The sequence below is a fragment of the Cylas formicarius genome, unplaced genomic scaffold, assembly GCF_029955315.1.
Source record: "Cylas formicarius isolate icCylForm1 unplaced genomic scaffold, icCylForm1.1 PGA_scaffold_3__17_contigs__length_32017465, whole genome shotgun sequence".
NCBI classification, from domain to species: domain Eukaryota; kingdom Metazoa; phylum Arthropoda; class Insecta; order Coleoptera; family Brentidae; genus Cylas; species Cylas formicarius.
In genome coordinates this window covers 8,951,026-9,236,283 of record NW_026844326.1, presented here as the reverse complement: position 1 = coordinate 9,236,283, position 285,258 = coordinate 8,951,026, and the positions used below count along the sequence as shown (strand labels likewise).

Sequence of the window (285,258 nt, the reverse complement as noted above, 5' to 3'; positions counted from 1 at the left end):
AACATTATTATTTTTCAATGGACGTTGAAACCCTCGTACCACAGCGAATAAAGAGAGTGGATTGTGAATAAGGGAGTAAATGCGTTGAAATAAACGAATGTGTGAATCTGTTAACATGCTAGAAAACACTAGGGAGCCCCTTATTATTCCTCAGCTGACTATTCGGTACATAAAATTTATAAATGTAGTTGTATTGTAAATAGTATTTTTTTTAATTATAATATTTTTCACAATTCATCTATTTTTATGTTATTCTTACTTTGAACCTAAAATGCAAATTAAAGGTATCTAATTCTATCTTCATACCTATTTCTATTTTTTTACCAGCACAGTAAAAAGAAAGAATTTGGCAATAAAATCAATACCAAACAATAAAAGGTTACTCTGTAGTCACTTTGCATACTTAATGAGCTTTAATTACTCTACACCTTTCTGAAATACACTTTAATTTTTTATACCGCTGCGGATTGGACTTACCTCTGTCGATTTCTGAGTCAAACGTACAATTTGATTTGATTTGGTTAAACAAAAGCCTAGAAAATAAAAAAGAAGTTAACCCGATATTAACGGGAACGTTTTTGTAAGTTTTTGAAAATGGTTAATTTTATAAATACGTTTTTTACATTCGATACTGTTGCTTTCTTGAATATTTTTTATTATTATTAAGTACCACTACAGATTCTTATCTATCTTGCTTTCCACGCAATGTTAGAAAAATCGACAGTAGAAATATCGGGAGAATAAGGTGACAATAAAAATTACTACTTAAACAAAAAGTTTTTTGGTATTAAGTAAAAAGCAAGAAAATTTAAAATCGTGGAATCAATAGCAATAAACATACAGCTAGTTCAATATGGCAGATTATAAATAATTGTTTACTAGTTTTTCTACGAGTGTAAGAATCACTTTATACATGCATTTTAATAATAATAATAATGTCATAACATCGGGCAACAAAATGAAAAAGCCACCTAACACAATAATAATTATTATTATTATTTTATAGGTGCATTAAAGTTAATATCTGATAGAAGTTGAGTACAATCAACATGATTATTCACTAGTTTTTCTACGACTTTTGAAAGTTTGAATATTAAATACATCACTCAATTCATAAAAATCTTGTCTTGCAGAGAGCCATGTATTTAAGTCCATATTTATTTAAGTTAGTAATATAATGTTGTCTGTCACTAAGAAGTATTCAGCGGGTTCGGACGGCCGGCATTCCCTGCGCTGTGTTAGGGCATATGGTCGACACTATTGCAGAACCGATGACATATCTCATTAATTATTCCTTTTTGCATGGATCCTTTCCCAGCATTCTAAAAAATGCGGTAATCACACCACTCCATAAAAAAAACGGTGCAACAATTATTTCAGCATTCAGCAGCATCGTCTGAGCAACTTAGCATTGCAACCAACGCAACTGTTGAGCAAATGAAACATTATGCAGAAATTAACAAATTGATATTGAATGAAGGTAAAACTGAGATGATGGCCTTTTCAACACGGGACTTAAATAAGAGTTTATAAGTACACTTTAATGAAAGCACAATTCAACAGAAAAGTGTTGTAAAATTCATCGGAGTTTATGTAGACTCGAGACTCTCCTGGTTCGAACAGGTGGACCACATTCTCAAAAAACTTTCTGTTTACTGCTTTGTCATATGGAGGCTCCGCCATCAGGTTTCTTTCCCCTTGTTAAAAATGTACTATTTTTCGTATGTCTATTCCTGTCTCAACTATGCCTTGGTTTGTTGGGGAGGTTCCCCACGTGCGGATCAAATCTTTAGGATGCGGAAACGCATTTTACGGGCTATACTGTTTAAGCCCTGGAATTTCTCATATCGGGACCTGTTTCCACAACGCTCTTTATTGACACGTCCTAGAATGTACATACTAAATTGTGCCACGTATGTAAAAAGTCACTTAATCTTTATTTGCTCTCAAGAAACTCAGATATTCAGTACAGTTTAAGAGCGAATCTTAACATAAAAATACTTACACATCGACTGTCTCTTATAGCAAATAGTCCCTTTGTTTTGACTGTAATAATTTATAATAAATTGGCTATCGAACTAAAGGAGGTAACTAGTCCAACAAAATTCAAATGCTCTGACAATATCCAACACTTGTAAATATGAAATAAAGATATTTTTATCTTTATCTTTAATTCATTGTTGTTAATTTTCTCCATCTGAATGTGCATTTTGTAGGCTATGTGGCTTAAAAAACGTTTCTGCACTCTCCCTAATGAGACTATGTAGGGGAAAACCTGGTAAGATGACGAGGTTAAGGTTGTTGGTTATTTATTATACATTCTCACAAAACTTTCTCATAATAAAATCTTAGGAACCTTCTTATCAAAAATAAACAGTATCGTTACATCCAGAGTAGTTATTAAGTACAATATAGGCTTCCCCCACTCCTCTCCCTTTTTGTGGGGTGTCCTCCTTACCCACGACTCTCTAGCTCCTCCCCCTTTACCCATAATCCCTTGAAACTGGCTCCCATTGGATAAGCAAGCACCAATGGGGATTAATCAATCTCCCCACCTCTAGTTTGCGATGGCGGCGAAGCCAATCAGAGCCCAGATATTTTCCCACCCCAAAGAAAAGCAATGGCGGCAATGAGACTTGATCATATTGTTCGCGTGACCATCTGCACCCTCTAGCGGTTCGAAGATTTTCTTTAATAAGGTAACCCCACCTAGTGAATATTGACAAAAACAATTTATTTTAAAAACATATAGTTCTGCGAATGTGTACCCTCGCGGGTACAAACTGTACTTTTATTGTGCACAAAGGACAGGGGAAATAAAGACGAAAAGTGTTTGATTTCTTTTTTCGGAACTGGAAGCTGGCAGGCACCACCAATAATATCTGCAAAACAAAAACCTGGTTAAAATTTTCATTAATAAAGTAGGATATTAGAAACCATATACCTTTTTAATTTACTAAGCCATCTACCGGGCGTTAACTTCATACATATTTCCGCATGCTTCTGTTTTAAGGTATCGTGAAATATTTGACTATTTATCTGGGAAAAATTCATATGTCGAAAATATTATGTGTATGTGGCCGTGGTAGGCTTTCTTTGCTATTATAATTTTATTTTTATTATTTAATATTTACAAAATTAATTTATCTATCTTATTGATGATTTTGATTTTCTTTGCTATTTTATTATTTGTTTTTATTATTTAATATTTTCAAAATTAATTTATCTATCTTATTGATGATTTTAAGATATCGCAGTCAACTTTACTATTTCATCAATTTCTTTTATTTATTGCTGATCTTTGAGGATAGTGTACATACTTTTTTTCGTAACTTATCTGTATCTACCCTTTAATTTCCTATCAAGCCATAAAGCAAACTCGAAAGGCATCTTAACTAAAAATTCATATACTTATACATATAGCTGCTGCTACTACTACATAAAAGTGTGTTTCTATGCCAATCTCAACAACAATGAAATCTGGACGCTTATACTAATTACGGTAATACTCTTCTCTGCTAACGCTCTAGGAGACGCTATTTGAACCCTGTTCAAAGAAAAACTTCTACAGCCCAAATAACCTCTCTGAACCACACTTAAGCGCATCACTCTTTCACTGTCTTGCAGCCTTCAGATTAATATTCCGTACTAACTACGAATGCCATACACGAAACGTTCTCTTTTCTAATTTTTTTCTATGCACTACATTAACGAACAGGATCTAAACTTTTCTGTCTGTGTATTTTGTTAGCCACCTTAAAAAAAATTAAAAAAAGGTATGCGAACCTAGAGGATATTTTCCATATTTTTCACAAATGGTGACAACAATTAATGCAAGTATTATTTTTAATAATAATCCATCTTGCGCTATGACACGAAAACATCGATTTTTTAATTCTAACTTTTCTCATAGAGCTTCCCTTTAGTCTCTATCTGTTCTTTAACTAAATCCCCGCCTTTTTGAAAAACCAACCTCTAAAAATAGTTAATTTTCTCTAATATAAATTTGTACGTTTTCCGCAATATGTGTGAATATTTTTGCTAGAGCATTTAGTTACTTAGTACATGTCGTAATCAATATTTTAAAAATATAATTCTAATGATACGTGTTTACGATTTGAAGATAACGAAACATTCCCCAGTTTTATAAATGAGAGCTCACCGCCAAACTACCAAACATTACAGTACAAGCTACCGTACTACGCCCCCCTGGACAAAATCAGGTTAGTCAGCGTCATTAATTCTACCTGCGTTAACGAATAGCGTATTGTTAATTAAGGTTTAATACGCAGAAAATTTAAGTAACAAATAATTGCAATGAAACTCACTAACATCATAAATTATTAAAAAAAAATTAGAACAGCTGGAATTTACTGGAGTAACCAATTTGGCAATAAAAATGGAAATTTTCGATACTCTACTAGGTGCCTACAATAAATTTTACTATTATTTTTAATGCAGAGACACAACGATTTTCTAGTTCTGAATTTGATCAGGGGTATATGACCATAGTTTACGCCGACTCTAAAAGGCATGCAGTCTATTGTTTTTGAACGCCCCATTTTGCGCATTATGTTCAAAACAGAGACTCTCTGGGCTTACGACTACAGCTACCAGCTACTACTTTCAATAATATTAACACAAAAAAAGTAGGTGGCATTTCTATAATACGTGCAAAGTTTATGTGAAACTGACTGGAAGACAGAGTAATGCACCAATATGATACTAAACATATTTCCATAGAATTCCGTAAGAGCTTACCTCCAAGTTTTCTCATTTAGTCAGTCAAAGCATCAAATGGGAAATTCCAATCCAACATATGTAGTGGTGGAAATATATTAATCGCCTACGTTACCGATGGTACCCGACTGAAGCTTCTGCGTCTTCTTTACCCCACATGCCTACTTAAAAAGATACTGGTCTAAGTCTCAATATTTCTGTTAAAAAAAGAGAGGTTCTATATTGCCATAAATATGTGTTTTCAAAATTTTACCTGAATGGTTCGCGATTCCTTATATATACAGTGTCGGCAGCAATGTGGTGACGACTACGCTGAAACTTTCCATATCTCGTGTCCCCATGACTGGTCTGTTTCATATATCAAACCTCACCTCGCACGGGTTTGAACCTCCTTTAAAAAAAAAACAGGCAAGACTTATACTTATCATATCAAAGTAATATGAGGAACTTATATTTTATGCCAAAACTTATTTCATCACCTCCAAAGGGGAGTAGGGGTTTCTAAAGTATGGTAGGTACATCTCTTTCATTTTTTAATTAAAAAAGTGACACAATTACGCGACGTAACTCGATCCGGATCGTTAACGCGTCTCAAGATGGGGGGGTTTAGAGATGCTGAGGTCATTAAATTGATTCACTAATACCAGTACACACTGAAACCCCTTATTTCCAAAATAAAAAAATTGTTAACTGTTAACACAACAAAAAAACTATTTTCTCACCAATTATATTTCTGGGTCGTTTTCAGAATTTGTCCAACGTAGAATCCCAAGAGGATAGGGCCGCAATTTCGAAAAATGTTCATGTCTCCCCACTATGCATTTGTACACGAAGCAGGGCCGGATTAACAGCATTTACATTCTTGTCAGTCAACATACAGCCGCCGATTGAATTCTCGGATTCTGCTTTACTAGTTGCCATGGTCTGTCAAATATGTTACTTAAAAAATTGTATATTTTTTTACAAATAATATACCTTTCCTAAAATAATTCCGCCTTTGTCAAGTTGGACAAGGGCACGTCTGTCCGCTTTGAAAAGCGCGGCGTATGTATCTTCCAAAATGATCCAAGCAGGCTCGGATTGCCAGCAAATACACAACTCGCCGATTCAATTCTGAGATGTTGCTTCACGAGTTACCATGATCTGTCAAATATTTTAATTAAAAAAAAATCTATTATTTAGCAACAATATACCTTTTTTAAAAATAATTTCGTCTTTTTCAAGTTCAACAGGACACGTGTGTTCCTTTCAGTTGGACAAGGGCACGTCTGTCCGCTTTGAAAAGCGCGGCGTATGTATCTTCCAAAATGATCCAAATTGTTAACCTTTTTTTGATTCCTCGTTATGCAAATCTAAATGAAGCAGACTCGGATTGTCAGCAAATACACAACTCGCCGATTCAATTCTGAGATGTTGCTTCACGAGTTACCATGATCTGTCAAATATGTTAATTAAAAAAAAATCTATTATTTAGCAACAATATACCTTTTTAAAAATAATTTCGTCTTTTTCAAGTTCAACAGGATACGTGTGTTCAGATATTTTCAAAATTTGTCCAACGCAGCCTTCCGCGCACGCATGCAGTTTCGAAATCTTTCAGGTCTTCCCGCCATGCAATTGTACACGAAGCAGGGTCGGATTGTCAGCAAACAGCACCCCCGGTCACTTTTCTTCTCGGATTCTGCTTGATGAGTTACACCGATCTGTGGAATATTTAGCGTAAAAAAAAAATTATCTATTACTTTTACCAAAAATGAAGTACCTTTTTTCTTTAAAATAGTTCGTCCTTTTCGAGTTTGAAAGGTTTCGTAGCCTATAGCCCTGCCGAAAGGTCTTTGCATTTGTACACGAAGCAGGGTCGGATTGTCAGCAAACAGCACAAGCGCCACTTTTCTTCTCGGTTTCTGCTTGACAAATTACATCGATCGGTCAAATATTTAATATAAAAAATATCAATTTTACCAAAAATACGTACTCTTCTAAGATAAATTAGCTCTTTTCGAGTTTAAGAGGACACGTATCGTCAACTGTAGGATGTTTTATTATTATATTTTCGAATGTCTATAAATTAATAAACAACAGAAGCTTCCGAATACAAAAATTTCAACATGAGTTTTTTTTTCTTGAAACTTAAAAAGTTCTAACCCCTAAAGCCATATTTTTAATACGCTGGCGGACGTATGACAATCCCCAAAAATTACCATATTTAAATTGTTACTATTGATATATTTCTATTCCGAACTTAACTCAATACATGCAAAAAAACTAGCGAATGTTATTTATTATCTCCGATGGGGTGGATGATTGAGAAACGTTTAAATAAATCTACCTTTCTGTCTCTCTTTTTCTATATAGGTAACTCATTCTCTCTATCTGTTACTTTCCACAATCCGAATTTACACTTTGTCCCCAAAAATCTTGTAAAATTTTATCTGCTTAACTTCTTCGCGTTGTTCATAAGGCTGAATTTTTTTAGGAGATATATCGTGCGTTATTTCTATTAAAATTCTGTTTCCTTTTTACCTACTTCAAAAACGTAAGCGAGCATTTTTGGTTGTTTTATTAAACAAAAATGGATACTAAAAAAGATCCGTATCTCCGACCTCAGCCTCCTTTGATCACTCCCCAATTTTTTTTTAATTAAGTATAGAAACCTCGTCGAACATATACATAATACTAGGTCAAAATGTTACGCGTTTACTCATTAAAGTTGCAATTCCGAAAGCTTCTTACCTGTCTTTTTCCAGTCTTTTTTGTTTTATTTATCCGTATATGAAACACACAATGAACACAAAACTTAAACTCGTTGGCGATATTGCATTAAGCAACAAACGTGGATAACAGAAACGAACCCTTAACACAAACGCTTCTTTAAACTTCGACTGACACGTGAAACAACCCGCATTCCTACGAAAAGCAGGTAAACCAAGCAGGTCAAATTTTAAGCTACCCTCGTGTCGTCGTAGGTTGGGGCATAGTAAATAGCGAATACAACAAAGTGGTAATTTATAATAATTTAATTTGCATTTTTATTTAACTTAAGTTGTTATGTAGAAAATGAGACATTTCTACAATTAATCAATATACTACGAGTACTTTTCCGCTTAATTACTATTTTGAGAAACAAAAGGAAACGTTAGATTCCATTCAAACTTTTTCGGTTTTCATAATATCTCGCGTTTATTTAGAAGCTAATGGCCTGTGGCCTTAACCAGACGTTTCCAAAGGTGGGTTTGATATTATGTATATAAATCTTAACAAACACGAAAAATAGAGTTATATTGCCACCAAAAATCTGAATTTATGTTTAAAAATGTAACTTCCCGTATTTAAACTATTGCCTGCATTGGCGTCTATATTTTATAGTTTTTTTTTGTATCCTATTTTTTGTTTTGCTTGCAAATGTGTGTCCATTTTCGGGTACTGAATTTTTTTTTCTCAAATTATTACAAATTACTCAAAACGGAGTTAAAAAGAGACGAGGAGAAAAGGGAAGAACCCTTATTTCTCCGACACTGACCTCCGATTTTTATAAAAATTGACGCCTTGACACCCTGCCCGTGAATATTTTGCAAAGGATTTTTAAAATTTAACTTCCAAATAACGCATACTCTCGCCTAGTGTCACAGTTTTGGCCCCCATTTTGCTATGGTTAGACAAGTTTATTCTTGTACATTGTCGGGACAAAAGAAGCATCTCCTTCATCCAAATTTGACTTTTTCATACCTAATACAACAGCTCCCGGGCATCATCTCGCCTTAATTGTTTCTATTGAATTAATTTTAGTTACAAAAAAATTAGATGATCGTCAAAATTGGCATAAAAAGATAATCCAGATTTAATGAAACAAGAATATGCACAAAAAAAGAGATAAACTCCGACACGGGAAACAAGGAAATATCGCTGAAACGGCAACTGATCTAGCGCGCGCCTTTTTTTAAAAATAATAATAATTTTTCAAAAGAATTCTAGGCTAAGCTAAATACCTGGTGCAACAAAATATTGAAGGATCTTCATGATCCTACCTGTGAGCGAGTAGAAAATTATTTGCAAAGAGGATAAAGGTATATCTTAATATAAATAGTTTATAAATTATCTCACTGTTGATAATATGTCCCCTTTTAAAATGGCGCATTATTTGATACGTACTTTTTTCTTGTCAGAGCTTGTCTAAAAAAAAGCGGGATGGATGGATGTTCTCCGTCAGGTTTTTTCCTGTCGAAACAAGTATGTGAGGCGTTCGCTTTGGATCTGGGGAACGGGTGGGGGTTATACATATATAAGCTATAAGAAATTTTAATTTTTTATTCAGTTTCCACTCATACAATTTCGTGATAAGTGCAGAGTGAGAAAAATGTCCGAAGTCGAAAATTATCCAACGCAAGCATTGGATTCGTGGGGAAGATTTGTGGTCAATGCGGAAATAATCCGCGAACAAAAATACATTTACGAGGCAGCAATTACGCTGCCGGAATTCGGACTAGAAATTACCTCAGCCCAGCAAGAATCTTCGCTCCGGCAGTGAAAGTGAGCTTTCTCCCCTACGTTTTGTCGGAGAAAAGAAGCATTTCGTTCGACGAGATAGACTTCACAGAATTAATTCAACAGCTTCCACTGTTATTGTTAGCAGGTCCGACTGGTAAAGTTATGTATTTAACCTGCTTCAAACTCAGCTGTCTACAATGTGATGGTGAAGTCTTGGTCAAGATTGAAAATAACGAGGGTATACTCTATATTTCGAAAGACTGGGTACAGGAATTAATTACCATAAGCAAATTGGTATTTAAAAGAATACGAGTACTGTCTCGTTTGAACTTTTACGAGTACTACGATAGAATATTGTATTTGACTATACATGAAAATTTGCTGGAAGACGCCAAAATCTTTCCGCATATAGAATATTTATGTTCTACAGAAGAGAGTGAGCAGAGCTACTGCATGGAGAACTACATGCGTTTTGGAAAAATGCAGATAAAACAAGATATCAACAAAAGGATAGCATGGGACATACCTGTGTTTTAATAGAAATTTACCTGTAAACTAATAATAATAAATGTTTTTTTAAAATTCAGTGTGTGTGTATGTTTTATCCTTACCCCCCATAAAAAAAGTAAAAAAAAAAACAAGTAATTGCGTAAAATAACTTTATTAAGGAAAAAAAAAAAACAACAAAATATAATCAAACAAAACATAGTACCACCGGAATGAAACCATCAGAAATTACCCCAACAACGGAGATTCTCGCATATAATTTACCAAAAAAAAATTGCAGAGGAAAAGTCAAAGTTCAAAGCTGGCGATGCAGTGAGCATAAGTCGCACAAAATCGGTTTTTGACAAAAGCTATGAAATTAATTGGACACCCCGAAAATTTCAAGATTGTTAAAGTAAGTGGTTCCTTCCCTCTTACGTATATTTTGGAAGATATGGAGGGGCGTTAAATCAAAGCTTCGTTTTATTAAGTCGAATTACAAAAACCGTACTACCAAATAGTCGATCGACTAGAAATATAATTGGTGAGAAAATAGTTTTTTTGTTGTGTTAACAGTTAACAATTTTTTTATTTTGGAAATAAGGGGTTTCAGTGTGTACTGGTATTAGTGAATCAATTTAATGACCTCAGCATCTCTAAACCCCCCCATCTTGAGACGCGTTAACGATCCGGATCGAGTTACGTCGCGTAATTGTGACACTTTTTTAATTAAAAAATGAAAGAGATGTACCTACCATACTTTAGAAACCCCTACTCCCCTTTGGAGGTGATGAAATAAGTTTTGGCATAAAATATAAGTTCCTCATATTACTTTGATATGATAAGTATAAGTCTTGCCTGTTTTTTTTTTTAAAGGAGGTTCAAACCCGTGCGAGGTGAGGTTTGATATATGAAACAGACCAGTCATGGGGACACGAGATATGGAAAGTTTCAGCGTAGTCGTCGCCACATTGCTGCCGACACTGTATATATAAGGAATCGCGAACCATTCAGGTAAAATTTTGAAAACATATTTATGGCAATATAGAACCTCTCTTTTTTTAACAGAAATATTGAGACTTAGACCAGTATCTTTTTAAGTAGGCATGTGGGGTAAAGAAGACGCAGAAGCTTCAGTCGGGTACCATCGGTAACGTAGGCGATTGATATATTTCCACCACTACATATGTTGGATTGGAATTTCCCATTTGATGCTTTGACTGACTAAATGAGAAAACTTGGAGGTAAGCTCTTACGGAATTCTATGGAAATATGTTTAGTAACATATTGGTGCATTACTCTGTCTTCCAGTCAGTTTCACATAAACTTTGCACGTATTATAGAAATGCCACCTACTTTGTTTGTGTTAATATTATTGAAAGTAGTAGCTGGTAGCTGTAGTCGTAAGCCCAGAGAGTCTCTGTTTTGAACATAATGCGCAAAATGGGGCGTTCAAAAACAATAGACTGCATGCCTTTTAGAGTCGGCGTAAACTATGGTCATATACCCCTGATCAAATTCAGAACTAGAAAATCGTTGTGTCTCTGCATTAAAAATAATAGTAAAATTTATTGTAGGCACCAAGTAGAGTATCGAAAATTTCCATTTTTAGTGCCAAATTGGTTACTCCAGTAAATTCCAACTGTTCTAATTTTTTTAAAATAATTTATGATGTTAGTGAGTTTCATTGCAATTATTTGTTACTTAAACTTTCTGCGTATTAAACCTTAATTAACAATACGCTATTCGTTAACGCAGGTAGAATTAATGACGCTGACTAACCTGATTTTGTCCAGGGGGGCGTAGTACGGTAGCTTGTACTGTAATGTTTGGTAGTTTGGCGGTGAGCTCTCATTTATAAAACCGGGGAATGTTTCGTTATCTTCAAATCGTAAACACGTATCATTAGAATTATATTTTTAAAATATTGATTAGGACATGTACTAAGTAACTAAATGCTCTAGCAAAAATATTCACACATATTGCGGAAAACGTACAAATTTATATTAGAGAAAATTAACTATTTTTAGAGGTTGGTTTTTCAAAAAGGCGGGGATTTAGTTAAAGAACAGATAGAGACTAAAGGGAAGCTCTATGAGAAAAATTAGAATTAAAAAATCGATGTTTTCGTGTCATAGCGCAAGATGGATTATTATTAAAAATAATACTTGCATTAATTGTTGTCACCATTTGTGAAAAATATGGAAAATATCCTCTAGGTTCGCATACCTTTTTTTAATTTTTTTTAAGGTGGCTAACAAAATACACAGACAGAAAAGTTTAGATCCTGTTCGTTAATGTAGTGCATAGAAAAAAATTAGAAAAGAGAACGTTTCGTGTATGGCATTCGTAGTTAGTACGGAATATTAATCTGAAGGCTGCAAGACAGTGAAAGAGTGATGCGCTTAAGTGTGGTTCAGAGAGGTTATTTGGGCTGTAGAAGTTTTTCTTTGAACAGGGTTCAAATAGCGTCTCCTAGAGCGTTAGCAGAGAAGAGTATTACAGTAATTAGTATAAGCGTCCAGATTTCATTGTTGTTGAGATTGGCATAGAAACACACTTTTATGTAGTAGTAGCAGCAGCTTTAAAGTATATGACTTTTTAGTTAAGATGCCTTTCGAGTTTGCTTTATGGCTTGATAGGAAATTAAAGGGTAGATACAGATAAGTTACGAAAAAAAGTATGTACACTATCCTCAAAGATCAGCAATAAATAAAAGAAATTGATGAAATAGTAAAGTTGACTGCGATATCTTAAAATCATCAATAAGATAGATAAATTAATTTTGAAAATATTAAATAATAAAAACAAATAATAAAATAGCAAAGAAAATCAAAATCATCAATAAGATAGATAAATTAATTTTGTAAATATTAAATAATAAAAATAAAATTATAATAGCAAAGAAAGCCTACCACGGCCACATACACATAATATTTTCGACATATGAATTTTTCCCAGATAAATAGTCAAATATTTCACGATACCTTAAAACAGAAGCATGCGGAAATATGTATGAAGTTAACGCACGGTAGATGGCTTAGTAAATTAAAAAGGTGGTTTCTAGTATCCTACTTTATTAATGAAAATTTTAACCAGGTTTTTGTTTTGCAGATATTATTGGTGGTGCCTGCCAGCTTCCAGTTCCGAAAAAAGAAATCCAACACTTTTCGTCTTTATTTCCCCTGTCCTTTGTGCACAATAAAAGTACAGTTTGTACCCGCTAGGGTACACATTCGCAGAACTATATGTTTTTAAAATAAATTGTTTTTGTCAATATTCACTAGGTGGGGTTACCTTATTAAAGAAAATCTTCGAACCGCTAGAGGGTGCAGATGGTCACGCGAACAATATGATCAAGTCTCATTGCCGCCATTGCTTTTCTTAGGGGTGGGAAAATATCTGGGCTCTGATTGGCTTCGCCGCCATCGCAAACTAGAGGTGGGGAGATTGATTAAACCCCATTGGTGCTTGCTTATCCAATGGGAGCCAGTTTCAAGGGATTATGGGTAAAGGGGGAGGAGCTAGAGAGTCGTGGGTAAGGAGGACACCCCACAAAAAGGGAGAGGAGTGGGGGAAGCCTATATTGTACTTAATAACTACTATCCAGTAAGCTCAAAATATTTAAAATGTATAGTTTTAAAAAAATGCAAATTCGCCATCTTACCCAACATGTCGGATAAGTTGGCGAATGAATGAGGATAAGATGACGAATTAACGGAAGTCACAGACAAAGTAATTTATTCCATCAAAATTACTGCATGCCTCATGCCACCACAGCTGGCACTCCTCCTTTGGGAGATCTTGGTAGGTCTCTTCACATCCCGGACAAAATATAACTTCACAATCGCTCTTTCTTTCGTCATGTTTTTTCCGAGTTTTATTTTTCTGTTCGTTAAGTTTCCTTTGGTTTTTCAGCTCTCTATGTTTCTTTTTCTCATTTATTCTTTTTTCATTTTCAGTGGCAAGATTTTCTCTTTCTTGAACCTCTTTTTTACCGGTGTAGACGTTATAATTCTTGCTGTAATCTTTTTCTTTTTAGTAATGGTCTCGTTTCTAAAAACTCTTGGAAGTGGTTTCATGTCTTCCACTGAAACTCTCTTTTTTTTTTTTCGTTGCACTGATCACTTATTGTAGATTTTTGACGGTTAACATTTTCCACTTTTTCTTTCAACATTTCCTCGGACCGGGTTGGTCCATCAGATCCATTTCGTTGTGTGTCGAATTCCCATCATGAACAAATAAGTTTCTTTTTACTGCATCTGTTTTCGATCGGTTCATACAATTACCAAGATTCGGTGTTGAATTTTCATCCAGATTGTTTTGCTTTGATACAAACTTAATCAACGGTTGATTGTCGCCAGCCTCACTGTCAGTATCGTTTTAACATATTAACTTCTGGATATTCTATTTGTCTATTCTCACAGTTCAAGTTTGGCATTTCTCTATCTGTTGTTAAAGCTCGGGCAAAATATATTCCGATAAAATGGACAAATACCACTACGTCTGAATCCATTGATAGCATTACCAATAGTTGCAGCCTTTTCGTATGAGCGGCGAAATAAGTCAGCAATATCTTTGTCAGTAATTGTTTGCCCTGGATAGTTTATCATGAAACAGTCGCACTCCTGACTAAAATAGGTTTTTAAGGGAATAAAAAATGACACATCCATAGGTTGTAGTCGATGGGTTGTATGTGGGGGAAATCCGACCATTATAATGCCAGATTCGCATGCAAAATCGATGGATTGAAGAGTAACGTGGCTACGATGATTGTCCACAAAAAGCAAAATGGGTTCCTCCGGAGAGCATTTCGTGTGTTGCTTGAAGTGTTTCAGATATTTTAGAAATATCTCCGAATCCATCCATCCGTTTTTCTGCGCGCTTCCTGATTACCCTACAAGTTCGTTTTTCATGCGGACTCTGCAGAAAAAAAAAAAAAAAAAGGTGGAACATAATTACTAGCAGCATTGGCAGCGCAGACCACCGTTGTATTCTTGCCCCTTTCCGGTGAAACTACTTTTGCCACTCTTCTATTTCCACGTGGACTGAAGACTTTGGGAATTTTGGTGGGCACCGTAGAAACACCAATTTTATCTGCATTATAAATGCTCTCGTGCTTTTGTGGTATTTTGTATAAACTTCGCTAACGATATCGAAGAAGATGCCGACTGACGCTTTATTAAATCTCGTTAATCTTGCCAACGACGTAGATTCTGGTTTTCGCAACCTTAATTTCCATTTTTTGGCAAATCCAGCAGTCCAATCTTTTCCGGCCATCCCTTTTTCAGTCTTAAAACGATGGGGAATTTTGTTTCTTTCCGCATATTCATATGCTATTTCTCTCAGTTGAAGAAATGTAAGTCCAAAGGCAGGTTCATTTATAATTTTTATGTAATTATAAAGTTCTCTAGATTGTTCTTCCGAAAAGGTATCTCTGAATCTTCCACCATGAACAGGAAAACTTGTTCCTAGATGTCCGTATAAGTTTCGTGAAGAAATATTACATTTTAGAATTTATAACGAAAGTTAGTCATTTTAGTCACTTCGTCATCTTACCCGGTTTTCCCCTACTGCTGCGGATTGGACTTACCTCTGTCGATTTCTGAGAGTCAAACGTGCAATTTGATTTGACTTGGTTAAACAAAAGCTTAGAAAGTAAAAAGGAAGTTAACCCGATATTAACGGGCACGTTTTTGTAAGTTTTTGAAAACGGTTAATTTTATAAATACGTTTTTTAAATTCGATACTGTCGCTTTCATGAATATTTTTTATTATTATTAAGTACAACTACAGATTCTTATCTATCTTGCTTTCCACGCAATGTTAGAAAAATCGACAGTAGAAATATCGGGAGAATAAGGTAACAACAAAAATTACTATTTAAACAAAAAGTTTTTTGGTATTAAGCAAAAAGCAAATAATAATAATGTCATAACATCAGGCAACAACATGAGAAAGCCACCTAACACAACAATAATAATAATAATTATTATATAGGTGCATTAAAGTTAAAATGTCAGATAGAAGTTCAGGACAATAAACATGATTATTCACTAGTTTTTCCAGGACAATATTAAATAGGTCATTCAATTCATTGTTAATTTCTTCTGTACTCTCCCTAATGAGACTATGCATGTTCTGTAATAAGCATATTTGAGCACAAAAACTAATTATTAATTTCATAACCTTATGCTTAGTACGTACAATATCAACATGACAGCCGAATATTAGGTCACTACTAAATGTTACACCCAGATTTTTAACAGAATGAGCTCTTTCCAAGTAATCTTCAGACACTTATTATAGAACCGTATATTCGCTAACGTTAGGTCATTTAAATCACAACACAATGCGAAACTATCAAGATTACATTGTAGTTGTTCAAAATGACTTTTAGAATGAACTGGGCAACACATTTTTAAATTATCGGCATGCATTAATATCATGCAAATTGGTAGGTAATTAATGTAAGAATTTAATAAAAAAGGGAAGAGATCACCGTGCTGTGACACCTCCGACTTGAGTTTTACAGTTTGCAGTCGGTCGGTAAGAAAACTCCTCATACACTCCAGTATTGTTCCATGCAGTCCAAAGGCTCGCGAGTAAAATCCGTGTTAATTCAGTCACCTTTTTTTAAAATTTTAAAAATTTTACGAATTAAAAAAAAACAAAACTTAACCGAAGTCTCAACAAATTATTAGATTGTTTGGCTGCCTTGGACAGATATCCTTGAAAGCAATCAACTATGCGTTAAGTTAAAACAGAATCCACTTTGACACAAATTTGAATGTAACTTCGGACATTAATTTGCTACAAATTAGTAATTAGGAGTATAAACAGTGTAGATAATTGATTTTTATGATAATAGAATAATAATGATAACAATATTTATATTTCAACAAAATAATACAAAATGCATATGGTTGCAGAAAAATAGTTAAAAACAATTACCTAAAGTTCAAGTTCAACCCCTAAACACTGAAAGTAATATTCAAATATATACTTGCATATTATGTCCGATTCTTAACACAGCAATAAATTAAAAAGTTTTTTTCTATAGTTGCAAAAAAAAAAAAAATAAAAAACATATAAAAAAAGGAGACAAACATCAAATCCCGCTCTGCGTAGAGTCGTCTGCTACACACAATCGTTCTCGAGGGAGACGTTTAAATCAGTTTAAGCATTTTCTTAATTATTTCGGAACTCTATTGTCGTTATAAGAGAAAGATCTGTGAAAGAGGTTTAGTTGATGCTGTGGTAGGCAATATATAGCCACGAAATATCAAGTTCAGCGTATGAACGTCAGTACGAAAACTAATTTTATTATAAAGGTGATGAGGAAAAAATCCAATATTTTATTATGAAACAGAGGAACAGAATGTAATTTAATGATATATGATATTGGATCCCTGACACGTAAACCATAAATGAAACGCAAACAGCCCTTTTTGACCCACACAGCAATGAAAGTGACTTAAAACCACCGGATCAATCAATTTTGTTTTTAATGACTTTGACAACAAATTTCTACAAATGTTGGAGCATATTATTTCTTCACCTTGAATTTTTATGCGAAAAGTATCTTGAATGGTATCACACTGTTTATCAAATATCATTATTGAAGATTTTATTTGCAGTAATTTCTAAATTATGATCATTTGAAAACTGTATTAATCTTTGCAAATCTTCATTTGAAATGAAAAGTACAATTGTGTATTATCTGCGTAAAGGTGAACATTGCGTAGATAGTAAATAGAAGGAACCTTGTGGAACGCCACACCTAAATAGCTCCGCAGATGACCCAGAAAACTCCACACTGATAATTGCGTAGTAAACTTATAGCTCCTCCGGAAAACCAATAAAATTTAAAATTGCAATTATGCCTGGTTTAACCTCTATCTGCGACTCTAATTATCTCATCTGTGACATCTAGCCATGCGGTCGTACAACGAAACCCTTGTCTAAAACCCAACTAATTTAAAGGAGGTACATCATAATTTTTGCAGATGCTCTCTCATCTGATAATTCATTATTTTTCCAATGACATTTGATAATATTGGTAGTATGCAATTTAGGTCACTAAAATCTGAAAGTTCGAACTTTCTAGGGAGTGGAATTACTTTCGACATCTTCTACTTCTCCGGAAGTACTTTATCTAATAGACAGGAATTAACAATATTAGTCAGAAAGAGGGAAATTCTAGGACAGCTCAAAAGGAATATATTAATATTTAATTCATCTTCTCCCAATGCAAGAGTCTTTATTTTTAACAAAAACTGTGTAAAATTTAAATGACACTTTAAAATGTGTTTTACAATTGTTTATTTTATTGTTATACACATTAATAAACATTTTAGTTCTTTTTTTCCCCACAATCATAGAAAAAATAACGTAACTAACTGTGTGTAATGTTTTATATACCAAAAATATATTCCGAAAGTTATTTCAGGTTCAATACATTTTTTACTTAGAAAGCAGTAAAAAATAACAATTCCGCTTAATATGTTTGGAGACGTTTCAGGCCCATCCAGAAGCGTCCTTCGGCGAATAAATTGAAATTTTTTTTGCATAGTACCAGAGGAATCTGCGTTTTGGCCGTGGGAATAAATTCAAATTTTGATATCAATCTAAACAGGATGGCTTTAACTTCCAAAATGGCGAACCTAGACCCGATACAAGCTCGCGGTCCCACGCCAAACGGAAAGTAGGTGTACGGAACGATATTGTTTTTATTTTCGTCTGAAAATCTCTCCGGATCGAACTTTTCTGGGTCCGGGAAATATTTCGGGTCTCTTTGCACACTGTACGAGGCCGTCATGATTAAATCGCCCGGGTTAAGATGAACCGGTCGTTCTTCTGGACTGACTGGTTCTATGACGTACGGTTTGGTGCACACCCTGTCTGACAGTGGCGATACTGACCATTTTCTTAGGGTTTCTGGAAAGAAAATTTAAAAATGAATTTTATTGAATCGTTTGTTTCGCTTTTTAATATTTATTTTGCGGGTTAAATCAAAAAATAATTTTTAGTAAATAGTTCAAACTAATTTGACACTATACCGGGTATTCATTAATGGTATCTCAACTAATAATGTTTTTTTTATTTTGTCGTGTCTGCGGATAGGGTCCCAAGGGGAAAAAACCTGTATCACTCATTTTACGACTGAAAGTAATTCTTTATAAAAAGGTGTGTTTGTTGAGAAAATGGTGTTAAAAACTCAGAAAAATATGAAAATGCTTCAAGAGCAAGGTACCATTATTTATTACTTTAATTAATTTACTATTTATTTAAACTGCTGTGTTTAGTGTGAACGTCAGCAACGCAAAAGTTTTTTTGTGTCAAAAGTTATTCATAATTATTCATTCATTAAAAAAATTGTTTAAAAAAATATCTAGTAATAGATATGCTGTAAATATATTATCATTAAGCAAAATATTTTTTATTATTTTTTATTTGTATTTTTTATATTATTTTGTTATTGAAGTATTCATATAGATGTTTGTTTTATTTAAACAAGATTATATGAGTTATGGGAGCATAGCAAATAGAACATTTTTTTATTAGGTATCTCATCGGAAGCTTTGACACACTGACTAACGAAAAATAGGCCTCAAAATTGTCCATTATTATCTTAAACGTATAATTAATACTTTGGATAATATAAGTATATCCAAAGTAATAAAATTAATTCTGAAAGTTTCTAATTCATAATACATTTATTTAAGGTTTCGACCGGTGTATTCCATCTCAAAATTTAAAAATAAAATAAATACAAATAGAAAAAAACAAAAAGCAAAATAAGTTTACGGAAAAAGTAGAAAAAACTAAACGATTTCTTAAGAAGAATAAAAATATAAAAGTACTAATACCTAAAAAATCTAATGAAACGGTTTTAATGAACTCTAAAGATTACAATAAAAAGATGTGCGAACTGCTTGGAGACGAAAATACATACAAGAAAATAAAATCTAACCCAACACAAATTTTTCAAAAAAAGGCAAATGATATTATTTCAAATTCGGAAAAACGACTGTTTATTCCACAAAAAACAGCAAAACAACTAAAAATCAATAACGCATTACCACCAAGAATATACGGACTACAGAAATTGCACAAACCCAATATACCACTAAGGCGAATCGTGTTCTGTTTACAAACAACAATTACAAAGATATGTTAAAAAATGTAATAAACCAAAATAAATTCTATATAAAAGATTCCATGGATTTTAAAGAAAAAATTAAAAACAAAATAATACCGGACGATCACGTTTTAATATCCCTAGATGTAGTGTCGCTATATACAAATGTACCCTTTGAACTCGTCAAGGAGGTATTAACAAAAAAGTGGGACATTATAAGGTTACATACTGACATCCTTTTAGATGAATTTATAAACGCGGTGGACTTTACATTAAAATCAACTTTCTTTCAATATGAAGACACGTTTTATAAACAAATAGAAGGCTGCGCGATGGGAATGGCAATCTCAGGTGGAGTTGCCCAATTAGTTATCGAATTTTTAGAAGAAACTGTTATCAAAAATCTAAATTTTAATTTACCCTTTTATTTACGTTATGTCGATGACTGTATTACTGCGATCCCAAAAAACAAAATCAAATCATTACAAGACTCCTTCAATAAATTTAACCATAAATTACAATTTATAGTCGAAATAAAAGAACAAAACAAAATAAATTTCTTAGATTTGACCTCGCACCGCAGTAAAAATAGTATAAAAACGAGTTGGTATACTAAAGAAAGCAAATCTAGTAGTTACCTACATTTTGAATCGAACCACCCCTTCGCCCAAAAAAAATCTGTTGTAATAGGTCTGGCAGATAGGGCAATTATGCTGTCCGATTTTGAATTTAGAAGGGAAGCGTTAGAAAAAGACAGGCAGGCACTTAAACAAAACTGTTACCCGCAAAATCTAGTAGTAGTAGACAAAATAAAAAAAAAGAATTGATAAATTCTACAACGGTCTTCAATATAACCACAAATTTCAAAACAATAAAACAAAATATATACCGTTACCATACATTGCAGGCCTGTTCGAAAGCATCCAAGAAATATGACGTGAAAATAGGTCATAAGGATCACAATTTGCAAAGGCAATTTTTCTCTAAAATTAAAACAAAAATACCAGATGGAAAAAGAAGTAACATAGTATATGAAATTCCATGTTCGGTTTGCGATGGTGTGTACATTGGATAAACGAGTCAGTGTCTCAAAAATAGAATGAATGGGCACAAATTTGACAAAACCAACAAAACAGCTATTCATACACACTGTAGTGAAACTAAACATGCATTTGATTTTCAAAATGTAAAGATACTGAAAACAGAGCCTAATACTAAAAAAAGAGAACTCTACGAATCGATAGAAGTTCAAGAAACCCAAAAATCCATAAACTTTAAAACCGACACAAAAGGCCTTAGTAAAATTTACCACACAATTCTGATTTAAATATGAAATATAATCTAAAAACTAAATAAATAAGGGTAGCTGGTATAAAATTAAATCTAAAATAAATAACATCGCCCCCGAAAAAAACGTACTTTCGTAGTTCTGCTTCCTATGCCAATTGATATCTCAGTCCGCACGATAGATTCGCAGACACGCGCATGCCAATTTTTATTGTCAATATTTACACCGTTTATATTTCTGTTTTACAATTTTATATCTACAGTTTTATTTCTACAAGTTTAAATCGTGCCGTCGTGTGTTGTATCTAAATGTTTTTATTTCTACATCGATTTCAAAATTAGGGTAAGTTTTATTGTTCTCGCTCTCGATGACTTGTATAAAACACATTTCTCCGAATTTGGTTTGCATTTCATTACAAGTGATTAGTGATATACTCCTAAGCACGATAAAACGAGTTTTTCAACACACCCACTGATATATCAGTCGACAGGTGATCGACATCTACCTGGCCCGTCCTGACTTGTCCCTTACCTATGAATAAATTGCTGGTTCCTAGTCTTACCCGGTAACAATAGTTATGACGGTCGTAATAACTTTTTAGAGGGATGGCCCGTCAAAAGTCCAGACTACATACTTTGAGACATACCATACTATTATGTAAACAAGAAAAGCATAGCCCTCTAACCCTACACGCATTAAAAAGGGTTGAAAATTCACCTACCCGATACTACCATATCCAGATACTTCATTCCGACCAGGTTTTCGTACGTCACTTTCCCGTTGGTATGCTCCAAGACTTCCAAAATTTCTTTTCTCAGTTTGTCTTGAGCGTCGGGGTTGCAGGCCAACTCGTAAAACGCGAAACACATTGTGGTGGACAAAGGATCGAAACCGGCTAAGAAAAATATCATGGCCTGCGAAGTTATATCCTGATCGGTTAGTTCGACGATGCGTTTCGATTTTACTGCAAACAAAAATATAATAGATCGATCTCCATCTGCTCAATAGGTCTGCTCCAATAATTCCTCTCAAATGAAACGCAAAATCATAACAGGGCTAGGGTAAATTACAAAGGGCAATTTTTTAATTTATTTTGTCAATATGTATAATATGATATATACAGTATGTCCACGGAAAGAGTAGAAAAAATGACTAAAGAATGTAATATATTATATGTTCTTTGTTTACATTGTCTTCGAAGGTTTTCATTTTTTAAAGAAACTCCGACATATTGCCTAGTAAAACATGTAAAAACCCTTTCGTACTTAATTCCTTTCATTTCACTGAACAACTAAAAACCATTATGTTAGTTCCAAATGATATTCTGGTTAGTTTCGACGTGGAATCCCTATTCCTGAAACTCTCAATATTATTTCAGATATATTAAAATCAGAGAATCTGAGGCCAAACCTTCCCATCTTAATTAAAAATTGAACTTAGGTGGCTTTTACTTGATGAAAATCCATTTAACAAAATAAATAAGAACTGAAAGTTCAGATTTTCACGAAATTATCTTTATCAACTGTAGTATTTACAAACTACCTGCTACTATATATACCGAAAAATGATAATAAAACCATAATTAATGTTGTTGTGAGAATTTAAGTTCAATAAAGGAGAGGTATTTAAATCTAATTGATCGTTAAGAAATACATTTGAATATCTCTTTTTGTTAATCTCATGGCTTCCAATAAATTTAATTTTCTATTTTTTGTGTCTGTATGTAATATATCAAAATTGTCGTCAAAAATGTGTTTTTCTGTGTGTAGCATAATTAGAATATAGAATATTAGAATATAGTTTTCAAACGCTCTTTTATGTTCGTTAATGCGTTTCTTGAAGGATCCACCTGTTTGTCCAATAAAAATTTTAGGACAAGATCTCCATTTCAACCTGTAAACACCTGATTTTTGAGATTTTGGACATTTCGTTTTATTGTTAAAAACAAAATTCCTATTGTGTTGTTAGTTCTGAAAGCTATTTTTAAACCACATTTTGACAAATGTTTTGAAACTTTTTCACTGGGTTCCCCTATGTATGTAATTGTTTTAAATTGTTCGTGTTCTGTATATGGTTTCGGATAAATAGAGTTTATTGTTGTCTGGATTTGTTTTTCATTTATGATTTAATCTATAATGGACGGATTGTAGCCGCTGTTCAGTGCAATTTGTTTAATGATATTAAGTTCTTTGTTGTAATTTTCTGTTAAGAGTGGCGTATTAAGAAGTCTGTGTATAAAAGAGTGAAATGCAGCCATTTTGTGTGTATAAGGGTGATTTGAGCTGTTATTTATGACGGTGTTCGTGTGTGCCACTTTCAAGAACACACTGAAGAACAACAATCAGTTTCCGGATATATCAGCGACCTAGTTAGTTTATGTTTAAGTTCCTAACTAAGTGCATATATGACAGTATTCTATGACTTTATTAATTTATTAAGGGTGTAGCTTTTGAAACAAAAACATCATCTATTAGAAATGAAAAATAAATAAACAGGGGAACGTCTGAGCTTGTTTCCTTCAAGGAAGAAAATAATGCATCCCTGATGAAAGAGCCCTGAATCTAGAGCCTATGTTTCAGACAATTGAATACCCAAATAAGCAAGAAGAAGAAGAAGAGCAAGAAAGCCTTACTGTATACCGTTTCTGTAAAAGATTTAATTTGACTGGCCATATTTTTTTCAAAATTTTAGAGAACGATCGTAACATGCACAAGGGCCTTTAATCTGAGACAAAATCTGTATGGTTTACCTTTGGAGTAGGAACAACATAGATAATTTTCCAAATCACATGGAAATTTTCGGGATATTACCAGACGGGTTTGGGAGCAATCGGATGTTTTCGGAGATTTGACCGTACGGCTTGAATTTTGAAGTTTGTCAATTATGATGATCATGTCAGTGAATGTATTCGCTCCGCTAGTGCCAAATAAACTCATGACTCAACTGGCGTTTACCACAATTGTTGCATAATATACTATTACCATATTTCAAACACTATGGAATAACACCCACGACATTAGATTTTAAAGATTTTACTGCCTACAGTATATCCTCATCTGTAACCTCAGAAACTAAAATACTCATATAAATCTTTGTTTTTTGCTGAGGAATTGCCTGCTCTTAGAAAGAAATCATTAATTAGTTCTTGAATTGATTTAGTATTTGAAGAAACGACCCATTTCTGCGAAGTGTTTCCATAGTTTTGTCGGATAACCTTTGCTTATATCTAAAATATAAATGAGTTCTTACGTTTCTCTACTAATTCATCGCTATAATCGTCCATGTTCGTTGCATTTCGATTCATATACTTGTTACTTAGCCCTTTTCGAGCCTCTAGAAGTATGTTTATCATATCGGGACGTACAATATTTTGCTCCTCGCGTGCTTTGATAGTGTCGCCGACGATCGTGTTATAAAAATTGCGTATCTTCCTGTTGAAGAACGGTATTTTAAACGCCTGAAAAGGAAACACATTTTGTCCCGAAAACAGAACGGAAGTTGTTGGCTTCTCTTACTTCAAAGAACCACGGCACAAGCAAATAACCGAGGAATTTCAGATTGATGATGATTCCAGTTAAATCGGTGGCCTCTTTTCCGTGAAGATAAAATTCGTTTTGCGGATTGGTCAGGGAATCGACCTTAATTCCGAATGCTGTTGTTGCGATCACGTCATTGGCTAGTCTAAAAGAAAGGTCAACAGTATCATTAAACACCATTGTGTCAGTCTTGATATCTTTAAACGGATGATTACTGCCCTTTGATAAATAGTAGAAGGAAAAATTTAAGGACCCAAAAATAAAATAAAAATTTCAATATAAAAATATAGCATATTTTCGATTCAAAGTGCTAGACGAGATAACAAGCCAGAAGACGATGACGATGATCAAGGCACGAAAAAGGCTAACCCAGAATCTTTCGTGGGTTAGATAAAAACATTTTCCATTACTAGACCAAGCAATTTCTTAATAAATCATTTGCCAAATTTAAGGGAGACCTACTAAAGAGAAGTTCAATGATGGACCCCTGTCTAATGGGAGTCGAAAAAGATACTACATCCACACCACAGCGTCGCTACGTTATATACATGGTAACTCAGTACTGTAGGATTTTCTTATAATTCCGTAAGAGCTGACTCATGGAATCGAATCAGCTGCCTCTCAGTATCTATTTTTCACATTTTGAATGTTATTTCATTTTTAAATTTGACTCCTGGCAATCTTCTGTCTGCTAAACGGAAATGTATGCCTTTCCTATTTTCAATGGTGTTTTATAATTTCAAATTCGGACTAAAATCCCAAATGCCCCCAATCCCAAATATTTTGAAAAACTTTGACAATTTTCTGGATTTCATTTACGTCAAAGGTATTAAGGGACTCCGGAAATGACCAACCAGATCACCCAATTTCTGGCCTTGATTTTTTTAAATCACTTGCAGCATAAAAAACTAATGTAGGAGAGGGTGGGGCAAGCTTTTTATTATTTTTTGTGGCTTTTAACCATCGAGTCGATTTATTTTTGACTAACTTTAACTAAATTTACCCAAATTTTGACGAAGCTTCTGGTCGTTGTGCACCACTGTCCAATATTTAAAATGTTATATATAATAATCATAATTATTTATTAAAAAGTATTTAATAAGAAAAAAGTTACTGATTAGTAACTCTTTTTCTATCGATTAAAAAATTTGTTATTGATATTTACAAGATTTTCAAAAGTTCTGGCTTTAGGCTAAATCGATGGAATTATCCAAAAACACTTTCAAAAAATTAATTATGATTCGGTAATAATAATATGGAATAGCTTGTTTTAGAATTTTTAAGCTATCCATTTTACCCCTGGTATTACGCAAAAAGTTAAAAATGTACAAATAACCAGAACTTATAATTATTAGAAGAAAAAAATGAAAAAAAAAATTCTTGCCCCAGGGGGACCACTTTGCCCCACCCTCCCCTACTCTTTCTAGATCTGTACAAACTAGAGAGGAATTCGTTACGCGAAGAATACTAGTCTAGAATTGTAGAAATGTCCTAAAGAAGCAATTGTTTTCATGGTTTCGTTTACATTTCATTGAATATTACGCTCTAAAGTCAATTGTTCTGTTTCTGTTCGCCAAAATTCTGGACCAGGCTATTGTCGATTAACGCAGAACCATAAAATAACATATAGGGAGAAATATTTAAAAAAGCAAAATTCTTGAAAATAATAGTCATCCGAATTTGGACACCCTGTATGCAATGCAAATTAGTTTTCAAATTTTTAATTGCAGTTTTTAAAAGCCAGGCATTAAAATTACATCTTTCAAAATTTACGACTCCAAATCCTAGAGCGTCGTATCAGTTGATCTTGGTGGTCAGTTTTACAGTTCTTTAACTCCTTTGACGTAAATAAAATCAAAAACATGGCAAACTTTGTGAAAATCTAGATTACGTGGAAGGAACTTTGTGTTTTGATTGACTTTTGATAGAAAAATACGAAATAACTCAAAAATAGGGGGACATCATACAATAAAATACAGGAAACGAAATTATGAAATTTTGTAGTTTTAAACATGATGTAATTTATTGGATCTTTAAAAATGTTCAAGTCTGTCAATATACCTAAAGAAATACTGAAATTCGGCATAGCATAGAAACCTAAACCTCTCGGAAATCCAAAAACTGTTCCATTTAAAATAAAGAAGGTTGATTCTGTGGAAGAAGTGCAGGATGTTCTGTATAGTACAAACAACTTTTGATTATTATAATTTAACTCAAATAATCTCCTTATAGATATGAAAGAATCCCGCAGTAACAAAAGTGACGATAAAGTTCTATAAAGATAGAGAGAGTGGCAATCGAGTCTTATTTTCGCAGTGAGGTAAAGCGAAAATCTAACTCTACCAACTGTAATCTGTAACGCCTAATCACCATGTTATAGGCAAAAGGATAATCTGCCCTTTATTCTGATGATAAAATTTGACCAAAATTATACCTCGTGAACACATCCTTCATTTCCACTTCTATGAAGTCTTCGTTTTTCTCGACGAAATGATTAGTGAAATCATCGACTGCGTCTAACATCAAACTAAACATGTACTTCATTTTGCTGCTGGTGAACGACGCGGACAGGATATTCCTCATGTTTTTCCATTTTTGACCTCAAAAACGCCGAATTTTAATTCTGTGGCAAATTAATTAAGGTGAGCTATTTTCACCTCTCAAAGCAAATAGGTTTTTCGACCAGAGAGGATCTGATTGATCGGAAAACAAGGGCTGATGATCCATAAAGGAATCGAAATCCTTAACCATGATCTGCTTTAACAATTCCGGATCTCTAATGACCAGAGTGGGTTTATTAAATTGATAGCATCCGACGTACCTGAAACGAAGCTAGTGATTGACGGAATGGAGAAAATCAAAAAGTTGAATAGACTGGTAACTAGTAAAATCATAAAATTTGAGAGAATAATGCTACAAAAAACATAAAATTCCAAGTCGACAAATATTTTAGCTTTCTATTAGAATTCGATATTAAAATATGGTAAATGTTGATTTTGGATTGAAGAGCATATACGATAAATTTATACTGTAAACTACACATCGAATTTCTTTTTCAGTTGTAATTAGTCTGGTCAAAATAAATCTTCAAATTATAAAAATTTCGGCAGAGCTGGATTTTAGTGGAGATCTTGGCTACACCAATACGCAAAAATTCAAAATCATAGGACAAAATTTTCTGGTTTTCCGATTTTTCACGTGAACGAAAAAATGCTTTTTTTTGCAAACAAGATATTTCATTCATTTTTTCAAAGGTTTTCCCCGTTTTACTACTTAAATACTATAATAATTAATTAGTGGCCCAGTTAGTAATTATGAGTAGAAGAAAAAACCGAAAATTTGATTTCGAATAGTGGAGCACATAAGATTACTGAGCACTTTTGACAGTTTATTTTACTGGTGTACTCAAGATCTCCAACAAAATTCAGCTGTCGGTATGTTTATTATTAGATTACTAATTTTATATCAAATTTGGAAATGGAAAATTAATTTCGTACAAAAATAAATAAACAAATAATAATTATAGTGGCTAAGTAATAACTGTTTACATACTATTTACTATCACACACTATTAAGAATTTATACAATATTATTAATATTTCCGCGTTCCCGGTTTCCATTTTTGCCTGGCTCGTTCTAGGAGCCGTGTGGCACCTTTCGTGGTGGGTGTCAAATATTTCAATCGTCTTCCTTCTCTCTGCCCTATTTAATTATCCTCATTAACAAGTGTTTTTTAAGTTTTATGAATGGAATCTTAATTCTGAAGTTTATAAATCGTTTTCTGAAAAAAAATACGACGAATGCATAACCATCAGAATTGAAAAACGACGAACTGTTTTAAAGATAAATCGAGTAAAAATCAATATATACTATATAAATTACTTAATTAAGCACGAATCACTTTAAGACGTGCATTAGTCATGGGTTTGGAAGCAATCGGATATTTTCGTTAAATTTTTGCGATTGATGAGTGGTTTTATAAACATCTATAAAACAACTACTTTTTCTACCGAAACAAGATAAATATAATCACCAGCAGTTAGAAATTAGAAAATATGATAAATTGGATAGTGTCAATATCATTTTCATATTTTTCGGTTGTACGCACGTGCCTTTAAATATGATTGCAAAACTCGTATGATTAGGATGACAAGTTTGTAGATACTCTTCTATTGTAAATAATTACATATAAATTTTATAATGTTTAAATATGTGATGGTTGATGCATTTCCATCGAAGAGTGTTATTAATAAGATATTTCACAGCACTAGAAAAAAATAAAGCGTTTAATGAATCCATTTCTCCATTGCCAATTCTGTATCTCTGTATAAATAATTTTTTCTACTCCCTTCTGTAAAATACCTAGTTATACACCGATCTAGCGTGCGGAAAATGTCATTAGATGGTGTCAGTTTCGTGTCCCACGTATCCGAGTCACTTCGGTCATTTCCGGGATATTACCGCATTAGCAATAGGATGTTTTCGGAGATTTTACAGCACGGTTTAAATTTTGATTAAACACTCACTCCGCTCGTGCAAAATAAATTCGTCACTTAAATGCCGGTTACCGCATTTAATATACTATTAACCATTTCAATTCACCTGGCTATTAATATTTTGTGATTTAAAATATCTTGGGATTAAAAAAAAAACAAATTTATTATTGCCGCAACCTGATAGAGAATTAGACACTCATACGCGTTAGCACATTTAATTAAAAGAAATTCATTGACTTTACAACATTGAACTTTATCTCCGTTCAATACAAATGATACAAATGATACATCACGTCAAGAAGGTGGGGAATAGTATATTCTGCAACAACTGCGCTGCACGGCATTTGAGTCACGAATTTATGTGGCACGAGCGGAGCGAGTGCTTAATAAACGAGTGCGATAAAGAGTTTTTCTACTCCCGTCTGTAAAATACCTAATTACCCACCTGATGTAGCGTGCGGGAAGCGTCACTTTACCACGTCAGTTTCGTTTCCCATAGATCCGAGCCACTTCGGACATTTCCAGGATTTTAGAGCACGGATTTACGAGCAAGATATTTACTATGCTTTGAATTTTGACGTTTGTCAATTCTGACGGTCACCTCAGTGAATGTATTCGTTCGGTAATAGTATATTATGCAACAAGTGCGGTAAACGGCATTTGACTCAGGAGTTTATTTGACACGAGCGGAGCGAGTGTTTAATAAACGAGTGAGTTAAAAAGTTTACCGAACGTGTTGCACACTATACTTTTTCAACGACCGTTAGTTTTTGGGTACATTTTCGTAAAACGACACGAATACATTCACTGACATGACCGTCACAATTGACAAACGTCAAAATTCAATGCGTGGGAAATATATCCGAAAACATTCGATTGCTCCCAAATCCGTGCGGTAAAATCCCGAAAATGTCCGAAGTGGCTCGGATTCGTGGAAAAGGAAACTGACGAGGTAAAGTGACGCTTCCCTCACGCTAGATCGGTGGGGAATTAGGTGTTTTACAGAGGGGAGTAGAAAAACTTTTTAACTCACTCGTTTTAAAAACTCGTGAGTCAAATGCCGTTTACCGCACTTGTTGCATAATATACTAGTACCGAACGTGTTGCATACTATACTTTTTCTACGACCGTCACGAAAAATTATAATTTAACAAATTAAAAATAATAACAGATTATGGAATTACTAAATTTCGAATCATTCAAAAAACATAATTCAGTTCTGCTATTGTTGTCTCTTGTTAACTGTGTACGTTAGGCAGAGAGAGATGTATTATTGGATATATCATATAGACAACGGAATAATCACTATTTTAAAACTTTATTTTGTTTATTTAATTTTCTCAATTGATCATTGAGTAGCTTATTTAAAGAAAAAAACTGTAATTGGAAGAAAAATCCATCGTCCAAGGAGAGAGCTTTTAAGAGGATTAAATTTTTAAGATCGCATAAGCATGAAAAAGCAGGTCCTAACCTTAAATTTTGTTTAGTTTTTTATGCAACGTGAACTATAAATGTCACTTTACTTACCGACTAGTCCACTAGATTTTAGTTGTAGTTTATAGCACGTAGTACTATTTAAATTGTCTGATATATTGCATAACATTTTTCTGTGTATTAGTTTTTGGTTGGTTAGTTTTGGTTAGTTTCACTGGCATGACCGTCAGAATTGACAAACGTCAAAATTCTAACCGTGCTGTAAAATCTCCTTTTTCTACTCCCGTCTCTAAAATACCTAATTACTCACCGTTTTAGCGAGCGGGAAGAGTCACTTTACCACGTCAGTTTCGTTTCTCACGATTCCGAGCCACTTCGGACATTTCCGGGATTTTACCGCACGGGTTTGGGAGCAATCGGATGTTTTCGGAGAAAATACCCACGCTTTGAATTTTAACATTTGTCAATTGTGACTGTCATGTCAGTGAATGTATTCGTGTTGTTTTGCGAAAATGTACCCAAAAACTAAAGGTCGTAGAAAAAATAGTTTCTGAATAAACAGTGAGAATCTACGAAAAACGAAAAAGTCAGAATTCGAGATTCCTAACATAAGTCCCTCGTAAGGGATAATGCGAATCAAAGCATTAGATATTTATAAAGAAAAGCCCATCTCAAGATTGGAGTTGACACAAAAATATAAAATTAATTAAGTCAAAAATCGGCAGAGTTAGACGGCTTAAACTAGAGTCAAATAAAAATGAAAAATTTAAGATTTTTATTTATCTAAATCATACTGCGAAACTAGCGCCCTATAGTAACAATCTCCAACTCCAATTTTTTAAAAATTATAACATAAAAACTTTAATTAATGAAAACATTCAGAATATAATTTAAACTTTGTACGCCTTCTATTTCCTAAAACAGTGGCGTTTGTATGAGGCATGTTGAGCTCATTTTTAATTTAACTCAGAATTTCTGACTGATTTTCTAAAAATTCTAACTTATTTTTTAGAAATTCTGTTATATAAAAAGAAACAGAATCTGACGTGGGAATTTTCCCTGCAAAGTTATATCCAAATTCAATATCAGGTGCCTAAAACGGCAAACCCAGTTGTTCCTTAATACATATTCGAACACAGAAACATTATCTTGATCTTATCTTGTAATTTAGTTGGAGGTATTGGAACAAATCACACGTCAGTAAGATCCAACTTCAATATTAGGTGCCTGATATTGTGCCTAAAACAGCAAAACCAGTTGTTTCTTTTTATTATATTTAAACAGAGAAAATTTATCTTAACCACAATAATTTAATAGTTGGAATTGAAATACATTACGCGTCAATACCGTCTTAGAACGGAACGTCGAGAAATGGAAATTATAAAACAAAAAGTTTTAGTGGCAAGACGTACCTGGCATCCGGATACATTTTGTAGACATAATCTCCCCATTCGGCAAAGGATATTGTCCTGAAAGATGTGCTAACCAAATCACCGAAAAATATCCAGGGATTGGTTTGTTTTACGCCCCTGTCCGACCAATATTTCAAAGGTTTAACATAAAATTGCCAAACTGCAACCACAGCAGTTAGGACGACGAGGAGTATCCAAATCATTTTTTATCTGACAAAAATAAACAATAAAATATAAGAATATTTATAACATAATATAATTCGGTGGTTAATTATATCAAAATTTAGCTAATAACTATGTTTTAGTTAACTCTTATTTTGGCGTAAGATATTTTCGAGGTTGTCATAATTCCTTAGCAATTATGGTTGTAAAGTAGCGTTGTAGATTTGCTAAATAGAAAACAGCTTGCTAAATTGCACTTAATTGCCAAAGTAATTACCTGCGTACTGGGTTCACTTCTGAAATTGTTTAAATCGTTTTCAACTTTTAGAGCTTAGCAAATTTAGACGTAGTGTTGCATTTAATGATGGATAAGTTATAAATTGTCCAATTTATCAATAAAAGACACAAACAACATGCAATACAGGGACGGAGTAGTTAAAATACAATGCACGTAATGCATCTTAGTCTTGAAGGTCAACTTATTTTAAATGTTGATGAAGACCTACGCAAAATATTTTAACAATTTATTATGTCTGCGATATGTAAACAAAAAATAAGTTAAATAAGTATCGCCGACAGACAATTCCTGCGTACTGTGAAGTATATATTATGATTTTATTGTAAATAGTGATAAAAATGATAACATTTATTTTTTTGCTGCCGTCAAACATGACTCATGGTTCAATATGGCATTGGTTAAGCTAGATTAGTTTATCATGTTTTTGATCGGATAACAAATCATGAGACCAGACTGGAATTTTCGGAAAACCTGCATTATATGCGTTTTGGGGAACTTGAATATCCATAGATAAGAAAATATGAAATTATTGAGGCATGTGGAATAAGATACTCATACATTTTTAACGTTTACTTTTAAAGTTTAAATAGTATCTAAAATGTGCCACATTTTAACAATTCATAGACTTTTGGCCAGGTATCAATTTATTTCTGAAATTATCGTCAAAAACCTTTATTTTCAAGGCTGTTTTATTTTTTTTAATTTTACTACATACGGAATAGCTTAAAAATAATCTAATTATTACAGTAATACGCTAAGAATTAATTAAATAAGTTTTTCTTATCTTGTGACAATGCCCTCACAGCAAATTAAAATTTTAATGTAAAAATGTCGTATCCACACTTAATGACGATTTGTCAGCGGCTATATTGGTTGTAGAATGCCGCAAGGTTATTGGTTAAGAACGAGATTTTAAAGTTCGTATATTATCAGCATAGGTAGGGTCTCTATATCTCGAGTAACTATATGAGGCAAACAGTTCAGGCTACTTTAGATTACCATCAACTTTATCACAAGTGGGAGAAGCCGAAAATAATCTAAATGGGATTTTTCAGGTGACAGGGCTTTTAACACTAAAGAATAATAAATTATTTGTTAGAAAAATGAACATGTCAAAGAGTCAAAAGTCATTGTAAAGAGTGAAACACACAAACTTTCTAAAAACATTAATCTATTTAGAAATCAAACTGAAACAATTCATGTAATGTCAGAATGAAGCAAAAATCAGCAGTCGATTCTTATTTTTTTGTCCGATATCTAATAAAATTAATTGATAATAGAACACGAGGGTGGGGTGAAAAGTTTCCATCTTGACCAGGAAAAACTATGTTTTTAATTTTTTTTCTTTTTGCGTTATTTTTCAACATAATCTCCATTAACATTGATAGATTTGTCATAACGGTGATATTGTTTTACTGTTGGGATAACTTCTTCGTTGCTTTTAAATCTTTTACCGTCAAGCTATTGTTTGAGGTTAGGAAACAGGTAAAGCCTGGAGATTAGGTAGGTTGCAAATTCTCACTACTCTACAGGGACAGTTTTGTCTTGAAACCGACATTTGACAAAATGGGGGCATTGTATCCGCCATCCTTGTTCTACTACGAGTAATATTAAAGTGTTCAGAACTATAATGATAACTCGAGATTAGGAAATATTTATTAAATGATAAATTTTAGTAGTTTATTTTGAACCCTTTTCAAACGATCTCTCTCTCTCTCTCTCTCTCTCTGTACTCCGAACCACAGTACCAAATAGTAGCCTTAATATTAATACAGTGTTCGAAGAGTTTTCGGAGCGCGGGCATTGAAGATGTCAAGTGAGATCTTGGCGAAACGTCTGCAGGATTCTAGTCGTTAGTACAAAAAACTAACTGCATCTGAGCAAACAATTAATATGCATGTTAAGTATTAGTTTGGACTAAATAATAATTCTTATTTGCCTAATATGATCTACTTTTGGTTAGTTTATTATAATAATTAATATTACTATTATTCTTTTTATCAAAAAAATACTACTGAATTATATCTTGTGGAGGAAATAGTTTGGCATTTATTTTATTATTATTGTTATTATTGATTGTTCTTATGAACATTGATTCTGATTATTATGGTTAAAAAAGGTCTTCAACATTTAAAACCAATCATTTCTGATATGGTTTTAGTTTGTAATGGATTCGTTTGAATTACCTCTATAAAGCTCCAAATTGTCGGTAGAAATGTTTTTTCGAATCAGTTTTTGGTTGATCGTTCGCAAACGCGATACCCATCTTGCACACAGCTTTTCCATGCTCAAATGGTTGTGCAAAATATTTCGCACACATTCAGCTGACATCCTAGGTCTTAGCTATCCCATGCACTTTCAACCTTCTAACACTATGCGATGGATTTTCTCAATCATCAAGTTGTCACCTCAACGGACCGTATTGAGCGAGGCTCGTCAGAAGTACTCACGCGACCCATTTTAACTTCAGAAACCCATTGCTTAATAGTTGAATATGATGGGGAGGAGTCTCAGAGTGTTGAATCTATCTCTTCTTTAATTTGTTTTGGTGTAAAATCTTTCAAATAGAAGTATTTGATGGCAGTACGTTTTTAAAATTTTTCCGTTTTGACGAAAATAACGGAAGCGGCTCGAACGCAAAATAACGTAGCGATTAGGCTGAAACTGTACATACAAGTTTGGTAGGAATGGTACTCTAGGACGCCGGTCCAACAGTAGAGCTAGTGGCTCCGCCTCTTGGCCAGGTCAAAAACTTTTCATCCCACCCTCGTATTATGCAACATGTGTGGTAAACGGTATTTGAGTTACGAGCTTATTTGGCACGAGCGGAGCGAGTGTTAATAAACTGGTGACTTAAAAAGTTTACCAAACGTGTTGCATCCTATACTTTTTCTATGACCGTTAGTTTTTGGTTACATTTTTGCAAAACAATACCATTACATTCCCTGACATGACTTTTAGAATTGACAAACGTGAAAATTCAAGCGTGTGGTAAAATCTCCGAAAACATCCGACTGCTCCCACACCCGTGCGGTAATATCTCGGAAATATTCGAAGTGGCTTGGATCCATAGGACAACAAATTCACATAGTAAAGTGACCCTTCCGCACGCTAGATCGGTGTATAATTACGTATTTTACAGAAGGAAGTAGAAAAATGAATTTTATTGTTGATTCTATTGTTTTCTGTTTCAGAAAGTTATAAATAACAATTATATGTTTTATGAATGGAGAATATCAAGCTCTCAAATCATTTTTGAGACCTCGGAATCGGAGTGTAATTGAATCTTTATGTCAAATGCTGAACAGTATTTCTTATCCGGGATATGTGCTTAATTATTATTAAGCTATCGATCTAAAATTTTTAAGTTTTTACTTTTTTTGCGTTGCTGCCGAAATCTATCAACGTGTTGCATATTATACTTTTTCTGCGACCGAATTGGTTACATTTTTTCAAAACAATATTTACTTCATCGTCAGAACTGACGTTATATTGATGTTAAAATACCATCAGAGGGAGTAGGGACTGTCGCAAAGGCAATACGATATACTTTGAGATACACTATATCTGAGGTTCTTAACCAAAGGAGCCAATGGCTGCTGTTTGTTTGAACAATACATCTTTAAATAGACTAGATTGTTGTTCGCCAAAGCACGGTCTACTTAATTGAGATATCCTCGTTTGTATTTTATTGCACCAACTACCATTAGAAACCCCGTTTGAAATACAGCAAACTATTCACGCCAACTTTTATGAAGTTGGTATAATTTTAAGAGTTGTCACTTCGGAGCCTTTTTAAGCGTTTTGAAAAGTTCACAATTATTTCAATATTAGGCTAAATCGCGTTTTATTGAAGACAATACATTCAGTTAAATGCCTTATGATTTTAGTTCTAGATCCGGACGATCTTCAGAGCTAAAACCAAGAACACATTAATAAATACCTTTACCTGTTATTGTTAAAATACAATAAACATTTTGATTGACGCAGTGTTTTTTTTTATTGTTTATTTGGTGAACAACTGGGATACTACTGCAGGATTCCAGTCAGAGTTCAACGAACTAACTGCATCTGAGCAAACTATCAATATACATGCCAAGTATTGGTTTGGAATAAATAATAATTCCCTGATGGGATTGATTAGTTTGTTATAATAATTAATATTATCATTAATCTTGTAATCAAAAAATTCTATTTATGTCTTGTAGAGGAAATAGTTTGGCATTTGGAATATGTAGAAGAGAACCTATTATGAAAATTGATTCCGATTATGCTTCAACATTTAAAACCAATCATTTCTGATATGGTTTTAGTTTGTAATTGCCCCTAGGTATATTTTTTCCTAGTTTTTGGTAATTATTGTTATTGCATAAATTTGTTTGATTTGATATATATTTTTTAACTTCTGGAACTGTTTAATTGTTTTATTGTAAATTAAACTCGTAAGATAGCTGAAGAAGTTACCGCCGAAACTGAATATGCTTGTATAAAAAAGCCTTAACTTTTCATTATTTAAGACGAAGTATTGCAACTAATATCCTTTATGCCAAAAAACATGAAACTATTCAGCTCAGTACGATACATTAAGAATTACTCTTATATTGTAACACTGCAGTTGTTTGCTGGGTAAGAAATCTCTTATCTCTTCAATTATAGTGTGATTTTCTGATGGTCTTTCAATTGTTTGCTGCTGTTATATTCTGGTGCCAACCGAAGGGCATCCAGTTTTCGAACCAATTTGCAGAAGACAAGTTTGGGAGGTTAAATAGGCTCTTAATACAAACCTGTCGACGTGTTCACAGATTTTGGACGTTTATCTGATGTGTAATTCTACTTTGTGTTGTTTATATATCCGAGGAGACTCGCTTATTTGTAAATGCGTGCAGTGCGCAGTTATTAACGGATGTACTTTTCATCAAGGTTACCGATATAATGATATGAAATTTGTACATTATTAGTCCGTGGTTTGATATAAAAAAATTGTGTGTACGTAGAGTGCGTGTAAGTACCATATAGTATTTTTCTTACAGTTTATTTAAATGTTTAAATATAATATTAAACATTTAATTATGTTTGTATGTATGGCCTGCGGAACAAAATTTATTACCAAAGAGGTCACAAAATAAATATTTTACTCAATCTGCTAAAATGAATTGGCGGGAGAGTGTTTTATGTACACGTTAGATTTTATAAAAAATAATAATATTCATGTGACACTAAACGCTAGGCGGTTGTTTCACAACCTAAAAAAGAGGAATAAAATCTTTACAAGTCGGTGAAAACCGCGTCTTATTCAATTCTCCTTTTTCAAACCAAAGATATTTGCAAAAAGAATAATAGGTATGAATATTTGAGGGCAATACACACTCCTTATCGTTCATCACCATAGAATAGAAAACTAAAATGGGAAAAATCAAATAGGAGTGTTGCTATTCAATTTCTATTCCTACTTACTTATTAAGTATGACTGAACTCATGTTCATCATCTGAGAAGCTTTCGTATCCTATACTTTTTATGGATTCTTTGCAATTGAATGTTATTCTGTTGAAAACCAATCGAATTTAATTCGCTGAAATAATATTGGAGAACGGAAGCAGTGGATTGACCTTTTATTTACTGCTTATTTTAGAATGGATGATTATAATTTATTATCATTGACTAAAGTAATCTGAAAGAGAAGAACAAATGGCAGGGAAATTTCCGCATTTATTGAGATATTTTAGTTTAGACTGAGACCTGCAATATATTTTGCCAACCTGAGTTACGGTTTGATTATTTTACGATAGCAACACATTTAAGCACACTACCCACTTATTTACTTAATAAAAAAAAACAGAATTTAGACAAAATTTCTGGTTTACTTATTGGCCAAGAATATTTGTTTTGTGTCCAGGAATTCGATTGTCGGTTAAACAGAACGCGAATTAGAAAGAGCAGAAAGTGCGTTCTGGAGTGATTATATTTTATCGGGGTCAAGGATAATGATGGGCCGGCTACGACAGTATAATATTTGGCAAGCGTTTAGTCCTGCGTCCTGCAAAAGCAATTGCAAGAGTTACTGCATTGCCTAGCTGCATTCCAATTTTATCGAAATGATACTTGCAACTGACAAACGCTATTAAGACAATAAACATTTTCATCGCTTTGACTTTTAAAGGATTGAGTACTTTAAAAATCACTTCATTTCCACTCATCTCAATTATTCTTTAATAAACGATATGGCATTGTGATATTCTGTTATTATTGTCAATATCAAAGTAAATGAATTGCTTCTCTCTCATATTTTCCTAGAATGGTTATAATCAAGAGCTGTTTTAAGTCATTAATATTTTTGCAAAAGTCTTTCGTTTGAAAATAGATATCATCTTAAGCTTTTATTCCTTAATATTAAGTAAATTTCCATGTAAATTTTTTGAAAAAATGTTTGTTAAGCTGTAAAACTTTAGTTCTCATTTGCATATTATTATGATTCCTATAACCCAATCCGGAATTTCCCATTTTTAAATATATTTCTAGTTTTACTTATCTAGTAAGCTAAATTAAATTTAAAAATGATGTTTATCATATGTTAGGTTAGATGTCACGGTCTTTTTTCTATATCTCCCTTTTTGGGAGATCGTTTTCACATATATATACGCGATATATAACAGTGTTCGTAACAATGGCAAATCTAGAAATGTAATTTCATTTAAATGAAATTATAAACGACAAATTATGCTGAAGATTAATGGTGTTATTGCATATCAGATAACATATTGTGTCTTTTGCTAAGTGAGCAACATTTAGGATTAAATTGATTGCAATCACTTGGCATCTACGGTGGGAAATACCTCTTCTTCAGGCAAAAATTTGCTTATTTGCAACAGAAGCTGCGCCGTCTAGCGGTCGTTTTAGGAATTCAGAGCAATTTCTCATGGTTTATTTGGTCACTTTTTTCCGCACGCCGTACTTCTTGAGGTACTGCCGTGAGGTAACGGGACACCCGGTATATATGTTATTTTTTTAGGTTCGCGTTTTCCCATCATGATAACCATAATATTAACTGGCGTTGCGCTCAGCTTTCTCTTCTGGTATTTTTTGGTTAAACCATTACATTATTGGAGAGATCTGGGCGTAAAACAAAGCAAACCGTGGGTGCTTTTTGGTGACAATTGGGTCACCGTCTTTAGACTAAAAAGTTTCGATGAAATGCTAGTGTGGCTTTATAACATGTATCCTAACGAACGGTATGCTTCCCGTAAATTTATTTTTTGTTTTAATTTATTCTGAACTTAAAAATTCGCTGGCAATTATTGCAAATTTAAGTGTTACTTTCTATTGGAAATTGAATTGGCTCAATTAAACATCACTAAAGCTTAATCATTCAATAGGTAATAATAAAAGTTGTACACATATTTAGTAACTAACAATTTAGTAACATCTTTTATCAATACTGTAGAACATTTCGAGCGTTGTGGTTTACATATTTCATTAATATCAAAAATATGTCCGTTATTTTTGTAAGAGTTCTGACATTTCCAGATATTTTGGTATATACCAGTTTTATCTGCCAGCGTTACTCATTAGAGACCCAGAGCTTATCAAACAATTGACTGTCAAAGATTTCGATCATTTTACCGATCACAGAGGTTTTATTGATCCCGAATCCGATCCGTTATGGGGCAAAAACCTTGTAGCTTTGAAAGGTGTGTGTTTGACTCTTATTCTTGCGATGAAAGGGTGAAATTTAAATTGAGAAATTTCAGGACAAAAATGGAAAGATATGAGAGCCACTCTGTCCGCCTCTTTTACGAGCAGCAAGATGAAATTCATGTTTCATTTGATAGACGAAACGTGTGAAAATTTTGTCCACTTTTTTGACACAAAAAAAGAAGACCTTATCGAACTTGATGTAAAGGAAACTTTCACCAGGTACCTACATAAATAATAAATTGGAGAAATTTACAATGCATCTCAAGTTTAATAAATATGATTAAATAACTAAATTGAAAATGTTGTGTTGCGACAATTTACTTCTTATTATTTGATAATTATTTTGGAGATTCGATTAGGTTTATTTCATTCATATGTCGATATTTATCAGCGTTTTTGAGGATTTTTATGTAATTTGTTTTTTATTGCATGTGCATTCCAATAAAAAAGAGAATGGTTTAAAAATTTTTCTACATAATTTTTAGTACATTATCTTTATAAAATGCACAAAATTCGACGACACTAGAATTTTCGCCCAGTGTGATGTTTTATCATTTTTTTATTATTCATCCGATTTTTTTTGTTCAGTTTGTAGATCCATTTATTGTGGTTTTCTTTAATTATTTTAAAAAGTACTGTTGTTTTTGTTATAACCTTAAAAAAGGAGTACGAAAATTGAGGTGAATAATTATATTTACATATTGGTTTTTGTAATCATTCGTTCCATTATCTCATTTGATTTTAATAAAAATATTTTTTAATGTCATGTTCAACTTTCAATAGATGTCTCTAATTTATTTAAATTAATGGGAATAATTACATAAAAAATATTTCTATTTTATATACGTAACGTACGTGACATTTCCCACGCGAAACAAAATTTATATTAATAATTAATATAATGTCCTCAATGTGAAATATTAACTTTTTTAAAACTTATTATGAGAAACTAACCACAATTGACCAAAACTAGCTCTTTATACATTGCAATAAAAGGAAATGATGAATTCGGCATGTGCTTGAATTGACTTGTTCCGAATTCGGGAGGCATTTTTAAAAGCAAGTATTAACACAGGAAGCGAAATAAATTTTTATTTGGAATAGGAGATACAGAGGATGGAATAATACAACTAAGAGCGCTTTTACAATAAACAGTCGAATATATCGTCGGTATAGAAGAGAAAAGTGACCAAGTCCAATATTAACAGTTTTAAGCTATTAATATTTGAAGATTTATGAACAATTATAAAATTCAATTATTTCTTGTAAGTTTATTTTATTGGAAATACATATTGAATAGGTTTTGGTTAATCTACTGCAATAATCAAAAGTAACTTAAGTATCGTTTTATTACAGTCATATACCTGGTATTATTTTTCTATTCGAAGGAAAGGACTTGGTCACATGAATATAAAAATCAATTATGTCTTGTAAGTTTATTTTATGGAAATACATATTGAAAGTAGGTTTTTGTTAATCTACTACCATAATCAAAAAATTGTATTGTTTTATTAGCCATAATATGACTACCTATTATTTTCCTATTTGAAGGAAATTAAGGTCAATTTCTTCACCTAACATTTATTAACTATAACAAATAATTAAACAATAATAATTACTAATAAGAAAAATCCAGTAGCATTAAAATAATCCTAACGTTATACTTGATCATCACTGCTTTCATCTTGTGCAGGTTCGGTTCATTTGTCTTTTGTTTAATTATTGCTTGGTAAGTTCATGTACCAGCCATGATATTTATTGGGAATAAATCCAGTTTGGCAATGCTCAACTAAGTCATCCTTTTTGTTTTTGGATATTGGCAATGGATCTGAGTAGCACTTTTTAAAATCTGATTGTTTCGGCGTACTACTGGGTCTACCCTTTACTTTTCCTCTCACATTTAGAACTTTGTATTTGAGAATTTGGACTGGGCCACTTTCTTTTGTATACCGACTGTGTAAGGCCTTTAACGTGAAGTCAGGGAAGTTTTATCTTCGCTTAACTTTTCTGCTGTTCTTGGTATGTAATTATCGCTAAACTAATGGTTTTTCCTTATAACGTTTTCAGATAATTGTCTCACATAATAGGACGCCAATTTTTAGATTTACCAACGATGTTATCGCAAGCGCAGCGTTCGGAATTAAAGTTGACTCACTGGCGCAACCCAAAAATGAATTTTACTCTATGGGAAGAAAATTAACCAATCCTTCCGGTTTTAAAACGATCGTGAAATTTATAGGGCATCTGATTGTGCCTAAATTATTCCGCGTAAGTTTGACATGCCGTTCGTCAATTGAGGTACCAATTTAAGTTATATCCAATGCAGATTCTTGGAATAACTATTATCGACAGCAAGCTGTCAAAATTTTTCACCCAAATCATCACCGAAACGATTAAAGCTAGAGAGGAAGGGGGAATCGTCCGTCCGGATATGATTAACCTTCTGCTGCAGGCCAGGAAAGGGGTGAAACACGATGCCGGTACAAATATAGATACTGGATTTGCCACCGTGCAAGAATTCGACTTGGGTAAGTTTCGATACAGTATTAAAGGAAGGCGTTGGCTTTTATCGATGCATATTCTTCGATATATAACTCATTTTTATCATTCGATGTTTGTATTTTTGGGAGTAACATTTCAAAATCCTTGTAACGGTCGCGTGGCTCATTTCTCAAGTAGATGTATAGTGCCGATATAAGCAACAGAAACCGTACATAACCTCAATTTCCTAACCCCCCCGCAGCGGGGGCCCCCCGCGCGTGGCGTCCTAGTGTCCCCCCTGTCTACCAGAGTGCGCTCCGCCCCCCACCCAGCTTGTGTAGCGTCCTGTTTTGCCCCGGTTCCGCCCGTCGCTGCTAGATGTCGCGCGCTTGTGTAGCGTCCTGTTTTGCCCCGGTTCCGCCCGTCGCTGCTAGATGTCGCGCGCTCCGACCGTCGTAGGCCCCCCCGGTAGAGGGCGGTGACGGTGCGGCACGGAGACGGTGTGGCGCGGTGACGCGGGTGATCGGGTCGTCGGTAAACAAGTCGAGTGACTTATACAGAGTGTCTCAATAATCACGGTTTAATAAAAGAAAAACTATAGATACAATAGTAAATATTTATTAGCTCATATGTAGACAACGTAATGCTTCGTACAAGCGGTGTTTCTGGTCCATGAGATTTTCTACTTCATCGCGGTCGAGGATAATTTCGTCGCCATGATCCCGTTTCAGTATCAACTCACAGCTCTCTTCTTCGTTCGAATAGGTCACCTCGATACTGCTCCCGATGTAGACTGTTATGTCGTTCCAGAACATGATTTCTCCCACCTCGTCCTCCAGAAAGAACAAAAAATCCCAAAAATCCTGGACTTGAAAATCTATGTGCTTGTTCTTGAAGATGAAACGGACACCTGAATTCTTTATTTCGAAAATCGTGTTTTCATCGATAGTGACCACTTTGTTACACATTGTGACAAACAGACTGACTTCGGTATCAAATTCAAATGTACTTATATATCAACAACCCCCCACTATCGGTGTAATTAAGAGAGATATTTACATTTAGTCAATTTGAATAAGCATTTTGCCAAAAGAAGCAAACAAGCGCACGTAGTTACATATAGCGGGATTAAAATAGTTTTTCGATCTGCCGAGATGTTGTATTCGTTACCGCAATTGTCGTTAACGCCGCCGCTGGTGTTATTGGAATTCTTGATAGCGATCGTTTGCCATTCGCCGTGGTCTTCGTAGCTCCGGTTCGCAAAAACGAAACGTACCTTGTAATTTAAATACGGCTTATCTGCGGTAGTGTTATTCGACAATGTCACGCTAAAAGTTTGTAGCTTGTCGATTCCGTTGACCTGAGCGAGTTGCATACGCGTCCACGTATCGGGCCAAATGCACCGATTATTATGATTTTTGAAACAAACGAACGCTTCAATCACATCCTTAGGTTTATGTATATAGAAAACGTTTTGTACCACAGCCGACAACAAAACAAAGTGAGCACTTAACAAAACCATGTTTCTAGCCCGAATGAATCTATCCTAGATCTCGGTAACTGCTTTTATAACACTCAAACAATAATGACATTTATTCTGGGGAGGTGCCGGGCCGTCGATATGCATTTTGCTGTCCGGTCTGTTATAGTGAACAAAGCAGGGCAAATGAGTTTGCAATTCAAAATTGTTGCGATGTCGTACTGGTAACTTATGCCACATATTTAACAAATCGTGCGGTCTCACATGCTCCAAGAAATGTTGCACAGGAATCAATTCAAGTTGATCGGTATCCAAGCTTCTAAAATCGTCGAAGAAAACTAACTTCTTATTCATTGTTGTGAAAGATCGATAACTTTCTTAACAAATCCCTAATTTGTTTAAAGACACTCTCTGTGGGACAATTAATTGCGACAAGACTCAAGTCTATTTCACCGACTCTCGTTAATTTATTCAAAAATTCGTTGTATTCGTAATACGTTTTCTCTTTGAAAAAATACAAATGTCCGTTGGTGTATCGAAACGCGCCCGACAAATCGTCGGGCAGACCCGGAAACAGTTCCGTAGTAAAACCGTGTTCACTCGCACTCAAAGAACACTCGTCTATTTCTGCATAGTAGCGTTTACCGTAAAATATATACGTTCGACCGCCATACGTATTAAAAATAGCGTTCACTGTTTTACCCGCAGGCACACCCAGTCGCTGGACGCTTTGTCGGTCGCCCACTACCGTGAAACTCGGGAAGTGAAGTAAATAAAACGAATCACCGGTGACTACCAAAAGTTGTCCGTTGGGTCTCTGGTAGATATGCGAAATAGGAGCGTAAATAGGGACATAATCTGATATCATTTTAGGTTCCATGTAGACTTTATCACCTAATCTTATTATCCAAACCCATTTGTCGTAAAATAGATACATATGATGGTTAGACGTAACCAAAAATATGGATGGATTTACGTGACACAAATCTGGTACTTTTGTTTCGTTTTTCCCTATCGGAGGTTTCGTAGTTGTGGTAGTAGTGGTAGTTGATGTTGTTGTGGTCGGAGTTGTTACGCGGGCGGTGGTTGTGGTTTTTTTACCATATAAACGTTGAAGACCTGCAACATCGTCGTATGACAATGTCTTAGAATTTAAGCTATACCAAGGGTACATAATGGCATTGCGATCGTTACTGTGCGCCAAACCCAACGTATGTCCAATTTCGTGGAACAACACAGTAAACAAGCTCGTTTTTCCTCCGGGCGCAGGCACTTCTAAACCGTAGTACCAATCTTCGGATTTATCCAAATGAACTTCCACGCACTCTTGTTGTTGATTTGGAAAAAATGCATGTCCTAATATGTTACCCCTTCCGTCAAAAGCAAAAGGACAGGATTCGTTCCCTTTACATCTTATGCTTTGTCTGTGGGTAGTATATTTGTCAGACATCAAAATCATTATATCCGGCTCTGAGTAATTTAAGAAAAAATTTAAATTTGATTCATCACTCCATATTTTAAAAACCTCGGTTGCCAGCACTTTTAACTCTTGATAGTGACTGGGCGGTACTTGAATATACCAATTTAAATCCGTTTTCTGCCATCGCGAAACAGTCGTGAAGGCATTTTCTATTACACCACATCGGGGTTTATTTATTAGTTCGACGGTTTCGTTATTAAGAGTACCATCCACCGGTAAATTATAGAAATCCTGAAAATCCATTAGGGCACGTTGCAAACTCGACGCATTGATCTGCGTTAAAGATTCGTTGTCGTTAGGTGAAAGGAATCCGAATTTTTGTAAATATTCAATCACACCTTCCTCGGGCAGCGCGGCGACTATCGTCGACACGTCCGAACAGGTAGTAAAGACAGCGTAGCATAGCAACAAGACTCTCATCTCGTTCAAGGTCAGTAAAATACTAAAATGTATTCGGTTCCTAGCTAATCTTTTATAGGTAAAATAACAAAGAGAAGTGATGAACCAAACGCTTTTAGTCGCTATTTTGCGTGAGATGACGCAGAATATTACTCGAGAAATGGAACGAAAAAAGAATTATACTTCAATAGATTACAGTTTCGCAGTTTGTATTCATATCATAGCATTAGCGTGCTTTATTTTTACGTGTAAATGTATTATTAATTTTTTTGGATTGAAATAAAAAGTCTTATTTAAATAAAGAAAGTTTTATTTCATACAGGGATCCTTGAATACAACCAATTATATAAAAGGGCAGAATTTCTCAACGCGCACATGCGCAGTCTTCCTCCGGAGTGAAACATGCAATGGGCGTGATCCGGTTGAAATTTCGGCGGATTCAACCAATTATCATCATCGAATTTCTCCACGTTAATGACTCTGCATGCGACATCCTCCTGATCCATTTTCGACATTAAAAATTCCATTTTTGATCTTCCTCTCACGTATATCAAGTCAGCATTTTCTATCAGTAGTCCGATCAACGTATCAATGTCGGAATATTGAACAAAACCAGAACTGTATTTGAGACCGTGATGATATTGTTCGAGCCAGCGTACCGTTCTTTTTTCTGCACCGGTCAACGTGCAATATTCACGCGGCGGTTTCAAAACGTAATGACTAATTTGACATCCATTGTAGACAGCCATTTCTTTAACGACAAATCCATCTTCTAACTGGAAGCCTTGAATATCTACCGCAACGATGCGCATTTTTAATATGACTGGTTAAGATTAGGTTCCTCCGGCGGTATTTATGTTAGATTTCGAACAATCTCGCTGAGCGGTAGTTGTTCCACGATACAATCGTGAATGATGATGCAATAGGCACGTGTATTCGCGGGAAATCCCTTTTTTGCTTCGATGTCTAACTTTACGTCGACAGTGTTGGATTTTACACTGTCGTTTCTTCGAGAACAGTCAATGACGAAAATCGCGCAGTTTTTGAAAGCCATATAGTCAAGCAACGCAGTTTTTTCCTCACATCCCTTATAACTGGGGTAGAAATCCGTGTAATTGTGATGCGCTTCCACGAAGTCATTCTTTTCAAAATCTAATCGTAAACGTTCGTGAGGGTAATATTCTCCGTTTAGTGTTAATCTTATATCCGTTACGTCGACGTGATCGAAAAGCGTCGCATTTTTCGCTTCGTTGTCTTTGCGATTTGTTTGAAAAGCGACTATTACGTATCGGGGGCTTTCGATAGCCGCGCACGTCTTGACAGACCAAATTTCTTTGGTAGAGCCCGCGGTTAGGGCAGGATATTCATGAAGTTCCCATCGTCTATAGGGTATCAATATGGGTTGATCTAATCTAATCGATTTCAGCAGAGCCAATTTGATTTCGTCGTTTGGAAATATGTGCTTGACCCTAAGATCGACACTATCAATTTTTAATTCCGCCGTTGTTTTAATTGCACTGGCCGCAACACCGCCCATTGGTTTAATTATCATACAATTTTTGTCATGTCTGGCTCTTACCAATCTTATGGTTTGTTTTCCACAAGTTATCATATTATAATCATTAAATATGTTTAAAAAGTGTCGTAACGGGATTCGCATGCTAAAATGTCCATTTTCTGTATCGTGAATCGCATTTTCAGGGAAATTCCAGCCGGAAATATCTAGATGCGATGAGTCATCTTTCGAGTAACATAGATAACCTCTAATCGTACTAACTATACCCGGATCACGCACGCTATCCACTTCTTTCCCATTCAGCTCGTACGATATAGTTTCAAAAAAAAATGCTCCTGCATTGTTTACAAATTGCACTTGGTCGGTTCCCGTGAGACGTTTCAGCGATCCCTTAATGCAAATAGCAGCGTCGTACATAAGCAGCCAGGCATCTCCTTGATTGATCGTGATCTCAATGGTGTCGTTGTTCAAAAAAGATTTCACAAAGGGATGATAGGTGCGGGTCTCCACGCGCTGGATAGATTCATCAAATTTTGGCTTTCTGTGTATGTCGAATATTTGATTCGATAACATCGTAGCCCAGTGATCGGAGAAATTGTTTGTTGCTCAATGTAAGACGACCTTTACGGATACGCCTCGGTTTTGTTACTAACCCTACCGTTTGGATGTTCGCTTTTTTATATTCACCAGCGTCTCCGATTGAGTTGAAAATCAACATTACGTTAATTTTTTAAGTTCCAATCTAATGATGATTTCTTCACCTCGGAAATTAACCAACTCAAAGTTTTGATCCAGAACCTGTAGGGTAATGTTGTAGATTTGTCGTTTGTTTACTGGCAAGTACGTTAGATATTTAGGAGTTTCGTCGATGGCGTACCCCGGATCGACGGACAAGGCAAACTCGTAAATTGTGTGCGAAGGTCTGTCGTTGTAGAACGCTCCAGACGTTATGTTACTATCTACATGTATCGTTCGCACTTTTATTATATCCACGGGTAAATCTGAGGAATGCATAATATTGGGCTCCAAAATTTTCTGTGAAAACCCCAATAATTTTCCGATACTGTCCGAGTGTTGTTTAAAGTTTACCCCGTATACGGGGCTGTAGATTTCACACTTTATCGTATTATTGTTGGGTTTGATTGATATCTCCTCTATTAACTTTGGGATCGTATTCTTCTCTTCCTTATTTTTTGGCAGATGTTCGTTAATGTAGGTTTCAATGTCGCTAATTTCATAGGACCCGGTCGGAATTTCAATTACGTTTTCTTTATTGTTACCATCGAAGTAGTAAAATTTATTCGAACCCTTATCTATGTTGGGAATGTTGTTGTAAGAGTGGAATCCAATCAGCGCTAAACCGTACTCTACATCTTCATCCAACTGCAGCGGATTGACAAAGTCGATGGATAATGTCGACGTGTTCCCTTTTAACGTAAATATGATCGACATGTTGACTGCTTATAGGTCCGCGATTTCAGTCCTTTTTATAGAGAAATTGCAAACACAAATGACCGCAATTGTATTGCGTAAACTTTTGATATCTATCGTGATTATAGTAGATATTGGCGCTGTTGCCGAAATATTTAACAAGTTCTGCGGGTGGTTTAAGGTTACCGAAACTGTCAAAATACTCAACATCGTTTCCCTTCCTCTTTTTGTATGCTACCCAGTGGGTTCCTCTATTTCGACGAACATCCAAATTTACGATTCCGCATTCTTGCGATCTGATTCGACGGGGTAAACTATCTCGCATAAAAACACCCCTGAAGTGAGGAATTTTTAATTTGCGCGCCAGAGATATTAAATCGACGTCGTATAGAGCCCTTCTGGGTAGCTTTATTGGGAGTTTTTTTGTTTCTTCAGATAAAGACCGAATCCGCCGCGCGGACTCTTTTTCAAGAATAGACCCGATCCCTTTTTTCCAATCTCTTCCATAGCTCGGTTATGGCGGTTGTCCTCTTCGAGTTTCTTTCGTGCGTTTTTCGCATCGATGACAGTTTTAGCGATAGCAGCGGCTCCGCCCGAGAGCGAACCTAAAGCCCCTAGCGCTCCTAATAACGGTAAAAGTGGTAAAATACCGCCCGATTTTGATTCGAACGGTATAATTCTAGGTACCCTAATTTTTTTACGTCCTCCCGCTTTTCTTACAGCGGCTCTGCCAGCTCGAAGCGCTTCCAGTGCCGATCTTCTAAGCATTTTAGGGTTATCGATATGAAACAATTGTTTCTTCTTTAATGCATTGCGAACCTTTTTCACGACACCCTGTCGAAACGAAACAGAGGGACGCCGTTGTTGACCCATACCGAGCTTACGTTTAGTTTTCATAGTCGCGGTGACAAAGAATGCGGCAGCTTTTTCACCAAACTTTGCGTCTTTAGATTTTACTCGCTGCCACGCACGCGTTTCCAATTCTTTATCCGCTTTATGACGTTCGTCTAACGATTTGTTTTGCGAATAGGCAATGTCGTGTACCTTACACGCAGCGTCCAAAGGATTCACCCCGCTATCGCCTCGGTTCAAGCGTTTTTCCAATTTTGTACCGGGACCGCAAAACTGGTAACCCGGAATGTGTACTTCAAAAGGTAACTTGTTAATAAGCGTGTTAACGAGACCACTTCCGGACGCGAAGCATAACATACTAATTAAAGGAAATTGCTTGTGTCGTATATATATACGAGGTGTCTCGAATAAACATTGTAGTCATGCGGGTGGTGCAGCAGAAACTCAAGCTCCCCATCGATAATTTAGATTTGGTTTGCGGAGATGGTTTCTTTAACAAAAGCAAACACGGTCAACTGCTACCCAATTCATTTAGGGCGGTGTTTTGCGGACCTAGCGGTTGCGGCAAAACCAACACCATGTTAGCGCTACTCTTTAACCCCAACGGGGCAAGTTTCGAAAATGTTTACGTCTACTCAAAGTCGTTGTATCAACCAAAATATCAACTGTTATCTCGCGTATTGAGCAATGTCAAAGGAGTTGGATATTATCCCTACAGTGAAAGAGACTCGATAATCGACCCCAGCGACGCGAAAGAGAATTCTCTGTTTATTTTCGACGACGTGGCGTGCGACAAGCAAGATAAAATTCGCGAGTATTTTTCGATGTGCCGACACAAGGCCATCGACGCTATTTATCTCTGTCAGACATACTCCAAGGTACCCAAGCAATTGATACGTGACAATTGCAATATTGTCGCGTTGTTTAAACAGGATGACATGAATTTACGTCACGTTTATGATGAACATGTCTCACCCGACGTTTCATACGACACGTTTAAACAAATTTGTTCCGAGTGCTGGAAAGAAAAGTACGGCTGTTTGATAATTGTCAAAGATTTCGACGTAAAAAACGGACGCTACCGCAAGGGTTTCGACAAATATATAAAAGTCGATATTTAATTGTCGATAGAAACAGTCATGAAGGCGACGTCCGCCGACATCGCCGACGCGGCGCTAAAAAAAAAAGTAAACGAGTTGTCTAGATCTATTCGAAAGAAGTATTTAAGATTAAAATTGGGTAAGAGCGAAGAGGATGCGTCAATTCGGAAGCTTTTCAAACCCGTCAGCGAGCCGCTAGAACGTATAGCAAAAATAAAGCTATCACCGTCACCGGCAGAAATAAAAACTGAACGTCGAGGTGTCAAGCGGGAACACAAAAAGGAACCGAACGAAGAAACAAAAAATAAGGTTAACGTATCATTTTTGCCTATGGAAGAAATTCAGGAAACGCCGGATCCCAATAAGAGCGTTGAGATGCAAAATATCGATGAGGAGGAAGATGATGTGTTTGACACATCGAGCGTGGCCAACGCATCCCTTCAATCATACCTGGAACAATATCCAGAAATTTCCCATTCATATATTCAAAATTTATGGGTAAAATCGCCCGACACCGATATTGTTTACGGACCCGTTTACGACAAAATATCATCCAAATGGTTTCTCGGCAATAAATCGCTGGATTTTCATCAAGGATCTGGCGATATTATTGTAGACGGCGAGAGATATTCCGGTACCCGCGGCTTGTATAATTTGGTGTTTTTAAAAGATCCCATAGCATACACAAAAGACGATTTGGCACAATATAAAAAAATAATGGAGGCTACCCAGGTGCACAGGGACGCGATCGGACGTCTGAAAGGCGCATCGACTGTACCAAAATATACCAAGGTCATCCGACCCTTAATAAAATCTCAGTCGCGTTCGTACTCGTACAGCGGTCAAGGTTATAATATGCGTTATAATGACGCTCCTACTGAATATGTATACTGGGACGACGTCAATGAACTCGTAGAGCGTCTGAAATTACTAATCGCGTCGAAACACGCAGGCAACACGTCTCATGATAACGAAATAGTTTCAATCGTTGAAGAGCTAAAAGAATCAGGTTTTATACGTTAGTTTAACGATGAGTCTGGACAAGTTTGGACGTTCTAGCGCGCTGCGCTCTAAACGACCCTTCACTAATACTGTGATTAGAAGCGCCCTCGACTATATGCCAGACGGAAACGTCAATATGAACAATTTAAAAATTTGCAATGTCCAAACGCCTAGCGATGACGGTGACGTGGCTAACAAAAAATATGTGGATGAGACAAGTAATTTATTAAAAATTGCATTGAGAAAGATTATTGGACAGAAACTCGAAGCGTACACGAAAAGATTACAAATTGAAGACAAAACTAAATTCTCGCGTCTTGAAGAACAACTGAAAATGAGTAGCACTACACTCGAAAATGAAATTATGCAGTTTCGCGAAGTTTTCCACCAAAAGCTAAGCGAAATGAGCGCAAAGAAAGATTTGGAAAAGCACATGACAAAAGTCGCCGTTTTGTCACAGCAATTTCATGATATTGTAACCAAAATGGAGCGACTTACGAACGAAAATGAGAATATAATGAAGGTATTGAAACAAAGGGTTTTAAATCCTCCATCGCAACCGAACACACATTATGAATAAAGAGAAGGTACAACTGGTTCGAGAACTGCACAAGCCGGCACGCAGAAATTATGCTCGCCGCCGGACTATAATACGAGGGATGGATGACCTGTGGCAAGCGGATCTGGCCCAATTAGATCGCTACAGCAAACAAAACAGAAATTTTAAATTCGTGCTGGTTGTGATAGACTGTTTCTCAAAATATGTATGGTGTCGCCCGTTTTGTGAATCTAAGCATGCAATCCCATGTATACCCGGGCATACTGAAATACCACGCCGGATCCAAAACGTGTGTTGCCATACAAGTTTTTCGAAAATTTTCGAATATATCTGCCAGAAGAATAACGTCGGTTTTTAAATACAAATCTGAATACTCGCCTAAATTTTTTATTTCAAACGACTGCCAAACACTTTGTGCGTGGGAATATTTTTCTTCACTAATATTGCTTTCACTTAATTTATTATAGAATTCTTCAATCGGGGGTAAAGTTGTTTCATTTAATTTGTCTATATGGTCGATGTAATCGTAACAAAAAATACCTTTTTGCGACAGTAAATTTAATTTTGATTCGTCGAGATCGGAAAATTCTTTTCTTAAAATATATAGTTCATTTTTATCCATACTGGAAACTAAATTATCCAGAGATGCTCCCAAAAATCTAAACGAATCTATAAATCTAAATTTTATGTTATAATCAGGTTCGAAATATGTAAAAGAGATGTATTTTTCCTTATTAACCGGAACTATGGATACATAGCTTTTTTTTGCTAAAACCGGAAGCAGGAAGTGGCTATCGTATCCAGAAAGGTTCTGGAATACTACGGGCACTACAAATATTTTTTTAAAATTTAAATTACAAGCCTGATGGGCAAAACCTCTAAATTTACCAGTAAAATGATCATGGTCACGAACAATAACATCTTCTTTTAAAAAAGGTTTTTCACAAATATGACAATGACTCGACCTTTGATCTAGACTAATTTCACTATCCATTGGTATAATATCCTTAAATTTTGAACGAACAAATTTTGATAAATTAGATATTTCCTCCACGAACCAATCAATACAATCTAGACCACGATAACTTTTGAAAAATGATATTGAATCATCATAAGAACATTTAAAGTAATATGCAGCACTGTAAGCTTCGTGCTTTTGGTATTTCGAGGTTTTATCTGAAATTTTCAAATTTACTTTTCTCAATTGACTCTCAAAATCGGCGTAAATTACAAACGGAGTCCTTTGTTTATATATATGGTTTCGAAATTCAACGTAATCATATTTGGGAAAAGACACTTTATACTCATTGAAACTGGAACATATTGTTTCATGGTCATGTAGACGAGTTTCGTTATTGAAATAATTCAAACACCTATCGCAAATGTATTTCTTGTGATTATATTTACTGAGCTGTGAGGAAACTAATCGAGACAAATTTTTAATGTAACAATAGTGATATTTTATTTCTTCATAATCATTATCTTGCGGATCAGGATCAAAATCATTAACTTTTGGATAATATTTATTTTGTATTAACAACAAATTTGAATGTTTTTCGCGTTTTTCTTTTGTTAATCGTGCAGGTAACACGGAATAAAAACTAGTTTTTTCATTTTTATTAAGCTCTAAGATATAAACATTGATGGAAATATCATTGTCTTTTTCAAATTTGCTTATTTTATTCATTTCCATAGGTGTTTGTAAATTTTCAGTTTTCAAAACACTTTTGTAGTATGGATATGAAGAGGGTAAATACTGACGAAAACGTGCTGGAAAGAGTCCGCATACAACTGACCAATAAAAACACGCTTGATCGTCATTTCTAATGTTAATACAAGCCCTTTTATTCGCAATTTCTTTAGGCAACTCAACGAAGGATGACCCGTTACCCATTTCAAATTTATTAATGTTAATCTCTAAATAAATAATATTATTTAAAGCCCACCCGGAATCACGTTCCTGAAACTCTGACATTTGATTTAAAATTTTATCTTGCACATTTTCAACAAACCAATCATTCAATTCTGTTCCTAAATCAACTACAGCATTTCCGGTACTCAGATATTTAACATCAACTTCGCCTTGGACATCATTTTTTGCCTTAATAAATTCACCGCAAAATGTGGTATTTACTTTCAGCAATAAAAATTTCTTTAAAATTTGACTAATTTTTTGTTGAAATATTGGACGAGAATCGTTTAAAAATTGAATTAAATCTTTATGAAGTAAATTAATTATGACACCAGTCTGAACTCTTCCCTGGAAACACGACGCTACCGATTCCCATACAACCATTTCATTTGTGTTTGTCTCGCGGCTACTACTTTGTAATCCCAATCCAAAATGCTTATGTTGATAATTAAGAATAATTTTTCTAATAGCTTTCAGATGTTGAATTGTAGTTTGTAATTTTCTTTTTAACCCAATAGATAAATCCTTTTCGTTAGAAACGATTTGGTTGCAAGATTCAATATTTTTATTTAGTCTCCTAAGCCACACATCACTATCTCTAAGAGTGAACTTGTCGGAAATATGCTTTTTTAATTTTTGTAAGGTTAAAATTAAGATTTGCGCTCTATGAATGATCTGCTTTACGCGCATCGTGGTTTATTAAATATATAACAGTAAATAAGACTTACCCTGTATAATATGTTGATTAATTTTGAATTATTTTGAATTTCTTTAAAGAGTTGGGCTTTCCAATATCTTTGGATCCCTCGTAGACCAGTTTGTACTGCCCCGACGCAAAGTGTTCTAGTCTCGGACGGAAAGCTTCTGTCACGCGAGTAGGAAGAAATACTACGGAATTTTCTAATTGCAGCAACACGGAATTGCCAAATTTTGTATTAACAATTTTGGCTCTAGTAATTTTAAACGGAACGCCTATCGGCAATTCATGCAGTTTGACAATCGGCTGCTCAAAATCACCTTCTGCAAGACAGGTTTGATTCAGTTGACTTAAGTCCATCTATAAATTATTATTAATTATTTTATCTCAAAATTAAAAAAATAAAAAAAAACTTACGCTTAAGATTGCTGCTATTCTATTTGCGGTTACGGGTTGAGAGTACTAAGATGATCTTTAGGACCTTTATAAAATAATAACAAATGTTAAAGAATTAAAATAAGACAATAAAAAAGGTACTTACTGATTTTTTGTACGAACACCAAACCACTAAGTTAGCTTCCACGTTGCACGAATAATACCAAAAACAACTACTGACAAAACAGAGAAAAATGAGATGTATTTATACGGTGCGAGAATACTTTCTAAAAGTTAACAAACGAAGACACCTCCACATGCGTTGCAACAAATTTTTCCCATTACGTTAATCCCACGGAGCAAATATAAAGGGGGCAATTAATTATTATTCTCAACAAGCAAAACAACTTGACATTTAGACTCGGCGCGTTTTGAAATTCCACATCCCATACGGAGATTGTAAAAAATGAAAGCAAGTTGGCCTTGATCTTTTGCGGCAACATACGTTCGTCCAACGTCCGAAACGGTTGCGTTCCCGTGTGAAAGCGTGTTGACCCTGAGACTCCTACCTGCACGGTTGTCTGGCGACAACATCGCGTCTATTCAAATCGGCGTTGGTGCTTGTGGGTAGAAGACCTTTCGACTTTTAATTCAACCATGGAAGGGAGTGCATGTGTATAAATACGTTGCATGTGTATTATAGACTATATTCAGTGCAATGAATAGAGAAGTGCGATGTCCATTTCCCTACGACCCTACAACTGGTAAGTTTTATATTTTAATTACCTTTATACAGTGCGCGTCTTTTCTTGTGGGTTTCAGTTTGGGTTATCACTTTTTTGGTTAGTTTCTACCTGTTTTAAAATATGATACTCATCTTTTTTACGTTGCATAATAACCGATTTAAATTGAGTGTTTTTAATAGCTTTTAAATGACAGTGAATGGAAAAGGGAATTTTGGCTTTTAAAAAATAAACAATTTTTAAATTTGTTTCAAAAATGTTTTATTTTTTGTACTAAAAAATTGCAGTTTGCCTTTTTGACAATAATAATCGAATTAAATTGAGCGTTTTTAATATCTTTTAAATGACAGTGAATAGGGAATTTTGGCTTTTAAAAAATAAACAATTTTTAAAATTACTGAAAGTTTTGTTTCAAAAATGTGCGTTTTATGGGGAAAACGCGAAATATATACATATTTTTGTTTATTTTTTGTACTAAAAAATTGCAGTTTGCCCTTTTGACAATAATACACTTACATTTAAATGACAGTGAATTGAAACGTGAATTTTGGTATGCGCGTATAACTTAAAAAACAATTTTTAAAATTATTTGATAACCCCCCTTTTTGGAAGTTTTGTTTAAAAAAAAAATGTGTGTTTTATAGGAAACGCTACATATCATACTTTGTTTTGTTCTAGAAAAAATCGCGGTTTGTCCGTATAACAAGTCGCATATTATGTTGGCGCATCGCTTAGGGCGTCACATATTCAAATCACACAAAGAGTACCGGGGGTTAGAATTCCCGGTACGACATGAAACGACAAGGGAACATCACCAGCAGCAGGAGCAACCCGGTGGATCAAAAGAAACAAAGGAGCAGCAGGAGTACCCGGGTGGGTGGTCGACGGAGTGGGACGGCGAGGAGTGCACTTCGTATTTAGATTTCCTCCGGGAACGGGAAGAAGAACAACGCAAGGAACAGGAACAATGGGATGGTCGACTGAATCGACATAAAAAGAAGAAGAAACTCCTCGCCAGACCAATTTTATAAATAAAATAAAATAAAATGTATTAAAATTCAAGTTTATTTAATTATCCTCCCGATCCACCGCGTCACCGCGCCGCACCGTCACCGCCCTCTACCGGGGGGGCCTACGACGGTCGGAGCGCGCGACATCTAGCAGCGACGGGCGGAACCGGGGCAAAACAGGACGCTACACAAGCGCGCGACATCTAGCAGCGACGGGCGGAACCGGGGCAAAACAGGACGCTACACAAGCTGGGTGGGGGGCGGAGCGCACTCTGGGAGACAGGGGGGACACTAGGACGCCACGCGCGGGGGGCCCCCGCTGCGGGGGGGTTAGGAAATTGAGGTTATGTACGGTTTCTGTTGCTTATATCGGCACTATACATCTACTTTCTCAGATATTTTTATTCGACGGATGAAAGAAATTGAAACTAACCAGAACTGTTTTTTCCGCTATTCATTACTTTTTCGATTTTAAAAAGCGATGATAAAGATAATTAAATGAAAATTAATACATTTACTCTGTCAATTGGGTGGAAGTTTATACCATGGATCGGTAATATTTATTAAGGTTTATTATGGCCCTTAATTTACAAAAACTTATCTTAACTAGAGTCAATTCTGTGTTTCTATAGTAAATGAAGTTTTTTGCGGCAGTTATCGAAATAAACTGTTGATTGCAATAACACGCATGCATTGATTGCATTAGGGACGGATTTCAAGGTGATTTAAAAATATGAAGATTGGTTAATTAATTACTTGGTAATTGTGATATTTCTCCCATTTTGATTTGGATTAGAAAATGCAATGGACTCTATTTTTTTACGACCTGAATAGATGTATACTTGCAGTTTGATATATTATATGATATATTGAATTTCCTCGGAATGTAGGGCAATTGATAAGGACTTTCCAGTAAAGCAAAGTTGAATATGCTTTTTACAAAATTTCTGGAATCCTCCTGCGTTGGTTTTTGCTTAGTCGAAATTTCTGACGTTTCGCCAATCATCCTGTTGGCTTCTACAGAGCTGGACTGAAAACTGGTTCTCTGAAGAAGCCAACAGGATGATTGGCGAAACGTCAGCAATTTCGACTAAGCAAAAACCGACGCAGGAGGAATCCAGAAGTTTTGTAAAAAGCATTACAGTAGCATATGGGAGTTTCTTTGAAATATTAACGAAGTTGAATATATTTGCGGAGATGGTATTATACATGACAGATTATTATTACAGATGAGCCATTCCTAGTTCTATCTAATCTATCTATAGCTTCGCCTTAGGAAATCTATCTCAGTATCTACAGTTTGTACTATTAATACCCACTTACGTGATTACAGCCTCGTTTCCATGGTAATGTTCTTATCTCAAAGTATTTTGCTTAGAGAAGGTCATTCTTGTTGTTTTGCCTTACTTATCTTTTGTTTTATTTCATCTTGGCTGTTTGCTTGTTTGTTGAATAAAACTGCCAAATGCTTACAAGTTCTTACTGCTTTTTTATGTTATTTTTATTTTGTGTCCTGAAATGCTGATGTGAAATGTTTCTGTTTCCTATTCTGATTGCTTTGGTAAGAGTTTTGTTAATTCAGAGTTCTTTTAAAGTATTGCACAACTGCGATATCAGAACGCTGTCGTAAGCCTTCTACAAATGGATGAAAGTAATATATAAGAATGTATTGTATGAAAATATGTTACATTTTGCTCCATATCGAGTTTGTTCTTCTGATTATATATGTCATATGTCATCCATTTTCCATGTGATTAAATAAATAAATAACTACATAGAAGAACAATTTTCAGAAACATCTGCGAAGCCACGCCTAGATCTTACAGACCAAGACATTACGTCGCAAGCGGTCATATTCTTCCTTGCCGGTTTCGAAACCGTTGCCACAGCTATGTGTTTCGCACTACATGAACTGGCATGCAATCAAGATATCCAGCAAAAACTTCGCGAAGAAATTACAAAGACTACAAGCGAATATCCAAAAATTACTTACGACGGGCTGCTTAAAATGAAATATCTGGATATGGTGGTGTCTGGTAAGCACCAAACAGATGCGCGAGATTCACGTTATGCACTTTTTGTGTTTTGTGATAACAGAAGTATTAAGAAAGTGGCCACCTGCAATCGCAACGGACAGAGTCTGCACTAAGCCCTACACGATACAGCCTGTTAATGAGGAGGAGAGAGCTATACATTTGCCGAAAGGCGCGGCGCTTTTTCTTCCAACGTTCGCCATACATAGAGATCCGGAATATTACCCAAATCCGGAGAAATTTGATCCCGAAAGGTTTTCAGACGCAAATAAAGACAACATCAAGCCCTACACTTACACGCCATTCGGATCGGGACCTAGAAATTGCATCGGATCGAGATTCGCCCTTCTGGAAGTGAAGGTGATGTTGTATCATCTCCTGTTGAAATTCCAAGTGGTTCCGACTGCGAAAACCCAAATCCCGTTGAAAATGAGTAAATCTTTCAATTTTACCGCTGAAAAGGGGTTTTCGTGCGGCATCAAACGCATAGGGAATAGACTTTAAGATAAATAAAACAATATTTAAAAACAAATTACGCGTATTTTTCTAACCTTATTTTTTCATCTACAAGATATTCTAAATTTGATTAAATTCCAGAGGCAGTTTAAAATAAGCTATGAGCGATTACTTAGTTTTAAATGGTAGCTTTAACTTTCACTAGGTTAGTTCAGCTCTGGGTAATAGTATTTGAGCAAGTGATGAGTTTTCCTCTTACTAACTAGCGAAAGCAGGAAGACCTCGCAAATTATCTGTAACATTCCAAAAAATTTGTTGGCAAAAGAAAATGTCATTTAAATGTTATGCAGAACATCAGCTCCTTTGATCACTGACGAAATTTTGGTAGTGTTCAAACGCACCGGTTGCAAAACAGGCAATCGGCGTGTTAGTTTTTATGCTATTTTTTGAGGTCTGGTGGGGTATCTATACGGTTTTAACAGTTCTATATCACCGGCCAAGAAAAGTTCTTAGCTGTGTAGATTTATTGTCCATAGAGTTTTCCATCAGAAATTTAATCCAAATATCCGTCTTTTGAACCATTTTTGGTAAAACGTTAGATAGAGTTATACATATTGATGTTCTATGAGCTCCTTCTCCTTTTTCAATCACTATTTGAAATCCAGGATCACTTAAAATTCGTTGGTTCTTTTGGACTCTAGTCTCTTTTTTCTTCGCTAAATATATTCCTTTCTTTTGTTTTCTTTCGGGATAAAATTTCAAAGATCTTATATTCATAAATTGTAATTTTTTCTTCATATAATTACGAATAGCTGAAAACTGTAACTTTTACTGATTACATTTTTACTATATGCTAATAATGATTTTTATAGGCTTCAAAATAAGTATTTGCTTAGGACATTTGAGATAAAACTTTTAGTATGTTTTTGTTCGCTCGGTAGAGTTTAGAAATAATTTTGCGTTTGCTTCTAGCTAGGTATATAATAGGTATATTAATACTAATACTAAAAATGAAAGATCGATTGCAAATTAAATGTTTTGGAGGAAGCGTGTTACATTTCGAACTCATTCGGAAAGTATTCAAGAGATTCTGGAGTCGGTTCAGGAATTTTTAAAAATTTATTGGTTATTATTATAATTTATTAAGGTGCAAGATTGCTTATATTTTAAGTTGCAAAGCGCTTCATGCAATTTATATGTTTAATGCTCTTGTAATTGGAACATGCATAAGGTGTAATTGTGCAATTGTGTCAATAAACGACAGAACCGCGAAAACAACACAAGGTCGTTTTTAAATGTTGATTTAGGCCTGCGAAAAATAATTGCAACAATTCATAATGTTACAGTGCGTTATCAAATGTATATTTTGAGTTTATACTTGTTGTATAGAACAATAACAAGATAATATTTATTTTTAAACACTTTCATCTAAGCGTCTAAGAAACTTATAATTAATACAGATTGGTCTGTCGTGTTTTTAATCGGTCGGATAACAAATGGCAAAATAAAATAATAGTTAAATTTGTGATAAGGACTTTAGACAAATAAAAGTAATCAGTTGAGTTTTCAAATTTAGAAAATATTTATATACTTTCCTTTATATATAGAAGCTAGTAGATGTTCACTTATTATCCCGATAGATCTATTTCAGGGATTTGCTCCTTCCTACGTGGGCTTCGGTATATCTGTCAATACCACACTGGCTATTTATTGTCCCACCCAAATTCTAACCTCTTCACGAATACCTATTCCTTCAATATCCAGAACTTTCTAGAAAACCATGGCAAATGCCGAGCTGAGAAATACATAGTGCTGGACACCTACAGAGGTTAACGGAAATCACTGAGACAAACTTTAAATACCGTGTATAATTTTGCATTATTATATTTTACATTTGTAAAAACAGTAGCAAGTTTTTTTTTTAAATGAAACACCCATTATATTTTCTGTTATGACGAAAAATCTTTTTCTCCTGATTTCAACAATATTCTTGAATTATTTAACTGATTAACTAAACAGATGTTGACGATGAAATAAAAACATTCATGTAGGAAAATGGGTTACTCAATCAGATTAATCCTGGGCGACGGGTATCGTCAGCAGACACAATCAAACGCATTATGCTGCAATTTAATGAAACCAAAAAAGAGATAAAAGAGAACTGTTGTTAGCAATGAAGATGACGACATGAATATTTTGCTAAGATTAATTTGATACACCTTTTCAGAGAATCCCGAAAGTTTGTTGAAATATTTGCCGCACAATTAGCAATGTCATACTACAAGATTCAGTCCACTTTAAAATATTATAAATATCACTTATACAGATTTATTCCAGGAAATGTTGAGGCATATAACAGAAAAATCAGTGATCCAGTTACCAAATAATAAAATGATAGATATGGCCGTTGGATAGGCAGATATGGCACTATTCAGTGGCTGGCTAATAGCCCGGACCTAAACCCTCTTGATATTTTCCTATAGGGATCTTTACAATTACAGATCTTAAAATATACCGTGTTGCGCCAAAGAATTGAACAAGAAATATTCAATAGAAATCATTCAGACTTTATTTTGAATGTGATTCATCATAAAATGAGAGGTAATAATAGAAAGTGTTCGGAAAATCATGGTGGATATATAGAAAATACATAACCCTTTACTTACGTTATTATAGGTTTTCTTATCGTTCGTCGTTAAGAAACAAAAACTACTAGAAGCTTTTCTTACTCTGAGTAATCCATTTTTGTAACTGAATGATATGAACAATTTGCCAATTTGCCAACTTCATTAACATCTGTTTAGTTAATCGAAAATTTAAACTTAAATAATCTATATATTTTTTAAATCAGGAGAAAAAGATCTTTCGTCATAACAGAAAATATATAGGATGTACCATTGAAAAAAAAAACTTGCTACTGTTTCTCAAGTTTGCGATAGATAATACTGCAAAAACTATATAACTTTTGTATCAAAAGTTTTTCTAGGTGACATCCGGTAATCCCTGTAGGTGGGTACTCAAATTTAAAAAATAACCCTGTACAACAAAATAATTTGCAGAACTTCAAAAAGAACTAAAAACTGCAAAATGGGATATTCTTGGGTTAAGCTAAACCAGACAGAAGGGGGAAAGGAAGACCGTTGAAATCATTATACCAAAATAATTCTGAGACTAATTGTGGTGTAGGCGGAGTCGCATTTTTGATAACCAAGAAAATAGAATATCTAATAACCAAATACCAAGAATATCTATCTGAAAGACTTGCCTTGTCTCTTATTCCATTACACCAACGTAATTGGAGATTTTAATGCTAAAATCGGAAGGAAACATCAACACGAGTCGAAATACATAAGGCACTTCAGAGATTACATTGTCTAAATACGTTTTGTAAAAAACAATCCCAGTGAAAATGTCCTTGGTGGTCTTCAACACGCACATTAATCGCGACGCGATATCAATAGCAACAAGAACTTAAAAATAAATCAAATCTTCACGAAAATGGAACAAATAACTAAAATAACTAAAGAAAATAACTAAATACAAATAGCAACTAGAAAAGTAGGTGCAAACGTAAAGCCACAGAAACAAAAGTTAATCAAGATATTATGCGACTGAAAGACAAATTTTAAATAAGGCAAGCCAGAATACATAACAAAATAGGCTCAAGTCACAAAGAAATATGGAAAGATTTAAGAAAACAAAAATTAAGCGACAATCAAGCCATATCAAAGGAAATCGCAAAGTTCTGTAGGCAAATCCCTTAAGCCAGTCTAACAAATGAGTAAGACATGCTTTGTATCAGATGAAAAATCTGAAGTCTCCTGAAGAAGATCAAATAACTTCAGGACTATTTAAACTAGGTGGAGACAACCTCATAAAAGCATTTGAAATCTTATTGAATAAACGTATTACAAAAGAAGCGAAACCGGAGAAATGGACTAATGCAGCAAGCAATGCCTCATAAAAAATAAATGAGAACTTGAAAACTAAACAGATCCCTATACGAACAGGTGCGACACTATATTGAAAATGGTATTTTAGTTAGGCATTAGAAAATGTGTTCAAGCATCTGAACTTAGCAGAAGATGTTATATGAACTTAAATAAAACAAAAATCCTAAGTCACAATAAAAACAATATCCAAATAAATAATACCACCATACAGATCGTAGTAGATGTCTAGAACATACTTAAAAGAGGTAATTTTTAAATTACCCATTTTACCCAGTAGTGGATGTCAGACGATTGAAGAAGAGAAGATATATAATTATCGCATTCAGCATATATAGAACCATTGTGTCCGGCTAATTGGTGGGTCAAAAAAGTAGGAACGTGACTCGCAAAAGAAAAGAAATAGGGTGGTCTAATACTAAATATTAAATAAATCAAACACCTACACTCTGTTTGCCAAAAAGGAAAATTCAGGAAAGATCTAAACTGCGCAAAGCGGCAAGAAATGAAAGATTTCTAGTTATGAGGTCTACAACTGTTACAACAAATGGCCCAAAAAGTCTCAGTAGATTAAAATTCATTTAGATAAGCTCTTCTGATCGCTTTTGGAGAGTAGCTTTTCTCTATTTACCATTTACCACAGGCTCAGGTAAATTTAGATTAAGATAAAATATGTTCTGAGCAACTTCTGTTCACACTTCCATAATTGTAATAGCTAAAGCGATTACGTATATACAGGTTCCCGAGAACGGGTTCCATATTAAAGATTCCCTTTTAGATTTTGAATTCAATTTAACCATTGATGTATATGAAATAAAAACTAATGAAAAATATTATTTACAATCTCCTTGAAGATTCATATTTAATTTCTTGCTATCGAAACACGTGAATCGGTCAAATTTCAAAAATTTTCTTTTCTTTAAATAGGGACGGGGGCTGCCCTATAAGAATGAGAATTCCCATAAAGTAGAAAATATTCCTTTAACGAGCAGGTTCAAAACAGACACTGGAACAGGAGCTGCTATATATGGCAGCTATCCTAAAGCACAGATCTATGTAGTTCTGAGGGTGTGCCCCCGCTGGTGTGCTGACGAGAAACTCGATAGAGGATATTTGGACAAGCACATCTATCCAGGCTCTTAAGGGTGTGCTCCGTATTGCTACTTGACTGCTGAGAAACATTCACAATACTGGCGGAATGTAAAGCTCATCTAAAAAGCCAACTTCATATTATGGGGGTGGCTGACGCCGATTCTTGGAGACGTGTTAGAGAAGGAGGAATTTTTCTCTCAACCAGATGCGCACTACCAGAGAGCAGCCGATTAAAAGTACCAAAAGCTTCCTCGAGAATAAAGGGCTGTTTTAGAGAAGAGAGCCAAGATAGGCGGGCATAATAGGTAAGAAAATCTTAATGCAGGGCCCCAGCCATTAGGGCAGGAGCAGTACCGCCAATATGTATAGAGAATGTCTTCGACGACGAGGCTATAGTTGTTTACTGTGTAGGAATTCCGTTTTTAAATTTATTAAGTAGGTTATTAATTGATGTTTATGAGGTGCATTTTTAAATTTCGACCACGCGCACTCAATACAAACCTGTCGGCGTGTTCATAGAATTTCGCGTTTATCTAATGTCTAATTCTACATTAAATTTTGTTTATGTATCAGAGGAGATTCTCGCTTATTTGCCAATTGACTGTGCAGTGCGCAGTTGAAAGTAATTATTGTGAATTTTGTCAAGGTTACCGATATTGTTTTTGAAATTAATAAACATTTCTATCAGTTCGTTGTCTGATATACCTAGAAAGACAAAGTACACGTAAGTAGTCACGGAAATTTGATACATTTTTCAAGTAGATTAATCGGAATTGTTACAGATAATAAAATAATACAAGTAAAAATTTTTTTTTGCTCATAAACATATTATAAATAAACACTTAATTTTTCAATCAAATTTAAGTCAGGCTGTAAAAATTGCAGAACAAAAAATTAGCTGATAAATTTTTGGTCAGCGGACTAGCAAGCTGCAAGTTTTTATATTATTTAAATTATTTTTTTTTTAAATGTCTTAGAAAACGGGGTGCCACAGTGCGTAATTTTAATTAAGATTTAATCCGTTTTTAACAAATATACCGGGCGTTTAGATCTGGCAGCTCAGTTTCGGAGACTCATTTCAAGAGATGTTTTGAAATAAGTTACTACAGCAAATTTTGGTCCCCACGTTGTTAGTTTTTTTTTCTATATATCATATTGGTTTTGGTTAGTGCATGGAGTATCATCTTGTTTTCATAAAATTCTAATTATTCATTACCTAATCAACATTATTGGAAATTAAAATTAAAAAGCGAGAAAATCCCCATAGCCACTTTCTATTTTTGTTTAGTTCTTTATTAGGATATTTAAATTCACTGTTGTCTGCCAGATTATGAGGATGATTAATTAAAATTTTGTTCTTTATAATTTGTTAGTCGAAAGTTAACTTTAATCCCGGTTTTCATTAAATTTTAATTAATCACCCTTTTAATATTGCCCTGGAGCGCGAAAGTTGCAGATAACAGTGAATTTATAGAATCCTACCAAAGAAAAAAGGTTAGTTTTGGTTGTTTATATACCGGGTGGCAACGAAACGACTGTCGACGGCAGCATTACAAAATACCTTGAGATACAAATTTGCAATTTGAAATGCTGATAGAGTTGAATATTGTGAACATTTGAACATTTAGTTGAAGCTTATAAATAAATGTAAAAATAAAACAAAAAGTTTTGTGTTCATCAAGTAGGCTTTCAAATGACGAGATTTTTGCTTTATTTTATTGTTCATAAATATTCGTATACCGAAACTTCTACCAACTAACAAAAACATGAGTTTGGTTAAAACAAAAAGTCTATAGGTTTTGTTTAATGTAGATAAAATTTTTTAGTTGCCGTGACTAAAAATTTGCTAATGCGTGTTATCCAGTGGCTAGCGTGCAGAATTTTTGTAATTTTTAAAAAATATAAAACACTAAAAATATAAAACAAACAATTTAATGCTGACAAACGGACAAAATGCTGTGTGGTGAACAGCATTTGAGTCAAGAGTTAATAATAATACTAATAATAATAATTATTATTATAACAGGTTTTTATTTATATATATGTAAACAATAGGAACTAAAACAGTATAAGATAGGAGGGTGGCAAGATTTAGTAAAGCTACTCACCTAACCACCCTAACTCATTTCATTTCATGAATTAATTATAAAACATTAACTTGATTGTACCACTGTGAAGGAGAGGTTATAAAAATAGATTTATACACATTTTTATAAAAAATAAAAAAATTCAAATACGTTTTTATAGTTATTCACTTCAATGGAGCGGCGGTGCTACAAAGAACTATAGAGATAAGGACAGTAAAATAGGAAAAAATAGTATTAATAGTTTTAATTGGACAGTGGATTAGTTTTAAGACGCTTTCTAAGGTCGGAAGAGGTCGAGCAACACTTGATACCATCCGGAATGGAGTTGAAACACTTAGTGACGTTATAGCTAAAAAGCAAATACTTTAGCTGTTCGGACTGCGCATGTGCATAAGTGGAGAAAGAAACTTTAGTCTTATTTAAGCCATCCAGATTCGCCATAATAATGTGATCAATTTTCTGGAGATTATTACAAAGCCTTAGACAACTATTTTGCAGTCTCTGTAGTCCAGTATACTACATTACAGTAAAATAAGTGGGAAAGAATAAGAGAGTCGCATAACCTTAGTTTGATGTCTGTATTTAAAAGATCTTTGAATATATAGAGAGTTCTTAGTTTCTTCTCAAATAAGACAAGTGCGATTCGAAACGAAGATTGCTATTGAAAAACATATCCAAATTCTTGCCATAATCGGCAATAATAACGATCTCATTATTTACGACGACCATAAAACCAATATCCTTAAACGAGCTAGCGTTTTTTCCAAAAAATGATATCTTAGTTTTCGTTTCGTTTATCAGAAGAGCATGGGACACAAGAAATTTTTGAAACTTATTGGAAGTTATAGAGCTATTGATCAAAAAAGTTATACGCCGTAGCGTTTAATAAACGAATGATTTAAAAGGTTTACCAAACATGTCCAACTTTTCCTACGGGCATATTTTTGCAAAATAACAGGAATACATTCATTGACATAACCGTCGAATTAACAAACGTCAAAATTCAAGCCGTGCTGTAAAATCTGTGCGGTAATATCTGTGGCTCGGATCCGCCGGAAACAAAACTGACCTGGTAAAGTGACGTTAGATCGGTTAGATAGGCATTTTAATGCAAGAGGCTAGAGGAGTTGCAATTTATAAAGTCATCTATTTTATAAAAAGAATTCTATACTATTTGCTACCTTAGCAACAAAGCTATAAAGTTTCTAATCAATTAACTGTTCATTTGTATCCCCCGAATCCTTCATTCGTCCTAACATCAACTCTTTATATCATATTTAACTTGTCACTTTTCCTTTCTAATAGGTTGGAGATATATTTCAAAACTTTTCTAGGATTACTTATTATTTACTTGTTTCTTTAAAATGATTTAGTTAAACATTTTCCTAACCTTAATACATTTATTTTAAACAAGTCCCGTTCTGATTCACCTGTGTCATCGTTATTAAGATTGCTACAGAATTCTAATTCTATCAATTGTGGTGTAGTTTGAAGTGTAGAAATAATGACTGTTTCTTCTCTACGAATAATAAACGTCAAGCTATTTGGTAAATCCATCCAGATATCACGAGGAGCGCTGCAACTTAAATAAGATTATTTTTTCTGTTTACAAATCTCCTGCATTCCTCCTACTTCGCTTGCTGATCGAACTTACTGATCTTAATGATCGACTAACTAATTAGTAAGGATGTTGCAAACTTAATTTTAGTATGAATAGCTTGATTAATTCAGCCAAAGCTATACAGGGTAATGTGAAACTTTAGTTGTTGCTTCATTAATTTTCAACGTTCATATAATGTTACATTACAACCTATAATCCTGCAACTAAAAATAAAATTTCATACCTTTAAAAGTTATTTTTTAGGTTGAGGTTTTCCCACCATGCTAACCATAATATTAGCTGGCATTGTGCTCAGTATTCTCTTCTGGTACTTTTTGGTTAAACCATTGCATTACTGGAGAGATCTCGGGGTAAAACAAACCAACCCGTGGCTGTTTTTCGGCGATAATTGGGTGACCATCTTCAGACGGAAAAGTTTCGATGAAATGTTAATATGGCTTTACAACATGTTTCCCAACGAACGGTAAGTTATGTTTTGTAAAATTATAGTCTTATTTTTTTAAATTATTCAAAATCAGTATCGAGTCAAAAGTTCTCCGCTTAGGTTAATTTATAATAGAATTATGTCGTGGGAATATTCTGGCACTTCTGCAGTTAATTTTAATCAATTTTTAGGGAAGCGGTTTGTGACACTTAAAACTCGAAAAACCATTCATGTTCTGTTTAATATTACATCTATGAGTAGATAACTGAAAAAATAATATTTCTAGGTATTCTGGTATGTACCAAGTTTACGTACCAACGTTACTCATTAGAGATCCAGAGCTTATTAAACAATTGACCGTCAAAGATTTCGATCATTTTACCGATCACAGACCTTTCATTGATCCCGAATCTGATCCACTATGGGGCAAAAACCTTTTCGCTTTAAGAGGTAGTATGAATATTTCCCTTACGTTAAAACCTAAATTTATAATTCGAGACATTTTAGGACAAACTTGGAAAGATATGAGAGCTACTTTGTCCGCCTCTTTTACCAGTAGCAAGATGAAATTTATGTTCCATTTGATAGGCGATACTTGTGAAAGCTTTGTTAAATATTTCGACACGAAAAAAGAAGATCTTATCGAGCTGGAAGTTAAAGAAACTTTCACCAGGTATGTGTATATTTATTAAATATTATGTTTGAAATAATCACATATAGTAATTCTGAAAACATTTTATTGGAAATTTAAATGTTTAAATATGTTTGTAAAAATTAGAAACAAAAATGCAAATCGATGTATGTGGAGATCATTTATTTGATTTTTTTTAAATTGCATTAGGCTCTTATACTATTATTTTGGCAATTACTTGTCCGGTTTATTTAAATAGCAGTTTAATTATTTATTTTGATTTATACTAATATTTATTATGATTATTTTATTTTATAATAAAAATATATTTGGCGAATTTTAAATGTTTTCCATGCAGTTCTGCTTCGGTTGTACGACTTCAGTTTTTAGGTTCACGAACGATGTTATCGCTAGTGCTGCATTTGGAATTAAAGTTGATTCGCTGGCAGAGCCAAACAATGAATTTTATTACATGGGAAAGACACTAACCAATCTTTCTGGTATCAAAATGATGTTGAAATTTACGGGATATTTTGTTGCGCCTAAATTATTTCGCGTAAGTTGTTCAAATTTCATTTTGAGTCATTTATAATTCCCGTAATATCCATTGCAGATGTTAGGAATAACGTTGTTTGACGCCAAGGTGTCAAAATATTTCACTCAGATCATTTCCGAAACTATAAAAGCCAGAGAGGAAAGAGGTATCGTTCGGCCGGATATGATTAACCTTCTTCTGGAGGCCAGGAAAGGTGTAAAACACGATGTCAGCGCTAATGTAGATACCGGATTTGCCACAGTGCAGGAATTCGACCTGGGTAAGTTTCAGCCATATTGTTACAGGAAGGTTTTGGGTTTTCTGGTAGCAAATCTTAACTCAGTGTGTTAAAGTTCTAATATGGCGATATGGCTTCTGAATTACGTAACGGTTTTTTGAACTTTACATGCGAAAACTTCAAAAAGAGATTTAAAGATTGTTTAATAGATAAGATCTGAGTTTTGGGCATTCTTGATAATTGGTTGGTTAATTATATTTATTATATTGCACACTTTTAGCAGAGATGCTATCAGTGTTGTCATTTTGGATTATGTAATTGGAGGTTTTTGATTGTAAGCTAAATATTGTTATTATTAACTCATTTAATTTATATTTTTCAAGTTTTGTTTTGTTACCTATGGATGCTTGGTTAAGCAAGCAGCAATGCTGCCCTTCGGCATCACCAGAAACGAAATTGATAAAAAATCCTTTTCTCCATTACTAAATTTCTATTTGTCTTTGGATTACATGAAGATTAATAGAAATCTACTTGCCATTTTAAATATCTAGAAATCGGGTGATTTTACGAAAAAAAGATATTATTTTTTTAAGCCCCACCACATGGTATACCTAAATTTTACCTGTGTGTGTTTCATTTTTTTAAAACGCAGACCTGCATGTTTTTCAGTTTTTGTTTTTTCTAGCTCTTGTGCATTTTTTTAAAATGAATTTAAAGAATCTGCTCTTCTAAGACGAAAAATATTCTGGATATGCTAAGTATAATAAATATTTTGAATTTTAGTATTTAGGAAAAAAAATTAAAATCCATTTATTGGAATTACAAAACCGACTCAGTAGGAATCCAGAAGTTTTGTAAAAAGTATAACAGTAGCCGGTGGAAGTCTCTTTGAAAAATTAAAAATCTCTGTCCTAAATAAACTTGTATTTTACCAATAATGAATTTTAAGAATCTTATTACTATTACAGCTTGTTGTCTCATTATTATTGTAATATTCGGTTAATGTTGAGTAGCTTAGATCAAGATCTTAAGCTAGACTTCGCAGTTTGAGATATTAGTTTGCATTAAATAATTTTTGTCTAACTCTTGCGCAATAATTTAAAATATCTCATTAAAGACTATTATTATAATTATTATTTAAAAAAAATAAGTTGATGGCAGTAACAAATAACCTGCATTTTAAGGGGCGTTTAATTGCTTTTTATTAGAGTTTTCGGCATCATGTCCGATTTTTCCACAGTATATATAATGCCTCTAACAAAAGCTTCATAGCCCGATCTGGATTTTGCTATAAAGGATCACTAACCAAAACACGTACATGAAAAAAAAAAGGAAAATTTTTGCAATAAAATCAAATTCCTCAGAAGGGTCAGTTTCTATTATAGTTTTTATTATAGTCACTTAAAAACACATAAATGGGAAAAAAGTAAATATTTTCACAATAAAATCATATCAAAACAAATAAACCCGCATAAATTGTAATATGTGATATTAGAATTGCAAATACACTTTCAAGTCTATCGATTGGATGGATCGCAACACTATTGATAATTATATAGAAGAATCCTTTTCAGGAACAACGGCCAAACCACGCCTAGACCTCACAGACCAAGATATAACGTCACAGGCCGTCATATTTTTCTTTGCTGGCTTCGATACGGTATCCACAGCTATGTGCTTCGCCCTGCATGAGTTGGCGTGCAATCAAGATATCCAGCAAAAGCTTCGCGAAGAAATTAGAAAGACTGCAAGCGAATATCCTAAAATTACCTACGACGGGCTGCTCAAAATGAAATATCTGGATATGGTGGTGACGGGTGAGCATCTGACAGCTATATCTGGTATCAATGACCAAAGAAGGTCAAATTAAATCTAAAGAAACGATAAAAACATTTAAAATTTTAGGCACTAGGCGCTTTTGGTAGTAGAAACGTTTTTCAAATGTAAAGCTTTCGAGTTTATGCAGGAAGAAAAGAGCGTCGAATATATATCAAAATGCACCCAATGTTCTCATAACCTCAAATGTGGTTCAAACTGTAACTAAACCACTGAATATTGATTTTTGTAAATGTGAATGTAATTTTGTTAATGACTGCGGAGCCATTAGGTGTTTTTGGAGTTTCGTTTCTATGCTAAATTCTTGCTTTATTCTTTTGTTTACAGAAATATTGAGGAAGTGGCCACCTGCAGTTGCAATAGACAGAGTTTGTACTAAGCCCTACACGATAGAGCCTGTCAATCCTGGCGAGAAAGCGCTACATTTGCCCGTAGGGACGACGCTATTTTTACCAATGTTCGCCATACACAGAGACCCCGCATATTACCCAAACCCGGAGAAATTTGATCCGGAAAGGTTTTCGGATGAAAACAAGGACAACATTAGGCCTTACACATTCATACCGTTCGGGTCCGGACCTAGAAATTGCATCGGATCCAGATTGGCTCTCCTTGAAGTGAAAGCTATGTTGTATCACCTCCTATTGAAATACGAAGTGGTGCCGACGGCAAAAACCCAAATACCGTTGAAGATCAGCAAAAAATCTCTGAATTTTACTGCCGAAAACGGTTTTTGGTATGGCATCAAACGAATACACAATAATTCAGGAGAGCAATTAAGATAAATTATAATGTGATCTTAGATTTTAAGAAAATAAAAATAATTGACAATAACAATTTAGTTTTTTCTCTGAAGAAAGGAGCAAATGATGATGTTATTCAATTGTGTTTATGGAAAATCTCATTCATCTTAAATAACATTTACACATTCTTGTTGTTTATTGTTGCCTATTGTTTAAAAACTCACTGAACAACGATTATTCATCGCACTATAAAGTCGAAGTACTTCTTGACTAGCACAATTTCCCAAAACAATTTAATTACAAAATTCTCAAATATTTTGGCATTTAATCGAACTATTGTCAAATGTTGGGACAGTTAGTATGCACATATTTGTCACACTGGGTGCTTTAAAAATGTATATCAAATATGTACCTACATATTTGAGAGATTATAAAAAAACATTCTTGAAAACATATTTAAACATTCACGCCTGGTTTGACAAATATAACAAAATAGCAATAAAATTAATTGGTCGCACGAAAAAATACAATATATAAAAATGGAATCAACTATAATATTGTTACGTTTTAAAACCGACAAAAGTTGTTCTGGTTTGTCGAAATTAAACAAGTCACTCCGCGTAAAACATAACGAAACTTAACATTCACATTGCTATTCGCTAAACACCAATATAGCGTCCCGATTTGCGTGTTTCGGTCCTTCTTTTTAACTAACTAACTAACGATAGCAGCACCTGCTCGCGATAGTGCTGGAACATTATTGAAAAGTGACGATGTTTTTGGAAAGCAGACGGAGCCGGACCAGGCCCGGGCTCAGCTCATTCGGCTCGCTCGACACAATATTATCAAAATATGTCGATTTACAACTTCTTTACTTACAGGTCGGTAGGTAAAGCTATTATTTTTACTTCTAACTCTCAAACTAAAAACAATGAACTAGTTAAAAAAAGAAAACTAAAGAACTGGAATTGTCTGGCAAGTGCAGCCAGTACATAAGGGATTGTTTATAATATTTCTCTTTTTTTTTGCTAGTTTTAGTTTTTGAAAATGTCATTTGCAAACATTTACGTAACGTAATCAAAAATGGTCCGTATATCTTGGTACCATTTCTAGATGAATCCCGATTTTAATGAAATCGTTAGTTTAAGTGATTTCCTTTAATGTTTATTAAAGGATAAAAATTTATACGTTTCATTTTTTATGAATTGGATAAAATAAACGTTTTTATAATAATAATAATTATAATCATAATCATTATTATTATTACTATTATTTTTATTAATCCTAAAGACTAAATTAAAATTTTGTAAAGGTTTTTGCAACGCGGACGTTATCGCGTTATATTCATAAAAAATGCCATGTATTTAAGTACATTTTATTACTGTGTTATAATCAGATTATGGCGTATTAATGCGAACGGACAAAATAAAACGATTTAAACCTATGGGGGAAAATAAATATGAATTAGGTAGGTTCATTTTTGAAAATCTCCCAATGCTTCAACAACGAAAACAACCCTAACCCATAACGCAAACAGCAAAGAAGAACATCAGATATTCCGAGCTTCATAGAACCTATTTTGCCATTATAATTCCGTTTATAATCTCACCCAACCATGGCATTGTATTAAATTAGCAATTGGCAAACTTGCTAACTTAAAAGATTATATTTTGAGCCAATTTTATATTAAAGAAATATAATACCGGTGCTGTTTTTCTGGCTAGTGTTGTTTCACTAAAATATTTTTGCAGTCACTCGATGAGAGACTTGATATTGACTGAATAAGTCCATAGTGATACGATGCATTGTCAATTATTGTTAATGAATGTTCACTACAACACCAATAGCAACACCTGTTGACTGAACCACATTTTAAAGTAAATAAGAGTTAGTTGCTTCCCAAAGCATATTAGTATTGAGGAAATGGCAGTTAATGAATATGTATATGTTACCGAGTCTAATATGGTAACGGTTAATAGGGGAGTTCCCCAAGGATCCATCCTCGGTCCCCTCCTGTTTCTAATTTATATTAATGATCTGGTAAAGGCCGTCGATACGGCGAATTGCATTCTATTTGCCGATGATTCGACCTTGATCTCTTCGGACAAGGATATTGCGACTTTGAAGGTGATGGCTGACGCTGATCTTCAGGCGGTCGACCAATAGTTCGCCGCCAATAAACTTAAGCTTAACACATCGAAGACGAAAAAAATGCTAATAACATCCAACAAAAGAGCTGTAAAGCCACAGCCTGCTAAGCTTCTAGGTATCTTTCTCGATATATCCCTAACCTGGTCGGCTCATATCGAGTATCTATGTTCCAAACTCTCGTCTCAAATCTTTGCATTAAGGCAATTAAAAGACTGCATTTCGCAGAAGACCTTAAAGACTATCTACTTTGCACTCTTTCACAGTCATCTGACCTATGGCGTGCTTCTTTGGGGTAACTCTTCAGATGCTGATCGGGTTTTTCGGCTTCAGAAGGCAGCAGTTCGCATTCTCCAAGGGGCTCCTCCTGGAGCACATTGTCGAGAGCTTTTTATTAAATTTAAGATTCTAACTCTGCCTTCCCTATTCATATACTACAACCTTCTGAAGGTCCATGCTGGTTTGCAGAGGTATCCTACTCATGGTGACTACCACTGCTACGACACACGCGGATCTAGCAATATTGTTCTACTTAAGTCTAGATTAGCCACTACTCAGAAAAATAAACTAAATTTGAACATATATAACATATTTGTGAACAACTATAACCGCTTGTATAAAGCTAACGCTAAGCAATTTACGATAAGAAAATTTAAGTTATCGGTTAGAAGCTATCTTTCCAGTTATGGTTTTTACTCAGTTGAGGAATTTCTATCGCATTTCCCAAGAATATAGTGTATACTGTTAACTCAAGCAAATATTTTTATTTATAATTTTTTTTTCTATAAACATATGTTTATATACATATTATTTTTTCTATTTCTTGTTAAATTTATCAAATTCTTGTTGTATTTATATTTTCTTCTTTTTGTTATTGGTGCTGTTATTTCTATTTTGTTATATTACTGAGTTTCGAATTCACAAATGCATGTATTTATAGGTGGTCAATAAACGATATCTATCTATCTATCTATCTATCTATCTATCTATTAATATTATTATTATTATTATTATTATTATTATTATTATTATTATTATTATTATTATTATTATTATTATTATTATTGCTATTATTGTTACCATAATAATAATTATTATTATTATATCAAATTTATTATGTGGGCTGCAAAATGAAATTTAAAAACGAATTTTGTTAGTAATCTTTTTTAAAAAAAATTACAATCTAAGTTAGATAAACTAAAATATTATCCGGTAAATGAATTGTTATGCGATTTTTGAAGATTGAAGAAGTTAAATTATTATAAATTATATTTTATAAAAACATTTGATGAAAATATTGTTTGATCGCCAAATAATAATATTTAAATAATTTAAGTAAGAATAACTTGGTAAATAAAATAATCATACAATAATAAATAATAAAGGCGATCCACATTACAACATTAAGTTAGATAGTTATAAATTTCAAATAATCGAACAACTGGAATACACCATTAACACATTTATATGTTCGCCTTTTTCTATTTTGATAGTTTATTTGCCTTCGTGGTTTTCTTTATATTTAAAACATGACTTTAGAGGTTGAAAGAAATTCTTATTCCGCATTGAGCCATTTTATACCCATCCAAAAACCACCTTGAGCCAACAAATTGAACGATTTCTTAGACAAAACTATAGGAATCTGCGTTTTGGGGTGGGAACAATTCCAATTTTGACATGAGCTTAAACAGGATGGCTTTGACTTCTAAAATGGTCAATCTAAATCCTATGTAATATTTCATCATAATGAATTCATTATTCCTACGCCGAAAGGAAGGCAGGTGTAGGAATGTTCTTGTTTCCCTTTGGAAATCTCTGGACCGAATTTTTTCGGATCCCGGAAATATTTCGAATCTTTGTGAATGCTATAGAAATAAATAAGAACAGGATAAACCGGGTTTTCTTACGGACTAATTGGTTCTATGACATAATGCTTGGCGCACAATCGACCAGGAGAGATGTTTATTATTTATTTATTATTAATATTTATATTATAACCAACGCATTTAGCACATACAGAACCACTGTGTCCGGATAATTGGTGGGACAAAAAAAAATAGAACGTGACTGCCAAAAAAGAAGAAATGGATGGTTCCCAATGAGATATTTTTTTAAAGTTTAATAGTAAACAATAAAGAAATCTCTTCCAAACGTCTACACTCTGTTTGACAAAAAATAAAATGAAAAACTTTTAGTTGTCAGGTCTATAATTATAATCGACAAAACGTTCTCAGTAGTTTATTTTATTCTTTAATTAGCTTTTTTACTTGTTTACCTTATAAGGTTATCAAGCTTAGGTTTAGTTCGATTAGGATAATAGTATATTATGCAACAAGTACGGCAAACGGCATTTGACTCACGAGTTTATTTGATTTTGTGATTTAAAAAGTTTACCGAACGTATTGCATGCTATACTTTTTCTACGACAGTTATTTTTTGGGTACATTTTCGCAAAACAACACGAATCAGAATTGACAAACGTCAAATTCAAGGCGTGCGAAATATCTCCGAAATCATCCGATTGCTCCCAAATCCGTGCGGTAAAATCGCGGAAATGTCCGAAGTGGCTCGGATCCGTGAGAAACGAAACTGACGTGAAAAAAGGACGCTTCCCGCACACTAGATCGTTGTGTAATTAGATATTTTACTGGCGGGAGTAGAAAAAATCTCTTTTGTCAACCTGTGTGCATATTCACACACAAGATTTACACACTTTTATAATTACAATCGCTGAAAAGTTTTTAAGAACTTTTTATTGCGGTTGGGTAACTTGTATTGAAAATATATTGAAACACCTACTATAGAATGTATATTCCTACAAAAAATCCACGAGAACGACTTTCATATTAACAGAATTGGTAGCACCATTACGGGATCCCTGCCTCCTGAGCAAGCAGGATTTAGACCGGGCCGCACCTGCTGTGACCAGATGCTGGCATTGACGTCGTACATAGAAGCGGGTTTTCAACAAAAACTAAAAACAGCCGCTGTGTTCTTGGACTTGACGTCAGCCTATGATACGGTCTGGAGGGAGGGACTGAACTACAAATTTCTGAGAGCCATAACATACCAAACAACAGCCCGTCTAATACAAAACATGCTGAGCAATAGGTGCTTCAATGTGGTCCTCGACGACAAAATTAGCCACACCAAGATAATAAATAATGGTCTCCCGCAGGGGTCTGTCTTGGCTCTCCTTTTGTTTAATCTTTACATATCAGATCTTCCAGCCACAGAGGGGAAAAAATTCTGCTACGCGGACGACATAGCACTGGCTATTAGGCACAAATCTCTTGACGCGGCAGAAACCATTCTCAACAACGACCTTGCCAGACCACATACATATTTTAAGAATTGGAGACTAATACCAAACCCTGCCAAAACACAAACATCAACATTTCATCTTAATAATAAAATGGCAAACGCACGAATAGAAGTGCAGCTGGGGGATGCCACTTTGAATCAAAACAGGCTCCCTTAGTATTTGGGAGTGACTTTGGACCGCACGCTCACCTATCGGCAACACCTGGAGAATACCGCAGCGAAGATAGCAACCCGAAATAACATAATCCAAAAATTATGTGAAACCACCTGGGGCGCAACTGCAACAACACTACGCACTTCTTCGCTTGCCCTTGCGTTCTCCGTGGCCGAATACTGCGCTCCAGTGTGGATCAATAGCTGTCACTCCAGGCTTGTTGACAGACAACTAAATAGCACAATGAGGCTGATATCCGGTACTATTAAGTCTACACCTACATACTGGCTGCCAGTGCTATGCGACATATTACCGGCATAAATGCGTAGAAATGAGGCCCTTCTACGCGAATATAGAAAAATTATCCTAAACGCAGCACTGCCAATTCATAAAGATCTCCCACAACTGAGACACGGAAGACTAAAATCCAGGAAACCGTCATTATATCTGGCTGAAGCACTCCAAAATGATGGCTATGATCCCAAAGACCAATGGAAGTGCGACTGGAGTTTGAAAGCAAGTGATGTTCTTCAAAACTGGTTCGCAACTTGCAACGTCACGGGAACCGACCTAAACCGAAAGCAATGGTCAGCCCTGAACCGGGTACGCACCGGACATGGAAGGTGCACGGACTCGTTACACCGATGGGGGACAACAGCATCACCAGAATGTGACTGTGGAGCACCAAGACAGACCATCCAGCATATTCATAGCGAGTGTCCCTTACGCTTATACACGGGAAGCTGGCTTGACTTTATGGAGGTATCTGCATCGGCGTTCGAATGGATAACAAACCTTGACATTGAATTATAGCTTTTATCTTTTTACATTTGTGTAATTATTCGTGATTGTTCTTAGATCTGTACTTGTATTATACATTGCATGTAATGCCATACGCTAAATAAATAAACAAAATAAATAAATAAAATTAAAGAGTTTACCCTTTAGACTTTGAAACCAATTTAACCACCGATGTACAAGATAAAAAGTTATGAAAAATATCAAGATTTACAATCTCCCATATTTAATCTCTTGATATCGAAAAACGTGAATTTATACAATTTCAAGAATTATCGTTTTATCGTCTCAACATGCATATCCGTAATATTTTCTGTCATATCCTCTTTATCGAGAGGGAAAGGATGGAGCCTGCCTTATGCTTTCATACATTCTACAGAAGGAGGATCACTACAAAGGGCAACTGGTCCTGTGGTGGAGAAAATATTCTCGTGTCTTGTGGGCTAGGCCGGTACACGAACAGGTCCAAACCAGACACTGGAACTGCTGTATATGGAAGCTCTCCTAACATACAGATATTTGTACTTCTGAGGACCTACCCTGGCTGTGTGCTCACGAGAACCTTAATAGAGGATATTTGGACAAGCACATCTATCCAGACCCTTAACTCTGTAAGGGTGTACTAAGAAGTCCTATTTGACAGTTGAGAAACATTGACAAAACTTGCGCAATGCAAATCTCATTGTCCTAAGTCCTATCCTAACAGAATACGATAATATTATCTAAAAAGGCAACTTCATATCTTGGGGGTGGGTGAGACAGCACATGTAGACATGTAGACTGTGTTAGAATGGGAGGAATTTTTCTCCCAACCAGATGCACACAACTAGAGGGCAGTCGTTTAAAAGTCCCAGACATTTCCTCGAGAGTAAAGAGCTGTTTTAGAGAAGAGAGCGGGCATAATATGTAGATAAGAAAATCTTAATGCAGCGCATGAGAAATTAGGGCAGTGATGTACCGCAGATAGAATAGGTATAGAGAATATCTTCCTTATTCCTACAATATTGCAACAACGCAACCTCAATACAAACCTGTTCATAGAATTCCGCGTTTATCTAATGTCTAATTCTACTTTAAATTTTGTTTATATATCACAGGAGATTCTCGCTTATTTGCCAGTTGACTGTGCAGTGCGCAGTTGAAAGTAATTACTGTGATTTTTGTCAAGGTTACCGAAATTGTTTTTGAAATTAATAAACATTTCTATCAGTTCGTTGCCTGATATACCTAGGAAGACAAAGTACACGTAAGTAGTCACGGAGATTTGATACATTTTTCAAGTAGATTAATGGGACTTGTGGTGTAATATTGTTCAGCCTTTTTAAATTAATGCAGTTTGCGATTTGTTAAGTTATAAAAATTGCTCAACTGAAAATTTTCTGATAAATTTTTGGTGGTCGCACTAGCAAGCTGCCAGTTTCTCCATTATATGAATTTATTTAAAGCTAATAAAATAATGCAAGTAAAAGAAAATAAACAAAACGGTTTTTTTTTCATCAAATGGACTCATAAATGAGGAGTTCTTTATTTTTTTGCTCCTAAACATTTAATTTTCAATCAAATTTAAGTCAAGCTGCAAAAATTGCAGAACATAAAATTACTATGAATTTTGTTGAAGTTTATAAAAAAATATAAGAAGAAAGAATAAAACAAAAAGGTTTTGTGTTTATCAAGTAGACTTTCAAATGAGAATATTTTTGCTTTATTTTTTTTTGTTCATATTTATTTGTAGGCGCTTAAATTTCACTTGTTTTATTTTCTAGTGGCTAGTGCGCGGTTTTCTTTTAACTTTGAAGAAAGCGGTTCACTAGTTTTGATTTGTACTTAATAACAGATTGTTTTAACACTGCATGAGCTTGGTTAAAATAAAAAATGTATAGGTTTTATTTAATGTAGGTAAAATTTTTTAGTTGCTGTGACTCAAAATTTGTTCATGTGAGGTACAAGTTTCCAGTGGCTAGTGTGCATAATTTTTGTAATTTTGAAAGTTGCCTATATTTTCCGTTAGATTAGTAGAGTTGTAAAGTTGTTTGTCCCGTAAATTAAAGTCTTAATGCTCATTTTTTAAATGGGACACCGTGTATATTTGACCAGCAATTTTTATTTTCACCGATTTTTGCAAAGTGGAACATAATATCAGTTGTAAGAATTTGCTTTAAATAGTTACCTAAAAATATAGCATATTATGCAGCAAGTGTGGTAAACGACACTGGGGTCACGAGTTTATTTGGAACGGGCGGAGGACAGCGGAGCGAGTGTTTAATAATAATAATGATAATAATAATAATAGCAATAATAATAATAATGATAATAAAAATGATAGTAATATTAATAGTAATGATAACAATAATATAAATAATAATAATAATAGCTAAAAGAAAAAGAATAAGAATTCCATAACTTTAGTCTGATGTATGTATTTAAAAGGTCCTTGAATATATATAGAGTTCTTAGTTTCCCCTAACTTCACTTCACTGAAGTTCAAATTCTTGCAAGAATTGGCCATATTAAATTTCTCATTATTTACAACAATCTTAAAACCAATATTCTTGATCGAACTAGAGTTTTGACCAAAAAATAATACCTTAGTTTTCGTTTCATTTATCAGAAGTGCAGAGCACAGGAAATTTTTTAAACAACTCACAAATCAGAATTAATTTGGCTATTGGCCAGCAGTGAGTTTTCAAACTCATGCGATTTCAGATATTTTAAATGGTCAGCAAGATCCGAGGTGTAGACTGAAAACAATAGGGCTCTCATTATTCTCTACTGCGGAACCCCGGAGTAATATTAGAAAATGCTGAACATGATCTCTGACTTCGTTCACTCAAATAGCTTTGAATGTGACACATGGCCAGCTTGCTAAAATTGGAGAAATGGAGTTTAGTACAAAGAATCTCGTGATTTAGAAGTCTTGCTGTAGTCTAGAAGTATAAGACAGGTTTCCTTTCCTTTATCGCTAGAAAGGCAGTAGCTGTACCAGACAGTGTTGAAGGGATAACTTCGAACTAAGAGAAATATTTATTAGCTGTTCACAGAATTTTTGAAAGCACGGGTAATAGCCTTATTGGCCGAAATCTTGACAGTTCACTTACATTATCGTTTTTTGGGGTGGGAATTACATTCGCGTGCTTCCAGAGCTAGGTAAACTCATTGCAAGTTGTACAGCCTTTGACCAAAAAACGTATATGCCCTAGCGTTTAATAACGGAGCGACTTAAAAAGAATACCAAACGTATTGCATACACTGTTTTTTTACTATGACCTTTAGTTTTTGGGTACATTTCTGCAACACAACTCTAATACATTTATGGACATGACCGTCAGAATTGACAAACTTCAAAATTCAAGCCGTGCTGTAAAATCTCCGAAAACATACGAGTTTTTTGGGAAACCAGTGCTGTAATATCGTGGTAAAGTTATAGAAGAGAGTAGAAAATAGTATATTATGCAACAAGTGCGGTAAACTGCAAAAAGTTTACCGATCGTGTTGCATACTATACTTTTTCTACGACCGTTAGTTTTTGGGTACATTTTTGTAAAACAACACGAATACATTCACTGACATGACCGTCAGAATTGACAAACGTCAAAATTAAAAGCGTGGGAAATATCCCCGAAAACATCCGATTGCTCCATAATTCGTGCGGTAAAATCCCGGAAATGACCGAAGTGGCTCGGATTCGTGGGAAAGGAAACTGACGTGGTAAAGCTTCCCGCACGCTAGATCGGTGGGTAATTAGGTATTTTACAGAGTAGAAAAAATAATTAAATAGGTATTTTAAGGAAAGAAGTTAGAGACGTTGCAATTTAGATAGTCATCTATTTTGTAAAAAAGAATTTTATACTATTTGCTACATTAGCAAGTCGGTGCCCACGAAAGATCAAATTTAAATTTGCTCTAAAATCATATTGGCCTTTTTTGGATTCGGAATAATTTGACATTTTATTTTATATATGCACGACTGAAGTTAAAATAATCGAAATTGGAACGTTAATAAATTTAGTTTACGAAATATTGATCTACAAATTATGTGTATATATTCATTCATATTTACTCTCTACATTGTAGAAAAAGGTAGTCGATAAATATTATATTATATAACTATATTGTAGCCCATTAGCAAAAGCATTGAAGGAGGTCTTTTCATTGACTTAAAATTGTAGCTTGATCATTATTTCTATCTGCTTGAGCTAAAGTCAGGTTAATCAGGTAATCGTCAGTAGATTTGCCTGCCTAACTATGCGTGTGTATGTGTGTGTGTGTGTGTGTTTTAACTTGTCACTTTTCGTCTTTAATAGGTTTAACATATTCATCAAAACTTTTATAGTATTACTTATCAAGTTCTTTAAAATACGACTTAGTGAATTGAACGATTTCAGCAATATCGTTATCTCTTTGATTAATTCATAACCTTAATACACTTATTTCTTCTTGGTTCTTCTTGTTTTCTTTTTGACACTTTCCTTTGCTCTTCTAAAATGACTGAACTAACAGGCAAATATTAACCAATGTCCAGTGACTTCACTGTCTCCCGTTTGGACTATTCCACTTTCCTCCCTCAATCGATTTTTGCCCATTTTAATTCTTCTTAAATGAATGTTGTACTTTATTTCATATTAACCAAAACTAACCTGGCTGTCGGGATCTCTAAAAACAGCGCAGTTTCAAATGGAGTAGGCTAGTAATTAACTAGTGTTACAAACCTGATTATCCAAAGCAGTAATGAATAACATGTCAATTTAGTTGTTGCTTCTGTAATTTTGGAATGAATATTCTTCAACATTTATATAATTTGCTATTATAACTTGTAATCCTATAACTAAAAATAAAATTTTCTACCTTTAAAATGGGAATTAAATCAGCTGTTTTTTTAGGTTGAGGCTTTCCACCATGATAACCATCATACTAGCTGGCACTGTGCTTAGTATTCTCTTCTGGTACTTTCTGATTAAACCATTACATTACTGGAGAGATCTCGGGGTAAAACAAAGCAACCCGTGGCTTTTTTTGGGCGACAATTGGGTCACCCTCTTCAGACGGAAAAGTTTCGATGAAATGATAATATGGCTCTATAACATGTTTCCCAACGAACGGTAGGTTACCAAAAGTTCTCCGCTTAGGTTAATCTGTAATCGAGTTATGTCCTGGGAATATTCGGGCATTTCTGCAGCTTGTTTTAATACATTTTTAGGGAGCGTTCTATCAAAATTATTGCTTGAATAAATCATTCATGGCCTATTTAACATTATATCTATGGATAGATAACCAAGAAAATGATTTTTCTAGGTATTCTGGTATGTACCAATTTTACCTGCCCACGTTACTCATTAGAGATCCAGAGCTTATCAAACAATTGACCGTCAAAGATTTCGATCATTTTACAGATCACAGACCTTTCGTTGATCCCGAATCTGATCCACTATGGGGCAAAAACCTTTTCGCTTTGAGAGGTAATGCGCATGTTTCTCTTGTGATAAACTTAAATTCAAAAGTCGATTAATTTTAGGACAAACTTGGAAAGATATGAGGGCGACTTTGTCCGCCTCTTTTACCAGTAGCAAGATGAAATTTATGTTCCATTTGATTGGCGATACGTGTGAGAACTTTGTTAAATATTTCGACACGAAAAAAGAAGATGTTATCGAGCTTGAAGTTAAAGAAACTTTTACCAGGTAACCACAATCGAAATTGTATTGGGTACATAATTTATTAAACATTATATTTCTCATAAATATATTTATTAATTTTGACAACACCTTATTAGTAATTTAAACGTTTAGATATTTTCGTAAAATGTACAGTTTAATTGGAAGTTTTCCCTCATTAGCTAAATTGTTTTTTTTTATAAATTTTACGGATATTTATTGTAATTATTGTTTTTGTTTGTGACGCAAAATTGATTAAATGTTTTAAATTTAGTTCTGCTTCGGTAATACGACTTCAATTTTTAGGTTCACTAACGATGTAATCGCTAGTGCTGCATTCGGAATTAAAGTTGATTCGTTGGCTGAGCCCAACAATGAATTTTACCACATGGGAAGGGCACTAACCAATTTTTCCGGTATTAAAATGATGTTAAAATTTATGGGATATTTTATGGTGCCTAAGCTATTCCGAGTAAGTTATTCAAGTTGCATGTTGGATATTATATATTTTCCATAATTTCCATTTCCAGATGTTGAGAATAACGTTGTTCGACACCAAAGTGTCAAAATTTTTCACTCAAATCATCTCTGAAACGATAAAAGCCAGAGAGGAAGGTGGCATCGTCCGCCCGGACATGATTAACCTTCTGCTGGAGGCCAGGAAAGGCGTAAAACACGATGTCAGCGCCAACGTAGATACCGGATTTGCCACAGTGCAGGAATTCGACCTGGGTAAGTTTCAGCCATATTGTTATAGGAAGGTTTTGGGTTTTCTGGTAGCAAATTTGAATTCAGTTTGAAAATTCTGATACTTATGCTTCGGTATAAAGCTAACTTTTATAGTGCTGTGATTAGTAACAATAACAAAAAAGCAAAAAAAAAAGTGCCCTTTTGCCTTTAAAAAAAAATGAATTTAAAGAATTTGATACTTATTATGAAAAATTAAGTCGACGACGGTAGCATAAAATCAAGATTTCAAATTTGAAATAGTAGAGGAAAAAAAGTTGCTATGGCAATGTACAATTAGTATCAAAGCATCAGTGGTATCCAAACTTTTTCTCATTTAGCTGGTTCTGGTGGATGCTCTGCAGCTAAGTTTCTACCATATTTCCTTTGTCTAGTTAAGGCTTTAAATAAATCAGAAGAGAAGTAAAAAGTTTTCAGTTGGCATTTTTTTTCAGTATTTTCCCAAAATATGTCCAAATTTCATTATCAACTCAATGTACCAATTTTACCGTATTGTCGGCTTTTATATTATCTCATAGTTATATGCTATAGCTATAACTATATCACATAAGTAATGGTACGTGGCAAAATAGGAAAGAGGGTCTTCAAAATGCCGTTATATATGACGTCAGCAGGAAGTAAATTTGACCTACGAATGACGACTGATGTCTTTCACGTCAAACAGTGTCATCAATTTTTGTCATTTCAGTGAAACCTTTTTTACGTTAACTTAAATTCTGATTTTGCTCTACTGAAACATATGACGATTTTTAAATTGGTTTTTTCTTTTTGCGGGGAAAATCGAAAGAAAATCGCACAGAAATTTTCAATTTAAATTACATAGAACATCTTTTGCTGTTGCGGAAAATGAAGGATTATAGGTAATGAATAAAAATTAGCCTTTCTTTAAAAAAAAGTAACGGTAGTATCATATACAGGATTTCCATGTGATTTTTTCGCGACAATTAATATTTTTTATTTAACGCTGTATTAACGATGCGAACTAACTTCAAGACAAGTATAGGATAAATGAAATGGCGTCACAAATATAGGGTATTTAACACATTGCATTTTTGATGAAAAAATGGCCGTAAATCCGAAAACACTCAGTATAGACCATGACAACCCAACATTGAGTTATTTAGTATAAAAGACAGTATCTATTAATGTCATAATATACAGAGAGTTCTACTTAAAAATATAAGCTTGAGATTTTACATATTTATGATCCACCATTTATTTTGTATTTAATATTTTTCTCAAAAATAAGTAATAAACGAAATATATTACTTTGAAACACAATTTGGACGCCCTCCTACATCATGATTTTAACTAGAAGATTTTGATAATAGTTAATTATTAAGTTTACAATCTGCAATGCATCAAGTGGAATTATTCATATCCTTTTATGAAGAAATTTGGAGGTCATTTTTTAATAATTTGACGACTTTTTCGGATCACTCACGAGTAGCGACGACTTATGAGTCGAAAATGACTTCACTTTGACGATCCTCTGCTACCCGTTTTTTTTTTTTTTGATTTTTTAAAATAATTCGTGAAATAAACGAGATTTTGTACAAAAATTTGGGTTTATTGACATATATATAGTATATACAAAAAACTTAGACGTCAATGAAAACAATTTTATGGTAAATACAAATTTAATTTTAAGCTGACGTAAAATACAAAAACTATTCATAAAATAGATTTCTATTTTGCAATTAATGTTCACTATTCACTGTGATGCATTTAGGGACACGTTTATTAAGACTTCCTTGCATCAAAATGATTCGGCGGGATTTAAATCCTGTGTCATAATTTTGTTTCAATTTCTTCATACATTAGCGACTTCATATACCCAAAAATATAAAAATCAATCCAACGATAAGGATACTGTCCAACATGTCTCGAAAAATGCGCTGTAGCACCATAATGCATGAAATTTATGGTTCTTCTTAACTCTAAAGATAGATTATCCAGATAATCGGTGAATTAAGTTTGCAAAAAATTCCTATCATGTAATTATCAATTATTCCGTACCAAACATTTATTTTAAATTCCTGTTGGAAATCGCGATCATTTGTCAAATTGGGATGCGTGTAAATATTGCATCATCTGTAAACATTATTTCATTTTTAAATGTTGGGTATGCGTTTTGCCGAACTCAAACGACAAACGCCAAAAACGAGCAAATTAAAATTTGGCTAGAGGATCATCCTCTAAAAGATATTGCACAGAAGTAAAGTAATATGTATAAAATTTTACTTGGTGAAAAATTCTACAAACTGTAGATGAGCTCATTCCGGTTCCTACTGTCATTGGTGCTTACTTCCGTATTTTCGATTACTTGGAATAAAATTTCCTATTCCAGCTCCGGTATAATCATTTTTGGTCACCCCAGAGAATCCCTTTTGGTGTGGAACATACCAGTTTCATCGAGTCTGTTCTGTCTATTCTTAAAAATTTTAAAATCTGGGCACCTTCGACTTGGGAACAGCTCCAAATAACGTCTATGAGCTCAACATCAATTATAATTCTCTTGTGCGTATGAACATATCTATGGTTCAAGAGTGATATCTTCATTAAAAATCTCTATACAATCGTAATATTTTTACCCAAAGAATCTCCTATTTTGCCATAAACCATTACTAATGGGACGCCCTGTATATAGCGTCAATAGCGACGATTACTTGTTTTCGACGTCATATCCTATTTTTTTCACGAAATAAATAATGTCCGTAGCAAAAGCCGCTTGAAAACATGGAAAAGAAAAGTAAAAATGGTTCCAAAAAGTTATATCAAAATCCACATTACTCGCAAGGACCACGAGTTTCTAAAATATCCCTTTTTTAGAGTCCCGTGGAAAACACATACAGGAAAAAAAAGTAAAAATTTTTACAATAAAATTATATCAAAACTCACAAATCCCACGAAACTTTAATATATCGTATATTATAAATAAATATATATTAAAATATAAGCCTAAGCTACCAATTTTGCAAAAAATTCTTGTTTCTAGTTTCGATTCCCGCGTTATAAATATTCGATATGGAGATGAAATTTATCTGAAACTTATGATATAGGAACAATATGGATAACTTAATAGAAAAACAATTTTCAGGAACAACGGCAAAACCACGCCTAGACCTCACAGACCAAGATATAACGTCACAGGCCGTCATATTCTTCCTTGCCGGCTTCGATACGGTATCCACAGCTATGTGCTTCGCCCTGCATGAGTTGGCATGCAATCAAGAGGTCCAGCAAAGGCTTCGCGAAGAAATTACAAAGACTGCAACCGAATATCCCAAAATTACCTACGACGGGCTTCTTAAAATGAAATATCTGGATATGGTGGTAACGGGTGAGTATCTAGTAGCTATATCTGATATCAATGACCAAAGAAAGTCAGATTAGTCTTTATCGAAAAGCCTAAGCAATGTACGCAAACAAAGAGCAGCCCCCATAAAAATTTCCCACTTTTGGCAGTAGAAAGATTTCTAAATAAAGAGGGCCGAACAATATTATAAAATACATAAAATGTCAACAAGTTTTCATAGGATCTCAAATATTCAAACTGTTACGTTAAATTAAATCGCTGAATCTTGATATTGATTGTGAATGTCATTTTGTTAGTAGCTGCATAACCACTAGGTCTATTAAAATCGTTATTATTATTAGACATTACGTACAAAACTGTTAGTAATCATTTCCATGCTTATTAATTTCTATGTTTACAGAAATATTGAGAAAGTGGCCACCTGCGGTTGCAATAGACAGAGTTTGCACTAAATCCTACACGATAGAGCCCGTCAATTCTGGCGAGAAAGCGCTACATTTGCCCGTAGGGACGACACTATTTTTACCCATGTTCGCCATACATAGAGACCCCGCATATTACCCAAACCCGGAGAAATTTGACCCGGAAAGATTTTCGGACGAAAACAAAGACAACATTAGACCCTACACATTCATACCGTTCGGGTCAGGACCAAGAAATTGCATCGGGTCCAGATTTGCTCTCCTGGAAGTGAAAGCTATGTTGTATCACCTCCTGTTGAAATATGAAGTTGTGCCGACGGCAAAAACCCAAATACCGTTGAAGATAAGTAAAAAATCTCTGAATTTTACTGCCGAAAATGGATTTTGGTATGGCTTCAAACGAATACACAATAATTCGGCCAGAAATTAAGATAAATTAATAATGTGATCATAGATTTTAAGATAATAAACACCATTTGAAATAACATTGGTATTTTCATAATGCCCTATGTTCAAAACGACCCTTACGAAATTTCTTTTTGTCTTTGAAAAATAAAATGTTTCATATCTATAATGCTAAGCAGAAATAATGATAATTTTCATAAAATAATGTTTATGGAAAATTCCATTTATCATAAATAATATTCACTCATTTTTACTGCTTTATTGTTTAAAGCCAAGCTGTTTTATCTATTATTTTATTGCATGCACGTATTTATTGTCACACTGGGTGTTTTTAAAATGCAAATCAAGTATATAACTACATAATTGTAAGATTATGGCAATAAAAAAAAATTCTCGAAAACAATTCTGAACAATCAAGTCAAATCAAATTTAAAATGATTTCAAGTGTCGGATAATCTCAAAAAAATAACTAATATATTACAAACATTAACCATTAAAATGTAAAACAAATTTAAAAAACGACAACAAAAATATGTTGTTATATCAAAAAAAAAATTATGCTATAAAAAGCATGACGAACTAAATTGGTTTTTACACCGTATTTAAACTCATCAACGCTATGTGTCTGTTTCAAAGAAGTAGGTGAATGATTAAAAAGTTTTATTGGCAAAACTACCGGACTGTTGGCAACTATTGACAATTTATGCCTGGGATTTACTTTTATTAAAATTTTTCCTTAACTGTTGATGCAAATTAGCATCATAGCTACTAGGATTAGATTTAACAATTAACACACTTCTAATATTATTATAATTATAAATAAAAAGACCAGAAAGAGTTAGCATTTCCATATCGCGAAAAGACAAAAACATTTAAACATTTAAATAAAATTGTTCTTATGGTTCGTTTCCAAATACCAATCCAAATACTTCTCCGAAACGTTACGTATTTCTCCAACATACTATGCTACAATTTAGACACGAATAAAAATATGCAAAATAATATAAACCTAACAAATCTATAGAAACCAAATATCTTAATGCCGATATTACTTTGCAATAGGTAGATTTTTTTTTAAATAAGATCTGTTTGATTAGTTCAAGTTAATTGGGAATCGAAATAGACGCCCAGAAATCTGGCTACTTCTCCCTGGTGGATAGTTTTGTTATTCGATCTAAGTAAAATGCTTTTGTTTCAAGCCCTGCAAGAAAATACAAGCAACTTCGTTTTCTCCTCATTCAAAATAAGATTTTTAGGTCGACAATAAGATTGCATGATAAGGACGTTGACGTTAGTACCATTCCCTGCTCTTCGAAACTATTGCTAGCAGATGCGGAAGCCGCATCATCAGCGAACGATAGATAGCTGTCCCTAAAAAGTGGAAAGATATTCTAATTGCAATAAACAGTGGAGATCCTAAGAGATTGCCCTGAGGAACCCCGCATAACCATCTTTAACTTTTACTGCTTGACATTTATCAGTCAAAAAAGATTTTTACCATTTAAGTGCATTTTCACGTACACAATAACAATTGATCGAGAAGCATATGAATACTGATAACGTAGAATGCACGTTGCAATTCAAAAAATACACAAGCAGTTCTCCAGTCTCGATCTAAATTGAAAAGTAAAAAACAGAAAATTGGAATCGAGAATAATAATAATTATATTGTTACGTTTTTAAACCGACATAAATGTTCGAACGAACAAAACTTAACATTTATTTAAGTCATTAACTATTAACACACTGCTATTCACTATACATACTACCAATATTATATTATAAATTTTATTTTATTTAAACATCTATAGAATAATATATTATGCAACAAGTCCGGTAAACGGCAATTGACTCACGAGTTTATTTGAACGAGTGATTTAAAAAGTTTACCGAACGTGTTGCATACTATACTTTTTCTACGACCCTTAGTTTTTGGGTACATTTTCGGAAATGTTAGAAGTGGTTCGGATTCTGGGAAATGAAACTGACGTGCTAAAGTAACGCTTCCCGCACACTAGATCGGTATATAATTACGCATTTTACAGATGGGAGTCGAAAAAATCTGTTCTATCAACAAATAACAATGTTCAAATACCTTCACGAAGAATAAGTAGGTAAATAAAATAATTATACAACGAGAAGGTATCGTTCCATATACATACAGGGTGTTAAAAAAGCACGCAGGAAATTTTAAGAAACATAGGTCCAAAAATGCATATTTTTCAAGATACAGGGTGTTACATTTTTTTAAAAAATCTGTTTTTTCATTTATAACTTTTATATCACTTCCGCTATTTTTATCAAATTTATCAAAACGGGTGTTCAAAGTGTTTTCGGAGCGCGAGCATTAAAGATGCCAAATGAGATCTTGGCGAAACGTCTGCAGGATTCCAGTCGGAGTTCAACAAACGAACGGATATATATATATATATATATATATATATATATATATATATATATATATATATATATATATATATATATACATATATATATATAGTTTTGTTTTAGTTCTTCACGGATGAAACTATGTGTATTGATGGTAATCCGGGTGTTTGTTGCGGTTTAAGTGCGGACATGTACGAGTGACATGAACGCGCGGCCTCTGAAGATGCCAAGTGGCAAAGAGGCGACTGACTTCAGCGGCATCGTCGTCAATTTGAAAAATGAAAAAACAGGATTCCTACCATTGCACTCATTCAAAAGGAAGGTAAGAAAAAATTTGCATAAATGACTTTTTACTTCATACATGGCGGCATCTTCAATCTAAAATTGTTTAAAATGTTTGTCTGAGTGTGTTGTTATTCTACATTCCACGTGTGAAAAACAATTATATTGGTAAATATGTGAAATCGAATGTAATCTAATCTAGTTTAGTTGTCAGGGTTCCCGAGCGTGTTAGGTAGCGGACCTTCTTTTATCATAGTAAACCAAAATTTAATATTCCGGGTTGCAAAAATAACTATGACTGGAGTCGGACAATATACTGACTTGTGCATTTACTGATTATAAACCATGGCATGGAAGGGTGGTCCACTGGGATAAAAGCACCTTCGGGAAAAGGTAAAGGTCAAACGGACTGGAGATCATGAAGACACTAATGCTGATGTTTTAAAGACCATTTCCACCAAATACGTCATCATATTCCATTTGCGTATGTTAAAGTCATACATAATGGCAGCTACCAGTCAACAAAGTCCGAAAAAAAACCCACACCTTCTTGAAAAGAAAAAAATATCATTCATTAATTCAGTCATTCATTCTAGAGAGTGTAAATTTAAATAAACCTCTTTGTCCCAGATTTGTTGTCTACAAAATCGATTCAAAACTAAATATAAAGGTACGTCGTCTTCCGTTGCATCCCTGTGAATTAAACCTTATAAAATTGATATGGCGGCAAGTAAGAGGATTTGTCACTAGGCATAACACTACTTTTAAAATGTCGAGCGTGGAAATGTCGGAAGATAATGGAGCAAGTGCATCGAACATGTGATTGAAGTAGAAGAATGGGAGAAATTGATAACATGCTATAAAACACTGTGGGGCGTTTAACTGTTTCTCTGGTCTCCAGCGACTATTAGTGGCTGAGAAAATAAAATAGGATTTTATAATCAGTTCTGCCTGAGGAAATGGTCTGTATCTCCTCTGGCAGATCGATTGATCAATTAGTCGGCAAAAAAAACCGGTTCATTTGGTCCCCGGCGATTCCGTCCTTATGCCTTCCTAAAGCATTCAAAGAGATCCAAAATACTTCGCGAACCCGGAAAAATTCGATCCGGAGAGATTTTCAGAGGAAAACAAGAACAATATAGTTCCCTACACCTACTTTCCTTTCGGCGTAGGACCCCGAGCTTGTGTAGGATCTAGATTCGCCATTTTGGAAGTGAAAGCCATCCTGTTTAGGCTTATTTCAAAATTTGATTTTGTTCCCACCACCAAAACGCAGATTCCATACGAAATAAGAATTTGTTCCAACCTCCAAAGCCGTGTTTTAAATTGAAAACTAAAAATCGAAATAAACTATTCTTTTTTCGAAACTTAAATTATTCGTTATAATTACCTAGTAATCTCCATCTCATGTGTTTTGCTCCTTTTATATTTGTATAAAATGGAATAAAATTAGTAACAATATTATATATATATATATATATATATATATATATATATATATATATATATATATATATATAAACCTTTTGATTAGCGACATTTTGAATAAACTATACCTCGTGAACACATCCTTCAATTCCACTTCTATAAACTCCTTGTTCTTTCCGACGAAATAATCGGTAAAATCATCGACTGCCTCCAAGATCAAACTGAACATGTACTTCATTTTACTGCTGGTAAACGAAGCGGAAAGGATATCCCTCATGTGTTTCCAATTTTTACCTAAAATTCGCAGTTTTAGGGAAGGCTTATGATTGTCTAAGCGTTTACCTCTCAAGGCAATTAGGTTTCTGAACCAAAGCGGATCAGATTGATCTGAAAACAATGGAGAGTGGTCCATAAACGAGTCGAAGTCCTTAACCGTGATTTGCTTTAATAATTCCGGATCTCTTATCAGTAGGGTGGGTTTGTGAAATTGATCAAACCCGACGTACCTTAAAGAAGATGATACTAGTGAAGTTGCAGCCTAGATCACTCACGTATAATCTATCTCAATCTTCATCATATTGGCTTTCGACGGAAACCCTCCAGTAAAACTTTAACGATGGGTACATAAGTGTTGATCATTTGTGGCAGTATTGAATAATCTTTTTTACTGTGCGTTTCGAAAAAGTTATTTTACATAACATTGGTCACTTGATGTGTTGCTGTGTACGAAACTTCTATCAGTAGAGGATTTATTCAACAAGAAGTTTTCAACGTTAACCTACTTACAAAAACGCCAATATTACTGTACATTAATTATTTGTGCAGTGGACTGATGGTGATAGGTTTAATTATACTAAAAAACGATTGGCAATATCCAAATTTAAAATCCCAGAAATACCTTCCATATTAGCAAAATGAATTTATAGGTTTTGGCTTACTTTTTCAATCAAAATGTACTGGAGACTATCATGAAGTTTTTCAATTCTACTCCCAGCAAATCCTAGATCTTATTCCTTTGAAAATCCGAAAGAAAATCCAGGACTTCTTGCAAAATAAATGACATCGTTCATTCGTTTTTTATATTTAAGAAGCCATTTCAGAAAGATATGGAGATTGTAAATGTAATTAAACCTCTTTATCGTCGACGAAACCGCTTGAAAAAGAAAGAAAACGTCTCTTTCCCTTCCGCCATGTCACTGTGAGTTAAACTCCAATGGTGGGCCCGAATAAAAAGGTTTGAAGGAAGGCATAACACCACTGTTAAAATGCTAGACGTTGAACCCCCTTGCTTATAGTGGATTGTGAAAAAAGTAAATCTAACATGTGATTTCTATATAGAAAAAAGAACCCCTTATTATTTCTCTGGACTCTAACGACTACAATTTATCTGACTTCTCGGAATACAGTGAATAAAATTTGCTAATGAAGTTATATTAGAAATAGTGTTATTTAAAATACTAATATAATGCATCTGTGTTCATATTACTCTTACTGCAATATAAATTTTGCCCATCTCTATAATTATACTTACGCAATTTTTAATAACGATAATTGTAATTTATCTGAACGATGTAGCTTTTAAGTAGTCCACTAGTTTCGTGATCCCGGGAAAATTTACATTTTATAATTGCCGTATTAAGAAACTAAACCATAAACGAAACAAAAATAAATAATTAATTGGAACTGCGAAAGGAGAGTGAGTGATCTCCAAGTTTGATTTGAGACCATGTTACCATTGTTTTGAGTAAAGGTTCGAATAAAACGTTACAGTGTCACTAAGAAAAAATCATACCTTGCATCTGGATACATTTTGTAGATTCAGTCACCCCATTCGGCAAGCGATAATTTCCTGAAGGACGTGCTTAATACGTCGCCGAAAAATATCCATGGTTTGGTTTGTTGTACGCCCCTCTCCGTCCAGTATTTGAATCGTTTTATGTAAAATTGCCTAGCTGCTAGTGCAGCAGTGAGGATGAACAGAAGTAGGTAGATCATTTATTTTCTAATAAAACACATAAACAAAATAATCACTTTACACCACACAAAACTTTTGCGCCAAACATATAAGAGAAATTTCTATGAAAATCTACAAATATATAAAAATAATCAAAATATTTTTTGATTATACAGCTCTAGTTCATTTAGACTATGCATCTCACAATGATAGATAATATTGTAAATTATCCAATAAAACAAACAGTTTAAAGTACAGGGTCGGAGTAGTTAAAATCCGACGGCTGCTCAACATAATATATTGTTACATTATTGAGTATTCAATATTCAACGTAATTCAATGTGCTGGATGAACCACTCTGGGTGTTCGCTATTTTTAAGCATAATTCAGCCGAATTTAAACGCTGCTTTAGCTGTGATCAGACATCTCGTTAATAACATTTCAACAAAAACTTATACAACACTTTGTTGACAACATATATCGAATATCTACGTAAAATAGAGTTGCTTATAATTTTTCTTCGTAAATTTGTTATACACTTTTGTTATATTTCTTTTTATATATTTTTTATATTACTTGTAATATTTTCTATACAGGTAGTCAGTTTTTCACCAGTTATTATTTATATTATTTTGTTCCAGTGGTGCCCATTCCTTGTTATTATAGAATAATTACTTTATATGTAGGACTGGTTGTTTGCTTTAGGGGTTGCATAACACCAACGATGCATATCGCCCAACTAATGATGTAGTCCTTAATGTATATATTTATTTTATTTATTATTATTGTAACAAATATTATCATTATTCTTACATTCATCAGTTTCGAATAGTGTATTTCTCAACACCACCTTCCAACTCTTACAAGAAGAAATAAAACAGAACTGTTTCAGCTTCAAAAATACGTTTTTTGTTGTGAATTACTTTTATTTTCTCATATTTTGCTTTTTGTGTTCTATACAGGTGTGAAATTGTCGCCCGCGTTCCTCGGCGAGCGATTCCCCTTTACCCCTACTCCAATTCCACTAGCTCCGCCCGACTGCTTACGTCATACACGCGCGGCCTGGCGACTGGCATTAACCGTTTTATAGAAAAACGGTATATATGTTCTAAAATATTCTTCAGATTCATATGCAGATAAGAATATTACATTTTTAATGCTACTGCTTTGTAGTATAACTAAAAAAAATATGTTGGCTTACATATAATACTTTTTTAGAAACTGTTTCTCAAAAAATAGAAAATATTTTTTTTAGATAGGTTCCGGTCTATGTGCAGCGATTGCGGTGATACCATACCAACACTGTGTTCGAAGTGTTTTCGGAGCGCGAGCATTGAAGATGCCAAGTGAGATTTTGGCGAAACGTCTGCAGGATTCCAGTCGGATGCAAGATTTGCAGGATTCCAGTCGGATGCAGGATTCCAGTCGGAGTTCAACGAGCGAACGGATGATATCCCGGAATATAGTGTCATCACATTTTTCCATCCGTGAATCAATACGTGAGAATATATATATATATATATATATATATATATATATATATATATATATATATATATATATATTTTTTTTCAACAAAACGGATACCAAAGGCGCACCATCAGCAAGGCAATCGGTAAACAACAACAGCCGCAGCAGAGAGTGCAGGACGAGACCCAACGAAGATCGATCGCTGTCCTGCCATACATCAAGGGGGTTACTGACAAAATCGGCCGAATATTACGGAAACACGACATATCAACGGCATACAAACCTGACCATACCATCGGAGCAATACTAAGAAACCCAAAACAAAAAATTACTCTGGAAAACCAAGGAGTATACAGTGTAGCATGCGGATCGTGCAGCCTGACGTATGTGGGACAGACCAACAGAAGGATTTCAGCCAGGCTCGAGGAACATCGTTTAGCCATAAGAAACAAACAAACAACATCTGCTTTGTTTCAGCACCAACATCAGACAGGCCACAAAATTGATTTCGGCACTTGCAAACAAATAGCTAATATTCCTGATTTTAGGACTAGGATTATACGAGAGGCCATCGAAATAGAAAAGTCCGGACACCTCAATACGAGAGACGACGCTCTGCATTTATCCAACACGTGGAGAACGATAATCAAACAGCAGAGTGATGCGCAGCAGCCAACGGGAACATCGCAACTACGATCGGGCGAAATTAACAACGCGACAATTCAGGGGGCGGAGCCACCTCCCCCCACGCACAAGCAGCACCGTTACCATCTCCGGCGCAGAGTATAAATACCGCACGCACCGCCGATAACCTCCCAGTGTTCGAAGTGTTTTCGGAGCGCGAGCATTGAAGATGCCAAGTGAGATTTTGGCGAAACGTCTGCAGGATTCCAGTCGGATGCAAGATTTGCAGGATTCCAGTCGGATGCAGGATTCCAGTCGGAGTTCAACGAGCGAACGGATGATATCCCGGAATATAGTGTCATCACATTTTTCCATCCGTGAATCAATACGTGAGGATATATATATATATATATATATATATATATATATATATATATATATATATATATATATATATATATATATATATATATATATATATATATATATATATATATATATATATGTATATATATGATGACACTATATTCCGGGATATCATCCGTTCGCTCGTTGAACTCCGACTGTAATCCTGCATCCGACTGGAATCCTGCAAATCTTGCATCCGACTGGAATCCTGCAGACGTTTCGCCAAAATCTCACTTGGCATCTTCAATGCTCGCGCTCCGAAAACACTTCGAACACACACATATATATATATATATATATATATATATATATATATATATATATATATATATATATATATATATATAAATCGCCTTCCCCTTGTAGATCCTACATCTATTTACACACACACACTTTGCTGATGACACCACTGTGTCTGTTTCTGGGGAAACACGTTGGAGAGATCCAGGATCGCACAGGAAAAGGCTGAACACTGGTTTAGTGCAAATAAATCAGTTTTAAATAAGGATAAAACGGAGAGAATGGTTTTTTCCATGCGAAATTAAAGTAGAGTTAATTTTAATAAAATAAATACCAAATTTCTTGGCATCTATATTGACCCAAAACTTCAGTGGGACTCCCATATATATGTTGTTGCTCAAAAACTGACCAAAAGGTTGTATTTGCTTCGAAAATGTCTCTCCTGGTGTGTTAAGGACTGCATATTTTGCACTTTTTCATGCACACCTCCTATATGCGATATTTGGGGCATGCTGTTGGCAGGCACCGTTTGTTCAGATTACAAAGAAAAGCAATTCCAATTATTAGTGGACTTAGTTATCGGGAGGACTGTAAAAATGCTTTTCGAGACTTGGAAATTCTTACATTGTCCTCGTTGTTTGTGTTAAAAAACTATTAGTTATAAAGACAAATCTGCATCTATTTACCACTTATAAGGAAGTGCATGACCATCAAACCAGAGGTCGGGACAATGTGATTATTACCTACTGGCGCTTAGAGAGGTGTCAGACTAGTCCAAATTATTGGTCCGTTAAATTTTTTATGCGCTTCCAAATGCTGTTCGTAATTCACCATTTGTATAAACAAACAGTCAAACGATTTTTAATTAATCAGCATTTTTATTCTTTTGATGAATATTTGTATTTCAATTATAATGTACCAAGTGCATTTGAAGTATGTTATTTTAGTCCTTTTTGTTTGACGTATGTAAATCATCCGTGATAGTGTTCGTATTCGTGTATATTTCATATTCCATGCAATGCTCCAGTGGGAGAAAATTTTTCCTATCCAAACGCTGATGGTTTAGAAAATACAGATTGTTGAAAGTTAGTTATTGACCAATAATGTAAACAACTAACAATCATAAAAAGCATTATATTTAACTTTTTGTATACTTAATATGTCTAATAGTTGAATAAAGAAAACGCGGATTTTCTAGTGAAACTCTATTTTCACAACTGAAGAAAATTACAGAGTGCTGCTTGCGTCTCGATCAACAACCCAAGCAACAATGCCGAGATTAAAAAAAAACACATTAACAAGTACCAATGTGAAACTAAAAATCCATCTCTTAAGTGTTACAGAATAAAACGATACACAAACCAATTGTATGGCTTTCAAAAGAACGCTATTAATTAAATAAGAAAATTAGGTTCCCAAATTCCTTAATATGGGAGATGGTCACATATCCAAGGAAAACCTTCTAAAAATGCAAACCGCGCGTCGCTACCGATCGGAAATAAAGGAGATAAACATTGACACACCTCTCGCGACCGCTGACGTCAAACATTGTGACGTAACTCGCTAAAAAATAAAACACAAATAACATTCAGGACGCGATACACCCACCGACGGCAGTGCGCATGCCCTAAGGTACACGCTTTTTCGAGAGAGCTTTCGGCGTCATTCATCGTTATATTTAGTAGTAGTAAGCTGTGGGCTGTGGAATCACCAAGTCGGTGGTTGCGTACAGTTGTATCCGGTGGTTGTATACTGCATTCCCTTTTGCCTTTTTTTTTTGGTGAACCTATTTGAAAATCGGTAGCGGTTTTATTCACAACTGGTACTAAATCGATCAGGTAATGTGAATTTTCAGTTTTATCGAACTGTAAAGTTTATTGGTTAATTTAATTAAAGCAATATTTAATTACTTTGTTTATCTCCCAAAAATTTGTATTATGTTTGAATTGAAATTTAAATTATTAAATATGATTTTTCACTGGCGAAGAGAGTTTAAATGGAAACTATATTATTAACACATTTTTTCTTGGAAGTTAAACTTTTCAGGATGTATTGTGCAACGAAATAAATAAAACTAAAGTGAAACTTTTGTAATCTCATTACAGTGCTATTTAACAGGAAAAAAAAACGAAATTATTGAAAGCTTTCGAAAACAACTCACAATTCTCAAAAAATTTTTTACACGCATTTTTTCATTTTCAAAATTATTTATCGTATGACCCTCGTATTTAAGCGCTATCGACAACAGGAAACGTCCTTTAGCGAATTTATTGCTTTTTAGTGGACTACAGTTTCAGTAATTGGGTTCATTGTTGCAGAGCGTAGGTCACTTAAGCCGAGTATTTACGAATTTGTGCGTTCGAATTTTTTGATACTGTCGTATTTTAAAATTTAATTGTTGTTTTTCACGATCTACTCTTTTTATACGAGGTGTTTCATTGGTGACTAAATAAAAAATTCGATTGCAGTTTACTCAGCTCAAAAAAAAAAGAATAGAAATGAAGAAGCGTGGGAAATATACCGGGTGTCGATGAAATTACTTGCCCTCAAATAATATTAAATAAATTTGAAATTGAGACATGTTATATAAATAAAGTAGAGATACATTTTGGCATATAAGACAATTCAACTTTTTTATTTCAAATGAAACACAACGTATATTTTTCGATTTTCGTATTCTACGAGTAAATTTTTCGTAATAGTTTTAGAGATATATAGCATTAAAAAATGTCAAAACAAACATGTTTTAATCAAAGAAGAATTCTCAGAAAGAGTGTTCTGTACATAAAACCACTTGATAAAAATTAAAAAAAACATATATTCGCTTTTACGGGAACGCTAAAAATTGGATTTTGTAGTAGTTTTCCGCAAAAACCTCGAATGCAAAGTCCCATTTTTTTATTATGTATTCAATTTAGAATAATACTTATGATAAAGCGTTTTTATGTGTCTCCAATACTTTTTGAGATTTTTGCGATTTTAATTTAAAATTCAAAGCGTATATCACTAAAAAATATTGAAAATAGTTTATTTTCTTTGGTAAGTAAAATTTTTTTTGGACTTCCGGTAACAGTCTAATTTTTCCCTTTTATCAAATACCTTTGATAAAAGTGAAAAAAGTGTCTTTTCAATGTTTTGGTTCAAATGTTTTTTTTTATTTCAAATAACTGAGGAAAAATGACAGAGAAATTTTTGAACCCAATCGCCTTCAAAACTATTTGAGCTATAGAAATGAGGTAAAAATACCTGGATTTACCCATAGAACACAAGCAGGAGGTGTTAGTTAAAATAAGAAAGCTGACATCACTTCCTCTCTCTAAATTTCAAATTTATTTCATTTTTTGGCAGAGTTCTGGTTGGACCTGTCACCTCATTGACACTAGGTATACTTTGGCACCTAACCAGGAAAGATGCACAATCGTATTCTCTTGAAAATAAAATAAAGAAAAAATGCAGAATTGCATAAAAAGTATAAAAACAAATATACCTTAAATTTCAGAAGCGCATTAGGCACAGGAAAGAGTCGAAGAAAAAATTGAAATAGGAAAATAAAAGTAAAATTCAAACTTCAAATTATAAATTGAGCCCTATTTCTTAATAAGTATAATTATATAATGTATAACTGTTATTATATTTATCAAAATAATAGACTACCTGCAGTAAAGCCTCTGTCACATTACTTTCATTTACTAAACTCTTATGGCCTTAATTTATAATATAGGAATACGGAATTTATCGGAAGATAGTATTGAAACCAAATTAGTAATTCAAATTTACCTTTTATTTAGCTCTCGCATTAAGAAACTAGGTATAAATGATGAGCGCGGTGTCCATGTCTGAACAGTAACTGCGAACTAGAACTAATACGTGGGGATAGAATGCAGAATAACCATAATAAAAACATAGACAACACGGAAAATTTGCCTTTTTATTTGCAACATTACTAAAATTGCAGCAATTGTTTTTCAATTTCAATTTCAATTGCACAAGTAATTTTGTGCTCGTTTTCATTGTCCATTGAATACTATCGTCCCATGACACTGCAATAAATGATATGGAGAATTATGCAGAGGTCATAATCCAGTATTTAAGGTAAATGGCCCCAAAACAATTAATTTTTACTGTTCTTCAGCCTTCTTGTCTTAAGAAATTTTAAAATAAATTCCGGACTGAAATAGAATAATCCACATGTCGTCTGTTTTTTCTTTACTATTTTTAGATAAGCAGCTGAGCGAGTTCTCACAATACCATAATGGAGAATAAAAAACATATTCGATTTTTCCGCCGATCGCGGAAATGAGACGCGATTTATTCGCGTTTCAATGTAACGTAAACGTTACTCGATCAAAATTAAACAAATTACACTGATAAGATTTCGTTAAAGCCTTCACGCACCAGAAAACGATTTAATCTTCATGATTTTATCGTGCTTTTATGCCGCAGTAACTTTGACGTTTTTTAGATAAGTACGTGCAAATTATTACGTTGGAAAATCAGCGTGAAATTTTTTAAAACGCCGTCACGGTGCGGGAAAGCGATGCATACAGGACGGTCGTTTTTTCAATCGGATTATATTGGTAACTTTCGAATAATTAAAGATAGAATCGTTTCAATGGGATGAAAGTTGTGTATTTATTTGGTATTTTTTTCCTAGCACACTTATTTGCAATTTTACGAACAAAAACTTATTGAACAGTTGTGCGGTTCAGCTTTTTCAGCTGGTTAAGTCAGTACTTCATGTCTACTGTTACTCGTTTGCAAGAAAAAAAAACATATAAAATTATAATTTACTACATTTTAAGTTAAAACTCTCAAAACGGTTCGAGATTAGATAAAAATGTTATGTGTTTCATTTTATATTTACTAATACTGAGTGTTAAATTTAAAATTTCAGTTAGTAGTGTACAAAATTGGGTCACCCTATAATGAATTTCGAAGAAGCTCATTTTGATCCCAAAAAGTTTGTATAACTTTTTTCTTTGTAAGAGAATCGGTTTTTCTGAAATATTTCTTAGTCCACCTCTGATAATATAATTTTTTCATCTTCAGGATATTATTCATGTAAATTTCCCACTTGTATGCCACTGAATTGTATTTATCTTTAATGGTTTAACATTTACCTATCGAAAAGGTGACCGTTATATATATCCCAAGGGTAAAATTTGTAGAAGTTCTTATCTTTGTTTTGCGAATAGTTTGGGGCAAATTTATTGAATGGCTTGTTTCACAGCCATCTGGCTTTTAATTAGAGTGGGAAAATCGAGGTACGCGTTCACATATTGCGGTTAATACCAATTGAGAGCAAATTAAATAAGAACTGGGAAAACAGAATACGTTAAACATATGCACAAATAAAAAGTTAGTATGTAAAGCGTAATTAGCTGCAATAAACAATAGAGCACTTTGCAACAGTTTAATGGGCTTAATTTTAAGACAAAGTGCATATAGGTTCATATATAGGTTCTGGTAATATAAAGTTTGCCAGATACAGATGCCTCATTTCACAACTTATATGTATATATATATATATATATATATATATATATATATATATATATATATATATATATATATATATATATATATATATATATATATATATATATATATATATATATATATATATATATATATATATATATATATATATATATATATATATATATATATATATATATGATGACACTATATTCCGGGATATCATCCGTTCGCTCGTTGAACTCCGACTGGAATTCTGCAAATCCTGCATCCGACTGGAATCCTGCAGACGTTTCGCCAAAATCTCACTTGGCATCTTCAATGCTCGCGCTCCGAAAACACTTCGAACACTCGGAGCGCGAGCATTGAAGATGCCAAGTGAGATTTTGGCGAAACCTCTGCAGGATTCCAGTCGGAGTTCAACGGGATGATAGTGTCATCACATTTTTCCATCCGTGAATCAATACGTGAGAAAATTATATATATATATATATATATATATATATATATATATATATATATATATATATATATATATATTCATGGCAGTTGTAAATAATTGACAATTATTATTATTGATTTTTCTCAAGCTATAAAAAGGTGTAAAAAATTGTATCTAAAACTCTGCATTTTGTTTTATTTACTCAATTTTTATCAAACAATAGATGAACATTATTTTAATATTTACATAATAATATAATGAGCTACTGCCGTTAAAAAAGTTAGCATTTCAGAAGCCTGCTTTTTAAATTCTAATTGACGTTGTTTGAATTTGATCCGTTTTGACAAAATCATTTCATATCGCTTGTTCGTTTGTCGGAGCAATAAAACTAATAAATCTACTTTTGGGTTGGGTTTTAGGAGGAAGCAGCTTACCTGCCGAGCGTCCCACTTAAATATGCTGCTGGGTATTGCCTATTATTATTTCTTCCTTTTTCGAATTTGTTTCGACATTCACATGGAAATGAGGCTATGTTCCAGGTTTACAGTTCGAAGTCTTTATACCACGTGTGCGTAATATTTTAGCATATTGTATTTGCCAATTATCGACCACATTCGAATGGAATTGCAATGATACGCAGTTCTAGCAGGATGTCACTTTCTTGATTGGTTCAGTTATTTCACTGGTGTAATTTTCTCATCGGAAAAGTTAAGTATTGACGGATCAGAAATTGTCACACTATAATTAGATGCTTGATATTATCACAAGAATGCCAATCTGATATGTTTGAAGAAGCAGTTTTGATTAATGTCACGTTAATAGATACTAAAAGTTTCTTAAGGTTATAGTTCAGTCGATATTCAAGGAGGTGATGTGGTATTATATAAATTCTAACCGAAATTGTAATTAAGTGTTTCATATTTTTAGTTATTCATACAAAGCATTCCATAATCTCGTACTCTAAACTTGAAATCGGTGCACCACTTTTCTCATATGTATCGGGCTTTTTATTTTTTAATGTTTACGTATTTTTAATGGATTCCAGTTCATTCAATTTGCATATACAGGGTGTTTCGAAATGAATGTACCAATTTGCAAACCACTCTCGATATTTCAAGCAGAAAAAGACACTGATTTGAAATTTTAGGTTTCTGGGTCACATTTTTATCTGTCTACATCAGGCATTAATTTTTGGCTATCTTGAAGGGGGATGTTCTCTTTACGTCCAGATTTGAAGCTGCTAGACGGGTGAAGGTTTCAGAACTATCTTCAAAGTGCAGCAGTATATTCAGCTGCGTATCGTTATCTAACACTTACTGTAGAATTTTGTTCAATACAGTCAAACTTCTTCGGAATTGTCGATAAATGTTGCCAAATATTTTGTTTCCTTGTTAGCGTCTATCAGGAAATTTGGCTTTTCTTTACATGTTCAACCGAGAAAAAACTCAATGGAATGCAAACGTTATACTGTCAAAAATTTTAACGACGAGAAACGGCAATTCATTCAAATGGTTTTTTGAAAACACGTCAATGATTATTACATTATTTTCTAAAATACGTTATGCGGAAAAATGTTTTAAAATTTAATAGACAACGTAACAAAAACCTAAACCTTCTTCCACTTCCACTTACACAATCCTTCTGGATTCCTCCTTTATCGGTTTTTGCGGAGTCGAACTTGCTGACGTTTCGCCAATCATCCTGTTTAGTTCTTCAGTTTCGGTTAAGCTCTGAAGAAGTCAACAGGAGGAATTCAGAAGTTTTCTAAATAACCAGAATCCCAAGATATTTGCTAATAACGGTGCATTGAAGACGGTTATGTAGATATTCATAATGTATCATTGGATTCCTCTTTTAAAAGGAGTACTTAAAAATGTAATTAAATATAGGGAGTTCCGTTTATAAAATGTAACTTTATTTCACCACCCTGATTGAAAATACTTTCTAAAGGGAAATATAGCATTTTTGTGAATTCAGTGAAGGAGGATAAGTTGATTGAAGTCGAATAAGAATCGACTTTATTGATAATAATCAAAGTATAAATGTACGTAAAATATAAATATGTACAGGTCGACGTCTAATCTAAAGCTATTCAAACTTAACCCTGGTAAACGTGAACTTATAACTACACCAATTAAGATAAATTATGTGCCAAAAAGAACGAAAATATATCTACTGTTCCCAATGCAATAAATATAATAACATATTTGTGCCTAATGTAACTTTATTTCACCACCCTGATTAAAATTGAGTGAGTTGAAATAATAAAAAGAAATTAAAATTAAAAAAAAACATAGATTAGATTAGACAGATAGATACCTTAAATCATACTGTTCTTATTTTGAAGTTAAGTTCTTTGGTTTAAACTACATTGCTACTGCTTACTTGGGAGGTCGCCGACAGGGGGTTACGTTGGGATCAGTGGTGGCTACCAATTTGAAGGGAAGTTCATCGGGACAGCATTTTAGGACGTTTATTGGTTTGGACTTCTCTAGGCATCTAAATAAATGTTATTCTAGATGATATGCAAATATGCCTTTCATTCTCGGTAGACATAACTTTGTCTTTCAACGGCCTAAATGAGGATCTTGAAATGATTTCTAGAATCTCCAAAGCCCATGGACCGATATTAAATCATTGCAACACCCGGGTCCTTCTTTTTTTCTTGAATAGTTCTCTGCTTGAATTTGTCTACAAATGTAAAAACTTAGAAGTCTTTCTTGATAGCAAATTGTTTTTTGATTCTCACTTACTGCAGAAGTCCTACGGTAAACTGAAAGTACTTTAGATGTATAAAGATTTCTTATCTACTTAGACTCAAATTGTGTGACTCTCTTATACTCTGTCTATTGGACGGTATATACTGGCCGGCTCCAAGACGGAATACTTAAAAAAATTGCAAAATGCCTGCCTGAGATACAGCTATAGTTTGTGTAAATTTGATCATATAACGCCGGCACTCAAGGTTTCGCAGTGATTCAATCTGTCTGGTATTTTGTGCATCTGTCTACGTTAATGTATAAAATTACTAGGTACGAAAAGCCTCGCTATCTCTATGATAGACTGGTCAGGGGTAGTGATGTTCACTTAGTTATTTTTACTTCCACTTTATATTGTTTTTTTTAACATTTATCCCCTTTTGATTGGTTTAAAACTGTCTTATTGTGTATTTAGGTGGACGTAAGAGCTGATATTTATGTTTGTCATTTTTTTCCTTGTTAAATTCTAAAGATTCTATTACGTTGTATCCGTGGTTAGGTGGAGTAGCGGTGCTAGATCTTACCACCTGTCCAACTCTCCTGTGGTATGTTTTTCTGCTGTATTCTAATAAAGGTCGTTTATTATTATTATTGTTATTATTATTATTTCAAGATAACGTATAGGGCCCTTCTTAAACCGACCAACATGTACCCATTCTCATGTAATAATTAGTTTGCTCTTTTCTCTGCATAATCGACATGAAACCCCGTAATAATTTATATTTGGGATGTGGTCTGACTCGGAACAATAATTCGCGTTTGGTTGCGCCGAATACATAAAATTTAATGACGTGACGTTATTGGTTTGAATGCGAGCGAACTTGAAATTCTCATTTATACCGATTTAAAATCGCGAGGCGTAGAGATATCTGGCGAATATGTAGCCTCCATTCGTAGGCCTTGTCAACATAATTCTGTGTTATTTTAATGTTGTATTAATCCGTTCTAAATTGGGGAAAGCATTGTCATCGATGGTATGGAAAAAACGATTAATAATATTAAGCTTTAGGGTTGGTAGGTTAATACGGATTCTCCTATACAATGCGTTGCGTCGACACGAATTCAATTCAAATCTCTCATTAGGAAAATCCGTTATCGATTTCGCTGCTATTTCTGGTTCCCGTGGTAAATAAATCAACAAGATTATCAATAACTTGTCGTAAAAAGAGCCCGGGGTTTGGAGGGAACACAGCGAAAATGATTTTGTTGTCCCAATTTTACTTTCTAAAGGGAAATAACAAATACCAATGAAACAAAAGCCAATGAATAGATAAATAAATGAATTTTGAAAAGGGCCTCCAATTTTTGAACATTATGATTTATTAAATCATGTGGCAAAGAATTTATAAAGTTGAATGCTGCTATAACTAAGTATTTTTAATATGCTGCTACTCTGTGCTGCGGTGTTAAAAATGTTAATTTATTTCTGCTATGCAGAGTTCAGCTTGAATTTATTTTAAAAATTTTCTAATGTAAGAAAAGAGCTTTTCGCTAAACCATGTACAAAACAACCCAAGTGATAATTTCTTCGATAGAACATGTTTAAACACTAAAGTTCATTAATTTTATGTGTTATATATAAATAGGCAATAGAAAAATCAGTGATTTCTGTATATTCCGTTCCATGAAAAAAGGTAACCAGTTTCAATCTTTAACTTAGATCGAACTGAAAATTGAAATGTAATAATGAAAAACTGTCAAAGTCAAAAGGAAATGTTTTTCGCTGTTTTCCAATCGATTTAGCTATAGAATAAGGTATAGCTAGTGTAGAGGTTTTTCTTCCATACGCTTTTTCTTTTTCACAAATGTTCCTGAAGTGATCTTTTTTTTTTTATTAATGTTGCAAATTAATTTTCACATCACATAATACTCTACTTTTTTTTAAATTAGTGATGTCACTGAATGTCAGGATAGACAGGAGTTTCATTTGTATGGTTTCTAGTTCTAGTTTCTAGTTTCCATGCCATTTATGTTTTCTAAAATCAAATAACAACGTAATATTTTTCAGGAGATGACACTTACACTGCTGTTAATATGTTCAGTGGTGAAAACTACATATGAATAGACATTTTTTGAATTGACATTGAACTGAGGTGGCTTTCACTTGATGAAAATCCATTTAACAAAATAAATAAGAACTAAAAGTTCAGATTTTCACGAAATTATATATTTTCACATGACAATTGTTTCGACAACACCGTGTCTTTATCAAATGTCACATTTTTTAATATACTTTTTGTTTCCATCTGAGAAGTGCTTCTTCTACTTAAAATATATTTATTGGCTTTTGTTCTATTGGCTTTTTATGATAATGCTACCTTTTGAAATTGACAAAAATTGTTCGGGTTCGTCAAAAATCTTAAATATAGTTAATAATATTGAGATATTTTAAATTCTTACACAAAATTTTTGCATGGAGCGGAGATTCTATTATTTTGAATCCCCATGAACTTTATGCTCAACTATTCTTGCTATTGTTTCTATATCCACAAAAACAATTGCGATATTAGAATATTGTTTAAATTTTTAAAGAAACTTCCACAGGCTACTGTAATACTATTTATAAAACCTTTTGGATTGTTGTTTATGAATCAATCTTGTTGATGTTTCGCCTGATGTTTTCCTGTCTGCTTCTTCAGGGCTTAACTGAAACTGACTCGTATTGCACTCTGTGCCATTTGTTAACTGGGGCGGAGCTAAAGGAGGTTGATTGTGTACTGGGTCCATAGAATTCTATTTAGTTAGGTTCTTTTCAAACAATCTATAAGCAGGTATGGAGTAAAATGCGAGCCAGTTTCTGTTAAGCTCTTAAAAAACCCACAGGATGTGGGATAATATTTTTGAATATTTCTCCTATTAATTCTGTTTAAACTATAGCATTCAAACCTCGATTCAAACAAAATGTACGTAGCCATAATCCAGCAAAGAACATGATCTTTCCGTTCAAGATAAGCTTTGGTTAACAAACGATTTAGGTTACTCTCATATAATTCTTTACCTGAAAATGCCATCACAAAAATACTAAATATTTCCACTTTGTCAAAGAGTTCACTTTTACCTTTTACTGTTTGTGAACAAGCACGAATTATTTAACTAAACACCAAACAGTTAATTTAAAGAAAGATACATTGGGAAAATGTTCGGATCCAGTTACCTAGTCTCGTCATTGTCTCTGAAAACATCATTTTTAAAAGTAGCGCTAGATTCTTTTGCCACTACTTACATTACTGTAAATAACTTTTTGAAACGAATGGTGTTGTTGACAATTGCTTTTGAATTCTATTGCACAGTAGTTTAATATTCACACTATATCATTAAACACAGAAAAAGGGGCTTTTTGTTATTTAATAAATCGCATCTCCAGCGCATCTCGCTGTTTCGTGAGAGCCGGGCCGAACAAGCCCGACACATCCCGAAGCGATTAGCGGCAATTTGCCGATTGACAATTTGCAAGAATTTGTTCGGTGATCAAAATTTCTAAAGAGAACCGAAATTACCCACAAGTTCTTTTTTTGCAATTGACTGTGATTATGATGAGTGAGATGTCTCGTTCGCAACAAAAGAATTAAGTTCGTATCCTTGATTTACAAGAGTCTCATTTTTAATATCTAATCTACTACTATCTTTTTTCCCGGTATCTTCTTCTCCACGTTTTGAAACATAGCTTATCGATCTTTCACATGTAATTGATTGTTTTACAACAAGTATTCCAATTGTACTCACGCCAATCCCCTTTTGGTTCCACAATGTCAAAAAGGCACGTTAAATTTGCTTTATGGATTATCTTCTTTGTTTTTAATGGTTTACTGATAATAATGCCAATCTGGTATTTACTTGCAGATTATCATAAACTAAAAAAACAGTTTTAATGCTAAGAGTACAGGTTTTTTAAGCAACAAGAAGGTAGATAAAATAAAATATAATAATAACTTTTGGTGTTGTAGATCGCCATCCTTTTCAAAAATGTCACTGGCCATGATCTATTCATCACTGAGAAAACAGTTTTTAGCACTGTGAGGCAATACTAGAAAAAAACGGTCCTCTAATTGCTATTTTGCTATTGCCATTTGCTGATTAGCGTGTTTATTTATTTTTTGTTGTTTATATGTTCCGGATACTATTTTCTCTTAAAGTACCTTAATTCATAATTTTAGTTATACCCTGTTTTGTAGATTTTTGTTGTTATCTGAGTGGAACGCAAAGGTATAACAACAAAAGATGAATTAAAAAATTTTTGTTTTCGTCAGATTATATCCACGGGTGCTATTTTGACGTTTGTCAATTCTAACGAACATGTCACACGGCACTCAGTAATTAGATTCCTGCTTTTTTGCAAAAATGTAGCCAAGGCTAATTAATAGTTGAGGAAAAATTATAGTATGCAACACATTCTTCTGGCACTCGTTTATTAAGCACTCGAGGACTCAATCTAATCTGAACTGTGACTAAAATGGCGTTTATCAAACTTGTTGCATAATTTAAAAATTTTAATTATCATAGTTGGCATTTAGTTGATTACATGTATTATTCGTGTTTTTACACTATAAATATCTTTTCTTGCCTTATTTTTAAAACGGTAGCATTCCGAAAAAGTGCATAGAAATTGTCCCACTGTAAACTTTCGACTTTAGCTCAATTTTTTTAGAAACTATTTCGCAAGAGTGCTGATTTTTTTTATGCGTAGCAACGGGTAAACAAATGAAATGTGCATATGTGGTAGTTATAAAGAGAGCAACAAACTTCTCAAAGACTTAAATTAATTGCCTGGCAACCGAAATTTTCACATTTTTTGTTTTTAATAATTTGGTTACTGTTTAAGTGTACTTAAATACTACACCGCAAAAAGCTGCTCAAATTATTGCTTTAGTCGAAAATGAACAATCCGATCGAACCGTTATAGGATAAGCTAAAATGAAGAATTCAAGCTAGAATTCGAACCCCAACCTCGATTCCAGAGGTTATTGTTGCAGTAGAGGAAGAGTGGTTTCACATTCCACAAGAAACAATAACGAACTTGGTTAGATCTATGCCTAATCGTCTAAAAGATGTTATTTAAGTTATACCCATTATTAAAAAATTATTTTTAAATTGTTAATTGTCAATCAGCCTATTTCTATTTTAATCAATTTAAACTCGTATTAAAGCACATTAAATTATTTTTCAAAGAGTATATTTATTTTGTAATTTTAGTGAAAAGTTACAATGGGCTGAATTCTATGCACACAAGTGTATTTTGCTTTAATTCGGCAAAAAAAATTATCGATCGACATACATACAAACATCATTCCAAAGACAATAATCGTTTTACCTAGGTGATAAGACGGATTACAATTTCCCCATTCAATGTAAATCGTGAGTGTACCTTCTATATCGTCACTGCAAAAGATCGATCGGATTAATTTAAGCCGCGATAAAATTAAATGCCGCGAATTATAGGCGGGGGCCTCCTTTTGGTTTAACATTTTACAGTTATGACGCGACGATATAACCTTGCTGTTGCCCATATAAATTCCCCAGATGCTATTTTCGAAGAGCGCTAAACGTTTTTTCTTTCATATTTGTTTCAGACCGCGAATCGGCATCCTCGGCCAAACGAGAAAAGCTAAGAACCTGCTCCTTGGAATGGCCTCAGCTAAAGCGCAAAAATGGACAGGTTAGTCGAGTACGATCCGCACCAAATTTAACGGTCGGAATCCAAGATAACCGGCTCTGACTTCAAAAATAGAAAACCCTCTTCGCTTAGAAAAGTAAAATTATTGTCGGAGATTTTTTGCCCTTTAGATCTTAAAGTTTAAATCGTGCATACTACAATTTTGACATACACTTGAGTAAATGGTCCGTGATCAATTTTAGCGACATTTTCATTAAAAGGTTAATTTTACTTCTGAACTGTATTGTCTTGTGTTGCATTGTAAAGTGACCTTAGTATGTTCTGCTTCTTAATGCAAGAGCGTTCTATAATGTAAATTTGGGTAAACAGGGTGGGCAACTTAAAGGTTGTATCATAAAGTTCAGATAAATTGCAATTACAGCATTTAAAAATTCCGTTTTTCAGTATTTAGGACTTGCACACCTTGTATAGTTCCGAAATTGGGGTCACACTAATTTGCATCCAATTGAAATGCGAGTTTGGTGAATAAAAGTAATATGACAGTGGCGTTAATACAGGTAGTTTATCAGAATAATAAATATAATAATAATTATCCATCATTATCACGTATAGTTATCGAAAGAGCAATTTTTTTCTGGCAACTCATCTGGTTAGGTATTTTACTTTTTAAGTAAAACCAGAGTATTTTTTATCTTTTTCTTTTCTTCCTGTACTTCTCTTTGGTGACCCTTTATTCCAGTGCACAAGTCAATATATTTTCAAAGTTTGAACTATTTTTGTAATTCCGAATTTTGAGTTTTGCTGGAAAAAAGCGTTGAAAACATTGAGAAAAACAATTTTCTCATTTTTAGAGAGGAAGTTTTATTAATCCGTTTCTAAGCAGCAAATTCAGAACAACTAGTCATTTAAAAGAACAACTGCCGATGAGTAAATATAATTCTAATTTTAAACACTATAGCATAGGTAGGTCTGCCTGTCTACCTACCACTCTCGAAATTATTGACAATCATCATAGGTACAATACTACGCCTATGAAATACGGCTCAGATAGTTCAATAACGATTTATAATTATTTCCCATTAAGAAATAGTCTACTTGTCCTTTTTGTTCCTTGTCAGAATTGTTTCACTTTTTTAAAAAACGTGTGCATTGATTACTTCAAATCAAAATATTTCGAAAACGATTGCTGCTAGCGACTTCTAACATGACCTTTTTCGTGTGAAAATATAATACAGGGTCTTCCATAAAAGTATGAACCTTTGAATCTAAGAAAACACATGTAGTTAACGCCTACTACAAATAAGACCCCAGGTATCAATTTTATTTAGGAAATTATGCAGAAAACGAAACATAAATACCAACTTTTTATTTTAGATATACTCGAGATATAATATATATGTATAATTTTCGACATTAGTTACATAACACCGTGTATGCCACCACAGTCTTCGACAAGATGAACGCTATAAGTCTTAAACCTTTAAATCGACTATCGTTCGTTACTTTTCCTCTCTCAATTTGAATCGCTACGTGGTTTCGAGTGAAGATAAGATTATTTATTAACATTTGGTTTAGCTGTTAATGCCTCTCCATTTTTTTCTTTCCAATATTTTCCCGATGCGTTGCGTTTGGTGTGGTTTTGTCAGTAATGTCATGAAGTGATATAAATAAACTTCGGATTTGCGTTAAATATTAGATTTTAAATATAAACCAAATTTTTATTTAAAAGATATCTACAAATAAAATTGTATATTATACGAAATTTTTTTTTAATCCTTGCTATAAAATATAAAATTAAGCACTCATCAGGGGCGAAGTGAGCAACTTGTCACTCGATAAACTTCTCTAAACGTTCCCCTCGTGTCTAATACACTTCCATTTTTAAAATCGTTCAATAAGAGGAGATTTTATATCTCTTTAGACCTTCATTTCATCAAAAATATGTGACATTACATTCCGTCACACGATAAATGGTCATGACTGTAATAAAGCTATTCATGGGTTTATCTGCTCGCAGCCATTTTTGCGCTAATAAATCAAACCGGTTCAGGATAGAGTAGTAAGGAAACTGATACACAAAATATACATAATGCATAAGAACTTCTGATACATCCACAATCATTTATTATTACTCAATTGTGAGTGATATTATAGTCCGACACACGATAAATTTCTTAGTGTCATGGGTGTCGAGCCAAGTTCCATTTAAATAATATATATGGGTGACTGTAGTAAACGGCATTTGAGGCGCAAGTTGCTTAATAAACGAGTGACTTAAAGAGTTTACCAAATGTGTTGCAAACTATACATTTTCTACGATCGTTAGTCTTTGGGTACATTTTTGCAACACAACACGAATACATTCACTAACATGATCGTTAGAATTGACAATGTCAAAATTCAAACAGTGTGGTAAAATCTCGAAAACATCCGAAAAAAGAAAAAAATTATTCACGTTTAGTAGGTTTGTATAAACGTGATTTATCAAACCTGACGCAACCAAAACCGACTCCATCTAGATAGAGGAACTCAAGCTAAAATTAATGTGAATATTTTAACATGCGAGATCGACCTGAATGCATCTCTTTTTCTCTAGGCCCCTTAGTCTTGTCTAAGGTATGACGTAACGTATATGCGTATGACCTATTATTATAACCTAGACATGAAATTTGATCTAAATTCTTCAATGGTTAACAAAATTTCCAATTATTTCGATAAATTCAAATTTAAATTTAATTTAAATTCATAACAGCAATTACTAAACAGCAAACCTTATAACTTCTATAAGGCGGCACCTAGGTATTATAATAGCTGTATCTGCCTAATTGTCCAGACTTCTTTCGTCATAGAGGTTTAAATAACAATAAACAATAATCAGGCTACAGTAAAAGGTTTGAAAATATTGAAACCCTATCCGAAAAAAGAATACCATACCAAAAATATAACAACAAAAAAAGAAAAGTAAGGCAAATACTAATATCGAAAACTATAAGTGTAATAAGATTATTAATAAGAGTTTAATTTTGCCATAGTTCCGAAGTTAAAGCAGACTTACAAAGGCTTGTTTATTCAATCGGAAGTAACTTTTAAACAATTTTTAAAAACGTTTTTCTTTAATGTTACGTAAATTAGCAGATATTATATTATACAATTTGGGGCCAATATATGATACAAAATGCTTTCCCTGGCAGTTTGCGCACTAACTAACCAAAACTGCTTGCAGTTATTATATACAAACTTCTAATTTCAAGGATGTCCCCACAATACAAGAAATTCGTTCGATATAGTTTTGGTTTTGTCAGTAAAGTGCGCAATATATAGTTTCGTCTTACTTTTAGATGGTCTAGATGACAGTTGTGTGCTCCTCCCGATACCAGGACCTACACAAGTGCTTTATAGTTTACAACATTTTCACTTTCAGAGGTTCTGTATCATTATGTTGTGTTTTTGCAACATTTAAACTTAACTTTAGCGAATCGAGGATATTTTTAATGCTCGTAAAACCCGTCTTTATTTTTTCTCTGGCTTCTGATCAAGTTTCTGCAGAGAAATCTATGACAGCATACGGCATACGAAATAAGTTTGCCATGAAAGACAGAACTTCGTGGGTTGTTCAAGTAAATATTAAAAAGTATGGGTCCTATTACCGTACCCCGTGGCATGCCGAGTTTAACTGTCCCTATTTCGCTCACAGTCTTCCCGGTCCTGACTTGGGGGTGGTTTGTAAGGTAGCTCGCAAAAACCTCCAACTCAATAACTCTCACACCGCAGGCTTCTAAAACCTCTGGCAAAAAAGTATGCAAAACTGTGTCGAAGGCCTTTGCAAGATCGATAAAGAGTGCAATACATTTTTACTCATTATCCATTTTTTCTGAGATAATATTCACCAATTCAAACATTGCTGTGTTGGTTCCCTCTTTGAACTTAAATTAGTTTTTTGAGTGAATAGTATTTTTATGCAAAACCATTTCTCGAATATTTTAGCATTATTAGATATTATCGAAATAGGTCCGTAATTGCTTAAATGAAATTTGCCGCCCAACATTTTCCAAGTTATGCCGTAGCGAGTCGTATGACGTAGAACAGGAAATTTAATCTCAATTCGTCCACGAACAACAAAATTTCCCATTATTTAAATACCTGAATTTTTGATATTTTAAATCAATTCATAAGGTTTCCAAAACGAATACAGAATATTAGAAGTCTAAACCAGTGTCGCGTGGCGCCTCGCGAAATTTTGTAAATTTTTACGTCAGCGTCCGTGTTTGCTTATAATATTATTTATTATTCACGTGGTCTATTTAATCACCTGACGCTGCGGCGCAAAAAGTCTAGGTTGGACCATCTCCGTCTTCTGGGCAAAAGTCGAATTTTTGAAAATTTAAAGAAGCCAATTCGCCGACGCACCTGAAACTTACTAAAAAGTCTTGCCTGTTTGATTGGTGTAGTTTGGTGCGTGGATATTTTTAATTTCATTTATTTTCAGCTCGCATAATACTTCTTTACCTACATGATGAGTTCGGTTTACTTACATGTCGGTAATACCAGCATATCCGAGTTATTTATGCAAAAAACCGGTTCGTTATCCTTTAAAGCTTGTTTTACGGCCGATTTTTAATGCGTCTTAATAATTTAGAATGCGCACGGTCTTATCTTGGTTCGTTCGTATCGAACCATGCGGCCGGCGAAGAAGAAATTCGTCGGTTCAAAAATACAATAACATTTAGTGTTAAGTTCTCGTCGCTCGATCACGAGCAAATAAAAAATACCGTATTTGGTTAACCTATTACTTCTGTTTATTTAAAATCTCTTGCCCATAGAATTAATACCAGTCACGCTGTATAACTGGTTTAGCCTGTTATTTGCAAAGGCAAATGCAGAAGTTATGCTGGCATTGATTAGAAAAGTCATAAAAAGGCAAAATTAGGTCCGCTTAAATGCCAGGGTTGACAAAATCATTGCCAAGACTATGTATGTATAAATATGAACTCGATATTGATGCCAGGTGAAATTTAAACCACGAAATAGGTCTTTGAATTTTACTAAAAATTAACTTAGATGGTGACATTTGCGGCCAAGTATGGCCGACTAGATTTGGTTAGTTGGTCGTGAAAATTACCGGTACTATCAAAAATTTTCGAGAAAGTAATGCAGTCACGAATTCTCCCATATGTAACACTAAATCCAATTAGTCCTTATTAATTAGGCTACCCTCTCATTATTATCGTCATTGTTGACCGACGGCTGTAGTTTACGATAAATTTTCGTCTGACATCGCTGGCATAGTCTGACATGTTAAAATTGTACTCTCATCTTCATTCATTATCTCAAAAATCTAATTCTGTTTCATGTGACGCTTTGGTAACATTTAAATTTGCTAACACAATTTGCGGACTATTTTGTGCATCCTATTGATGTTTAAAGGATACAGAAAGTTCACAATTGTTATGTAAGCTTAAAAAATTGGGATTGCTTTCTATGGATGGTTTAATATGTCTCTTAAATAAAATAATTACAATGTGCCCACATCTTTTTGAGAAATTAACATGTCGCACGGATGTTCGTAACAACAACGTTGGTTGACTTTACCTAGGCACAAAAAAAGAGTATTTTAAAAAGTGTTTTTCGTACCGGATTTTACAATTAATAAATATAAAATAAAATATTTTACTATATCGATTAGTGCATTAAAAAAATGGAGTGTAAATTTATGACAAGGTGATATGTGGGCATTTATTTCAGTGGTTGTTCACTGCTGTTCCTTCTCTTCTCTCCCTTTCTTAGTACTTCTCGTTTCTGTCTTTTCTCCCTATTTCTACTTCATTTATCTATTTCTGTTGGCTTCTACATATATTCCATTTTTTCTGGCATGCATAATTTGTAGTTTAACTTTATTGTTTTGGTTAGTTATTATTATACAGTTATCTAAGTCGCAAAATTAGCTGAAAGAATTTTTTTTTAAATTTTAATCACTTGTTTTTCTCCGATCATAGAGATTGTTTCTTTTTACATTTTGAAGCACATGTTTTATAATTTTCTACAAATGTACTGATTTTCAAAAAAATCGGACAAACATGACTTTTTCAAATTTATCCAACACTCGTTTTTAGTACACCCTAATTTAAAGAAATATATATCAAACCACTTAATCTAAGCTGACTCCTTAAATCAAGCGTTTTCCCTTACATTTATCTAAAACAATCGCATTCAAAGAAAATCTTCAAGTTCATTTTGACAACATAAGTTTTTAATATATTAGGAAAAAACATAATAGCAATACATACTGGTTTAAGTTATTTTCTGGTTGCAGATAATATTTTGTAAGAGATTTCTCTTTGACCAAACATTTACTTTTCCACCCTCCATATTATTATTCTTCATTAATTAAAAATTGTTTCTATGATAATGGGTTCCGCTATGGAATTTAAAAAATTTTGAACTGAAGCTAAACGCAAAACTATGCTAGTAAGAAGAAATCTCTTGCGAGTAAGATAGAATTAAAACAAAGAAGAACAAATGGGGATACCAATCCAAGTTTTAAATTTTAGATAAAACAGAAAATCGACATACCAACATTATTTTCAAAAAGCTAAAAAGGTAAAAAAATATATACTTCTCAATGGGGTTATGGTTTAATACTTGCCATTATAGAAAACGTAAGTTTGTATGCTAACTTTGATATGAACAGCGTATGTAAATGCTGAATATTTTCCAAAAGTTTTTGAGATTAACAACAACGAAGATGTGATGACGACTTAAAAAAATGGTCAAAATTCTATTTTGTTTTTTTAAATATCAAGTGAAGCATACGATCTTTTCAAAATCTTTGGCCATCTAACGAACTTTAACTAATTAAACTCGAGACCTTTTTGTTAAAGATAAAAAAACTTACCCCATGTGTATAGATATCAAATTTAGTGCTCCCTTATTACAGAGGTAGGCAAATTTATTACCGTAAAGGCGTCCATTAGAAGTGATCTAGTAGCTATTAATAGGGTTTGATGAGAATAAAAGCTTTCTACGTATAGGGGTGCAGCAACGTTTTGGTAATAACCCTAGAAAAGGGACAAATCAAATTAGTAATATTAATATAAAATTTACGGTAGTCGATGAAGCTTCTCCGATAAGGTAGATATTCGAATTTAACACTATTAATTTGACAAATTCTTCCTATGCTAAAATTCTTAGGGCAACAAAAATTGAAGAGCTACTAAAAATACGGCCCCTAATCGCACAGGCTACTGCGGAATTCTTTTATAATTCAATAAGAGTGAATTTTATAGAAAATTTTTAAATTATGTCATAAATTTCTTATAGCTAACTTCCTTATTTTAAGTGGAACGCCAGCTATATTATTTCATTTTTAGGTTTTGGAGAATTTTCAATGTTTTGCTTCTTCTAAATTTTGAAAGATGTAACGTTTTAACCATTTTTGACCCTTTCGAAGTAGATATTGAAAATTAGCGAGTGTAACCAATGACATCATTTTCAAAGTTGCAAAATTCTGTTTCTTCAAATGCCGGTGGTGCATCGATCTGGGTAGGTTTTTAAAGGTTTTCTTGTTATTTCGTATAATCTATCAAAAATTATTGAAACCCCAAAGTTCTTTCTAATTGGCATTGATTTTGACAAAGTTTAACTTTTTTTTGGTTTTATCTAGGTCAAAGAATTTTTAGCTGTTGATAAACGCTTATGCAGTACACGCCAGCACAAATTGGTAATTAACAATTTGCCATTCATCGTATACAGACTGCTCAGAATTTGATGACAATTATATTATCTTCAAACTTGAAAAACTATGCTTTTTAATTTTTTTAATTCTGCATTCGTTAACTATTCCTTGTCCCATACCTGTTTTTTAAACGGTTGTTAGTTCGTCTTTTCTGTTTTGTTGGGCACATAATTTCATTTTTAGATATAAAATAAACAATTTATCTTAATTAGAACGTGAAATGAAAACTGGAAAATTGGATTCATGAATCAAAGAAAAACATAAAAAAAATACTTGGAACACAAGAAACAAGAAATACAAAATAACAATAAATGAAATCGTTACAAGAATTAATTGCTTCTATACGACACATTTTGCTTCAAGCATTACCTAGTATTCTTTACAGAACGAACTTACGATTGTTTCTCAAGGCTTACAGTTAGTGTCGGAGCTGACAGTGCTCAATTTTCCGGTCAATTGACTACTTCTTAATGGACTAGTCAAATTTTTAAATAGCTATTATAAATAATCTTGCACTTGTAGGGTGTTATCTATCATTATTTAATAGTAATATGTATTTTATAATAAATTAGTATACGTTTTTTATATCCAATTTACCTCCTCCTCTTCAAGGAATACCCGAATACGGTACTTAGCGATTCGGGGAATCACAATAAAAATATCGACTCCATTTCGTTTTCAGAACGATGCCAAGGCGATATAACGCACAATATAAATAAATAAATATAAATTTCTTTGTATTTTTAAAGATATTTCGGTCAATTTACTGGGTCAATTCCACAACCCTACTCCTTCCTATGAATTTTACTTTCTGTAGATTTTAGTAAGTGCGGTGTACTTGTGTTTTATTTACATAATCATACTGAGACAATGCCAAGAAATGTTCACGTTTCGGAAAAAGTAATAGCAAAAACAGCAAACTCGTCACTTAATAGACGTAAAAACTAATTTTAGCTTTAAACAATAAACATATTTGAATATATTCTAATGCTTGTCACCTAAAGGAACTTTTTTGTTCATACCATTTTCACAAAACTATAAATCTTCAAGGACACTCCAAGTCAAGGCCTCAAAAATAAATATTTTCAAAATGTTACACCTATGCCATGTGTTATAGTCATATATTTTACTCGTGCAAAGTACGATACGAAATGGTGATGACTTTTTCTTTTTAAAAGAGATAAAAGTCAGGGTGAATATTAAAGCTGTATAAAAGTTCTTTCGAACATGTTGATGAAATTTGGCAATTTGTTTTTTGTCGTAAGGGGTTGATTCGTGCGTGAGATGGAAAATGTCAATTCCATTGACGACTCTCAATTAATTTGATTTTTAGTGTTATTCATTATTTTATTGCTGAAATTCCATGTTATTTTAAAATTTATTTCGGTCAATTGACACAAAAAATTTAACCGATCAATTCAAAACGCTACTTAGAGTACGCTAGCTATGCAATCACGGAGTGGAAGTCCCAGGAGCTACCAATCCGGTGATGCGGATGGCCACTTTGACATAAATAAAACCAACGGTATGTAAAGACATTAGGGCTTGATTGACTTTTGACAAAAAATATGAAATAACGCGAAAACCGTTTAAAACTACATTAGAAAACGGTATAACATTCAATAATATACATGGTATCGTTAAAAAAAAAAGTTTTTGCAACTTTTAAAATAATGATTGATAATATCTCGTGGTCTATTTAATATAATTGGCAAGAACATCTAAAATAATAATAAAAGTAATGATCTGTCCCGTATATTGATTGTATTCCACACAATAAAGAGCTTAAACTTTTCATTGTCACGTTGTTACTAAAAGTTACTAAATATTATATCGGGGAATCTCCTCGCGTTTTATTCGCATTATTCCCGCTCCATTGTGAAAGACGGGGGAATTTTAGCATTAGGGGGCCTGTCCCTATTATGATTGGCACTTTCTTCATTGCGCGTAATACCGACATTGTTTATATTATGTCTCCGTAAGCGTGTGTATGTTATTGTTTCTTTTTAAATAAATCTCTATTGTAACTCAACCTTCGCGTTCCCACTAGTTAATATTCTTTGAAACGGCGCATTTATTCTGAAGCAATTTACCGACTACGTTTCATTCTAAAAACCGAAAGCTGTTGAGACGCAAAACGCGCTTAAACGTTGTGACGTTATATAAATATACATATTGTCTACGTCAAATACTATTTGGTTCCGTTTAGCGATTGGCCTTTTCTGGTTTAATCGGTAATATGGCAGAGAGAAATTTTTGTGCCATAATTATCAAAAAACGCTGGTCGTCGATGAGTCTTGGAGAATCGCCATAAAAACGTTATACAATGATGCGGATTTTTAAAAATAACTACTAGATAGTGCGCTTAGCAAATTACGCAGTTATGGCAAAAATATACAGTGAACGGGTAAAATATGGAAGAAATTCGTTTCATTTTAAGAACAATGATCGCTTCCAAAGTATAACTGGGGATATTTTCATTAATTTGATTTTTTTCGTATTTAATTCTACATGTGAAAATATCCTCCTTTTTTCCTTATATAATTTTCATTTTCAATATCCCCGGAGAAGCACCATCCTACTGAAACCAAATCTGTCTCTCCAGCATGTCAGGCTCTCTTGGATTTGAGAAGGAATTAAGTCATTTTGAAAAAAAATGTGAATACTGGAGTCCACTAAGATTTTGATCGAGGAAGTAAGGTCCAAAAATTTTCGTCACTGGGACTCATCCCCCCACATTAATAATTCATTCTGGCACTAGTCGACTTCTGTAAACATTTTCTTCTTCGATGACATGTTCTACACATTTTTTCCAACTAAAAGCACATATTTTTTCTACTTCACTTCTGATAAATTATATTGCCCCAGAACTAAATTTAGATAAAGATAGCTTTATTTCCATAAGACTGGATTTACAAGTGTAAAAGTATAAAATTATCTTAGTATAATTAGTAAATTAATAATAATAATAATAAGTAATACTGATAGATAAATAACAAATATATAAACAATAACAAACAACGAATACGTATTAAAAGGTATCACAAGAATATCCTTAATATTGTAATAGGCGAGGCGTAGCAATTTGTCTTTAAGAGTGGATTTGAATTTTGTTTGACTAGTTATCTCCTTCAGTTCGATAGGCAATTTATTATAAATTTTTACAGTCAAAACAAAGGAACTATTTGCTATAAGAGACAGTCGATGTGTAGGTATTTTTATGTTAAGATTCGGTCTTAAACTGTACTGAACATCTGAGTTTCTTGAGGGCATATGAAGATTAGAGTTACTTTTTACATACGTGGCACAATTTAGTATGTACATACTAGGAAGTGTCAAGAAAGAGTGTTGTGGAAATAGGTCCCGACATGAAAAATTCCAGGGCTTAAACAGTATAGTCCGTAAAATGCGTTTCTGCATCCTAAAGACTAAATTTCGGCGAGGTGTTGTTTCTTCTTAAACTGGGTATCAGCTGTCCCCATATTAGTTCAATCTTAAGAACTTCCAAAACCTCCTTCTTTACATAGGAATTTTTAAATTACATATCTTTTTCATTTTTCAATTTTGGCTGACTTCTTTAGTTGCCCATCACGACAACACTGTTTGGTGGAATAAACCATTTTTCAAATATGTCTGCTGCCATGTTTTCGAGGTAGTCAAGCTTTGCTTCTTTGACAGCTTTTACAGAAAGCAACAAAGTGTTATCTATCCAACAGGCTTCAGAGCCTTGTAGTATGATAATTCGTTTGCCCTGCGAAACTGCCACTTCCAACAAACATATCCTGGTACCCATCAATACATCCTTTCTTGACGGTATCGTGGCTATCAAACCCGGTTTCATCTAAATATTTGATGGGACGTGTTAGCACTAATTGTCCTCCACCTCCGAAATTCTTTTTGATTGATTGAACGCAGCAAAGTCTCTTGGCAATAGTCAATGTTCAAAATATTACGCAACTCTTCATGTAATGTTTTAATGTAATAATTTTTAAACAATATTCTTCTGATACGCACCATATATCTACTACCTCACTATTCCGGCGTGGTGCATGTTAAGTAGACATTTTGAGACCCCACGATTTTTCCGCGTTTTTCTTTCTTGGACACCATTCGCAACTATGTCATGTTCTGTAGCATATGGTGTTTTAGTCATCTCGAACTATTTTACCAACCCCCACAATCAACCAATACCAGACTGAGAAAACATGCATTATAAGTCAATTCTCTACATAAGATTTTGTATTGCCTTCCTAGAAAAATATTTTATAATCATTATCAATGAAAAAAGTCAAAACAAGTTTGATCTGTTGTATTAAACAATCGCGGAAGTTCATCTGCACTGCATAGAAACAATCTTAAAGTAGCGGACATTCGGCTATAATGGCATACATTTTTAACAGCAAATAAATCAAATTAAAGATACCACCTGAAAAACTCATGATTCAGAAGCTTTATTGTATAGCTTTTATTTTTAGTGAAATAATTACGCTATAGCTTGTTTCTTCTGAATTGGAGAAGGTAATAAAATGTAAATTTGCAATGACAGCGATGATTCAACTTGGCGGACAAAACGTCATATAAATTGCAATGAGAGTCTTTAAGACCTACACATCTTGTTATTATTTTATTATATCTACATGGTTCTATATGGTATCAAAGAAAAATTCGAAGGTGAGGGTTGTATTTGGGAAACGAAAAACTGTCGAAAAAATAAAAATAATTGAAAAAAATGAAAATAATTACATACATATTTCAATTGCTGTTATTGCTATAATAAATCGACGATTATTTGGATACAATTATAGTCTATTTTAGCACTAGGTAGAGTAATAAAACCTCATTAGTTGTGGAGAGGGGCTACAGAGTAACCCAGCCAATGCTTAAGCCACTTTCATAGGTTGACATTGATTATATTGCAAAATTACTTCTTTTTATACAAGCTAGTCTGAACTAAGTGTTCATCATTAGTAACCTTGTTATGAGTAGATATACAAAGTCGGTTAAATTAGAAGACTAGAAGCATTTCTTCCACCGAATACCATTGTGAAAACATAAAAAAAAAACAATTGAATGTAGGGTTTAGGAAAACACCTTGTATCTTTTTTGCTCTAACGTTCGTAAATCACTAACATTGCAAAAAAGATCAGCTTGTTACTGAATCCTGTGCTTATTAAATATGCATATACATTTTCTACAATTTGTTTTGCATCTAATGACAAGTGATTTGGATGCTACATAACAAAAAAAGAAGCTTTTTCGAAGCGCACTTTTTAAGACTCGCCTTGTCCCTTATGGATAAATTATTATTATTTGTTGGGTGTACCCAGTGACAATACGGATTAGTTTCGTAATTAATTACTTTTTGTGGGCTACATCAAAATCCAAGACGATATACTTTGAGACACACTTTACAAGGGTTATTATTTTATAACACTTACAGCGATCATCGAAACAAAAAGCTCGAGTTCCACTTTTGCATTCCGAAGACAATTTTTCGGAAAGTCTTTTAAGTAATGAAATAATTGTACGTTTCCACTCCCAGTCAAGTCAAGGAACGCTCGTTGACCTTTTGGTTGTATTGCGAGTCCAACCTACAAAGTTGATTAAAACGTTATCAGCAAGCCGCATAATAAGTTTTCCGCCCTGACGCTGGACTAATCTAGTTAATAATAATTATTATTAACATATTTTTCCGGCAGTTTGGTGTTAACAAAACTCGATTATCGAGTAAATTAGGTTACGCCAATTTTTGTTAGAGACTCAGGAAATAACTACAATTAATTTTTCGTGACGAAAACAAAGATTGTTATTATGTGCCGCACGGAATCTAGAACAACAAGGTGGCGCAACAAAATGTCCTCTGAACTGTGTTGGGCAGTACCGTACCGCGATACAAAGAGTAGATCAAAACGGTCATCTGGAGAATTCCGAATTAATGTCCATATAACCCACCTATCTACCGCCAAATCTCGAGTATAAATTGTTTTCGACGTTGCCAAACTTCCGAGGGATGTTTATGCTCAATTACACATTGGCGCTTTTTCCTTCTAATTCCTGTACTGGTATTTGCGACGCATGTACTTTGATCTGTACTGAGCGGACTCGTACGTTGTTGACTTATCTCGAACTCAATGAATCTTTGAAATAATACCGAAAACATCTCGAACTATGTATATAAAGGGGCTCGACTGTTGTTCTTAAGAATCAGTGTTACGTCAGCGTTTTATGGCTTCGCTACTTTTTGGTGACGACTCTCGGAAACGCAAAAATGATTTTGTTTGGGAGCAAATCAGGCCCAGGTATAAACATTTGTTTGCGTCAGTTTTAGCAATTTAATTTTTTTTATTGTTAAACACTGCGTTTTATTTTGCAGGCTTTGTATCATGTCAGCAAGTACTCAACGTCATGGTGATACTGGGATTCATGTTCAACTACATGCTCAGAGTGAACCTCACTATAGCGATAGTGGATATGGTGGAGACCAACGTTTCGGTTGCAAATTCTTCTACAAAAAGCCGCATAGATGAGACCAGATTCAGTTGGGACTCTGAACAAAAGAACGCTATTCTAGGTACCATTTTGTTTTTCCTGTTCTAACAATTAATTTCAAAATTTGCTAAGGTCAGAATTTATTTAAAATGCTCTCTGTCATTGAGTTTCCACTATAGAAAATAGAAATGATTATGATCATTTTGGTTTAACTTGTTTTTATTTTGGTACTTACGGTGAAAAATATGCTTCTTTCACTTTCACTGCATATTAAATGTCTTGGAAATGCCCCGATTTAGCTTGTTTTTATATTGCTACCCAGAGCTGGAAGTTACAAACAAAAATTATTTTGTTTTTCGAAAAACGATTGACGTACCTTCAAATTATTAAAGTTATTACTCCTTCGCAAGTCACCGCTAAAACTCAAATTTAAATTTACGTCGAAAAGTACGCTTATTAACTTTCACTTCGTGTTAAATATCACTGAAATACCTCAAGCGGCTTCGAAAATATTAATTAATCTCCATTTTTTTTTAATACCCATATTTTTGTAAATGGACATCTGAACCATCATTAATTTTATTATGTTATGTATAGCAAATATAAATATAAATATAATATATAAATAAAAATATAATATATAAATAAATAAAAACATGGATACCGATTAAACTATCACAAGAACGATACGTGTCTATTTTGTTGTTAAAGTTCTTATAAGCTGTAGCTACAACTTGTTAATTTTGAAAAATCTTTGTGTATTTTGCTTTCAGTCAATAATTTTTAGCCCTCTTAGAAGTTTTCCATTTCCTTAACTTTGTTATATGCATTTTTTTACAATTTTTCGTAACTTAATATACATACATACAATATACATTGCTTTTTAAGATAACAACTCGGTTTCTTTAAAAATTACTGATATTAACCGTAGTTAAAGCTCAAATCTTAAAGCTCAAATCTTTTTTGTTTAATGGTGTTTGGTCTATCTCTGCAAGGAGAGTGGGAGAGGCGGTTTATTTGAACAATTTTTGAAGTAAATGTCAATGTGTTAACGCTTAATTTAACTTGGAATCATCCAAAATAGCGTTAACCAGAAAAAAGCATTTGTCTCGGCATTAAAGGAGCACTAGAAACGGTGTTTTAAGATTCAAGATAATAAATCGCGCCGCCTGGTGGATATTTCAGACACCCGCAAATATTTTCGTTCATTTTCTTTTGGCTGATTACTATTTTTTTGTCAAGTTTGTAAAACCGTCCGTTTTCCTAATACGGTACCTCGTTACCCTTATTGGGACACCCGGTATATAAGCGTATGCGGTTAATTTTGTATTCTGCAACAAGTTTGATAAACGCCATTTTAGTCACGAGTAATAAACGAGTTAAATTTTAATAATTTATGTGCAACCACTTTTGTAAAGTATTAACAGTATCAATCGCATAAATTGTCAAAAAACTTCATTCTTTACGTAAGGAAATTGCCGTTTATGATATGAGTGTGAAGTTATAACATATAAGAAAACCCTTTAATATCAGTTAGGCCGTGGTCCTACCAAATGGAATTATACTTTCGAAAAAGCAAAACATGCTATACTTGGAATTACCATAACAGCCTCTCTTAAATGGTGGATCTTACAAACGTTATAACGTTAAACATTTTAGTCCCATATAAAACCATGACTCCTAATTTATTTGCAATTAAGCAGTTGTCCTTTATAAACAATAAATAAGTTTTGTTTATACCAAATTAAAAAGCTCTCTTTTTGGTTTTCTGTATCATTTGTTTGCAATATATTTTATTTACAATTTAATACAATTGTTTACAATTTTTCATCAAAATAAAAGTGTTTCAGAATTCTGTCACTAGGGGGCACTTTATCTAGAACATCGCTGTTTGGAAAGAAAATGGCGCAAAGTGCAGGTCATTATAGCATCAATTTTTACCGTAGTAGGTAATAGCCATATGATTTAAATAAATGGATATGTAGGTGTCGGCATTAATTCGATTCTATTTTCACGTTTTTGAAATAGGCCTCGACTTCGGAAAATAGTATAAAAATTTTATTAGGGATTAAAAAACAATCCTTCTCATTCATTTTTATAACGATTATGTATGTATGTAATTATGTGCTGTAGTATGACTATTCAATTCCTAATTTATAACATTTATGGCAAAATGTAATAATATTGGATTGCAAGAATAGAGAACTAAGTGCCTTTTAAAATTAATAGTTTTTTTCGTGTCAACTTCTGGATCTAGGACAACGAATTGCAAAAGTACATAAATTTATGTACATTATCAAAAAGGTCTGCGGACTGTTTAGAAATTCATCAATATGTAACATTTGTTTACTGACTTCCTGTACAATAACCTTGAACAAATTTGGTAGAACAACGTCGATCATTTTCAGGGAGTTTCTTCTGGGGTTACGTGCTAACCGAGCTACCTGGCGGTCGAATGGCCGAAATAGTGGGTGCGAGAAAAATCTTCGGCGGAGGCATGCTGATGGCGTCCATCCTCACGATTCTGACCCCAGCCGCTTGTTATCTGAACTACTACGTAATTTTAATCTTGCGCGCTTTCCTGGGATTCTTTTTGGGCGCCACCTGGCCAGCCATACAACCGTTGGCGGTCAGTTGGATACCTCCGATGGAGAGGTCAAAATTTATAGCCAACATGATGGCGTCTAGTTTGGGAGCAGCTCTAACGATGCCCGTATGTGGTTTTTTGATCAGTACCGTCGGCTGGGCAAGCGTGTTTTACGTCACCGGTGCCGTAGGTCTTGTGTGGTCCATATTGTGGTTCTTTTTAGTGTTTGACTCGCCCGCGCAGCATCCCCGTATCAGCGACGAGGAAAAAAGAGACCTCGAGATGAGGATCGCTGACGGGGAAGGTGGTAGAAGCGTAAGACCGAGCAACGTGCCGTGGAAAAATATTTTTTTGAGTGCTCCGGTTTGGGCCATCGTTATTACTCACGCGTGTTCGGTGTTCGGTTATTTCACTGTGGTTAATCAACTGCCGTCGTATATGAAGGACGTGCTCAAGTTTAACATCAAGGAGAACGGGTTGCTCAGCAGCTTGCCCTATTTAGGTAAGTGCGCTTCAACTATTTTCAAGGTGTTTTCTCGATTTCTAGCGACATCAAATACATATTATTGTACTGTCTGGACGCTCTGTTGAACCGAGGATCCCATTTTGGGCACTTTTATGAGGTATCCCGGTTAGTTTTTAAGATAGAAGGTTGCGGCTTACGCGACACTGTGTTACTTTTTTTGTGAAATTAAAATTATCATGGCCCTCTTGGTTTTTAGGATACACGTTGAAATCTATCGTTTTTGGGAACATCCTCGTAACTCCGTTGCCTTTCAATTAATGAAGAATTTATTATTATAATAGGATTTTTTCCGTAGAATCTAGTTGCGTAGTTTGTTTTTTACTTGCTCTAACCGTTTATTAGTTTTTAAATGGAACACTTTGCATATTATTTTTTACATTAGTTTCAGCTTTTCAGAAATATATAACAGTATAAAGTTTTTTTGAAAATTAAGCGCAAAATTTCATTTTTTTCATATTTTATTTTATTTGTAGCAGTAGGCCATTATTAATCTATTAAAAACAATATCCAAGTAACCTAATAATTTTTTTTTAATTTTTCGTACGTGGTTGAATAAAGGATCCACGCCTAATTAGATTTATTTTCAGACGAGCAAATATATCTGGAAACGGTTGTCGTCTCTCTAGATATGTAATATGTAATAATATATAGTAATATAAACAAAACACATTTCTATAATATAAAAATTATACTGACTAGATCCCTTTAAAAACCTTACCGGTTGTAATATAATTTGGATGGTATAAAACATAACAACATATCATATTTTTCAGAATTTTCACACACTGTCATTATTATACAAAATTAATTAAAATAAAATAGAAACAGAAAGACCAAATGGATAGGCAATAACAATATAAATAAAAATTGACAGTCTTGTAAGTTTTTGACACATCTGCTTTTTTGTTTTTAATAGATGAGTCATAGCCAACTATCTACTTAAGATTATAATAACATAATATTTATCATATTAATAAGACATTATTATTTAAAAAATATATATTTTCATGCTGTTTTCTCGTAATGCTTATATGTATCAAATTTTAATTGATTTAGTTGATTTTGCTATGACGTGCTGCTACAAATATAGTAGAAAATGAAAAAAATTGAATGTTGAGGTTAATTTTCAAAACAACTTTTTACTACTACATATTTTCGAAATGCTTAAATGATTTACCATTAATTTGTTCAATTTAAAAAATATATCTTTGCTTCATAACTAAAAAGTGGTTATAACAACAGAGCAAACAGTGGATTCTACGGAAAAAAATCCTATATGAACGTTTTTCAAACAATAACTCGTAAGACAAGGGAGATGCGAGGGTGGTTCCAAGTTCATCCTGTTCGTTTCACAAAAAAGTAGCACAGTGTGGCGTAAACCGTGACGGTCTGTCGTTAAAAACAACTGAGATTCCCGGTAAAAATGTCCAAAATGGGATACTCCGTACAGGACGGTCGGATAAGAATGCAAACTCTGTATCTCGAAAACTACTTGTCGTCGAGGCTTGCGGTAAAATCATTTATGGAAATCTTTTGAGATTTCCCATCCTCGTTTTAAATTAAGTTTTCTTTGCCATGAATCTAGGAAAGATATCAAGAGAATACATGATTCTGATGACTAGATCTATCCACTAATGAAGTGCAGGTGCAGTTTTTTTCTAAATTAGCAACTCCTAAACGACTCACCTGATTTCATCTGATCAGTGATGATACTAGAGCGCACTTTTTGATATAATAACAAAGTAACAATATTCTCCAAAGAATTAATGACTTATGTTTCATTAAAATATAGGAGATATTTATTCATCATTTCCAATATAACAAAGGAAAGTTCAGTCAGGAAGAAATGGCAGTATGTCTAAATATTTTTAAAATTTAATAATAAATAAAAAGGTTATACAAAACAAATACAAAATTTTACAAAACAGACAACAAACAGAGAACAAAATTGTGTCCTGGAATATAATCTTTTTTTATTATTTTATTTATTATTCATACCATTTTCGTATTCTGATTATGTTATAAAAAAACATTTGTTGTCAGTAAAGATTTTAAATGTTTTTCAATTTATTTGGCTCTACGTCTCTAGTTTCAGCATGAATCATATTATAGTATACTTTCCCGGAATGAAAAGTTGATTTTTTATGGCAATAGCTATTAAATTTTTTAACTAAAATGTTTATTTCTTGTCGAGTAAGAATGAATATACATTTTGTTTGAAAATTGTCTTTATTTTTTGGTATTTAAATTAATACTTGAAGTAAATAAATATTTATTGGAGTGATTTTTTTTTAAGTTCCGAAAACATCTCAGCATGATTCTACTGGTTCTGGTCGAATTATCCTTTTTGTTGGACAAAGATTCGATTCGATTCTACTGCTCTAACTTATGATATTGTAAGAGATTACTAAGTATACTGATGACTGATATACATTTAAGGAAAATTTAAATGTTAAGATAGCAAAATAAGAGCTATTAAGTTTTTTTGATAGACACTCTATTTGATTGGACTGAGTTAATTGACAGTTAAATTCTGTACCTAGAAGTTTGCGAATTTTTAGTTATATCATTTTGGCCTATTTTGACACTTAACCCGTCTAAAGGACTTATGTATTGACTTTTGAATTAAACTACAACAATGTAGTGAAATGACACCTAAATTTGATGGTCAAAACTATATCTCGCGATCTTACTCCTAGGTTAAAATATCCAAGAATCAATTCAACTAAGATGGCATTTACTTGACGACAGATGACAGATTTTCACAATTTTTTTATTGGCGGTTGACAACTGTTTCGACAACACCGGACTTTTATCAAGAAAATGTTGCAATTTTCTGACGACCATATATAATAATAAATAAATAAAATAATAAGGTGGTAATGAATTTTTAATTACAGTTACTATACGGAGGGATCCATTCAAATATATCTGTTCAATAATGGACAACCTACTTCTTAAAAATATCATTTTATTAATCTTTCGTTAGCACCCAACAAGACTATGGCTTTTTGGTGCACTATGTAAAATATATAAATTATCGTCATACTTGTGCATTTCTGAATTTCTGAATTAGAATCCAAACTAGTATTTTTATTCGCCCTTTTAAGCAGTAATGCGGCATGCACATTTTAGAAGATGATCCACATGTTAACCTATACATTCCAGATTTTTCAGTTTTTTTGTTACTTAGTTTTATTGTTTTTTAAATATTTTGATATGGTGTTTTCAGTTTTAAAACACCACATCTAGAGAGATGTTCGGACACTTTGTTGCTAGGTTCTCCCATGTGCATTTGATTTTTTTTGGATTGGTTTGGATTTGGTATTTCATATGGGGAAAATAGAGTTTGGAGTTATTTAAAACCAGGAGGGATCGTAACCATTGTTCAGAGCTAGTTTTTATTTGTAATATTTAATTCTTTTTCAAAAGTTTCTGTAGAAAAAAGTGTATTAAGCAGTCTGAAATGCATTTTGTGTGTGCCTTGGTGATTTAAGTTATTTTGTATAACAGTGTCGATATGCCAGTGTTTATGATAAATGGAAAAATGTAATCGGTTTTGTAATTTAATTATAGTTAAGTCTAGAAAGTTGAAAGAATTATCTTGTCTGTTTTTGAATAATAAACTCAAATTATTTCAAAAATGGCTAAACCAAATACCGAAATACATAGAGTGATCTATTTTAAAAAATAAAGTTGTAGATTTTTTAACCTTTTTTTCGTTTTTATTGGTACGTTCAGAAGATAATGGAGAAAAACCATACAACTTGTATGTAGGTAGGTATCAAAATATAAATGAAAACTCTGTACATATAGTGAGCTTTTTCTAGTCTAGTCAGTAGGTAGTTTTTGTTTAATCTAAAAATCTCATACAAACAATATATTGGCGGAAACTTTGTTACAGAGTTATAGATTGTCAAAGTTAGGAGTTTTTTTAGTTTTACCTGAGTAATTTTAAATGATCCTTTCATTATCAAAAGCGCTGAATTTAATCAAAGATAGTATCTAAGAAGTTCTAAGAAGGAAATACGCTGATACCAAAACACCGCTTATTTTATAATTTTCGTTCTTTCGCCATATATTTTCTTGAATGGTATGCATATACGCTAATAACACTGCATCATAAAGGACGGTTTATGATGTGAACGCTTAGGCGCAATGGATTTTATTAGAAAATTATTGCACCAGACAAAAAAAATCTATTTTTAACTGCTTGGTTTGCAATGATCTTTTGTAGTGCCATTAATACGATTAGAATTGCAATAGGTATACTTTGTCTCAAAGTATTTCATTTTGGCTTTTGACGGCAGTTATCAAAATAACCTCAGAGTCGTCATTAAGATCGATTACAATTTTACAAATTTATTGATTATAAAATTATTAAACTCAGTCTTAAAGTAAGTGTAATATTTCCTGCACTCACATTTCATTTTACTTGGTGCTACGATATTCTAGGATATGGAGGAAGATGTAAAACACTATGCCCCATCTGTCTATAATGAGGATATTATAAATCATAAGAGATACCATAAGGTGGCGTTAAATTATAGGTTAATAACCCGTTGTTGAGAAAACTAACAAAGATCGTTAAAAAAAAAAACGAAATTGGACGATTTTTATTGTTTCTGATATTATTTTCAGCTCTACAAGATCAGGTTTGCTCAGTAACAATAGGTATGATGGTCATAATTACTTCTTGGGATAGGTCAAAAGGCAATACGATATACTTTGAGATATACTTTTACCTATACATAGAAAATTTAAGGTTTTAAAGGTTAACGTTTTACCCTACATTCACAAAACATTAATCGTTTCAAATTCTATAGGTACCACAATTTTTGAAATTCAATTAACATGGAATAATTATTACGTTTATCGATAATTAGCTGGACGAATTTTACATTTTTTGTCACTTTAATAATGGGTCTGTGGCATATAATTGTCGACTTGACAACAGTGGGTTTCAAAGCAATTAACCTTGTCTATCTAAATATCTTTATATGCATTATCGTAAAAGAATTAAGTAATAAAGCTAATAAAATAAGATAGTGTAAAATATTTTAATAGTTACCATCTAACGTTGAAAATTACCTCAATTTTGCTACCTAAAAATCACCCATAAACCAGTTCGCGTCCATTAAGGGTCCAAGTGGGTTTTAATTCATATTTTCCCCACAATTACAGAAAGAGATTCAAAACTTGTTGGAAAGTCATTGTTTGGCATAAATTAATGTTTAAAGAAACTAGTAATATTACGATTGCAATCTTTTTTTCGCCTTATAAATAACGACAAGTTGTCAATTGTTTCGGCGGTCTGCAACCATTTTCTCATAATAATTAAAGCATTGTATAATGTTTATTTTTTTTCTTAGAATTTTTTCATCATTCAAAATCTGCATATTTAATTTTTTCACGTATTTATTTTAATATTATTTTTCACGTTTGTTTATAGCAATTTCGTTATTTTTAAAATATTTTTTAAGTTGCTCATATTTACTTATTCTTTACCTACCCGTAATTCAAGTCCTATAATAAATAATTAGAGTTAGGGTTAATAGTTATATAATATATGTATGTACTTAAAGTGTATGTGTTTTAAAAAACATGCCCCAAAGTAGGTTCACAGATACTTACTTTTCAAAATTTGAGATGTTTAAAATTAAAATTAAAAATTTGGCTGATTAAATTTAGCTACATTATTTATAGCGGGTTAGGTTAGTTTTGCTTAAACTAGGTTCCTTAGTACAGTTCAAAAGTGTTTTAACTAGTAAAGATTATTAATATACAGGCTATTATTTCAAATTATTACACATAATATGTATGATATTATGTTCCTACACAAAATGTGAAAAAAAGTAATATTTTATTTTTTACCTAACCTTACATGAGAAAATATACAAGCTGTAACAAACTGAAACGGAGAGAGCTAAATTTAAAAACAAACAGGTTATAAGAAGGTTAAAATTAAATGGAAATCAAATTGAAATGTGAACTTTACTAACCTTGCTGTTCGACTTAAATATTATTTGATGATAAATTAATTAATATATATTTTTTAAATGTATGTTAATCACTTTCACACTCAGAAAAAAAACATTCTTCATTAGAAAAATTACTAGAGATTCTGGCTATAGCACATTGTTAAGTTTAAAACATCAGGAGAAAAGCATTCTTTACATTTTGGAGCAGCTGCTAGCTAGAGGGTCGGAAGATATCCGCAACATTCTCATTAGTTCGTTATTCAAGGCAGTGTCGAATTCCTTTCTTCTGTAATCGTTATTGCGTAATTTTTTTGGTTATTCTGATAACTGCTCATTTAGCAATATTCAGTTTTTAATTGTATCCACACTATGGACTAAATAATAAATAAAAAAAAATTCTTGTTTCTCCTGAATATTGCTTAAAATTTTCTAAATTAATTTGATATCCAGATACCAATGCTTGAAAAACACCAAATCTTCTTACTGAAGTTTTATCCAAACCTGTTATATCTGCACTGTTTTGTTTTTTTTTGGATCTTGACAATATGTCCATCATTAATGTTTCTGAAACCTTTCTTTGGTATATCTATAATTATTGTACAATTCCCGTTTTCTTTATATCACTTCATTAATTCTTCACTTGATTCTTTTACCTGCCATGATTTCACGTTAAATTTGTAAAAAGGGTGATGCACTTACAGAACACTTTTACGTAAAGATATTTTCCTACGTAGTTCAATTAAAGCCACTAAAACACTGTTTATCGCAAAAAATCACAACAAAGCATGGGATGATCAGAAGGAATTTGTAAATTAAAAAATACTGCGCGAATAAAATGGCATGACGAGAAATACTTGGTTAAAGTATTAACCAAAGCAATAAAAACTTTAGTTTTTGGTTAGTAACGATTCTTCTTATTCTATGCATGCATATTAATTCTAGGCGGTGACGTCGTTTTCAAAAAGAATTGTTAACAAAATATTGATTCAAATCCACTGTAATCAATAGAAAAAAACATGTTCTTAGAATCCTTCAAATTAGGTTTTGATATAGTTTACTTTATACTATCATTATTTCTGAAACATCACTTCTAAATTTTGTATAATTTTATATTATATCCGACAGTGGGGGAATATCCAAAGATATAAGATAAGATAAGATATTCGCAACTATATGTACAAAACTGATAGTCCATTTAATGTCTAGAGAGTTTTCTGGACTACGTGGATAATATATTGATTAATTTTACATATCCAATGGATGTCGTGTGCTATCTGGCATCAAAGCTTATCTTTTGCAAAGTTGCCTTGGTTTAATTGCCCTCTGTGATTATTTCGTTTCTTTTTGGTTAGTTTTTGGTGTTTTTTGAAACACCGTGTATGCAGGCTCATATTTAAAATAAATTAGTAGTTTTCAAGGTTTGTTGGTACTAAAAACTATAGAAAAAAATGTGGTTTGCGCGGTATTTAAATTCTAACGTATTTCAGGAAAATATTTCATGGCGGTCATATCTTCCTACTTGGCGGACCGGCTTCGTAAGTCCGGCACGATGTCGACAACGGCGACCAGAAAAATGTTCACCACCTTCGCCGTCATGCTTCCCGGTTTCCTGATGATAGTCGAGGCGTTTTGGGGAATAAACGCAGCCCTTTCTGTCTCCGTTTTCACCATATCGCTCTTCTTCAACGGCGCTGTGACTGCGGGTTATTTGGCGAACGCTTTGGACATCGCGCCGAACTTTTCCGGCACCATATTCGGGCTGGCCAACACCCTATCTTCGTTCGGCGGTTGGTTGTCTACGAAAATAGTGGCGGTGTTGACCAAGGACGAGAGCACCTTCGACACGTGGAAATATGTGTTTTGGGTGCTCGTCTTCACCTACATATTCGGTGGATTGGTTTACCTGATATTCGGTACAGGGAAAATACAACATTGGAACTCGGCAAAGACTTATCCGGAGGACGGCAAAGAACTGCAACCTCTGAAAAAGCAAGCAGACATAGAGAGAGAAAAGGAGTTGATAGCGTAGGGATGTTCTACATTCACGGTCGCGTTCAGGAATAACTCGCCGAATGTGAGTGTATTTTCAAACGAGTGATTGTAAAGGGCGAAGCAATTGATTGTACAACAAACCAAACTCAAAATTAGTACTTCCATTAGGGTTGCACCAGCAATGGCTATAGGTAACACATAAGTTGTGGTTGCTGAATAACAAACCAATTTCACAATTAGTACTATTCATAGAGTCCTCATATGGCTATAAGTACCTCCGAAATTAATAAGTTGTTGCTTTTTAACGAATTTTGGCCTTTCTTTCTAAACATTTTGAACAACAAATCAAAGTGATAATTAGTACTACCCAAAAAGGCGCAACGGACGTTAGTTAGTATAGGTACCTCAGAAATTAATAAGTGTGATGAATTTTGGCCTTTCATTCTAAGATTGAGCCCAACAAACGTTAAAACTTCTTTAATTTTAATTGTGGTACGACTGGGTCATTTCTGACAGGTAAAATACATATCACACATTCAGAGTCTGTGCGTTACTCCTGAACGCGTTCCATTTGACGATGACTTTGAGTCCGGTATTTCAGTATTTTCTTTGGGAATTGTATTTTTATTTTGGTGCTCATTTCCGCATTGATGTGTATTCATAACTCCGCGAAATATTCATGACAAGCGAATGATGCGCCACTACTATATCTCAGTAGCGCGAACACATATTTAATTTGTATACACATAAGACAAACGATGGAAAGTCATTAAGGTCCCAAGTGTACATTTATGTTATTTTTTCGAATCGAAGAATATTTTTTAATAAAACTATTACATTTTTTGGCAATATTTTAATACTTTTTCCTTCTTTCCATTCCCTTCCCGTTATTCCAACCTAATAAATAGCTAGTTTTATCAAAAAATAACGAATGGTACAAAAAGGAATGGCATGCTTCAGACCAGTAAATAAAAATTACATTTACTAATGAATAAATAAAATATCACACGTGCGCGAAACGTTCAAAAATGTTTGCATAAATTGCACAGACTTTCTTGAACGTTATAATGGTGAACAATAAAAAAACAATTAACGAACAACTCCAATTTAGAATACTTTCTGTTAAGTCCATTTATATGATAGTTCTTCTAAAGATATGTCTAGATGTAGCTTCTAGAAATATAAAGGCCCTGCCTTTGTCCAGAATACAGAACCGAGAAACTTATGAAGCAACTGTTAAAAAATATTTGTGCAACATGTGCATGCGCGAGATTTAATATCTCTCTTTTTATGAACTGATATTGTGTGTATGTCAAAAGTATGGGGGCGGCATTTTTATGATAGTATTTTCTTAAAATATGCCTCGATTTCGTTAAATATTTTGGAAAAACGAATTAACTGTGTGGAAGTCATTGTTTAGAAAAAAAAGGCGCAAAATTCAGGTTAGTGGGTGCAATGTATACGCACGCGAGGAAAAGTTCTACGAAAATATCAATTACCCACGCCACTATAGGACCATTTTATGACAGCGTGTTCTCAAAATATCCCTAGATCTCATTAAATGTTCTGGAAAAACAAGTGAGGTGTGTAGAAATTGCTGTTTAGATAGAAAATAGCGCAAAGTGCAGATTAGTGGGTGAAATCTAGAGACCAGGGTTCAGATGTTTTCTCATCATAGTGGTCAAACAACGTAAGGATCCAGCAATTAGTCTCAAATCGTATTGCCACTGGTAATGAGGTGTGTTTAGAATGTGAGGATAATTAAGGATATCTGTGGCATTGTTTAGATGTTACTTTTTGGTTTATCTTGAGTTAAAATGTGAATTTTAGCTATTTTGAAAGTAACAATTCTGAGTATTAGGCATGGGCCTATGGTTATCATGAGTTGAGGGTAGGATTGTGTCAACCGCGATCACTTTGATTCAATCACTTGATAGGATCGAACAACCAAATCCCGTAACGATTCGATCACCTTGTTCGCTCTTGCTGCCGCCCTGGCTGGTCTGAAGTGACCGAATACAGGACGACCGATCGTACCAAATCAAATCGAATTCGCCTTGCGGATTCATTTGAATGGTTTCAGATTTAAATGCATGACTGAGACAGGCCACGAACAAGGAATGGGAGTATTGTTATAATTATTCTATAGTATTGAGTTGCAACATCGATCGGTAGATTTGCTTATGTGTTGAATTTAATATTGAATGGAACATCTATACACAGCTATTTAATTTAAACCACTTAATGTATTATTGGTAAAGTATGTTCATAGATATAAGAAAATGACTAATTGTTTTCTATAACGGACCACCATTTTACCTGAATTTCAATTCCGAAACTTTAGGTAATAATCTTGTTGCATTGTATGTTATTGACCACCCTTGGATAATCCCATTCAAAAGCAATTGGTCACTTTCTTATATCTATGAACAGACCATACAACCCAATATGTAGCACCTATTTTGATTAAATCATGATATAATAAAAAGCAGAACACAGCTAAATATTATACTAACTAAAACAGCAAACAGAGCAAATAAACATAACAATAATTCAAATTCAAATGAATTTAAATCGGTAGTTCGGACTGCTCAGATTCAGAGACTATTGGCGCTTATGTTGACAACAAAAAGTATTGAAATGTACGATTGACTGAAATTATGCGGTCCTTTTCGGAATCAGTCACTGATTAATTGAGTACTTGTAAAATGAACGATTGTCACAACACTAGTTGAAGCTATTTCATTAGTGCGCCATGGGCGATTGATCCTGGCGAAATTCATCGACATTTCAAATTCAAATTCAATTCAATGATGCGTTTCACAGATAGCTGTTGGGCACGAATCATCGACATTTCAATTCAATTCAACGATGCGTTTCACAGATAGCTGTTGGGCACGAATCATCGACATTTAGAACTTCAAAATTAAGTCTTCTTCCTGAGAAGATCGGAAAACCCTCGACGGAAGTCGGTAATGGGCGAATGATCCTAGTAGTTTAGCCCAACATTTTTTTGTGAAACGCATCATTGAATTCAATTAAATTATGGCATGTTATGTCGGCTGTCGATATTTCTCATTTCGTATTAATATTAGTTGTTTATTGATGTTTTTACTAGTTGTACTATGTAATGTGTATTTAATAAAAACAGTTGCGGAATGTTTCGCCTGGTTTAAATAATACTGATATTTAGCAAAAGCCCATGTCACTTGGAATCATAACCTAAGACCTAGGTCACTTTTAATAACTTCTGAATTATAATAATAGCATTAAAATGTCTTTGGCGGCAATGCAGCAGTTTGTTTCTCGTCTCAAATCGAAAAATGAACAAGTGCGTCTCAAGGCGGCAAAGGATTTGTCTTTGTACGTTAAAAATGATTTACGAGAAGCTGCTCCAGAAGAGATCAACAATTTTTTGGATAAATTTAATCATTATATATTTGAAATGGTCTCAAGTAATGATGTTAATGAGAAGAAAGGAGGCATACTTGCAATAGGTGCGTGCATTTATTATTTCTGGAGATGTGTAAAAGTTAGGGTTGGTCTGTTGCACCATTTTAGTTTGCTTAATTGGAGTTGATGTGGGTAACATGACAACCAGAATCAGTAGATTCGCGAATTATTTAAGAAATTTGCTTCCATCACATGATGTTGGGGTCATGGAATTGGTTGCTAAAACAATGGGCAGCCTCGCCATGGTTTCGGGTTCTAAAGCATCTGAATACGTGGAATTTGAAGTAAAAACGGCTTTGGAATGGCTTAGTGGTGATCGGAATGAGGCACATTATTTTATATGCTTATGATTGTTCTGAATATTCATTTTTGTTTTTTTAGTCAAAACGTCACGCAGCTGTCTTAGTTTTAAAAGAATTGGCCATTGCTTTGCCTACATATTTTTATCAGCAGGTTTCACAGTTCTTTGATTTGATATTTTGGGCCATACAGGATCCAAAACAAGCCATTCGTGAGGCGGCCATTGAAGCGCTAAGGGCTGCATTAATTGTTACTGCTCAAAGGGAAACAACTAAACACAACCAAAAGGGAGCCTCCTCATGGTTTGTTAAATTTCTAATATACACGGGGCATCCCAGTAAGGGCAATGAGGTACAGTATTAGGTAAACAGATGGTCCTAAAAATTTTAAAAAAAGCTTAAGTTAATGGGCTAAGAGAAAATGCTTGAAATTATTTTCAAATTTCTGAAATTGTCCCCAGGCAACGTAATTGTTATTTTGAATTTTAAAACTAGGCTTCTACAAAAAGAACAAAAGATTATGTATAAAGTTATTTTAAAGTTGAGACAATTTGAAATGTTTTTGATTAATGCCGTTTGCTCTATTTCTGCCAAGAAGGTGATAGGGGATATTGGACCATTTTCTCAAATAAACGTCACTTTCTCTAAAAAGGCTGAATCCATTCTAATGAACTTCAAGTCTTTCAAAAGAGTTTTCCCTAAACTATCAATGAGTGACGCGATTGTGGTTGCTTACCTTGCCATTAGGCGACGTTTTCTAACTTAATCTAAACGAAAATAATTTTCCTGAAAAAGAGTAAATGCAGGCATAGCTTTTTATGTCATTAGATCGTTAAATAAAGGCCTGATAACCTAGTGAAAACCGCATCTAAATATCTTTATTCTAATTAACTATGAACAAAAGAACTAAATTCTAAAAAAAAAGTTGAAGTTTGGGAAAAATTTTGATTTACTAAAAATAATACAGGTTATTTCAATATACATTTTACCACTTCAATAATTTAATTAATAATATTTTTTCGTCTAGTTATTAGTTTTGGTTAGTTGATTAAACCTAATTAATCAAAAAATTATTGATAATAATTGAATGCATTAATTGAAAACGGACAAGGATATCAACAAGTATTAATGTCTGGTGCTGGTTAATTTTGTGCTAACCAACGGTAGTAATCCACCAATAGAAGTAAAAGTTAGAAACAAAACTTTGTTTTGATTTTAGATATCATTTGACATATTAAATAATTTATTTTATTGCAAAAATAAGTTCTTCTATTTGTTTTTTAGGTGAGGATAACTATATTGAGATGTGGTTTTCACTGAGTTCTTGTGTCCTTATTTGACTATTTAATGAGGTAAAGAAGTCATATATGCCCTTGTTTTTATTCGTTTGTCAGAAAATTATTTTCTTGGCGATTAGTTCAGAAAACGCCACCTGATGGCAAGTTAAGCAATCGCAATCGCAAAACACATGGCAAAAATAGCCTAGGAAAAAACTTTTTTAACTACCCCAAGTTTATTAAGATGCGTTCAGCTATTTTGGAGATTGAGTTTTCTTTAAATAAACGTTCGAAACGCCTACACTTTTACCATTAGAAATGTTTGCAAACACGGAGTTTTAAAATTGAGCGTAACAATTGCGCACTCTGGCAGCCATTTCAGTGGTAAATAATTTTCAGCGCTTTTTCTAATACTGTAGTTTGTTTCTCTTACTGAGACTCCCCCCCCCCCCCCGGGGTATCGTCAAATTTAGGACAAAAAGCTTTTTAGGTACAAACAATGTTATGATATGTCGGGGGAATTTCTGACAGTTGACCGTGGTGAAAGGACCAAGGATGAAAGAGTCCACGGCTCTCTTTTAATTTTGAATGAGTTGTTTCGTTGTGCTAATGCTTCCTGGGAGAGGAAATATGTTACTTTACAAGAGAGCATTGACCGAACTCCATCGTCAGATGACGTAGACCATTTTAGTTTTAACAGACCCCCTTTCTTGTTTCCAATTCATGCCAAAAAAAAAGCCAATAGTATAATTTTGTCCGCCCTTGCACCTGAAAAGCCCGTTATTCTGGAATCGTTCATATGTCATCAACTTATAGCGGAAAAATATGAGTACATTTGTGTGGATGTGTTCAATCAAAGATTTTCAAAAGTTAACTACATCCAACACACTTTACTAACAATTTTGCCTAGATTGGCAGCATTTAACAGGAAACCTTTTGTTACGAATCATTTGCCAAATGCTATGAACTATTTATTCAGCGTCTTGAAAGGTAGGGAAAGGGAGAAAAATCTTGCGTTCATCACAATTGGTAAGTTTCGGTATTTTCTCATAACAAAAAGAATCAATTTGTTTGTTTTTCGAGGCTTGTTGGCTCTCGCCATTGAAGAAGATATTGAGCCATATGTGCATAAAATTATGGAAACGATTAGAGCTGCTCTGCCGAGAGGAGAGTCCATCGGTAGACGAAGGCCACTTGTGGATAGTTCAGTTTACAAATGCGTGACCTTTCTCGCGTTAGCATTAAAAAAGCACGACAGGATGGACGTTCCAAATATTTTAGAACAAATGCTCGCCACCGGTCTGAGTCAATCTTTAACGATTTGTCTTAGAGAATTGGCCAAACGGGTACCGAGTCACAAGGATAAAATTAGTTTGGGGTTGCTAAAAATGTTATCGCACATCCTGCTAAATAAACCTCTGTTACATCCGGGAATGCCTAGCAATCTCGCGCCTAATATTCCTGTCAGTTTTACTGGAGACACCACTGACACCCAACTGATTGTTTTAGCCTTGCATACATTAGGCACTTTTGATTTTGAAGGTCAGCGATTGTTGCCCTTTGTGCAGAGATGCGCGAATCATTTTTTGGTGCATGACGTCACCGAAATTAGGTTGGAAGCAGTTAAAACGACCAGTAGGTTGTTGAGGCATGCCATTAGAAGCACTGATAAACATCCAAGTCAAACAGTCACAAGGACGGTTGCTTCAGTTTTGCAAACATTGTTAGGTGAGGCCCTGGAGTTATGACTTACAAAATGAACTGCCATTAACATAATTTTTTTATTTTATTTTATTTATTCTTCAACGGTTACATCATTTTACATATTTATCTTAAGTATTAATAACTATAATATAATAACATTAAGAAAATAACAAACTATGGACAAAAAGAATCTTATAAAAATTGAAAGCTGTAGCTTGCTAACTTTTAAAATAAAAACAAGGTTGTGGTGACTAACCTCTAAAGAATAACTAAGTTATTAAATATCACCAACCGAAAAAGGACCTAATCTCATTGTCCTTATATAAATAATAAAAATTTATTTTTAGATCCTAATTTCAATGTTCAAATGTTACTAACCTAAATTTTCAGTTGGCAACAAAATTGAATTTGGTTATGTGTATTTCTTGCTTTAGTTATTCAATTATTACTATTACTAAAAATATTTTTTAAAACTTCTGGGTTCCTCCTGCGTCGGTTTTTGTTAAGTCGAACTTGCTAACCTTTCGCCAATCATCCTGTTGGCTTCTTCAGCGCTTGACTGAAATTGGCTCGCATTTTACTCTGTACCTGCTGATATATTGTTTGATGGGGGCGGAGCAAAATGAGGGGCATTAATACAGTCTCGGATGACTGATTTCCATATTAGTGGCAGGTAAAGACCCGAGTCTCGGTTAAGTTTGTTAGGTTGCTTATAGATTTCTATAGACTCTTGGATTTTTCGTTAGTAGAAGAATTGATTATTTGCAAGAATTTTAGTTTTATCGAATAAAATTATTGTAGAGATGTTATCCCCAATTTTCTTAAAATATCCCATCATGTCAAAACCTCATCCACTTATAAAATTCTTCAAAAATCTAGGTTCGCTTTACTTCGAGAAAGAATTCATCATACCCGTAAGGAAAGACCAACTCAATAAGACCCTTCTGTCTCTACATCTTGAAATTGCTTTCATCTTGTCCCCATCCGAGTTCAATACCCTTTAAAACATGATTTATGACAAAGTTTTAAATCTTCGTGTATCTCCCACACAAAATCATATTCAGAAATTTGAAAAACTAACGTAAACACTAGAGAAACCATCAAACTCTTCTCAACTGACAAACGGAAACATCAGTTCTTTCAAAAGATTCCAACTTCGTCCTTGCCCCACGTATTATCCCAAAAGAGGAAATCATTTCAAATGTCAAATCTATCCTAAACAAACTGCCATCTCAAACAGCTAAGGAAATTCGATTTGAAAGCGCTAAAATCCTTAAAAAATCAAAACCTAATTTTAATATTGCAAAGCCTGAACGCATTGTCCTAAAATCTAATCCCAACATCGTAATCCTAATCCTAATCATGAATACAAATGAAATCTGTTATTAAGACTTCTTCTCTATCAGACTCCGTGAAATAGTTTGTCAGTCTACAGGCTCTCCAACATTTTCTCTAGCAAAATATCTAGCTCTCTTATTAAAATCCTTTACAGGCAAAACTGATAGTTTCGTACTTAATTCCTTTTTCTTCATTGAACAATTACAAAGCATTACATTAGATTCACAAGATATTCTGGTTAGTTTCGACGTGGAATCCTTCTTTACTAAAGTCTCTATTCCTGAAACTCTCAACATCATTTCAGATATATTAAAATCCGGGAATCTGAAACGAAACCTTCTCACCTTAATTGAAAAATGCTTGTCTGGAATATATTATTCTTGTAAAGGTCAAATTTTTGAAGAAAGCTCTCGACAAGTTCCATGTAAAACCAAAATTATGGAAATGCTACGTCGATGATACTTTTGTTATTTGACCTTATGGTCAAGAATCCCTACTAGATTTTCTTAGACATTTAAACTTTATACACCCTAACATACCTTTTACCATTGAAAATCTCTGCTGGAGTCACTGAACCTAAAATTACAACACCTTACCTAAACAACTTAATTATCAACTAGACTCAAAGAACGTGAAAGAGGCTTAAGACTAAGAATAAACCCATTAGCAGTTCCTGAACACAATCACGAAACCGGGCATAAAATTTTATTCGATAAAACTAAAATTCTTGCATGTAATCCATTCTTCTACCAATGAAAAAGTCGACAGTAACAATTTTAACGGCGACTCAGGTCTTTACCCGTCACCAATATGGGAATTAGTCATCCGAGACGGTGTTTATGTCCCCCATTTAGCTACGCAGAACACAATATATAAGCAAGTACAGAGTAAAATGCGAGCCAATTTCAGTCAAGCTCTGAAGAAGCAAACAGGATGATTGGCGAAACGTTTGCAAGTTCGACCCAACAAAAACCAGAAGTTTTGTAAAAAGTATTACAGTAGCCTGGGTTTAAAATTAATGAAATGAAAATGAACCAACATCGCAGTCTATAAAAAAAAAGTAACGAAAAAAAAATGTAAATGGAAATAGCAAATGCATACAATACTTACAATTTTTATTAAAATAATAATTCTAAAATGCTTTTTTGGCAACTGTTTCCAATACCAAAGCACATTACACTAGTGAGTTGGAAATTCTAGGCGCACTTGGGAGTATTTTTTTTATAAAACCAAAAATTCCAGCTGTATTGAAAAAAAAAATAAATTGTGTTCACGCTGCACTTTGCCAAACCCAATAAGTATCATATTTTTCTTAAAGTATGGTATAGTTAGTGAACGCTGTTGTTTAAGAATTGTGACTTGATATTTATTTTATTTTCCAATTTTATGTTTGATTCTTAGTAATAAAAATAAATGTATACCTATTTCAACAACCAAATCGTTCGTTTCTAGCTGAAGGCAGTTCTTATCTCTAACTCAATCAAGCTAAAGTACTACATACTATATTTCTTTAATAGACCTAATTTCGGCGTCCGATATTTCCCTTGAATCATTCAGAGCTTACACAAATGGAAATACTTTTAAGTTTGGTTCTTAAGGCTAATTTAATTTTCAAGTATTTTAATTATATATAGTTTTCAGAATATATATTTATTATTAATATTTCGGCTCGGCAGGTGTCGGTTTAACGGATAGTGAGGTCCAAGTGCGCTATGGAGTGTTAACATCTCTCGATTCGACATTTGACCGATACCTGGCTCAACCGGAATCCATAGAAGCCCTTTTCATTGCGCTTCAAGATGAGGAGTTCAAAATTCGAGAAGTTTCGATGTTCACCATCGGCAGATTAAGTTCCATGAATCCAGCTTACATAATGCCAAGTCTAAGGAAAGTCTTAATTCAACTCCTTACCGAGCTAGAACATTCCGGCATAGGTCGCAATAAGGAACAGAGCGCCCTGCTGATGGATCATCTGGTCGTTAGAGCCCCTCGTTTAATACGACCTTACATGGAACCAATGTTACAGGTATTACAGGAGCACACGTCATAGCGTTTGAGTTTTTGTTGAAATTTGTTTTTACCCGTTTAAAGCTTTAAAGACATATTGAATATCAAAACAATAAATTCGTTATAATTCAAGTTGTGTTTTTGTTTTTTATTAGGTTTTAGTGCCGAAGTTAAAAGAGGCGGAACCAAACCCAGGTGTCTTGCTCTCTGTTCTTTATACTATCGGCGATCTCGCAGAAGTGACTGGTGGCGATTCAGAGCTTCAAGACTGGATGCAGGAGTTAATGGTATGGGGCATTTTAATGCGTTATATTTTTCTAAAATCTCTTATTGGCAAAATGAAAGTTTCGTAAATACCAAAGGAGCGTTTTAATGCGTTATATTTTTCTAAAGTCTCTTATTGGCAATATGAGAGTTTCGTAAATATCAAAACATGGTTCATTAAATTATTATTTTTTACATTACATTTGCAACTGGATCAAATATTAAGATTCAGAGCGGAGTAAGTGATGAGTATACTTATTTATTTTATTATTGTAAAGTTTTTATTATGTTTTCCTAGATACGAAAAGAACAATCAACACAAAATGAATCTTTGTTGTCAGAAATATTCATAGATAAAAAAAGGTGGAAAACGAAATATCATCGTCCGAGAATCAAGATTGGCCACATACAACACCCAGAATATTCTAACTTTGATTTTAGGAAATATTATTGGAAATTCTTAGTGACGCTTCGGCACCTGAAAAAAGATGTGCAGCTTTGGTAACTCTAGGACAGCTAGTGGGCGCTACCGGTCATATCGTGAGGCCCTATAATCAGTATCCAATACTTCTAGACATCTTGATGAACTTTTTAAAGACTGAGCAACATCCTTATATTAGGCGCGAGACTATAAGAGCTCTCGGTTTATTAGGTAAATTGAGAATTAAAATTTCGAACCTCCTTGCTTTACAATATCATTTTGAAGGTGCACTGGACCCGTATAAACATAAAATGCATCGCGGAGAAATCGATTATCAACCGGAGGCACCTGTGTTGATACCGATGCCTGACAAAAACGCCGTGGAAGAGGGGGATTTGACTTCGAGCGAAATGTTGGTTAATATGAGTTCGTCCAGCACGCTGGAGGAGTACTATCTGGCCATCGCCATTGCAACTCTTCTGAAAATAGTCAAGGATCCCACTTTGTCCCAATATCACACCATGGTGTTTCAGGCAGTCACTTTTACGTTTAAAAGTTTGGGTATAAAGTGTGTTCCTTATATCGCACAGGTTAGTCTTAGTTTTAGAACAATTGCTTTAAATAATCTAAATAATAGTGTTTACAGACAGATAAATTAGAGTAAATTTTTTAAAATATTGTTTTCAATACTATGTATTTATTTATTTCAATGGTTATGGCATTTTACGCAAGGAAACAAATCTGAGCACAATACAACTATAAATTATTTAACAAAATATGTCTAACCTAGTTTTATAACCGTTGAAGGAAACAGAGGAGGAGGAAATTGCATTGTTGACCCATATTGCCATATGGTTTCCACATATTACCTGTGCAACCTGATAATAACAGATATTCTGAGTACCAGTCCCAGCATATGTTAAAAGTATAAAGATCGATGTTTAACATAGTCTCTGCCATTCTTAGTTGAACTGCCTTCAGAATTGGCAAAAACATCTTCTCCAAAACCTTGCGTATCGCTGACTGTATACTGCAGTTGGCCAGGTTAGAGTTATTACCCTTTTTGAAAATAGGAGTTACAAATGAATGTTTCCATTTCTGTGTTTGGGTATATTAAGAAAGGAAGAATAACATTACGCGAAATAAAGCAACACCAACGGAAAATTAGACATAAAAAAACAGCAAAAGGTTATAAGCTCAGTATAAGGTACAAGTACAAGAAGATGGAAGTAAACAGTGACAAAATGTACTGTACTGAGTTTTCTTTACGAACATCGTGGAGAGATGAAATCAGGATATTACGTGTTTCTTTCAACTCTTTGACAACTTATACCTACTTGTTAGTTATTCTATACCAGCGTCAGCGGATTTTTCATTTATTTGCCAACGTTGATTTTATTTTATTGAATTATTAATGTAAATAAACAATGTTAGAGGGATGCGGTTTTCATATTGCTGGTTGTTTATTTCTACTTTTACCAGAGTTTACAAAATGATATATAAAGTTGTCACATCTCGTAAGTCTTTGCTTCGCTGCGCTGTAGCCTGTTTTTGTTTGTTTTTCTTGACCGTACAAAATAATTTAGATGATAAAGTCAAATATTTCAAATATGTGATGTTGTGTAACATTAACATTAAAAAAAAAGCCAAAACGAACCTTTCTATCACGTGAAGAAAAATGTGTATTAGTATTTAAAGTTGCAAAAGACCCCTTAACACACCGGGTGGTAATGCAAGCGGAGTTTTTAAATTTAAACTACTACTTCTTTACCATTCCAAACTCATGAGCGATGAAGGAAAAATCAAGGCTAACTGAAAATTTTCCAGAGTTGGTTCATTAAATGTTTTCTGTTAAACGCTATTACGAATTTGTAAACTTGAATCAACAGAAGTGCTTTAAATTGATAATTCTTCAAACTACCAAATGAATTTATCCTACTTATTGATATGCATTCCTGTCAAAGTGGTTTTCTTGTCGCTTAACACAAGTGACTAATCCAATGAATGGATCAAATTTTAAGGCTTATTACAGTCGGCCAATATTTAGACAGACGCAGAAGAGAGAGCTTGGGAAGTACTACAATATCATGCTGTAGAAAAATGATGAACTCAGCGTTTCTTAAAACTAGTTTGATCAATATAACAGAAATTATGGACCAATTTATTGAGAATGACCCAAATAATCAACAGCTTTTCGAATAGCCAATTTGACTGAAATTATAAATCAATTTATTGAAAATGACCTACATTTTGACAATTCAAAGGCAAGACGTGGTTATCTGCCTACCAACAACTTCTTACAAATCGCGAAACGCGAAATGGAAACGCTCTTCTTGATAAAAGGGCAGAAAATTGGAAATACAGAGGAAGAATGTTATTAATTTTTATATTTATATTCGTTTATTATATTTCTGTATTTGTAAGAAATACATTTTTACTTTATTGTTATTAAAAATATAATTAATAAATTTAATGGTAAAATTTGCTATTATTATATTTCGCTCTTATACTGATATACTCATATACTCCTTGTTAAGCAGGGTCTTACTATACTTTTGAATGATGCTGCATTAAAGATGACTGATTCGTACATAAGATTTTCAACGCACATTTCTTCAATTGGACCTGGTTCCAAACTACGATTCTTTCGTTTTATCTCACGTTGCTTACTGTGACAGTTTTTGATCCTACTTTGTTGCAAAAAGATAAGAAAGTCTCCAAATACCTCAGAATGTATATCTGTGATATACGTAATCGGTCCTTTTGTAGGTGTTCCCGAATTTGTTGATCGTAGTTCGTATGACCGAAAACAATTTCAGAGAGTTTCTCTTCCAACAATTGGCGCAATTGATCAGCATCGTCAAGCAACACGTTCGCAATTATTTAGACGATATTTGCGATCTTATTAAAGAGTTTTGGACTCCGAATAGCGCGATTCAAGGTATTACCGCACAGCTTCTGTTGTTCGATGCCTCGCAATTTTTAATTTAGGGACGATCATATTGCTGCTGGAACACATCGCCGTCGCGTTGGGGGCGGAATTCAAGTTGTATTTTCCGAGAATTATACCTCAAATTTTGCGGGTGCTAAATCATGACACGTCCAAAGACAAGCAGCACACCATCAAATTGCTCCAGGCCATTCAGGAGTTTGGCAACAATTTGGATGACTATATGCATTTGATTTTGCCTCCTATAGTTAAGTAAGAGACCCCCCCCCCCTTTAAAAATTTTGAATTTTACTGTAACGTTACTTTTATAGGTTGTTTGATGCGTCCGATTGCCCCCTAGCTGTATCGAAACAAGCCCTCGAAACTATCGATCAATTAGCCTATATTATCGACCTTTCCGATTACGTTTCTCGCATAATTCATCCCCTAGTTCGTACCATGGATAAAAATGCAGAACTAAGAGAGAAAGCGATGGACACTCTGTGTTCTCTGGTCTCCCAGCTTGGTAGAAAGTTTTGCTTGTTCGTTCCCATGGTACAAAAGGTGGTTCAGAAGCACAAAATACAAAATAAGAGGTGGGAGCATTTGGTGTCTTCAATAGAGACCGAAACCACCATGGCCGACGAACATGACCTACCCATGCCGAGGGGTAGAAATAAGCAGAACAGGGGCGAGGTTGGAATGTCTAGCGACTCCTCCACCATGTTGCAAAGATTGAAAACCGGCGAGAAAAATCTGAGGCAAGCTTGGATACCTACAAGAAGAGTATCAAAGGTAAGATAAACTATTTTATTAACATTATTTTGTTGCAAAAAAAAATGTATATATATACTAGGTGATAATTTAATATGTTAACTTTAAAATAGCTTTCATACTTACCGGTGTTCTTAAAAGTGTTCAAAGATGTATTTTTTAAATTAAACCCCTTGTATAGTATACCATTTTTGGATTCTACGGTCAGAATAAGGATGTTGCGATATAGTTTATGATACCTTAGGATTTTTTAAACAATTTGACTTACTCAAATAAATACATTAGAAGTATAGACGATATTTTCTGCTTAAATGATAAAAGGTTTCCCAATTTATACAGGCTGGCCGAAAAGTTATTCTATTCGAATAACAGTTTCAAGTGGCTACAAATTGATTGTTTTAAATTTAATTAATATTTCTTTTAACTCACCAAGGAATGTACTTGTCAATTAACTATAAAATGGTGTTGGTATTTTTAAATGTTTTACTGCATTGGTCAGGTTTAGCTGTAAAGTCTGTCGGTCTGTAAATTCAGATATTTTATGACTGCATTGATTTCTTACTTTGACACTTTATAATAACTTCACGCCGGTAAGATAAAAGCAATTATAATATATAAGATTTTCAAAAATGTTATGAAACTTAAAAAGTAATTTATTATCCAGGTTATATCAACAAACAACTAAAGGTAATATAAAATCGAAGAAAACATGTTTTTACAATACATTTTGGAAATGTCATCCGTCCATTTGCAGACATTTACAAATTCTTTTCTTGAAACTATTGTTAATTCTCGGCAACATCTGCGGGGTTACAGTGTTCATTGCGTCTCTAATCTTACGTATTTTCTCATTTCCCATAAAAAGTCTGGGGATCTAAGGTGTCAATTTTGAAACCCATATTTTCCAATGTACCTGTTTTCAAAATGGGTACTTAGAAATGCCGCACTTCGATAATAATGCTTTTTGAGTTTGTCTTCTTCACTTGTGAAATGTGTATATATTCTTACTTGTTGTAAATTTAATTTACAGAAGTAAATTTTATCTAACATATACTTCGGTAGCATATTGTGGATCATCTTTTATAATTTTTTTTTATTTATATGAATTTGAGAAATTAAAGTTAGATTACATAATGACAAATAAATTATTTAAAAAACATATTAATATAATTTATTAATATAAATGGGGTTCCATTAAAAAAAATACAACTTTGATAAGTCTAACACTTTTGGGACAACCTGTATTGAGTGTTACAGATATTTTAAAATTAATGTAGAATTTAAACTGGAACAAGTAAGCAAACTGCAATTACCTGCATAATTAATTTTTTTAGTTACTTTTGGTATTTATTTATTGTGCTTTGAACAAAAAAAAATGTTTGAATTTTCTTTTCTTTTAAACAAGCATATGAAAATTTTAAAGATTCAGCAAAAATAGATGGACAGAATTTTATTAGTTTCCTCTAACCGTAATACTCCTTATTCACCCAAAAACCGTTTAAAATTATTTATGAATGTTTCGCCTTCTTTTTCTCTGATTTTAGTTTTGTTAGTGTTAATAATTTTTTGAGATTGAGATTGTATGAATAAATCGAAATCAATCTTAGGACGATTGGCTGGAATGGCTGAGGCATCTCAGTCTGGAACTGTTGAAGCAGTCACCTATACCCGCTTTGAGATCCTGCCTCCCTCTGGCACAGACTTATTCCCAGTTGCCCAAAGATCTTTTCAATGCCGCGTTCGTCAGTTGTTGGACCGAGCTCAGTGAACCGATGCAAAAAGATTTGATCGGGTGTTTGGAACAAGCATTGACCGTTCCAGACGTGCCAGAAATTACGCAGACCATATTGAATTTGGCCGAATTTATGGAACATTGCGACAAAGGTCCGCTACCACTGGACGGTCATTTGCTAGGCGAACACGCCATGCACTGCAGGTACCAGCCTCCATCAAACCAATGGTTCTAGTAGGGCAAATCCTCGCCTTTGTTTTAGGGCTTATGCTAAAGCTTTGCATTATAAAGAGGAGGAGTTTCTAAAAGGCGGAAATAAGAATAGTCAAGTCATAGAGGCTTTGATTTCCATTAACAATAAACTTCAACAGAAGGAAGCGGCCGAAGGACTGTTGCAGTATGTTATGAGGCAACAAGATGTGCAGTTTCAGGTAAATTCACTAACTCCTCATTTTCTTGGAGGTCTTGAAGTTCTAGTAAAGTTTAAAGTATAGCAAATTGATTCTGTTAAATGATGATTTAAGCAGAAAGCGCCAAAAATTTTGTAATGCATCATAGAAAATGTGTTTAATGCCTAAAACAAATCCAACATGGAGTTAAACAAGACGTACATTGTGACGCCTCTTATGCAGGGCCAAAAATTCGACTGCATATTATGTCGCCCGGCTTAATATATACCGGGTGTTTCAACGAGACCTTTGAGTCTCCTTTCAATCAATTTTGTTGTTTTTTATCGTTATCAATATTTAGATAGAGTTATTAATTTATAAGTGTTATGTTAATTTAAGATAAATATATTAAGATGGGATTTTCACTGGGTTGTTGTTTCACCCTTCCATTTAATTTTTTTTTCAGAAAATTATTTTTTTGCGCAATCTTTTCACTCATAGCACGTTTGATAGCCTGGAAAAGCCCTTTTTAATGACTCTAAGTTTATTAAAATCTATTCCAGGAGTTATCAACATTTATTTCTGGAAATGTTGGATCACCCCCACCAGTTTTTTCTTAGAGATAGATTAAAAAGCATCTGTCAGCAGAGATTTGAATTTGTCTCAGCTTTGAAACAGTCACTGTAAGGATCATTATTATAAGGAAATTGTGCGGAAAACGAGTTTTCAAATTCAGAAGAATTTTAGAAGCTCAAAAATACATTTTTTTTTTAAATTTTTGGAAACAACCCTATGGTTTCTATAAATTTAACTCACTGTGGAACTTGTAATGGGTCTTGCTAGATATTTTCCGTTTTTCTGTTAAACAAATTACAAACATCTTAAGTTTTGGTTAGTTTTGTCACCATATTGAATAAAAAGTAAAATTTCTGGCAGAAATGTAATTGCAACAATTTAAGAACTTTACTGGTATTAATTACCTGTTCATTTGAAAACTACATTTTTATTTATTCTTTTGCTTAGGAAAAGTACTCGTACTTACTTACTTTACTCATAGGGTATGCTACATGAATTATGTGTGAAATTGGATTCAGAATTCGAAAATTGATTTAAAGAAGTAGTGTTCCATTTGGTATTGCACTCTATTCTTTTACCCACCTTATATATTTTCTTTATACTGGAAAAAATATTATGAATCTGTGAGAACATTTTTCTTGAATCCAATACCTGATTCCTGTTCCATATTCCTGTTCTAGAGACTTAATATACGGGGTGCTATTGAAGTCACATCATATAATCTAATTAGTGAAAGTATTTATTGTTAATTTCGATAAATACGCTGCAAACCCTCAGACTAAAATCCGTCAACATTTGTTCCAACAATTCTAAGTGGCGAATCGAAATAACTAGAGCAGGGAGAACTTATTGGAGCATTGTTAATTGTCCAATATAACACAGCAAAACCAAGGTTGTGAAAATTAAAACTCAGTTTTTTGCATACCTGACTCATGAGCTCCACAATTATTTTTTTATAAGAAATGTCGAAAACACACATGAAAGTTACCTTCAAATCTTAAAAGTAAACAAAATTCAAAGGAGTTGCATTTTTCTGGAAATGGAACTAATAATTATAGATCTGGCAAACTCGTCCTAATAAAATTTTTGCAATAGGACTTGAACTTGGAACACCACTGAACATCAATAAGCATGCTCAAGATGGTATATATTCCCATGTTACAAAAATTATTTAGCTTTTTATCTGATACACAGTAACATGTTTATGGTATAAAACTAACTAACAGTACAGCCTAGCGGTATTGTTATTTTGCTATGATCAAACTTTATAAGAGACATAGAATATTAGGATTTAAAAAGGAGTTAGACCTCCCGTAGCAGCACTAAGTCATCATTATCGCCAAACCGCATTCACTTTAAATTTATGTGCCATGAAAATTTATCTTCAAACCACTGACTCAAATATGTAACGAAATTAGATATTGTTTATACGTTTTTATTAAAAATAAACAAAGAAATTAATCAAATCAAAAATTAAATAAAAGCAAACTTTTGTTTTTTAAATTCACAACCCATCATATTAGCTATTTTCCCTTATCTTATTATTACTTACAACACCGCTTGCACTTTAAACTTTAGTAACGGGAGCTTTATTGTTGCGCAGCATTGAACTTTATCGGTTAACAAGGAAAACCGTATTTAATAAGGGATAAAGTAAAACAACACGAAAATATGAAGTACAAAAAGTTTCTAGGAATCTGATAGGATGAACTTATTACACAACTCTTGGCAAAGTTATTTTTGGTTAGTATAAATCTAACGACTAGAATTGAACGATCATAAGTATTTAAAAATATACAATGGAGAAAATGGAGTCCAATCTAGAATGAATTGGACGTTTTTGTAGCCGGTGTATAATGTTTATGTGTTTAGCACTGTGCTTGCTAAGAATTAGTCAAAAACAAAAATCTGTATTGGTAATAGTCATAATAATAATAATATCAGATTTTTTCATATTTAAGCTTATTAAAAGTTCATTGAAATTAGATGTAAGTTTTGTAGATATCAAAACTGCTTAATATGAAAACCAATCTTATAAATAAAAAATAGCCTTGGTAATATATTACACGCAAAATGGTTGAGATGGTTCAAAAATTTCTATAATTCTTAATTCTAGTGCCCTTTGAATTAATTTACAAATTGATAGTCTATATTTTATACAGATACTCAGTTCTAATATATACATTCTAGGTGCGATGGTACGAAAAATTGCATAATTGGGATAAGGCGATGGGATTATACACCGAGGAGCTTGAAAGTGATCCGAACAATCAAGAGGCGTGTTTAGGGCAAATGAGGTATTTTTCTCCTCCGAAGTCAATCCTAGATTCATTGCTAATTATTATCCAGGTGTTTGGAAGCTTTAGGGGAATGGGCGAATCTTCATAATGTCGTGGAACATAAATTCGATTTATTGACAGAAGATCATAAGCAGAAGGCGTGCCATTTGGCAGCCGCATCCGCGTTCGGGCTGCATAATTATGAATCGATGGAAAGGTCAGTATTGTGTAAAATTCATCTGCGGTGCTTCTGCAAAAATATCCGTTTTGTAGGTATGTAAATATAATTCCGCAAGATTGTCAGGACGGCGCTTTTTACCGCGCCATCTTAGCTATACACAAAGAGCAGTATAGGGTGGCGCAAGATTTTATAGACCTCACGCGAGACATGATCGACACAGAGCTGACGGCCATGGCCGGTGAAAGTTACCAACGCGCTTACGGAGCGATGGTCCAAGTACAAATGTTAAGCGAACTCGAAGAAGTACGACTGGTACCAGTTCACACGACCAAGTTATGTATTTTTTTACCTTTTAGGTAATGCAATACAAGCTGGTACCCGAAAGGCGCGAAACCTTGAAACAGATGTGGTGGGAAAGGCTCCAGTCTGGCCAAAGGCTTGTCGAGGATTGGCAGAGGATTATTCAGGTGCATTCGTTAGTACTCCAACCTCATGAGGACGTGCAGACTTGGCTGAAGTATGCCGCTTTGTGTAGGAAAAGCGGTTCATTGGTAAATTGTATAGAATTAGAAAAGATTTTTAATAATCTGACTTCAAAAAAATGAATTACTTATTATTTTATTTTCATTAGCAGCAATCATGTCATCACTTCTGGTTGGGTAAATGGATCAAATAATGTCTTTTACAAAATTTCCATCTGTCATAGAGATCAGTAATTTGGAAAAAATATGTACTACAGGCAGACCTTATTCAAAACCACAAAAAAAACACGCAGCCCTCATTTTTAAAAATAAGGGTCAAAATCGTTTTTAGCACAGACGTTTTTTATGTGGGAAATCCGGGAAAAAAATATTTGCATTTTGCGAAAACCTAAAACTTTAACATTAATTTTAATAAGTTGCTGATGTTTTTAATATAACTGCCAATGATTTTAGATATTTTTTAAATTTGTTTCTTAGTTTTTTACATTCTACTCTATTTTGTTTCAGTGGAAACGAACAATCAGAAAATTATATTTTGTTGGCAACTGCCTGATCTGTTAATACTATCCAAAATTTCTGTCAGAATCGGCTCTTACAAGAGCCATCACTGACTGACTTTAGAAGAACGGTTTTAAGCACAACCTAAGGGTTGTATTTAAAGTAAAAAAATAATTACTCTTCAAAGACCAATATGATTAATTGAACTTACTTGTTGCTTAGATATTCATTCAGTTATCACTCAAAATAAGAAACTGTTTGCCATTCCCAAGCATAATTCAGTTTAATTTAAACTCTGCTTTAACTATAAAGCTATCAAAGCTTAAACTCTCTTGAACTCTGATGAGTCATATTTCGAATTTTATATCAAAAGTGAAGGTTGCAAGTCTAAACACTGATTTCTAAAAAAATAAATACAGGGTAATCAATAAAAACAACAAATCTTTAAGTCAAAAATCGTAAAAAATATTTTTTTGAAATGGAAATTCGCATTTAAAAAGAGCGTTGGTTTTTATACTGTTGCTTATTTGAAAACATTTAAGATTTCGAAATATTAGCATTAAAAATTTTTTCCATTGCAAAAATGCTGTGACGACCAAACATGGCAAAGGAAAGAAAAAAAGTTTATGGCACCTAATCAAAACTAAATAATTGGAATAATACTAATAGTTAAAGCAGATTACAAGAAGCAGTTTATTATTTGCCACATTCGGAAAGAAAATAACTATAAATGAAATTTTCTATATCATATGTCTTTTATAGTATAATAATTGAATATAAAATCTGTACATTTTTCTATTAATTGCTTAAAACAGTGTTTCTTGTATGTTTTGTGCATCTTGAGTGAAAAATGAATCAACGTTTTTGAGAAAATTTGTTTCTTTTTGAGACAGTAAACAAATTAAAAAAACTTTTGTTTTAATAACTTATATGAATCATACCAGTCATGATTTATGTAATATATGAATAATTGTCAAAAGATAATTAATAATTAAGTAAATAGTAGGTGGCATTTCTGTAGTGCCTTTTCGTGCCGTTTCTTTCTGAACAATTGAGCCTTTTAACATTTTTAAAATGAACGTCGAATAACTTTTTGCAATATTAAACCTCATAGAAAGTCACCAAAACGCATAATAATGTATTATAAAATAAATATTATTATTTATTAATGATAGATAACACTCTACAATTATTATTATTTATTATTATTATATTTTGTTTTAATTTGATTAATCAATTAAGAAGTTGTCAATTGACCAATTGACTAGTCAAATATTATCAAAATATTTTAAATAAAAATTCTAGAGCGTTATTTACCATTATTTAATAATAATATGTGTTTTATAATAAATTATTATGCGTTTGTGATGTGCAATTTACCTCTTCAAAGAATACCCGAATAGTCATTCGGGGAATCCCAATAAATTATCCACTCCATTTAGTTCTCAGAACGACGCTATCGTGATGTAACGCACAATATAAATTAAATATAAATTTCATTTTTAAAATTATTTCAGTCAGTTGGCTGGCCTCATGTGATTTAATAAGAAACATTGGTCAAAGAGTGCTTGGCAATAAGAGGAAAAGAGTTGGAGCAGGTATCCTTCAAAGTGGAGGACACTTTCAACAACTTATCTAGTTTCTATATTCTATGTCTATATATTAACAGACAATTTTGTTAAAAATTATTAATAGTAGGTATTGTTTTTGTTTTTTTTTAAAGAAAAGTCGTTTATTATTTATATTGTTAGGATGTTATCTTAACTGTAAAGGTAAAAGGAACAGTCCTCTAATATTTTTTTTTCTGAAGGACACTAGTTGTTAACTAAAAACTAGATATTTTGTTTTAGATAGATATTGTATTTTTCGCAGAAAAAGTTCTCGATTTAACCAGTGCAGTGGCGACCTAATTAACCAAAATCTTATTTACTTTTTATAAAACTTCTGGACTTGACAGTTTCAGTCAAGCTCTGAAGAAGCCAACAGGATGATTGGCGAAACGTTAGCAAGTTCGAGTTAACAAAAACCGACGCAGGAGGAATCCAGAAGAAGAAGTTTCTTTGTCAAAAATTTTTTATTTATAGATATGCCACTTATTTCCTTAAAAAAAATGACGTTTGCATTCATTTATGAGCAGATTTGATCTCTTAATTTTTTTTAGTCCGTCGCACGGTTATCACTTAAAAATGAAAACCAATTTGTGTGCGTGCTGTCATATTAGCGATATTGTTATGATCATGCACAGAAGAGGTTTTATTAAGCGAAAACCGTATATCGGATTGAAAAAAATTAAATTTCTTTAGAAATAATTGGGGATTGTAAGGATAATTTTCCTTACGCCCGCCACTGGTGCATTTTAAAAAAAATTGTTTTACACTAAATAATGCCTCTTGATGCATAGTACATGTGTGCCAAATATTGAACAAATAATGAAAATATCTAAAATGCAATTACAGATATTAAAACAATATATTTTATTTTCTCTCTCTCTATTTCAAAGTTAAGACGTTTAGGAGATATGTTCATATGAAGTTTTCTTTTTAAAATGAACCCAAAAATCGCCCCTTAATTATTGACATTGAATTAGAAAACACCCTGTATATAGCAATAAAAAATTTAAAAGCATAAGTAAATTTAAACCACTTTCGTCTTAACATCTTTTGAAAATTTTGTACAGATTCTGAGATAAGGTATCATTCCATAAACACCGTACAATTTATTTTAAAATAAAATGCGTTTCCACAAACTTAGTATTTTCATAAGTTGTTATTTAACTGACGTATTTAGTGTCGCTGGTGCATAAATACCTCATGACGTCATTGTTTGTCACCTTTTTCAAACCGTTTATTCGGCCCCAAAAGCAATATTGACTAATCCGAAATTCATTCGCAAACAATCCGTTTCATTTTGATTTCAGAAATTGTCCCACAAGACGTTGGTGATGTTGCTGGGCTTCAATCCGGAAGAGAATCTCCAGAAGCCGCTACCGGCATCGCAGCCGCACGTCACCTTCGCGTACTGCAAACACTTGTGGCAGATTGACGAGAAACAGAGGGCGTACGAACACCTGCAGCGCTTTCTGGCGGAATATTCGCAACACGCGGCAAACGAGAGCGTGACCAAAGAGCAAAACAGGCTCCTGGCGAGGTAAAAACGTCCGCGTTCCGTGTTCCAGATCAGTCGAATGTTCGTTGCAGGTGTTATTTGAAGCTCGGCCATTGGAAGGAGAACCTCGAGGGCGTGACCATGTCGTCGATACCTTCCGTATTGAATTGTTACGAGAAGGCAACCAAGTTCGACCAGAACTGGTATAAAGCTTGGCACGCGTGGGCCTACATTAACTTTGAAACTGTGTTGTTCTATAAAAATAAAGAGGAAATGGAGTCGAGGTCGCAGGCGTCGAAGGCCGAGAGGATCAATCAAGAAATCGAACGGGCCATCGACATCAACAAGCATACCGTGGTGGCGGTTCAAGGGTTTTTCAGGTTAGTGGAGGGTTAAATGTTTGGTGATGTGTACTAATTTGCCGTAACTTACGATTATTTACATTTTTGTATATGACTGTTTTTGCTTAGTTTCACCCCACATAGGAACAACCAGCACACACTGTGTTTATTATATAAATAAATGTAAAAATCGCGAATACAAGTTTAGGTCATTTTTTTCAAAGAAACTTCCACAGGAAACTGTAATACTATTTACAAAATTTCTGGCTTCTTCCTGCGTCGACTGTTGTTGAATCGAAGTTTCAAACGTTTCGCCAATCATGCTGTTGGTTTCTTCAGAGCTTAACTGAACCTGGCTCATATTTTACTCTGTGCCTTTTTGCATATTGTTTTGTAAATAGTACAGGTTTAGGTACTTTGGTACAGTGTGTCTTGTATATTGTCTTGACCTTTGACGGACCCTCCCCCAGAAGTAATTACGCCCTTCATACCTATTGTTACGTGGTAAAGCCAAAAATCACAAATTAATTCGTTGGTAATGAACCAGATAGGGGCCAGTCAGGTATATACCGACCATGTGTCGGCTGATATTACTGGTACTGTTGAATAAATCGTTTTACCGTGCGTTTGGAAAAAGCTTTTTCACGGATTTTTCCATTATGTCGCGCCGAAATCATTTGTCATTAGATGCAAAACAAATTGTACAAAATGTGTATGAGTGTTTACTAAGTAGGGGAGTCATCAAACAAGACTTTTATAACATTGAACTATTGAAGGAAAGAAAAAAATGTAGCGATTTTCAATCTGGCCATATGGACAAGATATGATAAGATGATAAGAACCAGATTGTTCTTACCTTGGATAAACTGAAAAGGAAGCTAGAAGCAGATAAAACCGATGAAACCAATACAAATATTAGCCGTGGTACCGTCCATAGAGTTATTTGTAAAATGGGAATTAAATATCGCAAAATGGGTAAAAAACAAGTGGTGGATTTAATTGAGAAAAATAGGTATAGATGAAATTTGATTCAAAAGTGTGAGACAAACGCATCTTCAAATAAAGGAAAACGCATCGCCTTAATTCACACTGGACCAGAAAAGGGCTTTATTCTAAACTGCTGGCTGTGAAGAAGATGAGGAACTCTCGCTTAGTACAAGAATTTTTGAAAACTGATTTCAAAATATCTTTATTATTATATTACTTAAATTTAAGAATATTTGTTACAAAATGAATCCAGTTACGAGAAATGGCAACTTGTCCAAGTGATGGTTTATACTGAATAATACAGGTGTTAAAAACTGTGAAAGGGAAACAAATAAATTTTGAATTAAAACTTATTTAGGAATTTTCTATTAGTACTAATGTAGTTTTATTATATCTAAATAAACATAATATTTATTAAATCTTTATATTTTTGTTTCCACAATACCGAGTGTTGGATGTTTTTTCCCTGCCGGTTATTGCAGGATCATTTTTAATACGCAAGCAAAGAACAGCTACGTATTAAAGAAGTTTTATTTATAACAGCATTCAAATTTTTTAATTCTCTGTTTTACAAGTAGGTACATGAATTTATTTTTAAAATTCTGTCCTATATAAATATCTCCTTGTACATGTATATTTTGTTTTTTATGAATAAAGTCGATTTTTTATTATGTTATATGCCATGCAGGTCGAAACTAATGTATTGAAACTCGATTGTGTTTTAATGCTTCCAGTTTAGTCAGTTTGAGCCGGCACATTTTTGTGTATTTCTGTTGAAAATTCCATCTTTATTTAGTATATGGGATAGTGTCGTTTTTTTGAATAAATCGATTGTTTCAAATATTACAGTTACAGTAACAATAAAGTTTTGGTTATTTCCTCGTGTGGATGTTGAGTGCGCAATCGTTTTAAGGACTAAAATGGTTTGAAAATGAGAAGTGTTCCTCAAACTAACAAAGAACTAAAAGTTCAGATTTTCACGAAATTATATATTATGACATGACAATTGTTTCGACAACACCGTGTCTTTATCAAATGTAATATCTACAAACTACCTGCTACTATATATACCGAAAAATGACCATAAAACCTTAATTAATGTTGTTGGCGTCCAATAAATTTAATTTTCTACTTTTTTGTGGCTGTGTGTAATATATCAAAATTGTCGTCAAAAATGTGTTTTTCTGTGTTTAAGTGTGTAGCATAATTAGAATCTAGACTATTATTTTTAAACGCTCTTATATGTTCGTTAATGCGTTTCTTGAAGGATCTACCTGTTTGTCCAATATAAATTTTAGGACCAGATCCACATTTTAACCTGTAGACACCTGATTTTTGGGATTTTGAACATTTCGATTTATTGTTTTTTAAATATTTTCCTATAGTGTTGTTAGTTCTGAAAGCTATTTTTAAACCACATTTTGACAAATGTTTTGAAACTTTTTCGCTAGGTTCTCCTAAGTATGTAATTGTTTTAAATTGTTCGTGTTCTGTATTTGGTTTCGGATAAAGAGAGTTTAATCTTGTCTGTATTTGTTTTTTATTCATACTTTTATCTATAAGGTTGTTCGGAAAGTCATTTCGTTTTTTCCCGTGAGAGGACTTACGTTTTTTCGAAACCAACTTCACACTTAAGCCGCATAATCATTATATGTCTTGAGAGCTGATATTGCAAGACTTGCGTGTGAAAAAGTTCTATTAATTCTACGCAGTAGTTTTTGGTTGGTGCCCTTTTAAATATGGAGAGCAATAAGCAGCATTTTCGTCATATTTTACTTTTTTACTTCAGAAAAGGTAAAAATGCTGTCCAAGCGAGAAAAAAATTGACGGATGTGTATGGAGAAGGCGTGTTAACAGTACGTCAGCGCCAGAACTGGTTTGCAAAATTTCGATCCGGCAATTTTGATGTCGAAGATGCACCACGGTCTGGAAGGCCGGTCGAAGCTGACAAAGATGCGATAAAGACATTAGTTGCTGCAAATCGGCGAATAACCACACGAGAGATCGGTGAAAGATTAAATTTGTCGAATTCGACTGTTTATGGCCATTTGAAAGGCATGGGCTTAACCTCGAAGCTCGATGTGTGGGTGCCCCATGTCCTTACGGAGCGAAATTTGTGTCGTCGCGTTGACGTGTGTGATTCGCTCCTCAAACGTCAAGAAAATGATCCATTTTTGAAGCGGATTATTATTAATGTTAAACGCAAGAGGTCATGGAGCAGAAAAGATGAACCGGCTCAAAGCGTGTCAAAAGCCAACATTCACCAAAAAAAGGTGATGCTCTCCGTTTGGTGGGATGTCAAAGGAATCGTTTTTTTTGAGCTTTTGCCGGACAATACAACGATTAATTCAGAAGTCTATTGTCATCAACTGGACAAATTGAATGATTCACTTAAAGAGAAGAGGCCCGAATTAATCAACAGGAAGGGTGTAGTGTTCCACCAGGATAATGCGAGACCTCACACAAGTTTGGTCACTCGCCAAAAACTTTTACAGCTTGAATGGGACGTACTGCAACATCCACCATATTCTCCAGATCTGGCGCCTTCCGACTACTATTTGTTCCGGTCCCTGCAAAATTTTTTGGATGGCAAAACCTTTACCTCAAATGAAGATGTCAAAAACCACCTGAACCAGTTTTTTGCCAGCAAGGATCAAAACTTTTATGAGAGGGGAATTATGTTACTGCCAGAAAGATGGCAAAAGGTGTTGGACCAGAATGGCCAATATATAATTTAATAAAATATTTATTCATTATACGAAAACTGTCTTTCATGGTCCCCAAAAAAAACGAAATGACTTTCCGAACAACCCAATATAATGGACGAATTGTAGCCGTGTGTAGAAGTGTTCCTTGATCTATGGCTAGGATCCCTCATTCCTGATTGTCATTTGAATCAATTGAAAAATTAGACAATAATGATAATTTGAATCATTTCTAGGTCAATTTATCTATCAAAGGGTAGTTCTTTGCAAGATACTCTCCGCCTTTTAACTTTGTGGTTCGATTATGGCCAGTCTACTCAAGTTTCTGAAGCCATAGCGGACGGCATACGACTTGTGGAAAAAAACACCTGGTTACAAGTGATACCACAATTAATCGCCCGAATAGATACCAACAGATTGCTAGTTTCGAAGCTGATTCATTGTTTGCTCGTCGACATAGGAAAAACTCATCCTCAGGTAATTTCTATCTTGAGCCGAATCGTTACATATGAATTACTTTTAGGCATTGGTATATCCGTTGACTGTGGCTAGTAAAAGCAATTCGCCTATAAGGCGCAGTGCCGCCAATAAAATTCTTAAAAGTATGAACGAGCATTCACCGTCGCTCGTTAAGCAAGCGCTTATGGCTTCGGAGGAACTTATTAGGGTGGCCATTTTGTGGCACGAAATTTGGCACGAGGGGCTTGAGGAAGCCTCTAGGTATTATAACACGCCATAAAAAATGTCTCGTTTAGATGTCCGTTGTGGTACTTTTAGGTTATTCTTCGGCGAAAGGAACGTGGAAGGTATGTTCCGCATCCTGGAACCCTTGCACGCGATGATGCAGAGAGGGCCGCAGACTTTAAAAGAAACCAGCTTCAATCAGGCTTATGGCAGGGACCTTGCTGACGCTCACGAATGGTGTCAGAGATATAAAATATCTAGCAACTTGCGGGACCTGAATCAGGCGTGGGACTTGTATTACCACGTGTTTAGAAGGATCTCTAGGCAATTGCCGCAGTTAACATCGTTGGATTTGCAATACGTATCGCCGAATCTGTTGGGTTGTAGAGATTTGGAGTTGGCCGTGCCGGGTAGTTATGCACCCGGTCAGTCGCTCGTTAGGATCGACCATTTCCATAGATCCTTGGAGGTAAGTTAACTTACTTGTTTTGAAAATACGAAAGCTTAATATTAAAGGGGTGATTTAAGGGGTGATTTAAGGTAACTTTTTACATAGCTAATATTATAACTTATCATGCCAATGAGTTCAAATAGGCGGAGCCAAATCAAATCATAATGGAATGAGTTAATGGGGGAACTTGGGCATTGAATTGTTCTAGATATATTTTTTACTACCAAATCGATTTTAATTATTTTTGCCTTCTTTAACAGGTAATTTAAAGGCATTCTGATAAACAAATATGCCAGTCACATACTAAATACATATCTATAAATACTAATAACTCATAATTAATTATAAAAGTTAAAGAATTAAGTGCTATGTGAGTTAACAAAGAAAAAAACAAACAAAAGTTAGTTGTTACCCAAATAGCACACTTTAAGCTATTGTAAACCTAACGAATCACAATTCGTATTTGTGCAAGCTTGAACTTGGAAAATATTACCCTTTTGGATATTATTTTAGAATCTGCATTTGTCAAAAATTTCTAAATCCAAGTATGAGTTTCTCATACAAACTAAGTTAAGTGTTTGCGAAGAGTCCATCTTTGCCAAGTTTACAAAAATAACAAAGACGAACCAAAACTAACCAAATACTTGCTTATTTCTACACATTTAAATTGCTGAAAACTAACAGCAACATTGGACGACAGTCAAATAATTAACACCAAACCAAAATAGCGTGACGACAGTTGTTTGGTTAGAATATTATGGTTTAACCATAGCAATGAAATTTAGTTAATGGCTAGTAACGATTCTTGTTAAGCTAAGTTAAAAATAATTTTAAATAAAATATAGAGCGATCGATTCAAATTCACGATAACGAAACAGATTCTGACTATGGCTTGCGCAAAATTTTGACGTGGCGATAGTCTTCAACTAGCATTACATATGGTTTGTGTGTGCACATAAAAGTTTATCTCTGAAACATCGCGCTTAAATTTTGTGTCATTTTGTTCACCAGTTGAAAGCAAATTAGGTAAAACTAAAAATAAATGTAAAATATAAACTATATTTGCTTGAAATTGATAATACCCAATCAATATTATGCTACAAAATGCGAAATATTATTTTTTGCTTTCATTGCATACAGGTATTCAAATACTTGATCCAAATTTTATTGATTCCATGACCAAACATACCGATTATTATTAAAATTTGACAACCTAACTACAACAAAATGGAATTCTTAACAGTTACATCTTCGTTGAAAACTTGAAATTATATATGCAAAGTGCATAATTATGTTGTAATAAATGTAGTATAGAGTTGCTTTAGCAGTCTAAATTTATTTCTTCGTCTTGAAAAATTCGCAAAAAAAGTTATACAGAGCAACATCTATGGTGCAATACTAAAACCGAAAAGTTTGCGTTAAATTATAGCAAAAGGTTTAAATATACCCCAGAAAATTGAAAATTCTTAAAAAATTCCTTTGACTAAGTATCCGTTCAGGCACAAAATGTAACCCCCAAACCTGAAATCTCAATGTCATTCAAAACATTAAATAAGAATCTTCCAAAACAATATTTAAATTCACACTATTGTTTTTTCTCCAATGTCCAAGAATTGTGTGTGTGTGTGTGTGTGTGTGTGTGTGTGTGTGTGTGTGTGTGTGTGTGTGTGTGTGTGTGTGTGTGTGTGTGTGTGTGTGTGTGTGTGTGTGTGTGTGTGTGTGTGTGTGTGTGTGTGTGTGTGTGTGTGTGTGTGTGTGTGTGTGTGTGTGTGTGTGTGTGTGTGTGTGTGTGTGTGTGTGTGTGTGTGTGTGTGTGTGTGTGTGTGTGTGTGTGTGTGTGTGTGTGTGTGTGTGTGTGTGTGTGTGTGTGTGTGTGTGTGTGTGTGTGTGTGTGTGTGTGTGTGTGTGTGTGTGTGTGTGTGTGTGTGTGTGTGTGTGTGTGTGTGTGTGTGTGTGTGTGTGTGTGTGTGTGTGTGTGTGTGTGTGTGTGTGTGTGTGTGTGTGTGTGTGTGTGTGTGTGTGTGTGTGTGTGTGTGTGTGTGTGTGTGTGTGTGTGTGTGTGTGTGTGTGTGTGTGTGTGTGTGTGTGTGTGTGTGTGTGTGTGTGTGTGTGTGTGTGTGTGTGTGTGTGTGTGTGTGTGTGTGTGTGTGTGTGTGTGTGTGTGTGTGTGTGTGTGTGTGTGTGTGTGTGTGTGTGTGTGTGTGTGTGTGTGTGTGTGTGTGTGTGTGTGTGTGTGTGTGTGTGTGTGTGTGTGTGTGTGTGTGTGTGTGTGTGTGTGTGTGTGTGTGTGTGTGTGTGTGTGTGTGTGTGTGTGTGTGTGTGTGTGTGTGTGTGTGTGTGTGTGTGTGTGTGTGTGTGTGTGTGTGTGTGTGTGTGTGTGTGTGTGTGTGTGTGTGTGTGTGTGTGTGTGTGTGTGTGTGTGTGTGTGTGTGTGTGTGTGTGTGTGTGTGTGTGTGTGTGTGTGTGTGTGTGTGTGTGTGTGTGTGTGTGTGTGTGTGTGTGTGTGTGTGTGTGTGTGTGTGTGTGTGTGTGTGTGTGTGTGTGTGTGTGTGTGTGTGTGTGTGTGTGTGTGTGTGTGTGTGTGTGTGTGTGTGTGTGTGTGTGTGTGTGTGTGTGTGTGTGTGTGTGTGTGTGTGTGTGTGTGTGTGTGTGTGTGTGTGTGTGTGTGTGTGTGTGTGTGTGTGTGTGTGTGTGTGTGTGTGTGTGTGTGTGTGTGTGTGTGTGTGTGTGTGTGTGTGTGTGTGTGTGTGTGTGTGTGTGTGTGTGTGTGTGTGTGTGTGTGTGTGTGTGTGTGTGTGTGTGTGTGTGTGTGTGTGTGTGTGTGTGTGTGTGTGTGTGTGTGTGTGTGTGTGTGTGTGTGTGTGTGTGTGTGTGTGTGTGTGTGTGTGTGTGTGTCCTTGCTCAGTTCTGACTTGTAGTGTCAAGATGATTATGACCGTAACTGTTAAACAGCAAATATTTCTTGTTAATTTAGATAAATACACCGCAAAATTCTGTTTTATCTAGCACATGGTTATGGTACAACACTTACCAACAATAAAGTTGGTTAGTTTTGACTCGGGTATGTTGTGTTTACAAACTGCGCCGCTTTCAATTAATTAGTAATAAGAAATTAATGGTTAATAGATTCGCTGCTTCTTATGTGCATATTTTACAACTCATCCGGTATTATTTTATAATATATTCATTAAGTAATATATCTATTAAAGTTGATCAGTATTTCTCACTGCACATTTATTACAGACTGCACATTATAATAAATTGGGCATTGACCCACATTTGATCTTATTACATAGTTCTTGAAACAGTTATTCTTGGTTAGTTTTAAGTTACATACCTCAAGATATAAAAGGTTGTTAAATCTTAGTTAAAACAGCAGAGCATTAATAGGCCTAATTAGGTTTAAAATTACTGTTAATATGCCAGTGAAGAATTACAGATTAATTTTATTATTTTTATTGCCACACCGTCTACGTTCTAAAGGGACGATCACAAATAAGTAAAGGTAAAACAGAGATGATCCTACAACGGTTGTTTTTTGATTGAAAACAAAATTTGTGAAGGAATTGTTTGTGAGTTTGCGAATCAATCGGAGTTTATTGCGGATTTGATCGAAATTTCTTACAATGTAAGGAATGCAGTCCAATCTAAAATAGATTGTGTAAATTTAAAAACAATTGTGGTTTCCATTGCTACAATATTCTGTTCTGTGATATAGAACGGTGTTATGGGCCATATGTGTGCGTTATTGTGTGTTCAGTGTAATTTATTGTTAACCGAAGACTTTTTTTATTCACATAAAGGCCACAATTTTGTCATTTTATCCAGTGTCTTGTAGACATTTGGCTCGGCCTCCTGTATGTGCAGTACTAATAAAATGTCTATCTATCTAAATGAAACTGTGACTTGAATAATTTGTATAGAACTTTTTAATGTATCTTTTTTTGAAAATAATAAATTCTGGAGTGTTCAGTAATTTTGTTTAAAGCAAGAACCTTTTGCGCTACCGAAAGAAAGAGTACTTGCACTGGTGATTCATTTTTATAATTTGGATTTATTCAACTAATGGCGAACTACTGATGGGTAAATTTTATATAATTAGAAGGCTTAATCATATTTGGACGAATGATAATATAATAATGAAACGAATTATTTCTTGGGGTTTGACATTATGTGATTAGTGAATTAGTGAATTGGGGACCCTGTGCACTGTTAATAAATAAAATTAATAAGTCCGCTGAAACAGGTTTTTTCATATTTGAGCTTACTAAACGCGGAAAGTAACAGTTATAACTAGTATTTTTGCCTTTGATCTCTTGCCCATGAGATTCGGTCATCATACACTGTTATTTCAATAACACCCTGTATTTCTAGTAGCTTTATGATATATAGGGTGTTTCACGGTTGATGGTGCCTTAGACATTTGTGGTAAGAATTAGATTGTTCCCAAAATTTGGTTAGTTACATAAACAGAGATGCTCTATCGAGTTAAAATATTTGCGTTGCTGCATCGTGAAAAAGTAGCATCAATATTGAAAATTTAAATGGGACACCATGTATATTATTATTTTATAATTATATTTGAATAATACGTCCCCATACCTATCTTTAGTAATTTTCGAGAAATGATTTTCTTTATTTTTGACCAACTAACTAAAACGTACTTTCAATTAAATTTTTATTCTTACGATACTGGAGCCAGTAGGAAGATAAACTTTTCGACGTAGCTTTGGGAGGTACTGTACATTATTTCTTAATATCGAAATTAGTTCTATAAGTTTTTTTGAAAACATTCGTTTATTATGTATGGACAACATTATAACTAGAACATGTAGAATTTACAACGCATGAACAAGACATAATTTGAAAGAATGTAACAAAAACTTTACAAACCATTTTACGAAAAACATTTAAAAAACTATTTACACTAACAAAATATTAGATACTTAAAATAAAAATTGCATACAAAAGTATTCGACGTGTTCACTCTTGCGTTTTAAACACTTTAAAATTCGTTGCAGTGGACTGATTGTAGTAGGTTTCTTTATGTCCAATAGATCTGCTTGTTCAAAGTATCGTACAATTCGATGACGTAACTCTTCCGTGTTCTGAGCCGGTTTCAGATCTAATGGTGTAAGAACGGACGATCGTGCCGGCCAATCCCACCGCCGCAAATGTCGGAATTAGTAGTCATTAAATGATTCGTATATTTCTTGTAACATCGCTTCAGCCGGTGCCCCATCTGCAGTATTCAATGATCCAACGTTAATTAAAATACTTACTTTATTACTTTTTAACAACATTTAAACTAAATTTTCTTTGAAATCCCATTCTTTTTCGAAAGTGCAACGTCGCATCGCCGCTTATGGAACTAATAAAATTTTCCAACAACAATTCAATGTATCGTTCGTGTAAATATGAGGGAGGGGTGAAAAGTTTTCGGTCGGACCAAGAGGTGGTGCCACTAGATCTACTTTTTGAGAAAATCCATCAAATAATGTTGGAAGATCGCAGGTTGAAAGGGCATGAGATAGCTGAGACCTGGAAGATGTCAGCTGAACGTGTGGAAAAGCTGTGTGCAAGATGGATGCTGCGTTTGCTAACGCTCGACCAAGAATTGATTCGCAAAAACATTTTTATCGGCAATTTGGCGCTTTGTAGGCGTAGTCTATAATTGTCATCATAACTGTTGATGAGACTTGGGACCATCACTAAGAAAGCTAAAACAATTCTATCGGCGAACACGGTTATGGCTACTGTTTTTTGGGATGCGAGAGAAATTATATACATTCATAGGGGTAAGACTATCACTGGTCAATACTACCCAGAGATATTGCAACGTTTGAAGCACGAGGTGCAAATTAAACTACCTCATTTGGCGAAGAACAAAAATTTGCGTCATCACGATAACGCACTTGCGTGTGCCATGTCCAAAATCCACGAATTGAAGTTTGAATTGATGCCGCAATCTCTCTAACCTCCAGACTTAGCCCCCAGAGACTATTACCTGTTTCGTAACCTCAAAAAACAACAGTAAAAAATTTAAGAGCAACGAAAAAGTCATCGAAGCTGTAAATTAGTATTTTGAGGAGTTTGACGAATCTACGTTTAAAACTGGTATAACAAAATTAGAACGCCGTTATGAGCAATGTATCAACGTTGATGGAGATAATGCTGAAAAATAAATAAAATAAATAAAGCAAAAAAAAGATAAAAAAATCTTGGTTAGGGCGGAAACTTTCACCCTCCACTCCCTTGTACCTAAGGTGAAGCACCCCGTATATAATACTATTAGCGTAACATTCATGAAGACGCCTAATATGACTATCATTTATTGTTTGTTAGCGCAACAATTTTGTATTTCAATGCCAATTTTGTTCGTTTTGTAGGTCATAACTTCAAAACAGCGCCCGAGGAAACTCGTAATACGCGGCAGTAACGGAAAGGACTACATGTTCTTGTTAAAAGGTCACGAAGACCTTAGGCAAGACGAGCGGGTGATGCAACTTTTCGGCTTGGTCAACACGCTGCTTTTAAAGGACCCAGATACGTTTAGACGAAACCTAACCATACAACGTTACGTGGTGATCCCTCTAAGCACCAAGTCTGGTTTAATAGGGTGGGTGCCCCATTGCGACACGCTGCACACCTTGATACGAGATTACCGAGACAAAAAGAAGATCCTGTTGAATATAGAACACAGAATAATGTTGCGGATGGCTCCCGATTACGACCACCTGACCGTGATGCAAAAAGTGGAAGTGTTCGAGCACGCGCTCGAACATACGCACGGAGATGACTTGGCGAAGTTGTTGTGGCTCAAGAGTCCGTCGTCGGAAGTTTGGTTCGATCGACGTACGAATTACATAAGGTCGTTGGCGGTCATGTCGATGGTAGGGTATATTTTGGGTTTGGGCGATAGACATCCGTCGAACCTGATGCTCGACCGACTCAGCGGCAAAATCCTTCACATCGATTTCGGCGATTGTTTCGAAGTCGCCATGACTAGGGACAAATTCCCAGAGAAAATCCCGTTCAGGCTAACCAGGATGCTGATAAACGCGATGGAGGTCACCGGAATAGAAGGCACTTATCGGAGGACTTGCGAGTCGGTCATGTCCGTCCTTCACAGGAACAAGGACAGCCTGATGGCCGTATTGGAAGCGTTCGTGTACGATCCGTTGCTAAACTGGCGGCTCATGGATATTAACTACAGGAATAAGTCGAACACCGGGGAGATCGGTTCGTTTTTGACCGGAACGTCGCAAGAATACGATCCGATCGAATCGTTGAGCATGTTGACGTACAAAAGATCGCTCTTTGCAGAAATTCCGCATGACAGTTCTCAGCCGGAAACGGTCAGCAAAAACGCGGTCCGTATTATCAATCGCGTCAGGGACAAGCTGATGGGTACGGATTTTCACGGCGAGGAAACGTTGACCATCCAAAAGCAAGTCGATTTGCTAATAAAGCAAGCCACGAGCAACGAGAATTTGTGTCAGTGTTATATCGGGTGGTGTCCCTTCTGGTAGTCATTTTCGACTGTTCTTTTATGTATATATTCTATAGGGTTTCTATTTTGTTACAAAGCCTCTCCCGTTTTAGTTTTAATCCGTGACAGTTGAGTATGTTAATTGTATTTTCACTTTTAGGGATTTTATTACAGGATCGTGGATAGAAGCATCATATTGTATGCGTTTTATTTTATTCTTTTGTCGTACGTGTCCTTCTTTTTCGGTCAACGCCTGCCCTCTTTGGATGTTGGCAATCACGTCGGTCCATATAATCTTGTTGACATCCACCCTGAATAAGTGTAAGGAGAAGTCAATGATAAAGTCCATTATCTCATTGGTTTTAAGAGTTAGGAGAAAATGGTAAATGCCAAAGTTGTGAAGATTTTGACGATGCAAAATTTAAAATGATTTTCAAGTATGTGGTTCAAATGGTGGTTCAAAAGAACGTGACGAATAAAACATATATTTATTTTTAATAGAATACCTTATTTTAAAATTTTGTTTTGAATTAGTTTTAAAATTCATCAACTTTTAACAATAATAATATTTTAATTTTTCTAAAAAAAGTTTCACACCAAATTACAATGGGGCCAGTCTTTTTAGAAGGTAGGATTACTCATATTTGTTATTAGCGTCATTCGAAGATGAAAAGATATGGGCGACGGGATTTGAATTAGATGGTACAGGGTGTTCACAATAAACGAATATATTAAAATATTAATTATAATATATAATAAATATTATTAAAATATTAAATTTAATTGTTATAAAAATATGCCCTTTTCCTTGGATATCCATAGATATGCGTCGCGAATCCTATTTTCCCTATCTATCTTGTAGGGGGATTCACATGAATATGATCGTTAACATAACTCCACAAAAAGAAATTAGAGGCGTTAAGTCATATGATCGAGGAGGCCAGCTAATGAATCCACCTTTACCGATCCATTCCTGTGAGTAATGATTATTCCAAAACTCTCGAACTTCTCAATATTAACAACTTCTTGAAGACGTTGAGTTAAATTTAGAAGTTCCAAATGTGTTTTCTAGTGGTGTTATTAGTGGTAGATTAAGATGCATCACATTGGCTATCTACTTGACGGCTGCTCACCTGGAACTTGGAAGTAAAATTTCAATTTTTTTTCCTCATTCCGGTTTATCAATTTTTCTACGACTAGCATCAAACCATTTCCATTAAACACTAAAGAGTCTAGTTGGTATGCTTCTATCAAGGTGCTTTGCGTTGCATCTTACTGCCGACAACGATTTTTTTTTCGCCTCACCCAGTATATGAATCATATATATATATATATATATATATATATATATATATATATATATATATATATATATATATATATATATATATATATATATATATATATATATATATATATATATATATATATATATATATATATATATATATATATTAATTCCGCTTCAAGAAAGTCCATACTTACTTTTTTTTAATTTACCGACATCAAAATAAATTTAATGAATGTATTTACTCGATTGTCAAGTAAAAATTTTCATTGTTATTTTTTCATAACCAACAAATGTTAGAGCAATAGTCTTAGACAGAAAGAAGAAGAATATTAAAAAACTTAAAATAAATATCAAAATAATAAAAATATGCATGACATACTTAATAAAAGTTTTATGTTTTTGTAAGATCTTTCAGAAAAAATAATATATATGCTATTTAAGAAAACCCAAAATATATTCGTTTATTTTAAAAACCCTGTAGCATCTAATTCAAATTCTGTTGCACGTATCTTTTAATCATGTTTTAGTCATGTTCGAATAATGATATTAAATATACGAGATCGAATGGTGATATTGCAAATTTTTGTAAATGTGAAATGTGAAAAGAATTTTTTTAGGAAAATTAAAATATTGGAAATCCTGTTAGGTATAGGTACGGCTTATTATTAACAAAAAAGAAAAAAGAATTTTAAAACGAGTTCAAAAGAAAATTTAAAAATGGAGTGTTCCGTTTAAAAAAAATGTGTTTTAGGTTAACCCTGTATACCTTTAAATAATCTTAAACTGTGAATTTTAAAAACCTTTACAACTTTTTTCATATCTTTTGAAACCAATGAGATAATGATTTTTTACTCTATTGTTGACTCACCCTGTACACGAGTTGTAAAGGTTTGCGCTAAAAGAATGTACAAACATAGTGAACAAAAGAATCGGATCCTCAGTATGGGTTTAGAAAATCCAAATCAACTCAATCAGCTATTTTCAAAACGATAATTTACAAAAAGATGGGTTCTCACAATCTGAACAGGTGATACAAGTAATCTCCTTCTCCTTTATGTGAATGATTTGAACAAACAAGTGAATGCTGACGTGATAAGCTCTGTTGTGCGGCCTAGTTCATTTGTCAGTGTTTTCAGTAAGGTGCATCGAGGCTGCGGGACAGATGAAAAAATGATGTAATTAAAAAAAATTTAAATTGAACATAGAAAAGGCTGGCCTTGTATCATATTCGTTATCTTCATGTTAATTTAAATGGAAAGTCAATGGATTGCTCCATACATGTAAAATTCTTAGGCGTGTTTAAACTTCGATCACTATATTTCTCATCTCTTATCCCAACTTTTGTAAAAAAAAAACACCAGTATTTATTTTAAATCAGATGTGGATATTCACAAAGAATGAATACCCTTACAAGAAATATAGTGTACTTGCACATGTACATGTACTATGAAAGGGATCCAGGTATCGTGCTATTAAAGCATATCATATGCTACCGGTGAGTCTGCAGCGGCATTGAAACCCAAAATTATTTAAAAACAGTGTTTTTGAAGATTTATTCCCTTACGTTTGATTCCTAAATTCCTAAATGTGTCTATCAAAATTTTCTTAATTGTACTTTGACGTCGCTTTGTCTATAAAGATTTTGATATCCATGGGTAGAAATAATATTTTATTATGAGTTGTATTAGATTTATTGCTGGTTACTACATTTCACCTTGCTTCACTAAAAAAACGATTTAAAAAACATTAGTATTCATTTTACATACTCTTTGGCGAGGTTCAGCCCAGACTACTAGTGAAGGCAGAAAACAAAGTCGAGCTTCATAGCTTACTAGTGTTACCAACCTAAATGTAGGGTTGGAAACTACCGGATAGTGTTATTAACCTAATAATAACTACTCGAATCCTTGTAAAATTCTGCATCTTTTTGGTTTATCGCATTAAATAATGGCGTAGGAAACAGAGATGTCTAACTAATTAAAATATCTATAACATAAGTTATATCAACTTATTTGACCAAATTCTCGTTTCAAATAGGAAATCTTGCTTATTAAAAAACATACTGCTCCCGCTGGAGGGCGCTATTTCAAACATTTTAAGTTTTTTAAATATTTCTCCGGAGTTTCAAATATTTTAATACAATTATTTCAACAGAAACAGAAAGTAGTTCAAATTTGCAAGAACAAAACCCGGTAAAATACTTTTTTTTAATAGTTGAAAAAAATATTTCCAATTTTTATGGTCAAGTATGACTAAGGTAATAAATGTAAATGTTTTATTGTGAAAAATATTGAACTATTTAAAGGATCGGATTCGAATACATTTCAATTTAATGTGCGCGTGTTCAAACTTTCTCCGGTTCAGTTTCGCACATCGTTAAATTCTTTATTAGGTGGAGAAAACTGAAAACTGCCCTTTTGATATATAGAAAAAACACAAAGTAAAAATAAAAATGTAATCAAAAATTCATCAAACATATGCATATAAGTATAATCCTCATAAAAAGATAATGGTGAAACAATTTATTATGCTTGTGGAGGTTCTACCAGTTCCAACTGTTCATCTTTAATGGCCTTCTCGACAATCGGTAGTTCACCAGATTGTGCCTTATCCCACAGAGTGTCGAAGCTGGTGGTGGGTTCGTACCCAGGTTTGTCGACGAGGTGCGGTTTCATCTTAAAAGCTTCTTGTATAGATGCTAGCGCCAGTTTATCACTGTACTCCACACCGGTAATATCTCTGAACAGTTCATCGGGTGAAAGTAAATTGGGAACTCCTTTTTTTGAAAAAAACTACACAAAACTGAATAATCAGATCTTTTCAAATTTGCAATATTCACTATGCTAACCTTTGATATGTTGTAGCAATCCCTAAATAAAAAACTGAATGCATTCTCGTGGGTTGGCTCCACTGCCTGACTGACATCTATAAAATAACATTCCTTTTCGTGCCATAGAATGTTGTATTCAGATAAATCAGCATGAATTAAATTTGCTTGGTGGTACATGGTTTTCATTCCTTCTGTCACCTAGAGCAAATTAAGTGCCGAATTGTTTCTTCTTTATACACAAATGACGTACTAACCTCATCATATGCTGCTGCCAAATCTTCAAATTTTTTTGGACCGTCCTTCAGTTTTGGCGCAGGCCGGTTATTGTCTCCAATAAATGACATAACGAGCATATGCTGCTTTAACTTAATTACATCTGGGCATCTTATTCCTGCTTTATGAAGCCTGGTTAGATTGGCCATTTCTTTCTCAGCCCAAAGGTGAACCATCTTTCTAGCATTTTGTTTTCCTTCGAAATCCTTTAATTAAGATTTTTTTATTAAAAAAAGCCGAGAACTCACCAATTCTATCCTTAAAACGGTAATCATCATTGATGTACTTTTCCCTATCTTTAAATTCTGATAAAGTTGTTTTATACACTTTTATAACACACTCTTTGGGCAAGGATTGAGCTTCCGGATTCGCTTGGTCAGTTTCTGCATGTAAAATAACAGCTTCTTTACCTACGAGATTATTTTAATTAGGTTATGATATTGCAAACCCGAGTCCTTTTTAATACCAATACTAATAACCCCATTAATGCGTTCCAACAGTTGCTGATTATTAATCATCTTATATAGCAATAATCTAGTAAAACTGTCTAATCCGAATTCTGCTGTTGCCCTGTCTTCCTTTTTATCTTTGTGTTTGTAACTTCTAAATTGCTCATTTCGTGAATGCATTTTTAAACTAAAAAAATCTTGATAAAACTGATCTCTTGAGACTCCACTGATTTATTACTGAGAGGGGGAAATCACCTTCCAAAATTTGAATAAATATTTCCTCATATTACCCAAATATTTCCCTGTATTACTGTACTTTCTAAATACTTCCTGTATTCCCTTTTATGACTATTTTTAGGGTAATTTTTTTGTATAAAGAAATTGACACACAATAAAAACATCATTTTTAAAATATCTAAATGACTAAAATTTAAAATTTATACAAGTTATAAAAGGAAATGAAATGCTGAAATATTCTATGTTCACAATGCAACACAAGACTTTTGTGTTGACAATAAAATTGAAATTCAAATTAAGAACAATAATTAAATAAAGATTTTTTTACTCTATTTTCTTGGTATTTCCTAAGTGGTTTCCCCCTTGTATTAGTATATTTAAGGGAGCAAACCTGTTAAAAACTTTATTGGACAATTTTAAATCAAAATCTTCACCATCACCAGTACGAAACTCTGGTGGAAAAGATAAGAGTTTACAGGCATTTTTTCTTCCGCTGTTTACCAAGTCATGCTTTGTGAGAATACCATTCTCTTGGACTTTGTATCCGCATGGTGGTATAGAGGCCACTTCCCTCTGCAAGATATCGAATCTATCCCAATCCTTTCTCTCCATAATGTCCTCCACTTCATCCTCCTCAGATTCACTTTCGAAATCTTAAGAAATTTTGAAAATAACTGATAAAGTTAATGTAGAAAAAAAAATTACCTGAATTACGCGGTGCTCTTCGGAAATTTTCAAATGATACAGAGATTTTACAATCGCCGTTGTATTTCTTCTCAGTTTTCGTCAGCATATCGTCATATTCTTTGTCGAATTGCATTTGAAGCATGTGCGCTATTAAAGCATCACTTTCTTCGGTGCTCTCAGATACAGCTGCTAAGACGTCTTCAGGAATATCGAGAGGAACTTCGAATGAATTGGATTGTTCGCTAGCAGAGCGCACCTGAGCGTATTTTTTGTTTTCTTTATCTTGAAGATCTCTAGCAACTTCCTCGGACATAATTTCCGATAAGTTAACCGTTTCCGGTTTTTCAATTTTCGCCCACGGACACGACATACTTAACAGATTCGGCACTATTAATTGAAATGAAAAAAGAATGAAACGATGGTTGTTACAAATTGTGAAATTCCTATATCAAAATATTGTGCAAATTATGTGGTGACAGATAAAACTGTGACGATCAGCTGATTTCGGTAATGGTTGCCAACCCTAGACATTAAATCGAGTTGAGTAGCCCAGTAGAGACGATGCAATTTCTACATGTATTTCTGTGTGTATTTTTTAATGTAAATATTGCAACGTATCCACTACCAAATTGCAGAAAATTTGGAAGATAAAATTACCAGCTATTTTTTCCCAAATTTGTGCATAAACTTATTTAACATATATAAAGACGAAATCACGAAAGGTACCTGTTTAAAGTACAAATAATAACTTTATGAGATATCCCACAGGTAATATCTTGGAAAAAAATGTTCAAGAAGCAATAGCTCTAAATGCAAAAGAATTGCACAGAAATTGGTTTTAGAAAACACACGAATTAATATAATTATTCCGCGCTTCAAATAGATATCCTCATTTCTCTCGTTTCTAGTATTCGCATTGTGGATTTTCTTTATTCACCCTCTAGTTATTATATGCGTCGTAAAAACATTTTTGCATAAAGTATCGTTTATTGTATCAATATTTAAAACACAACCTTTAAAAAAAACATGCACCAGAATAATGAAGCTTATTATGCTCGAAAAAATTACATGGTGTCTACGATCAAAAAAATTGCCATTTTAAAATACACGCTTTTTAACAGCAATTTTTATCTGCTAAATTTTGACGTTTGTCAATTCTGACGTTCATGTCAGTGCATGTTGTGTTGTTTTGCGAAAATATAGCCAAAAACTGACGGTCGTAGAAAAAGTATAGTATGCAGACGTTCGGTAAAATTTTGAAGTCGTCCATTAAACACTCGCTCCGCTCGTGTCAAATAAACTCGTGAGTCAAATGCCGTTTACCGCACTTGTTGCATAATATACTATTACAGAAGGGGATAAGAAAAAATAAATTATTTTAAAAATATTGTTTTTTTGCCTCTGATATTAACAAAAATTCTTACGTGATATAAATAAAGGCATAGGATTTTCGAAATCAGCCTACCAAAATGAAAACCTCTGTCAAAAAGTTAATTTCGTAGACCTGTGTTATTAATAACGATATTTCCCTCTAAAATTGGTAAACTTAATAATGTTGATAAACTTACTAAGCACACAATGTTAATTTTTGTAGAGATCTAAATTTCTGGCATTTTGTAGCTGCTCAATAGTATTGACTGAATTTCTATTTCACCCTGTATCTCGAAATACTGGCACATGTTCACGAAACCTCCAAAGTTCTATTTCTGCTGGTTACCAAAAAACCCTGTGATTACAAGACAATGCATTGCAATGGGTGGCTAATCCCATTGCGAAATCGGCCGTCAAAAAATGGATGGAAAGAGGATGCCGGCAATGGTGGAGAGCCAGGACAAAGACAGGCCAAGCAATTCCTCAGACTTGCTATGCCAATGTGAAGAATTATCCTCAGCACTAGGAAACTTTACGATCGATACGATCGCATAGGGAAACTGATGGCGATGAAGAAATGAAATAAAAACGATAAAATTTGGGTTTTATTAGTATCACAGTGTTCATATTACGTTACAAACTTTATAGAGAAATATTTACAATATACAATTAGGTACATAAAACTTATATAAATAAATAAAAAAATAATCTAAACACTAAGGTCATCATCGCTAGGTACTTGATGGCAAGACATCTTTTTTTTTCCTTTGATCATCGTCGCTTATAACAAACTCAATAGACGAATTTCACTAAACATTTTTTGAGATAGAATGTTGAACGGTATCTTCTATACACTCGGTGGCTTTAGGAACTATGTATATATAGAGGCTCTGATCTCAGCACTAATATTTTTCAAGAGATCATACGATGTCCGCCGTTTTAGAATCCGTACCTGGGTTCGTAGAGTCGGTTTTCAGCAACTCTTCGATTTGCTGCGTACTGTAGAACACTTTGAAGTCCTTGGGCGATACCCCTTCAAATACCGCGCTGACCGATGGCTTCAGATTGTAGAAAAAGAGCGGTTGTTTTCGAGCAGCAAAGTCCGTAGTCAATGTCTCCACCACTTTCGCTGCCGTGTAATCTGCACCGTAGATATGAGAACAGTCTATCACTACGGGGATTCCCTGACGAATAGAATGCTTGGTCACCAGGTTTCTTACGTAATCTGTTGATGGGAAAATTAGGCATCGATCGGGAGTCAGCATGAGGTATTCGGTACCCTCGTGTGTCTGGAAAAAGAATGAAGTTGGAATTTTGGTGCCATTTACATTAGTTATTGGTTCGAAGCAAAATTCTTAATTGAATACTTTTCGTTGGATGTTGAATAGAATGCAATTAAGGCTAAAACGGACATTAGTTTTCATACCAAGGCACCTTATGCTTAATTTTCCTCGTCGAAACTTACACGGTGTTTCGTAATAAGATGCCGATTCTTAAGGGTGCGATTCTTTTTAGAATTTACTTTGAATAGATATTTCGTTGAAATTTGGTAGTGCCTCGCGAAGTATAGAAACAACAATTCTTTTCCTTTCCCAGAAGCGTCGGGTAAGCATGGCACAGGCATAGAAAAACTGGCAATAAAATTTAATGTGAAATAATCGTATTATAATATTACTGGGTTCGAATCCCACATGGAACAATTTTTTATTGATAGTTGTTAGTTATGCTTCCATATATTTTTGGAGATTTGTACTTTGTGTCAGTTTAGAATCGACTGGGTCCTTTTGAAAGAGTACAACCTTGATGAAAAAAATATGATTTTGTATAATTGATGATTTTTGGATTGAAACATGATGATGGTAGAATCGCTTTCTGGTACTCTTTTACAATTATAAGCTTCTAGCCTTAATCACATAAATGCTCCTTTGGACAATAAAAATGAACAGAGCAGTTTTACTAAAAAAAATAATTGAAAAATTAATTTATTTTTGAAACAAATAGTGGCGCGCCATTTTTCATAGTCACACCGACAACACTAGTGAAAGTAGAATAATAATTTGAAATCAAAAAAAGTATCTCCATGCATTGTGGCCTCTACAAAACAATGAGCAAAAACCGTTTTTTTTTTAAATATTTTCTGCAGTCTGTGTATCAAAAAGAAAGCGACTGTGGACCTACATTAATACAAACTTTTTCCTTCAAATCATCCAATCTTGCACTAAAAAAACCACTGTACATATTGAGTACCTATACTGAGTCATACAGTCGCCTGTGCTATACTAGACTGAGAGCTTGAGATTTTTTTTTTAACCAAGAACAAGGCAGACTATGGTACGAAATTCCTTATAAGTTACGTATACTTAATTACCATTTTTAAGTGCTAAAACGTTCTAAGGCTCATTGTCCTTTTATGCCATTATTATACCGCTATCTATATAGAAATGGGTATACTTTCGTATAGTTCACATTAAATGAAATTCTAAATTAACATCTATTTTAGAACAAAATAAGCAATAGATAAAACTAAGAAAATAACTAAAGCTTGAATGTCAAATAAATCATATGTCAAAATTCTCAAATAATTTAATTCGTTAATCTATAAACATAAATCGTAAATAATCTTTGTTGAAGTTAAGTTGAAATAACATGTTTGTTATTGGCATTTGTTATAACAGAACAAAAAAACAATTTAATTGTACTAACTGATGGTGCTAATCACAATTAACTACTTGACGATACTTACGGTGAGCTTGTCGATTGAGATTTTTGGTCTGGCGGCGTGGTAAAGTATGAAAAGCAGGTTTAGACCTATCCCAACCAAAATTCCAATTTCTAAAGGCAAAACCAGGCACGCGATAAAAGTGACAAGGCCCAGTAGCAAATCGCTCTCTGAAAAAAAATTAAGTATAGGGATAATTTTCTAGTAGCAAATATAAAATAATATGGAAAGAAATTGGATTGTCATCGTTTGAACTCAATCATAACAAATTTGGTTACTTCAAAGAAATATTTGCTATCCATTGCAGCAGTATTTACATTTTGATAGTTTTTGGCTTATCCCCATTAATAATAAAGCTAGCGTGTTGCCTTTTTCCACGACTCAAGGCTATTTTTTTCATGAAATTAAAGATGGTGCAAAGAAAATGTCATAGCTATCTAGGATTTTTAGATACAGGGAAATTTTGAAAAAGTTGTATTTCTAGATCCTTTGCATGTCGTTAAGCTTTACCCACAAAGGTGAAAACTGTTCTGGTTATCCTTTTTTAGGTAGCATCCAGTATCGTAGTCGATTTTCTTCTGAAATAAATGTTGAAATACAAACTAAACTTGTGTTTTTTTTTAAATAGAACGCCCTGTATATTTAATAACTTTAATAATATGTAAACAATACAAAGTATATAGATATCTTTAATTTTTCTTTTTTTGTGAGTACCCCTTGGAAAAAAGAAGTTCATTTTCCTAATAAAATTAAGTTGTCAAGCAGTTACGACATTTCGAAAATAATTATTTGAATTTCTGCCTCTGTCTCCTTTGGTTATGTTATGTTAACCCAAAATGTATGACAATTATGAGCAATTAGAAGTTTCTATGGCAAACCAAAAACATGTAAATTCGCAAAAATTGGTTAGTTAGTTTGTTATCAATGGGCCTTTAATATTGCACACAAAAACCTGTATTTTCCATGGCCTGCTTATAAACAAAAGATAAAGTATTTGAAATAACTCTGGTATTAAATGTTTTTGATAAAAACTAATAGAAGTATTAAACACAGGGTAAACCATAAAAAGTAATAGTGTGTTTATATATCAAAATTTTTGGGTTTGAGAACAAAAACTGACCACACCCATGGATCCTACGTAAAGAAAACTATTCAGTTTTTAGCTCTTCTATAAGGTAACGCATAACCGGGATACAAGCGACGTGCGACAAGTACAAAAAATGGCAAAATCGCTATTGCGCCATATTTCATAAGAAAACAACCTTCGATCACGAAAACCTCAACACTTTTGCTTTATTCATAAGGGAGATACGCAGTGAAACCATAAAAGATGAGACTCGCTGTACATGACAAAAACAAAAATATTTGTTTTTATTTATAGGTTACGCTTACAACTATTAATGTAATCATTGTAATTGCAAATTTGAAGATACGCAAAAATTTGTCAATGACTGAAATTTTCACTCACTTTTCGATCTCCACATGGGCTTCACGACCTTCACTTCCACCATAAAAATAACGGCCGCTATGATGATGGCAGCCAAAGCGCTCTTGGGAATGTAGTAAAAGTATGGTGTGAAAAACAGGAGAGATAATATAACGATCAATCCGGTGTAGAGGCCGCCCAGGGGAGTTCGCACGCCACTGGCATTGTTTACGGCACTCCTCGCCAATGCCCCGGCCCCCGGGAACGCTTGAACGAACGAATTCGCCACGTTGGATAATCCGATCGCTATCAGTTCTTGAGTAGCGTCCACAGGTTTGCCATCAGCTATAATGCATGAAAGAATTATTACCTACCTAACTTATATCATATTACGACAAAAAAAAGATTAAAAAAAAATGCTATGCTACAAACTACACCACTGATTTCACAAAGGTAAAGTATTGATTATATTTCTCTTTATGGTAAAATAACTTTTTTTAAAAGACAATGTCTTTAGAAAAGGAAAATTTACAAAACAAAAACAATTTTGATAAAGAAAAAAAAGCAATACTTAATGAATGGAAGCGATCAATGCGGGTATAAAATGTCGACATTGTCAAGAGTGCCTCTAACTTTTTGCTCAAATTTAAATGTTTGCAGTTAAAATTCTATTTTATTTTATGACTGTAACTCTATTCCGACACTATCAGTTTTTATTTTACAGTTACGACACAAATTTACTGATGTAACTGTACACTGTGACCCAAATTACATATATTCACAGGATTTCGCGGCTTCTGTGAGTCTTGTGCCAACCTGTTTCGGTCCCGATATACAAGGGTGAAATAGAAATTTTGCACTTTTTGTGGTGGTTTCATATTTTAGACACCCAGTAAGATCGAAAAATGATGAAAACCACTACACAAAAAACATTTTTACGTGAAGCAGCCAGCAAATTTTATAAATAAACCGTTTTCGATAGATAGCCAAATATGATATTTTTGTAGCAAAAAGTTCACCTTTTTTTCTCTTTAAAATGTTCTATCACACTAAGCAATTCTAAAGAAAACTAGTCTCTAAAAGAGCAAAATTATAAGCTAAATTAAACAAAATATAAATTTTTTACACTGAACTTGATAAAATTGCTCCTTTTTTTCTATTTAACATGATCTATGCATTTCTGATGTAAATTAACCCTTAAAAACCTAATATTATATGAAAAACGCAAGTTAGATATGAATAGAATAGAATCATAAATAGAAGATAAATACTTTTAAAACGTATAATGAAGAAAGTGACGAGGACAATGAGATTGTTGTATTAGCAAGTATTGAGGCCAATCAGGCGAATTCATGTAAGAACAATGAGGAAAAATTGGTGAAAATTGATCAATAAGGTGGGCTGCTAGGTTGCCAGACCTCTCAATATTAGATTTTTTCGTTTGGTGTCATTTAAAAAACACAGTAGCCAATATTGTGCATTAGATACAAAATGCATTCAGGTATTTAGATCTTTGTAAAAAAGACCGGTAATATTGATGAATGCTCTAAGAATTCTCACTGAGTGCCAATTGTGTGTTCGGTGTTTAACAGTTTATTTAGTCATGTAGAATTTATTGATTATTATCAGTTTATCAAGGTTAATAAGGTTATCAAGTTCAGAATAAAAAATGTTTATTAACTTTTTAATTTATTTAATTTTGCTTGTGAAATTCCTTAATACGCTCAACTTATGTTTTTCTTATAATGTTGCGTTTTTAAGGGTTACTTTACACCAGAAGCGCATTGTATCATTTTAAAAAGAAAGAAAGGTGAAATTTTTATGACCAAAATTTATTTAAGCAATACTTATGGGCTATATCCCGAAAACTGTGACTGACGACATTTTGGCGTGCGTTTGATAAGAAGATGAACACCATCCTTAGTTTGTTAGAGTACTGAAAAACATTTGGTATATAAATTTAAATATTATGGTTTCCCTGTTTATAAGTTGCTACTTAGACGTCAGATGTCAAATCTAAACAGTGTAGTAATAATTTATCTGATTAGGTATATATTAAATCTGGGAATCCACAAGGTTTATTAATCAATGCTTACAAATACTAAGTGATCTTTCTAAACAACACACCTTGAAACTCATTTTAGTATTTTTGGGGAGCAGGAACAAAGTGGATTTTCTTAAAATCAATGTTGAAGTCTCTATAGGCACTACCAAAATTGGTGTAGTTTTGGTTAGGGGTGTCCAAAATATTATACCACGCAAACAGTAGCAACCAGAATTCAGTGGAGTACTCATATTTTTTTAGTACGTTTGAAATACATATATATATATATATATATATATATATATATATATATATATATATATATATATATATATATATATATATATATATATATATATATATATATATATATATATATATATATATATATATATATATATATATATATATATATATATATATATATATATATATGATGACACTATATTCCGGGATATCATCCGTTCGCTTGTTGAACTCCGACTGGAATCCTGCAGACGTTTCGCCAAAATCTCACTTGGCATCTTCAATGCTCGCGCTCCGAAAACACTTCGAAGTTCAACAAGCGAACGGATGATATCCCGGAATATAGTGCCATCCGTGAATCAATACGTGAAAATATATATATATATATATATATATATATATATATATATATATATATATATATATATATATATATATATATATATATATATATATATATATATATATATATATATATATATATATATATATAAATTATGTAATTTGTATTTTCCTGAAAACAATTATAACAATTTTAAATATGTTAAGAGGAGTGAGGGGTGAGATGAGGATAGAAGTATATTTTCTAAAATGGTCAAAATTTGTGACATTAAAAAAAAATTTTCAAACAATTATATATTCTCGAAAAGCGTATAAAAGGCGTTATTAAGTAAAAAATATCTACTGTTCTATTAAAAAATGTATATAACTTTGGATGGTATCTTAAAAATTATATTGTCTACAAAAAACCTGTTTAAGCTACTACTACTACATACTCATACAACTAAAATAGCCAAATTTTCTGTTTCACTCAATATCTCAAATAAATAATATGGACACACTGTGTTGATCAGAGTATAGAAAATCAGAGAAAGTTTTCATCAAACGTGTTGAACTTACAGAAAGCCTTGCATATCGAGATGGTTTCCAAGAGTCCAATCAAAGCTAAGACGAAGACTCCCGTTCCCAGTTCAGTGGCCATGTCAATAAACGACACGGAAACCTCAGTCGCGTTAACCACTTGCGTTACACCGAAAGGGGGTACTCTGACTTTGGGTAGGCCAGGGGGTACGTAACCTATTAATTTGAATGGGGTTTCACCTGGAACAAAATCGAATCCAGATTAAAATCAGCATCAAAACGGCGACAGTTGATTTGCAATTTTGCGCAAACATATTATTGTAATTGTATACGAAATGCGATTAAACGAACAATGGTTTTAAAAATGTGTAAACATTCGCGTGTCTGGTATTTTTCGTTTTAATTATATTTATATTAATTCTTTCACTTTCTTGCATTTGTTAATTTGTTTTTTGCACCGCTTAGCATTTGGTTTGCTAATTTTAAAATTGTTGTGTAAGGTCATAAAAATTGTTCATATGTGGTGTCACGCGACAGGTGAGTCAAAAATATTGAAAATCTGATTGCGCCGAGCAGTACCTAATATGCCGTGTTCAATGACTGTGTCGTTTTATCTTTAAGTAATTCAACAATGGATATTATGCAAAAACCAACAAACGAAAAGCATACAAAAAACTGCCACTTCAAATCAATTGAAAAATATTTATTCATTTTTAAGTACTTATATTTTTAAATCATTGTTACTCAGATTTGCATTTTGCATTTTTTTCAAGTATTAATGCTAAATAATCTCGCACATCTAATAAAAGGCTAGACTAGACTGAGTGGAGAACAAGAAGTAGATTACGTAGTTTGGAAATTTAAACCACTGAAAATATAGAACACCACATATTAAGAAAGTTGTGTTTCTTTCGCCTGCTTTAGATAATTTCGTGACAATACATGCGAAATTTATTAGAAAAGTATTTATTTATTGTAAGTCCTATTATGGTAACTGTTCTATGTTATACAGGTTGCCCCAAAGTGTTAAAAGTATCAAAATTACATTTCTTAAAAGAACACAAAATCACAGGACACATCATACACAGGGTGGCTAAACGTTCATTCTAATCTAATAACAATATTAAGTGGCTATAACTTGATTAGTTTAAATAGATTTTTTTAAATTTACTTTTCTATTACTTATATTACATTTTAATTAAAATGGAATTTATCCTGGTTAACTAATAAGTTTGTTTAGTGCATGGTCTGTGTATTTAGATATTTAATGACTGCATTGACCATTTTCTTTGACGCTTTATGGCGAATATTCTCTATCCTTGGACAACATTTCCGAGATTATATTGTTAAAATCGTCTCTAACACGCATTTTCATATTATCTGGCGTGGTTGGAAAGGTATTGTAAACAATTCCTTATTTGTATCCCCATAAGTAAAGTCGTGATATCTGCCGCTTCTTTTAAAAATTGCCGCACACATCGTTATTGTAATGCTCAAAGGACCTTATTTAATAATACGGGAAATTTGCATTACAAAAAATAACAGCCTTCATAAATTATTAGAAATTATTAGAAAAAAATTATTAGAACACACTTGACATCAAAATCCATAATTTGGCGTATTTTGCGAAAAAGAGTTAGAAACACTTTTGGTTAGTTTTGGGACAATCTGTATAGTATGACAGTAATTTTAAAAAGTAATCCTAAGAAGACGTCGCATATCCCAGAAGTAAAACTTTGTGAAAATGTTGTATTTTGTATGTTTTAAGTGCGTGGAAATATCGCTGTTTAAGAAGAAAATAGGACACGGGCAGGTTAGTGGTTGAAACTTAAGAGGCAAACGCGGAAGATCATTCGGATCTCGGATAGTCTTGGGTAGCTTGAATTACTTTTTATTTTTTATTTTAGAGATCTGCAATTGATGTTTGACGGAATAAAATTTTAAGGCACGCTCTAGCGGTTCGTTCCTTTGGTGACCATCTTTGCCTATTATTTTGAATTTATCAAACTATGTGTTATTTACTTAGGATAAGCTAATTTTGAATGTTATAGCTACAAAAATTCTATTTCAAGAAACAGTGTGAATCGTTATAAGATATTTTGAAAATAATTCTATCTCTTCTATCTCTATTCTCTACAATATTATAGCCTCGTGGGGCTCATCAATTATTACTTTACTACCCTTACTTTACTACCTTATATAATAAAATAGCTATATTTAACTATCGTACTCCTATGACACGCTTAATTAATTAATGCTAATTGGGTCTATTCGAATAGGGGGCAGAAAAATTTATATGGCAATATTGCTTAGAGAAATCACCAGCGCGTAAACTGACACGCCACTGTTGGCAACTTCAATTATAGTACAGCACGCGATAAATGGTGACAAGTTGCCTGACCTGTCATAAACCGTTTAATAAACCGAGCAATAAACCAATAAAAAAACGATTTTAAACTTTATCAGTACAAGAAGGTATTTTTAATTCAGTAATATCGAATGGAAGTTGAAAATCATTCACAATTAATGGCGTTGCAGTTATTATTTTTTATGTAATAGTACTTTATTTCCAACTTATAAATCATTTGAAATGTTAACCACAAAGGATGTAAAACTAATGCTAAATATACTTATTTTTTTAACTGAAATAAGAAATAAACAAAAAGAAGTGGATAAGGCTTTAAAAATGTAAATCACAGTGAGATGATAATTTGTTGAAGTTAACATTTTTTTTTTTGAAATTTTGAAAATGGATATTGGATGCGTAACTGCGGTAAGAAAGTTGATGGATGTCTCCCTTCCAGCCGCGGCACATAAAAACGGAATTATTTCTACTGCCTGAATATTAGATACTCCAGTAACTTTCTCTACAGCCATAATCAAGCTTGGCCCTAACGTAACAGTAATAGTATATTATGCAACAAGCGTGAAAAACGGCAATTGACTCACGAGTTTATTTGGCACGAACGGTGCGAGTGATATAGGTCATCTAAGAATATATTGAACAGAGGTGTCCAAGATAGAACCCCGAGGCACACCAGAAGTTGAAACAAAAGGAGCTGATCTAAAGCTCCCAACTGTCGACGGTGCAGCAGATAGGATCTCAACACTGAAATTAGCGTTTTGGAGAAACCAAATTTTTGAGACGCTTTTTCAATCAGTAAGTCTGGTTAAATACTTTGTGAAAGTCAGTTTACATTACGTCTTTTCCCATAAAAACCATGTTGCTGCGTAGAGACTTTCGGATAATTTTGAAAAATATTTAGATTACCTTCAAAAAGCAAAAACCATTGCAGGAACATACTAAGCATCATTACTTGACAAGCTGAGGATAGAAATTCCGGAAAAAAGACTACATTCACCTTACCCACCAGATCTAGCCCCAAGCGACTTCGTTTTGTTTCTTCATCTGAAAGCTGTGCTGAGAAGGCAATCACCTTCGTGAACAATTATTTTGTGGAGAAAAACGAAGGGTACCATGTCAACGGGTTAGAGATGGGAGCATCGTTGGGAAACGTGTATACAGTTAGTTACAAGGAGACTTTGTAGAAAAATAAAACAAAATTTAAAAAAATGTTTGGTTAGTTTTGGTTTTTAGTTAGTACTTTTGGTTAGTAGTGGTTAGGAAGCTTTTGAAGTGACCCTAGTATAAGCGTGGCAAAATTCTTCATCTGCATCTAGAGGAAAAAGAATATCAATTTTACAAGGCAAGGTATTTTCAGAAAAAACATTAAAGACTACACATTAGACTACCATCAGGACACGATTGAACTTTTTGAAAATTGGGTAAAAAATTATCTGGCTTTTTATGATAATCCTAGTTACCACAGCACTTAAGCTAGAAAAGTATCAACGATAAGCAACAAAAAAGAGGTATTGCAGGAGTTTCTTAGTTAGCATGACCTTTATTTTGATGTTGATGTTTTAAGAACCAAATTGGATGATAAAAATTGTTTCTTGGACGAGATCATAAAAAATCCGTTCATATGCCCTTTGGATTACCACCTTATAGCCACGATTTAAATCTTATAGAAATGATATGGGCCGAATTAAAAAATAATATAAACCCCAAATATCCGCCCATGTACCTGATATAATTAAAACTCAGTGTGATTAATACCAGAGAGTAGTTGGAGAGAATGTGTTAATCATGTTCTTGAAGTGGAAAATAATTATAAAAAAAACTTGGGCCTACGTAAAACCGTTAATTTTATCTTTGTATGACCATTCTGATGACTATTTTTTTAATCAGTATTTATTATTTCTATAATTCCCATTATAAAGTACGCAAGACAGCACAGTGTATTCAGACATTTTGTGTGTCAATTTCCTTAGTACTGCCCTGGACTGCTTTGATTTGTTAATAGCATTATTACAGTCATGTCCATTTATCGTGTGCGAGACTATAGCAACAAATTTTCAGTTTCAAGTTGGTGAATTCCAAATATGCGTACTATGTCGATAAGCGCTTATGTCGTGGGTTATGAAAAACGCGCCGAGATAACATATTGTAATTATTGTGGCAGTGGTATTGAAAAGCACCAATTATACACCAAACGAAATGCAAAAGATAATTTCGGAATTATAATGAGAGTTTTGCTTGATAATTAAAGCCCGCAAAATATTGGTGTACTGCATGATTGTGTTAAACTTAAAAAGAAAAACATTTCGTGGACAAAAAACGTGGAGACCGAAGGTCGATACGCCATTGCTGGGGTCTTGCGGCGACGGCTTGTGGTTTTAGCAAAAATTGCCAATTACACGTAGCTTAATAAATATGCAACGTAAAATTCGAGCCTACTTATTCATCATAAATGTCGCTAACAGTAAAACTTACCGTTTAAGCTGAAAGAATAGCTTATAAAACCGGAAACGATAACGATAATGGCGTTTCTGGCTGTAGAAAACACCCAAAGGAATTTGTTGATGAATTGTTGCACTTTCGGACATTTCGCTTCCATTTCCTTAGTCTGGCCGACTTTTATTTTACCGATAACCTAGATAAAATGGCATTATGGAAAACGTGAAGGATCTCAAGCCGATCTAGTACGACTTACCCGCATGATAAGCAGTACCACGATACAGGCGACCCCAAGGGTAGTGTCCCAGGGACTGATGTTATGGATGTCCTTAAAAATATTTCTCCATATATCCGTGAATACCGAGCCTGAGACGTTTATACCCAACAGATCTTTCATTTGCGATGATAATATGATCAGGGCAACCGCAGATGTAAATCCGGAAGACACCGGACCGGAGACAAAGTCCAACAAGAATCCTGAAAAAATAATCGGTTTCAGTGCAATTGCAGTCATAAATAAAACGATTTTTGAGTAGAGCAATTTTTCTTGCATAGCGACATCATTTACTGTCTCACTTTTAATACAATCTTCCCTATTTGCTATTTTTTAATTATAAATGTAATATATTTAAAGGAAGATCTGTATATTTTCAACTCCCTGAATAGATCTTTCTATTCCAAAAAATATAAAGTTGTGTACACATTCAGCTTAATTGCTGTAAACCATCTTGCTACCATGGCTTGACAAAACCATTCAAACCCCCTTTGCTTAATTCAAGCTGTAACAGACTGTCTAGATTTAATCTAATTAAAACGCAGAATATCAAAAATCATATAAAGCATATCTCCAAGTTTACTAAAAAAAATTAATGATATGAAAAAATTTACGATACTACCGTTCTGAATAACGATTCTGCTGTCCCACTCAGAGTTAAATAGAAAATGTAATTGTAAATAGCAAATAGGGAAAATTCTATTTCGAATGCGGCGCAGAAAATAATTCTCGACTATTGACGAATTAAACCCCCTGTATATCCCAAACGTGTTCTTGGAAGTGTCCACAAACTTTGTTAATTCAGATTACAAAGGTTTGTTCAGAAAGCTAAAAAAATATGCACCTAAAACCAAGATGGCATCGTATTTTTGATATTCGACAGATATCACGACGTTTAAAATTTGAAAATAGCAAATTGAAGAGTTTGCATTTCTTTAAAAGAATCGTTTAATAAAAATGGCAGTCTTTGACATTATTTAATTTCACTATTACGAATTGTTATTAAAATTCAATATATAACCTATTTTTGTATTGTATAGGAGGCTGGTTTATCTCAGAATCTGTAAAGAATATCAACGAAACCCAATATATGTTATTATTAATATAAATATACTATACTGTTATACATGGTGTACAGGTAAAAACTTTCTAATTTTACATAGAACACCCTGTATGTTACAAAATTGTTGAATGCTTCGGAACTTTTAGATATATTATATATATAACTAAGTCTGAGCCCCTCCGACATATTTTCAATTTTATGTCAAATGTGACGTTTGTAGGTCTATCGATTCCTGGGAATGAAAACTCTTGTTATATACCTAGTTTAAGGATGTTTTGCTATTTCAAAAATGAATAAATACAGGAGACAAAAACTAACACTAAAAATTTGAATGGAAAAATCGTTAAAAGTCATTTTTCCCAAATATTTTTTTGTCTAAGGTTTTTCAAAAGGTTGTAAATTTAGAAATACTCGCAATACGTTTTTCTATTATAGAACGGCTATTGATTGGCCAAGAGTATAATATTAGATTAAATTAATTAGAGTAAATTAGAAAACAAAGAAAGATGTTAATTTCCATTTATTACGTTTGACAAGTTTTTATAAATTAAAACGAAAATTTGTTTATGGTTTAATAATTGGACTAATTTTATCAAAAACATTTAGATATTCGCTGAAAAAGATGATCACAGATCAAGAAACTCTGTTTTAAATGATAAATAGAAAAATTTTAGAGCTGTTATAAAAACTACTACTACACTAATACTAATATTTTTTATAAAAAATCTGTTTTAGATCTTTTTTTGTTTTTGTTTTTAATTTGTCCTATATACAGTTAGTATTTTCTCCATATTATAGGTTTTTTTTCTAGAAAGACTATAGAGACTCGAGATCATTTCGTTGCACTAAAAATGAATAAGGCAGAAGAAGTACTGAAAGCCAACATAGTGCCGTTTCTGTAATGCTCAATTGTTTTGTTTTGGCATTGGTTAGTTTAGTCGCCACAGCACTTATAGCATGAAAAAAACGTTTAATTGATAATATTTGCAAATCACCAACATTTTCCAAGTCAAAAATTAACAAAGATTATAAAAATAAGGTATGTCAATTTCAAAAAATCACTTGGTGGCTTACATTTGGTTAAGCAATCTGGATTGCTTTATGATAGAGAGTGTTAAATATTAAAAATATATATGTTTCGAAACAACGGCACATCAATTTATACTTAATTTTCGTGTTTTGTCTAAATTCTGGCGACAAATTTTGAATAGTTTTCTTTTCTTTTGAAGACTTCAATCTAGCCCTTTCAGTAAGAACTAGAACTGCAACGAAAAACAAAAATCTCAAACGAACGTAATGACGGATAAAGTATAATTTTAGTGATTTGCGACAAAAGCGGTTCGAAATCGCTTGGCTGTCGTCGCCTGAGACGACAAAATAATTGCGAAATAATTCCAACGTTAAAGCATGTTTTCGTGTTGTATTCGTCACCTTATTAAATTTTTTCTGATCGCTTATCCGACTCAATTAAAATAAATAATTGCGAAAATGATTTCGCGAGCAAATTTTCCGCGCAGCGATGTAATTGCAGCCTAATTTTTTTTCAAGCCGAAACCAGCTCGCGAATGTTACGAATACCTACGTCACTAAAAGACGCAACGCGGTAAATATTATCAAAACGACTCAAAAAAATAAGCGCAGAAAAAAGTTGCGTTTATTTGAGGAAATAATTAAAATGATTAATTTTTATTTTATTAAAATGAAAAGGAAATACTATGTGCGTATATTGGAAAATAGAAATTATTTAATTTAATTTGGTGAAAATGGAACACGCAAGACCTATGTCGGCTCGTTGAGTAAAATAAAAAGTCGAGCTCTTTATAAACATACTCGTCGGGACTAACCAAAGCAAGAGCTATGGGTTGTACGTATTGATTAGTTTCATGTATTAATTTTTTTCGATTTTAAAACCGTGAAAACCGCTGGAATTCTGAAAATCCATTTCTAAATGGCGACAACATAGTTGAAGAATATGGGCATTTTGTTTTTCAGATAAAAATTGAAATAAAAGGTCGTACTTTTATTTTTATTATTAGTTTACATTTTATTTGCTAAACACATCTTAAAATTTGTACCGTTGAACCGGATTTACATTTTTTCCTAGTTTTCCAAAACTTTTGACATACGAATTGTAAAGTTACAAATGTATAGATTGTCATTAAGTATTATGTGTTTCTACAAAGTACAGGATGTTAACGAAGTACTTCAAATTTTGGTTAATTTTAAGATAAAAAGGTCATAGAGCTTCGCAACGGTTTGGTTCCTGATATACAAGGCGTCGAAAGGAAACTATTTTTTTTTTTGTTATATTTTAGTTCAGTAACAGTTCAGTAACAAAATTCAGGAACAACACAACACCGCATTTCTCGCATTTCGTTTAATAGATATAGTAGTGAACCAAAATAATATAAAAAAACTGAATAAAACAGTTTTTTGGACGCCATGTACCTCTCGAACCAAGCATTTGCGGACCCATGTCCACGAAAACTTTTTATCCTGAAATTAGTCAAAGATTCATGCTTTTGCACAAGTATCAGCACCTGTGTATTTTAAAAACCTGGACCTGAGAATTATTGACCACGGATTGTAACTCTTTAAAATAGTCTTTTTTTACACTTTTTCAAATCAAATATATGGTTAATAATTGTAATAATAATAATAATAATAATAATAATAATAATAGCTATTATTATTGTTATTATTATTATTATCATAATAAAAATAATTATTATTATTTTACAAAAAAATAATACAGAAAGTATCACAAAATTGAACCTTATGGTTGCAAAAAAGGAGTTGAAAATAATTGCAAAATGTTGAAGTTCAACTCCTAGACACTGAAAGTAATATTTAAATAGATTCCGCATATTATGACCGATTCGTAACAAGCAATAAATGAAAAAGTTTTCTGGAGTTGGAAATAGAAATAGTATACAGGGAAAAACAAAAAAAAACTAATAAAAATCCTAACACAAGAATTGAAAATAAGCAACAAAACCCGCCTGCTACACACAATCGTTATTGAGAAGGTACTTTACATAGAAATGTTTAAATAAGTTTAAGCTAAAGCATTTTAATTCTTCCGGAACTCCATAGGTTGTACAGCTTAGAGACGTTATAAGAGAAATATCTATGAAAGCGGGTCAGTTGATGCGATGGAGGCGATATGCAAGATGTGTTCTAATTGAGTGACAATAATTTAAGGCGGCGATTTTTCGGTCCATATGTCCTAAACGTCTTAACTTTTGAGGGTGGTAAAGTTTTCAATAATAATATATTTTTTTACTATCTGTAATATCAGTTTAGATATTTTAATGAAATTTAGCACACATGTACTATGTATTGAGAGGTATTATTTAGTTTACCACAATTTGCATAAAATACACGAGTGGCCGGCGTACGGAATTTCACCTCTCTACTTTGGTAGTCATTGATGGTACGCCATTGATTTCTCTTAAAATAAAAATTATTCATACAATCTGCACTCATTTCTAAAGAAATTTAATTTCTTGAACCTTGAAACCTCTTGCAGAAAAATTACTTTGCTCATAAATTAATGTAAATATAATTTTTTTAAGGAAATCAGTGCCCCACCACTAAATGTCTATGAAAAACAATAATTTGTTTAATTAGGTAGCCACTGCATTGGTTAAATGGAGAATATTTTTTTTGAAAAATAAAATATCTATCTAAAAGAAAATATCTAGTTTTTAGTCAGCTACTAGTGTCCTACAGTTTTAATAAAATAGTATAACAACAGGATAAATAAACTATTCTTATTAAAAAAAAACTACCAACTATTAATAATTTTTAAAAAAATTGTCTGTTAATAAATTAATAACAATCTTTCAAAAAAAAAGTTGAACATAGAAACTAGATAACCACCTTCAGCACTTGCCGCCCACTTCAGTTTTTATTATTAAATCGCAGTGTTCTACAGTGTTAACTGGGGTGCTATTAGTAATTGATCGTGGTCAATTGACCACTTTTTAATTGACTGGTCGAAAAATGTTTTAAATAACATCTTGGAATTGTAGAGTGTTACCTATCATTATTTAAGGAATTTCAGAAATATTCGAATACGATACTTTGCGATTCGGGGAATCATAATAAAGATATCGACTCCATTTGGTTCTCAGAACGACGCGACGGCGACGTAACGCACAATATAAATAAATAAATATCAATTTCAATTGAACGGTCATTAATCGGTTATTAAACGTGTGATTTAAATATTCTCTTACTGAAACACTAAAGTGAGCAGGCGCCCATGAACCACATTCTGTTCCTAATTAAATGTGGTACTTCTTCTAGCCATATTGGCAAATCTTCTTTTAAAAATCGGCGATAATTATGGCCATTTCCAACAATTCCAGCCCAAACATTTAACCAGTGGCTACCTATTTGACCAAAATATTATTTGTTCATTCTATTATTTCCTTAAAAAAAATAATGACATTTGCATTCATTTATGAGCAGATTTGATCTCTTAATATTTTTTAGTCTGTCGCACGGTTTTCACTTAAAATTAAAAACTAATTTCTCCGCATGCTGTCATATTAACGATATTGTTATGAACATGCAGAAAAAAGTTTTTTATTTTTCTAAGCACAAACCATACATCGTATTGAAAAAAATTAAGAAATTAAATTTGTTTAGAAATTATTGAAGATTGTAAGAATAATTTTTATTTTAAGAGAAATCAGTGGCGTACCATCAAGGTCTGTCAAAATATACAGATGGAATTCCGTACGCCCGTCATTGGTGTATTTTAAACAAATTTTCTAGTGTTTTAAAACGAATATTAATATTGAACTATAGTCCCAAATTTCTACCAGTGTTGGAGCATTTTAATTCTTCATCTTGAATTTTTATGCGAAAAGTGTCACACTGTTTACCACATATCATTATTGAAGACTTTTTTGCATTATTGATCTAAGGTGGCTTTTACTTGATAAAAATCCATTTTTCAAAATAAATAAGAACTAAAAGTTCAGATTTTCGCGAAATTATATATTTTTACATGACAATTGTTTCGATAACACCGTGTCATTATCAAATGTAACATTTACAAACTATCTGCTTCTATATATACCGAAAATGACTATCAAACCTTAATTAATGTTGTTGTGAGAATTTAAGTTCAATAAAGGAGAGGTATTTGAATCTAACTGACCGTTAAGCAATACATTTGAATGTCTCATTTTGTTAATCTCCATAAATTTAATTTTCTATTTTTTGTGGCTGTATGTAAAATATCAAAATTGTCGTCAAAAATGTGTTTTTCTGTGTTTAAGTGTGTAGCATAATTAGAATCTAGACTATTGTTTTTAACAATTACATACATAGGAGAATCCAGTGAAAAAGTTTCAAAACATTTGTCAAAATGTGATTTAAAAGTAGCTTTCAGAACCAACAACACAATAGAAATTTTAATTTTTTTAAAAAACAATAAAACGAAATGTCCAAAATCTCAAAAATCAGGTGTCTACAGGTTGAAATGCGGATCTTGTCCTAAAATTTATATTGGACAAACAGGTAGATATTTCAAGAAACGCATTAACGAACATAAAAGAGCGTTTAAAAACAATAGTCTCGATTCTAATTGTGCTACAAACTAAACACAGAAAAACACATTTTTGATGACAATTTTGATATTTTACATAAAGCCACAAAAAGTAGAAAATGAAATTTATTGGAAGCCATTAAGATTAACAAAATGAGACATTCAAATATATTGCTTAACGAATTAGATTTAAATACCACTGTTTTATTGAACTTAAATTCTCACAACAACATTAATTAAGGTTTTATTGTCATTTTTCGGTATATATAGAAACAGGAAATTTGTAAATATTACTTTTGATAAAGACACGGTGTTGTCGAAACAATTGTCATGTAAAAGTATATAATTTCGTGAAAATCTGAACTTTTAGTTCTTATTTGTTTTTGGTTTTAATTTCTAAATTATGATTATTTAAAAATTTTCGGACACCGGATATAATATTAAAAAAATTGCCTCCATTTCTGCTTAACAAGAATTTAGTTAACAGAAATGGAAATTCGCGAAAAGTTAAAATTAAAATTCCCCGGTTTACCAGTAAATGGAAAACAACGAACTTCCCGAATCTAACAATGAAATACCCGATCGACAAAATACCCGAAGCAAATGGATTCGTTTTATGGATTCTATTTGGCGTGACTGGCTCGCAATGCGAACTTTACAGTTAATGTAAAACACGGTACCATAAACAATTACAGCTCTCCTTGATATTGAACTTGGGCACCGCTAAAATAAAAATGTGACCAGTTCAATGAGATTTCCGCCGCACTCGCGGCAATGTGTTTAATGAATTATTCCGCGTCTGGCTAAAAATTTCTAATCGGTTTCCTTTGAAATAGTGCGTATAGGGTGAGCTAAAAAACGTAGAATGTATGTAACGGGTTATTCAATAAGAGTTTCCACATTACAATCTGAAATATTTTTGAAACGCCATTGTATTTGTTTATGATATCATATGAGATTTCTAACCTCAAAACATAAACAAAATTAGTCATGGAGCAATATACGACTGAACAATGTGTAAAAATTGTGCAAGCCTATTATGAAAATGGTCGATCAAGAAAAAATGCATTTCGGGCTCTACGTGAATTTTTCGGCGAGCAAAATCGACCTCCTGAGAGGACAATTTGGAATGTGGTTCAAAAATTTGAGCAAACTGGATCTGTAACTAACCTCAAAGTCCCTCAACGTGCTCGTGCAGATCGGTCAGATCAAAATATTGCCATTGTTCGCGCAAGTGTAGCCGAAAATCCAAACACATCGATTCGTCATTGATCGCAGCAAGTGGGCCTTACGTATTCAACCACACGGCGAATTTTAACAAAAGACTTGCATCTACACCCATATAAAGTCCAAATAACTCAGGAGTTGAAACCTCGAGATCATCAACAGCGCCGCGTGTTTTGCAGAATGGATACGAGAACAAGGGGTTCATTTTTCAACGAAAATCATCTTTAGCGATGAGGCACATTTTCACGTTGGTGGCTTTGTAAACAAACACAACGCTCGTATTTGGAGATTAGAAAATCCAAGAGAGATTGTTCAAAAAGCAATGTATCCTCAAAAAGTGACTGTTTGGTGCGCATTTTGGTGCGGAGGAATAATTGGCCATTTTTTTTCGGGGATAATGCTGTTACGATTAATGGTGTTCGCTATCGAAACATGATATCTGATTTTTTCTGGGAGCAGTTGTAAGGTATGGACATTGAAGATTTTTGGTTCCAACAGGATGGAGCCACTTGTCACACATCCAGAGAAACGATGCAATTGCTGCGGGACAAGTTTCCTGGTCGGATTGTCTCACGTAAGGGCGATATCAATTGACCGCCGCGATCATGTGATCTTACTCTCCTAGATTTTTTTTGGGGGTATCTAAAAGGCAGAGTGTGTAGAAATAAACCAAACACTATTCCAAAGCTGAAACAGGAGATTAGACGCGAAATAGAACCTGAATTGTGTCAAAAAACGAATTACGTCATGCCACATGAGTCGCGGGGGTCATTTGAATGACATCATCTTTCATACCTAATTGTAAAACACTAATCTAAAATGGCAAATAAAAATGTTTGTATATTTTCATATTTTTCCGAGTTTTTTTTATTATTTTAATGTGGAAACCGTTATTGAATCACCCTTTCTATTTATATAACATATTTAACATAACACGGTTCACAATACACATCCCATGGCACGAAAATTAGCATCTTGTATGAAGAATCATGGGGCAAATAAGTGGGTATAGGGTGTGCTCTTTATCTTGGGACACTACCTTATCTCAGAAACCATAGGGGATCGAGCCAAAAGTTAAATGAGTTAATTGAGGTATTATAAATCTTCAATTTATTTTAATTTGGTATATACAGGGTGTTTAATTTTTCGTAAAAGAATATCAATTTTCTCATTTTAAATGGAACAGCTAGTATATTACGTCATTTTTTAATTCTATACAAAATTCTAGACATATTTTGTGTATAATGTCCTATACCTAATTCTAACCGTTGATTAACCCACGTCACCATAAGCAAATAATAAATTTCTAGAATCCAAAAATACGAAACAAATATTCAAGCTTTGGTAATAGCTTAAGGAATATAAATATTGATATTGCTATTACTGTTTCAAAGCGTTCAATTTTTGTAATCATTGATAAAGATAGCATAATGTAAAAACAATATAAAACAAATAATAAAAAGAGGAGTTTTACAGAAAATAATTATTGGAAAATAGAGTATGAGAAATTTCTCTCAATTTAGGCGTCGGCCATAGGCGTAGGTAAACTTTGGGCAATAAAATCGCAACTGATCCGTATTGTAAATTTGTAGTCATTTTTCAACACTTTCTATTTTATCTGAAATATTGCCTCTTACCATCGGTTCATGACGAAGCTACGGTTTGATCAAGTGATTGAGAAAGTGTCATTTTTTATCATTTACTTTCTGTAGAACGTATGTTATATAATATTTAATATATACGGTAAAATGGCACAATTTGCATGGTTTTAAATATAATTTTCGGTGTAATTTAATTTTTGTTATAATATTATTTCTCCTCATTTCAAGAATATAAAGTTTGCCTATATTATTTTAAGTCGTTTTGGAACAAAATATGCACGCAAGTGAAGGAGGTGATTCCTTATTTAAAACAAAGGGTAACTTTTTCCAATGAATGTTGGGTCAAAAGCAAACCACTTTGTATTTTACACATGAAAATAAATAGAACAAGTATTACTATTATAGAATCACACATCCTGAATATTTTTCCATACTAAATTTAAGGAAAAACTTATGCAATGACAGAAAAAATCTAAAATTTTTTAGTAAAACTTACAGTTTTCAATTAATAAGAAAGAAAAATAATTTAGTCGGATGCTGTCAAACAGTTCTATTTTCGATCATTATTAAATAATTATATTCTAAACAATTTAAAAATAATTTCTTAATATTTATGTATTGTTGAGCGTGCTACATTATTACTGTAATTTTAATAACATATGATTCAGCGAACATTTCATCAGATTAATCCGTGCATGAGAGTATCATTAGAAAATTAGTGGCAGCTAGAACTTAAAAAAAATGAATACACTAAGTGAAGTTATTTTTTATTATGTTGTGTTAATTGAAGAAAAGTTTATTTTTATCTGTCATTTTTTTTAAAGTTATTAATAAATTATCAGTCACATCTATGTTACATCAATATACAAATTAATTAATATTAATGGCATCCTATGAGTATATAGAGTTTATATTTCACTTTTAGCGAAATTCAACTAGTAATAACATAGAGATAAATATTATATACGAACAATTTACAATTATACAAACATGCTATGCAAAATCCAAAACTAACCAAACTAATGGTTTACCTAGCCAGAATCTTAAGCTATCAAGGCCTACAGGTATTTTTTTTTTTTAATATTTAACTTCTTTTTTAAACAATATAATTTATAATAAATTGGTAATCGACCATAAGACACTGATTTTTTATCGTTTTCCTGAATTTCATATCAGATAGTATGATTGCGTTTTGTAGATCATTTACAATGTTATGAATTGATTTACATTCAATTCTTTATGTTTTCAGTATTTTATTTTGAAAGATTTGGCAATTACGCTATAATGCCATCTAGATATTTTTTAGGTAACAGTATCTGAAAAGTTAAAGCCGAACTGTCTACCCGTAATTACTGGAGTTTTACAAGGAACTATATTGGGCCCACATTGTTTGGTACACATCCCGTTTTCGTCGATGTTTTATTGTCAATATCATATGTACGTTTTTGCCCTCTGACTATAGGGCAGCAATAAATACTATGAAATTAAATTTTAATAAGTTTGTAAAGCTAAGCTAAAGCTTAATCCAACAAAATTTGTGGCCATTCTTTTCGGAACCAAGGGCAGCGTTAGTGAAAAGATTTTTCGGTGGCATTTTGCTTCAGGTTGTTGAAAGCACTACATGTTTAGGCTTAGTTATCATAACTAAAATTTTCCAGGCATATATCTCATATCTCTTATATCTTTATTTTATTTTAGTATTAGAAATACTAAAATAAAAAAAAACATTTTTTAAAAATCGTTCTCCTATAATATTTGTCATCATATTAATTCACTATGTTTAAATTAAACTGAATCATAAGTTTAAAAAGAAATTAAATTTATTTATTTTTACTTCTCGCTTAGTTTCATTACCTCTCTTTCCCCTCTCCCTGTAGAAATTCACGTTGTTGGGTTTTCAACTCTCTATTAAATAAATTTTCTTTTGTTCATTGAGTTGCTATTTAAAATTGTATGAAATTATTGAAGAAAACTTGTGTTGATTGAATAATTATTCTTAAATACATTGGTATTTATTTATCCTTGTTGTACTTTTTCAATTTGAACCATACACAATCATGTTTTTTCTGCATTTTATGTGGTACAAGAAATAATAAATGTTATTATTCAATTATTTATTCATTTATCCACGGGCCAAACGCCCAATATAAAACAAGATTCACAAAAACAAAATAGTAAAAAACAAAATAAAATAAAACAAAAATAAAACAGAATGGATATAGATAGGTAAAGACCCAACCCTAGCGTGACAAACAATGGTTTTCCAAAATATTAATAATACTGTAGGAGTCGACAGGACAGTATCGACATATATAACAGTAGCGAGGCATCAACATATTATTATACAATACTGATCTGACAATGAAACAGTTTCACTGTTCACACTTTTAGTTCATTCTTAAATATTTTTGCACTCTGGAAGCAGTCAAAAGTTGGTCTGAAAAGCAATTTGCTAGTGCGGCTGATACCTAGAAGGAGTGGTTTATTTTGGTCTGGCGTGGAGGAACGCGAAGCCTAATCTTACATAACAGCTCAGGTTCATGAGAATTTGAATGCAGTAGATTATAAAAAATGGTGAGATCCCTATGCATGTGACGAATTTGGAGAGATTTGCAGTTCCGAGTAATCGTCGTCCTCAAGTCCTAGGTGCTCCTTAAATGCTATATACCGCAGGAACCTATGCTGCACAACAGCAGAACAGTAACCTGAGAGACGGAATACTTTGGAAGTCCACTGTACAACGCCTAAAATGCCCAAAATCTGATCTTAATAAGATATGGTGGGAGGCCATCGGCACCGGGTCCTCTATGTTTATCTAGATTCGACAGTTTCTCGTAAATAGATGAAATCGAAATGTTCAAGTGTGAAAGGTTGACGTTTCCAGAAGGCAGTGCATCTTCAGGGACACAGTCCTTGTCATTATACATATTAGAAAAATAGTGTGCAAATAAATTGACAATATCCTCACCCACACAATAGGTCAATTTGCCAAAGTGCACAACCCATGGAATAAAGTTCCTTTCCTTTTTACTTTTAACGAACTTCCAAAAATTCTCTCTTAAGGACGATTCAGTCAGAGATATATAAAACTGCACTTTCTAAAATTTACATTTTGCTCTTATGTTTGAAAATTTCTTATAGTCTGCATATAATCCGGTCCCAAGATATCGTTTAATCTCTGGAGAAAACTCAAATGGAAACTTCTTAACCGAAAACTTCTTTAATTGAAGGTAAATATCGATAGCTAAATGAACTATATCGTGGAACACGTTGACCATATCCTCAAGGGTTTTGGTAGTAAATAACTTGTCCCATTTGAACTACGACACGTTCCCCATATATGTAGTAGATAGTAGTAGTAATAGATATGTAATATGAAAAAGGAATTGTACACTTAAACACTGAAAATATGAGATAAGATAATATATTTTTCTGTCGAAATATTATATATGTTGTTTAGCCATATTCTTTCTAACATTTAAACTTCGATATGAAAAAAACAACTAAACATAATATAGGTAAGCTTTACATTCTTGAAATCAGGAAAAAACATTCTATTCAAACAAATTAAAACATACTGGCAAAGTATATGACATAAATACTTTGCCAAAAGATAATAGATACAAAGAAACTTACACTTTTTGTATTTAAAGTTTTTCTCTAACCTTGGTATATGTTGTTTTTGGAAATTCGACGGACTGAAAACTTGCTTACCTAAACCAAAAAATCCCATGACGAGCTGCACCAACCCGGTTAAAAAACATAGCAAAATGGCGTATTCAGCCCCCTTGCCGCTCGTTGCTTGAAATGTCAAAAGGGCCGATATGGCTGTGGGCCCTACCGGTACGTCTTTGCAGCTTCCGAATACAATATAGACGAAGCATCCCAGAAACGAAGCGTACAATCCGTATTGGGTTGGCAAGCCTGCTATACTAGAATAGGCCAGGCCTTGGGGGATTACGGTCAGACCGACCGATATTCCTGCAAATAGCCGTAATTAGAGAATCAACACAAAACCATCTCGTAATTAGGAATATAATAAACCATCTTAAGTATATACATTTTGTTTTCCTGTTTTCGCCTCGGAAATAAATTGTGAGAAAAACTTTTGACATTTCAACCGTCGGATTTGAATTACGCAAATTAGAATCCTATCTTCTAACGCGAATAAGCGTTATTATTTACCTGCTATTAAGTCACCCACCGCGCAGTGGCGATCGTATTGCGGCAGCCAGTTTAGAATGGGAAAGCGTTTGTATATCGTTTTTCGCGTACATTTTTTCGCCATCTTTTGCTTTATGTCCGGCAGTATTGCTTTAACTTTATCGCCAAAGGTGCGCGGTTTCTTCGTCTCGTTGATTACTAAAAAAAATCATCTACTCTAGCAAAATTTAAGCACCGCACCTATAAAACCACGAAGCCACAATTATATGCATGAGATGCATAACGAGATAAGAAATTATTAGATAAAAAAAATCTAGTGTCACCTCTTGAGGCGTTTTTTATTATTGCTTTATATGACTTTGCTCAGTTAGTTTGAATATGCTTGGAGGGTATTGTTAATTATATAGAGTAAGGCGAGTATCCTGTTGAGATCTTCTATAACCTCAGCAGGGCATTCGATTGTATAGATCGCGACATAATGTTATGGAAAATGTCTTGCAATGGTATAAGCGGTCCTCAATTGAAATTTAATAATAATAATAATAATAATAATAATAATAATAATAATAACAATCTTTATTGTCTGACAGATTAACATCCATTTAGAAGACAATTTCATCTTGAGAACTATAACTATAATTATAATAAGTAGTCAACTATATATGTTGCAGTCAAAGCATTCATTTAGTAAATGTATACATTTACTAGTCAATGCATACATTTGCTAAACTCCGTAGTTAAAGTATTCACTTTAACCGAAATGAACACATTTGCTAGTGGATGTATGCGTTCACGGACTGCTTCTAGTGAAAGTGGGTTAAATTTACCAGGAAACCTAAAACAGTGAAGAAGATTTGGAGAAAATTCTTGAAAATGTCAACGGTAATGAAGAAAGTGTCCAGGAGATTCCACGACTTGATGCTTTAGAATCAGATATAATCTTCAGTGAAGATGTCGGGGAATTGCTAGTGGTTCAAGATGACACGGAACAGCGCTGTTCACTGCTTGACACTACCGTGACCCTACGAAAATGTGATGGATGTGACATTTTACTTAATTCGGAATGTAATAAAATGTGCGATATTGGCACGGTGCAATCACAGATCAATAATGCCCGAGCAGAATCAAAAGAAAACTTACATAAGCAAGCTAAGCGCATGAAATTAATTTCCGATGCTTCGCATCCTCCGGCGAAGGTAGGAATGACAGTAAGAATTAAGGTACCGGAAGTTGATAAAGGACGGGGAGATTCTCGTGCAATATTGGGATGTTTATTAACCAAAACGGATGATGACTATTTTCAAATTGGAAGACGCAATAGAATTTTAAAAGGGTTATATTCCAGATCTCAGTTTAGCGTGTGTCCCGAAAATATATTAACGCCAAATGATATTCAAGACAATGCCATTGAATTACCATTACGAACTATTGCAACCAAACAGTCGATAGGTACCGCACAGGGATTTTCTAAATGCCAATGGAAAACAAAATGCACAACAAATAGATGTGCATGCCTTAAAGCAAAAAAAATGTGCAATTCCAAATGCCATGGAAGTTTGAATTGTTCAAACAAATAAAGTGTTTTTCTTATTTATAAATGTTAGGTGCTTTGGTATTTTTATGTTATAACTAGCTCTAGTGCAATAATCATTATTCGCTAAACTAAATTTTATTTTGAAATTCATCAATTAACGCTTTGACTGCAGTTACTAGCTAAAGTGTTCATTCCAATAAAATGGGAAGTGAATGTATGCATTGGCTAGTAAATGTATACATTACCTGGAATGTACACTTTGACTGCCACATATACACTCCAGCAGAGTATTAGTCAAACATACAATTCATTACAATATATCAAATTTACGTTTAATTAATGTGGAAAACTGTGAGCGACTAAGACAAAAAACGTCAATATGATTGCAGAAGTCAGTAAATAATTTGATCAACTGATAGGGAACACCCTTAATCAAAAAATTGGTTCTTGGAGTTACTAGGTGAAAATACAGGTGACGCCCTTATAGTCCTTTAGGGAACATGGAAGTTCAGCTGGCTCAGCAACCCAGGGCAATCCAATAATGAATTGCAAAGTTTATATAAAAACTGAAATAAAAGGTACATCCTACGATTCAACAGTGAGGAAACCTTAAACATAGCAATAAATCACTTTGTGGCAGTCCCCTAGCCGGGTAGAAACCATTTATATGAAAGTGAAGAAATTTCAGAAGAATTTGAGTGATGTACTTGCCAAATATTGGTTGCCACACTGCTGAACCGCATTCTAGTTTCGAGCCCACATAACTATAGTATAACAGTTTTAAAGTATGTGCCCTTGCAAAACCTTTAAAGTTTCTCACTATGAAACCCAGCATTTTGAGTGCACTTCCACAGGCATTATCGACATGATTTCTGAAGGAGAGTTTTGTGTCAGACCCAGGTCTTTGAAATTGTCACATTTTCTTAATAATACGTGATCCAGATGGTAATTAAAAGTTATAGTATCAGTTTTGTTTGAAAATGTCATTGCGAAACATTTATCTGTATTCAGGGGTAGGTTATTAGATGCACACCAAGAACCAGTAATCTCCAAATCAATCTGCAGAGACACACAATTTCACATCATCTGCGAAGAGCAAAGTTTGACTATCAATATTAGCTACTATATCATTAATGAAAAGCAAGAATATCAATGGCGCTAAATTGCTACCCTGGGGAACTCCGCTACTAGCCATGAACCTAAGCGTTGAGTGACCGCGGAGCTCCACATACTGTATTCTATTATGCAGATACGACTTTATGAATGCCACAAGGTCATCACAAAATCCAAGCAACCTCAGTTTAGAGAGCGGTACAGTGCGGTCCACCCGGTCAAAGGCTTTTGAAAAGTCTGTGTATAGCACATCCACCCGCCAGCAAGCCAAATTACTGACGGTGCTTCGACCTTTAAAGAAACCAAGTTGTTTATGGGTTAATGGTAATAATGGGCGTCCCTCAGGGCTCTCTATTAGGACCAGTACTTTTCCTCTTGCATATTAACGGTATAGAGAGTTTGCGTGGCTCGGACAACTTCGAGAAAAGAGCGTTTGAAAAGTTTCCTGATGACTTTAAGATATCTATCACGAGTAGGTGTGATTCATGTCTGAAACACAAATGTAACATGGTTATGAGTGACGTGAACTCTTGGCTTAATGATAATAATGACAAAACATTCCAAAAGCCATGCAGAGACATTTGGGTTCACATAAATACTGAAGATTTGTGATCGGTACATAAGGTACAGTTTCTTGGAATATTCATAGATAAAAACATGAATTTATAAACTTATTTCTTCTTTGATATTGGGGTTGGGAGCCCATATCTATTTATTACATAACCTGAAGGATATTTTAACAGAATCACAAATGTCAAGTGTTTATTAAGCTCATGTTGAGAGTAGAATTAGGTATGATATAATTTTGTGTTGATGGTCGACAAGTGTGTTCGTGGTTCAGAAAAGGGCCGGGCAGGTATTTCCAAATCTACCTTTTGTAAAACCTATTTAAAAAAATATATATTTTAACATTGTATAGTCTATATGTGTTTATGTGTTTCGAAATAAATCAATTTTGTGTTAAACAGTAATTTTCGTTCAGTGAATAAATACCTGTATGCAGTAGAAGAGTGCTTTAGTTGGTCTTTTTCCATCATTGTTTATAAATTACTGTTTGTAGTCTTCGATTATTATTATTTTATTTTATTTTTTTTGACGATTTTCTATAGACACATTGTATTTGTAATTTGAAAAATAAAGGTTATTGTTATTATTATTATTATTATTATATTATAGAAAATACTACTAATTTAATCAAAAATTCATTATATAATCATTTATTTTTCCAAGTTTTGATTTACTAATTATTTTTTGCCAGAAACTGGAAGTTTCGGAAAATGTAATATCGATAAAGCGAAATTTGAACGCTCGGATTAGAAGTTTAAAAGGACAACAATTGGATCCATACCACATACAAAGGGTCGATGCTTTACATTTAATTTTTTTGTTTGGAAATTGTCTATCGAAATTAGTTTTTTTGCATGTTATTACGTAAGTTTTCCTTTAACCTTAACCACCCCCTAAACTTTTTCGCATTTGCATGCGTAAGAACTTCTGAGAAGGTTGCTTTCTTGAGGTTATATACTTGCTGTTAATATTGCTCGAGCAGCCCTCGAAAAACAGTTGGTTTAGGGATAGGGTCTAGAAATTGCAATACTTACAAATAAAGTCACTGCTGCCTTGGAATTCGGAGCTAGCTGTTCCTTTTAAAGAGTCGGTCGACAGGGAAAACGACGGGTTCGTATAGGCGAAGGACTTTTTTGCCTCTTCATTTTCTAGGCGGTCGTCGGAATGAGTTTTATAAACTTCGCTAGAACAATAAAATAGTACTTTATGTACCGTTTAAATAAATTACACTGCTACAAATGCCACGTCCAAAAACTATACAACGTTTTATTATTAAATATCCTCGAGAGCTGCACAAGAGATTTTGCTGGATAATGTTTCCGGGTTTGATTATTTTGACGGAGTTACAAATGAAATAGAAGTGATTTTCGCGGTCCAAGGATATTACCCATAGGTAACCACTCATTGGTAACATGTATATATTTATTAGAATTAGAAATTAAGAACTATACATCTGTGTGTTTTCGGGGATTCCCAAAGTTCTTGAGGAAATCGTTTTACCAGTCCCACAAACGGGCTTTCAAGAGATCGACTGTGAGTATATGTCTACAATAATTACAAATGAGGTTATGAGGTGCTTTTGATTTGCTTTATCACGGTGTTTTATTGAAGAAACTTAGGCAGTTTGGTGTTAGTGGTTCTCTGTACTCTTGGTTTTCCTTTTGCTGGCAAGGCAGAACTTTCAAGTTAGATTAAAGGGTTTCTTCTCTGCTTGACTTAGTTGTCCTACCAGGATCACACTTGGTCCCAAAGTAATTTTTGCAGCTTGTAGATAATAATATATAATAAATAATCTAAAACTTTTTAGATGTAATGGAATCGTACAATAGCCTGAGGATCCTAAACTATTACAAAAGAGTTTCGTTCTGTTGATTGGTATTCGGACAATTTAAAATTAGACATGAATAGAAGAGGTGTTATTAATTGTGTAATTGAGAGTAATTAAATGTATTGAATGTCGCGAGATTTGCGTGATCTGAATTTATAGTTGTACTTTATGTTTTGTATATTCCATCAGTTTTCAAATATGGTTCTATAATTGGGCGTCCTAACTATGAAGTGCATATAAAATGGATGGAGGTTATTCAGAGAAAGTTTCTTAAATCTGTATTGTATACGGCCAGGATTTTGAGCAAATAATAACACAGTACAAGTTAGATACAGAATAGGAAACCTAAGATTGTTAATAATAATAATAAAATTAATGTTAAACCGAAAGATAATATTGTCTACTCTTATCCACCGAATAGTTATACTGGTCAATAAGTATCCAGAGCTGGATCGTTTGAATAAAACTTTAAGTTCTTCTAAGTCTGTGATCTTCAAACTAGTCTGTGATGTTTGTGTGTTTACTCTTTGAATCCATTTGATTGTACATTTTAATTGTTTTATTGTTGCCTGCTCCTATATTATTTTATACTTGCGTAATTCTTTTGATACATATTTAATTTGGTTAAATTGCTCTATTATCTGCATCATGTAGCAACGTTATACTTATTATTATTGTGAATATTTTGAAAATAAACATCTTGCATTCAAATAAGTTTACACAGATACAAATGATGCATTCAAAAGTTTACAATACTATACAATGTCCTATTAAAAGTTATTGAAAACTACAAAAGAGAGCTTTTAAAAATTTTAAACGGTTTGACGCGATTTGAAATTTGGGTCGCTTGATTGAGATTGAACGAGCAATTTTTGTCACTTTCACATTGAACGGAAATGACGGCAAGTAGCATTTTATGCAATGATATCTCAGTTTTTGCAAATATCATCCTACTGGAAACAAACACATTTTATTTGATGATTTGATTTTTTTTGCAGCATTTTGAAACTAATACTTTCAAAAACCGTTAAACAATAAATTTTCAGCGTGAAAGAAACAAGAAAAATTTTATAAAAATAAAATATTTGATAAGAGGCGTTGCTTCTGTGGCTCCTTCGGCTGCATTACAGATTCTAATAGTTTGTATATTATTGCTGTTGTCGCGTGCTGGAACAACTGAAAAAGTTCTTGACAAGCTCATGTAGCGAAAAGAAAAAATGATATAGTTTTTTTTTACGGGAGGCCTTCGACGAGCACTTTTTAGGTCGGAAAAATTAGAATTATGAAAGATTTTTCTACAAGACACATATTTTGAACTAGAGTGTTTTGTTATGACAAAAAGTCGATGACTTTTGTGATACGTCGAAACCAATAAAAATTCTCAAATTTGTATGGTTACACTTTAAAGGGTTGCAAAAAAAATGTAGCCATTTCACAATCACAAATTACTTTCTTGTGTGAACCGTTATAATACGTGGTAATCCATACTGCAGAAACAATGGCAACTTGGCAATTTCAACTGGAATAAAATACCGTAGTACTTTAAGTATCTTTTGACGTTTATCTATCGTTAGTACCGCTAGTTTTTGAAAAAAAAAACTTAATGCAAAAATGTTGTAGGATTTAAGGTGTAGATTTAAAGTCACATATTTTATTTCATAAAAAGAAAGGACTTTTCGCGATGGTTTCAAAAATATATAACATGTAATAGTTGTTTTTTACATTAAAATCAGAATTAGCTAAAAATAAAATAATCAGTTGATTATGCATATGCGTCACTATAACGCCACGTATTTTGTTTAATTATGAAGAGTTCTGACATATCTTGAATATTATTATTATTCAAAAATGGATTAAATGCATGTATTTTGCTACATTTGTTGAATTATTTTAGCAGATTCCATGGAATTTCTGGTATTAGTGGCATTGGATCATCTTTCCGATTGAATTTCCGGTACGCGCGTGTTTTCATCCCGTACACAATTTTTTTTTTTCAGGTTTCTGATCGTCTTGTATGTTCGCTGACATTTATGGCAAACAAGGCTTTACTTTAAATTAAAATGGAAGATTTTTTTTATTTCAATAATAATTATAGATACAATGCCGGACGTCGAAATAAGTCAAGATCGGTAGCTTACTTCTAAAGTCAGTGTCAGTTCATTTTTATGGATAGCGGGAAATGAATGCGTACGACGCAACGTGTTTGTTTCATTTTTTAGATTTCTTTCACGCTTAGCTAATTAAGGAGAATATACATTTAATGTTTCAAGATATAAATAGTTTAAAACACAACGACATTGCTGGTAGGAAATTGAGTCTCCACCGCAGCTAATTGTAAACCATACGAATCGTTGGACTATTGTGATGACATTCAGCTTTTCTATTCTTTCTGCCCGGAGGACATAGTAATTACTAATGAGTTGATAAATATTGATTCATTTCAAATTTATGTCATTCTCTTCACCTAAATCCTTGTAAAATTGTCTCCATTCCATTATGTTCAGAGAATGACGTGTTAACTGCTGACTAACCAAAACCATAGAAGAATTAATCTGATATGCCATGAGATTCTTCCTTCTGGGACAATTGATAATAGACTACAATCTATTAAACAATTAAACTTTACCTAAAAATGGATGTTCAATGCTTAAGTCACTTGATCAACATAACTATTATCTCAACGACATTACAAGAAACCTCCTAAATGTAGCCAGGGTTTACGTTTAAGATTACTGTAGATGTATTTTTCGATACAACATGTGGCGATTTTGACCGAAATCTGATCGAAATCGAAAGAAAGATTTAAAGTACATATCCGCTGATTTGATGTAGCTTTCGGTATAATAAGTGGTGGAAAAGGCGACTTTCGCTGTAATTGAAATTAAAAGTTTACCGTATCTAAGTTTGTTAGGATCTCACAAACTGAAAGGGCTTTGTTGGGATAACATTTTTCAGAGATGTGTTTGACATTCGGTAACGTTTTTCTGCCAAATAATTAAATGTAAAGTCTTTAAAGGTCTCTATGAAAAACTTATGTTTACTTACTATGCAAAAAAAATTAATCTATCAATTCCACCCATAAAGAAGACTAAAAATCTCTATTCCGTTGCAATATAGAATTGTTTAGTGATGATAACTATATATTATAATGCACAAGTTTGTATTTTATTCACAGCCTAATTCCTCTTCTCTCTTCTTTATTTTTTCTGTATACCTCTTTTTCTTCATCTGCTGTTTTTGTTTTTAGTTTGATTTGTTGTCATAGATAATTTTTTAGCTTTTTCGCCATTATCCCTGTAACTGAAATCACCAGCCACTTGGACCTCTTCAAGCAGTCAGGTATATTTCACGTCGATGCACAAGCTCTGGTATTACTTGATTTTCCCGCGTTCTGTTCTTTCCATGTAACAGGTTAATGGGCAGGCAGGTTTGTCCTGTCGGTTGTAATCTACAGTTCTATCAGTTTCGTAGTTATATGCTCAATAGTTTCACCATTACGAGAGCACATTCTACACACACCGTGTACAGATTGGTTCCCTATTATAATTTTATTATAATTCCTAGCTGCGACAACTCAGTCTTGTACTGCCATAATAAACTCGAATGATGACAGTATAGTGGATAGATCATGTGAGAAAGGACGAAATCCTCAGAAGAGCTGGACTAGCAGATTGAGAACTTTTCGCGACCATCAAGGAAATAAATGTTTCCTTTTTGAGAAGTATAATACGCGAAGAACGTTATCACTTTCAACTTCTTATCCTCCAAAGAAAAATAGAATATTCGTCGCCTGAAGAGTATAGTTTTCCGTTGGTCATATCGAGCAACAACATCTGTCTGTGTATGTCAGCGCGTCTTAGGCCATGCAGTGCTTTTTCCTGCCATCTTGCTTTTGAAACATCCTTCTTCTAGCATGTCTACGTTTATTTTGTTTATGTTCAGGCAATGCATTCTGTGCTTTGTAAGGTTTGTTTGGGTTAGGCTATTAAGTCCCCTCAGAATTCCGATAGATTGCAATTGCATAAGTGTTAATAGCAGCGATCAGATTGCGTGCATCCAGTTTTGTGCTTAATTTGTTTGTTCAATCCGACTATGTACATCTCCTTAAGTTTTGCTTTAAGCTTAGTATAGTTTATGTGTTTATTTCTTTAGGTGAATTTCAGCACATTTCTCCAGCCCAAATGACATTTGAATATCAGAGTCAAATGCTGTTACTATATTTTGTAGAGTAGAGTTTGAAGTAATGAAGTAACACGTAATGGTTCGTCAGTTCGGGGTGGTACCCTTTTTCGATTTGGTAACGGAGAGAGGACAGAGGATTTAGAGATAAACAGAACAGCAAGCGGCTGAGAGACGCAGGTTATAGGACGGTAGTTTTTGAGATTCGTTAAGCCTCCCTTCTTTGAGATCAGGAAATTAACTTAGGAAAATTTGATGATTCTAGAAAAACATCGTTGAACACGCCATTACGAGGCAATATGATGTTTCATTAATATATTCCCTTATATCTTCCTCTGAGAAAGATATCTCCGGCATCAATGGTATATATTTGGTGTTTTCTTCTAGTGACGGTAACCATACCGAACCTTCATTAAAACTGACTGCTTCAGACCATATTGTTCTAATTTTTGGGGATAAATTGTTTCCCTCGGGTGTTGATAAGGTGCTGGTTCCAATTGGCGTTAGAATTCTATTATTATTATTACTATTATTATCATAATTATTATATTAGAAATTGAGTTTTTCCATGAATAAAAAAGTGATTCTGACGTCAAATGGAGAGATAATACATACAGACTTGACATTTGTGAAGAATTAATACAATTGCAAACTGTTTCAACGTAAAAGCTACAGTTCCTGTTCGGCCATCGATAATGCGAAAAGTTATTTGCGAGTAGTAAACTGCCTTTACGAAAATATGCCTTAAAGATTGAAAAATAATTGCAAAAACGATTAAACAGGCGATGACGAAGCTTGGCATTGCAGTCGCGTGGTATCCAAATGAAGAATTAATGGAAATGAAAACCGGAACGTGTAACTTAGATTAATGGCATCTGCCTTAACCGTAAAATTAAAAGTGCGGCTAATTCGCCGTAATAAAAATTCCCACGGTACATTCCGACTACGGAAAATACGGCTTAAAACTATTGTAAAATTAATTTTAAACGATTCCAAGCGATATTCTATTCAGCGATCCGTTTGATTCGATTCTACCGCAATATTGCTCAAGGAAAATACCGAACTACTTTGTTGCGCGTCGATCGGTTGCGTAATTTTTTCTAAATTTGATTTCCAACCCTCTACGATATACGGACTGTCCGAAACTTACACCTGCGATCGAAAGCTGTAACTTTAAACGATCTTTCGATATTTATTTTATTCCAATATTACAATACTATAAATAGAATATATTAAAATGTTACAATTTTGTTGGTTTCAAAAACCAATATCTCCCAAAACCGAAATTAATTAATTTATGATATGATAAAATTTTAATATTATTAATTAAAACTTGAAAATAAAAAAGGAAAGTCAATATGAAAAAACTAATCATACCAGCAAACACGGAAGAGTTATTCAAAATATAGTTTTTATGTTGTAAATAGATCATAAAATTTTGGCCTTAAAAAATTATGTCAGCTGATTAATAGGTCGATTAATTTTAGGCACGATAAGATTTCTTTGAATGTTAGCTGTAGTTTGATAGTTATGATTGATTTGGACTGATATTTTTAAATACATATTTTTTCAGCTTCATCTTTAAGCTATTTTCGTTATACCCCTCATTTTTTAGAGTTTCTTTTTTATGATTTTAACTATTTTTGAGATTAAACTAAAGCAATTATATACGTAGTTGACAGAATCATTAATGAGGATTCTGGTCTTTTCTATTAATTACTATATTTTCATTTATTTATTTAGAAATAAAGTTCTCACTGAAATCCATTTATTATTATTATTTTAGTGATCACACTGTATTTTCTTTAAATGTTCCTAAAACATAATTTATTTCGAGTGAATTGATATTTGTAAATGTATTCAAGCTCATTAAAAACTTGAACGATAAGATCTATAAATTAGCTCATTCGTTAAAACCAGAGTTTTTTTTTCCTCAAAAAATCATCATTCATGTCGAAAAGTTGCGAAATAATATAAAATGATTTCATGTTACACTTATGTAGCATTAGTATTAATGTGTATGCCTATTAATTAATTTATTATTATTTATTTATTTAGAGATATAATTCTTACTGAAATCGTTTACTATTGTTATTTAATAATCATACTATACTTTCTTTAAATGGTCGTAATATATAAAATGTTTTTAGAGACATTTACTGTTATTATTTAATGATCAAACCGTATTTTCTAAAGTAGTTGTAAAATATGAAATAAAAGCTCATTCAAATTAATATGCTTACGAAATGTAGCATTATTATTACAAAAAAAACACACACACACACATATGTTCATTTAACCGAAATTTTTTATATTAAAAACGGAAAATTTCAATTACAAACTAAATCAATACATAAAAAATGCTAATATACTGATTTACTTACTATTTGTAAAGTATCAATCAATTTAAGAATTTTGTAGTACATAGAAATGCTTTATTTACATATCATATATTTTATTTATCTAATAACCCATCAAGTTATTATTTTTGATCATTTATCACGCAGATCATTAAAATCAGATCAAGTAAATGTAATTTACTATCTTATTTTTTTTTATTAATTAACCAATGAAATCATCAGTGGGTATTTTGGGTATTTTACTCGATCACTTAGTTCAAAGGACGTTAAATGACTGAAATGATTTCACAAAATTATACGTTAATATCCGCAAAATATCCAAACAGGTAGAAAAATTGAGAAATAATGTATAAACAGGTTCGTACTACCCGTTCCTTCCAAATAAAATTTGCATCGCAAAATCCATATTGGCTACATTAGCCATTCCAGTTTAGATTGAGTTCACTGGTAAAACCACATTGGAACCCTTATTTCACAAATGTCAGCTGATTATGAGGATCCCGGGTTTCGATAGAAATTATAATTATTGAAAGTTGAAAACATAAAATTATTTCCGAAAAAAAAATCAAAATAAAAAAAAACTGGGAACATTAGTGGCGATGGCATGTAAAAAACAAAGAAAATTTTTGAAATGTGATGAACTACAGTTTCCGGTTAAACTTCTGCAAGAAAATGTTGAAACACCAAGCCTCAATAAACCGGAATTCTGGCCAAACAAACATTATTATTTTTGTAGGTAAGTGCGTTTAAAAATGGTGCACAGTTTTTGCTTAACCTGTTTGGTGTGTTGAAGCAAAATCAAAATAAAAATTAGTGTTATAATGTCAATTATCATATCAAAAACTGGTAAAAAGGATGGGAGATTACGATTTCAATACAATCCATATGAAAGTATCCATAAAAGGCGCTGCTATAAATCAAGCTTCTATTGCGGCCACCTTGTAGATCTGCGTTTCAGTGGCATTAAAAATTCCTTACTCAAGTTGTTAATTGGCAGAAAATAGCGAACGGTGATTATCTACGTTTTCGTCATAAGAATGGAATTATTCAAAATTGATTTACATTTTATAAAATTCGATCTACCTGACGTAAATTCCTAAAAAATTAGCTAATTGTAATGCGAGTGGCAAGATCAAGGTTTTTGATGTGAAAGTAATCTTTTCCATAGGAAGAATGGAACGTTCTTAATTGTCTAGACCGGCCAGACAATATCGAATATGCGTTATGGAAAATTTTGAGGGTATTTTTTTTAAACAAATAACATGTTTTCGCGGTTTTAGTACTATCGCCCATACGTCTCAATAATTGTCATGAGGAGCGACGCGTTCCTTCGAAATTGTGGATTACGAGTCAATCGTCTGTAATAAATCAACACGAAGCAAGCATATTAAGGAAAATTAATTTGAAACTTAAGCAATGTGTTTACCTTTACGCCACATTCGCGCATAGGATGTACCATAAAACAATTAACTAGGTGATCAATATATATTTCTATAGGTTCCCCATGACAGGTTAAACCATTATGTTTATGTCAAAACGCAACATCATAATAACGGTACAATATGTTTTATACAAAATGAAGTTATAAACTTTTGATGGTTTTGGATATGAGTATCGAGCGCCAATAAACATTTTTAAGGGTCAAAGAACGTTTGAAAACCAAGACGACGTCGGGAAAAGCAGGGGATTTCCTTTTTTTATCGTGATTGAAACGCGTGGGAAGCAGGAGACATCATTTTGCAACATGAAAGGAATAGAGAACTATGTAAAGTTCTTATATAAAATACGGTAAAAAAAGTCAATTTTGCATTTCAATTATTGAAAGCTACTATTAACTTCAGATACATACGTACAAGTGGGTCATGCACGCCATACACTACAGGTAAAATACATCTTTAGATTTGGTTCCATAGGATATTTTGAAATTCAGTTTAGATAATAGATTGCTACAGACAATTTCCCGCGTGAATAAATAATAAGCAAATTATAAATCTCCGAGTTTCTAGGTACTCTATATTAAGCAGACTTAAGACAGTGTCATTAGTCCATTAGGTCCAATTACTTTAGGAATTCTCAATCTAAATACAGCAATGCGCACTTTATAAAAATGACATCAGATTTGACTTGGATACTTCACCAATGAACGAAGAAAGAAAAAAGAAAATAGAAATAAAACCTAAGCTTTTGTAAGCACGTGCAGTAAGAACATTTATATGATTCATAAAAGAAACCTTGATATCAGCTTCCACTTAGGAGATGAAGCCAATCTTTGGAAGGCTTATGACTGTCTGAACTGAAGAAATTGGAACTATATGGGGGCAAGCATTGTTTAAGTCGTTTCATGTAGTAGGAATTTCTAAAAACCATACTTTGAAATCAAACATCTTGTCAATGAAATAGACATAGCTCAGAGAAGCGTTTTGGGTCCCACTTTGTTAATGGTGTTCATCAACGACTAGTACTCTGTAGAAAATGAATCAGACCTAACATAATTAATTACACTGACGACACGTATTTACTCTACAGGATTAACACGATGCCTAAAAACAGACTGGTACTAAATTCAGGAAAAACAAATGATGTATTATTGAGAACACATGCAACACGTGCATCCTATGTGAATTTGTAGATTGTGGATGGAATGGGGGTCGGGAGAAAATATGTCGCCATCGACTTAGTATTTATATGTTATCTATTCTATGAACTGACCAATTAATCGGGAATTCTGTAAATTTACTACGCTGTTTTATCAATCTGCAACATATCTGATGCGTTTAAATAATGTACAACTGATTTGAGAGAATAGAGCATATACACCACAAGCATAACAGACACTAACCATAAAATTACCAACAAATAGAGCAAATAGAGTGTTGGAGTATTTAAACATTTTTTTCTTATGCTATGGTCTAGGGCCTGCGAGGCGAATGAGAGATGTCTTTCATGATTTAGTTTGTTTTAAATAATTCGTGCCGTGAAAGGTCAACATAGAGCCTGTAACCTAGAAATACGGTTAAAAATGTAACGCCTTTTTTTTTAATATTCGCCAAACGATTGAAACACATTGTTGTAGTTCCTATTACCGTATGCTCTCCGAAAAAGTCGCAAACCTCTCGAAGCACTGCGCACACTGTCTAGTCAATGTGGAAAATAAACACCTTCAATCCTTATATTGACACACATTAGACATTTAACAGATTGCCTAAAACAACGTAGTAGCTTTGCAAATTTTGCATAATACCCAGTAAATTGGCCAGTTTGCAAAATACCTAGGTTTTTTACATTGAAGGTAACAATATTTGAATGACTTATTAGACCTAGAAACCATTCGGTAAAATAATAAGTTTCCCTCATGCACCAGTCGAAACAAATTGAAAGCAACAGTTGAAAACTCAAAATTATAAATAAAAAACAAAATACTTACTCGTTGAAATCTATAAAAACCATTTGCCAAATTTTGGTCGTTTAAAAATAACACAGAAGAAATTTAGCTGAATTAAATACTTAGAAGTTACCATAAACCATCACATAAAATGGGATTTGCAAATAACAAAGAAAATACAGAGAAGGAAGGAATATCTAGAAAAAGATCAACAAAGATTGCTTCATCTCTCTTTCGTACAGTCCCGCCTATCGTAAGAGGTTTTAAGATGGAGTAGAGTAGCTTACACACCTTTGAAGACCCTAAGTAATACGCAAAAATTATTCTTGAAAATATTTTATGGTACAAGAAGAAACCATCCCACTTGTATCCAACAAGAAAGAATACGAAGTTAGAAGAATTTTGTAGAATATTTTGCTCCAAAAGTATAAAATTCTTTACCTTTAAGTATACAAAGTATACAAAAGTTCACCTTTTTAAAAAACTTGTAAGAGCCCGGATAGTTAAAATAGGGAAAAGTGAAAATTTTCTTATTCTACGTTTAGTTACTAAATTACTTAATTATTAATTTGTAATAATTTGACCCACGCATTAAAAACTAGTATCTTGAACATCTATAGGTTGGGTCATTTTGTTCCGTTACCCCCGTTTCTTTTTGTTATTTTTGATTTGTAACAATTATAGCAATCTTTAATTTAATGATTATTATTATGAATAATAATGTCATTATTAGGAATCTAGTTTGGTTAGCATTTACGTCAGAATTCTTCAAGCCTCTGGGTATTATACGAGTTCAAAATCGACACCCTTGCTCCAGCGATAACATTTTAATTAAATTGCGCATGCATTTATTCGAAGTAATTAAAAATTTTAAATGCATCGCATTAAGTGCAGTAAATTATAAATAATGCATACCAAAAAAGTCAATTTTTTAAACCATATAATTGCGTTTGATGGCGGCCGAAAAGCCCAAAGGGTTTTTCGCGTTATTTTAATAAACAATTGCGGTAATATTAATTAAAAATTTAATGGCATTAGACAATTATTCAGCCTCTTGCGTAATACGTTCCTAAAAAAGCGCAAATGTTTTTTACTTCGGGACGCACGCGTCGAAAGATGAGAGAAGCTTTTATGAGAAATACCGAAAGATAGTATTAAGTATCGTATGTCATAACCGAATAGTGCAATCCTGATCGATCAAAATTCCTTTTTGGTGATGAAACTATGCCCGAGAATTAGAAAGGAATTAAATAGAGAAAAAACTGTATAGCAAAATTCCAATTTCACTTTTAAATCGGCGCGTTGTTACATTTTACAAAATCGAGTTCCTCTTGCGAAACGTTTTGTTCACAAAAAGTTAATAGATAGATGGCTTATTGGTAAAATATCATGCAAAGTACTGTTACAGGTCAAATAAATTCCTGTATATAAAATGAAATCGTAAGTAAGACATACGTATTAGTAGGGAAACCTTTGAAAAGGTGTGATTCCGTTTGGATCGTTCACAAAATCTCTTAGTACACAATAATATCTATTAAAAGAAGACGAGTTCTTTGAAATCTTCTGACTCTCTTGAGATAGTAGCAAGAATTCCATATCTCGACAATTTGGAACCGTGCCTTTATTTATTATTCCTTTTAGAAACACCAACAACTCCCAAAACTCTTCCTTGCTTCGTATGCTGAGAGCTGCAAAACTCCACTGCTTAGACCTGGAGTGAATCTCACATGAGTCCTTAAAGAAGATACTCACTAATTCGTATTTTTTTATTGGTTTTACTTATGAATATCACAAAATAAATTAATAATAATAAATAAAAAGAATAATTCTACATATCTAGAAATAACTAGAATAGATATAAAATTAAAACAAAAACTGTATAAGATATTCTTTTTTTTATGCTAGAGACGATTCATCGCGTTTTAAATATATTTCCTTCTTTTTTTGAGGATTGTTGTTAACTAAGCCTTGCATATTATTATGCACTTCTATGTTAACGTGTTTATATCCCAAAGAGCAAATAAATAAATAAATAAAAATTAATAAATGGGAGGTACATATAACACTAATACTCAAAAGCATTATTTTTGAACATGTTTGGTGTAATCTTGGATAATTCTCACAAAGTGTTAATGCAGTTTGGAACACACTTCTTTGACCCATTTTGTATAATTTTCTTTTTCTGTTTAGCTTCATAGGGTTTACCAAATTGGAGAATTTTAATGGAAGACTCCTCTTTTCAGTGACCAGAACGCTATATTTAAACTGTTTATGAGTTACAACAAATAGTAGTTTTGGGAGCAGTTAAAAATGATTTTGCAACGTTAACATGGCAGTTGGGGATGGCAATAAGTTAGATGAACTTAAAAAAACATACACATACAGATACAAATTTAGTTGAAAAGTTTTGCATAGTTCTTTGTTCTGCATTGCGGTGGCACTGCCCAAAGTCTACAGAAAACTAGAGCAATAATTTTGAAAAGGTAATGTTGGGGGAGTTTTATAAGGTATAGCTTTATACAGCCAAATGAGTGGATATGCCATTATAAGCAAATGTTCACTGAAAATCACCTAGAATTTAGAGTCAAGATGAGAGTGATATCTTAGAGGAGTCATTTACAAAAGATCTAATCACAGAAGAAGCAGTAGGATAGGTTCTCAGCAAAATTAAAAATGGAAGTACGCTCGGGCAAAAAGAAATTCCCAACTACTGAAAAAATGCAACCGGAAATTATGCTCAATTTATAGAGGGCTAAGTATAACACACTAGAACTGGTAGAACAGGAAATTAATGACTTAACAATTTAACAATTTACAACAATGCAACTAACCAAAACTGATACTATAACTTTTAATTACCATCTCGATCACGTATTATTATGAAAATGTGATAAAGTTTGACGTTTGACACAAAACTCTCCTTCAGAAACCATGAATTCTTAGTGAGAAATTCTAGAAATTTTGCAAGAGAACATACTTGAAAACTGTTATATGATAGTTGTGTGTGCTCGAAACTAGAGTACAGTTCCTCAGTGTGGCAATGCAATTTAGAAACACATATGATATTTAAAAAAAGAATATGTGATAGTGTACCCCTAAATGGAATGTGATCCTCAATGTCGGAAAATGCAAAAATGAACCTCTACACACAAGCTGTCAAAAATTAATTCACTGATATCACTACCAGCATTAAATTGGGAACGAAATTATCAGATGAATTTCCAGTATGAAAAGTGTACGACAAGGCAGATATACTTGAAGCTATACGGCCAGAAAACTGTCTCAAACGTACAAGGCTTGAAGGGCCAAAGAGATTGTTGGGAATACAAGTGGCTACTGGATACTATTTCGGATTCAAACTGCAAGATAGAATGAGTAATCCTGAGATAAAGTAAAGAATGAAGATAGACACTATAATTGTTGATAATGTTGAAGCTAAATATTCGAGATTTTACGACCACGAATGTTGAATGTAGGATGAAAAGAGAACGCTCCAGAAAAATATGGGGAGTTGGTATGAGAAGCGCAATGAGTGGGATGCGAAGCGCGACTTTTAAGTTGTATGAAAATCGCAAGCGTATATATGGTAAACAACTAACCTTCAAGAACACACCAGTAAAAATATTTCTTGCTCATTTTTAGCAAAAAAAATTACAAGGTGGGTCAAAAAGTAGATGTCAATGCCAAGTTCCATTTTGAAAATGAAATACCGTTTTTTTAAATCCATTGTCGAACACTGTGTGAAATTTGACGCATAATTCATGTGATTATCTCTTTCAACGCAAGATTCTGTTTTGTTTAAGCGTTTAGGTAAATAAACAAAATTTTAGGTATTGGAGTAGAACTAATCCCTGAAGGATGAAAGAAAACCAAAAATAAATATTTTGGGAAGGGATTTTGAATAACGATTATTGGACATTATTTCTTGTATTAAAATCTTACTGGAGCCCGATATTTACAATATCCTCCAAATGACTCAATTCACTACTCTCGCAGTTTCTTTTCCAAATTCAAATCAGTCCGCTATGCCAGATAGACAGATTTAGTTTTAATCGCATGGTGGTCCTCAGCATTTTGCTCGATAAGTGCGTGAATATTTAAATGCAATATTTTCCGAACAGGTCTTGCAATGACCTGCAAGATCTCCAATTTTCCGCTGGATTTATTAATGAAAATTTTCTGAGTGATGTTTTGGAAGTGTTTTTAAACCGATTAGCATATAACATATTAGCAATTAAAACGCACTTTATTCATTTTATATACTGACAGAACTGTAATTGTGACAATTTAAGAAATTTACAATATAGCTAAAAATAAGAGATAGGTTAGGTTAGGGTATCATACAACAATTATGTATATTTTTTATTTGTGGTTTGGTGCCAGCATTTTTCTCGAAATCGTATATTCTCTCTTTCTCTACTAGCAGCACCATTATTCATTATAGTAACTATCTATAACTATAATTGCAATCTCTTGGCTTTCTTTTTAATCTTTCGTTATTAACAAACACGTTTCCGAGACTCTGGAAACCTGGCAGACATAATTTCGCTAAGGTCTTTGCGATCACCGTGTATGAATCCTTATTTCCTCAGGTGAAAAGTCTTGTCTCAACATAACAGCAACTTACATAGATCGACAGTTACAAATCTTGGCTACTTTTTTCAGTATATCCAAAATAGACTAAATAACAAATTACAAGTCTTGAAATACTCCTGCAAATCTGTTGTGCAGACGATAGATGCTGAATAGATTCCTGTGCATGTTTCATTTCCAGGTTTCCTAAGCCTCTTCCACCTTGATGACGGGTGATGAGCGCGGTGTTTGGCCATCGTGGTCCTTATTTTCCAATCTGCAAATCTGTCTGAGTCCATTTTAAAATACCAAACGTGTGCGAAGCAAGAAAGTTTTCATGATAGAGCCAACCCTTTTCATAAGATTCTCTTTAACTCTTGCTTCATCGCTATGTGGTTAGCAGTAAGCAATTGCTTGACACCAAGGTATCTTTCATGCAAGGAAAGACCGTTTCGTCCATTAATTTGATATTATTAGGCACACTATATTATTAAAGCATTCGGATGTATTTTATTTCATTGACCTGCACTTTAATTCTGATTTCCCATCTGTTCATAAGGCCTTGATATTAAGTGGATGCTTGTAGAACAATCCATGCTGCGGCTTACTAACGTGGTCTTCTTGGAGCTTTTGCTGTTCCGCTCTTTTAATCTAGAATTTCAGGACCTCCGGATCAAGCTTAGTAAGTGAGTGCTGGCTATCTGCACCCAATGTGTAGGTGAGACCTGACGCTTGGCCTGCTGCTCTCGCTTGGCAGCTTCATGATCCCTCAGGAGTTTCAGAAGTCGGTCTACGCTATTAGCTATTTTGCAAGCAATGCCCAAGACAAGCCTGTCGTACTGCAGACTTAGAAGACCTCTTCCTCCCTGATCTCCTGGAAGGTATATTCGGGGAACGAATGAATGGGGATGAATGATGAATGCTACGATTGAGATATATCATCTTACGCGTGCTCACATCCAGATCTCGCAAATATTCTGGTCTCCATTTTACCACCTCAAAGGAATAGAGAAACACCGGCACCGCAAGCATATTCGTAGCGGCCACTTTATTAATACCAGAGAGTTCCGATTGCCATATCTTCACTAGACGCCGCCTATACCAACTTCTATACCGCCTATACCTAGTTGTTTTCACATTCTCGGTGTCTTGTGTTCGCTGTTGGTCGACTCCGAGATACCTATATGGTTCGTTGTCTTCGACGTGGTTCAGAATCGCTCCGCTAGACAGCTACTCTGGATGGTGTCCGTAGCCCTTCTGTAATACCTTTCTCTCTGGAATATTTTTGGACCAAGTTTAAAGATTGTAGGTCTTTTTGGCTAGTGGCGTAAAGCTTCAAGTCATCTATGTAAAAAAGGTGAGTGACTTTATGCGTTCTATTTCCCGGTGGTCCACAATGATAGCCACGAGACTTGCGGAGGGACACGGAGTTAGGGAGTAACGAAATGGAGAAGAGCAACAGGTCAGAGAGTCATTTTGGAATACACCCCTCCTAAAACTTATAGATGATAAAAAAATCGTGTTCTCCACAGCGGCATTAGGTGTTGTATGCAACGAATTAGAGGGTCGGGGATTTCAAGCATTTCCAACAAATGTATTAAAAGTGCATGTGACATCTATCTATCAAACCATGCTGGTATTGGTTGGTCCTCGTCAATCCAGTAATTGAAAACTCTTGCCAGATGTTGATGGGTGCTGCAGAATTTCTTCCGCCAAAAGTTGTTAATCCCATCTAAGCCAGGTGCAGAATGACTTCTGACACCTTCAAGGGCTTTTTTCACTTCTTCCGTTGAGACTCGTGTGCTGTAGGTGCATGTTTTGACAATAGTTTCTGAAGTTCATCAGGGCGGGAATGTCTGCTTGTAATGGTGTGGCTGTCTCATAGATTTCCCTCCAGAAATTCTCTACTTCTGACGGCGGTTCGTCTATATTGGGTCATTGTTATTATTATTGTTTCCACATATTCAGCCGTTATATTTTATAATGTGTGTTTTAATTGATTGCCACCTCTAAATAGTGAAGAGTTACGAAACGGCGGAAATTGGTCCTTACCCAGTTTCCGCCACCCATTCAAGTAAAGTACAAATGACTGGTAACCATTGTTTTCTTGACGTATTAGATTTCGGACGTCATTCGATGACTAGATCACGGGGAACGAGAAACGAGCGATCGAAAATAAATAAATAAAATCGCAACTCTGACCGTCAAAAACCACTTAAACTATATTATCGCTCGAAATGGATTTTACCCTATCAGCACATACATATACCAATGAAAGCGGCGAAATCACGACATACTTTATTTGTTTTAGTCCAGACTGAGAGGTTTGCTTTTCAGTTTGAAGACGTGTTAGCAACCGTACGACGGATTGGTGGTGAAATTTCGTAATCTTAATGGGAGTAAACAGCGTACATAAAAACGGAAGGAAGTTTATAATTCAATTTGCTCCATTTAATTAATTACATTTAGATGAAGGTAAAAATTTTGTTCCCGCTTCTAGATTTACGTATTTTGATTTCATTTTACTCTGTAAAATAAAAGTTGTGTCACCACGCACGCAAATCAAACGATATCGCGGGCTAATTATACCGTACATGTTTTGATAAATGATAAAAGATTTCGTTTTAAATCTAATTACCACATAATAATTACTTACGATCGAATGGGCGATTTTTAATTGTTTTTACTTTACGACGCAATCAAATGATTTACGAGAGCCAATCTACTTTGTTTGCATTTTGCTGCTTGGGTACTGCTTCTTGTTCATTTATTAACGACTAATGATATCAGCTTTACTGCTCAACAGGAAACAATCTACTTATAGAGCAATGTATGGTAATATCGAAACGCAAATAGTGTTACTAAGGTGCTATCTAGTATGTATTTAAATAACCACCCAAAGAGAAGACAGCAGAGTACAAAAAAATTTGGAAGATTAACTACAAATATCAAGCAGTATGCTGCGTTTATGAAACCAGTTTTATGCAGAAAGAAACCCTGCAATGAGGAAAAAGTATATAATGTTTTGTTAGCTGTAACAGAAAATCCGGAAACATCGTTAGAAAATAAAACGCACAACTGGAATAGCGAAATCTACTGCTCATTTTATTTTGAGAAAACACAAATTTCATGCGTTCAAATTGAGAATTTGTCAAGCGCTCAGACCTTGTGATGAAGAAAGGCGAAGAACATTTTGCGAATGGTATACCAGAAAGTGTGAGAAAGATGAAAAACTTTTCCTGTAGGATTTTCTGGTCTGACGAAAGTATAGTAACAAATTTTTAACCGGCGAAATGCTTCGTATTGGGCAAGCGATAATGATCGAGTATACCGAACATCTAGACATCATCATCGTTTTGGGTTTAATGTATGGGTTGAGATTTTTGGAGAAAATTTAATGGCCCCTTTTTTTCATTTATTTTATCTTTCTTTTTTTTATCCGAAATATTGAATATTTAATAAAAACGCTTTTTAGTGATTTCAAAAATATACATTGTATTACGTCGCAGATCGTTGTATTCGTAATAAAAAATGCAATTGACTACATAAACGAACTTAAAATCTCTCAGGAGTATCTTATAGAGCTATAGGAGACCTTTTTAACAGGTATTTGGTGTATTTGGTGGCATACGAATATTCACGTAACAGTTTATTACGTTATGTAACAATTTATAAAGGGAGATAAGTGACACGCAAATGCCGTACATTCACGACTATTTATATCAAATTTCTCTAAATAAAATTCATAATTTAAAACTCTCGGTCGATATGCAACATCAGCTTTGAACACTAGGTATTTCAAATTATCTTTTTTTACAAGTGCCCAAGTATGACAAGAGTAGATCGGATTTCACACATACGACACATACTCAAGTTTAAATAGAACAATGCTAAAGTAACTGGCATTCAAAGTGAAGATAATGGGTAAAAAAATATATATGTAGCCACTACAGAGGCATTAGCATGCCAAGCTCAATGGGAAGGTTTTATGGCAAATATTTTTAATTATAATTAAAAAAGGCATATTTGCTGCAAATGCTCGAAATTTAAAAGGGATAGAAAATGAAAGAATTTGGAAGGAAGAAGGAAAGTCCAAGAAACACGTAGAAGAGTTCGACAAGATAAGAATGTAATCGGTCTGCTAAACCCCAGTAGAATATTCATAAAAAAAGTTAACATACAGCGACGAATGCTGGAAATTTGCATCAAAAGAAAGTATGGCGGGTATATAATAGCATCGACAGTTACTATGGTATGGACACATAAAAAGAAAGTGAGAGGAAAGATGGTCATAAAGAGCAATGGAGTATTATCCCCAAAACAGAAGGAAAATGGGGAGACCTACAACCAACGTTGTTAGATGGAATACGTCAATATATGAGGAAGGAAGCTATGAAGTCGTAAGAACGGAAAAAAGGAACGATATGGAGATGATAATAATAAATACGCTTATTACATGCAAGAATTGAAATATAGCGAGTGTAACACAACATATCGGTAGATAAAGGACCGATCTGGTTGCATCAGATACTGTTAAAGCCTACAGTTTAATTGATACAAAGTAATCTATGACAAAAAAATATATATAAATAAAGAGAACATGCATACAGACAAAAACGAACTACAGTAAACTACAATTTATAAAATATCAAAATTTAACCGGATCAAGATGAAAAGCAAAACAAAGTAGTCACCAAGAAAGATTTAAAAACAGAGTAAAATCGCGGAAGAAGCAGGAAGCTGCGAGCTCGGGGCGTCAAAGATAATATGCGTTGCAATATGTTAAAAATATGAGCGACGATATCGGTCCAATTAGGTGTGTTTTTGGTTTTTTCGAAATTTGTATAATATTTAAAATTATTTATTGTGAATTATATTAGATTTTTCAGTATATTCACAGCCTATCACTTTTGTCTTACGCTTTCTATAGCCATAGTAATAGGATCTAGTTTTTGATAATTGAAACTGTTTTTCCTTGAATTTAATAAAAAAAATTACCAAACCTTCATTTTGAGTGCTCTTCAAAACCGGTACACGTCTTATGATTAATTTTCGTTTTATTTAAGCAGTTTCAGTTATTATTTGTTCGAGGTTATCAGACACATATTTTAAGGTTATGAAAATCATTGTCATATATTATTTAGTTATTTTTAAAAAAATGCGAACAAATAATAATAATATTATTTATTTAAATAATAATATTAATGATAATAAAGGCCTTTATTTAAAAAAGAAGGGCGAGATTCAGCACAACCAAGTTAAATAAATAACTGGAAGTCTGTTCTTACATCTAACCCAAACAAGAAGATAAACGCAACAGCAAAATTACCATATAAGTTTTAACAAATTCAGGAAAGAAATTATAATAATACGAAAGACAAAAGATAATAACTTAAATAATAATAAAGTAAAAGTAAAGTAAAGTTACATGATCTGGAGGCAGTAGACAATTATTCAATAATTATATAAACATTGTTCTGAATGTAGTTTCTGGGACACTTGTTTCTGCTGCAAATTTGGAGTACTTATTATGTTTTTTAATATTGACCGGAATATGGCGAACACTCTGTACATTATTATTATTATTATTATTATTATTATTAAATAATGTAATTATTAATTAATTAATTAATTTTTAATAATAATAATCTTGTTGCATTGTATGTTAATGACCACCCTTGGACAATCCGTTCAAAAGCTATTGGTCACTTTCTTATATCTATGAACAGACCATACCGGCGTTGGATCAGGGCTATTTCTTATAAGCTTATGTGCCTCGTAGAGGGCGATCCCGTAGGACTTACCATTACTGAGATATAAAATTTTTATACGAGCGCAGATACTTTCGAAAATCGATGAAATCGACAAGATTGGTAGGCTATTTATATTATAGAGTTTACTTAAACTTCGATCTGTGTAGTAAAGTACGGATCCAAAAATGTTGAAACATTTTATTCGTCACTTTATTTACAAAAAAGCACGACCATCGATTGTTTTGTTTTATTAAAACAAAAGCGATCGAGTTAGATTTGGAGATATGAGAAGAGCCACTTACGGGGCTATTGTATCAGTATTTGGTACAGGGGATTTCAATTTAAGAAAGTTAAGTCCCTATTATTTAGCGAAATTCTTGTACCATTAACGTCACCAATTTTTAGTGCCGAAGGTATGACGACGTTAAAATGGAAATTATTCGATCGCAACGATAAGAATTACTATCAATCTTTTAAGGACAGGTGTCGGATACCCTTTAAAAGCGCCGACGGCCAATCGTTTAAGAAACATATTAAAAAAGTTATCATTAATTTTTATGTTTTATTTCTACTCAAACATATTAAGCGTTAATCCGGCGTGTCACAACTTTTGATTAATATTAATCTATTAAGAATTCAGATTCCTTTTAACCGCTAATTGTGGCGCAAAAAAACTTAAACAAAACCGATTGGAATTACGCTACCGAAGGGATAACGCAATATAAAAAACCTATTGAAATGATAGTATAATATAAATGAAATAAGCACAACTCGCAACCAATTAACTATATCGTACACAACAATTATTATAAAATCGAAGTTTTTGCCAGATTGGATATTTCTTCCGCATCTCTAAGTCAGATGTTTTTGTGTGAATTCAGCGGGAATTGATTTCCTGAAGAAAGTGATTATCTATATAGCAATATGCGGGGGCAGCAAGCGTATTAGTACTTCACATTATTATTAAATACAATATCATAAAATTGATTTTTTTTTGAAGAATATGTATCTACAAACGACAAATACATCTCTGCACATCTGAAATCGATAAATACAAACCACAGGCTTGCGCTGAATTCTAAAAAAAGCACAAGCTATGCGATTTGCTAACCTGGAAGCTACAATTTTTTGCGAAATGATACTAAGATTCAATTAGAAAATGAAGACGTTAAATTTACAAATGAAGCAAAAAGCTTATATGCAAACCGCATATGCATATGAACATATCTTGAATTTTAAAGTACGAAAAAAACTCCCCGAGGCATACATCCTTTCTGAAGTTATATACGGTCTTACATTGTCCTATCCACTCTTTTACCGTTGCTGATAAATAAAGATTTCAGTTGAAATGGGTAAAAATTAAATACCTGTTTTAATTATTACTAGCACTTCTTTTATTTAAGGTCATGAAATATTTCAGTGTTTCGGTATGAAATTTACAAGACGAAGTATAATTCTTGTAAATTTGAGGGCCCTTTTATAAAAATTGTAATAAAAATTTTGACTCCAGTTTTAGAAATGTGGTCAGAACTAGTATTTAGGAAAAAAATGAAAGTCCATTTGTTGGAATGGTATAACATAAGTCTCTTAAATACATAATTATTCAACCTAGAATGAAATTTCTCGTTTTTCGGAATTGCCTACATTTTTGATTGAGTTGCTTGCAGTATTTGGCTTTGTAAACTTGTCATTACAACTATAAAAGTTTCTTCCTAAATCAAGGCGTGAACAGTATCGGGATCATCGGATGTCGGCATTTTTATAAGGCATTTTATTATTATTTATATTATATTATTTAGTCCTTTTTTTATTATTATAGCCTATTTCTTAAATTGAAGTGAGATGGCTTTTACATGATGAAAATATATTTAACAAAATAAATAACAACTAAAAGTTCATATTTTCACGAAATTATATATTGCGACTGCTCCATTATTTTCTGAATTTGTCAAAAACAAACGACTATCCTGTTTTTTGCCTAGTGTTTTTTTAGGATTTCAAAAATATACTAATCATAAGTCTAAAAATTATTGCTTGGTTTATCACAACAGTGAAAACATTTAATGTGGCCTGCCAAGAGATAATAAATAATAGATAGAGTTCAAAGTATAAAACCACGTACATAGAATTCTGTATATTCACTACCGCTGCAGTTTTTTCAGATTTCATTCAGATCATAATTTAAAAAGTTCCAAATTTAGTGTTTATACATTTTGGGGATATTTAATTGACTTTTTTGGCTTCTAAAAGCATATCTGGTTGACCATCTATTTGAAAAATTAAAAAATATGTCTCTGCCCATTCGGTTCGCTAATAATATTGCATATAATTTGCTGATTAAAAGTTTAATCAATGAACGTATCTCCGTTTGGTCCTGCAAAAGACTATAATATTTTTTCGGTATTTTAAAGTACTTATGGAATTCGATATCGCCAAGTATGACATCTACGTTTTGAAATGAAGAATTATTTCCAATGCTAATTAATGTTGGTACTAACGTTTTTCCACCTGAAACCTCCATTATTTATAATTCCGCGCTTATCGCCGAAACTGATACCGTTATGTAAAATATGAGCCTGGTGTAATAAAACTACTGCAATTTTACCATATAGAAAACGTAACGTTCAGCAGTTTGTAAATATTTTATGCGACCCACAAATTTTCTAAAACTATGTTTCTTTTGGATCGAACTCTAAAATGTTACTTTTTGTGAAAATTAATTATTGCTGAGAATACGCTTGTCTATTCTAAAATATTGCAACGCACCAAAAACTATTTCAAGCACAAGCAAAGTTTTAGTATTTAGTTACTTATTTTTTATAAGAAAATTATATTTCATTGATATTTTCACTCCTCCAGGAAGAAATAGAATAGAAAAATGTTCAGTCAGCCTAAGGGTAAATATTGTCGAATAATTTATAACGACACCGTGATACTCCGCCAAAATTAAAGGTGATTTCATATTACAAAATCGGCAGTAGTGCCGATTGCAAAAAGTTTGACGTAGGTTTTCCCACTTCTCGCTGCTGTCAACAAGTAAACTCAAGAGGAAAGATTTGATCGGTCGTGGTTTAATTGGTACCTGGCGTCGCTTTCTAGAAAAGAACATTATAATCCAACGAAATGGCTATGATATTTTGAATTATTTTAAAGAAAATGTGTATTGTGTATTGTGTATTTTAATCTACAATTTGAACCCCCCAACTTATTTTTACTGAATAGATATTGTGCCTGGGTTAACTTTGAAAAAGAAATAAAAGTCATGAGATAGCTTCCTAGGACGATAAGTGTTGGTTGTCATTTAGAATAGACTATTTATGTTTTAAAAAATGAGGGAAAAATTTGGTTTAGCCCAAATTAGATTTTAAAAAAATTCTATTGCTCTTTTTCATTTTGCGAACTTTAGAATGTACGAAATTCGTTACATTAAAACTGAAAATGACCAAAACTAACCAAGAATTCAGAGCAAGTTAATGTAATGTAGTTTTAATGTTTTTCGACTACTATGACGCGCGGAAAATGGAAATGATATTTTTCCGAAATATACTATATATATACTGGAACTGAACCTAGCCAAAACTAACCAAAAATTTAGAGCAAGTATCAGTTTAAATGTAACTGATTTCAAATATCTTAGAATACGCAACATAAAAAATAAGCCTTTATGAACAAAGAAATGCAAACATTCTTTTGCGGAAAAGTATCATTTCCTCTTTCCGCGCTTTAGAATAGTCGAAAAATCTATTTTAAAGCTTGGAAAATGTAAATGATACATTTCTGTAAAAATTGTTTGTATTTTTCTGTCCATTAGAGCATTTAAAAAACAAAAATACAATCCTTATTTATGTAAATCGTTTTGGCTAAACGATAGTTAAAATAACGAACGAAGAATTTTGTTTCGGTTAAATCAGTTATAGAAACAATAAATATTTTGGCCTTTTACAAGCTTGTACAAACATAAAGAAAAATCCTGCGGAACGCATCATTTTCATTTTCCGGACGGAAAAAAAGAAAATAGAAATGATATATTTCCGCGGAAAATGTTTGTATTCCTGTGTTCATAAATGCTACTTTTCCATTTTGCGCACTTTAGTGTATAAGGAAATGGAAATCATACGTTTCAGCAAAAAGAGTTTGTATTGCCATGTTCTTCAAGGCTTCTTTTACATTTTGCGATATTTAGAGTATACGCAATCCGTTACGTTAAAATTGAAATTAGCCAATACTTAATAAAGATTAACCAAGAATTCAGAGCAAATATCACTTTTAATATACATGATTTCCACTATTCTGAGGCGCGGAAATTGGAAGTGATACATTTAAAAAAAAAATTGTATTTCCATAAAGGCGAAAATACAATACAATACAATGATTTGGGCTAAAAGAAAGTTGAACGAATCAACGAAGAATTTCGTTTAGGTAACAACAAAAACATATTTTTGCCTTTTAGAAGTTCATATTACAAAAATCCTGCGGAAATGCATCGTTTTCATTTTCCAAACTTTAGAATAACTTAAATCAGTTACATTAAAACTGAAATTAGCCAAGACTAACCAAGAATGCAGAGCAAACATCAGTTCTAATGCTACTGATTTCGACTATTCTAAAGCGCGACAAATAGAAATGATACATTTCCGTAGAAAAAATTGAAACTTTAAACACACTTAAAAACATTCCAACACTGGCATTATGCCAAATAGCTTTAATAATAATTATAATAATATGGTTACTAGAACATAATGAACATAAAAAACTTTGACTATCACTACTTGAAGGCACTAGTACTTGATTGTAAAGTATATTTTCTGTGCATTGCAATTTCTGTAATGTTTTAATTTATTTTTGATGTTATGTGCAATTTCCTCAGCGTCAATTTTATTTCATTTCAGACCAATTACTGATATGCTGTTAACAATAATACTGAAGGCTGTTAAAAAAAAAGTACTGCTGACTTTGGTTAATTTCCTAAATCAGCACTGAAAGCTTGTGCTGAAAATCCGTATAAAATAAGGGATCAAATTGGAGCCAAAAGCCCAATGGTTAGCAGAACTGATATTTATTATTTTTTTTACTGCTAAACGGTAAAGTTCTTGCGGCCAAAAAAAGTTATTCCTTAACTAAGCTTTATCCAACACCCGCATGTAGTTTAAAACTCAAGTCTAGAGAAAGGAATTCATAATAAAAATAACATGTTTACGAAACAATGTGGAAAACATTGTAATTGACCATTTTTTTAAATAAAATTAACAACTCACCCCGCAATTATTTGTCTGTGCTCCTTGTCAAAAACCATGTTGTTTGCCGAAACGAACCACAAGCAAAACAAAAAAAAATTGGACCGACCGATTGGTAAAACTTTTTCGAATGTTTTTGTTTTCGTTTGCTTCCGAAGTTTCAGCGCTCGACTGACGGCCGTTTCAAAATTCAGCGTCGTTTTGTACAGTAGCGGCACGTGACCGGTATAGGTACCGGAGTACAGTACCCGACGTTTTCCGGAAAACCAAAACAAACAAGCGACCGGCTTGTAGTGATGATCGATGAGTGTATTATTTTTCTCCCACCGCCGCTATTTTAACAGGTTTAATTACCCGACCGGCGGTACCTGTCTCAGTGGGGACGCCGTAACCACTGAGCTTTGTCATTCCTTTTGCGGTAGAAAAAGCGCATCATCGCCGGTACTCCCCTGAACTATTTATTATTTTTAATTAGTATAAACGGGCGACGCAAAAATATCGATTTTTATATTTTTTCGCGGGGAATTTTCTAAATGCCGCCGATTATACTGGCCTACTAAGAATTGAAAAAAACAAAATATTTTAAGGACGTATTTTTTCAGACAAAAATGTCACTATAAAACTGTATAATTTTGCAGCGTTAATCATAAGTTGTTATAGAAAAATCGTAAGGATTGTTCTCTGCCCCATGATTTTTTCTGGCAAGTTAAACAAGCATATTTGTTGTTTGTGTTACCAATTTTGTTTTAGAGTCACGTGACGACGTATTAAAAGTATTCCTAATTTGCAAAAAAACTGAAATTACCCAAAAATGGTTTCTTAAAGTGATATATAATAAACCTACGATTTATGGTACGGAACAACTCTATCAAACAGCAGAGATCTTAAAAGTTCGACACTTTTTTTTGTCAATTGTGAATTATTTTTATTCGACAAGATGTCAAAGGCCAAGACAGTGAGTAACAAGGAGAGAAAAGACTAGACAGCCCAGATTTTAAATCGGCCAACAAGTAGACTTAAATACTATTATTATTATTAAACACCACACACTAAAAAAAAATTGTTTGTTTTGATATTTGATTTATGTATATTGTTTTTAGCTCAAAAACAAATATTCATTACCTAATATTTGGTGAGGTTTCCCTGGTTATTTACTATTTATATATCTCGACTGACTTTGCTATTAATATTTATAACTAAACTATTATCACTGTTTTTGTTGTTATTATTATTATTATCATTAAAGACGTATCTATGTCAAGTGTTAATGCAGGAAGAGTAGAACAGTTTCAAAACAGGGAAGCCATATGATCGAAGAAATGAAGACAGAGATTTGCAAGATTTCTTTGATAACAGTTGAAAACTTAACTGATATGATTAATCAACTATCTTAAAAACTATATAATCGACGCACCTAAAAGGATAAGGCGAAGTTGAATGAAGTTTGTTACCTTGTAAATGTTTGGATCAAAAAATGATAGTTTGACCTGACATCTGCAGTTTTCATTCGGTTGACTGGAATCTGTTTGAAAAATGGAAGAAAAACCTTTTACCAATTCATGATGTTATCTGCAGTTTTAAAGTGGATTTCAATCCGATAAGTTATGAAAATGCTGGTTTTGACTATAAGGTGCTCGAAATCAATAGCGAAAACTATTGATTTGTCCCAAGGTAGATTTGTGTGCATTAAGAGGCGGAAAAGCAGATTCTGGCAAGGATCTTATCGATTTCGACAGCTATTTCACTCAGAAAGGGGGTTTTACACCGATATTTAATGGTTTATAAAGATTTTCTCTACTATAATGCTTAAAGACGCCAATTTTGACTAGTATTTGAAAGATATTGACAGTAACTTTTTGAATAAAAAAGTGGTTCGTAACTGAGTAAATTGATTAATACGGAAATCCGTATTAAAATAAAAACGCCTATACCTACTGAACTGAGTGATCCAGTTATTCAGTTTTGACCCAGTTTATTGACATGGGAGTAAACTGAGGGTTAGTACTTGAGGTACGTACTCTGCGATTGCTGTCAAAACCGAGTCCATTTTTTTTAATTTTATTTTTCGGGCGGTAGTTGATAACTCATAAAAAATCGAGTGGGTATGAGAAGCTGGCAATATGTAGCAAAATTTTTAAATTATAATAATAAACGAATATATACTTTAGAAAGGTCGTTCACTCTAATTCCACTCAAATTAAAAAATTATCGAAAATTATTTCACAGCTTACCAGAGGACTGTGATAAATACAAATTTTGCGATATAATCCGAGGTCAGATTTGTGAAGGGGCCAAATTCAATTCTTCTTCTGGCTTTTTAGCGTTTTCAAACAAGATAGCTAAAATCGAGTAGATTGCATTTGATTTTACAAACAAGCCTAAACCAGAAAACCTGATTTTGAATAATTTTTGAGCTACTAGTGGACTTTCATGTCACTTCCTTATTTATAATTTTATTTTCTAGCATCACCTACCGACTTGATTATTTATTAGCCTAATTCACATTACGTTGATATAAAAAAGACGTAAAATTTTATGACAAATTAAAAATGAAATACAATACTGAATTGTCAAAACAATCTTCAAAAAGCGTTTAGCACAAAAAACAAAAATTTTCCCAAATAAAAACAACAACAATTAAGACTTTCCTTCATAATCAAGGTCAATGTCGAGTCTACTCGAATTTAGCTATCTGTGCTAGAATTACCCAAGACATCCAGAGACGAAAGAAGGAAATTCACATTTGTTGATGAGAACTTACCTAATTTTTTAATTCAAAGGTTGTAATATCATGTGAATTTTTGAATTTTCTCTTCTACCAACTTACAGTTTTTATTTTTCCCCATGACGCAAACAAAACCAAATTTTGAAGGTCACGCAAACTATTTTTAAAATGACTTTCCCTTTCAGGACTTAAGCGAACGAATTAAAGCGATTGAATTAGAACGTCTGAATACCGCTAGGTTTAGAAAATGTCTATATTTCTCATCAGAATACGAGCTGTGGTTTGGAAAGTTTCTATTTCCTTGATTTATTATATATATATATATATATATATATATATATATATATATATATATATATATATATATATATATATATATATATATATATATATATATATATATATATATATATATATATATATATATATATATATATATATATATATATGATGACACTATATTCCGGGATATCTCCGTTCGCTTGTTGAACTCCGACTGGAATCCTGCAGACGTTTCGCCAAAATCTCACTTGGCATCTTCAATGCTCGCGCTCCGAAAACACTTCGAATACACGGAGCGCGAGCATTGAAGATGCCAAGTGAGATTTTTCTGATTATATATATATATATATATATATATATATATATATATATATATATAAATTGTTGCACATATTGTATAAGCACCTGAGATTTATAACCCTTAAAATATCTCGTCCCAATTTGCGAATACCCACATAAAAATAACAAGTCTTCTAAATCGCATGCACACTGTGTAACCCTTGGCCTAACAAAATCATATATAATTCATTATTTTATTAAACAAGCCTGAAATTAACACACTTCCAACTTCTGCAAAAAATAAATCTGCAAATGAAGCTGGTTACCTTTACGGTTTACTAAATTAATATGCCCAGACTTAGTTCGTTAGTTAAATCAATTATTATAATCATATTAGTAACAATAAATAATCTTAATTAACCCAAACAAAGCAAATAAATTAGGTGAAAAGTTTATTTCAACGTAACTTATAACATACTGAAGGAAAATATGCAAAGTTTAAACTGTATTTTTTATGTATACAAAGTAATTCTTGCGTCAGGTTTTACAAATAATTTCTTAAATCGAAACGTTCTCTAATGCAAATCTTTTCTAACTTAGCTTACATATATTCGGAGGAATATATAACCAAAACTTGGCCCCATATAGCCATTTGGTACTATTTTCGCTGTTAAAAGTTACACAAACACACACGCCTGTACTTTGCGTCATTTTTATTTGTAAAGTTGGACAAAATACTGCCGAAGAAATTCAACCTGCAAACTGTGGAATTAACGAACTGTCAGCGGCCATGTTGGTTGTCGAACGCTGCAAGGTGTTATTGGTTGAACGCGAGTTTGAAATGACTCGCGTATGCTTATGATGAATGTCAATTCACAATATTTCTTTATGTTTGAAAAATGTTATCTTTATAGGCAATATCTCCATAATTCCTGTAACTATATGCTTGCAATAGTAGATAGCAATTCAACGTTTCCGCCAAAACAAATAGAGTTAAAAATGCTTTGTTTCAAGTTTCTGTTTAACCAATTTCCTTTCAATATTCTTAAACCGAAACGTCGACAATGCAGTTTTTTTGTAAAGTCTTCATGCAATTTAAGATAGAATCTTAATTCAAATAAAAGTTTCTATATTATTATTTAACAACAAAACAAATGCAACATTAATCAAGACGGACAAGTACAAGTCAATAACAATGGCCCAAAAAATAAAAACATATTCTTGGTGATGTTTTTGGATAATACGTTGACTTAGAATTCCTAATTTGCTTCTATTGCGGGTAATATAAGTGAGATGCACTATGCTGTTCAAAGTTTCAAGTTGTGGAGACTTGAAACAGTATTTATAGTACAAATGCATGCGATCAGAATACTTCTAAGTTTAGAAAGTAGACAGTTTTGCAGAGAAAAGTTTAAAGAATATAAAGGATTAACAGTTACTGCACGGTTTGAAAGAATGACCACTTAAAGGAATAAATTACCCGATGTAAGACTTCGATACCAATATAAGAAAATTATAATTGTTTTAATTTTTGACACTATTTAATGTAATTAATTATCGAAATAATTCTTCTCTTGCTGGCAATTACTGAGCGGATAATGCAAATTGTTGATGTTTCGAAAATCTTCGACCCTTTTGTATTTTTAGCTTATCGATAATGTTTACAGATAGAGATATGATCATGTACGTTTTGAATTTTACTTTACGGCGCTCCACAAATGAGTTGATAAGATGTTTATAATTTGCTGTGTTGCTATGTCTGCCAATGATATGCTTAGTCATTATCGACAAAATCCCAAAGGTTTATCGATAAATTTTACTGCAATTAAAAGCAGGACCCCTGGTCACGCTTTTTTTAGATAAACTCTTAGTTTTGTATATTTGCATACTTTGTTAATTGTCAGTTGTAAATTTGGACGATACAGATTTCTCAAAAATATTTTGATATTACTTAATAACGCCTGAGTCATTAAAGACAATTTAAGATAATAACGAAAAATCGATTGTTTATATGTGGGTCAATTATCTTTAATTTGCGCCTAAATAATGTGTATAATGCGAATTAAAAAATATATTTTTACTGGCAATTATCGACAAGAATACATTAATCAAGATTTAAAAAACTAGATAACGGCAAGTATATCTAATGAACTAGGTACTTGTTAGGTTTTCCCTAATCATTAAATAACCTGTCACCTTATACACGTGCATATTTAACTAAAAGAACTTAAGAGAAAACAAACAAAAGATAAAGTGATACAAGCGATTTTGTCGGAACGGTCGGTAAGAGTTGTAAGTAAAAAATTTTAGCTGTTAATTGAATAGCTTTTTTTAGAAAGCGATGCTAGTCTTCTTTCTTTTCGCGTACATCACGTACATCACCTTCATTAATCCACGTCTCACTACTCACTACTGCTTTTCTCAAGTAAAATAATTTTGCTGTTATTCCTTTCTCAAGAAGAATTCATATCCAAGGTTTTTCATAGCAGTTTTAGGCATATTAAAGGAAGAATGTCCATTTATTCAAGCTCCATTAAAACTCCAGGTATTTCCTTTTTAAAAGAGAAAGAGTTAATTTTCTTCGTATTGCATTGTACTTTTATTGGCTGTGCTGCACTGGGAGGACTTGCCGTCTTTTTTGTCTGCAATAATTTGGGCTTTCCAATTTCAGTCATTCCGCAACATCTTCCAAACCAGGATTAATTGAAATTGCACAACAAGTTTGTAAACAAGAACCCTCAAAAAACAAGATTATTATTTTCATTCTTGCATTCAGTATTCTTACAGCTTCTTGCCATTGTGATGACTTACTCGCCATTAAACTAATATTGCTACTACCCTTGACTCTCTAGATTAACAGCATACTAAAATTTTTAATGCGCCATGGTAGATGTTCATTACCTACCTGAAATATTGCACAATTTATGTGGTTTTGTATGTTAATTTTCTAACTACGGCTATGGATGTTCCATAAATTTGATAGTACTCAACACACCATCTAGACACAGACTTTTATGAGATTCGACGCACTGCAAAACCTTGTATAACATCTCGTGTCGATGTGCTGGCTGATAGCAACGTGTTTCGTAGTAATCAAATCAAATTTTAACAGGAAATAATACCATACCTATGAGAATTACATAGTTATTATATGACGGTGTTATTGATTTCCTCATATTGTGTTGTCCTCCATTAAAGATTACGTGAACCTTTTAGTTTAAATTTATACGTGAATATATAAAAATATTATGATTGAAATAATTCGTACACAAACATTTTCCGTATTTTAGTCAATAGTTGTTTCGGGTAGATTTTAGCCACGGTATTTTGAAATCATTTCTGACGGTCTGACGATATTAGCAGATAAACAAAATAAATGAAACTCATGACTGAATGACTGCTCGTTAATATTCGTCCATCTCTAAGGAGAATTGTGAATTGATCCTTATACGTAATTGCGTAACCGTAAGCGTAAGCTATTCGGAGGGAAAAAGACTTATAAAACAAATTGAAATATTGTAGTACTCAGGAGAAATGGAGTAAAGTTAAAAAACTCGATATAATTACAAACAAGAGAACGGGTATTCCAGACGCTTAAGGAACGCTGACACCCTGAATAATTATTTTACTACTTAATATCGCTCGAAGGGCCGAACTTTTGGAATATTATAATAACAATGTTTTAGAAAGTAATACTTATCGTTTTAATTTTACCAAAATTTTGGAGTAGGTAAAATTAATGTATCTAACATTGTTAAGGAAAGTATTTTATCTTTTCATGCCCCACTCATCTGGAAACAAACAGCTTTAGCCTCCCATTCTGCCAGAGTATATTAGGGCGATTGATGACCACATCAGGACTTTTTAGTCTCTATATTACGATTTATTGGCCTGAACGATAGCGCTCAAAGTCTGCTGGAATCATTCTTGTCTGATTGAACCGAGCAAGTGCTTATTAATGCGTTCAAACGGCTTCGATATTAAATCCGGAGTACCTCAAGGTATTATCCTGGGACCCTTATTTCATAATTTATACTTGTCGATTTCATCGGTCATTTAAATATCTTCAATATCGTCTGTATGCCGACGACACCAATTTGTATACGTCTTTTGATGACTAATAAAAGTTTTCATGATGGCTTAATATGCACAACAGATTTGAATTGCATATGGCATGTTTTTATTATTCCAAAATTAAGAAGTGTCCTCCATATCTATTTTACAAAGTTCCAACCAGAATGAGCCTTCACGGTTTAAATTTACGACACAAAGTCCTAATTACAATACCACACGCCTACAATCGCCACATTTTTATTAATGTTTTGACTATCTGATATCCTCTACCCTCTTTTCTTTTCCACATCTTTATTTTAATATAGTTGAGTTAGTTTAGCCATCTGATTGTATACTGTAAATATTGAGGCTTAAACAGTATTTGGCGCATTCCCAGACGGCTGAGTTTCATAAAAACCTTTTGCTACAGTTTACCAGCGAATATTTTATTTGGTTGCGGTAATGTTGTTTATGCAATACACCTATTATTATTATTGTTGAAACAAAAACAGCAATATAATTTATTATAATTATAATTTTCTCTGACGTATACCAAACTATCAGGAATATTCCACTGTGAGAAAATAGAAATAGCAAAAAATAGAAAATAGCATTTAAGCTTTACTTATTTGTTAAAGCTTCAAGGTTGAAATGTTTATAAGCTGTGCGTTTGAATTTAGAGCATATAACTAGAGCATAATTCGTTAAATATTTATTAGAATTGCAATACATTAGTTTACAATGTGCGACAATTGATAACAATCTGAGAGTGTTAACCAATATACCAATACAATTATCACGCAGTGAATTCAATTCCTAAACTCAACTTCCAGGAAAAAATTCTTTTAAGTTATCCCAATTCCATGTTTAATTCTCCATAAAGCTTTAAGTTGCTATATACTTCATTTTTGACTTTACATAAGGGATTAGATCTAATGATGTGAGGTATGTGTTATTATGTGTTTTTGTGCCAAGGTGACTATAGAGACTGGGACAATGATCAACGGGAACCGCATAAACTTTATAATTGAATCCATAAGAAGCTTATTTTTTATTGTATACTTCTATGTTACTTTCAATGATTGACAGATTCGACCAAAGAGTAATAAAGTACTTAATAATAAAGTCATTTTGTCATAAAGTGTCTTTAAAGCAGTGATTAAAACCTTTTTAAATTAGGATATTATGCAATAAGTTTGATAAACCAGACTTTAGTCACTATTAGCTTTTGGAAAAGAGCAAAACACCATCAGCAACTAAGTCATCCGATTTCTCCAAAACCCGTGACTAAAGTACGGGAAGTTTTTAACGAAGCTGACTTCTTCAAGCGACATTTTGTCAGTAGATGAAAAGGATAGTATGCCAACACGTTGATAAACATTTTCAGATGATTCCTTATGCACTATTACGAACGAACGTAAATATTTTTAAAAATATAATACTTTAAAAATAACACTATGCGCTAGCACAAAAATCACTTAGACAGTCCGTGCGATGGTAGTTTGCTATTTTATAAAAAAAATAACAATGTGACAAGTGAATTAAAGGTGTTGGTTGAGATGTGGTAAGTCTGGAGTAATAATTTTTTTTTGTACAATTCTGTTATTACGGCTTGCATGTATAGTTTTACTGAAATTTTATCGATTTTGACGCTAACGTGGTTCATGTTTTTGGAATTTGTGCTGATAAATTTAATATAGAAATAAACATTTCATTCGGCCTTTTTGTCACACAAATATAATAATTACAAATATATGATTCCCAATAATGTCTCTCTTTTTTACAAATGGCTGTGGTCCGTAGTATATAAGTAAGGGTAAGTCGAGAATATGGAATACTTATTTAATTGTAGTGATGATGTGGAAGTACTGACTTCATTGGCAGCGGTATAATATACATAGTGGTTCACGACATAACTGCCACAGCTTGGGAGTGTGTTGCTTGGGTGATTTCAAATTAAAAATGTTAACTATATGCCCGGGATGCTATTCTAACTGAGCTAGAAGCTGTATTATTATTTGAATTAGTTGTTCATGAATTAATGTTCAAAATGTCCACCCAATTGCTGTACACCGAGGCTAACTCTTTTTAGAACTGAAGTGGTAGCTCTGCTAACAGTATCAGGATCAGCACGAATAGTTTCTGCGGTATGCATAATTCTAGCTACCATTTCTTTCTGCATAAACTGAAGGTTTTAGTCTTACCCATAATCTAAGGGGTTAAATTGGGATGACCTTGCTGGCCAAGGAATTGCTGAACCTCTTCGAATACTCCGGCTTGTATAATTTTTATTTAAATTTTCAAGTGGCCAACAATGTGAATTCCTGGTGTTTTTAATAAGGCTTCGTCACTAAATAATATTATAGGACAAATCCTTTGATTTCTCAATATCCAGCTACTAAATTCAATTCTTGAAGAGCAGTCGGCAGGATTTAAAGCTATTACAGGTAAGATGTGGCATGGGTATAAACCTAAATTGTGTAAAGTTCTCATCCGACCGACGTTAAGTCGCTTACTTATTTTTCGGACACTAGGAGAAAGTTGAGCATGAATCGTATTAAGTATTGTCTCTTCTTGCGCAAGTTTCTGTTCTGTTCAGAAGTAGATGTTGGAAAGTTATCTGCTTCTCTCAAACATCGACGGATATTGGTAAACTCAGTTCTACAAGGTACTCTACGAATGGGAAATCGTCGACGATATTCATCAACTGCCGCTAGTCTGTTTCCATTGCACAATCCATAAACGAAGTGAATGTCGGCGTATTCTTCATTCGAAAAAGCAAATATTGTACCTTGAGTAGTATTTTAATGTAATTCACGAAAATAAACACGTAAATATTATTAAATTGACGTTTATTGTCACAATATACAAGATTCACAGCCACCTGGACTTATTAATAATATATGTTGGTATATTTTGGTTTAACATTTTTAACTTGAAATCACCCCAGCAACCCCATGGCAGTCATGTCGTGGCCCACCCTGTGTAGTGTTAATAATAATGATACAAACTTCCAAGCTAGCTATTACACATCTGAACCATTGGAAATAATAATACGTATCAATCAGTTCAAAAACCTTTCCAAAAAATTTATTATTTGAAACCTAAAGGTTTGATCAACGTCATCAGTGACACCAAACGTTATCTGGCTGGCGGCATTATCATTACTCAATCCTATACGATCAGGCTGTACCTTATCGCTACCAGACCCCCTTACAAAAATGATATTCTCACTAAGCAATATCAAAAAATATTTGCCAAATGCTAAAAAATAAATTCGTTTAGTTACATGCTCAATGTAAAGCATTTGTTTCGTCGCTTGTATTAGACAGACATAACAATCTGTGATGTCAAATTTTATGTGCATCATCAATTTCGTTTTTTTTTTTAAATTCTGACTTGAATTCTTCAATCAAAATGATATTGGCCATTAGAGACTTCTAAAATTAAATAGAAAATCGAAAACAACGTACTGACACTTAGTGAGAAATCATAAACGCCATCAAGGTACCACCTATTAAAGCACATAATTTGGCACTGCGTCATGTGCGACCTCCAGACTAATTATCTGATATTCTTAATGTACATGTGATAGTTTAGTGATGAATATTTTCAAAGCGATTCATTTAATCGGTTAATCTGGACATGCCATTTCTTAATCTCGTTTTGAGTAGTTGGTTAGATATCACGTCCAGATTAGGTCGATGAAATTTAGTGCAGACAGAGATTTGTAATTGTGGTCCGATCTAAAAACTTACATTTACATAGAAATTCCCCGAGTCCAGCAAGACCATTCTTGCCAACCGCAAGGTTTTTCTCACCGGAAAAAATGGTGAACGGATGAGTGGATAAAATGAACGTTTGACGAGGATTTGTTTACCGGTTTTCCGCCTTTTTCCCATTAGCTGACTAAGAAAATTTGCATTTGTACCGCGGAAATGCACCAGATCGATGCATAACATTGCCACATCGCTTTGATTAATAGCCGTGCAGAACTATTTTTTTGGCAACCCATTAATTCTATCGGCGAGTATTTATACAATTCGTTTGGTCGTAATACCGTCATTGCAAAATACTACAGGAAACGTAAGAATTACAAAATTTTAAAAACTTGAACCGTAAAAATTAGTTCGGGTGGTAATAGCCGACGGCGTGAAACTCCCTTCAAATTAATACCTTATGAATAAGCCGTAGAAAGTCCGGTAATGACCTTCGAAATGTTTCAAAGGTCGTCATCTCGCTGGGAAGTGGTTTTCCCATTGTAGGCCTTTGGTTTTCGTTACAAATCGTTTTTAAAGAGCACAGAGATTTTAAAAGATTTTTTTTTCAATTTAGCATTTTTTTAATGTTGAAATGGAGCGTTCTGATCAGTTTCAAACGTACCCGCAGTAAAGATAAACATTAATATTTTGAAAAATAGTCATGACTTGCATGGTCCATCGCATTGAACCGAGCAATAAACCAACATAAAACCGATTTATAAGCTTTTATCAGGACAGGGTGAGTTAACAATTGGTTTCAAAAGTTTAAAAAATATATTGAAATGAAGAGTGTTCTGAGCAGTTTCAAACGTAACCGCAGTAAAGATAAATATTAATATTATTAAGTATAAGTCCAGCATAGGACAAATGGTCAAAAATGGCCTGGTCCATCCTAAACCATCAATGAACCGAGCAATAAACCAATTACAATCCCATTTATAAGCGTTTATCAAGACTGGGTGAGTTAACGCTTGATTTCGAAAGTGCAAAAGAAATGTTGAAATGAGGAGTCTTCTGAACAGTTTCAAATGTGGACGCTGTAAACATAAATATTAATATTATTCAGTATAGTCCAGCCCAACAAATGGTCATAAACCCTCAATTAACCGAGCAATAAATCAATATAGAGCTGATTTATAAGCGTTTATCAGTATGCGGTAATTTAACAATTGGCCTCAAAAGCTTTAAGAAAATAGTAGATACAGAAGCTATATAACACAATGTATTTTAAAATTATTTTAAAGTACACAAGGTGACTCAAAAAAGGGCGAAGAATAAAACATACATTTTTTAAAATATTGTTTTAAATCTGTTTTGAATATATATATATATATATATATATATATATATATATATATATATATATATATATATATATATATATATATATATATATATATATATATATATATATATATATATATATATATATATATATATATATATATATATATATATATATATACATATATATAATTCGCAATACCTGACGTTAATTTTTTTGTACAGGGTATGGAAAAAATCAACAATAAGAGTTCGCTAAGGGAGACAGTGGAGACAGCTTACAACAAAATGTTTTATATTTCAAAATTTTCAAATTTTGATTTTTGATAAAATTTTACAGTTTTTCAAGCAAAAAATAAAACGAAAGTTTCCACCCATTTACGGACTATTCTGAAAATTGTGGCGTATTTGTCAAAGTAATAAAAATGATGATTTCAGAACAGAGAATATTTATAATCCAAATTGTCAGACTCGACTGGAGTTGCTGAAGATCACCAGTGCAATATTAGATAATAATGAATGTATTCGACTAAATGCATTGTGTCTTTTGGAACAGAAAAATGATAATTGGACATAATTTAATATTTTAGAAACTTTCCTTCCATACCCAACGCATTTTTCCCATTTCCAATATTCCTTCTTAGTCATTTTCAATGGGTTTTTGAGAGTCGTTTTTTTTTTAAGACGTAAACATATACCAAATTGTCAAATCTGAAATCCTAGGCGTCCATAAAATTGGCGCATTGTTGTTGGCTCGTTGTGTATCCTTCAATGTCCAAATTTGCGAACGAGTCATTTTTTCACATCTGTAGCATAATGAGTGAAACACGCTTGTGCTCGTTTTTTTAAGGAGAGCTTTTTGGTCTTTACACTAGTAATGCATGCAGTTTCATTGATTTTATTTATTAACCATAATGAATTTTTAGGTATAAATTGATTTCAGGTTAAAAATATTCTACGCTCTAAAATCAACATTTTTCTTATAAAATAGGCGGTAGTCGGATTTAGAAATGATTTTAAATCCAAAAATTTCAAATTTCGAATGTTTACTTGAAAATCTGTATTGCATATCAAAAGCACATCCAGCATCCGGGATTTTACAATAAATCTATAGAAAATTCCCGCGCAAATAATTAACTTGACGTTTTTAGATATTAAGGTTGGGTATTGCAAGATATGGTCATAAACCTTAGGTAATTGCATATTAAGATCGAAATTTCAGGAAAACCCGAACTCATTTGACGGTAGTTTTTAAACAAGAATTACCCAACGTTGCTAATGGTGGATTTTTTTTGTTTTTGCCTACACGGCAAGACAGACGTGATGTAATTAAGTGCAAGAGATAATGGTGACTTGGTACCGGCCTAATACTTGCCAATGTGCTAACGCATAGCACGTGATGTCGATAAGTTTATGGTGAACATGTGACCGACCAACAGTTTCTTGTGACGCTTGGAAATGTAAATTTCCGCTACTTAATTTACAACAAATAGATGAAAGAGAATCTAAAAATTTTTTTAGATATTTTTTTTTAGTTTTAATTTAGTGGGCTCCAACGATATGAGTCTTGGTTTTAGCTATCCTACTGTGCAGAATGTTTCATTTTCGATGTGTCTTTATGGAAAACTCCATATACAACAATTCTTGAATAGCACAGACCTAATGTCGTTTTTGTATGATTTATATCCATTTTAGAGATTTCCTATCATGGTTCCGTTAACATTTTATTTTCGCGAGGATCAAGTTATTGATAGTTTTAAACCTATTGCAATCAGTTAGGACGCTAATTATAAAGTGTGCGTATATTAGAGATGGAATATTAGGGTAAAAGAGTTTAATGTTATAAGGTGCTGTAGGCTAAAATAAAACTGCTAATGAAATGTAAATTTGTCACTTTATTGTAACCAAATTTAGAAATGAAAACATAACAGAAAAATCCAAATTCAAAATCGTGACTCTCGAAAAACAAATGTTCATAAAATGAACATATCTGCCACATCAAGAAAGTTACGGCAATTTTTTAAAGTCGACAATGTTTTAATTGTTTTTCGTAGCTCAGAAACAGTCTCAGAAACTTAGGACAGTGATGTGGAAACTGCATCTTTGTTTCATAAAGGACAACACCGCTTCGCATAAAGACCTGTCGAAAACAGGACATCCTGTACACTCTAAACAGTTGTGCGCTGTTCATATCTGCATATCGTTGGATTTTTTTTTGGGTAGTTATTATATAGGGTGCTGTTCATAGCAAATTGGAACCATTTTTGATATATCCACCATTTTGGTTTTTACTTGCTCTAACCGTTTCTTAGTTATTAAGCAAAACGCACATTTTTTAAAATGAAACATATTCTTTTTTACCTTAATTAAAAATATGTATTAGTATAAAGTTAAGAAAATTAAGCTTAAAATTACACAAGAGACTATTTACTATTTTTAGATTATTATTATTACTATTATTAGACTATTATTTACTTGATTTCGAAAAAAAAGGATTAATTTTTTTTTTTAATAATACTGTCTTATTAATATGATAAATATTATGTTATTATAATCTTAATTTGACTGTGACTCATACATTAAAAACAAAAAAGTAAATATGTCAATAACTTACAAGACTGTCAGTTATTATTTATATTTTTATTACCTGTCAATTTGTTTTTTCTCTGTTTATTTAATTTTAATTAATTTTTAATAATGACAGTGTATAAAGATTCTGAAAAATATGATATGTTGGCATGTTTTATACAATGCAATGAAAATATAATCAGTATAATTTTTATATTATAGAAATATGTTTTGTTTATATTAGATATCCAAAGAGACTAGTATTTGAGGAGGGAGCAAAGAGAAACAAATGTCATAAGATACATAGGGGCCACGTCGTCATTATCTTCCAAACACATAGAATAAGCAGTAGACTGCCCGAAGAATTGAAAAATAATAAATACCATCCACACGAGTATAATGTTCACCATTTGCAACCTGACGATGCTGCGGGTCAACGATTTTTTTGGGAGGTTTGTAATGCGGTCCGATGAATATTACTTTTCAAGTTCGGGACATATATTTAATTTAAATGCCATTTAAAAAATTCGAAAAATGTGCGAGTTCTGCATTCGAGAAAATAGTGTCCAATTTGAACAACAGTTTTAGGTGTAATATTGTGTTAATATTCTTTAGATATAATGTTAATTCGTAATAAATAATGTAATAATGGACTATTATTAACGTATAAAACACATTTAAATATTTGAATTTTAAAGTATTTAGTTTTTCGTTTCTTAATAATAAATGTTCACTTGTATATTGTTTTTAATAGCCTACTGCTACAAATAAAACAAAATATGAAAAAAAAAATTTTTAGTTTAATTTTCAAAGCATATTTATAGTAATATATTTTTCTGAAAAGTTTAAATGCTTTCCAATTAATGTAAAAAATAATATACAGGGTGTTCCGTTTAAAAAAATATATGTTTGCTTAAAGTAAAAACAAACTACATCACTGGATAAGAACGTTTTTAAACTCTTCAATGACTTAAAAGACAACGGATAGGAGGGTGGTCCCCAAACCTATAGATTTAGAATTCACCCCGTATCTTAACAACCATGATAATTTGATTGACGGCGTCTTTAATTTCATATAAAAATAGCACAGTGTCGCGTAGACCGCAACTTTCTATCCTAAAAAATAACCGAGATACTCCATAAAAGTGTCAAAAAGGGGATACCCGGTACATTTAATGGCCATTAATTTGGCACGTTTTAAACCTTCTAAACTCTTTTGAACTTCATTGGCCAAGCTGCATGATGTTACGAAATGTTTTTTCCGATTTCGGAAGAACTATTAAACCCAAACGTAATTTCATGAATTATTCATATTCACTTAAACCAGCAATACCAGATTAAAACATTTAAATTTAAGTTAAAACCATTAATCACAATGAAGTGTAGATTAAAAATGAGCTATCAAATTAATACCGAAATTTTGGAAAACAAACGAATCTGAATATGGCAACGATATCAAAAATCGCTAGAATTTTTTTTTTACTTTTAAACCACAAAATGTAGCAGCAATATTCTGATTTCTTTTCTATTCTACAAAAACATTGCATCACAAAGTAAGATTCCATACACCGTTAGTCTTACTACATTTGTGAATTTTTCAAATGATATCGAGGGTTAAAAGAAAGTGTCGAACTTGTTTTGAAAAATTTCAGGCTAAAAATAATCAATTAATACGCATTATATTTTACACAGAAGAAATTTCCGAAAATATTCTGAAGTGTTTAAACAACTGAGACGGTTTAGCTAATAGCTACAAAAAAAACTACGAAACGTAGATTTCTGCACGTTGCCGTGGGTTATGGAGCGGAACGAACTTTTTCTCTTTCCAAAAGCTGACATTGAGTGAAAATGCGCAATAGGTTTTTTGTGCGTATTATAACAATTCGTTGAACTGTTTAAGGAAATAAACTTTTTTTTAACGATAACGGTAACCGTCTGTAGTTTGAACTGTTGCAACTTTTGACAATCGAACGGGATTATTTATGACTTTTTATTTGACTCTTCCTTAAAAAAAAAAACACACAAAAAACATACAGAATTCAAAGACGTTATCAAAATATATTTGACCCAAAAAAATACTCACTGCTTTAGTGGAAAATATTTTCAAATATCGAAGATGTTCGCCAGGTGCAGTATCTTAAATTTTGAAACTAATTTTTCTCTGAAGTCCATCTAGAATTATTCAAGTAATTATTGCTTAACAGATTTTAACGTAAAAAAAATAAGTTTAATATTTTTCTAAATGAAGACAACCGTAATTTTAACAAACATAGAGGAAAAACTCGTTACGAGACAGTATTTTCACTAATTTTTAGAGATGGCACAAGAGTGCGCTTTTTGATATAAGAAGAGAAAATTGCAACAATTTGGTTCAAAATGGCGGATATCTATCTTCTTTCAAGATTCAATCATAATACTTTATGATGTTATCAATTTCAAATTTTTAAAAGCATACTTAGTTTATAATATAAAATAAGGGAAAATATAATTAATTGTAGGCAATGAAAAAACAAATATTAATATTGTATCTATACATTCAGCCGAATTTTCTATTTGCTGGGCATACAAGTAAGGCCTAAACTAATAAAAGACAAAGCTGTTGCTATGATTACTGTATATTTGAAAACACCTTAAAAATTGAGAGGGATTAGCTCCGAATCGACTTTAAGCGAGAAATTCCACGTATTCTGAGAGATGTTGAAGCAATGTATTTTGAAGACATTCAAAATATACCACAATCTGATCTACAGCTTTTTGTAAAAGGCCTTTTAAAGGCTTCAAAAATTTGCTTTCCTCGCAACGAAAACAAATTACACTGTCTGTTAATTAGAGTTTTGGTGTTGGTTGAAAAGTTGCTTTGGCCTTTTTTGGTCCACAAGTTAACAAAAAGTACTTTTATAATTTAGAAATTATAAATATCATTGAATCTTGAAAAATTAAAATAATAATAAATAAATAAATAAAATAACAATAAATACCTTCGTAAAAGCATTTTTACAAAATTATAAAATTTCATTTGACTATGTTATTTAGGTATCATTTCACTATATTTTTAATATTTTGATGAATTAAACGTATTCATGCGTTTTTTTTTTACGGATTTTGCGATTTTCTGTTATTTTGTCAACCAAAAACTACATAGATAAATGGTAAAATAGGTTTGGTGTGGCAATTAATGATGTCTCCGGAGAGGCCAAGTTTGTTTTAATCCTTTTTTTGTCCATCCTCTACAAGTTACAGCGGTTCGTAAAGAAAAACATGGAGTCACCCCATCACATTATTTTATTAAACAAAAATTACTAGTTAAAAAGATATTGATATCAAAGCTTCTAGATAGAATTTTGGATAAAACAAAGCTAGTAAAAGTGCAGAAAAAGGTAACCAATAGGCATAATTAGTTGAGACGAATAGACCTTTAGAAATGAGGATCAAGACATTCCGAAAAACACAATGCTATTGGAAACGAAGAAATTTGGTGTGCCTGACTCTTGATCGTATGGACGTAGCCTGAAGTGGACAGAAGCAAAAATCATCATCAGGGAAGACAGAATGTAATCTTCATTTAAATACTGTGAACTCAGCTGCAAGCAATATACATTACCGTTTTCTTTTCGATCAGAATAGCAAAGCTTCAGTTTGTTTAGCATTCAGCTGAAACCGACTGGAGACACTTGAGAAGTTGATAACTTGGGAAAGCAAAGACAATGGAAGTCCAAAATCTCTTGTTTTATTAACATTCTCTTCAAACAAACAAATAAAAGAGCTATTAAAAGTCAATAGTCTAGTTCCAACTATAGCCAAGTCTGAACTGTTGCGCTGATTCGTGTCAAAAGGCTAAAAGTCAAAGGACTGTAGTGTACATCCAACATCGGAGATGGAAAGTCTTGTGTCGTGTGCACAAACCTTAAACTTTAACCTTAACCAATTTGTTAAATTCTAATCGCTTACCCTTTTTGGTCATTGGAACAAACATATTTACCATGGCTTTCGAAAAATCGTCAATGGGCGGGGCAAGTTGGTAGCGCGTAGCGCGAAGCAGCTTTTTATTATAGAAGGACAGAGCTTCGCAGATTCGTGTGGTAAAGGGACGCATTGTTTTTCTATAGTGCTCCTGCGGACCACTATTGAACTTTCGGAAAATCGATGTAATTTAATTGTGCATGCACCATATATAAAATATAATACACCATAATAAAAAAATAATACCGTTGTCGAATGATATCGTGCCCCGTATAATTGATGAAACCTGAATCTCTCTCACGACACGGTTACGATACTGTTCAATAATTTACCCCCAAAAACAGAATTTTTTAAGGATATTTTAGATTTTTTGCCCATAAACGACACACCCTGTATATCATTGTTCGAAGTAGAGGCTATACTCCTGGATTTTCCACGTCTCCTGGTTCAACAATTTTTTGAAAATAGTAAATGGTTTTCGAGAAAATAAGTTTTTTCTGAAGCCGTAATAATCAATGAGGTCATCGCGTCTTGACAGTCCTCGAAATAGCGATTTCAATATGGATTTTTTCAAATATCCCGAGCAGCGTATATGACAGACGGAAAAAGCAAATACAAAAATTGTAGCTCTTGATGTGCCCTTTGACACTGTTTGAACCAATTAGCCATACGACTTACGATTTTTGATTTGCGGCTAATAATTTACTCTGTAAAAGAATTATTTTCTAGGTCTTTTAGATTTTTGCCTATAATTTGAAAACTCTGTATATAATTGAAAAAATACCCGAAATAAATGTTATAGCACTGGATCTTTTGTGTCTGTCGGTTAAAAAATTTTGCCCCAATCGGATGAACGATTATGGAGGAAAGCATATTTTTCTGGAAGCTAAAATTACTAAAAAAAAAAATTCAAACATTTTTAAAATATACTTGGGAAAATTTGATTGCTCCCAATTTCCACCGTTCAAATGTGGACACAGACTTTTACTTCTCTGCTAAATTTGAAGTTAATATCTGCAAATTTAGGACACATAACACATTTCTCATTTAGCACGTAATATCGGGAACACCCTGTACAATAGGTGAAAACCTTAAATATAAAAGTTTTTGCTGTCTATGCGGGCTATATCGTAATATAAAAGAAAGTGAGATCTGAATCATAGTCTTTTAGCTATAACCAATTTTCCATAATAGGGGGACCCATTTTTGCTTCAAATTTCGGACACTTATCGTGTTTCATAGCAAGGTCCAAAAAACAGTCGAATATCGCGAAAAAAAGATGGATGCCGGCGTCGAATCAGGGCCATTTCTTATAAGTTTATGTGCCTCGTGGAGGGTTAAAAAGGAGTCAGAGTTTAATTTTGTAGCTCCAACGGCGAAAGTTATTCAGGAAAAACCAAAAGACGAGAATGGAGAACGAAGAACGGAGAAAAGAGAGACACTTTTTTTTCGACGGTGATTATTTCTGTACCAACGGGATCCCGTAGGACTTACCGTTACCGAGATATAACATTTTTGTACGAGCGCAGATACTTTCGAAAAATTTGATTTCATCGATTTTCAATTTAATTCGATGATATAACTAACACCAGTTGAAAGGTTGTGAATAATAAAGACGATGGTAGTTCAAAATATCACGTTTTATCAAATAATTTATCAATAATTGCCTATGACCCCCAAAAAAACAATTTTTTTGCTATTTTGCGAAATTAATAAATACCAGGTGCTATAATTAATCGCAAAATGGAAAATATGTCCGCTTTGCTCGTCTCTTCGAACGGGTGGGTACTAGGAAACAGATCCAAGAACTCGTTGGCACAAATGTGGATTTCCTTTTGTTAAACATTGCAAGACGACTTTAACTAAAACGCGAACCTGTTCAGTTTTTGGTAAAGTTTTATAAGAGAGAATTTCCATTATTATAGACGGAAAAAATAGCACAAGAATAAGAACATTATAAAATTAGTTTAGATACAAAATATATTTGAATCTGTATTACAGACCCGACATGTTTTGCGCTGTGAATTTTAAAAATTCGGCGAAATTAAAAAGGCAGTATTTGCAGGTTTATATGGTCAGGCACTAATTCTACCCACAGCTGTCTTATTTGATACAAAAGAAAGATAAATATAAATATATTACAATCTTATTTTTTTATATAAATAAAACAAATAGAAACACAATTTGTAATGCAGGTTTTTTTAAAAATAAATTTGAATTATAACAATCCATTAATCATTAAAATTAATAATTTATGTGTTTCAAACCATCCGGAGTTTATTATCTTTTCGTTTCCGAGTCTGGAGGTATCAAACCGGTAATCAAAACGGTACAGGGGCAAAATCAAATACAAAAATAGCCACAGTTGTCTCAAATTTCAGTGTTGTGCAATACTTCATTCAGCTCATCGTATAATCTACAGGAAATGGAATAATTAATGAAAAAATAGATGAGAAGGAAGGTATTATTTAAATTGAAATATAGCACTTTTTTGCTCGGTGTGGTTAGTACTTAATACTTAATAAGAATATCATATTTTTCATTTCATTTTTTTTATTCTATCCCTCTATAAATATTTTGACAAGTCGGCACCTTCTACATGGCAAATTACACAAAACCTTGCATTCGAGGCAGTTTCGGATTTGAAGCAAAATATATTACAGACGTTACATTTTAAAACAAAAGTCATAAAAAACTTTGAAAATGCTCGAAAAATGAAATAAAAATTATATCCACTTTTCTGGTATTTAAGTTTGAGTAAAGAACTAAATATATAGTTGTGAAAATAAGGATTTCTTTGAATTGAACTAAAAAATTGTAAAAAATACCGTCACCTGTCACTGACATTTAAAACATACGCTTCCGGAGCCACTACGTTTTGTCTGAATCTACAGTTTGGTTTATTAACTTCCTAACCACTTGAAGAGTAAAGATAAATAAAATGTAATACATAAATGGTGACAACTACTATGTAGCAATGAATGTTTAATGAGTCTTATAAGTAAATTACAAATGCTACAGTCAGATTTGATTGTCACTTCATTGGCTGACATCTTGCTTGTAAAGGCTCGATAGTTTTCAGTAGTTCTATGGAGCCTCTTATTACCACAGAAAATTCTTAGTCTTGTGCTCAAATGGCATTCCTTTCTTTTAAATTTTTTTAATTTTATCGGCGTATCTTTAAATTGTATCAACATTTTTTATTAATATTATTATTCAGTTTGACAATCACGCGCCTTTGAAACTAATTTGCAAGTTATTCTAAATTCAATTTCTTTTATTGGTTGACGGTTGAGTGTGCCCATTTCACCTCGCACACCAAGGCGTTAATAATTAACAAAACGTGCTGCTAATTGTCGGTAGGATGCAAACGGTGATGCTATCCGAATTTAACCAGCTTTCATTGTCATCGACGCGGTCACACGGGCGGCGTTGAATTTCGACAATAAAAGCAAAAATAAAATACAAATCTAGATAAATGTTTTATTAGGATAATCACAACAACAAATTATAACAAATATATCACATTAAAAACTTCGTTTTCTCCACTGCGTAATGTGTATATGGAATATGTTTATTAAAAAGGGGTTTATCTCTTTTGTAAAGCGACCCAGACTCCACCTTTGGCGGAAATGAAAGCACTTCTCGCCATCTGCAATGGCACTTGTGTCTTCTCTGTCCGGACTATATTGAATTTGGACAACAAGTTCACGATCACCACTTTGCTCTCCAGAAGTGCAAATCTCGAACCTAGGAAAATATTGCGTAAACTGAACTAACGTACACTTAAATAATTTGAGAAACACCATTTTAGTTTCATTATTCAAGAATCGCGAGAGAGCTTAGTAAACGATTGAGTGAAGAATTTTATCAAAGTGTTACAGGTAATACAAGAAACAAAACAAATCTACCATAATCATTTGTCAAAACATCAATTTAAGGTAAAAAACAGGTGACACGTTTCGCCTGTCAGATACGGACCTCAAATCAATTGATTTTGTTAATTTTTTCCTGCTTGGATAGATGATAATAGGTTTGTTATCTGTAAGTGATTTTTGCCTAGCTGTCGTTTGTATATGTGATTTGTTTTGAATTTATATTAATATCTAATACCTATATCTTAATAACGAGTTTGTTTTGGCACGAGCAAAAAAAATAGTTGTTTCTATTAAAATGACCCTTATTTTTTTAATTTTCCGAATCGTCACTTTTTATATACAGGGTGGTATAACAAAGTTTTTTTTTAACAACCTACATTTTATTGCATTTTTGGATACTCCTTTCAATGACAAATTCAACGATATATATGAGTATGGGTCTGTGATGCACGTTTCGAACTTATTAGCGAATTCAGATTATGTTTAAACCACTATTATAAAAATTGTTATTGTTTAATATTGGTTTTTTCTTGTCTTCTGTAACTTTTCAGATTTTAACTATTTCTAACTAATAGGCAAATAGGAAAAATCTTTGAAATTTTCAAATGCAAATAAGTCAAAAATCGAAAGAGTTAGACCATTTCAACCAAAACTCGACAGACAAAAAAGAAAGATTCTATTTATTTAAATAATACTGTCCCATAACGCCTTCGAGAAGCAACCTCCAAATAAGTTTCCAATTCGCAATTGTCATGTCAAAGTTAGGCCCAGACGAAATCCTGAATGAGTTCCTGATAAACTTAGGCCCATCAGCCCAGAATTGGATTCTTCAAATGTATAACTCCCGCTGGACCAACAATACAATCCCAAAATTGTGGCTAAAAGCTAAAATCGTAGCCGTCCTTAAACAGGGGAAACCAAGGGAAGATGCTAAAAGCTACCGTCCGGTGTCACTGTTGTGCTCCCCAAATCGAGAACCACCTAATTGCCCAGCAAACAGGATTCAGACCTGGGAAATTCTGTACTGGTCAAGTACTAAGCCTCACCCAACACATTGAGAGAAAGGAAACAACGGGGGCCGTCTTTATAGATCTAACGGCGGCATATGACACCATAAACCATAAAATATTGCTGGAAAAAATTTTCAGAATGACAGGAGACTACCAGCTGACGAAAGTGATAAAAACAATGCTATCCAACAGAAGATACTACGTAGAGTTCCAAGGAACGAGAAGCCGTTGGAGGAACCAGAAGAATGGCCTTCCTCAAGGTAACGTGCTAGCACCCATGCTTTTCAATGTTTATACTAACGACCAACCAATAGGCCCATCAACAACAAGCTTTATATACGCCGACGACGTAGCTATCACCTGCCAGCCAAAAAGCATCGCAGAGATAGAGGAGCAAATAACAGAATCCCTATCAAGACTGAATGATTATTACAGATCAAATCAGCTCCGCCCAAATCCAGCGAAAACGGAGACATGCCTATTCCACCTCAATAACCGACAGGCGAGAAGGGAACTACAAATAGAATGGAACTCAGTCAGACTGCAACACTGCCCAAACCCAGTCTATCTAGGTGTTACAATAGACCGCTCCCTAACGTTCAGAAAGCATATCGATAAAACCAAGGTCAAAGTCAACACCAGAAACGGCATTCTCCGGAAACTGACTAATGCTCGATGGGGGACAGACCCAAACGTCCTGCGCTCCTCGGCCCTCGCACTGTGCTACTCCGCAGCCGAGTATGCATCCCCCGTATGGGAGAGATCATCACATGCCTATAGACTGGACCCTGTCCTGCAGGACACGTGTAGATTAATAACCGGATACCTAAAACCCACTAACCTTGATCAGCTTTACATGCTAGCTGGAATTGTACCACCGCAAATACGTAGGGAAACCCTAGCCAGGGCCGAACGAAGCAGACAATGTGAAGACCCCAAACATCCTATGTACCAATATATTCTGGCAGCGGCCAGACTGAAATCAAGGCGAGGCTTTATGCAATCTACACAGCCCCTCACAGCCTCTAAAACTGCTACCAGGGAGACAAAATGGGAACAGCGCCTAGCAATCAACGACATTCCAACATGGAATATAAAAGAAAAACTTCCTGCAGGCTCTGACTTAGACTGGGGTACCTGGAAAACCATCAACCGACTCCGGTGCCAAATGGGGAGATCCAAGAACAACCTCCTGAAATGGGGATACGTGGAAGAGGAAACGTGTGAATGTGGAGAATCCCAGACAATGGAGCACCTTCTAGCGTGTCAATCCCTACGAGCCCCATGTACCATCCGGGACCTTTGGACGTGCAATGAAAATGCTGTGAAATGCGCCAGACACTGAAGTGATATATGAACAATATCTAATAATTTCTAGTCACAAGTTGTAGTCAGACACGATTAAATAAATAAAAATGTCAAAAAACCCGTCATTTTTTGTTGTTATACCATAAAAACTTTCTGGATCAATGAGAACATTCACAATAAAATTTGTATGAGACATGTTCAACTCAATCATGATATTCTGTTATCTAGTATCTCTATTTTCTTTCTATTCTTTATTCCCTTGTATATTTGGATATCTGCACACAAAGGCACATAGCTGTGTTCTTCGAAATGTTTTTTAAAGTGCATCAATTTTGACTTTCGCAAAGCTAAATAATATATTTGGCGGCTTTTTTATATCGCCCAAATGTGTAAAGTTTTGTAAAGCATTAATTTGTCAGTTAATTAAATTTCAGTAATTTTATCTGTTTCTGAACCTTGCCTTTATCAGAGAGCCTGCCTTCAATTATAGTCAGACATTCATTCTAAACTTAACTCCGATTTAAAATAATTAAATAGGATGGAAATTTAAGTAAATTTCGATTATTTTGCTGGGAAATTTATTATATCGAAGTAAGTAGAAACAAAATTTTAAAACATTTGTAATTTCTCACAGTTTAGAGATTTAATAACAACAGTGAAACTTCGAAAAACTGTTAGTTCGCTAGACGGAAGAATCCAACAGCGAGTCGAAACAGTGGCCTTCACGGATATCAGCTTATGTAACCGTGGGGATTACCGTATCGAATCAGATAGTCTGGTCACAGTTTTTACGCCCCGTTTCCATAGCCAATTAAGATTCTCGGAATTTCAGACGAATCGTAGCACAGTTTTGTACTCGCCTATGCAATTTCTCGGACCACTCCCGAAAGGTAAATAGCTTCCAGACACGATTCGTTGCTTGTTCTCTTCGTTAAATCGCTCAGGGTCAAATTTGTCTGGTTCAGGAAAGTATTTGGGGTCCATGTGAAATCCGTATACGGGTATCGCGACCAAACACCCTTTTTCCAGCAGAAGGTCTGTTTCGCGGGCTAGTTGTGCCGGTATTAGATAGTCCTGGCAAAAAGAAAAACGCTATAAATCAAAATAAAACCATTTATTTAATAAATATGATGTCAAATTTTGGACTTGCGAAAATAAAACTTTTTCAAAAAACTATAATAATTTAAAACAGAGAAAAATACCAAATTCAAGATTTTTCTTCTTTCAATACCGTTTCCTATATGGTATCGCCTGTTTATCCTGGTAAAACGTCTTCTGATGACGATGGTCAAGCATTTTTTCAACTCTTCCTCAGTCTTCCTCTGGATCTTCTTTCCGAAGGTATCAATTTTTAGCAGTATGTCGTTGTTCTTTCTATTTAATTGTTTATTCCAGAAATTTCTTCTTATTCTAACCTATTTTGTCATGTCTTGGGTTCCACTTTGTTCTTTAAGGTCCAAATTTCTCACTTACTCTAACATGCATCATTTGTATTGTGGTATCTGATCGACCCTATGCGCCATAGGTTAATACAGATCTATCTGCGCTTTTACATATTTTTGGTTTACAATTGTGTTCGTTATAGTATCTGTTAAGCATCCACAATTACGAAAAGCTTTCTAGCATTTACTTAACGTTTTCCGTATCAATGTCTGATGTACGTCATATCGGGTCTTTAGATGTCATGAATTTAGTCTTGTTCATGTTCATTATCATGTTTAATCGCTTAGCTTCTTGATTAAAGAGGTGAAGGAGCCGTTGTAGATTGTCCTCTGAATGTAATGTTTTAAGCCACTTTTCTAAAGGGGAAATCCAAATTTGGTTTCCATCTAATGCCTATAAGGCACTTTCATATATAATAATAAATTAATGTTTTTTTATTTTTTTTACCCAGTAAAGTTGAACTTGTTTTCACTTTACACTAGGAAAGAGTCATTCTTTCTGCATAAAAAATTTACTTGGCCATTGCCAATATCGATATCTCCAGACTTTTGTTAGTATTCTTTATTGAATAATCCATTCCATCTTATCAATGTACAAATAACAGAAATTTCGCAAAGTGTGTCATTAACGTTTTCATGGTAATTGTTTTCATTATCTATCTCTTTCGTCCATTACTTTAACATCTTTATCCGTTTTTAGCACTACATCTTTATCGACTTCGGTAAGTTTACCCTTAGACCGGGTTAGTTATACAGTGCGATCGAATTTCAAGCAGAGTATTAAAGTCTATTTCAGAGAGCTGTAGAGTAATGAAACGTCATTAAACATGCAAAGGGACAACGAATACTTAAACAACTTTTATTGTTTCGCACGTTTCTCATCTTCATTAATGAGATGCTGGATTGTTTTTCGCCAGTTCTGTGGTCTTACTTCAGTCTTCCGCTCCCTTTGTTACTGCTTTAGTATTTCTGTCGCTAGCATAGAGTTTCATCATTCATTCATTCATCATCAAAAGTGGTTATGGTTATGCTTTTAACATAAAAGATTTGAAGTTTTATAGATTTCTAATTAAATTTACCATATTTCTATAGTGCCAATTAAGCTGGTCTAATATACTCCCAATAGGAGAATATCACAGTTCAATTTAATTCAAATAATCCTATTTTGTTGTACCTGTAAGATGCTTAACTTTAAGATGAAACAGCATATGAAAAATAATTCAAAATTATACTATTATACAGGTGTGATAAAAGCAGAGATATATGCATATACGCGATACGGACATCTTTTTTGAATATATATTCCAAGTGATTATTATAACATAACTGTCTATCAAAGATCACTCCTAAGTAGTTAGTTTTGGAAGCAAATTCAATTCTATCACCCTAGTTTTAGAATTTTTGATTTTACTTTACTTTAGAACCAATTTGCATTTGGTATTTGAGCTGTTTGGTTTTACATATTTGATACATTTCTATATTCAGGTTAATAGCTACTTCCTTGAAATCCGCATTGACTGACATAAAGGTGTCATAAGCAAATATTTTTTCTTGAACTTTGTACGTATAATTTATATAGATAATGAACAAAAGCGGTCTCAACACGCTTTCCTATGGCACACTGCATTTGCCATCCCTATGACCAGAAACGTTCTTTTTAGTCTTATTCTGATGAGATCTGCCAGATAAAACGTTCTTTATCCATTCTGGCGCAGAGTCTTTATTGCCATGTAAACCTAAATTGATAATAAGAAGGTCCCTGTCAATAATCTGCAGTATATACTGAAAAGCTAAAAAATGCAGTGCGAAAACTGGATGTAGTATTCATATTCATGAAACATACCCTTAAAATATTATCTAATTAATGTTATTATTACAGACTTTATTTCTTTTTAAAGAATCTGTCGCTGGAAAGTTTGTGGAAATTCATGTAAGGCACACTGTTGAGCAAAGCAGAGATTGTCAGAAGTTCAACAAGAGGCAATTTTTTAAAAATCAATTGCAGGATTTTCAAACCAAAGGATAATTGAAGATTCACGAAGAATTTAAAATGCATGTAGATCTCTACAGCAAATTTAAAACGCACATAGAACAAAGAAAAACTGAAGAAAATGATAAAAAGAGGAACATTAGGAATCAAACATTATTCAAATAAGAAGGAGAACATATTATTATTATTTATAATTTTTTTGGCTTTATATATGTAAGATTTTATTAGCTTTAAAATGAAGGTTACATTTTTCGACGGTAGACTTCTACTAGTGTGTACGTCTCGAGTAACCTATTCGGTTCAAATTTGGCGCCATGATCGGAACTAGCCGCATCGTTAAAAAATGAATATATGAACCGTTTAAAGTAGCTTTCCAGCACCATATACTAGCGTTTCCATGATTTTAGGTTTTTGCTCTCAACACTTAAAGTGTCATTCATTTCTCTTTACTTTGTCAGTAATGGAGGCCATTATATAAGCCGTCAAAAATAACACGACAGCCTATTTGTTAGCATCGCATTTATAGCAGACATCAAAAATAATTAAAATCTTAAATTATTACTCTAAGCGTTTCTAAAATAAACTATAAAAAACGGAATTAGTAAAATTTGGATAAGCCGAAAAAATGAATTTTTCCTACATTAATTTCTTACAATAATTTTTTCTTTATTAAAAGCATTAACGTCAAATTATATTCGCCGGATCTATTATATTTATATGAATAACACGGTTGAATAAACACGTCCTCAATGGTTCGGCGAACCTGCGAGTTTGTTCTCGATATTTAATGCGCAATAAAAGCACAAATCGTCTGGAATTGTTTGGGATACATAATAATAAAAGCTTTTAATAATTTAGACGAAATAATTTTCAACAAATAAGAGGATAAATATCGGTACTAATAAGATGCTAGTTTATCCCCCTGGTTAAAGATAAGATATATTAACTTAAAATAAGTTTGTAAAAATTGGGGGTCATAAATAACAGATATTAATTTTAGGAAAGCATATGGGAAATTATGATTGTGAAAGGGTGCTAAACGGAATGAAGGAAAATGCTCAAATAGCATTAAAATTCCTGGTCGGAATCACCCATCACGATATTTTGGAAAAAAAACTATGGTCTGACGAGGCAACAATTTCAAGAGAAAACTTTTAACACTCACAACGTCAACATTGGTTTTCAACAATGTTCAGACAGGTATCATCGGTAATACGCTAAAAGGTCATTTTGTTTTGCCAAATCGATTAAATTATTACTAGCTAATGATTACTCCAATTTCCTTACAAATGATATTGTGGAATTGTTATAGAATATTACCATGCATACACTGCGATTACTTTTATGAAAAGTTACTTGGGAGGTCGCCGTTGGGATATGTGGTGTTCCTCAATTTTGATTTTATGACCTTTATTCTCCTTGATTTACACGTCTACCTTCTCTAGGCAACTAAATAAATATTATTCAAGGTTCAAGGTTTGTTAGAGAGGTAGCACCTTTGCTTCGGGATGACTGGGCACTGGTCCTCATGACAACCAGGGCTGGGTGACGCGTCCGTGCCTAAAAGCACACATAGCCTCTCCTCAGCCAGGACCGTACTGCGTGGTGCAGAGCCACATCCTACTCGAGGTGATCCTGTTAACGCAGAACAGTACGGATCTAGACTGGGAGGTCAATAAATATCCCTGGTGGAGGGCAGCAGCGACCACCAGTACCAGGATGGGGCGCAAAGAAAATGACTCTGGACCGGCTCATTACTGGATCACTACAAGTATGACTGTAGCAGTTTTAATAGTTGTGGTACTGCGATACAGAAAAGAAACGGAACTCTTACTGTATTATACTTTCCAAAAAATCTCAATGGCTGAAGAAAACACAAAAATGGCCCTCAGTCCGGGGCACCCCTTAAGTGGGGAGAGGGTGCGAAGAATACCCCCGTCTTCCACTAGTGAGAAATATGCAGATAGAGACAGCGAAAAATTCAAAATCTACGGTAAAATCGTCCGCATTGCCACATGGAATACACGCAGCTTATTTATGGCAGGAAAACTTACAAACGTTGAATGCGAGATGAACAGATTGAACATAGACATCATGGGAATGAGTGAAGTCAGATGGCCTAACTCTGGAAAACAAAAAACTAAAAGAGGGACCATGTACTATTCAGGAGGCACTGATCCGGACCATAGATATGGAACGGCAATACTTGTCTCAGAGAGAATAGCAAAGTCAGTGACAGAGTTCATTCCCCTAAGTGATAGGGTCATGATGCTAAAACTACAAACAACCCACAGAAATTTAAACATAATCCAGATCTACGCTCCAACACAGGACAAATCAGACCAAGAAATCGAAGAATTCTACTCCCAAGTTGATGAAGCCATGCGACTGACAAGGAAGGGTGAAATAAGTATGGTTATTGGTGACTTCAATGCCAAGGTAGGCCGTGGTTCTGATGGAGATAGTGTAGGGAATTACGGTCTTGGAACGCGCAATGAAAGAGGCGACAGACTGATACAGTTCTGTGTAGAAAACAACCTAATCATAACTAACACCTTTTTTAAGCTTCACCCCAGAAGACTATATACCTGGAGATCACCTGCAGACAGAGAGGGGACGATTATCAGAAACCAGATTGATTTTATTCTCATAGGACAGGAATTCAAAAAATACATAAAAGCAGTGAAAACATACCCTGGCGCAGACATTAATAGTGATCACAATCCTGTGGTGATAGACTTCAAACTCAAACGATTTATGAATACCAAAAGGGAAAAGACCACAAAACAAATAGACTTTGCACAACTGAATAACACCAAAAAGAAACAAGAAATAAGTTTGAAAATAGAAAGAGAAATAGAAGCAGCAGTCAGTTTGGCACCAGAAAGGGAAATAGAGACGACATGGAACATATTTAAAAACAAAATAACCAACATAGAGGAACAGGACATCGGCTACATAAAGAACGACAGGAAGAAAGAGTGGATGACACAGGAAATTATGGACCTAATGAATGAGAGAAGGAAACTTAAAACAAAGCCGACAGAATACAAACAACTAAATAGAACTATTAGAAAGAAATGCAGAGAGGCAAAGGAACAATGGTTGATAGCAAAATGCCAAGAAATAGAGGAGCTACAATCAAAACATGACAGCTTTAATCTGCATAAAAGAATAAAAGAGATGACAGGCAAACACAGGCGACACCATGCATCAATACTTAGGGACAAACACAATGAAATAATTACGGGAATAGATGCTAAACTGAAAAGATGGCATGAGTACATCGAACAGCTATACAACGACGAAAGAACACACACCCCACCCTCATATAACAGCGAACTAAACGAAAAAGGTCCAGTAATATCCAAATATGAGGTCATGCACGCCATCAGATCACAAAAAAATAGAAAAGCTACTGGGCCAGACAAAATTCATGCAGAAACACTTAAACTAATAGCAGATAATGAAGGCAAAAGCTTGGATTTGATAACATCACTGTTTAACAAGATCTATAGTTCGGGCAAGATACCAGCCGATTGGCTAAAGTCAACTTTTATAACGCTGCCCAAAAAAGTCAATGCCTCTAATTGTGACGATTATAGAATGATTAGCCTCATGTCCCACGTGCTCAAAATATTTTTTAGAATTGTCCACACAAGAATATACAGGAAATGCGAACTGCAAATAGGCGAAACTCAGTTTGGATTCCGAAACGGACTAGGTACACGCGAAGCACTCTTCTCTCTGAAAGTGTTAACACAAAGATGCAGGGACATGAATGTAAGCGTATATGCATGTTTTATCGACTACCGCAAAGCATTCGATTGCGTCAACCATCAAAAGATGATCGAAATACTAACAGCAACCGGTATCGATGAGCAGGACTTACGTATTATTTCAGAACTTTACTGGAGGCAAACAGCAGTGGTCAACATCGAGCAAAACATATCAGATGAGATACTGATCAAGAGGGGAGTTCGCCAGGGTTGTGTGCTGTCCCCACTATTGTTTAACCTCTACTCGGAGGCTATATTCAGAGAGGCAATGGATGGAATTAACGGAGGAATAAAGATCAATGGCATCAGCATAACCAATATCAGGTACGCGGACGACACTGTTGTCATGGCAAGCAGTCCGTCCGAGCTACAAATCATGATAGATCGCATAGTCCATTATAGCCACTTTTTCGGATTGCAATTAAATGTCGCCAAAACCAAAACACTAGCGTTCTCAAAAACGGTTACTCATGTACATCTAAATGTTAATGGGAAGCCAGTTGAACAAGTCGACTCAATCAAATACCTGGGAGCCAATATCAATAGCCAATGTAATCCGAAGAAGGAAATATTGTCGAGAATCGAGCAGGCGAGAAGAACATTTATGAGCATGAGGGTATTCTTCATAAGATCTGACATAAGTCTTGAGCTCAGATTGAGAATGGTGAGATGCTTCATCTTCTCTGTTTTGCTTTATGGATGCGAGAGCTGGACACTCGATGCTCAAACAGAGAAGAGACTAGAAGCGTTCGAGATGTACATATATAGAAGAATACTGCGGATCTCATGGGTACAGAAAATCACCAATAATGAGGTTTTGAATCGCATGCACGGGTCTCGCGAATTATTAAATATAATAAAACAGAGAAAAGTGCAGTATCTTGGCCATGTTATGAGGGGCGAAAAATATGAATTTCTGAGGCTGATAATAGAGGGCAAAGTCCAAGGTAAAAGATCGATAGGAAGACGTCAAAACTCGTGGCTCAAGGACCTCAGGAGGTGGTTTAATCGCTCATCAATAGAAATATTCCGGGCTGCAGTTTCCCGAGCCACAATAGCCATTTGGATCGCCGACCTTCGAAAGGAGAGGGCGTAGTAAGAAGAAGAAGATTCTCCTTGATTTACACGTCTACCTTCTCTAGGCAACTAAATAAATATTATTCTCATCAGTATGCTGATGATATGCAAAATATACTTATCATTCTTGATCAAAGATGTAGGTTTCTCTTTCAGTGGCATTTTCCAAAGCCCATGGTCTGATATGCAATGATTCCAATAGGCAGGTTGTTCTTTTTGACAATAAAAAAGAGGAAATCATCCAGTATAATGAACTAAACTTCCCTTGAATGGTGCTCCATTTGAATTTGATAGTAAGCCGCTTTTTGATTCTCACTTGTCTTATTTACTGCAGATGTCCTACGATAAACTGAAAATATTTTAGACTTAAATTGTGTGACTCTCACATTGTATAACATTGTATACTAGCCGGCTCTAAGACGGAAATACCAATTACAGCTTACAAAAATACAGCATATAACTAAGCAACTCAAGGATTCCCAGTGCTTAAATCTGTCTGAAAGGTATTTTGTGCATCTGTCTACGTTAATGTATAAAAGTACAAGGTACGAAAAGCCCCGGTATCTCTTTGACAGACTGGTCAGGGTTAGTGATATACATAACAGGACGGCTTGCCGCCGTAACCAGTTCTATGTTCTCAAGCATAGTACGACTGCGTTTCCAGAGCTGTTTTAACATTTAACGCACTGGATATTATTACTTGTTCATCTGCTTCTACATTTAAAAATAAATTAAAAGAGTAGATTAAAATTAAGGACAGGCTGAACCGTTTAATTTGTTAATTTTTTTCAGTGTCTATTTTTTTTCTTTTTCTTTCTTTTTTTAAAAATATATTTTTTTTACTTTTATTCCCCTTTGATTGGTTTAAAATTGTCATATTGTGAATTTTGGTTCACCTAGAGCCTGACATTTATATTTGTTAATTTTTTTCTTGTTAAATTCTTGTTAATTCTTGTTCTTGTTAATTCTTGTTAGGTGGAGTAACACACCATCACTGTTCAACTCTATTGGTAGTAAGTTCTTTTTGTCGTATTTTGATAAAGGATATTTATTATTATTATTATACTCGCCCGGAGATGTGCTCGTAAATTGACCACCTCGCTCGTCTGACTTAAACCCATTAGATTATTATCCGCGAGGTAATATTGCGCAATTCTATGAATACCACAGAAGTGGATAGTCTACAAGGGTTACTTAGGCGAATTAATGTTGCTGAAAATCAAGTTAGAAACAATCACTTTGAAATTAAATAGGATCGCGACTATGTATTTAAAAATGGAAATAAAACAGAGAACAGTGTATATAAGTGAAATCAAGCACGTGTGCATAATTCAACTTTCCAATTTTATAAGAGAAAAGGCCAAAAAAAAGTTATTACAATTTTTGGAACCTTTACGTCCTGTCAAAATTTCAAAACTGCTCTCAACCTGTTTTATAAATATTAATAAGAAACCAGTTTCAGGTCCAATTTTTTTAAGGGATGTGTATTTTGGACGTAGTCATGGTTTGGAACACTTGTTTGGTGACATGTATTTTGAGTTGCTCCTGTACTTCGATATTTTTTTTCATACGTTGAGACCGTACATATCTGGTGGAACAGTGTAGCAGGGCGTAAATTTCTTCTATCTACCAAAGAAAGTCATTTGCTTGAAGTCAATTTTTGCGATAGAGATCGACGACGAAGGATACCATAGATCCTAAAAAAGAGACATACCTTCGTACAAATCCTATTCAACGCTAGTGCGGGGGGATACTTCCTCAGCGTTTCCGAAATCACTTGGTCGACGTACTTCATCTTTAACAGTTCGTCGTATTTGATTTGCCCTCCGTTAAGTTTCATCGTTTCGTCAATTTCGTCTTGGAGATGCTTTTGAATGGCCGGATTAAGGGCCAGTTCGTACGATAAAAAGCTCAATAACGTCGACGAAGTTTCAAACCCGGCAATGAAGAAAATTAACCTGAAAATTGTATATATATATATATATATATATATATATATATATATATATATATATATATATATATATATATATATATATATATATGTTTTTTTTTTCAACTTTAAACATTAAAAAGGCTGAAAGACATACGATATAATCAAACAAAGTGTTTTTTTAGTAGTTGCTTTTTTTCAGATAAGTCATTAATTACTGCTTTGCAGCACTATTGCGGCCTGTACACCGATTTACTGTATTGCCGGATTTGCTATATAAAATGCCTTATAGCAAATTTATTTTACGTGTTTTTTTGTGTTTTGCCTAACTTAACTAAAACTTATGTTTTAATTTTGGTAGACTTTCGGCGCTTTCGTGATAGTCCGTTTTTTTAAGTGAATCAAAAAAAGCATGGTGCAAGAATCGAAATTGCTTACTTATCCCATAAAAGTATTTTGAAACTCCCCTTTTATTCTAATGCCAATTTTATGTGGCTTAAGTTAAATTTGGATTTGGATTGGCTTATTCAAATATTACAGCTACTCACCTTAATTAAAAAAAAAACATATTCCTGGGGATATCTTGGGTAAGTAAGCACGGAAATGTTATCCGAGAAAACCCAAAAACCATATCCAATGTTGCTATACCGAGGTTAACCGCTTTTCCCCTCACTTCACGCAAAAAAATAAATTAATTTTATAACTATTTTGCAATCTCAAAAAAATCTGACGTTATCCCAGATATTAAATTGTACCATTAAAGAGCCACTTAGATTTTACCACTTGTTCCACCACCTTGAAACCGTCGGGAACATATAAATGAAATGCCCCAAAATGCGCAATCTCAAAAAAATCTGATGGGGGTGTCCCATTTAAAGAAAAAAAATTGGATTGTTTCCGAATTAGAAGCCGTGGTTATCATGTAGGTTGTACTTTTTTTTTGTAAAATAACTAATCAAACCTTCTGAAAATTAACTTAAAATTAAACATAGAAATAAAAAAAAACTGTGACAGCCATTTCAAGGTGGTTGAGCAAAGCAAAGCTGTCCTAAGTCGTTCTTCGATGGTCTATTTCGATATCCAGGACAAGCTATTTCATTATTGGGGGTAGTTTTATATCTTCCGAGGGTTTCAAGGTGATGAAGCAATACATAATTTTGAAACTCTCGTGATGCGAGTGGAAAACGGGTTATTTTCTGTATAGCAACATTGGATATGGTTTTTGGGAGTTCCCTGATAAGATTTCCATGCTTACCTACTCGGCATATCGATAGATGTTTTTTAATTAATTAACTCGTCCACTGTAATATTTGCAAATCCGAATCAAAATCCAAATCTATGATTTGGCATAAAAGATTTCTACAAGGCTTTCACACATAATATATATTGTCCCTATAAAGCGTTCACAAGATGTTGCATGCGCATTGGGTTTTGTAACATATGACCTTTTTAATATGTCAATCTTATAGTCTGGGGTGTCTCACGATCACCTGTCGATCAACCAAAAACTTAAGGATCGTACAAAAAGTATAGCATGGAACAAGTTAACTTAATCTGATAGTCATTAATTAAACACTTGCTCCACTCGTGGCAAAAATGAAGTATGAAGATACTTATTTTGTTAACGTAGTCTAATGTCTTTGGTGGTGAACACATTTCCAAACCGTCGGTCAAAATAATCTAATACGATTTTATTTGGACATCGTTACTATTAACACTTACGCTTGAGCGGTGATGACGTCATCAGTAAGATCTATTTTGCGTTTCGCGCTTTGCATGAGATTTGATTCGTCGACTGTTGCGAATCCAGATGTGCCTATATCGGCTCCGTCATACTTTAACCTACCCTTTCGTGCTTCCATCAACAAATGGATCATATCGGGTCGCACTACGTCCCCCTTTTCCCTAACGGATATCGTGTCTACCACGATTCGTTTGAAGAAACGCGTAACCGCGTCGTCAAATACGCCCACGCCTAATGCCTGTAAAAACGAAGATATTTGTTTTAGTAATTTGTTGTTTATGAAAATTTGTGTTTATATAGCGAAAAACAGAACGCTCTTGTTGTCCAATGACGTCATATAACAGTAAATAAACATCAACCATTCAACAAAGAAAGGAGCTCAATTGGCATTTAGCTGTCTCTTACGTATTTCTTTTGCAAAAATTAATAAGACGGATTTCAAAAAGCGTATTTGGAGAAGTTTATAAATGTGTTTCACACTTTTTCTACGACGCTACCGAATAAAATTACGATTTAACAAATTAAAAAAGAATTTTGTGTGACGTGCTGAATGCAACACATACAGAACCATCAGAACTGACGAACTTCACAATCTCATCAATGCTTTCAATATCAAACGACAAATTTTGATGCTGAGGTGTTAAGTGATAATTAAAATGCATAACGGGGTTTTATAGAGTAGAAAATAAGATGTATTATATTAAGCAACAACTTTGATAAACGCCATTTTAGTTACGAGTTTATTTGGTCGCGAGTGAAGCGACTGTTTAATAAACGAGTGCCTGTAGTAGTTGATCAACTTTTCTTTTCTTTTCCCATAGGAATATTCTAAATACATGCATAACTTGCTTTATAATCATTTGGATTTTTTTAATCAAACGCTTGAGCATAGTATAAATCAAATAAAAGAGTGTTTAAAAACCGAGATCCGTGGTTTGAAAATCTCGACTAGCGCAGTCGGTAGGATGTGGGGCAGTTCTCTGTCAAAACCGCGTCATTCGGCCGATTTGATCATAAAACATGGGTTTCAACCAAAACAAGTGCGACTGAGGGTTAAAGGAGACAATCCAAGAATAATCCAACAGGAAGGACAGATTAGTGTCCATGTGCTACTTTCCCCTATCGATAATCCAATAGGAAGAATATGTTAGTGTCCAAACAATCATATTGTTTTACTCTCATCCCCCCTCTTCATCAGGTTGGAAATAATTTTAGGAATCTAAATTTAAAGTTCAAATTTAAGAACATTTTAAACAATTAAACATTAATTTTCTTTAAATTTAGTATAAAATAGCCAAATTTATTTAAACTCTAATCAATCGCCAATTGCACAAGGTATGAATTTAACTTTACTAAAAATGTTTATTGTTTTACCATCTATCAGCTGGAGATTTTATTTTTACAACCTGTGGTCAAGAAAATGACGAGGTATTAAAATATTATTTATTGAGGACTATTGGAATGGAATTACTGACGTGGAAAAATATTATAGTAGCTTTGTTAAATTGTTTTGGCGATGGAAGATACCTGGAAGATAGATAGTTTTTTTATTTGTGTATGTATTTTTATCTACATCTACAATAATAATAGGTTTAACAACGTAATACATAACATATAAAAACAAACAGGATTAAAAATAGTTAAAATAGGATTAAAAAAGTTAAAGAGATTGCAAACTGCTACAAGAAACGTCCAACAACCACCTTACGTAACAAAAATAACGATATCATCTTAGGTATAGATAATAAACTCCAAAGATGGAAGGAGTACGTAGAAGAACTATTCAATGATAGTAGACCAAACGTAGCACCAGAAGCGGATGAAAATATAAACGAAAGTGGCCCTGATATCACCAAAGGCGAAGTAATAAACGCAATAAAAACCCAGAGAGACGGAAAAGCAACCGGCCCAGACAATATTCATGCCGAACTTATAAAACTCATAGCCGAACAAGAGGGAAAGGGACTGCAACTGCTAACCTCAATATTTAACACAATCTACCGTACAGGGACTGTCCCAACAGACTGGTTGCGCTCAACATTTATTACCCTGCCCAAGAAAACCCATGCTTCGAATTTTGATGAATACCGCATGATAAGCCTGATGTCACATGTTCTCAAAATATTCCTCCGAATAATTCACACCAGAATTTACAAGAAAGGCGAATACTAACTAAATGAAACTCAATTTGGATTCCGCAGTGGCTTAGGTACTCGTGAAGCGCTATTCGCGCTGAACGTTCTAACTCAGCCATGCAGGGACATGAATGTCAATGTAGTCGCTTGTTTCATAGATTATAAAAAAGCTTTCGACTGCGTTAAACACCAAAAGCTCATAGAAGTACTCAAAAAAACTGGAATAGGTAGAGAAGAAATCCGATTAATTATAAATCTCTACTGGAAGCAAAACGCAGTAGTGAAAATTGAAGAAACAACATCAGAGGCAATCATGATTATAAGAGGTGTAAGGCATTAAGGTCAAGGGGAAAATAATCAACAACATTAGATATGCCGACGACACCGTTGTGCTAGCCGAGAATGCGCAGGATCTGCAGAGGCTAATGGGTCACATAGTGCGATATAGCGAAAACGCTGACCTCCTCATAAACACTACAAAAACTAAGGTCATTGCATTTACCAAGACACCTGTTCAGGTTCGTCTGAATGTTGATGGTGCTGCGGTGGAACAAGTGTCTTCATACAAATATTTGGGGAGCATCATAAATCATCAATGTGATCCAAGGAAAGAAGTCAGATGCCGCATAGAACAGGCCAGAAAAACATTCTTGAATATGAAACGACTTTTCGTGAGATCAGATTTGAGCGTGGGGCTCAGGGTACGCATGGTCAGATGCTATGTTTTCTCGGTTTTTCTGTACGGATGTGAGAGTTGGACCCTAAACCCATCACTAGAAGAGAAAATAGATGCATTTGAAATGTACATTTACCATCGTATACTAAGAATATCATGGGTCCAAAGAGTAACAAACGTAGAAGTTCTTAATCGCATGAGAAAACAAAAAGAACTTATGCTTACCGTCAAAGAAAGAAAAACTCATTATATTGGGCACATAATGCGAGGTGAAAAGTATGAACTTCTGCGCCTAATCATAGAAGGCAAAGTCCAAGGCAAAACGTCGGTCGGTAGGCGCCAAAACTCTTGGTTGAAGGAGATTCGACGATGGTTTGGTTGCTCATCGCTCGAGATCTTCCGTATGGCCGTATTTAGAACCACGTTAGCTATTTGGATCGGCAACCTTCGAAAGGAGACGGCGCCATAAGAAGAAAAATAAAAAAAAGACAATACCGAACACAACCAAACAGTGGCCACCATCAAGAATCAGGTAATCAGGTAATATCGCTTATTTTCTGTTTGTATTCGTCTACAGAGTAAAAACAATGCTCAAAAAAAATTTTTATTTCAGTTTTAAAATTTTTAAGTAGCAAGTTTGTGCCTTAATTTGGAATTAGATTGTATAAACTTAGATCTAGAGAATTTTTAGTGTATTTAAACGTCCTAGTTCCAAGCAAATTTGAGAAAGAAGTGGGGTATTTATGATTATATGAGTGAACTGAAAGTAAATTTGTTGAGTAAACAATTTGTAATACCGTGTGATACACGTATACCGTTGGCAGTGGCATAACGCCAAGATTCTGAAACAGCAGTTGACAATGGTCTCTATATCATGCGTTTTTCTTTATGGGCACGCCATTTAAAAATGAACATCCCTTAGATTTTGGGAAAAAAATAAAAGTTTTCAGAAGCATCAAGCAAGTAAAATAAAGGACAATTCATTTACATCAGTAAGACCAAATCTGACTAAGTTCTTTTAATAGCTGATGATCACCCGAACAGCTATAAATCTTAAAAATCTAAATTTTCATTTTACACAAAATTAATTTACAAATCTTCTGCATTCCTCCTGCCTCCGTTGTTGATAAATTGGACTGGCTGACCTTTCGGCAATCATACTGTTGGCTTCTTCAGAGCCTAATTGTAACTAGTTTTCATTCTTCTTTGTACCGCGTTATATACTGTTTGAGGAAGACGCAGCTAAAAAATGGACACCAACGTCACCAGTGTCAAGGGGGTCGCGGTTAAGACGGAGGCCCCCTATGTGCGATTTTTAGGTTTCAGGTTACGTGTGCGTGCGAGTTCATTTATCGACTCTTGTGATAGAACACTTAATATCTACACTGTGAAAATTATTAAAGATAAGAGCAGATATTAGTTTTTTTAATTCTGTCACTCGGGTTGAGATAATTTTAGGGCTTTGTAAACAAAAAAATTGATAACCGATGATTCTTGGGCAGGATGATAATGTGTCAATTGTTTAAGGATCGGTTTGTGTGCATAGGTTTTCTGTAAACTAAATGAACAAATGTTAGTTCTGATTTTATGTTAATAAGAATATCGAAGATTATTATAAGATTTTAAATCAATGACAAAACCGGTAAAAAAATATCAATATGCGACGCAAAGGTAATCCAGAAGTTTTGAGAATAGTATTAACTTGTGGAACTTTCTTTGAAAAGAAAATTTCATAAAATATCTTCAGAACTCTAATAAAATCAAAAATTTTAGTTAACAATTAGGTACAACTTATTCGTCCCACAAATTATCTTCTGAACTATAGTCTGTACTCTCAAAATTTTAGAATTAGGAAATTAATATGTTTCAACCACGCGAAGTTGCAAGTTACTACAAATAAGCAAGTTTTTGTCTCATCTAAAAACGTATTTAAATCTGGAGGCCAAGTACCTAACAATAAGCCGAAGCTCTATCAACGAGAACAAACTATACCAAACCAAATCGATTACTTTAACAACACTGAACTTGTTGCGTACTATACTTTTTCTACGATCATTAGATGTTGGATACCTGTTTGCAAAACTCCATGAATTCACTCAGCAAAGTCTCACTTGAACGTGAACTTTATGTAAAATCTACCAAACCCTCGACTAAAATGTATAAAGTGAGGGTATAGCTGGTAGTTCTATCCTATAATGGCCATTTAAAAGCAGATTTAGAAAAGTAAGCACTTTTAAATAAAAGTTTTCTACCTGGCAGAGTTTGGGGAAGAAAACATTCAGCAATCCTTTCAGGGACAGGATCCTTTTGAAGGTATTGGAGATGTTCTGTCCCATTTTATAAAATTCGTTCTTGTCCTCTCTTAGCGAATCGCATTTTATTCCGAAAGCACAGCTGGCGATCACGTCGTTAGTGTACTTGGTAAAGAGGTCTTTTGTTTCGTACTCGCGCGGTTTGTTTTCACTACTGGCGACCAAATAGTCCGTGAAACTTTCCGCCGTTTCCGTCATCAAAACGAACATTTGCTTCATTTTACTGCTGGAAAATGCGGGACTTAGAGTCGACCTCATATCTCGCCATTTTTCCCCTGAAATTAACGTAGTCAAGATTATTGTTCAATTGAGTGAATAAAGTAGTACCCTTGAGGGCGAATAAGTTGGAGCTAAGAACGAGATCGTTATCGTTGGCCAACGTGAAATGATCGTGGAAGTGGTCAAAGTCTTTTATGGTTATCTTCTTCGCCAATTCCAGGTCTCTAACCAACAGCGATGGACGCAAAAACTGGAAACTCCCATAATACCTAAAAGAGTCGTTCGTAAAGCATTTATGGCTACAAAACAATACTTCGAGATATTTGGGTGAACACCTAGGCGGAAATTTACGGGGGTCGGTTAGGAAATCCAAGAGATGACGATTATAGTATTGAAAATATCTTTTTTTAATTTTTGAAAGAAACTTTCAAGTAACTAATTCTAAGGTGTCTAGCTTGTCAACTGCCAAAGTTCAAGCTGTACGCATTATATAGTTTTCTCTAATTTGTCTATAAAAAAACGGAAATTCGAGCAGTGATTAAACATTAGTGTTCTCTTGATACTGGAAAGAAATTAAAGCTTGGACGAAGATCCTGGTACTGAGTTTGCAACTGATTACAATTGGGTGAAACGCAATGGTGTAATCGACTCTGAGTCTGTTCATAACGGGTAATGAAATATGGAGACATTACTACACTGCAGATCCAAGGAAAAATTGTCAAAACCGTGGCTTTGTGCGAGCGTTATGTTATGGCCACGATCTTTTGGGATACCCGCCAAATTATCTACATTGATTACTCGACATTGATACGACATTATCGGAATTGTTACGGCATTGGTCGTCAGTGACAATCACTTGTTCCAGACTTGGAGAAATTGAAAGAAGAAGAGTTTACGTCTAACGAGGAGGTGGTCGCCCAAACAAATGTCTGTTTTTTGTAAATTGAAATTGGAAACCTTTTAAAAATAAAAAAAACTGCCCTACAACATTTTTTGTACTTATTGAATGACCCTCATATGTAACAAACATTGGAAAAGTATATCTTGAAGTTATTAATTAAAAAAACAAAAAACCTTTAATTTACTCTATTTACTTTTTATTGCAATTATACCTCATATGTAACATAGATTGGAAAAGGGTATTTTGAAATTACAACTAAAAATATAAAAAAATACGTGAAAGCATAACATAATAGCATAATATTTTGAACAAAATTATTTAAAATTTTGTAAATTCGGCTGTTTTTAAGGAAAGAACTTAAGGAATTTTCAACGAAGTTGAATTGTTTCCTAGATTTCGGTCTTATCAAATCATTTTGGTTTTTGCAACATGAAATTGTTTAAAATGTTCAATAATAAATAAATAATTAATTTCATCGAACTCTCAGAACCTGTAAAAAATGTGAAACAAAAGTTGTTCACTCAGACTTATAGGTTACTAGCTTGTTACACACAGGAAGTTGTATTTTTGTGGACAACTAACATTAACTTATCTGGTCTTTCTTTTTCAGACATATTTTGAATTATATGTCAAAAGTGACATAAAAATTGACTTCTTGGTTGATTTTCGCATAGAAAAGGATCTCCTTTATTGTATTTTATATTCAGATTTATTATTGTATTTTGTATTTAAATAATAAATAAAGGTGATCAAAAATTAACTAAAAATTTTAAACAAGGCTAATTATTTATAAAACTTGTAGATTTTTTCCATTGCAAAAATACTATAACAGCAAAACATGTTGATAAAAAGCAGTCAAGCAGTACAGAAACTTCAGTTTCATGTCACCGTTTTTATTGTTATTGTTATTTAAATACAAAAAAATTATCTCAGCGGTGAACATTGAATACCACTGTCGCATTCACAATCGACCAAATTCGATATGTCAAAAACTGAAGTATCGAATGTCATACCTGAGATATACTCGTCTATGTTTTGAGGGATTGAAATATATTATTACTCCTGGTATTGCAATAGAATTATTAGTTCCAAGTCGGGAAGAATACCATTAAGAACGTAATGACTCATTACATTCTTAATGGTCCTTGTTAATTCGAAATAAATGCTTAAATCTAGTATCGTTTGAAGAAGTTTTAAGGTATATTTCACTATGCTAAGTTATGAAAATGCAGGTTTTGACTATAATCTACTCGAAATCAAGAGCGAAAACCAATTATTTGTCTCAAAAAGAGGGGTTTTAAGTACATATCTGCTTTTCAACGGTAGATTTGGGTACAATAAGAAGCGAAAAAGCAGATTCTGACTGGGAACTTATCGAAATCGGTAACTATTTGACTCAGAAAGGGGGTTTTATGTCGAAATCTATTGGTTTATTAAGGTTTTCGTTGCTATAATGCCCGAAGACGCCGATGACTAGTATTTGCAAGATATTGACATGAATATGTAACTGTTTGGATCAAAAAATGATAGTTTAAGCTCATATCTGCAGTTTTGATGCGGTTTTAGGTACGACATGAGTCGGAGGAGCCGATTTTGACTGGAATCTGTTTGAAAATGGAAGAAAAACCTAGTATCAATCGAAGAAAGTGGGTTTTTAAGTAGTTATGTGCAGTTTTAAAGTGGATTTCAGTTCCTTATCCCTCATCATTCTTTCCTCCATATTTTTATTACCGATATTTTCCAAAATCTCCTCTTGTTCGCCAACCAACACATTAACTGCGTTAATTGGCAGCATCTTGCCACAATTAACTACCTACATAACGATAATAATAAATGCCTTTTATTGTGTAATGTATCATCAACAAGAGCATATTAGAATAAATTTATCACGATAACTCCGGCGCGGTCTAGTTTAAAAGTTACTACCGAACCAGAGGTTGACATGTTTAACCAAGATATTACGCATTCGTGAAATTCATAACAATAAAAATTTAACTTTTTTAGGGTCAGTACCTATATAAAAAAATCTATAAAAACCATAAACAGTTTTACAATATGAAAATGTTATTGTTAGCTTAAAAAAATGAGTGTAAAATTAAAGAAAATTAAATATATCAACTACCAAGTATAAACTGATACTCACAGAATACTAAGGTTAGTTTTAGTACATTTAGTTGGTATGGGTGAATAATATCACACAATAGTAATAATGTCTTTAAGTTATCAATTTTCCCTTCTTTCTGTCGACTGAAATAGTCGCATCTTAACGAAATATAATTTCGAATTTGGAGGCCAATAGACGTCACGTGCACCATTCGCATTGCGTCAAAAAAAGATTTTCATCTCCATAGTAGATGCCATAGCAGAATACCACAGTGGAATTCCACATAGTATAGAGTCCAACAGCAGGTCTACAATTTCCTTAAATTGGCCACCTCATCCAAGTTCGCCCGCTTTTAAATGCTAAATACGATAAAATCATAAAATTGGGGCGAAACTAAAATGACTTTTGACGATTTTTTTCTCTATATTTTTAGAACTAATTTTTGATCACCCTTAATTTTTTTTAATATATCAATACAATACAAAAATGACTTAATATAAATTAGGTATAATTAATAAATTTATTTAACCATCGTGACTATAACAATTAATGTCATATGCTAGTGTCAAATGATAAAAAACTTTTAATTATTATAGTGAAACAAATATGTAAAACCTACTTAGACTATCGATCTGTACTTGGGTAGTAATTTAACAAGTTAATTTGAGTACCTATAATAGGAGGAGTATCTTAATAATATAATATAAGCACCTTTGTACCTTTGTACCAAGTTATGTGTCAGCACCGTATCCAATAGGCGCGTGGTTCTACGGTGTAATAACCCGTATTTTAATGAATGACCTAGACTAACCAATAAACAACGGGCCGCAACCAGGTTAACGAACGAAGGACGTACATACAACAAGAATCGGTAAAATCACTGCGCAAATACCAGAATCGTTTTTTCTTTAGTAGGTTTCGTAAAAATACTTACAGGATTGACTTACCTTTTACAAGGGAATTCTTCGTACGCATTCCTGATAATGTCCAGGAACGTTTTATCGGAAAAGAACACCCGGATTAGTCTCGAATAGGGGTTTACGTGAAACACACCTCTTTGCTTCCAGTAAAAAGACGGTTTAATGAACTTTAAATAAAATAAATATACCACAACACTGGATATTATTAACCAAACCGTATTCATTTTAAATAATTTATTAGCGAAATGTTTCTCTTAAAACATTTCTCGGTCGCTTGCTTTGTTAGTTGATTGGAGGTAATAAAATATCGTCGACTTTAGACTTTCCAACAAGATAAGTAGCATATGCAACCAACAATATACGAGCTATACCTTATACCTTGTATAGGACTTCACGATAACACTGCACATTGCACAACGGTAAATTTTAGGGAATAGGGAAAGTTGTGACTAATTAGACAAAAGTTTATTCACTATTTTTGCTACTAAATTAATATCTAATCAAAAATGGCAATAATAATGCAGGACCTCAAAGAACTTTGCTACTGGTATGATAGTGAGGATGCTCTAAACGAGGATGACATTGTAAAAGCTGTGATTATACAACCCCATGCCCTTCAGTCTAACAAAACCCCTTCTTCAACAATTTGTGGGTATGACCACTAATATCCGTTATATTCGAGCTA

The 285,258-nt window shown here is 33.6% G+C and overlaps 11 protein-coding genes across 15 annotated transcripts; 6 read left to right on the top strand and 5 right to left on the bottom strand.

Moving 5' to 3' along the window:
* Positions 1-17,939: 17,939 nt before the first annotated feature.
* Positions 17,940-32,617, bottom strand: LOC132699772 (cytochrome P450 9e2-like). Its single transcript, XM_060666655.1, has 8 exons — positions 32,461-32,617; positions 32,022-32,231; positions 27,337-27,500; positions 27,114-27,279; positions 24,659-24,824; positions 24,393-24,600; positions 21,865-22,107; positions 17,940-18,651 (listed from the first exon to the last, which is right to left on the bottom strand). The coding sequence occupies exons 2-8, from the start codon at positions 32,222-32,224 to the stop codon at positions 18,212-18,214; spliced, it is 1,590 nt and encodes a 529-aa protein (XP_060522638.1). The 5' UTR covers positions 32,225-32,231; positions 32,461-32,617; the 3' UTR covers positions 17,940-18,211.
* A 4,708-nt stretch (positions 32,618-37,325) lies between these two features.
* LOC132699773 (cytochrome P450 9e2-like) lies at positions 37,326-59,776 on the top strand. Its single transcript, XM_060666656.1, has 8 exons — positions 37,326-37,482; positions 39,489-39,708; positions 40,004-40,167; positions 40,228-40,393; positions 42,277-42,442; positions 42,501-42,702; positions 59,005-59,247; positions 59,309-59,776. Exons 2-8 carry the CDS (start codon positions 39,506-39,508, stop codon positions 59,746-59,748), a joined length of 1,584 nt encoding a protein of 527 aa, XP_060522639.1. The 5' UTR covers positions 37,326-37,482; positions 39,489-39,505; the 3' UTR covers positions 59,749-59,776.
* LOC132699776 (uncharacterized) lies at positions 55,640-57,249 on the top strand. The gene is made up of 2 exons (XM_060666660.1): positions 55,640-56,222; positions 56,880-57,249. Exons 1-2 carry the CDS (start codon positions 56,177-56,179, stop codon positions 57,230-57,232), a joined length of 399 nt encoding a protein of 132 aa, XP_060522643.1. The 5' UTR covers positions 55,640-56,176; the 3' UTR covers positions 57,233-57,249.
* Positions 59,777-65,308: 5,532 nt separating the features above from the next.
* On the top strand, positions 65,309-89,902 carry LOC132699645 (uncharacterized). The gene is made up of 20 exons (XM_060666481.1): positions 65,309-65,466; positions 68,694-68,913; positions 69,161-69,324; positions 69,382-69,547; positions 69,896-70,061; positions 70,119-70,320; positions 71,853-72,095; positions 72,442-72,892; positions 74,837-75,022; positions 75,272-75,475; positions 77,859-78,423; positions 78,487-78,742; positions 78,860-79,106; positions 84,159-84,377; positions 84,571-84,734; positions 84,791-84,956; positions 85,236-85,401; positions 85,460-85,661; positions 88,777-89,019; positions 89,396-89,902. Exons 2-20 carry the CDS (start codon positions 68,711-68,713, stop codon positions 89,845-89,847), a joined length of 4,665 nt encoding a protein of 1,554 aa, XP_060522464.1. The 5' UTR covers positions 65,309-65,466; positions 68,694-68,710; the 3' UTR covers positions 89,848-89,902.
* Positions 89,903-93,518: 3,616 nt separating this feature from the next.
* On the bottom strand, positions 93,519-95,824 carry LOC132699774 (cytochrome P450 9e2-like). Of its 3 annotated transcripts, none has more exons than XM_060666658.1 (6): positions 95,713-95,824; positions 94,472-94,701; positions 94,263-94,426; positions 94,049-94,214; positions 93,883-93,912; positions 93,519-93,825 (listed from the first exon to the last, which is right to left on the bottom strand). In XM_060666658.1, exons 2-6 carry the CDS (start codon positions 94,495-94,497, stop codon positions 93,645-93,647), a joined length of 567 nt encoding a protein of 188 aa, XP_060522641.1. In that variant the 5' UTR covers positions 94,498-94,701; positions 95,713-95,824; the 3' UTR covers positions 93,519-93,644. The 3 variants fall into 3 exon arrangements, with proteins under 3 accessions (XP_060522641.1, XP_060522640.1, XP_060522642.1); XM_060666657.1 differs by having other exon boundaries at positions 94,472-94,698; XM_060666659.1 differs by having other exon boundaries at positions 94,472-94,587; positions 95,713-95,818.
* A 4,474-nt stretch (positions 95,825-100,298) lies between these two features.
* On the top strand, positions 100,299-139,054 carry LOC132699402 (sialin). Of its 2 annotated transcripts, XM_060666075.1 has the most exons (5): positions 100,299-100,454; positions 112,863-112,948; positions 127,012-127,209; positions 129,536-130,216; positions 137,709-139,054. In XM_060666075.1, exons 2-5 carry the CDS (start codon positions 112,918-112,920, stop codon positions 138,248-138,250), a joined length of 1,452 nt encoding a protein of 483 aa, XP_060522058.1. In that variant the 5' UTR covers positions 100,299-100,454; positions 112,863-112,917; the 3' UTR covers positions 138,251-139,054. The 2 variants fall into 2 exon arrangements, with proteins under 2 accessions (XP_060522058.1, XP_060522059.1); XM_060666076.1 differs by lacking the exons at positions 100,299-100,454; positions 112,863-112,948 and adding an exon at positions 126,752-126,937.
* Positions 139,055-141,265: 2,211 nt separating this feature from the next.
* On the top strand, positions 141,266-175,746 carry LOC132699138 (serine/threonine-protein kinase mTor). The gene is made up of 24 exons (XM_060665664.1): positions 141,266-141,710; positions 141,775-141,992; positions 142,048-142,268; positions 143,733-144,271; positions 144,326-144,970; positions 147,961-148,310; positions 148,447-148,578; positions 148,997-149,207; positions 149,262-149,566; positions 151,746-151,917; positions 151,968-152,178; positions 152,238-152,700; positions 154,287-154,615; positions 154,674-154,842; positions 157,567-157,673; positions 157,726-157,872; positions 157,929-158,139; positions 158,193-158,387; positions 161,734-161,963; positions 162,014-162,301; positions 166,191-166,431; positions 166,478-166,674; positions 166,732-167,107; positions 173,479-175,746. The coding sequence occupies exons 1-24, from the start codon at positions 141,488-141,490 to the stop codon at positions 174,619-174,621; spliced, it is 7,323 nt and encodes a 2,440-aa protein (XP_060521647.1). The 5' UTR covers positions 141,266-141,487; the 3' UTR covers positions 174,622-175,746.
* Positions 175,747-178,313: 2,567 nt separating this feature from the next.
* LOC132699197 (serine/threonine-protein kinase RIO3) lies at positions 178,314-180,850 on the bottom strand. The gene is made up of 7 exons (XM_060665774.1): positions 180,367-180,850; positions 180,053-180,314; positions 179,442-179,611; positions 179,224-179,385; positions 178,957-179,171; positions 178,721-178,900; positions 178,314-178,664 (listed from the first exon to the last, which is right to left on the bottom strand). The coding sequence occupies exons 1-7, from the start codon at positions 180,716-180,718 to the stop codon at positions 178,398-178,400; spliced, it is 1,608 nt and encodes a 535-aa protein (XP_060521757.1). The 5' UTR covers positions 180,719-180,850; the 3' UTR covers positions 178,314-178,397.
* A 1,456-nt stretch (positions 180,851-182,306) lies between these two features.
* On the bottom strand, positions 182,307-238,609 carry LOC132699151 (sodium-independent sulfate anion transporter-like). Its single transcript, XM_060665696.1, has 10 exons — positions 238,255-238,609; positions 211,960-212,108; positions 207,733-207,909; positions 207,262-207,528; positions 194,073-194,293; positions 193,853-194,012; positions 189,055-189,255; positions 185,907-186,209; positions 184,463-184,608; positions 182,307-183,008 (listed from the first exon to the last, which is right to left on the bottom strand). The coding sequence occupies exons 1-10, from the start codon at positions 238,290-238,292 to the stop codon at positions 182,640-182,642; spliced, it is 2,031 nt and encodes a 676-aa protein (XP_060521679.1). The 5' UTR covers positions 238,293-238,609; the 3' UTR covers positions 182,307-182,639.
* On the top strand, positions 208,472-209,902 carry LOC132699554 (uncharacterized). The gene is made up of 2 exons (XM_060666343.1): positions 208,472-208,493; positions 208,564-209,902. The coding sequence occupies exons 1-2, from the start codon at positions 208,472-208,474 to the stop codon at positions 209,286-209,288; spliced, it is 747 nt and encodes a 248-aa protein (XP_060522326.1). The 3' UTR covers positions 209,289-209,902.
* Positions 238,610-260,620: 22,011 nt separating the features above from the next.
* Positions 260,621-284,876, bottom strand: LOC132700150 (cytochrome P450 9e2-like). 2 transcript variants are annotated; one of them, XM_060667299.1, is made up of 7 exons: positions 284,601-284,876; positions 280,757-280,917; positions 280,370-280,704; positions 275,285-275,544; positions 273,344-273,587; positions 264,202-264,415; positions 260,621-260,895 (listed from the first exon to the last, which is right to left on the bottom strand). In XM_060667299.1, the coding sequence occupies exons 1-7, from the start codon at positions 284,795-284,797 to the stop codon at positions 260,735-260,737; spliced, it is 1,572 nt and encodes a 523-aa protein (XP_060523282.1). In that variant the 5' UTR covers positions 284,798-284,876; the 3' UTR covers positions 260,621-260,734. The 2 variants fall into 2 exon arrangements, with proteins under 2 accessions (XP_060523282.1, XP_060523283.1); XM_060667300.1 differs by lacking the exons at positions 260,621-260,895; positions 264,202-264,415 and adding an exon at positions 272,003-273,255.
* Positions 284,877-285,258: the final 382 nt, after the last annotated feature.

Excerpts from the sequence above, each read along its gene's own strand:
- LOC132699645 (XM_060666481.1), top strand. The coding sequence starts at position 68,711 with ATGCTAACCATAATATTAGCTGGCATTGTGCTCAGTATTCTCTTCTGG. Across the intron at positions 69,325-69,381 it reads AAACCTTTTCGCTTTAAGAG|GACAAACTTGGAAAGATATG; the intron begins GTAGTATGAATA and ends GAGACATTTTAG. Across the intron at positions 70,062-70,118 it reads TTGCGCCTAAATTATTTCGC|ATGTTAGGAATAACGTTGTT; the intron begins GTAAGTTGTTCA and ends TATCCATTGCAG.
- LOC132699774 (XM_060666658.1), bottom strand. The coding sequence starts at position 94,497 with ATGATGAAGATTGAGATAGATTATAC. Across the intron at positions 94,427-94,471 it reads AAGATTGAGATAGATTATAC|GTACGTCGGGTTTGATCAAT; the intron begins GTGAGTGATCTA and ends ATCTTCTTTAAG. Across the intron at positions 93,826-93,882 it reads CATGAGATGGAGATTACTAG|TTTTCAATTTAAAACACGGC; the intron begins GTAATTATAACG and ends TTCGATTTTTAG.
- LOC132699554 (XM_060666343.1), top strand. The coding sequence starts at position 208,472 with ATGAACACATTTGCTAGTGGAT. Across the intron at positions 208,494-208,563 it reads GAACACATTTGCTAGTGGAT|ATTTGGAGAAAATTCTTGAA; the intron begins GTATGCGTTCAC and ends ACAGTGAAGAAG.
- LOC132699402 (XM_060666075.1), top strand. The coding sequence starts at position 112,918 with ATGGCCTCAGCTAAAGCGCAAAAATGGACAG. Across the intron at positions 127,210-129,535 it reads ACAAAAGAACGCTATTCTAG|GGAGTTTCTTCTGGGGTTAC; the intron begins GTACCATTTTGT and ends GATCATTTTCAG. Across the intron at positions 130,217-137,708 it reads CAGCAGCTTGCCCTATTTAG|GAAAATATTTCATGGCGGTC; the intron begins GTAAGTGCGCTT and ends AACGTATTTCAG.
- LOC132699772 (XM_060666655.1), bottom strand. The coding sequence starts at position 32,224 with ATGATTTGGATACTCCTCGTCGTCCTAACTGCTGTGGTTGCAGTTTGG. Across the intron at positions 27,280-27,336 it reads AAACCTATTTGCTTTGAGAG|GTCAAAAATGGAAAAACATG; the intron begins GTGAAAATAGCT and ends GGCGTTTTTGAG. Across the intron at positions 22,108-24,392 it reads CGATGAATTAGTAGAGAAAC|TAAAATCGAAACGCATCGTC; the intron begins GTAAGAACTCAT and ends TTTTGTTTGCAG.
- LOC132699151 (XM_060665696.1), bottom strand. The coding sequence starts at position 238,292 with ATGGTTTTTGACAAGGAGCACAGACAAATAATTGCGGG. Across the intron at positions 207,910-211,959 it reads AGGCAGCAGTGACTTTATTT|TAATCAACGAGACGAAGAAA; the intron begins GTAAGTATTGCA and ends GATTTTTTTTAG. Across the intron at positions 194,294-207,261 it reads CATGGGATTTTTTGGTTTAG|GATTCTTGTTGGACTTTGTC; the intron begins GTAAGCAAGTTT and ends TTATTTTTTCAG.
- LOC132699776 (XM_060666660.1), top strand. The coding sequence starts at position 56,177 with ATGAATAGAGAAGTGCGATGTCCATTTCCCTACGACCCTACAACTG. Across the intron at positions 56,223-56,879 it reads TCCCTACGACCCTACAACTG|AAAAAATCGCGGTTTGTCCG; the intron begins GTAAGTTTTATA and ends GTTTTGTTCTAG.
- LOC132699197 (XM_060665774.1), bottom strand. The coding sequence starts at position 180,718 with ATGTCGTGTCCGTGGGCGAAAATTGAAAAACCGGAAACGGTTAACTTA. Across the intron at positions 179,612-180,052 it reads TCCAATAAAGTTTTTAACAG|TTTAAAAATGCATTCACGAA; the intron begins GTTTGCTCCCTT and ends AGATTTTTTTAG. Across the intron at positions 178,665-178,720 it reads ATTGCTACAACATATCAAAG|TTTTTTTCAAAAAAAGGAGT; the intron begins GTTAGCATAGTG and ends AGTTTTGTGTAG.
- LOC132699138 (XM_060665664.1), top strand. The coding sequence starts at position 141,488 with ATGTCTTTGGCGGCAATGCAGCAGTTTGTTTCTCGTCTCAAATCGAAA. Across the intron at positions 149,208-149,261 it reads AAGAGCTCTCGGTTTATTAG|GTGCACTGGACCCGTATAAA; the intron begins GTAAATTGAGAA and ends ATCATTTTGAAG. Across the intron at positions 149,567-151,745 it reads GTGTTCCTTATATCGCACAG|GTGTTCCCGAATTTGTTGAT; the intron begins GTTAGTCTTAGT and ends GTCCTTTTGTAG.
- LOC132700150 (XM_060667299.1), bottom strand. The coding sequence starts at position 284,797 with ATGAATACGGTTTGGTTAATAATATCCAGTGTTGTGGTATATTTATTT. Across the intron at positions 264,416-273,343 it reads TGAATAGGATTTGTACGAAG|GACTATCTAATACCGGCACA; the intron begins GTATGTCTCTTT and ends TCTTTTTGCCAG. Across the intron at positions 260,896-264,201 it reads TGGTCCGAGAAATTGCATAG|GTTCGAGATTTGCACTTCTG; the intron begins GCGAGTACAAAA and ends ATATTTTCCTAG.
- LOC132699773 (XM_060666656.1), top strand. The coding sequence starts at position 39,506 with ATGATAACCATAATATTAACTGGCGTTGCGCTCAGCTTTCTCTTCTGG. Across the intron at positions 40,168-40,227 it reads AAACCTTGTAGCTTTGAAAG|GACAAAAATGGAAAGATATG; the intron begins GTGTGTGTTTGA and ends GAGAAATTTCAG. Across the intron at positions 40,394-42,276 it reads GTAAAGGAAACTTTCACCAG|ATTTACCAACGATGTTATCG; the intron begins GTACCTACATAA and ends GCCAATTTTTAG.